Source organism: Pongo abelii, chromosome 3 (genome assembly GCF_028885655.2).
Source record: "Pongo abelii isolate AG06213 chromosome 3, NHGRI_mPonAbe1-v2.0_pri, whole genome shotgun sequence".
In the NCBI taxonomy this organism is placed as follows: Eukaryota; Metazoa; Chordata; class Mammalia; order Primates; family Hominidae; genus Pongo; species Pongo abelii.
In genome coordinates, this window is record NC_071988.2 from 172,978,788 (window position 1) to 173,201,296 (window position 222,509).

At 40.4% G+C, this 222,509-nt stretch overlaps 2 protein-coding genes and 1 pseudogene across 26 annotated transcripts; 2 read left to right on the forward strand and 1 right to left on the reverse strand.

Annotated features, from left to right (window-relative positions):
• Positions 1–7,758: 7,758 nt before the first annotated feature.
• On the reverse strand, positions 7,759–210,402 carry SH3D19 (SH3 domain containing 19). Of its 25 annotated transcripts, none has more exons than XM_054553570.2 (22): positions 113,970–114,176; positions 113,850–113,889; positions 76,507–76,547; positions 70,748–70,788; positions 68,395–68,437; positions 65,855–65,993; positions 65,563–65,725; positions 63,710–64,714; positions 54,588–54,695; positions 48,239–48,351; positions 38,565–38,626; positions 36,988–37,252; positions 33,287–33,355; positions 32,975–33,115; positions 28,826–28,916; positions 26,801–26,931; positions 22,620–22,678; positions 20,576–20,778; positions 19,877–19,929; positions 15,720–15,906; positions 15,166–15,263; positions 7,759–9,680 (listed from the first exon to the last, which is right to left on the reverse strand). In XM_054553570.2, exons 4-22 carry the CDS (start codon positions 70,761–70,763, stop codon positions 9,564–9,566), a joined length of 3,063 nt encoding a protein of 1,020 aa, XP_054409545.1. In that variant the 5' UTR covers positions 70,764–70,788; positions 76,507–76,547; positions 113,850–113,889; positions 113,970–114,176; the 3' UTR covers positions 7,759–9,563. The 25 variants fall into 25 exon arrangements, with proteins under 25 accessions (XP_054409545.1, XP_024102357.2, XP_054409549.1 ...); XM_024246589.3 differs by having other exon boundaries at positions 28,826–28,898; positions 113,970–114,175; XM_054553574.2 differs by having other exon boundaries at positions 28,826–28,898; positions 65,572–65,725; positions 113,970–114,173.
• PRSS48 (serine protease 48) lies at positions 161,889–176,662 on the forward strand. Its single transcript, XM_002815210.3, has 5 exons — positions 161,889–161,940; positions 164,538–164,700; positions 166,871–167,136; positions 167,840–168,009; positions 175,921–176,662. The coding sequence occupies exons 1-5, from the start codon at positions 161,889–161,891 to the stop codon at positions 176,308–176,310; spliced, it is 1,041 nt and encodes a 346-aa protein (XP_002815256.1). The 3' UTR covers positions 176,311–176,662.
• Positions 185,724–185,819, forward strand: LOC112133242 (U6 spliceosomal RNA; annotated as a pseudogene).
• Positions 210,403–222,509: the final 12,107 nt, after the last annotated feature.

Sequence of the window (222,509 nt, forward strand, 5' to 3'; positions counted from 1 at the left end):
GTAAAGAACTCTTTCTCATGCATGCCAGTCTTGGTGACCCCTGCTAAAGTTATCCCATTTGTCTGGAGGTAAATAAGGTCATATTATACAGGACATGGGCCCGCTTGCTCCTAACTGACTGACTACACTGGCCATTTGGCCTCCTGTTAGGGCAACTCATGGCGGAGGGGCTGACTGCTGTTGAGACATTCTTAGGCTACATACAACGTTGCTGTTTCAGTCTGACCAACTGACTTTGACCATACAATTATAGCTCTTGAAACTAATGTCATATTCTTAGTCTTCCAAACTATTTGCAGTCTGACAGTGGGGAGCCCTTTGTCACAAAGGCCCCTCAGCAGTGAGCCAAAAGTGAGATTATTTGATGAATATTTAACACTCCTTACCATCTGCAGATAACTGGCATTGTTGAGCATTAAAGAGGTTACTGAGTATATCACCCTCACCTCCTCCTGTTCCACATACCTGACTATCAGGTATTTGGGTCACAATATGACAGTCCTAGAATCCCAGAAAGGGATTATCTCCATTTCACTGTCTCCTGGGTAGTAATCAGGACAAAAGGTCTGGGTGAAAGAAAAGGTCTGGATGAAAGAAGGGATGATTGAAGAAAAACGTGTTATAGGTATTAATTTTATGTCAGTGGAGGGAAGGCAACAACCCTGGCATCTGCAGAGAAAACAGCTTAGACCACACTAAGGAGTAAAGACAGGGTCTCATTCTGTCGCCCAGGCTGGAGTGCCATGCTGCTATCACAGCTCACTGCAGCCTTGACCTCCCGGGCTCAGGTGACCCTCCCACCTCAGCCTCCTAAGTAGCTGGGACTACTGGCACGTGCCACTATGCCTGGCTAATTTTTTATTTGTTGTAGAGATAGGGTCTCACTATATTTCCCAGGCTGGTCTTAAAACTCCTGGCTCAAGGGATCCTTCTGCCTCGGCCTCCCAGAGTGCTGGGATTACAGGTGTGAGCCACCATGCCTAGCTGGAAGGGGAATAATTAATGCACAATTTGTTCCCTAGGTCAGTTTCTCAACCTTGGCACTATTAATATTTTAGGCCGGATAATTCGTTGTTTAGCAGTTACACTGGCTTCTACCCACTACATGCCAGTAGCACCTTCCCTCTAGTTGTGACAAATAAAAATGGCTCAGACATTGCCAAATGTCCCTTGGGGGGCAAAACTGCCCCCAGCTGGAACCACTGCCCTTGATTCAAAACCACTACCTGAATCAAGTGGCAGCTGCAGCTAACAGTCTGACTTGCTGCTGGGCTTGTCCACTCCACTATGAAATGTGCTATGATATGAAAACAGAAAATCTCTTGTAGACATGGGCAGTCCTGCACTGTTCTGCTGTTCCTGATAACATCAACAACAGCACCCAAATTCGAATGTATACAGACATCAGGACCAACACAACCTTGATTCAATCTGACTGATCATATGCTTTTGATGCCTGAGTGGTCTTGGGTGATACCCTATATGGCAACTGAAGCTGCAGCTACTTGGTGACACTGCCCCTGTGACTTAACCAATGTGATGATACAAATCAGGTTTAGCAATGAGTCCTGAACCAAAGTGACTTGTGTCCTTTGGGGTTATATTTTTGTATGTAGAGGAAAAATGGGTAGGAGAAAAATGGGTCATGAGATGTCTCCCCATTAAGGACAGGGGTCGCTTTCTGGTCCACCGATTGTCTAATTATTGCAATGACACCAGAGATTAACAGATCAGTTTAAACTCTCTGTACAGGTCTTAATGAATAAAATACCCTGGCCCTAGAATACCTCATGGCTGCCTAAAATCAGACCTACTGGTACTCCCTGAGATTTATTCACAGTGAGCTGTCTGGGACCCTGGAGAGTAAGACTGAGATCAATACTGCAGGTTGGCTTCATCTGCTGCTTTGAGTCTTGATAATAGACTTAATTCAACGTCATATGAGACAAACTGAGTGGATTTGGTTCTGGCTTCTGTTGGTTAGCTTAATCGAAGTGGTTGTCAGAGTAGCACACTTGTGTAAAAATTTAAGTTTGGCCAAGAATGTATCAGGCTGAGGAGTGAATAGTGACAGAGGCAATGTGCTGTAGAGCCTAAGTGTCTCTGCACATTCTTGCTGAGTATGCCAAGAATACAATCCCTTGACTGTTCTTTACCCTGGCCACTTCTCAGGGCTGTGTTTGCACCCTTGTGAGCAACCTTGAAGGATGAGGTAACGTCTCCCCCAGGAAAAAAAGCAAGCTTGCTTCCACTTGCTATAAAAGTGGTAGATCTCAGTGTTCCTCTCCTGTCACACAACTCACTGTATAATGGGCCCTTTGCATCACCTCCTTGGGATTTGGGGGGGGTATGGGAAACTGACACATAAGAACATGAAACTCTGGTTCTCACTTTTGCTATAATAAAGTGTTTTGTTCTTGTCTCAGAAGTCTCATGTCTTCTGCTAACATCCATGAAACCATGCCAGGCTAAATTTTTAGCTTACAAGTTGGGTAAAATGTCAAACACTGCACAGTTCCTGACAATTTCTCCTCCCCAATTATTTGAAGCAAATTTAATGTATCAAATGTAAATATATTATCATGTATCTCTGAAATGATTTCTTAAAAAGAAATGTAACCACAATCCTATTAAAACAGCTCCAAATTTCAGTAATAATCTTTAGTATCTTTAAATATCCAGTCATACCAATTTAATGAGTCATTCATTCTCTGACGTAACGCTGTGATAGGCAATGCGAGTGTGACAGCTATGAAGGGTAATGAGTTTCCTTTTGCTAAGATCATTTAAGAAGTCAAGGTAGGGCTGGGTGCGGTGGCTCACACCTGTAATCCCAGCACTTTGGGAGGGTGAGGCGGGTGGAACACCTGAGGCCAGGAGTTCAAGACCAGCCTGGCCAACATGGCGAAACTCCATCTCTACTAAAAATACAAAAAATTGGCTGGGCACGGTGGCTCATGCCTATAATCCCAGCACTTTGGGAGGCCAAGGCGGGTGGATCACCTGAGGTCATGAGTTTGAGACCAGCCTGACCAACATGGTGAAATCCTGTCTTTACTAAAAATATAAAAATTAGCTGGGCATGGTGGTGGGCACCTGTAATCCCAGCTACTTGGGAGGCTGAGGCAGGAGAATTGCTTGAACCCAGGAGGCAGAGGTTGCAGTGAGCCAAAATCACACCATTGCACTCCAGCCTGGGTTGACGAGCGAAACTCCATCTCAAAAATAAAAATACAGATACAAAAAACTAGCCAAGCGTGATGGCGGGCACCTCTAGTCCTAGCTACTTCGGAGGCTGAGGCACAAGAATTGCTGGAACCTGGGGGCAGAGCTTGCAGTGAGCCAAGATCGCACCATTGGACTCCAGCCTGGGCAGCAAGGGCGAAACTACGTCTCAGAAAAAAAAAAAAAAAAGAAGTCAAGGTAGAAAAATTATTGCAAGTGTCAGCTCCTAGAAGTGTATAACATCCATCCCGGCCCTATTATTATTTTTTTGATACATATATGTATACATACGTATATATGTGTATGTATATATATGTGTATATGTGCATGTATATATAAGTATATATGTGTATATATACACACATATACATTTGTGTATATGTATATATGTATGTGTATATGCATATGTATATACATACATGCATGTGTATATGTATGTATATATTAAAAGTGTGTATATACATATATGTATATATGTGCACACATATGTATACATGCATGTATGTATACACGTATGTCTATACATGCATATACTACACATATACATATACATATATACACACGTGTACACATACGCATATACATGTATACACACATACATGTATACATACGTATACACACATATATACATATATGTATATATACACATACACACACTTTTTTTTTTTGAGATGGTGTCACTCTCTGTTGCCCAGGCTGCAGTGCAGTGGCATAATCTCAGCTCACTGCAACCTCCATTTCCCAGGTTTGCACAATTCTCCTGCCTCACCCTCCCCAGTAGCTGGGATTATGGGCCCGTACCAACATAGCCCGGCTAATTTTTGTATTTTTAGTAGAGACAGGGTTTCACCATGTTGGCCAGGCTGGTTTCGAACTCCTGACCTCAGGTTATCCACCTGCCTTGGCCTCCCAAAGTGCTGGGCTTACAGGCGTTGAGTCATAGTGCCCAGCCAGAGGCCAATATTTTGGTATTGTTAGTTAATTTTTGTGAAACATAGACAACCAGTAGGTAATTTTCCTGCCAGAATTATGAATTTAAAACATCACTTCTCCTAAAAAATATTTCATTTAATTATTGCCTAATTTACAGTACTTGAAGATAAATAATCCATGGTATACATAAAATTAGAATTCCTTTAAAAAAATCAGAATACGTCTCAGACTTTGAAATATAAATCTATTAGCTTAACAGTGCTTTTGTTAATCCATTATACTCCAAAATACTAATAACAGTGTTTTGTGTTATATTTTAATGAAAATCTAGATTTATGATTGCTCTACTGTTACCAAGGGCACAGCCCTACAAGATACAGCTGTATAAGATCTGATTTTCTAAATTTTCGAATATTTTCTATTAAAGAGAAAAAGGAATCCCCATTAGTGGATCCATTCATGTTTCAGTTTCTAGGTAACATCAATATAAATTGTCCACATAAAACCAAGAAGCTGACAGGACTTTTCTTCCTGAAGGATAAAACTTCAAGGCTTTAATACATACTGTGTAATTCTTTCTAATTGTTAAGTATTAGAGGCTACAACCATTACAGGCCAATGAAACAGATCAATTCTTCTTGTTTAACTGCTAAAAAAAATGTTATCACTTTGCCATAATAAATGGAAAAAGAACTGGATTGGAAATCCGCAAAGATAGGTTTTACTTTAGGCTCTGCAAGTAATTGTGACCTTAGGCAAATCATTTAATCTCTGCAAGTTGAACTCTGGTCTCCAGGGGCTCTCTACTGTGGTATAACAGGATGAGCTCGCAATTAAGAGAGCGGCCCCTAGATGGTAGTGTTGTTCTGAGTCAGGCTTTCTATTTTTTTTCCTTCCTTAATTACAGTGAAGTAAAAAGGCACAAGTTAGAAAATGACTTCACGTTAGTTCTGAAAAAAATTCAGTTGGCTGGACAAGATGGCTCACGCCTGCAAACCCAGCACTTTGAGAGGCCGAGGCGAGAAGACTGCTTGAGCTCAGGAGTTCAACACCAGCCTGGGTAACATGGTGAAACCCTGTCTTTACAAAAAAATTAAAAATTAGGCTGGATGCGGGGGCTCACGCCTGTAATCCCAGCACTTTCAGAGGGCGAGGCGGATGGATCACTTGAGGTCAGGAGTTCAAGACCAGTCCGGCCACTAAAAATGGCCATGATGAAACCCGGTCTCTACTAAAAATACAAAAAAATTAGCGTGGCACAGTGGTGCGTGCCGTAATCCCAGCTACTCAGGAGGCTGAGGCAGGAGAATCACTTGAACCTGAGAGGCAGAGGCTGCAGTGAGACCAGATTGTGCCACTGCACTCCAGCCTGGGCAACAGAGCAAGACTCCATCTCAAAAAATAAAATGAAAAAAATAAAAAATTAGCCAGATATGGTGGCACATGCCTGTAGTCCCAGTTACTAGGGAGGCTGAGGTGGGAGGAACACTTGAGGCCAGGAGTCTAAGGCTGCAGTGAGTCGACATGATGCGATTGCACTCCAACCTGGGCAACAAAGTGAGACCCTGTCTCTAAAAAAAAATAAAATAAAATAAAAATTCATTGTGAAGAATTCATTCAATGGCATTCAAAATGACATTGAATCATGAATCATATGGCTCATGTGCATTTGACATTAATTAAAAGAAATAAACCATTAATGATTGTATCAAAGTGAACATATCGCCTTATAATTAGTCCATATAGTCATCATTATTTTCTCTAGGTATATTTAGGTAAGCTTAAGAAACTGAGTAAAAACTAAGAAATAAATGTTAGGAGTATTGATCTACAATCTTATAGAAAAATGATTTTTTTTTCAAATGCCAGTTCTATAATAAATTCTGATAAATGCACTTTCTTTCATTTTGAATATTACAGAGTGAATTCAAGACCTGTGATTTCTATGAGCACAATGATAGATATATTCCATTACCCTTCCAGCCATGTAAACAAGGGCATCTTTTAAGGAAAAACGCTTTTAGTGTTCAAAGGATAAGAATAATATATTAAGTGGCTTCTCTAGGTTTTTTTTCACCTGAGTCGGCTTGCTAGGAAAGGCTTCTCTACGTTTTTTTGTTTTTTTTTTTTGTTTTTTTTTTTTGAGATGGAGTCTCGCTCTGTTGCTCAGGCTGGAGTGCAGTAGCGCGATCTCGGTTCACTGCAAGCTCCGCCTCCTGGGTTCATGCCATTCTCCTGCCTCAGCCTCCCGAGGAGCTGGGACTACAGGCACCCGCCACCACGCCTGGATAATTTTTTTGTATTTTTAGTAGAGACAGGGTTTCATGGTGTTAGCCAGGATGGTCTCATCTCTTGACCTCGTGATCCGCCTGCCTCGGCCTGCCAAAGTGCTGGGATTACAGTCGTGAGCCACCGCGCCTGGCCCTCTAGGTTTAACTTATCAAAGAAAAAGGATTAAGAGATTCTAGTTTGAGGAGGTTTAGATGAACAAGATCAGATTTTAACCTAAAATTCCTGAAAGGAAACAGAATGCATTCCTATTTCTCTCCCATAAAAGTCACTGAGTATAAAAATTGTTTCTCGTTAAACATGGTCAGTCTTGCCTTGAATTCAGTCAATATACAGAATAAGAAAGTACCTATGAGGCTGGGCTTGGTGGCTCACACCTGTAATCCCAGCACTTTGGGAGGCCGAGGCGGGCGGATCACGAGGTCAGGAGATCGAGACCATCCTGGCTAACACGGTGAAGCCCCCTCTCTACTAAAAATACAAAAAATTAGCCGGGCGTGGTGGCGGGTGCCTGTAGTCCCAGCTACTCTGGAGGCTGAGGCAGGAGAATGGCGTGAACCTGGGAGGCGGAGCTTGCAGTGAGCCGAGATCCTGCCACTGCACTCCAGCCTGGGCGATAGAGGGAGACTCCATCTCAAAAAAAAAAAGGAAGTATCTATGAGAGCCCATATGTTACCTTTTTGCTTCCTGTCAGTTGGGTAGGTAATAAGTGGCAAGCACAACACAGAACATGAGAGTGAAATGACGTAAAACTGTGAATTTTGTTTCAGTATAGATTTATGTCAAAAATTAAAGAGGAAAGATATTGAGTGAATCCAAGATGGTATTGCTTTATGTGAAAGTCATCCATCCATCCATCCATCCATTCCAACCAACCAACCCACCCAACCCACCAACCAACCTTTATTGAGCCTGAATGGTGCAAAGGACTAGAGATACAAAAATAAATAAGATACCACAGGCCAGGTGCACTAATACCAGAACTTTGGGAGGCTGAGGCAGGCAGACTGCTTGAGCCCAGGTGTTTGAAACCAGCCTGGGCAACATGGCGAAACCCTGCCTCTACAAAAAGAAAAAAAAAATACCAGAAATTAGCTGGGCATGGTGGTGTGTGCCTGTAGTCCCAGCTACTCAGGAGGCTGTGGCAGGAGAATCACTTGAGCCCAGGAGGCAGAGGCTGCAGTGAGCCAACAATGCATTGCACTCCAGCCTGGTCAAAGGGAATTAAACCCTGTCTCAAAAAAAAAAAAAAAAAAAAAAAAAGATACCACCTCCATTCTCAAAAAAGTCAGTCTAGTATGAGAAAGGGACTTTGAAAGTTCAGTTCAGTTTATTACAGTGTCAAGTAGATTTACAACTATTGCACTTATCATTCTGCTGACAGAAGGCCAAAACTTAAGATGGAGATTTTCCTCTAATAAGGATAGGTTTTAAGAATCTTCAATATAAGATGTTAAAATTATAAAGGCAAAGATAGATACCTCATGTTCCATTCCATATCCTTCCTGCTGTTGTACAGTTTGCTGCAAATGATAATTTAATTTGGATAATGCTTTAAATCATTGATTTCTCATGAAATTACTTTTGAGTGAAATTTGACAAGAATTTTCTTTATACTCTCTTCTTTACCAAAACATATTAGAAATCCCCATAGTCCAAAATAAAATGTAACCATAGAATGGGGAGATAACTTTAGTCAAAGACCAAGTAAATATTACCTTCTTTGCAGAACTCCAGGTTGTAGTCACGTAAAAGTGTGGCCACTTGTTGCCTAACTTTTTGGACAATGGGAAAAAAAACAACAAAAGCTAAAACGTGGTCCAGCATATGAAACTCTTCTCAAAAACAGAAGAAAGTCATGACCATTGTTGGGAAAGTGTTTTACATTTCCAATGAAATTCTATTCCATTGATCTGTTTCGAAGATTGTCTTCAACTTATTTGGCTCTAGTCCATAAATTGTAATTGATGCAGTCATGTAAAGAACCACTTTTATCTTAAGCTTAGAATTTATGACAATGGAAAGCAGGAAAGTGGTTTTTCATTCACTCTAATAATTGTGCAGGGATAAGCTAGGGAAAAAATACAACAAAAAAGTACCAGTCTTCTGTCCTCTTAAATTATTTTTCATTCTGATTATATTACAAAGAAATGAGCTGTGGAGGTTTGGCACTGTTTTCCATCTTAACAGTTGTTCTGTATTGTAAGATTTTATATGTGATTCATAATGTACTACTATAACAAGACACAGTTTTTATATATTACTGGAATAATGCAAAGAAAATGAATTTTCCTTTGGGTCCAGTAATTGTCAAAGGAATGATTGCAGATTCAGAAAATGTGCTTTGTAATAACCCTGTTAACATAAAGTATACACTGAGGAAAAAAATAAGTATGGCACATATATGGAAGGATTAGTTGTATTAGCAAGGCATTTCAGGGATGGTTTTGGTTCTTTAGACTAAGTAAGATACATCCAATTTAGACCCCCTTCAAATCCTTAGACAAATGGGAATCACTTGGTAACATAAAGATTATTTTGGTGGGCAGGGGCTGATTTCACCATGTGCTTACAAATGCTCCAACTAGTCGCTAAACTATCCCACCTGAAGGAAGGATTTGCTCTGGTAATAAGGCCGATATGCTCAAGCTGTAAGAATTAATTGGAATATCAAAAATGAAATTTAGATTGCTAACCATGTCCTGATAGTTACAGCATGTAGAATATTAAATGTCCTCTTTTTTAACTAAAGTAAAAAAATGAAGAAGCCTGGTTAATTCACTTGTGCTGATTAAAACAGATGTCCACGTGCAACTTCTGCGTGTGAGCCTCCCCATGCTGCCATGCCACCAGATGCTTTCCCTTCACCTTGCTAATCCCACTGGATGTTTTCCTCGGTAGAATCCTAGCTCATGGGTTTCCATGTGCATGTTTCTATTGTAATGAAAATTAACTACAAAATCTAAACGTTTTCTGCTTTCAGAAAATTCTAGTGTACCATGTACAGCTTAGATATTTCTTTTTCAGTTAAAAAAAATAGTGCAAAAACATATCTGATAGTCAAGGTGATAGTTCAAGTGAGTTCTTGTGCCAAGGAACAGAGTCAAGCTTCTTCTCTAGCTGATCTGTAGAAACTGTATGTAGTTTTTGGGAAATATTCCACATTTTCCCATTAGTTCTCCACTCATCCAGTCATCATCTACAGATTCCAGCTCTGTTATTATATCTCCAGCCTGTAAGACAAAAGGAGTTAGAATTACTGGTTTCTGTTGAGAATAAGCATGGTAAATAGTGGCCTACCTAGGGCAGCATGGATAATCTTCTCTGTATAACTCATTTATCTTGATTGCTGAGAGAATTAAATGACAACGATGAGCTATACCTAATGATGCCATTTGCTTGTAAGCCTCTATTCCTTAAATCTCATTCCTTTGCCACTGCCACCCTTGCTGCACTTTGATTTTCCCTCTTATACTTTGTGCCTCTCAAATTCACCTCTCCTAATCTAAAATCCCTCTTGAACAAATAATACTAGTTATCACACACACACACACACACACACACACACACACACACAGATTATTGAGTACCCACTATGTGTCAGACACTGTTCTGGGCACAATTCATATTCCCTCATTCTAGAACGGGAAGGCAAATAAACTGGCAGAAGAGGACAGAATGCGTGGGATTGCCAACTCATTAGGGCCATCAAGGGAGGGCCTCACTGAAGGTGTCATATAGGCAAAGACTTGGAGATGAGAAAGTGAGTCATGTGCTTCCTGTATGCCTTGTCTTATTCTGTGTACTTCATAGGAACTAACTTATGTAAACACCACCACAGTCCTAGAGATGAGTACTATGTTATCCTCATTTTAGAGATTTTTTTTTTTTTTGAGACGGAGTCTCACTCTGTTGCCCAGGCTGGAGTGCAATGGAGCGATCTCAGCTCACTGCAACCTCGGCCTCTCAGGTTCAAACAATTCTCCTGCCGTAGCCTCCCAAGTAGCTGGGGTTACAAGTGCCCACCACCACGTCCAGCTATTTTTTGTATTTTTAGTAGAGATGGGGTTTCACCTTGTTGGCCAGGCTGGTCTCAAACTCCTGACCTTGTGATCTGCCCACCTTGGCCTCGCAAAGTGTTGGGATTACAGGCATAAGCCACTGCCCCTGGCTGAGATATATTTTTAGATTTCCTTATTTTAGTGAAAAAGAAACCAAAACTCAGATTACACAACTTGCCAGTGTCACATGTCTAGCAGTGGTAGAACCAGGATTCAAATCTAGTGCAATTCCAGGACTTATATTCCTAACCACTAGACTATGTGGCCACCACATTTTACAATGGACCTTTTTACTTAGAAAGGCTTTTACTATAATTGCCTTTTATCAACACCCAGAGCATTTTGCACTCTACATTTATTCTTGCACATAATGGCATTTCTCCTCCACCATTTGGTTTATCACATTCCTCCTTATGGCCCCAGTATCTTTTTTTATTTTTTTTTTTTTGAGACAAAGTCTCGCTCTGTGGCCTAGGCTGGAGTGCAGTGGCACGATCTCGGCTCACGGCAACCTCCGCCTCCCGGGTTCAAGCGATTCTCCTGCCATGGCCTCAATATCAAATTTGCATTTTTTCCCATCTTAAAGAGCTTCACCTTGACTCAGGACACTGTTTTATCTTCATCAGGTTAGTCAAAGGGGCTGTGTGTCTTATTCATGTGCAAATTAGAATTCTTTCAGCAGATGAAGACATAACTATTTTGTTCTTTATGGTTTCTAAACATTTCTTAGAATCTGTGTTTAAGATGCTACAATGGTCCAAGATGACTCTGGCTACTGTTAAGAATACCTTTATCAGGCTAAATGAATTTATTTGTAGCCTTAGTACATTACCCTCTGGAAAAAAAATGGCTTGATTTAAGGCTTTTCTTTATGGAAAATGGAAAGGATACATGCTATCAGATGTTATTAATTTACTCTGCTCTGCTAAAATCTGTAAAAATTCTGGCAATTCAAAATTTTTGTTATAAATAAGTTCCTTCTAGTCCCTAAATTATAATTTAATAGTTAACTGAAGTTATTTTATTTAGGTCTGGTCCAAACCTACATACCTTGTCAGTTTCCTGAGGGCTAGGACTATTTTTTTTTTTTAGATGGAGTTTTGCTCTTGTTGCCCAGGCTGGAGTGCAATGGCACGATCTCGGCTCACTGCAACCTCCACCTCCCAAGTTCAAGAGATTCTCCTGCCTCAGCCTCCTGAGTAGCTAGGACTACAGGCATGCACCACCACACCTGGCTAATTTTGTATTTTTTAGTAGAGACGGGGTTTCTCCATGTTGGTCAGGCTGGTCTTGAACTCCTGACCTCAGGTGATCTGCTCGCCTTGGCCTCCCAAAGTGCTGGGATTACAGGCGTGAGCCATCGCGCCCAGCCAGGCTAGGACTATTTTCAAAAATTAGTTTTGGCCAGGTGCAGTGGCTCACGCCTGTAATCCTAGCACTTTGGGAGGCCAAGGCAGGTGGATTGCCTGAGCTCAGGACTTCAAGACCAGCCTGGCAACACAGTGAAACCCTGTCTCTACTAAAATACAAAAAATTAGCCGGGCGTGGTGGCATGCACGTGTAGTCCCAGCTACTTAGGAGGCTGAGGCAGGAGAATTGCTAGAATCCAGGAGGCAGAGGTTGCAGTGAGCCGAGATCACGCTGCTGACTGCACTCCAGCCTGGGCAGCAGAACAAGACTACTTCTCTAAAAATAAAAAAAAAATAAAAAAAATAAAAAATAAAAAAAATTAGTTTTATCTAATAACATTCTGTGGATATTTAATAAAACTGAAAGCAGTGCAGAATCCCTTAACAACAATTCTAACAATTCTAGAACTATCTTATGGACAACCATTTGTAAAATGAAATGAAGATAACCTGTTTTCTGGAGGATACTGTGCATTCTGTTATTTATACTGACATAGTTTAAATGAAGACCAAAATAACATCCAAGAAGTTAAAATTCATATTCTTCACTTGCAGTAAGTTTATGTAAAGATAAAAGGGATACATTTTGAGCCACTGACTCTCAAGGACTAAGGCAACAGTTTTCTTTCCTTCTTTCCTTCCTTCCTTCCTTCTCTCCCTCCCTCGTTCCTTCCTTTCTGTTTTAATTTTGTTTTAAAGACCAAGACGTTAAAGGAAAAAAAGGGAACTGATAGAAGGTTATGAATTTTTAATTTTGCATAGCTTACAGCAGAAGAAATACCTATCATTTATGGCTGGGTGCGGTGGCTTATGCCTGTAACCCAGCTCTTTGGGAGGTTGGGGCAGGTGGATCGCTTTGAGCTCAGGAGTTTGAGACCAGCCTGGGCAATACCCAGTCTCTACAAAGAATACCAAAAATTAGCCAGGCATTGGTGGCTCACACCTGTAGTCCCAGCTACTCAGGAAGCTGAGGCTGGAGAATCGCTTGAGCCCAGGAAGCCAAGGCTGCACAGTGAGCTGAGATGGTGTCACTGCACTTCAGCCTGGGCAACAGAGTGAGACCCTGTCTCAGAAACAAAACAAAACAAAACAAAACCAAACCAAAAAAAAAAAAGGAGAAAGAAAGAAAGAAAGGAAGGAAGGAAGAAAGGAAAGAAAGGAAAGAAGGGAAAGAAGGGAAAGAAGGGAAAGAAAGGAAAGAAAGAAAGAGAGAGAAGCCGGGCACGGTGGCTCACACCTGTAATCCCAGCACTTTCGGAGGCCGAGGCAGGCAGATCATGAGGTCAGGAGTTTGAGACCAGCCTGGCCAATATGGTGAAACCCCGTCTCTGCTAAAAATACAAAAATTAGTCAGGTGTGGTGGCGTGCGCCTGTAGTCCCAGCTACTTGGGAGGCTGAGGCAGAAGAATTGCTTGAACCTGGGAGGCAGACCGAGATCGTGCCACTGCAATCCAGCCTGGGTGACAGAGCAAGACTCCATCTAAAAAAAAAAAAAAAAAGAAAAGAAAGAAAGAAAGAAAAAGAAATATCTATTATTTGCTAACAATATATTATAACAGAAATGACGTTTAATACAAAAAGATGAAATAACATTTTATCCTTCAGAGTAAAGTAAAACACCATCACAAAATAGGAAGTTAGCAACTTTATGGTGACATATTTCAAGGCATGCCCCCTTATCCCGACAAAGGCTGCACATACCTGATTCAGGTATTGCCTTGTTTTCCTCTTTTTTTTTGTTGAGACAGGGTCTTGCTATGTTGACCAGGCTGGTCTTAAACTCCTGGCCTCAAGCAATCCTCCTGCCTTGACTTCCCAAAAGTGTTGGGATTCGAGGTGTGAGCCACTGTTGCTCGGCCTTTTTCTCATCTTGTTGTAGGCAAGTGAAAACCCTGTTTGGCTGTCCACTGTTTTAAACCACACCTTGTCCAATCATTCCTTGATATGTTAATTCTTTCTATAGTATCCTTTCCTCTGACTGAATATCTTCAATGATAGAGAATTTACCACTGCCTGACACAGGCTATTTTGACAGCAGTGACGACTAAAACCACCCTCCTTCTTCTAACACTGTTCCCAAAGTGCTTTCCTCTGACCATGGTCCAGTTGTGGATTAGGGAAATAGAATCATGAAAATATCTACTTTTGGCCGGGCGCGGTGGATCATGCCTGTAATCCCAGCACTTTCGGAGGCTGAGGTGGGCGGATCACCAGGTCAGGAGATCAACACCATCCTAACACGGTGAAACCTCGTCTCTACTAAAAAAAATACAAAAAAATTAGCTGGGCGTGGCGGCGGGCACCTGTAGTCCCAGCTACTCGGGAGGCTGAGGCAGGAGAATGGCGTGAACCCGGGAGGCGGAGCTTGCAGTGAGCTGAGATCGCCCCACTGCACTCCAGCCTGGGCGACAGAGCGAGACTCTGTCTCAAAACAGAAAAAAAAAAAAAAAAAGGAAAATACCTACTTTTACTTTAAGAAGAAATTAGGCATTTCTTCAGTGAAAAAAAAAAAAAACCTTTGCAAACTAGCCCAACCTTTTGGGACTATTTCCCCAAACCTCTGGTCATTGCCTTTGTGGACAAGAGTGCAGTGGCGCAATCTCGGCTCACTGCAAGCTCCGCCTCCCGGGTTCATGCCATTCTCCTGCCTCAACCTCCTCAGTAGCTGGGATTACAGGCGCCTGCCACCACGCCCGGCTAATTTTTTTGTATTTTTTAGTAGAGACGGGGTTTCACCGTGTTAGCCAGGATGGTCTCGATCTCCTGACCTCGTGACCCGCCCGCCTTGGCCTCCCAAAGGAATTTAGTGTCTTATAAGGCTACTATGCTACTTGTGCAAATTGTAGCAGGTGCTATCTGATTCTCCATCACTTTCAAAGACATATCAATGGTAGGCTTGCAGGGCCATGTAGACAGTCATCTGTTACCAGGGCTACTAATAAACACCCTAATATTACTGAGATCTGATCTGATGACATAAGACCAAGGAACAAGGGATTCCTTTGGGGATGTATGGGGGTGTAAAGCCAAGGTTTTCTCTAAGTACATTAATGCCTGGTTGATATTGTGAATTAACAGGCCTATTTGCACTGTTCACTTTCTCTAATGTCTTCCCCTAGAATTAGGGTCTGAGATCTCTTCATTCTTGAGTAATGACCAATATTCCACCCACATGTTCCATCCTTCAACGGAAAACATTTCAAAAATTATAGTGCTTAATGCAGTTATGAAGAGATACACATTCTGACCTTGAAGGAAAGTTCATCTTCATTCTCCCCTCGGAAATCATATAAGGCTTTGGCCTTCCTCCCCTTCGGTACTATGGCCAACATACTTTTTGCCTCAGCTGTGAAGACATAAAAAATTTCAATATATAGAAACACAGTGGGCTAAAACACAAATCTAACATTTTTTTTAAAAAATGCTTATCGCTCTAAAAACACCGTATCTTCTCTTCAGAGGTAGTGATATTAGGCAAAGAAAAACATTTTTAAAAACATGTTCAATTAATTTTGAACTTATTTAACTTTCAAAAAGATGAACAGTGTTCTCTTAGCAGGGAAAAATTACATAAACTATATTTATTAGATGGAATTAGCCATTATTTAGTGAAGACATTTTTATCTTTTTTTTCTATAACTCTAACAAAGCATATGAATGAAGTTTGCATAACTTCATATATCAACTCTTTCAAATATAGACAGACAAACTGAGCATGGCCAGAGGGGAAAGGAATGTATACAGTTTTGAAGGTTTCAGGCTCCCCGTGAGGAGTCACATTCATGTCTTGCGGTTGTCATACCTGGGCAGGGCCTCACAAACACTGCTGGGAAGATCCCTTCCCTGTCCTGCAGTCTGCCCCTGCACCAGTCAGAATCCAGACGTTCCAGAATCTGGATCCGGTCTCCCCTCTTGAACGATAAGTCATCACTGGTCTCTGCTGTAAAACTGTGAAGAGCTTCACACCATTCTGCCGAAAGACTGTTAACCTGTTATCAAATTAGAAGTGTGGCCAGAAATGTAAGATTTTATTTGAAATTGAGTTCTACAAAGCTTAAAAAGTAGTGGGGAAAAAAAAGGGAAGGGGTCTTAAGATTTCAAAGCCTGAAGGCTTCTTTAAATTATCTAATACTTTGTGTTGCTATCAAGTTTTAGAAATAAAAGTTTCCAATAATTTTTTCTTAAATTATAACTCTAAATGACAAGTGTGATAGAATTTGTGGCTTTTCTGCTTTTAAGGGATACACAAAGCTTAAGCAAACACTTTTTTCCTGTTTTTCTTTTCTGAGCCAAGTTCTTACTTAGTAACCCAGGATGGAGTACAGTGGCAGAATCATAGCTCACTGCAGCCTTGACTTCCTGGGCTCAGGCAATCCTCCCTCCTCAGCTTCCCGAGTAGCTGGGACTACAGGTGCAGCCACCACACTCGGCTATTTAATTTTATTTTATTTTTGCAGAGATGAGGTCTCACTATGTTGCCCAGGCTGGTCTTGAACTCTTGGCTCACGTGATCCTCCCACCCTCCCAAAGTTCTGGGATTACAGGCATGATCCACCTCACTCAGCCAAAAAACTTTTTTCTTAATATGACCTATTATATTGTTATATTAAAGAATTAGGTAAAAGCATAAAATATTTATGCATAGTATTTGACACTATGAAAAATTCTGATAAAGTAATTATCAGCAAAGCTCTTCTTTATTTAAATTAGGAAGAATCAGAATGGGTGGGTCTATTAATTCCCAGGTCTTTATTTGATTCAGAAACTATTAGAGTCCATAGCACAGAACTTCATCAATTCACACTTTTAATTTTATGAGTTGTAGTTAACTCTAAGATTGGCAGGATAACACCCAGATGTGGTGGGCTAGTGTAAGAACGCTTTTATCCCAGGCACATTAGAGAAACGTTTTGCTCTGTGAAGAGGCAGCTCTGCCAATTTGGGATGGGAACCCTATGTTCAAGAGGCTCAAGAAGGCAGTAGAGGATAATGAAAAGGCTTTTTTCTTTCGAGATGGAGTCTCGCTCTGTCACCCAGGCTGAAGGGCAATGACCCAATCTTGGCTCAATGCAACCTCCGCCTCCTGGGTTCAAGCAATTCTCCTGCCTCAGCCTCCCAATTAGCTAGGACTACAGGTGTGCACCACCATGCCCAGCTAATTTTTGTATTTTTAGTAGAGACGGGGTTTCACCATGTTGGCCAGGCTGGTCTCGAACTCCTGGCCTGAAGCGATCCACCTGCCTTGGCCTCCCAAGGTGCTGGCATTACAGGAGTGAGCCTCAGCGCCTGGCCGGGACAAAGGCTTTGGCGTTACACAGGCAAGGGTTCCAGACCCAGTTCTGCCACTTCTTAACTTTGTGACACTGGGCAAGACGCTTCTCTTCTCTGAGGCTCAGCTTCATCTTGGGGCTACTAAGAGGATTAAATAAGACAATGCATGTCTAACATTTAGCCCAGTGCTTGGCACATCTTAAGTGCTCAATAACTGATGGCCTATAAAACAAAAATAAAAAGCAAGCAAACAACACTAACCCCCTCTTGCTCCTGCACTTGAGTAACCAACCCTAAAGGATGGAACTTATCATTCTCCAAAAATGCAGGCAACAACCATGTGAACATTTCCTTTTGGAGAACTGTAGTCAGTTTCCTTCCTGTTTCACTTCATCAGTGGGTAGGGATAAATAATTAAGGGACACACAGGCCAATTACAAGTGACATTTTCACAAACACAATGATCCCATCAGGCTTAACTCTTCTAAATTTGTCACAAAAAACAATGGAAGGCTGGATGTGGTGGATCACCCCTGTAATCCTAGCACTTTGGGAGGCTGAGGCAGGTGGAGCGCTTGAGCCCAGGATTTTGAGACCAGCCTGGGCAACAAAATGAGACCCTGTCTACAAAAAATACAAAAATTAGCTGGGAGTGGTGGTGTGTGCCCATCATGCCAGCTACTTAGGAGGCTGAGGTGGATTGCTTGAGCCTGGGAAGCAGAGGTTGCAGTGAGCTGAGACCTTGACACTGCACTTAGCTTGGGCATCAGAGTGAGATCCTGTCTCAAAAAAAAAACCAAAAAAAAAAAAAAAACATAAAAAACAAAATAAAACCAAAAACAACAAAAAACTAAAAAACAACAGAAGGCACCACATTCCTAGTACCTTTAAGCATTTCTGGAGTCATGCTGAACAGTGTAAAAATTTTAGCCCACTATTTTTCTCTTTCTCATTATACAAATGAAACAAATGTTCCTAAATATTTGGAAAGCTGAGAAACGTATAAAGAAATGGAGAAGGCCGGGCACAGTGGCTCATGCCAGTAATCCCAGCACTTTGGGAGGCCGAGGTGGGTGGATCACGAGGTCAGGAGTTCAAGACCAGCCTGGCCAAGATGGTAAAACCCCGATTCTGCTAAAACTACAAAAATTAGCGAAGCACAGTGGCAGGCACCTGTAAACCCAGCTACTCGGGAGGTTGAGTCAGGAGAATCGCTTGAACCCGGCAGCAGATGTTGCAGTGAGCCAAGACTGCGCCACTGCACTCCAGCCTGGGCGACAGAGTAAGACTCCGTCTCAAAAAAAAAAAAAAAAAAAGAAGAAGAAGAAGAAGTAGGGGGAAAAAAAAACCTACCCATGTATATAATCTTACTATCTAGATGCAATTTAATACTAATAACTTGAATAATTTCCTTCCAGTCTTTTTATGCTATATATTCAATTTTATATCCCCTTTCCCTATGTTTCCTCTCATGACATTTAAAAAAATTATTTTATTTGATAAATCTAGTTTTTCATAGCTTTAGAACATTCTCCCAATAATGGTCATATTTAGGTTGTTTCCAATTTTTTCTTATTATATTAGCACTATGCTCATCTTTGTGACTAAAACCCTATCTCATTTTTTGTCCTTTTCTTAGGGTGATAAATAACAATGTGTACTTTCTCTTTTTTTTAACACTCATGTGCTTATAACTGCTTGTTTAGTGTTGAGCTGCACTGAATCTTTGTTAACTGAATAGGTTAAATGGTATTTTATTGCTGCTTTATTATATATTTTCTTGATTATTAGAAAGGTTAAATATTTTTTCAATATTAGACACTTATTGTATCTCTTTTATGAATTCTTTTTTTTTTTTTTTTTTTGAGGCAGAGTCTTGCTGTCTCCCAGGCTGGAGTGCAGTGGCGCAATCTTGGCTCACTGCAAGCTCTGCCCCCCGGGTTCACGCCATTCCCCTGCCTCAGCCTCCCGAGTAGCTGGGAATACGCACGCTGGCCACCACACCCGGCTGATTTTTTTTGTATTTTTAGTAGAGACGGGGTTTCACCGTGTTAGCCAGGGTGGTCTCAATCCCCTGACCTCATGATCCGCCCGCCTCAGCCTCCCAAAGTGCTGGGATTACAGGCATGAGCCACCGCGCCCAGCCTCTTTTATGAATTCTCTAATCATGTCTCTTTTATGATTTTCTTTCTTTCTTTCTTTTTTGAGATAGAGTCTCGCACTGTCACCGAGGCTGGAATGCAGTGGTGCTATCTGGGCTCACTGCAACCTCCACCGCCAGGTTCAAGCTATTTTCCTGCTTCAGCCTTCCAAGTAGCTGGGACTACAGGTGCACACCACCACACCTTGTTAATTTTTGTATTTTTAGTAGAGACAGGGTTTCACCATGTTGGCCAGGCTGGTCTCAAACTCCTAACCTCAGGTAATCCACCTGCCTTGGCTTCCCAAAGTGTTGGGATTACAGGCGTGAGCCACTGTGCCCAGCCTCTGTTTTCATTTTCTGTCAGGGTTTGCATGTCTTTGTATGAGCTCTCTAGATATATTAACCATCTAAGAATTTATTACAAACATTTGTTGTATGAATTGAAAAATTAATTCATACTATATTCTCTTGAAAATTATGATTTTAGTATTCCTCCCAGAGTTTGAACCTGGCTGTCACTATAGTCATCTGTTCAAGCAGCCTACCTGAGAGTTTGAGCCAGAATCTTCTTTTTTGGTTTTCAGTGGTACCTTTGTGCCTACATTAAAAAAACAAACACAAGAAGTCAGAACATTAAATGTGAAGGCCACATAGTATTAAAAATAAATGGTTGGGGTGGGAGGTGGGAGTGGAGAGTCTGGGATTCCACTCCAGTCTCTTCATGTATTGCCTATGTTGCGTTAACCTGTACTAACTTCACTGAGCTTGTTTAGTTAATTGTAAACACAATTATTTATAGTCTACATACATTAGTAACAGTCTATAGTTCATTTCTGTTTAAAAGTCTTTGCTATTTATTTATTAGATACAGAGTCTGGCTCTGTTGCCCAAGCTGGAGTGCAGTGGTACAATCATAGCTCACTGCAGACTTCAACTCCTGGTCTCAGGCAATCCGCCCACCGTGGCCTCTCAAAGTGTTGGAATTACAGGTCTGAGCCACCATACCCAGCCTCTTTGCCATTTCTTATATGAAGCTATTGCTAATTACCTAAAATACCAAAACCAGCTCTTTGAGAGATACCCACAAATAATGTCTATCCCATACAAATTCCCATTTTAAAATCAGTTTTCCTTCTACTGTAAAAATATGGCAATATGGATTAATATACAGCTTAAGTATAATGATATTATTTGGTTTATTTGAATTAGGACATAACATAATAAAAAAAATTCTCTATACTCACTTAAAACATTTGCACCAGAGGTGGGATAATCCTCAACAGGCTCCACAAAGTTCAGGGGGAAAATCCCAGTTCTGCCTCGAACTTCTCCTCTGGCCCATTCCTCATTCACGTACTCTTTAAGCATAATAATTTCTCCCTCTGAGAAACTCAACTCATCTTTCTGCTCTCCAATATATTCAAATCGAGCAACACATCTTGAGCCTCTGAATGAAGAACACATTTTGTGGATTAGACTAGAGATTGCTTTTAAAATGCTTAAAAACCTTCATTCAGTCTTTCAATAAATACTTATTCTGGGTTTACCATGGAATAAGGTATACTAGGCTAATTTGAAATTATTCCATGAAAAAGAGTAAGTTACACTTTTAAGTAACAGATATGAACCTATTCACTCAGAAAGGCTGAAGCTCAAGGTCGCAGAGTGCACGCAGCTGGGTGGTTCGTTTACCCTGCTGTGTCTTTTGATCATCTTACTCCCCAGTCTCCACATGTTTGTATCCTTGGGCCACAGCAATCCATGGTCCAGTCTGAACCCTTTCAATCATAAATGCACTGAGTTGAGGAGTGCTAACCCTGAGAATCTCACGACAATTCATCAAATTTCCTGACTACTAATCAGGGCAGAATGCAATGGGCATCAGTTGGGCAAAGTCGATGCTCAACAGATGCTCAATTAATCAGTGAGCTGGCCTTAAAAACTAGGAGAAGGTTTAAAGAAAACAGAAACTTGGCATATCATAACACACAGTCTTGGAACTAACTCTGTTGCCTTTAAAAATGATTTTTTTTATCTCCTTTAAAAGGGCTTCATTTCTGACATTTGGAACAATCCTTACATGATCTGCAATTTTGACTGAAAATAAGATAAAAGCAGAGATAAAATTGTGTCTCTAGAAGGTGTGCTTTAATACTAATCCCTAGATTTGAGGGTTTAGAAAGGAAGTTTCAATAGCAACAGGCTAAGGAGAAGCAATTGCCTAAAAAGAAAAGGTTGATTCTAGCTTTAACAGAATTCTGATTTAAGTCAGATCAATGGGTCAATGACTGTAAAAGCCCACTTCAAATTCAACCTGCTGAGACACAGTATATGCTGCTTAAAAATAGAGAAAAACTGAATCTGAAATAGAATTCAACTATTGTGGATCAGAAGTTTTCTTATTTGTGATAACCTTTGCATTTGTCTTCTAAAGTCCTCTGGGAGCATCTCCTTATGTCTGACCTATTCATAGACAGGTTTACAGTCTTCAGCAGGTAATGAATTCTATTAATTTGCTCATTTAACTAGAATATAAAGTTGCATTGTGGCAGTGTTTTAAATCACAAAGGAGTTACAATGACACATAAAAGGGTATATAAATTCAGGGAAAGGTCCTCAGAGATAAAGGAAAACCCCTTCAACTTAACTCTTCCTTCACTTTCTTCCAGTTCCTCTTAAAAACAAAAACATACAAAATGTCTAGCAGTTATTGTAGGATTCATATTTCTATAGGATTTAATTATTTCTCATGACAAAAATACTTCAACCTTCTAAAAACTGGATAAACACCAAAAGGCCAAAATAAAATGCAGCAAACGATGAAACTATCTCTGCTCATGCTGAGACCAGGCTGCAGGAAGCATTGGCATAGACTGTGCTTTGCTGCTTTCTTTATGTCCTGCACTGATGTTGGAGAGTTGCTTAGGTAAGCTTCTATCAGCAGGTTCATGATGTATTTTCATCAGAATTTTAACCCATTGTCACCTTTTAAACAAGTTTTCTTTGTAATTAAAAAGACACAATGAGAATCTGAATTATCACCATGTGAAGTGTTTTCTTTTAAAATAAAGAATAAATAAATAATAGAGATGGGTTCTTGTTATGTGGCCCAGGTTAGTCTTGAACTCCTGGTCTCAAGCAATCCTCCCACCTCAGCCTCCCAAAGTACTGGGATACAGGTCTGAGCCACCACGCCTGGCCTTGGAGTGTTTTAAGCTTGATAATTCTTCATGATATAGATGGTTATCTCCTTTGTATTTTGTGCAAAAGAACACAAATAAAACTTACTTAACACAATGAGATGAAACACATTCTCTTTTCCCATTTCCTCCTTCTGGGATATCAATCTAGTAAAGATAAAATCAAGGCAACAATTATAGTTTTTTCAGATTTTCATAAGATAAATTTAAGGTTAAGTAATTAGAAAGTACATGACTGAAATCGATCGGTTTAGCTAGGTGTTAATCTGATTAGGAGAAACTACAGGTGCTAAATGGTAAAAAAAATCCTGAATTTGGATTAAAAAAAAAAAGTGTAACTTGTGAAGTAGCCTTCCTTGAGTTGCCAATCAATTCTCTTATTTACTGGAATAACCACATTAATATCACTCTAATTTTGACTGAATTTTCTCTATCCCATTTTTTTTTTTTTTTTTTTTTTGAGACAGGGTCTTACTCTGTCACCCAGGCTGGAGTGCAGCAGCACAATCAGAACTCACTGCAGCCTCGACCTCCCAGCCTCAAGTGATCCTCTTGCTTTAGCCCCCACAAGTAGCTGGGACTACAGGTGCGCACCACCACACCCGGCAAATTTTTGTATTTTTAGTAGAAACAGGGTTTCACCATTGTTGCCTGGGCTGGTCTTGAACTCTTGGACTCAAGCAATCTGCCTGCCTTGGCCTCCCAAAGTGCTGGTATTATAGGTGTGAGCTGCCGCACCCTGCCAGCTCTATCCCATATTTTCCAGGTTGAAAACTGCAGCTGAGAAGGACTTAAGATAGAAATCAGGCATTCCCAAAAAGAGCCCGCATCGCCAAGTCAATCCTAAGCCAAAAGAGCAAAGCTGGAGGCATCACACTACCTGACTTCAAACTATACTACAAGGCTACAGTAACCAAAACAGCATGGTACTGGTACCAAAACAGAGATATAGATCAATGGAACAGAACAGAGCCCTCAGAAATAACACCACATATCTACAACTATCTGATCTTTGACAAACCTGAGAAAAACAAGCAATGGGGAAAGGATTCCCTATTTAATAAATGGTGCTGGGAAAACTGGCTAGCCATATGTAGAAAGCTGAAACTGGATCCCTTCCATACACCTTATACAAAAATTAATTCAAGATGGATTAAAGACTTAAACATTTGACCGAAAACCATAAAAACCCTAGAAGAAAACCTAGGCATTACCATTCAGGACATAGGCATGGGCAAGGACTTCATGTCTAAAACACCAAAAGCAATGGCAACAAAAGCCAAAACTGACAAATGGGATCTAATTAAACTAAAGAGCTTCTGCACAGCAAAAGAAACTACCATCAGAGTGAACAGGCAACCTACAAAATGGGAGAAAATTTTCGCAACCTACTCATCTGACAAAGGGCTAATATCCAGAATCTACAATTAACTCCAACAAATTTACAAGAAAAAAACAAACAACCCCACCAAAAAGTGGGTGAAGGATATGAACAGACACTTCTCAAAAGAAGACATTTATGCAGCCAAAAAGCACATGAAAAAATGCTCACCATCACTGGCCATCAGAGAAATGCAAATCAAAACCACAATGAGATACCATCTCACACCAGTTAGAATGGCAATCATTAAAAAGTCAGGAAACAACAGGTGCTGGAGAGGATGTGGAGAAACAGGAACACTTTTACACTGTTGGTGGGAATGTAAACTAGTTCAACCATTGTGGAAGTCAGTGTGGCGATTCCTCAGGGATCTAGAACTAGAAATATCATTTGACCCAGCCATCCCATTACTGGGTATATACCCAAAGGATTATAAATCATGCTGCTATAAAGACACATGCACACATATGTTTATTGCGGCACTATTCACAATAGCAAAGACTTGGAACCAACCCAAATGTCCAACAATAATGTGGCACATATACACCATGGAATACTATGCAGCTATAAAAAATGATGAGTTCATGTCCTTTGTAGGGACATGGATGAAATTGGAAATCATCATTCTCAGTAAACTATCGCAAGAACAAAAAACCAAACACCGCATATTCTCACTCATAGGTGGGAATCGAACAATGAGAACACATGGACACAGGAAGGGGAACATCACACTCTGGGGACTGTTGTGGGGTGGGGGGGAGGGGGGAGGGATAGCTTTAGGAGATATACCTAATGCTAAATGACGAGTTAATGGGTGCAGCACACCAGCATGGCACATGTATACATATGTAACTAACCTGCACATTGTGCACATGTACCCTAAAACTTAAAGTATAATAAAAAAAAAAAAAAAGAAATCAGGTATTAGGCATTCACAGTGCCATGCATTAGCCCTACCATACCTACTCCAAGCGTTGGTAGAATCCCGCAATACTTCTCTGATCCCAAGATAAAACATTTCAATAAAACTTTGGATTCTTGGGCTAGGCACAGTGGCTCACGCCTGTAATCCCAGCACTCTGGGAAGATCAGGAGTTCGAGACTAGCCCGGCCCGGGTGACAACAGAGAGACTGTCTCAAAAACAAAACAAAACAAAACAAAACAAAACAAAACAAAACAAAAACAACTTGTGGATTCTCTTCACATTTATAACTGAAATATTTTCCCCCTTCAACATGAATAGGGAAGAAAGGAATCTGTATTTAGCAAACTAAGTGGCAAGCACTTTGTTTTATTCTATTTATTTATTTTTTGAGAAAGGGTCTCACTCTGTTGCCCAGGCTGGAGTACAGTGGCGTGATCATGGCTCACTGCAGCCTTGCCCTCCCATGCTCACACCATTCTCCCACTTCAGCCTCCCAAGTAGCTGGGACTACACACGCGTGACACCATGCCAAGTTAATTTTTCAATTTTTTGTGGGGACAGGGTCTCACTATGTTGCCCAGGCTGGTCTTGAACTCCTGAGCTCAAGTGATCTTCCCTACTGCCTCAGCCTCCCAAAGTGTTGGGATTACAGGCATGAGCCACTGTGCCCAGCCAAGCACTTAATATAATATCTCATTTACAAGGCTCAGTAGAGGAGGGCTGGGTTGCAATAAAATATTTGGCTATAATGCATGCAATCTAAAACTACTTAAAGCTTGAGGTTTATATTAAATAAATCGGTGCCTTCTTGATGAATTTTAAAGGTTTGAAGTTTTAAAACAATTTTTTAAACTTGTGGGCTTAGAAATAACACTTATACCAATAATGTGGCAGATTCTGTGTGATTGATTTCAGTGTGGTAATTGTGCTTTTTAAAGTACTGCTACATTGGGCAGAAGAAAAATGAGGAAGAGTGCTAAAACAAACATTATTCTTAGTATTAATTTACAGAATGTGGTTGAATTTCTCCAAAGAATCAAGGCATAGATACACTGGACAATGTTTAATGCCTACCCTTCATAATCCAAGAGACTCAAATTCATTTCTATTTGAAGAATTCAGATTTTGTTAGTCTTGTTTTCTAATTTTCTGATGTAATGGAATTTATTTACTTTTTCCTTCCAAATAAGCTGTTAATGCTGTTAAGCTAGATTTACGGATATTTCACAGAATCAGTAAGTTATATCAGGGACCGAGTCATCCTATTCCAATTGATAGAAATGTGTGAGGGCAGTCTGATTTTATCCCCATGTTTCACACAGCCATCTGGGCTTACACACAGCTCTCACACACAGGAATGCTTTCACAAGTTAGGCCGTGAGGGTATATAAAATTCTGGTGCTTTAATATAATTTTCCTAATCAGATTAGAAATTATTTTGTGGGTACAACCATTAATGAACCACTATCTCCAATACAAATACTTCTGTATTCCCAAATAGGTTTTTTTTTTAAAGACGGAGATAAATAAGAATGGAAAAGATGAAAGAAACTCAAACCAAAATGTACTCCAAAGAAAAGAAGTGGTACCATAACCTCAGAGAACATCTCTACAGGATAAGCTTCTATCACTGAATTCATGTTCACTAAATGTTTCAAAGAATTACCATACATCCTTAAGTGCTTAACTCTCCAAGAACAGCTGATTCACCAGTTGACCTATGGTGGTCTTTCACTTTAGGATTTCAGACAGCATTTAGGCATTAAGTTCTAACACCCCATAATATAATAATTAACCATCACCTAGTTGACCAAATCTTTATTTTTGAATTTTCCAAATGCCAAATGAATCAATGAAAAAGAGAGAACTAGAATCTGGGTTTCTAGTTATTTTTCCCAACCTACAAGTCACATAGAACCCATTGAGTATATGTCCAAATTAAAACAAATACAACCCACTTACAATCACTTTGACATAGTTGGCAGGAAATATGCCAATCTGGTTTCTACAGTTCCCTCTGTACCAATCTGTATCTATCTTCTCCAGAAGATAAACAATTTCTCCAGAAGTGAGGTTCAAATCATCAACTTGCTCTGTAATATAAAATTATAATTACATATGATGAATTATCCTGGTTGCAGATTTGATAAAAGCACAAAGTAGCATTTAGTTGTGTCCACTGAGGCAGTTATGTTCCACTGATTCTGAGAACAGATTATACTAATCAAATCGACTTAAAAAATGCTATTCTTTTTTTGGACATTGTTATGAGCTCCCTTCTTAAAGACCAAATTAGATATATTTACCATGCTTTGATTGATGGGAAATGGTTGAAAAAAACACTATTGTGTTAGCAAACGTTTCCTACTGTGCCAATATAAACCCATGCTGAATACACACTGAACAATGAAAAAAGTTTATAGATATGGTATAATATTCTTATTATTCTCAATCATGCTTAAAAATCATTTTAATTTCAAATATTAACTAAGGGAGTACTACAACTCTTTAGCAAATAAGTTTATCCATACCAAAACAAAAATCAGCCATCAAGTGGATAAAAAGAGACTGTAAGTAAACCAGGAGTTTATTTGTAGCCTTGGATATGAAGGGTATTTTAAAAATTATTACAAAAGTACTTATATTATGGGTGGGCATGGGTGGCTCATGCCTGTTATCTCAGCACTTTAAGAAGCTAAGGTGGGAGGATCACTTGAGGCCAGGAGTTCAAGACCAGCCTGGGCAACATAGCGAGACCATGTCCCTAGGAAAAAAAAAAATTAGCCAGGTGTAGTGGCACCCCTGTAGTCCTAGCTACTGGGGAAGCTGAGGGAGGAGGATCACTTGAGTCCAGGAGTTCAAGGTTATAGTGATTGCGCCATTGCACTCAAGCCTAGGCAACAGAGCAAGATCTTGTCTCACAAAAATAAATAAATAAATAAATAAATAAAGTTACTTTGATCTCATAGGTAAGTAGCAGCTGAGACAACTTTGAAGACAAAAGAACTTCAGTTATTAAGTTAGGATTAACTTTATTACAATTGTTTTTTTGTTGTTGTTTTTTGAAACGGGGTTTTGCTCTTGTTGCCCAGGGTACAATGGCACAATCTCAGCTCACTGCAACCTCTGCCTCCCAGGTTCAAGCGATTCTCCTGACTCAGCCTCCCAAGTAGCTGGGATTACAGGCATGCGTCACCACGCCTGGCTACTTTTTTGTATTTATAGAGACGGTGTTTCAACATGTTGGTCAGACTGGTCTGGACTCCCGACCTCAGGGGATCCATCCACCTTGGCCTCACAAAGTGCTGGGATTACATGTGTAAGCCACCGTGCCCAGCCATATTACAATTGTTCATTAGTACCATTTTTTTTTTTTTCTTTTTTGAGACGGAGTCTCACTCTGTCCCCCAGGCTGGAGTGCAGTGGCATGATCTCAGCTCACTGCAACTTCCGCCTCTGGGGTTCACACCATTCTCCTGCCTCAGACTCCCGAATAGCTGGACTACAGGCGCCCGCCACCATGCTCGGCTAATTTTTTGTATTTTTAGTAGAGACGGGGTTTCACCGTGTTAGCCAGGATGGTCTCAATCTCCTGACCTCGTGATCTGCCTGCCTTGGCCTCCCAAAGTGCTGATTACAGGCGTGAGCCACCACGCCTGGCCTAGTACCCACTATTTTGAAAGAGTTAAAAATTTGAGACTGGTAGGCAATTTGCAATGTTCATTTGTAAGGGAAAGTCTCTCTCTCTCTCTCTCTTTCTCTTTCTCAGGGAGCTTCAAAGGCAAGGGTATACAACTAAGCTTTCTGGAATGGCTGGTACAATCAACCCTTCTTGAAGTGGAGTCCTGGATAAGATGACCTCTCCAGTCTAGGACTCTATAGGCACAGAAAATGAAGAAGGATGTCCTTGAGAGGCTAACCCCCGGCAGGGAAAAAGACTTACTCCTGGATCCTGTGGTTCTCCCACTGTATTATTTACATCCTTACCTGCTGGGAAATCATGAAGAACGACAGCATGAGGAGCACCACTGTCAACAGGCTTCTGAGCGTGGCTTGGATCCTTAGGGGGAAGAAAGGGCTGTGAATGAAGTGTGCAGGATAGATGGTGGATTTATTATTCACTCTGAGACCAATTTTTTTTTCTCATTAGAGTCCTCTTGACACAATTACATTATGAGTACATGATGCAAACCACACAGTTGAGCCAAACAAGGGAATTATTATCAAGTTGAAGAAGAATGTGTCCTTGCCAAGGGAGGACGAAAATCTCAATTAAAATATCCCCCAGTATGTTTTCTTTTTGCTTTTTTAAGCTGAGAGAGTAAAACAAAAGGGAACTGTTTATTTATTTTTAAACAGTATCTATTCTACCCCAAAGTAGGGTTTTTGACCTCTTTCCCTTTCAAGCATAGCTTTTTCCTTAAAACTGTGATCAAGACAGAGTCTTAAAAGTTGTATCTTTATTAGGATGGGAAAAGAAGAAAGTTCTATGATTTATGCTCTTGCCTTTTGTAACGAAAGGAGCTAATGACTTTCCACAGAAGTATAATTCACAAAAAGTAAAATCCATTTCATTTATTACCACTTAACTAAGTGCCTTTTCTAATTCGAAAGCAATGCTACCTCCCATGCCTGGTCTGCATTTTGTATTTAATCTGAATGGTTTCTTCAACAGTAGTTCTAAATAAATTAGCAAAAAGAATCTAACATTCTCTATCCATCTAGCCAAATGCCTAGATTGGCCAGAGGAGAAGGCAAAGCTGAAGAGTGACCTCTTCTTATTGACTAGCAACTGTTATTCTTAGTTTCTTTATATCAAGAGACAGGCTTATCCTCATCATCATCAAATCCCACTGAAGGATATTATTTGGAGTTATAAGTTAACACTCTTCAACACTGGCAAGCCTGTGAAATAAATAAAGGCAGATTTTTGTGCCCTTTCTTGTCTCTTCACCTCCTCTAATAACTCTTGTCCCCTTAGAGACGTCCTGAGACATCTATACCTCTGCCCTTCCCCTGGCCATGATGCACCAGGCTGATTGCAGTGCAGTGTGAATGATGGCCCACTTTCTCCATGTCAACCCTGCAGCACCTCTGCTGAGATCTTTTCTAAATCTCAGCTGCTCTTTCAACCAAAATGCACCTGCAGAAACAAAACTTTCATTCTCTCGAGTTAGGTAAACTGAAATATAACTTAAGACTCTAATGGCTAATGTAGCTTACTATATTAGCTTACTAAGAAGACCCTAAATTTTTTTCATGGACTGCTTAATGCTTTTCTCTAAATAAATGAACAATATGGAAATTTCATGAATTCTGAGATATTTTAGGTCTGACATGGCTTTTTTTTCTTTGACACAGGGTCTTGCTCTGTCACCTAGGCTGTAGTGTAGTGGCACAATCACAGCTCACTGCAGCCTTGACCTCCAGGGGTTAAGTTATCTTCCCATTTCAGTCCCCCAAAGTAGCTGGGACTACAGACAAGCACTACCATGCCTGGCTAATTTTTGTATTTTTTGTAGAGATGGGGTCTCGCCACATTGCCCAGGCTGGTCTCAAACTCCTGGGCTCAGGTGATCCACCCATCTTGGCCTCCCAAAGTGCTGGGATTACAGGCGTGAGCCACCGTGCCCAGCCTGGAGTGGCTTTTAATAATTATTCAGCATGGACAACATAAGAAATGCCATATCTACAAAAAAATAAAAAATTAGCCAGGCATGGTGATAGACCCCTGTGGTCCCACCTATTAGGGATGCAGAGGTGTGAGGATCTCTTGAGCCCAGGAACTCGAGGCTGCAGTGAGCTATGACTGTGCCACTGTACTCTGACTTGGATGACTGAGTGACTGTCTCCAAAAAAAGTTAAACAAATTAATTATTATTTATATAATGTGTTATACATGTGCATGTGTGATTTTCATTTTTTTCTGATTTACATCTGTGGAGAAAAAGGAATTACTATTCAATAAGTAGTATTAGGCTAGATGTCTATCCATTTGGAAAAAATGATGTCAGAGACCTACCACACACCAAACACAAACATGAAATCTCCAAATGGACCAGAGGCCTAAACATAAACCAATCCTTGGAGGGAGGGGATAATTTGTGCCTCCCAGCCACACATTTTCCCTTCTCTGCCTTCAATGTATGGATATCACTGGCAATGCTGCTCATCAACCCAGCCTAGCAGGTGAAGGGCAAGAGGAACAGGCTAGACAGGGTTGCCAACAAGCGGTCCATACAATTCAGACCACACCACTGGGGTAGGTATCTGGTAGGTAAATATAACATAATGCAAAGGTCTTTCTAATATGACTATAACTGCTAATGCAAATGGTTTTGTAATATTAAGAATAGCTAATATTTACTGCTCATTCACTATGTGCTACTCACTGTGTTAAATACCTTATATGCATTAGCTCAATGAATTCATTAAACATCTTTGAGATATAACCCACATACAATAAAATTTACCCACTGAAAGTGAACATGGCTGTAGTATATTCATAGAATTATCCAACCATCACCGTAACCCAAGTGCAGAACACTTTTATCACTCCCCAAAGAAACCTCCTAATTAGGTGTCACTCCCCAGTTACCCTCCCCTCAGCCCCAGGCAACCAGTAGTCTACTTTCTGTCTCTATGGATTTATCTATTCTGGACTTCTACACAAATAAAATCATATAATCTGTCAACTCTGAAGACAACTCTGTGGGCAGTTATCTCACACATTAAAAAAATAAAGTTTAGAGAAGTTAAATAACCACCGAAGAAGGTAGAAGGGGAACCAAATTCCACTTCCCTGAAACCCAGGTCTGGGGTCTCAATCATGTACCAGGCAACAACCTTCCACTTTTCCCATAATCTGTCTGATTCAACCACAACTGGTCATGTTCATTCAATATTTTCTGTTTGCCAAGTTAGGGCAAAGTACAACACATTCGTAGAGATATTTACCTTAAAACTAGGCTTTCAAATAGGTAAGTTTTATTTTAAAAAAAGTAACAATAGCCATGAACCCAGAAGCATAAAGGAGGATTCATTTCATTATCACCAATAGCTGCCCATCAGAGGCCAACTCTCTGCAAATCTATAGTAAAAGATGAGAAGGTGGTATTTAAGGTGAAAAGAACTTTGCACTGTTATAAAAGACTAACTTTTGGCTGGGCATGGTGACCCATACCTGTAATCTGAACACTTTGGGAGGGCCATGCAGGCAGATGGCTTAGCCCAGGAGTTTCAGACCAGCCCTGGCAACATAGTGAGACCCTGTCTCTACAAAAAATTTTAAAAATTGCCAGGCATGGTGGTGTACACCTGTAGTCCCAGCTACTCAGGAGGCTGAGGTGGGAGGATTGCTTGAGCCGGGAAGGTCAAGGCTGTAGTGATCATATCACTGCATTTCAGCCTGGGCAACAGAGTGAGACCTTGTCTCCAAAAAAAAAAAAAAAAAAAAAAAGAAAGAAAACAAAAAAAATTCTAATTTTTTTTAGCTTCTATTTTTCACAAAGGAAAGCTTTTTGGCAGTATAACTCCCACTGTTGCCATGAGTGTGTTCTGAAAGAGGAAGGACAGCTATGACAGATGGATAATGCTGTACCAAAACAGAGAAAATGAGTCAGTGGAGAACTTGCCCCGTGGGAGCTAAAGTAAGGATGTTCATATTCCAGCAGAAGCCACCTTAACACAGATCTCCTCTGCTCTCCAAATACAATTTTTTAGTTTCTTAGCAAGCTTCAAAAGATAAACTGCCTTCTAAGAAGAAAAAATGGGAAAAGATTATGAAAACTAGGATAAACGGCAAACCAAGTATTTTACCTGATCACTATTATTTTTCATATTTATTTTTTTATTTGTATTTTTTTTTCAAGACAGAGTCTCGCTCTATGGCCCAGGCTGGAGTGCAGTGAAGAAAACAAAACACAGGGTAGTCACTCTGTATCGAAGTGATTAGTATGGCAGTGACAAGTCTCTTAGTAGTAATTTATTCTAAAAGTGAAATAAAATGCTACTGTAATTTTTACTCTGGTTAAAATAAATGTGCTAATAAAAACCTGAAGATGAGATATAATTAAGAGTTCCATGAAATGTGCTGCTATGTGTGATATGAGGGCTGTAACAATATTAATTCCTTACATTTGGTCTGCTTCTAAGATGTTCATCAAGTGGAGTGATAATCTTCATTTGAGACAGGTGAACTCTGCCAGTGTCTTCTCCCTTTTGGCACTCCAAGTAATTATTTTCCGTCTGCTTCAGCATCACAAGTACATCCCCACGCTGTAAGGTACAATACCACTCTCTGAAGCAATTATTATTTAATAAAACATTATTACTTTTTCACATTTTCATCTTTGGAGCCTAAAGCATTCAATAATGTGTAATGGTAGTAACAGAGGCCAGTAATTTTTTTTTTTTACATTAACCAGTAAGGAAAGAGCGCTACTTTACCTTACAAGAGAGTTCTCCGGGGTTTTGCGAGACAATATCTTCATTGGCAATTCCATGAGGCACAGACAGCTTAAACATAAACCAACAAAAGGCTTATTCACAATCAAATAACCTCCTCTTAAGTTGCTGATCATTTAGGAATTTGGCATGTGTGTGCCTAAAGTGCACCTTCTCCAGCAGCTAAACTCACCTGGCTTCATCACGCTCTAGATCAATGGGGCCTGCCATTTCTCATGGATGTTAAGAGGCTCTTGGGAGTTGGAGTTAGGTCCATAGAACCACAAGAGCTAAACATGGCCTAACATTCCCTTAATGACCATAACCAGGAAGTTCCGTTCTATAGGACAAGATCCGCCAAGTCCCCTGGGGGTTTGAAGGAGAAACACCCAGCACTTGACCTCACAGCCAGTTCAATTCAGGGTTCTTACAATGGTGGCCTCTGAAGGCTGATCAGTGATTGGAGCCCTCCGTGTACTGCCTGCCTGTTTCCAGAGACCTTGAAGCTCTTCTTCTCCTAGAGTCTCTCTGATACCAAGTGTCTACTTAAATCCATTTCATGGCCTGATTCCAGCCACTTCCTGGTCCACTCAGCTCTGTCTGATCTTAGAATGGTTTTTACATCTGTACTGGACCTTGTCCAGGGGGCTCTGTTCCCTGCTTTGGAAAATTTTAGCTGATGAGTGCACATCAGAGGGTCTGTACTATATAAAAGGCATACCCAGGAAATGCAATCACACAAGCTCACATCCAACATGGGAAGAAGGCTGCCTGGGCCTTGGGTCACCCAGGAGCAAAGATCCACAGTGCAAGGATGTGGCCCTGTACAGCTGGCTTGGTGGTGCTGTTTCCCAACATCTTTGTCAGATTCCTAGGGCTTCCAAAGTACCCAGATTCCTGGCTAGCAATTTAATGGTACTGTAGGCATGCAATAAATGAAAGATTTGAAGAATTATTTTGTAATGAGACATACAGCTCTCTATATATCACCATTTTGAATGTATTGAGTTTTAAAAAATGCTTTATTGACATTATACGACTATGCTAAGAACTGTCAGGCCTCTGAGCCCAAGCTAAGCCATTGTGACCTGCACGTATACATCCAGATGGCCTGAAGCAGCTGAAGAACCACAAAAGATGACATTCCACCATTGTGATTTGTTCCTGCCCCACCCCAACTAATCAATCGACCTTGTTATGTTCCTCCCTGGGACAATGAGTCTCCTGATCTCCCCACCCTGCACCTTGTGACCCCCGCCCCTGCCCGCAAGAGAACAACCCCCTTTAACTGCAATTTTCCACTACCTACCCAAATCCTTTAAAACTGCCCACTCCTGTCTCCCTTTGCTGACTCCTTTTTTGGACTCAGCCCACCTGCACCCAGGTGAAATAAACAGCCTGTTGCTCTCACAAAGCCTGTTTGGTGGTCTCTTCACACAGACGTGTGTGACAAGAACCAAACGTGAAATCTGGTTCCCCTTGAGAAAGGGCTCTTAACAGAATGGCCAAATCAAGTAGAGGCTACGATTGGCATTATGGTTAGGAGCAGGCGTCAGAGCCAGCTGACCTGTTCTCAAATCTTGCTCTACCATTAACTGGATTCGCAACCCTGGGCATGTTACTTTATGTCTCTGTTTCTTATTTTCCTCACTTGTTCAAGGAGGATAATAATATCTACCTTACAAGGTTGGTGTGAGGAATAAATGAGTTATTTAATATATACATAAAGTGCTTCAAACAGCGCCTGGCTCATAATTAGTACTCAATATACATCAACTACTGTTATTTATTAATTAAGTAATCTATCCCAAAGAATGCCCCTGGGTTTTAGAAATTAAAGTTTTATCAGTTTAAGTGAATATTAATATATATGAATATACTGCCTCCTTCTTATTTGCCTTTACCCTTCTCTAAGGAGGATTTTTTAAAAACCCTGAACAGCTTAAAGAAAAAATAATTCCTGGCTCAATGATGGAAATGTAACACAATATAGAATTATTAATTGCTGTTCTTGTTACAAGCTACTCTGTCATTCAATTGTTAAAAAGTGTAAGCAGTCCTGCTCTCCTGATCATTTTTCTTTTTTATTTTTTTTTAAAAAGAGTCTCATTCTGTCACCCAGGCTGGAGTGCAGTGGCATGATCTTGGCTCACTGAAACCTCCATCTCCTGGGTTCAAGCAGTTGGCTTCCCAAAGTGCTGGGATTACAGGTGTGAGCCACTGTGCCCGGCCTCCTTATCATTTTTATTTGTTTTATATTTTTCAGGTTAACCTGATCAAAGTAGAGAACACGTCAACTCTGTTTTTTTGGTTATTGTTGTTGTTTTGTATTTTTGAGATGGAGTCTCACTGTTGCCCAGGCTGGAGTGCAGTGGCACAATCTCGGCTCACTGCAACCTCTGCCTCCCGGGTTCAAGCAATTCTCCTGCCTCAACTTCTGGAGTAGCTGGGATTACAGGCATGTGCCAACACGCCCAGCTAATTTTTGCATTTTTAGTAGAGACGGAGGTTTCACCATGTTGGCCAGGCTGGTCTCAAACTCCCGACCTCAAGTGATCCACCCGCCTCGGCCTCCCAAAGTGCTGGGATTACAGGCATGAGCCACCACCCAGCAACTCTGTCTTTTAACTGTGGGAAATGCAGGCAAAGGTTTAGGTCATTTGATGAGAAAAACATTAAAAGAGAACAAAATCATCTCAACTATTGATGAAAACTTCTAACTTGTAACTATTAAATGGACCATGATAATTATTGGGCTTACAAAAGGGGAAAATGAGGGAAAAACTATCCATCTTAGTAAGAACTTTCTACTTCATTTTAAAATTTACTCAAGGGGAAAAGGAGTTATTAGATATAAACTATATCAAGATATAAACTATAAGCCAGGAGTGGAGGCATGTTCCCATAGCCCCAGCTACTCAGGAGTGTGAAGCAGGAGGATCCCTGAGCTCAGGAGGTCGAGACTGCAGTGCACTATGATTGCAGCAGTGCACTATGATGCATCACTGCACTCCAGCCTGGGTGATAGAGCAACACTCCATCTCTTAAATGAAAGGAAAAACAAAAGATATAAACTATAGTATCTGTCAGAGTTACTCCCATTAGTATAACCCACTGGGTCAGGTTTTTCAGAATTTCTGTTTGGTCCAGCCAGGCAGCAAGTTACAAGCCTGGCCTGCCCTGCTTTCTCTCCCCTTTCCCTACATTTCTCCTAATAATGAAACCCTGCCTTAAAGACGTAGGTGTTTTGTTTGTTTGCTTTGAGACAGAGTCTTGCTCTGTTGCCCAGGCTGGAGTGCAGTGGTGCAATCTTGGCTCACTGCAACCTCTGCCTCCCAGGCTCAAGCAATTCTCACGCCTCAGCCTCCTGAGTAGCTAGGATTACAGGATTGTGCCAACACGCCTGGGTAATTTTTTGTAATTTTAGTAGAGACAGAGTTTCACCACGTTGGCCAGCTGGTCTCAAACTTTTGGCCTCAAGCTGATCCACCAGCCTCAGCTTCCCAAAGTGCTGGGATCATAGGTGTGAGCCACTGTGCCCAACCAAGACCTAGAATTTATTATGGCCTACTCATCTAAAGCACTCTCGGCGTCAAGCGACAATTCCACATTTGTTCCATCATCTTTTTCTAAGGAATAATGAATCTTATATATACTTTAGGGCACACCTCTTGACCACAAACATTTTTAAAAGCTAAATTTACCATGTATTTACTGTAGAGAGGGTGTCCTGGTTTGGGGCGAGGGGGTAGCACCGGATCTTGATTTTTAAAAACTTGACTCTTGGCTTTTGAGAGTCCAGTTGCCAAGTCACTTTGTTTTTTCTGAAGATCCATGTCAGAAGAGGATCGATTAAAAGGCAGTTTCTTATTAGATCTTCTGGTTGCAGAAAGCTTTGGGGGAGGTGGTCTCTCAGGGGGCACCTTGGTTGGAGGCTGTTGAGTTGGAATGGTTTTTCCATTCACAGGTCTGAAAGTCAATGTAGTAGCCATGAGTCAGTGTTTTGATCAGTATTAAATTCTGTTCTGTCCTGTCTTAACACACACACACACACACACACACACACACACACACACAGCTTTCTGCTAGTGGAATACAATTTACTGAAACATGCAGGGTATGCTATTTTTGAGCAAACGACTGCTGCATTAAACATTACATTATTAGAGGAAATGCCATGATGTTCCAGCTTCCTCTTATCTTGCGCTAGAGATTCATTAGTTCAAGACAAACAAGCATTTACTATCATGAGCTCTCTAAGGTCCCATTTGCTCTTAAACACATCATGACTATTTCTGGAAACTAAGCACTTTCTACCAAAGTCTGAGATGCAAAGCTTATAATAAGATACGATGTATGTGTGCTGGGGTCTTATACATGATTAGAAAAGGAACATCAAAATCCCCTAATATTCATGTTATAGGCGTTACTATTAAAAGTCTAATTTAGATTAACATAAAGAAAGCTAGTTCTGAAAGGATAGGACAACTATTACTTTGAAAGCCTTTCCTTAATCCCTATGATAGAAATAATTTTCGGCCAGGCGTGGTGGCTCACGCCTGTAATCCCAGCACTTTGGGAGGCCCAGGTGGATGGATCATGAGGTCAAGAGATCGAGAACATCCTGGCCAACATGGTGAAACCCCATCTCTACTAAAAATACAAAAATTAGCTGGGCATGGTGGCTCATGCCTGTAGTCCCAGCTACTTGGGAGGCTGAGGCAGGAGAATCGCTTGAACCTGGGAGGCAGAGGTTGCAGTGAGCTGAGATCGCACCACTGTACTCCAGCCTGGTGGCAGAGCGAGACTCCGTCTCAAAATAATAAATAAATAAATAAATTTCAACATAGTAATAATGTCTTCTGATAGCATTACAGCCCTTTATTTGAATAGCTCTGGAACTCAGAAGGCAGTCACCTCTGAGCTCACAAAGCCAGTCTCCTTTGGAAATGCCAAAAACCAGTCTCTTAACCAGGAGGGTGTTTGTGTGCATGTATATGTATATTCTAGAAGTTGAGCTGTTTCAAGTTCAGAAATGAGTCTTGTTCATTTATTTGAGGAAATAAATGCTCTATGAATTGAACTGTGTTAAAAAGGGAGCAGAGATTCCCACAACCTACCGTTAGAAGCAGACTGTGGATTAGGGGCCTGGGTGAATTGGTGAGATTATTTTATCTCTAAAAAAAGATCCAAGGCCAACAACACTCAATCTTGGTGATAAAAAAGAGAGTTAGGTCTCTGAGTCATTAATTTTTCTCTAACTTTTCCCACATTTACTTACCTCGGTGGCAACCTTGGGGGTCCTCGCACAAAACCTCCTGTTTGACCTGGGTGGTGGGATTCCTGCAAGCAGCAGAGAATGCTTTTTAGTTAAGGTTAATCTGAAACAAGAACTCGTCAAGAGAAATTCTGGACAACCTTTTGGCTGGATCTACAAGTAGAAATGCAGTTGAATTAAAAGAGTTTTCAGACTTAAACAATATTAATTTATTTCTGCCTAAATTATTCATGTCCTAATACAAGTGAAAACACTGACAGGAAGAAACCAGTCTCCTGTTGCGGACCACAGCCTGAGCAATTGCACTGCATGGTCATGCATTCAGTGGATTCATGAGATATTAAGGGAAAATTTAAGCAGGCCCTGAAGATAATTTAAAAATGTATGTTATTGGCCGGGTGCGGTGGCTCACGCCTATAATCCCAGCACTTTGGGAGGCTGAGGAGGGTGGATCACGAGGTCAGGAGATTGAGACCATCCTGGCTAACACGGTGAAATCCCATCTCTAATAAAAATACAAAAAATTAGCTGGGCGTGGTGGCGGGCACCTGTAGTCCCAGCTACTTGGGAGGCTGAGGCAGGAGAATGGCGTGAACCTGGGAGGCAGAGGTTGCAGTGAGCCGAGATCGTGCCACTGCACTCTAGCCTGGGCAACAGAGCGAGACTCCATCTCAAAAAAAAACCAAACAAACAAACAAACAAAAATATATATATATATGCTCTTTATTCATTCCGTGATCACACGTAAGAAACATATTGCTCCTAAGTTTAAACACATAGTAAGTGGGATGGTTATTAGTTGGTTTTGCTTTGAATAGGCAGATCTTATCTCATCACTCTTTGGTTTCAACAATTTGCAGTGGGTTTTGAACTAGAAGGAGGTGGGAACGTAAAAGAAGCTTGCAGGATGGTCTGAGAGGAAGGCATGTGAGGAGAAATAGCTAAGGTCCAAGAAAGCAGTGTGCTTGTACCACTCCAGCAAAGGGGCTGGATGGGCTAAAAAGAGTTTTGTAGAAAAGAGGAAAAGAGTAAAGGAGAATAATGTGAAAAATAAAAGACAGGCACAGTTGGGATGTTTTATCCTAATGGTAGATGAGAGAAACTGGAAGTGTGGAGATTAATAGGAAGATTTCTGTAGGGGAAGGGTCAAACTGTTCAATTTAAACAGGTTTTCTGAACATGTTATAGCCCAAGGATTGGGAAATGAAGGTAATATGTGGAGAATATTTTCAGATCTTCTGTTGAGTGGGAAGCCAAAGGATCTCAAAGCCAAAATTTCTGTTTTTTGGGAGGGGGAAAAAGCCCTCACAAAATTTTTTTTTTTTTTTGGAGACAGAGTCTCCCTCTGTCCTCCAGGCTGGAGTGCAACGATGCAATCTCAGCTCAATGCAACCTCTGCATCCCAGGTTCAAGTGATTCTCCTGCCTCAGCTTCCCGAGTGGCTGAGACTACAGGCATGTGCCACCCACCTGGCTAATTTTCGTATTTTTAGTAGAGATGAGGTTTCACCATGTTGGCCAGGATGGTCTCAAACTCCTGACCTCAAGTGATCCACCCGCCTTGGCCTCCCAAAGTGCTGGGATTACAGGCATGAGCCACCACACCCAGTCCCTCACTAAATTCTTCTAATTCTGTGTGCGTTTTTTTTTTTTTTCCCACTTTTCCTACTTTCTAAGTCCCCAACACACTCAGGAAATAATATTTCCCCAAAACTTCATAAGAAAAAAAATGCTGACCCTTTAAATTACACTGCTTTTTTTTTTTTTTTTTTTTGTAAAGGATGTTTAATTAAAGCTTGGAAATCTTTGGGCTACTTCAGACTGTTTTTCTCCTTCTTATAAATGAGCCCAAACTCACTTTTATGATTTTTAAATTATACTGAATATTTATAACCTTTTCCTTAAATACCAAATGATTAATTGCCAATAACTGTGATCATTTAAACATGTTTCAATGTTATAAAATCCCATTTTAAAAAACAAATTAAGCTTGCCCTTAAAACTTGGTTTCACTAATGAGTTCAGTTAATGTAGTGAAGCCAGTAACCAGCTCATAAACCCTGCAATATTCCAGAATATAATCCATGCCTTATAATTACACTGCTGCCTATATTTTTCCTGACAAAAATTGCCATGATGCTTGAAAAATGCATTTAGTTCTTTGGCTACCTTTAAAATTAAAACAAACTCTAGCAGATAAGAAGAAATTTTAATTGCTTTTCTCAAAATTGTAATTGTTAGATACTTTGATAAAGAAAATTTAAAAAATAGATACATAAATTTGACATGGAAGGATGCAGATGATGTACTGTAATAAATGCACAGCATATGACCCTAATTTTGTACCAAATATTAGCTATAGTTTTTCCTGGGTGGTGGTATTTTTATGGGAAATTTTAAACATCTTTTTCTTAATTTGCAACAGTAAGAAAATTTTAAATCAGAAAAAAAGAGTAGCACATTCAAATTCTTTAGGGATGTTAGGCACATTCTGAAAGGCACTGCTGTATCTGACATACTCCAAATATTGAGAGAAGGAGACAGTTCTTGCAGGAGCCATTGTCTTAGTGCTTGCTGAAGTCTGGGTTTATGCCCAGGTTCTGCTGAGTCTTTGCAAGATAACTGATTAGGGACTTCCTCCTCGTGGGTATTCCACACATAACCTCAAGGCTCTCTGCATTTGCTTTTTGGCAGTTTTTCTCTAGCTCTGATATCCCTGAACTCTGGCTTTTAATTTGTTTGGACAAGCATTTTAGTTTCTGGTGAAGTTGGTTTTCCTGCTTGTATTGTCTCTGCAGATTCTATCTTTTTTGTTCATCTGCACTGGAATAATATTCCAATTTAAAAATAATTCCCCAGTGTTTTGCTATTTTCTCTCTCTCTCTCTCTTTTTTTTTTCTGAGATGGAGTCTCACTCTGTTGCCCAGGCTGGAGTGCAGTGGCATGATCTCAGCTCACTGAACCTCTGCCTCCCGGGTCCAAGCAATTCTCCCACTTCAGCCTCCAGAGTAGCTGGGATTACAGGCACGCGCCAGCATGCCTGGCTAATTTTTGTATTTTTAGTAGAGACGGGGTTTCACCATGTTGGCCACGCTGTTCTGGAACTCCTGACCTCAACTGATTCACCTGCCTCAGACTCCCAAAGTGCTGGGATTACAGAGGTGAGCCACTGTGCCTAGCCTTTTGCTACATATATATGTGTGTGTGTGTATATATATATATTTGAGACGTAGTCTTGCTCTGTCACCCAAGCTAGAGTGTAGTGGCACAATCTTGGCTCACTGCAACTTCCGCCTCCTGGGTTCAAGCAATTCTCTTGCCTCAGCCTCTTGAGTAGCTGTGATTACAGGCGCGTGCCACCATACCCGGCTAATTTTTGTATTTTTAGTAGAGATGGGGTTTCACCATTTTGGTCAGGCTGGTCTCAAATTCCTGACCTCATGATCCATCCACCTCAGCTTCTCAAAGTACTGGGATTACAGGCATGAGCCACCACGCCTGGCCGCTATATTTTTTTTAAAAAACAGGTATTTCTCCCAAGACCACACTCTTGTCTGCTGGAATTACTGAGTGGCCTCCATATGTTTCTTATCTTTTTTCTCCAAGAATTAGCACCACTTCTTTTTTTATTTTTTAGAGACAGGGTCTCGCTTTGTTGCCCAGGCTGGAGTACAGTGGCGCAATCTCAGCTCACTGCAACCTCCACCTCTGGGTTCAAGCGATTCTCCTGCGTCAGCCTCCCAAGTAGCTAGGATTACAGGCATGCTCCACCACGCCTGGCTAATTTTGTATTTTTAGTAGAGATGGGGTTTCATCATGTTGGTCACCTCAGGTGATCCACCTGTCTTAGCCTCCCAAAATGCTGGGAATACAGGCATGAGCCACTGTGCCTGGCCCACACCTTTAAGTCTTTATGGCCTCTGTTTCAAAATTCATTCAGTAATTGTAATTCTCAAAAAAAAAAAAAGGGATTTCTTAGGCACAGATTGACTTTCAGGTCCCAGAAATCTATATGCGTGACTTCAGGCAAATCATTTAACTTGTAGTCTGATTCTTCATCTCTTCTTCCTTCAGACTCAGTGTGTTTATTATGGTATGCATTTATTATAGTACAGTACTGAATGTTCTAACTCCCCTTATAAACAGTGCAGGACAGGATTTTCCTCATGTTGTCATGTGAGGTACAAACACAATTATGAATATGGTATCTCTCCATATTCATAATTTATTATGAATGTTTAATTTATTATACATTATTATACATGGTTTAATTTATTATAACTTCCCTTTTTTTTTTTTTTCTAAAATGTGGAAGTTGCTTCTGGACTGCTCAGCACTAAACATAATAATACTAACTATTTCTTTTCTTTTCTTTTCTTTTTTTTCTGAGATGGAGTCTTGCTCTGTCGCACAGGCTGGAGTGCAGTGGCGCGATCTCGGCTCACTGCAACCTCGTCCCCGTGGGTTCATGCAATTCTCCTGCCTCAGCCTCCCAAGTAGCTGGGACTAAAGGTGCATGACACCACACCCGGCTGATTTTTTTTTTTTTTTGAGACGGAGTTTCATTCTTGTTGCCCAGGCTGGAGTGCAATGGCGTGATCTCGGCTCACCACAACCTCCGCTTCCCAGGTTCAAGCAATTCTCCTGCCTCAGCCTCCCGAGCAGCTGGGATTACAGGCATGCACCACCACACCCAGCTAATTTTTTGGATTTTTAGTAGAGATGGGGTTTCTCCATGTTGGTCAGGCTGGTCTTGAACTCCCGAACTCAGGCGATCCGCCCACCTTGGCCTCCCAAAGTGCTGGGATTACAGGCGTGAGCCATTGCACCCGGCCCACACATGGCTAATTTTTGTATTTTTAGTGGAGATGGGGTTTCACAATGTTGGCCAGGCTGGTCTTGAACTCCTCACCTCAAGTGATCCACCCGCCTTGGCCTCCCAAAGTGCTGGGATTACAGGTGTGAGCCACCACACCCGTCCTCTTTTCTTTTTTTTTGAGACAGAGCCTTGCTCTCTTGCCCAAGCTGGAGTGCAGTGGCGCAATCTCAGCTCACTGCAACCTCTGCCTCCTGGGTTCAAGCAATTCTCGTGCCTCAGCCTCCTGAGTAGCTGGGACTACAGGTGTGTGCCACCACACCTGGCTCATTTTTGTATAATACTAACTATTTCTTTTTTTCTTCTGGAGACGAGTCTTGCTCTGTTGCCCAGGCTAGAGTGCAGTGGTACAATCTCGGCTCACTGCAACCTCCACTTCCTGAGTTCAAGCGATTCTCCTGCCTCAGCCTCCCAAGTAGATGAGATTACAGGCGCGCATCACCATGCCCGGCTAATTTTTGTATTTTTAGTAGAGATGAGGTTTCACCATGTTGGCCAGACTGATCTCAAACTCCTGATCTCAAGTGATCTGCCTGCCTTGGCCTCCCAAAGTGCTGGGATTACAGGTGTGAGCCACCGTGCACCCCAATACTATTTCAATAGAGCTTTATAGTTTACAAAGTCCATTACATACGATGGACATTACATATAATGGACATTAACGAATGATGTTTTACTTATTCATCATCACCCTCTCACTCCTTTTTATAACCATTTCAGAATAGAAGCCAGTAACCTTCTCAAGCAACTTTTCCTCCAAGGGAATTTGGGATTTTCCTATTTAACATTAGTATGGTAGGAACCCTACTATCCTCTTTTGGGCTTTCTTGGCCCAGATTTAATAAAATTTTATTACCAGTTACTTTGAAAATCACAAGTGATCACTAAATTTTAATTCATTCTTCAGGAAAATCTCATTAACTTGATATTGGCTAATTTAATTTAATGCCTCCTTCAAAGAAATTTTTCTTCGCCAGATGATTAGGTGGGCTTGCCTGTATAATAAGCATAGTTAATGCACAATGTAAAATCATGATGAAATTTGAACTGCAAATTTGGTTCAAAGACTTTAAAAGTTAATTTCTCTTAAAACAAGCCTTAAAGATCATATGCCATATGGACATTAAAAAAAAAAAGATTGTGGTCTGCGTGGTTGCTCACGCCTGTAATCCTGGCACTCTGAGAGGCCGAGGCGGATGGACCACTTGAGGTCAGGAGTTCAAGACCAGCCTGGCCAACATGATAAAACCCTGTCTCTACTAAAAATACAAAAAAAATTAGCTGGACATGGTGGTGTGCACCTGTATTCCCAGCTACTTGGGAGGCTGAGGCAGGAGAACTGCTTGAACCCAGGAGGTAGAGGTTGCAGTGAGCCGAAATCGTGCCACTGCACTCCAACCTGGGCGACACAGCGAGACTCCGTCTCAAAAAAAGAGTGTGATCTCATATCTAGGAAAACCTAAAGACTCTACCAAAAAAAACCCTCTTAGAATTGATAAATGAAATCAGTAAAGTTGCAGGATACAAAATTAATACACAAAAAATCAGTAACATTTCTATACGTGACAAAGAACTAGCTAAAAAAAGAAATTGAGAAGGCAATCCCATTTATGATAGCTACAAAAAGAAATATCTTGTAATAAATTTAACTAAGGAAGTGAAAGACCTCTACAAAGATAACTACAAAGCACCGATGGAAAAATGGAAGAAGATACAAAGGATACAAACAAACAGACATTCTATATTCATGGATTAGAAGAATTAATATTGTTAAAATGAGAATATTACCCAAAGAAATCTACAGATTCAATGCAATCCCTATCAAAATACAAATGACATTCTTTACAAACATAGAAAAAAAAATCCTAAAACTTCTACGGAACCACAAAAGGCCCTGAATAGTCAAAACAATCCTGAGCCAAAAGAACAAAGGTGGAGGCATCACCTACCAACTTTAAAATACACTACACAAAGATGTAGTAGCAAAAACAGCATGGACCTAGCATAATAACAGACACACAGGCCAAAGGAACAGAAGAGACAATCCAAAAATTAATCCACATATCTACAGCCAACTGATTTTTGACAAAAGTGCCAAGAACAGTCACTGGGGAAAGCACAGTCTCTTCAATAAATGGCACTGGGGAAAACTAGATATCCATATGCAGACGAATGAAACTAAACCCTCCCACTCACTCTTTATAAGACTCAACTCGAAGACCTAAATCTAAGACCTGAAACAATAAAACTACTAGAAGAAAGCAGGGAAAACACCTCAGGACATTGGTCTTAAAAAAGATTTTATGAATAAGACCTCAAAAGCACAGGCAACAAAAGTAAAAATAAACAAATGGGCTTATATCAACCAAAAATCTTTTGCACAGTAAAGGAAACAATCAATAGAATGAAAAGACAACCTACAAAATGGCAGGAAATATTTGCAAACTACTCATCTGATAGGGGATTAGTATCCAGAATACAAAAGAAACTCAAACATGGTAACAGCAAAAAACCCAAACAATCTGATTTTAAAATGGGCAAATAAACTTTGGGAGGTGAAGGCCGGATGACTGCTTGAATCCAGGAGTTCAAGAACAGCCTGGGCAATGTGGCAAAATCTGTCTCTACAAAAAATACAAAAAATTAGCTAAGTGTGGTGGCATGTGCCTATAGTTCCAGCTACTCAGGAGGCTGAGGTGGGAGGATAACCTGAGCCCAGGAAGTCAAGGCTGCAGTGAGCTGTGATCACACAACTGCACTCCAGCCCAGGAGACACAGTAAGACCGTATCTCAAAAAAAGAAAAACAACAACAAAAAACAAAACAAAACAAAACAAAAAGGCAAATCATCTGGGTATTTCTCAAAAGAAGACACACAAATGGCCAACAAATACATTAAAAAATGCTCAACTTCACTAATCATCAGGGAAATTCACATCAAAATGGCAATGAGGTATCATCTCACCACAGTTGGGATGGCTATTATCTAAAAGATAAAAAAAATAACAAATGCTGGCAAGAATGCAGAGAAGGGTGAACTCTTATACACTGTTAGTGGGGATGTAACCTAGTACAATCACTGTAGAGCACAGGATGGAAGCTCCTCAAAAAACTACAAATAGAACTACCATATGATCCAGCAAGCCCACTACTGGGAATTTATTCAAAGGAAAGGAAATTACATTGAAGAGACATCTGTACATCCATGTTTACTGCAGCACTACTCACAATAGCCAAGATACGGAATCAACCTAGGTGTCCAACAACAGATAAATGGATAAAGAAAATGTGGCATGTATACACCATGGAATACTATACAGCCATAAAAAACAATGGAATCCTGTCATTTGTGGCAACATAAATGGAACTGGAGGATATTATGTTAAGTGAAATAAGCCAGGAACAGAAAGTTAAACACTGCATCTTCTCATTCATATATGGAAGCTAAAAATAAGTTGATCTCATAGAAATAAAAAGTAGAACGGAGGATACTAGAGGCTGGGAAGGGTAGAAAGAAGGGAGAGATAGGGAGCTTTGTTAAAGAATACAAAATTACAGCTAGACAGGAGGAATAAATTCTAGCGTTCTATACCACTGCAGGATGACTATAGTTAACAATAATATATAGCTTCAAATGGCTGGAAGGAAGATATTGAACATTCCAAACAGAAGTGGTGAAAAATGTTTGAGATGACAGATATGCTTACTACCCTGATCTGATCCCTATATACGTACTGAAACATCACTATGTGCCCCAAGAATATGTACAATTATTATTTAAATTTAAAACAGAGGAAATAATCAGGAGCTTTGTCATGGGCTTCCCATAAAGTCCTCTGAAAGCCTTTATTCTTTCTTTCTTTCTTTCTTTCTTTCTTTCTTTATTTTTTGAGACAGAGTCTCGCTCTGTCGCCCCAGGCTGGAGTGCAATGACGTGATCTTGGCTCACTGCAACCTCTGCCTCCCGGGTTCAAGCGATTCTCCTGCTTCAGCCTCCGGCGTAGCTGGGATTACAGGCACACGACACCACATCCAGCTAATTTTTGTATTTTTAGTAGAAACGAGGTTTCACCATGTTAACCAGGCTGGTCTCGAACTCCTGACCTCAGGTAATCTACCCGCCTTGGCCTCCCAAAGTGCTGGGATTACAGGTGTGAGCCATCGCATCCAGCCACCTTTATTCTTTTTCTTAAACCACTTCTCTAATTACTTGTTGCATGTCTGTTTCCCCAAGAAACCACAAAAGTTGGAAGACCAAAAAAAAAAAAAGTATTGAGGATATTGAAGTTGAAATGAAAAATATATATATGTACTTAAAAAAATCTCTTTGACCCCCATCTTAACAAATGCACAGTAAAACACTTTTTTAAATTAAAAAAATACATTTTTCTTAAATTTCAGATTTAAAAATTCTTATGTTAATTATCTTAAATTTTGGTCACTAATTGGGTATTTTAAATAAAAACTGACAACTTGAATAAAGTTATTTCCCTGAATATTAAAGGTTTTTAGACATTTTAATAACCTTCTCATTATTAGTTTCATTTAAAAGACAATGCTATTAAGTTGGTATACAAATTATTTTATAGTGAAGTACAATGAATTGGCCTAATCTCTCTATAGGGACTTTTAACATATTGAACACTATATTATATAAGTACATGGGGCTTAGAAACTGGTCTCTAATAGAGGGTTCTTGTTTTTAATCTGACCAGTAATAAAATAATTTAGATATCAGCTGACTATTCAAAATTAATGCATAGCTACGTCTTCAATCTAATACAATCTATAATGACCACTTACCAAGTTTCTAGTTCTGTCAACATTACTGAGCTTTCCAGATACTGTACTGAAAGTGTTTCCAATAGGTTTTTCAGCAGGGAGAGGAGGTGGGCTTTGTGGATCCTCATGTAAACCTGGAAAAAGTAGCAGTAATTCATCAATAATTTCTAGTTTTTGGGATTCCAAAGAATGAAATGATTGCTGCTTAGTTTATTAGAAAAATGGCTATCATAAAAGATACACACAAATAGTTAAGCAAATGAGAAAGAGCTCCCAGCAAACTTCAGAAAATTGATGTGTTAGTCAACATCAGTTAATTTTACTATATGTTTTATAGAGAGTGAAAATAATACTAAACAATTACAACAGCAGCCAGCATTGTTGAGAACCTTTTATGTGCCAGGAATTAAGTTAGGCTCTATATTTACATATATTTCTCCAACCAAGATCTATGTGCTAGATTTGTCCAGTCCACTAGCTAGTAGCTACATCTGATGATTTAGTCTTAAATCTTAATTAATTAAAATTAAATTAAATTAAAATTTCAGTTCCTCAGTTGCACTAGCCACATTTCAAATACTAGCCACTGTGACTAGTGGCTACCAGCACAGTTAAAGAATATTTCTATCTTTGCAGAAAGTTCTATTGCACAGTGCTACACTAGATAATATCCTACCTGTTTTACAGATGAAGAAACTGAAGCTAAGAAGAAAATAAATGCACTACCCAAGGTCTTACTGCTAGTAATTGTCAGATCCATTGTTTTGAACCTAAAAGTCCATGTTCATTTTGATAAGGCATGCTGCTTCTTAATAGGTGGTGTATCCAACACTCACTCATCCAAAAAGAATTCAATGTGTTTTCTTTCTTTCTTTTTTTTTTTGAGATGGAGGCTCGCTCTGTCACCCAGGCTGGAGTGCAGTGGTGTGATCTCGGCTCACTGCAAGCTCCGCCTCCCGGGTTCATGCCATTCTCCTGCCTCAGCCTCCCCAAGTAACTGGGACTGCAGGCGCCCGCCACCATGCCCGGCTAATTTTTTTGTATTTTTAGTAGAGACGGGGTTTCACCGTGTTAGCCAGGATGGTCTCCCATCTCCTGACCTCATGATCTGCCCACCTCAGCCTCCCAAAGTGCTGAGATTACAGGCGTAAGCCACTGCACCCGCCCAGTGTGTTTTCTAATTCATTAGCTTCTGATTAATGAACATAATTGCCCTCAATTAAACAAACAATACCTTTACATCCAAACCACACCCATATCAGTGATAATGTAGCCCCAACTTATTTTAAAAAGAAGAAAACCAAGATGACCAAATTAGTGACGGCTAATTAAAATGAGTGTGCAAAAACAACTGGAGAGTGGATGACTGTAACATAAAGCCACCTTTTACACTGTTTGGTTTAGACATTAAAAGGAGATGAGCAGATGAGCATTCTGTCTCTCTCTCTTTCTTTTTTCAAATGTACACTCTCTACTTCCATTTCAAGTGAAAAACCTATAACAAGAAGATGATTTGTCAGGTTCCTGTTTTATCCGCAGACAGGACAACATTCTCAAAGGGAGGAAAATACCCAGGCCAGCAACTAGGAAAACAATGATTTAGAGCGAGGCAAACATTCTTAGTGAGAGGCAAGGCTGCTCTGGGAATTAAGACATACATAATAAAAACATCCAACTCAGTCACCATCTTGAAGATGTTTTCTGTGCTGTGGTTTCCTTATTCTTACAAGGAAATAGTTAATCATATAGAGTATAATACTGTCGTGACAAATATTTAAGAGTATAAGCCAGTAATATGAAAGTAGAAAGGAGATAGCTTACTGGAAGGAGGAACACAGGGAGTATCTGGTGTGAGTATGTGTGGGATGTGGAGGTAGGAGATTTCCAATTTTAAATAATGTAGTCAGGGAAGGTCTCTGAGAAAAAGTGGCATTGAGCAAAGACCTGAAGGATTCGTGAGGGAGGGAGCCTTGCAGACATCTGGGAAAAGGACAACCTGGTCAGAAGAAACAGGCCCCGGGGAAAGGAGCTGACAGGTTCAAATAAGATCAAGGACATTTGCACCACGAAGCTATCCCCTTTTTCCCTTGACCATTCCAAATTCTTCAGACACCAAAGTTTCATTCTTTTTCCTCCACAGAATATATGCATTATTATATTAATAAAATTCTGAGGAACTGATTTTTGATATAAATAGAAATAACTCCCTAGAAATCATTCTGTCATTTCAGTTCTCCTACATTTAGCTGTATAGAATTCAATTTTTTTTTTTTTTGAAGAGAAGCTTAATGATGAATTAAAATACCCTCTTTGGGTATAAATTACCTGCCGTTTAAAGCAGAAAGTCCTCCTCACTTTGTTTTTGTCTTTTGTGTGTATATATATGTGTATACACAAATATATATACACACAAAATATATATACACACAAAATATATATACTTTTTTTTATTATACTTTAAGTTCTAGGGTACATGTGTACAATGTGCAGGTTTGTTACATATGTATACATGTGCCATGTTGGTGTGCTCCTGTGTCCAAGCGTTCTCATCGTTCAATTCCCAATTCTTTTTTTTTAGATGAGGTCTCGCTTTGTCGCCCAGGCTGGAATGTGGTGGCATGATCTTGGCTCACTGCAACCTCTGCCTCCTAGGTTCAAGTGATTTTCCTGTCTCAGCCTCCCAAGTAGCTGGGATTACAGGCGTGTGCCACCATGCCTGGCTAATTTTTTTTTTTTTAATTGAGCCTTTATTTTTATTTATTCATTTTTTTAAACAATTTTTTTTAAATTTTACTTTAAGTTCTGGGATACATGTGCTGAACATACAGGTTTGTTACATAGGTATACATGTGCCATGGTGGTTTGCTTCCGCTATCAACCTGTCATCCAGGTTTTAAGTCCCACATGAATTAGGTATTTGTCCTGATGCTCTCCCTCCCCTTGCCCCCAACTTCCCAACAGGCCCCGGTGTATGATGTTCCCCTCCCTGTGTCCACATGTTCTCATTGTTCAACTCCCACTTATGAGTGAGAACATGCAGTGTTTAGCTTTCTGTTCCTGTGTTAGTTTGCTGAGAATGATGGCTTCCAGCTTCATCCACGTCCCTGCAAAGGACACGAACTCATTCTTTTTTATGGCTGCAGCCTGGCTAATTTTTATATTTTTAGAAGAGACAGGGTTTCACCATGTTGGCCAGGCTGGTCTCGAACTCCTAGAATTCAATTTTCTACCAGTTCTTGGAGCTTTGTCAGGATAATAATTAAAGCTGCTTCCTCAGCATATCCTTTTCAGGATTTCAAAGCTATTAATGCAGTTTACGAGTGTGCAGAAAAAGTAAACATAGCAGGCCTGAAACTTTATCCCTAGAAAGTCCTACTTACAAGATTGGTCTCTTTTTTTTTTTTTCTGAGTTTTGCTCTTGTTGCCCAAGCTGGAGGGCAATGGCGTGATCTCAGCTCAATACAACCTCCACCTCCCAGGTTTATGCGATTCTCCTGCATCAGCCAGGCACACGCCACCATGCCTGGCTTATTTTTGTATTTTTAGTAGAGATGGGGTTTCACCATGTTGGCCAGGCTGGTCTTGAACTCCTGACCTCAGGTGATCCACTTGCCTCTGCCTCCCAAAGTGCTGGAATTATAGGCATGAGCCACCACACCCAGCCACAGGATTGGTCTTTGACTGGCATATAGGAACTTGGACTTTGGGACAGTTCTCGCCATCCTCAAAACTGATAAAACAGAATATATGGTTTATGCTGAACATCTGCTTTCCTTCTGGGAATCTGGAATTTTGGTATGTGCCAAAATTTCTAGGAGTGCCTACATGACCAGCCCCCAATAAAAACCCTGGGCACTGAATCAGTAGTGAGCTTCTCTGGTTGACATTTCACACTCGTCACAACTCATTGCTGGAGGAGTTATGTATGTCCTCTGACTCCACCAATAGAAGACTCTTGGAAGCTTGCATCTGGTTTCCTCCAGACTTCACCACATTTGCCTTTTCTCTTTGCTGATTGTGCTTCATATACTTTTGCTATAATAAATAATAGCCATACATACAACTAACTATATGTTGAGTCCTGTGAGTCCTCCTAATGAATCATCAGACCTGGGGGTGGACTTGGGGACAATGACACAACAGATGAATAAATTTAAAAATTTGTATTTATTACTAATTTCTGTAAAAGTTGTATTACTTAAAACCCAGGCAATATTTCTTATCATTATATGTTAGTATACTTGTTAAAATCCAGAATACATTTAACAAAGTACTAGCAAACGGGCAAACAACCCAATAAGCTATCATTTTACTGATTTGTGGGCTATATAATACTGTCAAAAGAAATATACTGCCAGTTTTTTCTTTTTTTTTTTTTTTTTTTTTTTGAGATGGAGTCTCGCTCTATTGCCCAGGTTGGAGTGCAGCGGCAATGATCTTGGCTCACTGCAACCTCTGCCTCCCGGGTTCAAGCAATTCTCGTGCCTCAGCCTCCCAAGTAGCTGGGATTACAGGTGTGTGCCACCATGCTTGGCTAACTTTTTTGTATTTTTGATAGAGATGGGGTTTCACTATGCTGGCCAGGCTGGTCTCGAACTCCTGACCTCAAGTGATCCGCCCACTCAGCTTCCCAAAGTGCAGGGACTACAGGTGTGAGCCACCATGCCTGGCCTACCACCGGTTTTTAAATCTAACATTAAAATATTACCTCTAAAAAAATAAAATATAACTTCCTAAGAAACTAGAACCAGAATTTGATACCTTTGATTTTTTTCTCCTCCACATTCTTCACAGCAATTCAATTCAATTTTCTTGCTACTTGGCTGAGAGCCATCAGTTAGTAACAGAATCATCAAAAAACTGAAACCAAGATAATCCTTCTGGGTAGTGCTTTATAGAAAAACCAAACTCCTAAAATAAAGGGAATATGCCTGCAGTACAATCCTGGGTGCTACAGGTGAAAGAGTGGAATGCTTGTTCTGCTTTAGGAGGAATGAAGTGGGCAGAGTCTCTTGTTAGACAAAGGCAAGAATGCATGTGGGCTATGATATAAAGGCATTGCAGGCATAAATGAAATCAGAGGCCCACAGAGAAAGTTGTGTGATCACTCCAAGCAGTGCCATGAACTGCTCTGGAACCCACTGTATGTGTGTGTACACATGCACAAACACCCTTTTAATCACACTTTTTAATAATCTGTGCCTAAAATAAATAGTTCTGGCCCCTGTGGCTTTCCCATTATAAATATCAGATTTCTTTTTGAAGTACTTATTAAAGCTCCTATAGAATTTCATTTGTTATACTATTAAAAAATCAAGTAAGGAAGTAAACCAAAATGTAACGTTACACTAATTTTTTTTTTTTTTTTTTTGACTGAGTCTCGCTCTGTCGCCCAGGCTGTAGTACAGTGGCGCGATCTTGGCTCACTGCAAGCTCCGCCTCCCAGGTTCAAGTGATTCCCCTGCCTCAGCCGCCCAAGTAGTTGGGACTACAGGCACGCAGCACCACGCCCAGTTAATTTTTGTATTTTTAGTAGAGACAGGGTTTCACCATGTTGGCCAGGATAGTCTTGATCTCTTGACCTCGTGATCCACCTGCCTTGGCCTCCCAAAGTGCTGGGATTACCGGCGTGAACCACTGCACCTGGCCAATTTAAGAAGTATTTTTATAAACTATTATTTAAAGCTTTTGGTTACTGCTCTTCACAGAATTCACACATAGCCATATTTGAGATTATGCTGATTGCAATAATATACTCCTGACTGATAGACATATACACCTTTATTTGCTATTAGTTTAGATTACTTTCCCACCAAATCTGTACCAGAGGTGTTAACATGGGATATAACAATTGTTCTAAATTTCAGTTTCCCTCTATTCTCTGTCTAAAGACAACGTTAAAGAAAAATGAAATCCCCAGCCTGACCAATGTGGTGAAACCCCGTCTCTACTAAAAATACAAAAATTAGCCAGGTGTGCTGGTGTGTGCCTGTAGTCCCAGCTACTCGGGAGGCTGACAGGAGAACTGCTTGAATCCGGGAGGCAGAGGGTGCAGTGAGCCGAGATTCTGCCCCTGCACTCCAGCCTGGGTGAGAGAGCGAGACTCCCAAAAAAAAGAGGAAAGGGAAGGGAAGGGAAGGGAAAGGGAAGCGAAAGGGAAAGGGAAAGGGAAGCGAAGGGGAAAGGGAAAAGGAAATCCAAATTTACTGAACTAATTCTTCAAAGAACTGTGAAAAAACAATTTGCTTTTAAATAGCTTTGACTATGAATGGCAGATTATACATAATTTCAAAAGCAGACATTGATAAATTAGCATATATTTCTCCCAGGCTCTTGAAGAAGCAAATAAAGAAAGCAGAGAAGTGCTTACATTTTCCTGGTTTGGCTGGAATTCGAATTACAGTGGGCTTCCTGGTGGGTGCTGGTTGAACTGCTCGTTCTTTTATTGGTTCTGTTTTTGCAGGGAGCTGAAAGGGATCTAATGAAAAACATAGTTTATTTTGCATGTTTTAGTTAACATGGACTGAAACAAAAAACCTCATTCATAATTTAAGAGTCATATTTTTCATGCCCCTGGGGAAACTATTCATGGATAAACAAAATCTCAGTTTGCAGAGACAAAAACAAAGTTGGAGCTCATAAAAGGAAATAACTTAGTGTTCTGTAAATAATTCATGTGGCTTTTCTTCCTCTCTGATGAGAGAGATTGAGGATGATCTTGAATTATGTAGAAGCTGATCTTTCAGGGGAGTGTAATCATTTCATACGTGTCTGCCTGAAAATGAGGGGCAACTGAGATGAGGAGACAATCTTTCCCACATCCTAAAGCCTCCCAGATGCCACAGAGAGGAAAGACTCTTTCCCTGTACACCTCCTGTGCCTGTCCCAGAATATTGACTCCCAGGGCCCTCACCCTACCCAGTGCTGTGCCTGGCACAGGGAAGGTGCTTAGCAGTCTCAGATTTAGTAGTTTAGTAAAACTACACTTCAGTAACATGAAAATGAAAAACATTCTATCCCAGAAATAAAATAAGACATATCCCTTCAAATATTTAATTTTGGGGCAAGGATATATGACTCGGCATTCCTCTATATTAACCGATTTATTAAGTAATTGCAGTTTTTGCCATTGGAAGTAATGCACTAACCCAATATTTTAAATGGACAGTATATACTTAGAAGAAATACTTTAAACAAAAGCATGGCTGTAAACATTTTTACTGAAACAGTCTTTAATATAAGTGTCCTTTTTAGTGGCTTGGAAAAATGACTATACATTTTTTTTTTAAATGGGAAATCTACAAGTAAAAAGATTAGCAAAAATAAAAGAAAATGCTCTATAATGGATATTCTACTCAGCACACAGGATCGCATGAGACTGTCTGCTTTTATTTAACAAGAGGCGAAATGAGTATATGCTGTAATTCTGCACCTGTTCTATGTATCTTGCCTGTGGGGAGATACTCTCTATAAAACTATGCACTCCATAGCTCCTGTGATGAACAGCATTCAAATTCTGCCTGTTATGAGGTGTAATTCAATAAGCACCTTTTGCTGACCAGTTCTTTGCAGGATACGTGAAGGGCTGCGCTAAGAATAAAAGCCCTTTTGGCAATCTGATACTTCGCCTTCTCTTCCACTCAGTTCTCCGTCAATCTCACCATCAGATACCCCGCCAAAGGCATCACTCTCTCACCAGTCACTTGCTCACATATTTATGCCAGTAACAGTGCTGGGTGGGGAAATACGATGGTAAAGTACAATCCTATTTTAAGTTTCTTATCTACCACTTAGGAAGGGTCCCCAGATGGCAAGCTAGCTAAAATTATTATTATGCTACTGAGGAAAAAAAAAATAGATGACTCCTCTGTGGAATCTTACCAGCTCACAGTGAGTGAGGCTAGTCTTACGTTAAAAAACCAACTCAAGATTATCAAAAGAAGTCATCAAACTTAAAAAAAAGACTTAATAATATAACTTTTTTCCACTGTGACCTATGTCACCCATAAAACAACAAAGCTCCTGTTTGTAGATTTAACCAAATTCCTTAATTCTTTAATTTTATTATAACAAATATATAATAAGCATAATAGTACTTTTTTACTTCACAGTAATATTTGTTGTAAAAGTGAGAAACATTAAGAATTATATAAAATAGAAAAAGAAAACCTCTTGTAATCTCATCTCTCTAAAATTAATTATTGTCTAAAATTTGGCATATCTGTCCATGTATTTTCTATAAATATTACATGTATTATTATTATGTAAATATTTTGAAAAACAAACCCACGATCATTTTATATCAATTTCTTTGTAGTTTTATATCAATTTCTTAGCACTTTTATATCAATTTCTTTGTAGCACTTTTGTTCATTCAATATCGACTGGGTGCCTGCTATGCATTAAACACTATTTTACGGCTTCCGCCCTGTCTGGGACATGAGGAGCGTCTCTGCCCGGCCGCCGCCCCGTCTGGGAAGTGAGGAGCGCCTCTGCCCGGCCACCCCATCTGGGACGTGAGGAGCGCCTCTGCCCGGCCACCTCATCTGGGAAGTGAGGAGGGCCTCTGCCCGACCACCCTATCTGGGAAGTGAGGAGCGCCTCTGCCAGGCCGCCGCACCGTCTGGGAAGTGAGGAGCGCCTCTGCCAGGCCGCCCCACCGTCTGGGAAGTGAGGAACGCCTCTGCCGGGCCGCCCCACCGTCCGGGAAGTGAGGAGCGGAGCGCCTCTGCCAGGCCGCCCCACCGTCTGGGAAGTGAGGAGCGCCTCTTACCGGCCACCCCGTCTGGGAAGTGAGGCGCGCCTCTGCCCGGCCGCTGTGCAACCTTCCAAGTGTGAAGTGACAGCCTTGTGTGTGATCTTTTCTGTCTTCCCCAAGTTTGCATTTTCGACATTAAACTTTACTTCTTAGTTAAAAAAACAAAACAAAACAAAACACTATTTTAGGTGCTGGGAATATAGCAGTGAACAAAGCACAGAACTCTGCCTTCATGGAGCTTGCATTCCAGCAGGAAGATGGAGACAAGAAACAATACATGTAACAGATAAGCAATTCACGTGGTTTACTAGAAGGTGAGAAGTATACTGAAAAATGAAAAAGCAGACCAAGGTGAGGAACTTCAGGTATGGGCAGAAGGGAAGCAGGTTGCAGAAGGAAACAGGAGTGCAGTAGGTGAGGCAGGTGACATTGTCTTTCCAAAAACTGGATTTTACATATTTGAATAGTTCTTCCAATAATCATTCACGGTGTCCTATCCTTCAAGTAGCATTTTTTTTTTCTTTCTTTTTTTTGAGACACGGTCTCACTCTGTCACCCAGACTGGAGCACAGTAGTGCAATCATGACTCATTGGAGCCTCAACCTCCTGGGCTCAAGCAATCCTCCCACCTCAGCCTCCTGAGTATCTGGGACTACAGGAATGTGCCACCATGCCTGGCTAATTTTTATTTTTTGTAGAGACGAGGTTTCACTGTGTTGTCCAGGCTGGTCTTGACCTCTTGGGCTCGAGTGGTCCTCCCACCTTGGCCTCTCAAAGTGCTGGGATTATAGGTGTGAGCCACTGTGCCTGGCCTGAAGTGCTATTTCTTTAACAGCTGCTTTTGGTATCAACAACCTGTTGGTTATTAGTTTAAAATTTTAGTTAATGATGCTTTTTGGGTGGGTGTGAAGGGGGAAGAAAATCTTGAGCATGTAATGACTTAAATTGTTTCCCAAATCAAATTAAATTCTGGGCCAGTATAAGATCTACACACTCACATGCCTTCACAAGTGAGGGCATGGATGGGGGTAGGGGCAGGCAGGGAAAGGAGAAAAGAGGACAATCAGCACCCCTGAGGGGCTGAACATAGGGGGCATCCAAAACGTGCTTGCTGTGGGAAGAATGGCCTTAGGAAATCCTGACCCAAATCCTGCACACAGTGTGGGCAGATCTCACCTATTGTGTTAAAGGGTCCAATCATTTTTTGTTTTAACCTGAAGGATTTAAATTGAAGTAGCATAGGTGTAACTTATGAAGTATTCAAAGTGTCCTAGCTTACTCACTCTCTTGTTTTTTTTATTTTTAATACCGTTAGCTGTTTTTTAATAACCGGCACTCAGATCATGTATAATTATTCTACTATACATGTCTCCGGGAAAAAAAAATTCTTTCTCCATGTGGCGAGGCAAGGAAGTCTTCGTGTTCCACCACTGCAGGCTGTTTGGCAGGAGTGGTCTGTTTAATGATCTCCCCCAGCTGTGCTCACTGAGTCAGTGAGCTCTGCATCTGCCTCTCTGTCTGCATGTTGTCTGGGCTGTGATCCATGTGAGGAGTGCAGATTAGTGGGGAGGATAAACAGCATCACTTCAATGAGAAGGTGGAGCCAGAGGCCTGTTTCTTATCTTATGATGGTGTGCAAGTTTCTCTCTAGAAACATAAGTTCGCTTTTTATGTCTTTTCATAAGAAGGCTATTTTTTCCAACAGAAGTTATAAGTGGGCAACACATAAAGCAAGGCTGGCACTTCATATTGGGGTACTCCAGACACCACCAGGTAAGAAACTGGATCATTAGTACTAGTTAAAATGTTTAAAGATCACAACCTTTGACTAGTAGTCCCACTTTCAGAAATTTATTCTTCAGAAATAAAAGCATCAGCAGAAGTGAACATGCTTATGAGGTTATTTACTGCAGCAACTTTTGTGTGGCAAAAACCAACAAGGAACAAAACAAAACAACATCCCCCCACCCCAACAAATAAAAAACAAATGAAACAACCTGAATGTCCATCAACAGGGGAAATACTGAACCAGCTATGATATACTATGAGGTATCAGGCAGGTATAAGGAGACAATGAATTATAATTAGACCTATTATCCTGAAGAGAAGTGATAAATGTCATTGTTTTTTAAAGCACTCTGCTGAGTAACAGGTATAGTATGGTAAAAATTTCTGGAAAAAGTCCATTATGTGTATATGTGTAAGCTTTGGTATGGCATGCCCAAAGGCACAGAAGGCTGCATACTTTGTTCACACTGGTTACTGTGGGGAGTTTACATTTTTTTTTTTTAATCCAAAATCTCTGAATTGTTTGACTTGTTACCACGAATATATTTTACTTTTCTAACAGAAACAAATCCAATAAAATAAATTCAATCATAAGGAAAAAGTTACAAGATTAAGCTAACACCTCTGCCAAGCAAACCAGAACAAAACCACTTAAAAATAAGAGAACAAAAGAGGAAACTTCTGGTTTCTTTTGTTGCTTTTTCAAGGCAATAATGGCCATAAAATTTTCCATAAAGTAACTAGAAAAATAAAAACTTCTTGGGGTTCAATTTAAAAGGAAATAATGCAGATATAAAATTTTGAATTTATCTAATTTAGACATATTTAGTTCATAACAAGTAGCTTCTATTTGTAACCTTGAATAATATAACCATTTAGATAAATCACTATTTTATTATTTTAAAAATTTCTACTTATGAGAATCTGAGGGTCAGTGGGGGAAGCAGTTCTTTGGAAGTGGCAAAGATGACAAGAGATAATTCTCCCAGTTTCCTTCAGCCTAATTATGCTTATGTTCAGCTATTTTAAAAAGATTATTGATTAACTATCTTGTTAAAGGTAATGCCTCCACATGGTCTGAAATTCAAAAGGGATCAAAATGCATACAGTGAAAACCAGGTTCCCCGTTCTCTCCTGTCCAGCTCCTTCATAAAAGACAACCTTTGTACCACCTTTTCATACATTACTGTACATTGCATTTGACATTTAACACAAACAATAGCTAAAATAACATAAAAAGTATCCTGTATCTTGCATTTTTCACCTAATAATGTCCTGGAGGTTGGTCCAAAGTAGGGGATAATAGGTCTCCCTCCCTTTTAATTATCACACAATACTCCATTGTTATGGATGTACTATAATTTATTTAAGCAGTCCATTGACATTTATTTCCAATATTCTATAGTATAGAAGTCCTTAATCTAGAGCCCAAAATAGGCCCTCTAAGCTCTGGATATTGTACCTTGAATTGTGTACACATGAGCTAATGGCTATTTTCTTTTTTTTTTTTCCTCACAGCTCCAAACAGTCACTGAATTAATGGCTATTTTCAAGGGAGAGAAAAGACTCTCAGGCTACCTCAGATTCTCAGAGTCTGGTAATCTGTAAAGGGTTAAGAACTTGCTGCCATAATTCTATCACAGACTGCTCTTGCTTCTACAGAAAAATAAAAAACACGGAGCATCTTAAGAAGAATCTCCTATCTGAATCTAAGACAAGAAAATGGCATTTTTGTCTACTTTTATTTGCAGTGATGGCATTTTTGTCTACTTATATTTGCAATGTTTATTCTGTCTTCCCTCTACCTCCTCACACCAGCACCAATTATTCCACACCTGCTGGTGAACAAGCAGAGGACTCTTTACACCTATATCCGCATGGTCTTCATTACTGGATTGAGAAAAACACTGATGATGAAGTAGTTTTCCGCCCATTACCAGTCTCTAATAATATGCTTGTCATCACAATTAGTTTCACCATCCCTCGCTTGCTTTTCTGTCATTTCTTTCCCTTGAGTTCTGTTAATAGCAGAAATTGGCTGCTAAACTATTATTCTGGTCTATGTAATGGGGCTGACGGCAGAAACATTCTGCTTTTTTGACAACTGGGTATGATTTGTAAAGGTGTGAAGAAGAATTGCTAATACTTCTGGGCTCCATTACATTAACCTGGAAGGCATTCTACCCAAGAAATGAATCCAATATTAAATTGCCTGTTTTATGAGTTTTCCTTTAATAATTTTTCTAATCTTTACAATGTTTTCATAGCTTCAGTATTTTCAGATCTCTATTTCCTGAGATTAATATGGCAACTTCATTTTATGAATGCTATTTTATTAGATTTTCTTTATTTTTGAGGTAAGAGAAAGGGAAGGGAAGACTTATTTGTAAGTTTCTCTTCTTTCTCCTGTGTTCCTCTCCCAGTTTCTGCCTGGTGTCTGGATGATTAGGCAAGGTTTCCCAGGACCATAAACCTTTATTTACAATGACAATGCTATCAAAATACCACCAAAAAGTCACAAAGCCCCAAATCAAAAAGCAAACAAAAATCCCTCCACAGGTCAAGGCATTCAGAGGTGATCCTGAAGGCCTTTGGAGGGCATAAGTAGGGAGGCAACAAGCACCAGTGTGCATTCTAGAAACTCCCCCTGGGTAGCCACAGTATGGATTGTGATAGGCTTGTCTGAGTGGGCTCAATTTGGGAGGCCGCTGCAGTCATCAGAGTGTAAAGGCCTAAAGTGGGGCAGAACAGGGAAGGATGAAAAGGAGAGGCAGAGTCAAGAACTATTTGGAAGGTAAAACCAGCAGGAGTTGGTAACTAAATAGATGTGAAGGCAGAGAAGTAACAATAATAACTACTACTTAATGATCATAGGGCTTTCCTGCATAATCACATTTAACCCTTGCAATACCCTAGGTGAGGAGTAGTATTATGTCTTACAAATGAGGAAACAGAGGCACTGTGAGGTTAAGAAAATTGCCCAAGGTCATGTAACAAATATGGTGGACCCTGGCAGACTCCAAATCTGAACAGCTAGCCACTGTGTGACACGGTGAGAAGACTCAAGGATGATCTCTGGGTTTCTCCAGGGAAGGCTGGTGTGTGTGTGATGGGGTCACTAGTGAGTTGCAAAATATACGAAGAAAGACAGGTTTAGAAAGAAGATAGTATTCAGCTCAGTATAACTCCACAGTCAAGAGCAATGGTTAAAGTCAGATAGCACAAGCAAATTACACACTTTGCTAAAAAACGCCCCAATAATTAAATGTTGTTCAATGAAGTGGTAGAAATCAAGAAACGGAAAAGGCTGAGTATGAAGCATGAGACTGTGTTCATGTTGCAAGTATATTGTTGACCTTCCTTTTTGAAGATGACTATAATTATCTGCTAGGTGATACAAAATAAATTCTCAGCAATTATTAGTCGAGTTGCCATCCCCATAGAAACTAGCAAGTTCTACAAAAGGTAATATTTCTTCAGCTTGCTGCTGTTGGGGTTTATCTATCCCTGTCCTTCTCTGAATCTTGTTAATACCAAAAAGGTTTATATAAGAAAATGGTATTATCAAAGACTTGAAAAGTTTTTAAAGTGTTGCCTGGTTAAGGATTCATGAAAATATTGGGTAGCAACATTATACAGTGAAAAATAAACTAGACTTAGAATAAAAACACTAAGTTTGAATCCTGACTTGGACAATTGTTTTATGACACTGGGCAAGTGATCCATAGATCTCTCTCAGTCTCATTGTCTTCATTTGCAAACTTAGGCCAATGATATCTCACAGAGGGTTGTTGCAATTATTAAATAAAATAATGTATGTCTCAGTATTTAGCAGAGCATTAGGTACACTGCAGAAGCTTAATATATTCAAATGTTTTTCCTTCCACCCTTTATGGACAAAAGCCATGTATGTCTTTTAGTTTATATGCTAAAATGTTGTGTGTCAGTTACAATGTTCTGTGCATGATGAATATTTAATAATATGTATGTTCGTTTTCATTTTAAACACACCTGTGCTATGCAGAATGTGGCTGTGAAGTCACAGAGCCTGTACTATTTTGAGGCATGTTAAACATTTATACAGTGACAGTTAACTTTTTGAAAATTCTATTAAGTTTATATGTTCACACATTCCACCCAAATAAGTCAACAGCAGTAAAAGAAATCTTATCAATGACAAGTAGAGCAGCTTAGTTTGACAAATCAAAGATAAGCTTTACCATCACACTCTCCAACGGAACAGTTAGAGGAAAGAAAACATACTCTCTGCCTTCTGGGATATTTAATTGTACTGATCTTGGCAGCTAACTTACATCTGTTGTATTTTATTTACAAAACTTTTCACTCTCAAGGGAAGATGTTCTGTGAAGATTACAGGAACAATTTTGCAACATGTGGCTGGGTCCTCATTCCGTACATTTTCGAGTCCTCCCCTGGAGCTGGCCCCTCTCCCAGCACTCCCAGCTGAGGCCCATTTCATCTGAGGAGTCCCTCCGGCGCCACTGCATGACTTCCCATCTAAAGAAGCTTCCTCTGCATCCTTCTACATGTTCCCTAACCTCCCTGGATCCTTTCAATGTGAAGTCTGAACTTCTATCTGCCAAGAGTAGGGGAGCCAGCCCCACAACCTATTATAGTTTAGCTCCTAGCACCAGTCTGCTTACTTCTGGCTCATATAATAGTGATCGATGCATGTGTCTCCCCGTTTCTGACTCCATCACCCCCATCCCATATTTTCCCTTCCCTCGCTGTTTCCATTCCCCACATAGCTCCATGTTTCTTGATCTCTCTGTTCATTCCTCTGTTTGTATACACACACATGCATGTGCACATACTTGCATACGCACACCTCAATAACTTAGGTACTAGAAACTAAAACAGCAAGTGCCATTTAAAATACCCTATCATGAGTTTAGATTCCCCTCCACTGCTGATTTTTCACTCACCTAGAACCATCTCTGAACCAACAGATTCTTCAGCCAGGTTCCCCGATGGGGTGGGCAAAACATCGTCATCAAAGCTGATGAGATCAATGTCCACCAAGGGCTTGCTCTGCAGAACGGGAACTGGGGGGTTGGCTGGGGGCCCTTCTCCCAGTGACTTGTATGCTTTGGCTTGTGATGCCCCTGCGAGTCGGGGAGGAACAGTGACAGGTTTCAGTGGAGCTGAAGGGTAGGTGGGGTTTTCTGAGGAAACAGATTTCTTCAGCAGCAAAGGCCGCGGGGCAGGAGTTGGCACTTTCTTCCCACTATCAGAGCTCTCAGCCAGGGGCCCTCTTCCCGGAATCTCAGGATTAACATTTCGTATAAGGCCAGGGTTTGGTTTCTTTGGCAATTCAGGTTTGGTTACTGGGATGCTTCCTGCTTCTTGCAGGGGAGGGTATGGGGTGAGTCCTTCCTTGGAGGTCACCTTGAGTCTGTTCTCAGTCCCAGAGTCCCACTCTCCAGAAGCTCTGTTAGCAGCTGGTTTGGGAGCTACAGAAGGTTTCCCTGAGGAAACAGTAGGCTTTGGAGGAAGTGAACGTGGAGTAATTTCTGGTTTCTTGGGCAGTCCTGAGGTTTCTATATTTGTCTGACCCTCAAACACTTTAATTCTGGAAACAATACTATTTTGGCTTTGTTCCGTGTTCATAATGTTCATCACTGCCTGACTGTCTGAGATGCTAGCGTTGTCCAGCAGAGACTGGGGCCGGCCTGGGGATGACTCCTCTCCTACGGCTGCTGGGCTGATTTTCTGTTGACTTTGCTCTTTAATGTGAGAATCTCTGGGTATTGGTCTGAGGTTGCTTTTTGATCTTGGTTTTGGCACTGGACATCTTGTAGTACTGGGGTTTTCTGGACAATTCGGTTCTTCAGAAATATCAAAGACTATTAAAGGTGCCACATTTGTTGGAAGATTGCCAGACAAGACTGCTGGGAAAGGCTGAAGAGGCTTGAGAGGCGCCTGTAGTGCTGACGAGACCAAAACAAAACCAAAACAAATAAAAACAAGCCATAACGTTAACAATTTATAAGAAAAAAACATAGAAGACACACAGATTTAAAACTACATACATGGAATATCAAGAGATTTTGGTTTCTTTAATTAGTAAAAAGTGATTCAAAAATGGAAATGTTTATTCTGTTTCCTGTAAGAGTGCTCTTCATATAACAATTTTTTTTTTTGAGACAGGGTCTTGCTCTGTTGCCCTGGCTGGTGTACAGTGGCTCTAACACGGCTTACTGCAGCCTCACCCTCCAGTGCTCAAGCGATCTTCTCACTTCAGCTTCCTGAGTAGCTGGGACTACAGACACACACCACCACACTCAGCGGATTTTTGCATTTTTTTGTAGAGATGGGATTTCACCATGTTGCCCAGGCTGGTCTCAAACTCCTATGCTCAAGCAATCCACCCGCCTTTGTCTCCCAAAGCGCTGGGATTAAAGGCATAAGCCACAGTGCAACACTTTAAAAAAGCCTAACAGGACAACCACCCTTAGCATCCTATCAAGTATAAGTTGCTAAATATAAGATTCTTCTCAGAGGGAATAAAGGGAATCAGCGGTAATACCCACCATGAATTACACGGATAATGTTTTTGTGATATAAATAGGGTAAGCTCAAGAGATTGGGGCTGCAGTTTGTAAGAATAATCTATTATAATCATCACCGCACACCCAAATAAAGCAAGCACACAGTGATCACACTGACTGGGCAGCAGAGCTCAATGAATTATGCACAAATTGCAAATTATATTAAAGGCTGGAAGCCTACGGATTACTTCCCTAGAACTAGGTCAGAATTAGGGAAGACAAATTACTTGCATTACTTTGAGGCAGATCGTTGTCTATTTCTTCTGAAAAGTCAGTCTGAGTTGCAGAAGTAATAGTGTGCCTTGGAATAGCAGCAGCATTATTATTATTTGTAGTATTAACTTGAACTTGGTTGATTTCTTTTATAACTTGTTCATAAGATGGTGGGAGCTGAAAAGTAAAGAATGAAGATTTTAGACATCTAAGGGCAATAGCTAAGGTGTTGACAGTCTCACTGTTCTTATCTTCCAATTTCATTTAAAAAATAAAATGCAAAGATATAATGTAATGTTTATTCACCTCAGCAGGAACCAGCTCATTAGGCCTCCAAGAGCCTGCTACAGATGATGTAGGAAATCCCAGTCCTGGGGGTGGGGTTCCTGGAAACCACGAGGCTGGCCTCAGCGGCTCAGCTGCCACGATGGTGATCTCTGGGCGCCTAGTGGACAGAAGCCTCAGTGAGGTTTTGCAGGATGGTATCAAGCTATTGTCTATCTGTAAATGTTCAAAGATTCATGAAAACCACCACCAACCAAAAAAGTTACAAGAACTAACACAGTCACAGAAATGACCTGTCAGGCCTGGGCTGTCTCTGACAGTACACCCAGACAGGTTTCAAGAGAGCAAATGACAATCATCCTCTATGACTTTGGCCTCAAAAAGTTAGAGTTGGACCCTGGGCACACTTGGCTCTGCCTTGGTTGATAAGGATAAGTACTAAGTAAGGCCTATACAATCTCTTCATTCCAGGGCTATCTAGCCTTAGGGCAGACATATAGTGTAAGGTATAAAAGCCCATTAGTCAAATGGAATTGTTTTTCTGTTATTATTATTATTATTTGAGACAGAGTCTCACTCTGTTGCCCAGGCTGGAGTGCAGTGATGTGATCTCGATCTCGGCTCCCTGCAACCTCCGCCTCTCAGGTTCAAGCAATTCTCATACCTCAGCCTCCTGAGCAGCTGGGATTACAGGCGTGTGCCACAATACCTGGCTAATTTTTGTATTTTTAGTAGAGATGGGGTTTCACCATATTGGTCAGGCTGGTCTCGAACTCCTGACCACAAGCGATCTGCCCACCTCAGCCTCCCAAAGTGCTGGGATTAGAGGTGTGAGCCACTGCGCCCAGCTTGGTTTTCTGTTATTATAAAGTGCATACTCTGAAATGAAAAACTACCATTTGAAAAGAATATCCTCTTCTGCCTTACTTCATCTCTGTTCCAATTCACAGTTATGTTTAAGTGTTTTGGGTTTATATGTTCACTTCTAGACTTTGATATGTGTCTCTGGGTTCATGGTCAGGTTTGTATATGATTTGATGATTAATCTTTAATACTGGAGAGCTGTAGTGATTTAGGCATGACTCCTTTTATCTTTTTCTTAATCTGATTCTACATTCTCATGTTTAAAATAATTAATTAATTTTGTAGAGACAGGGCCTCACTCTGTCGCCCAGGCTGGAGTGCAGTGGCGCAATCATAGCTCACTGCAGCCTCGAGCTCCCCGCCCCTTAGCTTCCTGAGTAGCTGGGACTACAGGCACATGCCACCATGCCTGGCTAATTTTTAAAATCTTTTTTAGAGATGAGGGCTTGCTATCTTGCCCAGGCTGGTTTCGAACTCCTGGCCTCAAGCAATCCTTCCAAAGTGTTGGGATTAAAGGTGTAAGGCACCGTGCCTGGAGCATGTTTAAATTTTGTCTTAAACCTGATTTCCTAGCAAACACCAACCGTGTGACCCTGAACAAATCAATCAACAGTTTTGATTGGAAAACTCTGTTTTCTCATGGAACATACATGGATGATAATACCTGCTCTGCCTTTCTCTAGCACTCCATGGAAAATAAAAACAAAAAAGCACTGTCATTCTCAAAATTATGCATTACACACACACTCATGCTACATTGTGAAACAGCAGAACCTGATCATTGATTAAATTTGAACTGCACTTCCTAAGAACCTTTGCTTACAGCTTTTGTCTAACTAAATAGTAAGAGTTATTAGTTAATAAACGTTAAGCATCATATGTACATTAATTCTTATGACAACCTTGTGAATAGGTATGATTAGCACCATTTTAAAGCTGGGATAAAGAAGCTAGAGAGATTAAGCAGCTTGTCATCCAAGGTCACATGGTAGGAAAGTGGTGGTCAGGATTTGAATTTGGTTCTGACTCTAAAGGCCTTGTCCTTCATTATTCTATACTATACTGTAAGCAATTTGACAGCAGGGACCATGACTTATAAAAACCTCTCTATCTGATTGAATGTCATGATGTAATGTAAAAAAAATCTGTCCATCCATTTAGCCATTTGTCCATCCATCCTTCCGTCCATTCTATTGTCCATCTGTCCACTGGTCCTTCCTTCTATCTACCCAAATATTATCTTTCCTCCCTTCTCTTTTCCCTTCCTTTTTCCAAAAAGCCATCCAGCCTTTATTCATCATGCCTACCTCCTCTTTTCCTTTCTTTATCCTTCCATTCAATTTTCTGTCCTGTCATCCATCCATTTGGTTAGGCAACATGTAATAAGTAGCATGAGGTACAAAGCATTTCTCTGAAGCAGTTACAATGCTTTACATGTAGCAGATGTTTAATAAACATTTAAAAAATCAACTTCAGTAAATAATTATACTCAAAAGAACATTTTCAAGCCTGTATCACTCTTCTCTCAAGCAAAATCATCTTTCAAACTTATAAGTTAATTCAGGAGATATACTGATGAAGCAGAATACAAGAATACATTGCTTATGAAAGTGAAACATTTAATTTGCTACCTGATAACACACTTTTATTTCAATTATTAGTCTAATATATGTCCTCCATTATAAATATAACCATACCTTCTATCTCGATGAAGTTCACTCTGAATAGAAGTCCGAGAAGCTGTTGAAGAAGGAATAAACTAGTATAGTACAAAATTAGTATGTTCGGTAAGGGTTTAAATTTTTACAAAGTACACAATTGGAAAAAGCTTACACTTGACATCATACAGAATGTATGAATTTTAATATCCTTAAATAAAAAAGTAAATCAAAACAATCATTTTATTGGCATAAAGTTAATTATGGTTATGTATTGGAGATTGCATAATATATAGATTTCAAAAACTCCCCAAAGAACATTCTGTAGTTGTGAAAATAGTTTGAAGAATGAACACAGAAAAGAAGACAGCTATTAAATATAAATTGCATGGTTGGAGCATTAAGATGATGACATGAAGTAACACTGGGCAGAAAAAATTTTAAATATCTATTACAATCTATATGACTATGCTTTTGTGATGTTTGTTTATAAATCTATTGTAGAATGAAACTGGTCAAACTTTCATCTTTTGTCTAACTTATCTGAAATTTTATAACCTTTAAGTTGTTTTATTATTTATTTTGAGACAGGGTCTTACTCTGTTGCTCAGGCTGGAGAGCAGTGACATGATGTTCAGGGCTCAATGCAGCCTCAAGTTCCCAGGCTCAAGTGATCCTCCTGCCTCAGCCTCCCAAGTAGCTGGGACTACAGGCACATGACACCATGCCCCTGTAATTTTTTGTATGTTTTGTAGAGATAAGGCTTCGCCATGTTGCTGGTCTCAAACTCCTGAGTTCAAGCGATCCTCCTGCCTGGGCTTCCCAAAGTGCTGGGATTACAGGCATGAGCCACTATGCCTAGCCTTTTATTACTTAAACTAAGATATAATAATAAATGTAAAAGGTGTTCAAATCACTTTTTTAAACTTGTTTATAGCACATATTATTGTATATGCAGCACTGACTTTTTCCTTAAGTCTCAAACTCAAGTCCTTAAGCTTGATAGTTTAAATTTTTTCCCAAATTTTACTTTATAAAGTAAACTAAGTTTTAATCAGATAATCTGGAACATATTACATATGGGGTCATTTTTTTTTCTTTTTTTTTTTTTTGAGACAGAGTCTTGCTCTGTCACCCAGGCTGGAGTGCAGTGGCACGATCTTGGCTCACTGCAAGCTCTGCCTCCTGGGTTCACGCCATTCTCTTGCCTCATCTTCCAGAGTAGCTGGGACTACAGGCGCCTGCCACCATGCCTGGCTAATTTTTTGTATTTTTAGTAGATACGGGGTTTCACCGTGTTAGCCAGGATGGTCTCGATCTCCCGACCTTGTGATCCACCCGCCTTGGCCTCCCAAAGTGCTGGCTTTACAGGCATGAGCCACTGCGCCCGACCCATATGGGGTCAATTTTTCAATTTTTATGTAATAGAGACTATTACCTCTATTTTTCTTTCTTTCTTTCTTTTTTTTTTTTTTTTGAGACAGAGTCTCGCTCTGTCGCCCAGGCTGGAGTGCAGTGGTGCCATCTCGGCTCACTGCAAGCTCCGCCTCCCGGGTTCATGCCGTTTTCCTGCCTCAGCCTCCTGAGTAGCTGGGAGTACAGGCGCCCGCCACCGCGCCCGGCTATTTTTTTTTTTTTTTTTGTATTTTTAGTAGAGATGGGGTTTCACCATGTTAGCCAGGATGGTCTTGATCTCCTGACCTCGTGATCCTCCCACCTCGGCCTCCCTAAGTGCTGGGATTACAGGCATGAGCCACCACGCCCAGCCTACCTCTATTTTTCAAGGAACATATTCTAAAGATCCCTTTGGGGAAAAAAATCTTCTAATACTATAGTGTAAAGATCTGTAAACAAAGGAAATTTGTTTCAGATATAAACTATTTTAACCAGTTGCTTTCATATCTCTGTAATACTCAACTTGTTCAATTCTTCGTATTTGAAAAGACTGGAAGCATAGATCTTTCCTCCCCCCTATTAACTTCTGCTTCTCTCTGAACAAGGAGGCTGTCAAAACCGGGGGAGGCAGGGGTGGAAGTGGAATTGGGGAATGAAGTTTAGGCTGGATTGGAGCCGTAACAGGTGAACCTCTGCTGGGTTGGCAAAGCAAACCTCTAACATCTGAAACCAAAATACCTGGGTTTCTACTTGGAGGATGTCCTCATATTCATATCATCAACTGGTTTGACTGACTATTAATAAACATTTTTATCAAGAGCTAAACCAAGCTGACAGGGAGGCTAGAGCTCTGCATGGTGTGTCTGATTTATAAGAATGGTTTCATTAAGTCAGAGGCCCATTCAAGTTTGCTACAATCACATCACCACCATCACTAACGCTGAAATCAGCAGGGATAACACTTTTAAAAGACTTCATGTTATCGTCACAAACATACCTCTTCCACGGGGCATTTTTGCTGTGTACTATTCATGAGTGCTAAGGGAAAAAAAGAAGGGGTTATAGAAGAGGAAAGGAAGAGAAAAGAGTGAACCTAGTTGCCTAAGCTTTAAAAGGAATTCAGGAGCATGACTGTCTTGCCATACCACTGTTTTTCCCTGCTATGCACACTTAAATGGAAAAGGAAAGTTGATGATCCACAGTTTCAGAGAGTAAAGAAATATTGCTGCAAAGATTTGTCTGTGCAGACCAGGATATCCACACACATAACCAGTCGAAAAACCCGCTTATAGGTGGTTCTTTTTTTTTTTTTTGAGACAAGGTCTTGCTCTGTCACCCAGGCTGGAGTGCGGTGGCGCAATATTGGCTCACTGCAGCCTCGACTTCCCTGACTCAAGTGATCTTCCTGCCTTAGCCCTCTGAGTAGGTGGGACTACAGGCATGCACGACCACACCTGGCTCCTTTTTGTATCTTTTGTAGAAACGGGATTTTGCTATGCTGCCCAGACTGGTCTCGACTTCCTGACCTCAAGTGATCTGCCCACCTTGGCCTCCTAAAGTGCTAGGATTACAGGCATGAGCCACTATGCCTGGCCTGTCCGCAGTTTTTAACAACAGTTTTAAAAAATCTAAAAACTATTTTGCAAAATCAATTTGTTACTTCAATAAGCATTGATTTTAAAGTATGAATAGTACTTAAAAGGTAATTCAGTAGTCGATCTACATTGTTTCAAATCAGCAATTTTAACTTGATTCTGTCCGTTCACACCAGAGGTCATTCATAGCAGGCCCCCTGGCAGCAGAGTGGCACTGCCGCTGCAGAACACGGAGGGGTCTTGCAGTCGTACTTACAGATCTCCTTCTGCACATCATTTAAGAATCACTGCTTTCCCCTCTCCTTGTCTGTTTTTTTTCACATTCACTCATCTACGAAATCTTTCTTTTCTCTCTTGATCCTTCTGGAAAAACTGACAACTTCTGTCAGTGCTGAACAAGATTAATAGCTACAAACACTTTCGGTTTTCACTGCAGATTTTCATTGTGTTGTCTCATGCTCTTTGTGCTAATTTCTCAACTATCCGCTTATACATCTCATTCTCACTTTCCCAGATTAAACAAATTTGCTGTAGTTGCCAGGAAAATCGAATTTGCCAGAGTGCCCATATAGACAAGCATGTCCCATTTTACCTTTCTGCCACAAGCTGCTGGTCTGGTACGTTTTGGGTTAATGCCACAGAATAAAGGCAGTATTTTCAGTTAGAGTTATCCTATCATTTTACAGAATTATTTTCAAACTTTTCTTTTTCTTTTTTTTCTTGAGATGGGGTCTCTCTCTGTCGCCCGGGCTGGAGTGCAGTGGCATGACCTCGGCTCACTGGAACCTCTGCCTTTCAGGTTCAAGTGACTCTCCTGCCTCATCCTTCCTGGTAGCTGGGATTACAGGTGCCCACCACTGCGCCGGGTTAATTTTTGTATTTTTAGTAGAGATGGGGTTTCACCATATTGGCCAGGCTGGTCTCGAATTCCTGACCTCAGGTGATCCGCCCACTTCGGCCTCCCAAAGTGCTGGGATTACAGGTGTGAGCCACCGTGCCTGGCCTATTTTCAAACTTTTCGAGTTCAAGTGGTTAAATTCTAAATACAAAACATATTCATGTTAAAGTTGAGATGTAGATGTGCAGTATTACCACGAATAAAGAATCTTCTCAAATTCCAGCAGGATCACAAGACTGGAAAGGCCCTCAGCGATCGTCCTACTCAAACTTCACAGAGGAGGAGACTGAGATACAGAGGGGTTAAATGAATTACCCCAGGTCCAACAGCCCTTTAGGAGCAAGGCTAGGAGCGGTTTGTTTCTTGAAGCAGTTTAACTCTGTATGGAGCCAGGAGAGTGGGATGCTAGCTAGTCTTGATCTAAATAATTCAAAATTATCAATAAAATGATGTCAGAAGAAAAAATCACACAGAAGGATTATTAATTATAAATACCCTTGCTATAGAACTATGAATGAATGATCAATGAACTAAGAATGAAAGATCAATGAAAATCACAATAATATAAGAAACTTACTGACTACATTTGTTTGGGACAGGGTATGAGAGTTAGATGTATTTGACATGATAACAAGAACGTCTGTGGAGTAGAAAGCTCAATGGCCTTGAAGTCAGGAAGCAAGGTTCGTATCTCGGCTCTACCTTGTGAAGCCACTTAACCTTTCTGGGACTCAGTTTCACTACCACATGTAAAATGAGTCAACACCTACCATGCACAGTGTCATTTTATAATGTATGGAAACAGTTCCTGACTTATGGTAGGTCAACAATATTAACTAAGTCTGAATTTCAGAAAATAATTTTCTCTTAAAAAGTTAATGAAAGGAAGAACATAAAATTCTAGATGTATCCAATTAGGATACATCAAAACACTTTACCAAAAATACTCAGGACTCACAAGAATACATGCAAAGAAAAGGACCCCAAGGCTTGACTAGAACCAGAATCATTATGAAATAAGTTGAACTACAACCAGTTAAGGAATATCACTTTAAAAATGGGAGAAAGTCTTTCTGCTTTCCAGGGTTAGATGACTGAGTATGGGATAGTAACACACACATTTTAATGGGCTGGCTAAGATAAAAATTATTTACAGCTTTTTCTTATAGAATAGGCAAAAAGAAGAAAACAAAAGGGAATGGCACAATTGTTCCTCATTCTGTATTTATATGTTATCATGAAAGGATCTGTTTGGCCTTCTTGCCTAAACATCAGGAATAAATACAAATATTTCTTTAGTGTTTACAAAGTGACTGACAGAAGAATTAACAGACAGCTGAGTTAAAAACCAAAAAACACCAGCTACCTCAAAGCAAGGGTTTTCTCTTTGTTTCATATCCTCCTTCCTCTCTCTGCTAGGGCCCTGTTTCACCGTTTTCTCTTCTTTCATGGCCCCAGTCTGATCCCTCCACTGACTGCTTCCCTGCTGCCTACAAATGTCTTCATGCTTCCTCATCCTAAGCACGGTCAGATCTCCTCTTTCCTTAGCTCTGCCTCCTTCTCAAACTACAGCCCATATCTCTCCTGTTCACCACCAAATTTCATAAAACAGTAGGCTACCCTAGCCGCCCCAACTTCCACATATTCTATTCATTGTTGAAACTGAAGTGTGGCTTCCAACTTCAGTATTTACTGAAACTGCTCTCTCGTGGGTCTCCACTGACCTCCTAAGTGCCAGACACAATAACCTGTTCTCAACACCTTTTGCTTGGCCTGGCTGTAGTATTAAGAGCTATTGGTGATTCGCCTGTTCCTTTTAAAATCTTCTCCTTTGACCTCTAAAACACAGCTGTGTCCTGTTTTTGTTTTTGTTTTTTATAACTCTGACCACCCCTTTTCAGCTTTTATTCCCCATGTCTTAGCTGTGCCTTGCACAGCATAGGGGCCTCTAGGTGAGCAAGATCCATCTTGGGGGATTCATGGGAAGTCAGGCACAGATTGTGATTCCCTAATAAAAAAGTCCTGAAATCCTAGGGAGTTAAGGTAAGAAGCCAGGGAACAAAGGGCAGGAGACCACAGATACGACTCAGTGAAAGGAGGCCTTTCACAGCAGGGCTGGGTTCATTGGGTCATACATTTTTGCCTTATGCCTCTTGAAGGCATAGCTTGTACTCAGACGTCAGTGTCTCTGAGATTCTATCCCTTCTCATCTTTCCTATCCTGTGTACTTTCTCCCTACATGTTTGGCTACTTCCAGGATTTTGCTTATAACAATGATTACTCTAAGTTATATCTCCAGCCAACAAATTCTTGCCTAAGTTCTAGATCCTAATTTTGTATTTAAATTATCTCTCTGCCCGTCATTGCCTGCCAGCCCCAACCCAAGGGTTATAAGGCATGAAAGGCTATCAAGAATTTTTCATTTTTATGTCTGAATTCTTTTCATCCTATACCATAGCATTCCCACATATTTATAGTTCACCAATAAAGAAAAAAAATGGAGTGGGGAAACACGGCATATTTTTCTGTATTGTCACCTTGTAAAATTTTCACTGGAATTGTTCAAATGCATGTTCTTCATGACCTGTGAATACCCTAAATTCATAATGGACGTGGTGGCTCACGCCTGTAATTCTAGCACTTTAGGAGGCCAAGGCGGGCGGATCACTTGAGGTCAGGAGACCAGCCTGACCAATGTGCTGAAATCCCATCTCTACTAAAAATACAAAAATTAGCCAGGCATGGTGGTGGGTGCCTGTAATCCCAGCTACTCAAGAGGCTGAGGCAGTAGAATTGCTTGAGCCTAGGAGGTGGAGGTGGCAATGAGCCGAGATCGCGCCACTGCAGTCCGGCCTGGGCGACAGTGAGAGACTATGTATCGGGGGAAGAAAAAAACAACCAAGTTATGTTTCTAAAAATAGGGCACATTCTCCTCAGGGTGGTAACCTCAGCTCAAATAATGCAAAGAACATCTAAAATCCTATCTTTATCCTTTTCTAACACAGGCAATCCATGTTCTATTTTTAAAGACACCTTTCCAGAGCCTTTTATTTAAAAAAGTGTTAAAATACCACACTAGTAGCAAGTTTTGAAGTTTTAACCAAGAGATAAGGACAGAAAATAGAAATGTTCCTTTCTGATGGGAATTCTACTCTTAGCACTTCTATCTTGATGTGGTAGTATAAGCCCGTCTTTATAGGCACTTATACAGTTAAAAAATATATTGTGAAAGAGTACCTGTAGAAACAAATGAACCAAAAGGAACAGGATTTAATGCTTCTTTTTTCTTTTCTTTGAGACAGAGTTTTGCTCTTGTTGCCCAGGCTGGAGTGCAGTGGTGCAATCTTGGCTCACTGCAACCTCTACCTCCTGGGTTCAAGCCATTCTCCTGCCTCAGCCTCCCGAGTAGCTGGGATTACAGGTGCCTGCCACCACGCCCAGCTAATTTTTGTATTTTTAGGAGAGACGAGGTTTCACCATGTTGGTTGAGCTGGTCTTGGAACTCCTGACCTCAGGTGATCCACCTGCCTCGGCCCCCAACGAAGTGCTGGGATTATAGCTGTGAGCCACCGTGCCTGGCCAGGATTTGATATTTCTTAAACCTGTTAGATATCTCTAACTCTAGAAAACAGTTACATAATTTTTTTTTTGTTTTTTTGAGATGGAGTCTCGCTCTGTCACCCAGGCTGGAGTGCAGTGGCACGATCTCAGCTCACTGCAACCTCTGCCTCTTGGGTTCACGCCATTCTCCTGCCTCAGCCTCCCGAGTAGCTGGGACTAAAGGCGCCTGCCACCACGCCCGGCTAATTTTTGGTATTTTTAGTAGAGTCAGGGTTTCACCGTGTTAGCCAGGATGGTCTTGATCTCCTGACCTCGTGATCCACCCGCCTTGGCCTCCCAAAGTGCTGGGATTACAGGCGTGAGCCACCGTGCCTGGCCACTACATAAAATTTATATTATATCACAGAAACTAACTAGATAGGCAAATTAAAAAAACAAAACAGCTTTATAGTATCACACTTGGGATTAAGGAAAAAAAAACCCCAGCTTTGTTCTGTAAGAGAAAAACAGTTCTGAGAAACTGGCTTATCAATAAATATAAGCTGAAAAGTAGCTGTTTGTCTGAAATGCTTTAATACTTCTTAGGAGAAGCTACTCTTGGGTTCTTTGTAGATTTGTCAAATACAATCACCTACTGGAAATTTAAATCATCACTTAAAATTATTACAGAGGAAAATACAGAGAAGGAAAAAACAAACTTACATCTCTTGATTACTGCTCTAATGGATGACAAGGGTCCTTGGCTAGAAAAAGAAAGAAAACTTATTATACATTCATTAATCCTTTTGAAAAGAGTCATTCATAAGCCGAGTCATTTCTGGGATTCAATATGGTGCTAAGCCACAAGTTTGACACATTGTTTACTGGCCTATCCTCTTTACAAATCAAAAATTAAAGAAATTTTTAAAACTTGCCTTTAATTTGTTTTATGGGAAATATATTTGCAGCGTAAGTAAAATTTTGCCTTAAAATTGCTTTCATAGCTGCTTACATACTATATCTTCCACTGAAAATCTGGATACCACTCATAATTAGACAGCATTACATGGTGCTCAAAAGAACTTTATTCCTTATGGCTCTTTTGTGTTTGACACTGAAATTCCTGTCTTCATATATCACATCAAAGTACATAATCTATATAGTCAATTTGACCTAAGGACCAACAGCATTTCTTCTTAAGATTAGAATTTAAAACCACCACCTAAAAATAAAATAATCTTGTGAGACTTTCCCCTCTCCCTCCCAGACTCCCTGTCTCTCTCTCCCCTTTCTTTCTCTCCCTTTCTCCCCTCCTTCCCAACACCCTGCTTCCTCTCTTGCTCTTCTGCCTTTCACCACGGGATGACACAGCAACAAGAAGACCCTCTCCAGATACCAGCCTCTCAATCTTGGACTTCCCAGCCTCCATACCCATGAGCCAATACATTTCTGTTCATTATAAATTACCCATTTTGTGGTATTATAGGAGCACAAAATTGACTAAGACAATACTATTGTGCTATACAGAGGGAAAGATTAAGCTCTAGGAGGTCTCTGATACCTTAAAGCAAGGACTGTAATATAAAGATACAACTGTTTACAGTAATACTGATTTTTTAAAGAGTGCTTAAAGGCTTTCTGTAAAACAGCTACATGAAAAAAGAATTAGTATAAGGTAGAAGCAGAATGTCCCTCTTCCAAAATGCTTGGGACCAGAATTATTTAGGATTTCTTTTTATTTTGGAATATTTGCATTATATACTTACCAGTTAAGTATCCCTAATCCAAAAATCTGAAATCTGAAATGATAGAATGAGCATTTCCTTTGAACATTATGTTACTACTGCTCAAAAAATTTCAAATTTTGAAGCATTCTGGATTTTGGATTAGGGATACTCAATCTGTAATATGGAAGGGGTAACAGCCCTCTTAGTGAATACATCACAATCTCCTTGCTCACTACCACTGATTTGGCAGGGATGATATTATGAATTTAAAACATCCTTTGTTTCTTTTGTTGAGAAGGAAGATGTATTGATTGGGGTGGAACATAGAAGGTGTTACAGGTTGAAGCATATCCTCCCTCAAAAAGAAATGTTGATGTCCTTACCAGTAGGACTTCAGAATGTGATCTTACTTGAAAATAGAGTCATTACAGATGTAATTAGTTAAGATAAGGTCATACTGGAGTTGGATGGGCCCCAATCCAACATAACTGGTTTCTTAGAGATGGCCATCTGAAGAGCCAAACCAAGGTACACCAAAGATTGCTGGTCAACCTCCATAAGCTAATAGGCAAGGAAGAAATCACCTATGAGTTTCAGAGGGGGCATAGCCCTGCTGACACCTTGATTTCAGACTTCCAGCTTCCAAGACTGTGAGACAATAAGTTTCTGTTTTTGTTTTTGTTGTTTTTTTTAATTTTTAGACAGAGTATCGCTCTGTTGCCCAGGGTGGAGTATAGTGGTGTGATCTTGGCTCACTGCCAGCTCTGCCTCCCGGGTTCACACCTGCCTCAGCCTCCCAAGCAGCTGGGACTACAGGCACCCACCACCATGCCCAGCTGATTTTTTGTATTTTTAGTAGAGACAGGGTTTCACTGTGCTAGGCAGGATGGTCTAGATCTCCTGACCTCGTGATCTGCCCGCCTCGGCCTCCCAAAGTGCTGGGATTACAGGCGTGAGCCACCACGCCCAGCCAAGTTTCTGTTGTTTTAAGTCACTCAGTGATATGGTTTGGCTGTGTCCCCACCCAAATCTCATCTTGAATTGTAACTCCTACAATTCTGTGTCGTGGGATGAACCTGGTTGGAGGTGATTGAATAATGGGGGCGGGTTTTTCCTGTGCAGTTCTCATGATAGTGAATAAGTCTCATGAGATCTGATGGTTTTAAAAAGAGGTGTTCCCCTGCACAAACACTATTCTCTTGTCTGCCGCCTTGTGAGATGTGCTTTTCACCTTCTGCTGTGATTGTGAGGCCTCTCCAGCCACATGGAACTGTGAGTCCAAAAAGAAAGTTTACAAAACTTTCTTTTGTAAACTGCCCAGTCTTAGGTATGACTTTATCAGCAGTGTGAAAACAGGCTAATACAGTAAATTGGTACTAGTAGAGTGGGTGCTGCTGTAGATACCCAAAAATGTGGAAGTGACTTTGGAACTGGGTAACAGGCAGGGGCTGGAACAGTTTGGAGGGTTCAGAAGACAGGAAAATGTGGGACAGTTTGGAACTTCCTAGAGACTTGCTGAATGGCTTTGCCCAAAATGCTGATAATAATATGGATAATGAAAACCAGGCTGAGGTGTTCTCAGATGGAGATGAGGAACTTGTTAGGAACTGGAGCAAAGGTGACTCTTGTTATGTTTTAGCAAAGAGACTGGTGGCATTTTGCATCTGCCCTAGAGATTTGTGGAACTCTGAACTTGAGAGAGATGATTTAGGGCCTCTGGCAGAAGAAATTTCTAAGCAGCAAAGCATTCAAAAAGTGACTTGGGTTCTTTTAAAGGCATTCAATTTTATAAGGGAAGCAGAACATAAAAGTTGGGGAAATTTGCAGCCTGACAATGTGATAAAAGAGAAAATCCCATTTTCTGAGGAGAAATTCAAAATGGCTGCAGAAACTTGCATAAGTAACAAGGGGCCAAATGTTAATCCCCAAGACACTATGGGGAGAATGTCTCCAGGGCATGTCACAGGTCTTCATGGCGGCTCCTCCCATCACAGGCCCTGAGACCTAGGAGAAAAAAATGGTTTCATGGGTTAGGCCCGGGGTCCCTCTGCTGTGTGCACTCTAGGGACTTGGTGCCCTGCCTCCCAGCCACTCTAGCTGTGGCTGAAAGGGACCAACATAGAGCTTGGGCTGTGGCTTCAGAGGGTGCAAGCCCCAAGCCTTGGCAGCTTCCACATGGTGTTGAGTGTGCAAGTGCACAGAAGTCAAGAATTGAGGTTTGGGAACCTCCACCAAGATTTCAGGGGATTTATGGAAACACCTGGATGTCCAGGCAGAAGTTTGCTGCAGGGGTGGGGCTCTCGAGGAGAACCTCCGATAGGGCAGTGCAGAAGAGAAATGTGGGGTCAGAGCCCCGACACAGAGTCCCTACTGGGGCATTGCCTAGTGGAGCTGGGAGAATAGGGCCACCGTCCTCCAGACCCCAGAACAGTAGATCCACTGACAGCTTGCACTGTGCTCCTGGAAAAGCTGCAGACACTCAACGCCAGCCATGAAAGCAGCCAGGAGGGAGGCTATACCCTGCAAAGCCACAGGCGTGGAGCTGCCCAAGACCATGGGAACCCACCTCTTGCATCAGCATGACCTGGATGTGAGACCTGGTGTCAAAGGAGATCATTTTGGAGCTTTAAGATCATTTTGGAGCTTTAAGATTTGACCTGCCCTGCTAGATTTCAGACTTGCATGGGGCCTGTAGCCCCTTCGTTTTGGCCAATTTCTCCCATTTGGAATGGCTGTATTTACCCAATGCCTGTATGCCCATTGTATCTAGGAAGTAACTAACTTGCTTTTGATTTTACAGGTTCATAGGCGGAAGGGACATGCCTTGTCTCAGATGAGACATTGGACTGTGAACTTTTGAGTTAATACTGAAATGAATTAAGACTTTGGGGGACTCTTAAGAAGGCATGATTGGTTTTAAAATGTGAGGACATGACATTTGGGAGGGGCCGGGGTGAAATGATATGGTTTGGTTGTGTCCCCACCCAAATCTCATCTTGAATTTTAACTTCCACAATTCTCATGTGTCATGGGAGGAACCTGGTGGGAGGTGATTGAATTATGGGGGTGGGTCTTTCCTATGCTGTTCTCGTGATAGTGAATAAGTCTGGAAGATCTGATGGTTTTAAAAAGAGGTGTTCCCCTATACAAGGCATGTAAGTAGAAAGCATGATATACCCACTGGGGCAGCATAACTGTTGGAAGAGTACAGAATCTGTTCTTTTTTTTCTTTTGAGATGGAGTCTTGCTCTGTCACCTAGGCTGGAGTGCAGTGGCGCAATCTCGGCTCACTGCAAGCTTCGCCTCCCAGGTTCACGCCATTCTCCTGCCTGAGCCTCCCGAGTAGCTGGGACTACAGGCGATCACAATCATGCCCAGCTAATTTTTTGTATTTTTAGTAGAGATGGGGTTTCATCATGTTAGCCAGGATGGTCTCGATCTCCTGACCTTGTGATCTGCCCACCTCGGCCTCCCAAACTGCTGGGATTACAGGTGTGAGCCACCGCACCCGGCCCTTTTTTTTTTTTTTTTTTTCTGTGATACGGGGTCTTGCTCTGTCACCCAGGCTGGAGTGCAGTGGCGCGATCTCAGCTCACTGCAAGCTCCGCCTCCTGGGTTCACGCCATTCTCCTGCTTCAGCCTCCCTGCAGCTGGGACTACAGGTGCCACGCTCAGCTAATTTTTTTGTATTTTTAGTAGAGATGGGGTTTCACCATGTTAGCCAGGATGGTCTCAATCTCCTGACCTCGTGATCCGCCTTCCTCGGCCTCCCAAAGTGCTGGGATTACAGGCGTGAGCCATAGCGCCCAGCAAGAGTACAGAATCTGTATCAGCTAGAGGTGTTTTCTGATTTGTGTGAGCTGGCCAATTTACTTACTTGCTGGAATTGTGTCCTTATCTGTAATATGAGGATACTAGTGCCTATCTTTTGGCTTGTTGCTAAGACTGAATAAGAAAACTCTCTGAAATATATATCATAGTACTGGGCACATATTAGAGTCTCAAGATACGTTAAATTTCCTACCCTATTTTCCAATAAAAACATTTCTGTTGTTCACAATATATATGGCTGAAATTTTTGGGACTATCCTGCCATAACCAGTGGGTTAACCTATAGTTATTATAACCCTACCTTTTAAATTTAAATGATTTGCATTTCTGCTGAATTATTATTTACCATTTACAATCATTCTGAGTTTCACAACACATACTTCTCATATACCTAATCTCCTATGAAGCCAAAGCAATAACAAAACCAAGAGAACAAAACAAACCTACAAGCCTTTGTGAACGCTATATTTCCCCCATTGAAAACACAGACCTCTGTTCCTTTAGGTCATCCTTCTCAGGATGTTTCCCAGGAAATGGGCATGCTGATCAAGTAGCTATGTATATTTAGTTTCATATTTAACTCTATTAAAAAATAAATCCCACAAAAAAGTTCAAAGATCTTGGAAAAGACTTTCAATTATGTTCTTTATAACTACAGCCAGTTTAAAAATCAGAATATGTTGACCTGTCCTTCCCAATTCTTCTTCTTTTTTTTTTAATCACACATTCCTATCTTGATTCTGTAACTAGACTGCAAGCTTCTCAAGGAGAAAGAATGTATCACATAACATGTGCCCACTACTGGACTAACGTGAACTCAATTCTACTCACAGAGAAAGAAATATTGTAATTTAAATAGTACTAGTTATTCCACCTATAATCCACTTAATAAGCAAATCCCCAGGGATAATTTTGCTGCTGGTTTTGTTTTGTTGGACTCAGTTGCCAGTTACATCTCACTGTATGCACATCTTATCAAAAGTGTCTGGTCTAATGTTTCAAATAGGTTTTTTTGTTTTTTTTTTTTTAAATACAAAATGTCATCTTGAGCATTTGGTGTTCACTAAAGAACAGCACTCACTTCTAATGGAAAACTAGCCAGGTTGACCTTATTTAGAGATGGTACAGTAGACTTCAACATGGCACTTAAAATTGGCAATAAATACTGTACTTTTAGTATCAACAGAATTTTGGAAGTAATTCTGCATATTTGGTTTTCTCATTATACACTTTCTTTAGAACCTGTCTCTTCATAAGTTAAGACTCTGGTAGTTCCTAAGCAACAAGCAGCACAAACTCTTCACTGGTACGCTGCTAAATTTCAAACCATGCGTAATATACAGTAACATACAGTGATTTTAATCAGATGGAACTTGTCTGAGTGGGTTATGTTACATGACATGGAACAGATACAACTTGGTTTGGGAAAAGGTATGGTGCATGTCAACCCAGCACCTAAGAAATGTGGCATTTACTGCAACATATGAGCACAGAATCTAACCCCTTCAAATGTGAACACAGAAAGATTAAGAACTGTGGGTCTGATGTATAATTGTGTTCAATGGACACCTATTGAACGAACCAAGGAATTAATAACCAGAATAAAACTTTTCTGGGGTTATATCTTTCCTCCACAGTCAACCTAAGTGATCTATAGAAAGAGTTTATACAGAAAACCTAAAAAGACAAAAAGGGCTAAAATCTAATCCTCTCTTTTCTAGATGTATAGCAGTATAGTAGAATTAATTTTTTTTTTTTTTTTTTGGTCACTCAGCTCTGTCACCCAGGCTGGAGTGCAGTGGCATGATCTCGGCTCACTGCAACCTCTGCCTCCTGGATTTTAGCGATTCTCCTGCCTCAGCCTCCCAAGTAGCTTGGATTACAGGTGCCCACCACCACGTCCAGCTACTTTTTTTGTATTTTTAGTAGAGATGGGGTTTCACCAGTTGGCCAGGCTGGTCTTACACTCCTGACCTCAAGTGATCCACCCATCACGGCCTCCCAAAGTGCTGGGATTACAGGCATGAGCTACCGCCCCCAGCCAGTAGCATTAATTTTTATGATTAGGAGTTATTTGTTGGTAAAAGGCATAAAAAAGATAGCATAGGTCTAAAGAGGTGTCTATTAAATGCCAGGAAAAAAATAAGAGATAAAATGTAGACAAATATATGGTAGTTTCAGTTTGAAGCATCCACAACATCTACAGACTGATTTTTCAAACTTTTGTCTTTTTCAATTCTCCTGCCTCAGCCTCCCAAGTAGCTGGGATTATAGGCGCCCGCCACAACGCCCAGCTAATTTTTTGTAAATTTAGTAGAGATGGGGTTTCACCATGTTGGCCAGGCTGGTCTCGAACTCCTGACCTCAGGTGATCTGCCTACCTCAGCCTCCCAAAGTGCTGGGATCACAGGCATGAGCCACCGTGCCCGGCTAAACTTTTGTCTTATTAGCTGATGATTTCTTTATTTTTCATCAAACGATTAATGTACATTTAACTGTTAAGAGTTAACCTTAATTTTCAGCTGGGCATGGAGGCTCACACCTTTAATCCCAGCACTTTGGGAGGCTGAGGCAGGTGGATCGCCTCAGATCAGGAGTTCGAGACCAGCCTAGCCAATGTGGTGAACTAAAAATACAAAAATTAGCCAGGTGTGGCGGCACCTGCCTGTAATCCCAGCTACCCAGGAGGCTGAGGCATGAGAATCACTTGAACCTGAGAGGTGGAGGTTGCAGTGAGCCAAGATCACGCACTGCACTCCAGCCTGGGCGACAAAGGAAGACCATCTTTAAAAAAAAAAAAAAAAAAGGTCAGGCACGGTGGCTCACGCCTATATTCCCAGCGCTTTGGGAGGCCGAGGTGGGCAGATCACGAGGTCAGGAGATCAAGACCATCCTGGCTAACACGGTGAAACCTCGTCTCTATTAAAAATACGAAAAAAATTAGCCGGGCATGGTGGCAGGTGCCTGTAGTCCCAGCTTCTCGGGAGGCTGAGGCAGGAGAATGGTGTGAACTCAGCAGACGGAGCTTGCAGTGAGCCCAGATCGCCCCACTGCACTCTAACCTGGGCGACAGAGCGAGACTCCATCTCAAAAAAAAAAAAAAAAAGAAAAGAAAAAAAGAGTTAACCTTAATTTTCAAGCAAGAAACCTAATGCCTATGTTATTCCAGGCATTGTGCTGGGCACCAAAGAAAGATTAACTAGGACATAGCCCCTGCCCATAGGTGCTCATGGTCTAGTGAGAAGCCTGTAGATAAGAAAAGAGCTTATGATTTGAATTTCTGTTTTTCTTAAAATTAGAACATTTATATGTATTTTTTATCTTTTATCAGAGAGGTATTTTTACATATTAGTTCCTCTACTAGAATATAATCTCCTTCTCAGGCCATATACATGTTGGACATGTTGGAATGATGTTGCACATAAATCCTAAATTAAAAAAATAATTACAGCAAATTTTTAAAAATTAAGGCAATTTAAGAAGTCCTCTTGACATGCTCAGATTCCATGCCATAAAATACTTTAGATCATATGTAAAGAAAAAGTTTCTGAAAAACAACTGACTCATCCAGTTACACCCTACTTAACAACGACTTTAAAAGATATAAGAGAAATTCTTAAAAAAAAAAGAAAAAAGAAAAAAGAATTTTCTCAAACCTGTCATTCTGGTTTCAAAAACTATATATATACAAAGGGGTGACACATCCCTTCAGACACTTCCTTATGAACGTTTGGGGAAAACCTGGTATAAGCTGCTGCCACAGACATGAGACTGGCAGGGGACACTGCTTGGCAAGAGAAAGTAGGACACAGGAAGCTGGGTGGAAATTCAAACAGGAATCATTTGGTCATATCAAAAAAGGAACATCAAAGGCAGATGTTTCCTACATCACGGTCCATATTTAGAGTCTACACATATAATAAGAAACAAATCTGGGCAACATAGTGAGACCCCTATCCCTACAAAAAATAAAAAAAATTAACTGGATGTGGTGGTGCATGCCTGCCTGTAGTCCCAGTTACTTGGGAGGCTGTGGCAGGGGGATGGCTTGAGCCTGGGAATTCGAGGCTGCAGTGGGCCAGGATGGCACCACCACAGCCCAGCCTGGACAACAGAGAAAGATCCTGTCTCAAAAACAAACAAACAAAACATAAAACACCAAGAAAAAGCCCTCTGTCCAGAGACAAAAAAATTCTCAGGGAGAAAAAGGAAGGAGAAAAGATACTAGCTTATCACTACCTAGAAAAATCTGCTATTTATAGTATTAGTTTTTTTTTTTAACTAAACATATACTGAATACTCCAGTATGCTGGTTCTCATCAGAACATATAATCTATTTTTCTTGATGGGACTTAATTAAACTAAAAAGCTTCTGCACAGCAAAACAAATAATCAGCACAGTAAACAACCCACAGAGTAGGAGAAAATCTTCACAATCTATACATCCAACAAAGGACTAATATCCAGAATTTACAAGGAACTCAAACAAGTCAGCAAGTAAAAAACAAAAAATCCCATCAAAAAATAGGCTAAGGGCATGAATAGACAATTCTCAAAGGAAGATATACAAATAGCTAACAAACACATGAAAAATGCCCGACATCATTAATTATTAGGGAAATGCAAATCAAAACCACAATGTGATACCTCCTTACTCCTGCAAGAATGGCCATAATAAAAAAATCAAAAAATATTAATAGATGTTGGTATGGATGCAGTGAAAAGGGAACACTTCTCCACTGCTAGTGGGAGTGTAAACTAGTACAGCCACTATGGAAAACAGTGTGGAGATTCCTTAAAGAACTAAAAGTAGAACCACCATTTGATCCAGCACTCCCACTCCTAGGTATCTACCTAGGTATCACACACTGCACTCCAGCCTGGGTGACAGAGAAAGATGATCTCAAAAAAGAAAGAGTTAATCTTAATTTTCAACCAAGACATCTAATGCCTATGCTATTCCGGGCACTGTGCTGGGCACCTTAGTGTAAAATAAGTCATTATACCGAAAAGATACCTGCACACGCATTTTTATAGCAGCACAATTCACCACACCCAGCCTTCTAATTTACTTTGAATTCGTCAGAAGGGATAGTTGCACAGAATGGGTGTCTAATATCTACTGATGATGTGGCAATCAAAATCAGCACAAAAATTCAAATGTTCCAGAAGCAGCTAATATTTGGAACTGGGTTAGCAACAAATGTTACAAACAAAGGGGTGTGTGCATGCATGTGACTATTTGGGAAGATGCCTTAACCTCAACATGTGATATTTTCAAATGAGAGCATATTCATCTCAATTAACCACTGCAATATTCTCCTGTGAAAAATAAAACCCTACTATTAATTCTAAAACATACGAAAAATCAGTGTGTTTCGAAGGCAGAAGGGAAAGAAAAAAGGTGAGAAACATGATTTTGTCTCTCTCCATTCTTTATGAGATTAAAATAAAACTACTGTAAGGGATAATAGTAGTCATTTTAAAAGTAAAAACAAATACATATTTTAAGCATCTGAAAATGATCAAAATATTAATTAAATGACATTTCTAAAAACCCAGAAATTAGGTCAGTCCAAAGCCAAGGCTTTATGTGAAATAGTGAGGCAGATACTTTTTTTAAAAAGCAAAATTTGAATGTTATTAATAAAAATACAAAAATTATTTAAATTGTTGTGACACTAAGATTTTGTCCACATCAGATAACTTTAAAAAATGTATCTTTCAGGCCAGGTGTGGTGGCTCATGCCTGTAATCCCAGCACTTTGGGAGGCCGAGGTGGGCAAATCACGAGGTTAGCAGATGGAGACAATCCTGGCTAACACGGTGAAACCCCATCTCTACGAGAAATACAAAAAATAAGCCAGGCATGGTGGCACATGCCTGTAGTCCCAGCTACTCAGGAGGCTGAGGCAGAAGAACCACTTGAACCCGAGAGGTGGAGGTTGCAGTGAGCCAAAATCACACCACTGCACTCCAGCCTGGGTGACAGAGCGAGACTCTGTCTCAAAAAAAAAATATATATATATATATAAAATACAATATATATATTATATAAAATATATATTATATAAAAAATATATATTTATCTTTATATATAAAAATATATATGTATCTTTCAAATATGAATGCCCTAGCCACCCATTTCTTAGCTTTGTATCACTTGATCAAAGGTTTTAGGTTAGCTAAGCCTTCCTTTGACCTTTTAGAGGCTCCTACATCATTACATTTCTAGCTTTTCACCAAATATCTAGTGATGTCTAAGCCAAAATAAAATACACTCAATCAATGCTTGAGAAAATAATAATGAAGCAACAAATATATACATAACAGCAAAACAATGTAAATTCATAAAAATGCATAAATTATTTAATTACCAATAAAAACAAACACATTTTAAACACTCATTTAATTGAGTCTTTCAAAAATAGGCAGCTCTTAAGGAGTTACTGTTATAAAGCTGAAGGCTTTAACCAAGAATATAAACACAACATGGAAACAGCTGAATTCATTCTTAACAATCAAAGATTTGTTCTCCTCTGGAAATTGCAACAGAAACTTCAGCAGTGGGTAGGCACAAAACCTTTACTCTAAATATTCAACAATTTCTCCATGACACAAGCAGGGCTAGCAGCCTTCCCACCAGCTAATATCTTTTTTTTTTTGGAAAGCCACTGGAGAACTTTCCCATTAGATACCAAGAACATATTTGGTAGCCGAAGGACATTAAAGTGATTTAAAATTATAAATACCAACAGTTACATGAAATTACCCAAAAGATACAGTAAACTTCTAGATTTGGGAGCCCACAAAGAAGTATGTTTTAGGATATTATTAATATATTATGTATCTGAGGATATCATCATTTAAGGGGAATGACTGACTATTCATTAGGACTATAGACTCTGAGTCTGAGTACAACTGTCCCCAAACAAACAGTTCTCTTTTCAGGATATTTAAAAAGATTCACATAGAGGAAATGTGCCTTTTATCAGCCTCAGTTTAAAGAAGCAGACAGGAGAGATGCAAGAAGGTACAGCAGAGAATGTAGTAGAAAATGGCAGGTATGGAGTTCAGCAGAACAAAGGTTGGGGCATAATATTGTGGGTGGACAGAGCAAGGTTCCAAATAGTCTCAAAGTAAGGACTCTGCCTGGGAAATGATAAAGCTCATTTGGCAGCATACTTTGAAATAACTGGCCTGCTGCACAGGGGGCATATGCTGCCCCATCCCCATTCATTCCCTCTTCTTTCCTGCCACACTGGAAGCATTTTATTCAGCTATTCTCATCTAGCCTCCCCTTGTGACCAGCTACATGCACTGTGAAATGGCCTGAAGTGCAGACCGTGCCAAAGCAAAAGAGCATGCATGACCAAATGACACCGGAATCCATGTCTACAAGGTAGATAAACAAGTCCCCAAACTACGAAATAGTATAATCCCAATGTTATTTGTAAAATCTTACTTTAAAAAATATATATTTATTTTGCTATGGTCTGAATGTTTGTGTCCCCACCAAATTCATATATTGAAATCCTAACCCCCAATGTTTTGGTCCCAGGAGATGTGACCTTTGGGAAGTGACTAGGTCATAAGGGTGGTGCCCTCATGAATGGGATTAATGTTCTCATAAAAAAGGCCCTAGAGAGATCCCTTGCCTTTCTGCCATAAGAGGAAACAGCAAGAAGATACTGTCTATGAACCAGACTGCAAGCCCTTATTAGACAGGGAGTCTGCTGGTGTCTTATCTTGAACTTCCCAGCCTCCAGAAGTGTGGATTTTTTTGTTTGTTTGTCATTTATAAGCCACCTGGTCTACAGTATTTTGTTATAGCAGCCTGAATGGACTAACACATACATACATATATACATACATACATACATACATACATACACACAAACACACACACACACACCCCCCCCACACATATTTGTGTAATTACATTTATACAAAAAAAGTGAGAACGCATCTACCCAGTGATGTGCTGGAGCCAGCTCATGTGAGCTGACAATTGAATTTTCAGAAATTTTGCAAGCCAGTTGTTAAATATAACCATTATTAAAAATTAAGTTATACAAACTTACAATTAAAATAAAGCTAATATTAAAGGTTCATCATTTCCTAATTATTTTCTTAAATTTTACTACTGCTAATGACGTGCTATTGTGCATCTCTTCCCAATCTATCACCAGTGGTATCATATTGGTAGCTTTAAATTGGCCATGGTGGGAATATTCATATCACAAAACTGGCAAATTAGGGCTTAATTTATCATTTTATTGACTGTCTAAACTTAAGAAAGTGACAAAGAAAACGTTAGTAATAATGCACATTCAACCTAAAAGCATGTTATATGTGGAGCTGTTACATTATGACAAGAACAAAAAAACTGAGGAAACATCCTTCCAGTATTTGAAAACTATCATCTGAATCAGCAAAGAGGTTGCTCATGCAATGACAAATGAATAGAAACTCTGACATATATTTTGGTTTTGGTTTTTGTTGACACATATTTTGTTTCACGTTTATCTTACTCATTAATATAAACAAACATATCAACTAACATTCATATTGGAATTACACTCAGAGAGCAAGTTGCTCACATTTATCAGCATACCACTGCACAGGCCCCAGATGTTAACAATAGTTGATTCTAAGAGGTAAAGAATTATGAATGATTTGTCATCTACCTGTGTCTCTGAATTTTTCAAGCTTTATAATTACTTTAATAATTTGTGTGCTATTTAAAAAAATCGCTATAGCAAAAAACAAAACAAAATAAATTCACTGGTTCATGTCAAATTCATGACCTCTAAATAATGACGATTACAGCCAAACCATCAGCCAATCAATCACTTTCTGGAAACAGCAGGCTGAGTGCAAAGTCACATGTAGATGCCATTATAGGGCTGAAAATCCCCCAGAATCCTGATGTGAATAACAAAAGTGAATTACAGCATGCATACAACTTCAGATCTCTGTATTTCACATACCCCTATTGCTCCAGCATAAAATAAAAATACAGGGTGTTAATAATCAAATTAAATCCATATAACATTTAGAATTTTAAAAGCATTAATTTAGCTATTATTTCCCAAATGTTTTCTACGTTCCAGCAATTTTCCTAGCTGCTGAGGACAAAAGTAAAACAAGATGAGTCCCTCTATTCAAAGAGATTACAGTTAAGTACAGAAGACAGAGAAGTAAATAATTTTTTTAAACAGGCAATTTTAATACAGATTAGAAAATGTGGAACCACCTAGGAATATCTGGAGTCTTTAAAAAATAGTATCACAAATATAGAACTAATCATGAATGCCAATTTCAATGAAATACAACTAAAGGAGAGGGCAAAGTATAATCAAACTTTAAAAAATAATAAAATAGGCCGGGCACAGTGGCTCATGCCTATAATCTCAGCACTTTGGGAGGCTGAGGCAGGTGGATCACCTGAGGTCAGGAGTTCGAGACCAGCCTGGGCCAACATGGCAAAACTCTGTCTCTACTAAAAATACAAAAATTAGCCGGGCGTGGTGGCGGCCACCTGTAATCCCAACTAATGGGGAGGCTGAGACAGGAGATTTGCTTGAACTCGGGAGGCAGAGGTTACAGTGAGCCGAGATTGCCCCACTGGACTCCAGCCTGGGCGGTAAGAGCAAAACTCCATCTCAAAAAAAAAAAATAATAATAATGATAATAACAATAAGGCCGAGTGTGGTAGCTCACGCCTATAATCCCAGTACTTTGGGAGGCCGAGGCGGGTGAATCACGAGGTCAGGAGATCAAGATCATCCTGGCTAACACAGTGAAACCCCATCTCTACTAAAAATACAAAAAATTAGCCGGGCGTGGTGGCACACACCTGTAGTCCTAGCTACTAGGGAAGCTGAGGCAGGAGAATCGCTTGAACTCAGGAGGTGGAGGTTGCTGTGAGCCGAGATTGCGTCACTGCACTCCAGCCTAGGTGACAGAGCAAGACTCCGTCTCAAAATAATAATAAAATAGATTCTTAGTGGCAAGACTATGCATACATGAATAGTAACATCTGCTTTTCTGTAGCAGCCAAAGCCAGAGTCACTCCTCAAACTCCTAGCTAGTCCAGTGCTGGCATTTTTAGAACTGGTGTGGCACTACAGTCCAGTACTAATTCCAACTTTTAGTTGCACTAAAGACGATCCTTCTCATACCTCTAACCAATATCTATGTCACCATAAGAATGTCTGTAAGATATGCCAACTGTTTCTTGCGTCATGGCCCTTCTTGCTGGAAAAATTCCTAATGATAGGAATCAACTGAAATGAAGGTGTGAATGGATAGATGGAGGGACAGGTAGGTAGGCAGACAGACAGACAGACTTCTTTTTAACAACCTTACTTTCAAAACACAAGATACAGTCTTTAGTAATCCCACTACCTTTAGGTTCCATCTATTTAGGTAGCAGGTATTTATATTTTATTAATGGAATAACAGAGCATGAGGGCCCTTGTAAACACCCAAAACTAGTGTGATAAAGTTGTACATTTTGCTTCCAGACAAATACTCTGACCATTAAAACTGGGGCTTCAATTTTCCCAGGAGAGATTATACAACTGTTTCGGTCTAAGTTGAACTACGTCAGAGGCTATTTGGAATTCTGCCTAAAATTTCAAGAATGCTGGGGGGTTGAAGGGGGAGAGGAGATGGAGACAAACGAGTAAAGAGAAATGTGACTGTTGGTGGTGGGGTTAGGATCTAAGACTCACTTCCAAGCTTGACTCCTAATCCCACCTCATTCCCACAGGCCACAGCCCTAACACCAAAGGTCTGAAAAAGACAGGTGGAATTCCCATGACAGGACCCCCAGCAATCGCAGCATCGGTGCCACCGGCCCCGTCATCGCCACCAGCCCTTTCCCAGGAAGAGTCAGCTGACACGGAACAATCCTTGGCAGTGGGGATTGGGGCTACTGGATGACTTTCAGCAGCCTGAGAAGACAACAGTGTGAAGACCACCAATGCACAGATCCTAACCAGGAAGGTTTTCTTTAGCTTATTTATTTATATTTGCAAGTAGCTTCAAAAAGGAATAAACTTCTAGAGGTCCTCAGATTCTCTGTTGTTTTTATTTCAAGTGAAAATGTTTCCTCTCCACTAAATTCAGGAAACATTCACCGATCACTGATAACCTCATGATTACGGACCATGGCTGGAGATACAAAGATGAACCACTGCCCTCAGGTGGGGATGCAAGCCCCACCAACTTATAAAGGTCATTTGTGCTCTAGATAAAAGTATGCCAAGGAACTGTCTTTGGTTTGTTTTTGTCCCTGAGAAATCAAAATGTTTCAAATAATAACTTTAATCCCAGTTTTAAAATTTTAACAAGAAGACTTTGTACTCGTATTCCCTTCTAATTCTAATCTGCTGTTAGAGATGTTTGTTTTCAAACTAGGACTTTCTATAAGAATAATGACCTTTCTCTTACTGAAATAATTCAGCCTTGATCATTTTATTTTATACTATTTGGGGAAACGAATAAAAGCTGGTCACCATGCTAATATTAAATTGCTGCAATTTATTTCATCATAGTAATTTTGTGTGTCTGTTTTTGGGGGAGGATTTTTTTTTAAAATAAACTTTTAATTGTAAATTAGTTTTAGATTTCCAGAATAGTTGTGAAGAAAGTCGTCATATACCCCACACTGTTTTCCTTTCTATTCTCATCTTACATTAATATGTTATATTTGTCACAATGTGTTTTTAAACTAATCTGGTATAAATTCTACTTTTCCATGTTTTATTTGTAAGAGGCTTATAAAGTAATAGAAAAAAAACCCTACATGAATTAGCATAACACTGAACTGTAAACACTGAGTGACAGTGTTGTTAGCAAAAATGATGTCAAAACCTAAATATTTTCTTAAGGTAAAGTCATGTCCAAATTGAGGAGTGAGGTCAAGTAGGCCCATTCACAGGACTCACCACTTTGACTAGCTCCATACAAAGACAGAATATTTGGGTTGGTATTTTACAAAGAAGTACTAGTAAAAGGAAGAAAAATTCAGGAGGCAGGAAGGCTGCTAACCCTTAATAGGGTTTACATAGTAAATCAGGGTGAAGCAAAAATTTCTGTAGATTTATTTTTTAGGGTTCCAAGTCTTTACATTTAGCATAAACTACCTCAGTGTCTAGCAAAATGCTTTTCACACACAATAAATATCTTTTGAATATAAGTGAATCTCATTTTCAAAACATATCATAGTACAGAAACTCCAGTACATCTGCCGTTTGATGTCAAATATGGATTCATCAATGTTTCATGGAGATGTTATTTTTAAAATCATGATCTTTCCAACATCAGGCCTACATAAACTAAAGTTGCGGTTTTGCCTCAGGCTTAAGCAGAACAAATCTATGGGAAACTCAAAGGTGATATTTTTAACAATCATTATTTAAAAGAAATATAGCAGTAACTTATTTAAATACTGAGATCAAGTCTGTTCTTTTTTTCTTTTTTTGAGACAGAGTCTCACTTTGTCACCCAAGCTGGAGTGCAGTGGTGTGATCTCGGCTCACTGCAACCTCTGCCTCCTGGGTTCAAGTGATTCTCCTGCCTCAGTCTCTCGAGTAGCCGGGATTACAGGTGCACACCACCACACCTGGTTAATTTTTACATTTTTAATAGAGACAGGGTTTCACCATGTTGGCCAGGCTAGTCTCGAACTCCTGACTTCAGGTGATCCACCCACCTCAGCCTCCCAAAGTACTGGGATTACAGGCATGAGCCGAGGGTGCCCGGACAAGTCTGTTCTTTATGCAAATAGAAGGCCAAAGAGAAGAGGGAAGAGGTGAGCATACAAAGGTATCCTGGGAATTTGTACAAACAGGAAGCACAGCTGAACTTTGTGCAGTGCTGGGAAACACGGAGGCTTTTTGTGCAAGCTCTCATTCTTCCTTTCTCTCTGAAACCACATCATCTCTGCTTCAATCTTCACATCTTCTGCTACACTTGAAGATTGTTTGCTGACATTCCTGTCTTTGTACATAAAGCATCTGTTTGTTTTAGGCTATCAGTGAATTCTTGGAGACACAGAGAATGTAGGACCATCCCCCTGATGGTTGTCAGACAGAGCATGAACTGTGTGAGGAGTCTGGGGGTCTGACAAGCCCAATTTCACCTCTGCCTTTACTCACTCCATGAGTATAATCACATGTCAGTTTCCTTATCTGTAACATGACATTATTGGATTGGATGATCTCTATTCTACTCACTAGGTCTAAAATTTTTAAAATATGAAACTTAAAACACTCCAAGATTAAAACACTCCAAAATTCATTTAATAAGAACCAATTACTTAATCCAACTACAGTAAAGGGAGCTGGACTTGATATTTAATCCATTCCAATAATAATAAAGAAATAGCTAATCTAATTGACCTACGCTAATGGTTTTACAACTTTTAACTCACTTAATCCATACATCCACCCTTACAAGAAGGTACTGTTATTATCCCAGTTTTAGAGATGAGAAAAGAGTTTACATAATTTAAATGTCAAAGGACTCATAGCTGGTAAATGGTGAAGTCAGGACTGGAACTTGGACAGTCTGGCTGTAGGCAGGGCCAGAGTTCTTTGCTACTGTGCTTCACTATCTCACAAAAAGTTCACATACAGTTGAATGTTGAGAGGAAAACACACACACACACACAAAACACATTAGGTGAGAATTGTGATTTAATTACCAAAGAACCTTAAGAACTGTCTTCTTTCACTGAACATCCCATGGCTGGAAGATTTAAATCAGACGCAATGGTGGAGGAAAGGGAGCAGAATCTTAAATAGTATCAGAAAATGATTTAAGACTTTTATCACTCCTGGGATTTATTCATAAAATATAACATGTCAGGGAGTATATACAAATAAATGATAGGATATTTATAGGTCTGGCTGTATTTTGTGTTGTTTCAGAAAATCCTACATTAAAGAAGGTTTTGTGTGTGTGTGTGTGTGTGTGTGTGTGTGTGTGTGTGTGTGTTTTGCCTTTTGTTGATGAAAGAAGACAAAACAATAAAGTCTTCTATTACTCACTGGCATAGATCTGATGTCAGTGTTCATAAGACAAGCAATACACTTCCCTCTTCACACAACATATTATATGGCATGGCTTTTGTTTCTCCATAAATACTGTAAAGTACTACCCTACTCTATTTTCTCAATATATTCATGGCACCCTAATCTATACGGAAATAAATTCCAGAATCAAGGCTATAGTTTTGGTAGTCCTAAAGCCAACATGAGTATCTTAGGTATGTGACTTTCATTTCTAAATTATGGTATTGTTATCATTATTTCTTCTAATGGTATTGCATTGACTTGCGAGGTTAAAAAAACGGAAACCCCTTTAAACTTAAATTAAAGGGGTTTTTATTATGAGCATACAAAGGTATCCTGGGAATGGGTGTGAACAGGAAGTGCAGCTAAACTTTGGGCAGTGCTGGGAAACAAGGCAGCTTCTCGTGCATGCTCTCATTCTTCCTCACTTTCTCTTTGGGACCACATCATCTCTGCTTCAGTTTTTGCAGTCTTCTTCTCTTGAACTCCCTGCTCATTCACTGGCATACCTGGCCAGTGTTCATCAGCATGCATATCCTACCAAGCCCAAATCTAAATAATTTCAAACCTCCGGAAACCATGGCTCTCAGCTCTGTCTTTTAGTTTAAACTTTCAAGAGAAAAAACTTGATTAGCACACCTTATAAGATAGAGTTCTATCAGCTATGGCCAAATGGGGTAGGACCATGTGGAAACCTGGCCATAGGTGCCTTTCCTTCAGCTGAGATTGGAGGCTTGGGAGTCAGTTTTCAGGGATGCATGAGGTAAGATTTAGTAGTAGTGCATCACCACTTCATCGTTCAAAGCTATGGAAAAAAATTAAACACTGAAATGCAGGCCTAGAGAATCTACGAGAGGAACAATTACAGGAGTTGTTTCCAGAGTGATTGGTAAAAGCTTTGAAACCCAAGGCCACCAGGAAGTATCCTAACAGTTTATCATGCTTTTTCCATTAGCTATTTTACTTCTGAGTGGCCGATCTTTTCCTACTTTGAGTGAGAGGGCAAAGAAGACATTCTACATTCAGAATGAGAGGAGGTTAGGTTATGCTCAAAGAAATGCAATGAGCTTCCCTAACGGAAGTTGATCACTGTGTGGAAAAATTAGCACTAGTGAAAAGAGAGGACCAAATCTGTATCTTTTCTTCAGGTGGCCAAAGGTAATATTTTGCCACTATGTCAGAGGCCTGTGGGACTACTCAACAGTTCCTATCAACTCCAGACTTTACCAGTTCATACAAAGCAGGCATACATAACAATAGTGTGCTTCTCCAAGCACGAAGGGATAGCACAAATGTATAAGGGCAAATACCGCCTGGATCAAGGTGTTTATGCAGATGCTGGCTTATGTTCCTTCACAGAATCCCACCATGACCACACACCCTGGCTTGAATTGAGAGAATCCTTTAGGACAATAATAATGCAATTGTAGTTTCTTATGACAAAACTAACAAACATCAAACTGATAAGTCAGAAAGAACTTCTGGGTTACAGAGACTTGAAGAGCCCTGACCTTGAAAAGCAGAGATAACACTGAAAATCATTTCCAAGTGGGGTTAGTCTGCTTAACTGAGGTCCAACGCAACTGTGATAATCAATTTTATGTGTCAACTTGGCTAAGCTACAGTCTCCAGTTATTTAATCAAACATTAATTTACATGTCGCTATAAAGGCATTATGTCAGTGTGATTAAAGTCCATCAGTTGATGGGACTTTATCAGGGTATGGTATGGGAGGTTGTTCTACGAAATCTGTGTGGGCCTGATTTAATCAGTTGAAAAGCCTTAAGAGCAGAGCTGAGGCTTCCCTAATGAAAAGAAATTCCACTTGTGGATGGCAGCTTCACTCCATGGATGAGAGTTCCAGCCTGCCCTTCCTGATGGCCTGCCTTACGAAATTCTGACTTGCCTAAATCACCTCCAACAATCACATAAATATTTCCCTGCAATAAATCTTTATCTCTCTCTTTTTTTAAAGACGGAGTTTCACTCTTGTTGCCCAGGTTGGAGTGCAAAGGTGCAATCTTGGCTCACTGCAACCTCTGCCTCCCGGGTTCAAGAGATTCTCCTGCCTCAGCCTCCTAGGTAGCTGGGATTACAGGCATGCGGCACCAAACCTGGCCAGTTTTTTGTATTTAGTAGAAATGGGGTTTCACCATGTTTGTCATGCTGGTCTCCAACTCCTGGCCACAGGTGATCCACCTGCCTTGGCCTCCCAAAGTGCTGGGAGTACAGGCATGCGCCACTGTGCCCGGCCCCAGGAAATCTTTTTTTTTTTTTTTTTGAGACAGAGTCTTGCTCTGTCACCCAGGCTGGAGTGCAGTGGCACGATCTCGGCTCACTGCAAGCTCCGCCTCCCGGGTTCACGCCATTCACCAGCCTCAGCCTCCCGAGTAGCTGGGACTACAGGTGCCCACCACCATGCCAGGCTAATTTTTTGTATTTTCAGTAGAGATGGGGTTTCACCGTGTTAGCCAGGATGGTCTCGATCTCCTGACCTTGTGATCCGCCCGCCTCGGCCTCCCAAAGTGCTGGGATTACAGGCTTGAGCCACCATGCCCGGCCAGTACATCTCTTAATATACATCTCCTACTGGTTCTGTTTCTCTGGTTGAACCCTGACTGATAAAGCAACTAAATAATTATAATAACCCCAAGAGATAGGTACTTTAATTAGCTCCATTTACAGATGAGGAAACTGAGGTAAAGAAAGATTAAGAAACTTGCCCAGGGAACCCAGCTCCCAAGTGGTGAAGCTGGGATTCTAACCCAGTTGCCTGATGCCTGGACCCAAGTACTTCACACACTATCCCACAGCTTCTCTGAGTGGTTCTACCAATACAGGCAGAATCTAAACAGTCGAAAAAGTATTTCTTTCTTTTTTTTTTTTTTTTTAAGAGAAAGCCTCACTCTGTCACCTAAGCTGGAGTGCAATGGTGCAATCTCGACTCACTGCAACTTCTGCCTCCCGAGTTCAAGCAATTCTCCTGCCTCAGCCTCCTGAATAGCTGGGACTACAGGTGCTCACCACCACGCCCAGCTAATTTTTTGTGTTTTTAGTAGACATGGGGTTTCACCATGTTGGCCAGGCTGGTCCCAAACTCCTGACCTCAAGTGATCTGCCCACCTCGGCCTCCCAAAGTGCTGGGATTACAGGCCTCAGCCATTGCACCCAGCCTGAAAAAGTATTTCTTAAAAATCATTTTGGATTGCCCTAGAAAGCCTCCAAACTTGGGCATGACCTGAGAGTATTTTTAAAATTCATTTTGGATCACCGTAAAAGTTTCCCAGATTTGAGCACAGACAGTCCAGATTTCAAATACAGGCTTAAGAGTTATGCACTGGTGTCTATGCCTTGAATCCAAGTGATATGACTCCTGAATGGCTTCAGAAAGGCCTCTGAAAAGCTCCGAGCATACAGATTTCCAGAGGCTGTGGATTAGTACAAGACCCCTTTTGGAAAGTGCTCTTTTGGGACCTGAAATAAAAATAACAGAAATGGGTTAAAAAATCTGAGCATTCTAACATAAAAATATGAGTTAAACTGGAAGAAACAATATTCTTATTGGACACCTTCTAGGACAGAGTTCTATTAGCTATGGCCAAATAGCGTAGGAGCATTTTCTTCTGGTTCATCCGTAAACAACACAGGGAAAGGGAAGAACCTCAAAGAATGTTACAGAGGTAAGAATGCAACCCTTCATTAAGATAATTTGGTAGTATATATGAAAAGTCCTAAAATGTTTATAGATTTTTTGTTCCATTAATTCTACTGCTAAGAATTTATCACAAGGAGATAATCAGTGATGGTCCATAAAAATGTAGGTATAAGAATCTGATTACAGGATTATTTATAATAGTAAAATCTTGAAATAACCTAAATGTCTGAAATAGAAAAATAAAGTTTGTATACTACATGGTGAAATGCCATGAAAATCATGTTATGAGAAAATGTTTATAAACTATTGTTTTATGAAAAGAAACTTATACATATCATCCCAGTTGTTTTTTTTTTTTTTGAGACAGAGTCTCGCTTTGTCGCCCAGGCTGGAGTGCGGTGGCATGATCTCAGCTCACTGCAAGCTCCGCCTCCTGGGTTCACGCCATTCTCCTGCCTCCGCCTCCCGAGTAGCTGGGACTACAGGCACCCGCCACCACACCTGGCTAATTTTTTGTATTTTTTAGTAGAGATGGGGTTTCACCATGTTAGCCAGGATAGTCTCGATCTCCTGACCTCGTGATCTGCCCGCCTCGGCCTCCCAAAGTGCTGGGATTACAGGCGTGAGCCACCGTGCCTGGCCCCCCAATATTTTTTTTAAAGTACACCAAATATGCACAAAAGAAAGACTGAACCACCAATATACTAATAGCAATTATCATTGACTATTAATGATTTTTTTCCCTCTTTTGTATTTTTACAAACTTTCTATAATAGGCATGTATTATTTTATAGTAACAAAATTTAATTGTTTGTTGTTATTTTTTTCTTCTGAAATTGGGTCTTGCTCTGTCACCCAGGCTGGAGTATAGATCATAGTTTACTGCAGCCTTGCGACCTCCCAGGCTTAACCCCCCCCTCTCATCTCAGCTGTCAGGAGTTCGAGACCAGCCTGACTATCTCTACTACAAATATCTGACTATCTCTATTAAAAATACAAAATACCTGACTATCTTGTAAAAATACAAGATACCTGACTACCTGTACTAAAAATACAAAATTAGCCGAGCGTGGTGGCGCATGCCTGTAATCCCAGCTACTCGAGAGGCTGAGGCAGGAGAATCACTTGAACCCAGCAGGCAGAAGTTGCAGTGAGCCAAGATCGTGCCATTGCACTCCAGCCTGGGCAACAAGAGCAAAACTCCATCTCAAAAAAAAAAAAAAAAAAAAAAAAAAGATAGTGAACTTAAAGGATAAATGTTGTGTGTGTTCTGACTGTTCCACTGGCAGTTCCCCCATCTTTTCCCCTCTCCTTGGGTCTCCTTATTGCCTAAAACAATACTGAAATTAGGGCAATTCATAATCCTACAGTGGCCTCTAAGTGTTCAAGTGAAAGGAAGAATTGCACTTCCTTCATTTTAAGCTAGAAACTAGAAATGGTTAAGTTTAGTGAGGAAGGCAGGTCAAAAGCTGAGATAGGCCAGAAGCTAGGCCTCTTGCACCACACATTTAGCAAACGTGTAATTTAAAAAAAAAAAAAAAAAAAAAAAGGTTCCTGAAGGAAATTAAACGTGCTATCCCAGGGACCACATGAATGATAAGAAAGTGAAACAGCCTTGTTGCTGATACGAAGAAAGTTTTAGTGGTCTGGATAGAAGACCCAGCCTCAACATTCCCTTAAGCCAAAACCTAATATCAAGCAAGGTCCTAACTCTCTTCAATTCTATGAAGGCTGAGATAGGTGAGGAAACTGCACAAAAAAGTAGGAAGCTAGTAGAGGCTGGTTCATGCAATTTAAGGAAAGAAGCTGTCTTCATGACATAAAAGTGCAAGGTGAAGTTGCAAGTGCTGATGGAAAAGCTTCAGCAAGTTATCCAGGAGATCTAGCTAACATGATTGGTGAAGGTGGCTACACTAACAGCAGATTTTCAGTGTAGATGAAGTAGCATTATATTGGAAGAAGATGCCATCTAGGACTTTCCTAGCCAGACAGAAAAGTCAATGCCTGGCTTCAAAATTTCAAAGGACAGGCTGACTCTTGCTAGAGGCTAATACAGCTGATGACTTTAAGCTGAAGCCAACGCTCATTTACCATTAAATAATTTTTTTATTTTTTAGTAACAAGGTCTCATTCTGTCACCTAGGGCAGAGTGCAGTGCTGTGATCAAGGCTCATGGCAGCCTCAACCTTCTGGGCTCAAGCAATCCTCCTGCCTCAGCCTCCCTGGGACTACAGGCACATGCCAATACACCTGGCTAATTTTTATTTTTTGTAGAGACAGGGTCTTGCTATGTTGCCCAGGCTGGTCTCAAACTTCTGCCCTCAAGCAATCCTCCTGCCTTGGCTTCCTGAAGTGCTGGGATTATACGTGTGAGGGGCACCTGGCCTCACTGACCATGTTGAAAGTCCTAGGGCCCTTAAGAATTATGATAAATCTATTCTGCCCGTGCCAGTGGAATAACAAAGCCTAGATGACAGCATATCTGTTTACAGCATGGTTTACTAAATATTTTAAACCCACTCTTGAGAACTATTGCTCAGGAAAAAAGATTCCTTTCAAAATATTACTGCTCATTGACAATGCACCTGGTCACCCAAGAGCTCTCATGCAGATGTACACGGAGATTCATATTGTTTTCATGCCTGCTGACACAACATCCAATCTGCAACCCATAGATCAAGGAGTTATTTTGACTTCGAAGTCTTATTATTTAAGAAATACATTTTGTAAGGCCATAGTTGCCATAGATAGTAATTCCTCTGATGAATTGGGGCAAAGTAAATGGAAAACCTGAAAAGGATTCACCATTGTAGATGCCATTAAGAATATCTGTGATTCATGGGAGGAGGCCAATGTAACAACATTAACAGGAGTTTGGAAGTCGATTCCAACCCTCATGGATGACTTTGAGGGGTTCAAGACTCCCATGGAGGAAGTAACTGCAGATATAGTGGAAATAGCAAGAGAACTAGAATTAGAAGTGGACCCTAAAGATGTGACCAAGTTGATGTATCTGATGATAAAACTTCAGTGGATGAGGAGTTCCTTCTTCTGGATGAGCAAAGAAAGTGGAATTTATTCCTGGTGAAGATGCTGTAAACATTGTTGAAACGACAACAAAGGATTTAGAATAAATTTAGTTGATAAAGCAGTGGTAGGATTTAACAGGATTGGCTCCAATTTTGAAAGAAGTTCTACTGTAGGTAAAATGGTATCAAACAGCATTACATGCTGCAGAGAAATTGTTTGTGAAAGGAAGAGTCAATCGATGTGGCAAACTTCATGGCCGTCTTATTTTAAGATATTGGGACCAGGAGTGGTGGTTCATGCCTGTAATCCCAGGATTTGGGGAGGTAGAGGTGGGTAGATAACTTGAGCCCAGGAGTTCGAGACAAGCCTGGGAAACATGGTAGAATCTGTCTCTACAAAAAAATACAAAAATTAGCCAGGCATGGAGGCACACACCTGTAGTTCCAGCTACTTGGGAGGCTGAGGTGGGAAAACTGCTTGAGCCTAGGAGGTAAAGGCTGCAGTGAGCTGTGACTGCACCACAGCATTCCAGCCTGGGTGACAGATCAAGACCCTGTCTCGGGGGGGGTGTGGGAGAGAGGAATTAATAATATGAATTTATTTATTTATTTATATTTATTTATTTATTTATTTGACAGGGTCTTGTTCTGTTGCCCAGGTATGTGGTGGTACAATCCTAGCTTACTGTAGCCTCAAACTCCTGGGCTCAGGGCTTAGCTAATCCTCCTCCCTCAGCCTCCTGAGTAGCTGGGACTACAGGTGCATGCCACCGTGCCTGGCTAATTTTTAAATTTTCTGTTGCCCAAGCTGGTCTCAAACTCCTGGTCTCAAGCAATCCTCCTGCCTTGGCCTCCCAAAGTGTTGGGAATACAGGTGGGAATACAGGCGTGAGCCACCACAGCCGGCCTCATGAAAATATTTTGAAGACCGTACTTCAGTTTATAAGGCCCCTTCTACCTAGAGTTTCTCTTCAGAATCCATGACCAAGAGAAACTACTGGGCAATAGATAGTGATACACTTTAAGTCCGCCTGTCATTCCTTGATAGCATCCCTGAACTGCCTGCGCAAGGCAGTGTGCCAAAGGAAAACATTATCTTGAGGAAACAGGTTTATAGTTGAGGGCATGTTTGTATTGTAGACACAGTGTTACTCTGAAGCCTCCAAACAATCGATACTTTCCTTCCATTCTTTCATTTTTTTAATTAACAAAGGATACTGATTCTCAATCCTCCTGTCCAAAAGGAAGCAAGGTCACAAACAAGTCCTTCAGGATTCCTGCCTTAAATGTTGCTGCATTTAGAAGTGTTGCAAAAGAGCCGGCTTGTTCACTCTGCATTTCTGGAAAGATGGCCTACAACTAAAATGAGATTAGAAGTGGCAAAAACTTATCACGAGGGCAGAAATGAATGCTCTGATTTATTATGCAGAGGAGCTGCTAATCAACAAAGATACTTCAAACCTTGAAATTGAATTCTTGGGACCAGGCCTGATTTCTGGTTTCAGGAAAGGGTTTTACCTTTTTTTTTTTTTTTTTTTTGACAGAGTCTTGCTCTGTTGCCCAGGCTGGAGTGCAGTGGCTCACTCTCGGCTCACTGCAACCTCTGCCTCCCGGGTTCAAGTGATTTCCCTGCCTCAAGCCTCCTGAGTAGCTAGCTGGGATTACAGGCATGTGCCACCATGCCTGGCTAATTTTTGTATTTTTAGTAGAGACAGGGTTTCACCATGCTGGACAGGCTGGTCTCGAACTCCTGACCTCATGATCTACCCATCTCGGCCTCCCAAAGTGCTGGGATTACAGGTGTGAGCCACCGCGCCCAGCCAGGGTGTTACCTTTAAGGACAAGACTGAATTCCGATCAACAGCGGTTTACTTTTAATGAGACAGGAGGTGATTGAGCTAATGAATGACTGTTCAGTAATTCTGTCCTAAGATTTTTCCAGGAATTAGCTAGTACACTTCCGTGGCGTACAGTCCTAATGAATACATTTGAAGAATGTGATGTATGCTGTGTTCAATAAGGGAAAATATTTGAATACAAATTTAAAGTCCACTTTCCCAAGGATATTTATTAGTTGGAGTAAAACCATAACCTAAGGACAGATTGAGGGCCACAAAGATGTATACAAATTTCACTTGACTACAGGCTGTTTAACCAAGATTTTGTAGAACTGTATAAACAACTACTTCTAAATTATACTGCAGAAAGGTAAATAACTAATATAAAATATAACCCAAGTGAAAGAGAGGAAAGAATTAGGATAAAAAAAATTTAACGGCCAGGAGTTCCATGCGCCCTGGACTGCTGAGAAATGGGTGGCCAACATGCCCATCTTGAGAAAAAGTAATAAATACAGGACCAGCTGCTGTTCCAAAGTTAACTGCCTACTGATAGTTTAATTTGAAACAACTTCAGAAAAGCCCCACACTAACTACTATGGCAGTGGTAGACCAGCCAATAAAACTTTTCAATTACCCAACTGATACACCATATAAATGCTTCATTTTCATTCCCATCACACTAGGGGGAAATGCTAAAGTTACATTTCTGAAAACACAACAAAACAACAGTGTGTGTGTGTGTGTGTGTGTGTGTGTGTATTCTCTGTAGGATGACAAAAAATGTTAATAGTCCTTTCACATCTTCCTTTGCAAAAAAATTTCCCACCCACAAAAGCTGTATACATTTAAATGTTTCACCTTGTTTTTGGCATTACAGATGCTGCAGCAAAAGTAATGTTTCTCTTATAGCTTAGAAAACATAATGCCAGAAAGTAATTATACACAGCTATAGTTTATAGAGGTACAGGCAACAAAACATATGGTCAGGGAAATGCTACAGAATTACAGTATTAAACTAACCCCAGCAGAGCATGGTATTTTGATAGACATACTTAGAAAACAGAACAGCTAAAACAAGTTAAATCTTTTGCTTTTAGCTAATCTATTTAAACCACAGTGTGATGATGGTAAAGTGTCAAAATAAAATCCTCAACATCTTCATAAGATCAACAACAGGATACCAATGCAGAGAACTGAGACCCGTTTAAATTCGTAATGATATAGTGATTGCTATGAGTTTTAACATCACCAAGTATTAACTCTGAGAGTACTAAACTATGTGCTACAAATATTCTGCATGTTGAGTTTCAGTCTCTCCCTGTGCTGGGAGACATTTCAGGCCACATTATGGGGAGGGAAGTCGTAATGGGCTCTAGAGAACTTGGAACAGTACCAAACACCAGGAAGCTATCTGAGATTTGGGAAGAAAACAGACATGTACGGCATATAAAATTTAAAAACTTAAAAGTAATTGTGAATGAAAACAAAAACTTAAAAAAAATCTATCTTGGAAGAACAATAAAGGTTTTCCTACACATCTATACAAAGATATGAACATAAAGATGCTTATTGCAACATCATTTCTAACTGCAATGAATTGGAAACAACCTAAATGCTATCAATAAAGGACTGGTTAAATAAATTATAATAAGCTTACACTGGAAAATTTTATGCAGTAGTTAAAAAAATAATGAAGTGGAAACTGACATGGTAATACTTTCTAAATAAGTGAAAAAAGGCAAATTGACAGAAATACATATATATGTATACAGATATACAAACACATACATATAAGCACACATACTACACATACACACACACATATATATATCCCCATTTGTTCTAAATATTATTTAAACATATGCTATATATATGCATAGAAAGCAGACTAGGATAGATAATGAACCACCACTCTTAAGTCACCTATGGGATAAAGGCAGATACCAAGTTTCTGTACTATTAAAAAATGTTTTCACGTGTTAGTCATAGAACTCTTAAGTGCCAAAAAAGAAAAATTTTCAGAGAAATACAAGATGCTTCTAGTAAAAGGAGACATGGGAGCAGGACTGTAAGTAGAGGTAAAATCTGAACAGTGTTTAATCAATTTTTTCTGAACATTCTTGACTATTTCCTCAATTTTTCTCTTTAAAAAGAATTCACTCAATTTTATACTCATGTCCTATAAAAACATCTTTATCATTGCCATAGGATTCAAGAAGGTCTCCTGATGGCTTTTAAAAAAAATTATGAAAACATGCAGAGTTTTTTTTTTTTTTTTCTTTTTTAAGAGACAGGGTCTCACTCTGTCACGCAGGTTGGGATACAGTGGTGTGATCATAGCTCACCAAACTCCTGGGATCAAGCAATCCTCCCACCTTAGCCTCCCAAGCAGCTAGGACTACAGGCATGAGCCATCATGCCCAGCTAATTTCCAGGAGTTTAAAAAAGTATAGATAATATTGCAAATCCTATCTCTTAGCTTAAGAAATAAAACAGTCAAGATACACTTGAAGCTCCCTGTGGATCCTTTCCTGGCCCATTCATTTGATAATCAATACCCTAATTTCACTATTTATGACTTCCGCACATCTTTTTATACTTTTAGTACCTATACGTAGTCATAAAAATATACAACAAACAATGTATTGTTTGTGTTTTGCCATGTGGTCCCTGTTGGTACAACTCTCCTGTTGTAATGTGAAAGCAGCCCGAGATGATATGCAAACGGACATGGCTGAGTTCCTGTAATATTTTAACTACAAAATGGTGGCAAGCCAGATTTGACCCATTTGCTGACTTCTGCTTTATATAAATGGCATTATACTTTATCTATCCTTCTACAGCTTGCTTTTGTCATCCAAAATTATGTTTCTGAGATGTATCCATGTTCTCATACTACATATCCTTAATTCAAACAGGGCTACTCTGAACTGACAAAGATTCTGAAACTTTTCCTAGTCCCATCTGTGTACTTCCTTATAAAATCCAGTTTTGGCAGTAAGTCAGTTTAGCAAGAATCCTCATCTTCAATATCAGATTACTCTTAACATCTGATCAGGTTCAATCCCCTACCATCCTCCTGGTGATGTCTGATCACCCTGGTCTGACTTCAGCAAGAATCCTATTAGGTCAGCTTAGCCATAATCCCCTTTATCCCCGATGTTTCCTCTCAGTAATTTTCTATCCACTGACCACCACACCCTGCTCTTTTACTATAAATTCCCACTTGCCCATAAGTTGAGCCCGACCTATCTCCCTGACTGCAAAATCCCATTGCAGTTGTCCCTATACCTATCTTGGTAGTCCTGAATAAAGTCTTCCTTACAGTTGTACCAAATTACATACTCTCATATGTACTTGGTATTTTCAGTCTTTGAGAGTTCTGTGCCAATTCCATGGAAGTGAAATGGTATCTCATTACCATGTTAGTGCACATCTTAATCCTAGCAAGGTGAAGAATCTTTTCATATATTAACTGGTTACTTAGGTTTCATCTTTTATGTGTTCCCTACCCGTATTTACTTGTCTTTTTCTTCCGTATGCGTAGTTTTTCTTTATCCTGGATACTAACCTTTGTCGCCTATGTGCACTGCACAGTCATGACTTCCCTTTTCACATGCTTCCGATGTATTCATGTACATAAATCTTAAATTTTCACATAGTCAGATTTATCAATCTTTTTCTTCATGGTTTGTATTTGTTGAAGCTTAAGAACTCACTACCTCATAAAGATATTCTTACACACTTCTTTAAAATGTTTCCATTTTACTTCTTTCATTTCTTTAGATTTTTATCTCATGTCATAAGATAAATCAAATTCCGTGTAGATTAAAAATATGGATAATCAGTTATTCAAGCACCATCTGTTGACATACCCGCTTTCCCTCACTGATCCGTAATGCTGCCTCTATCATATCACATGGCACAGAACTCTATGTATTCATCTATGTCTGTGGGCTCTTTAGTCTGCTTCAACAACCTATTTCTAGGTTTGCTGACAAAAGACTGTCTTAATTACTTAAAAGAGTTCACCTCTCCTCTTTGATCTTCAAAATTGCCTTGGTTAGTCTTGCTCTTCCTTATACATCTAAGAATCACTTTGCTGAATTTCCATTTTCTTACTTCTATGATTTTTAATGAAATTTCATTTAATTTTATGAATGGATATCAAAGGAGATTATGACAGGTAACTATAAGAAGACTTTAGGGAGGCAAGATTCAAATGACAATTTTTGAGAAATAGATTTAAGGTTCTTTGTTTTGCCGCCTTCTTTTTTTGCTGCTGTAAAATATTTCCTTGCAGTAGATAAAACATTTGAGATGAATTAGCTGGTAGTTCAGACCCCTAAGTCATCAAGATCTATTATTTAGAGCTGGTAGGGTGGTAAAAAGAACTCTTAATTTTCTATTCGTGGCACTGACTGCCATAGGGCTTAACATTCTTTATTATCTTTAGCTCCTACTTCCCTCTAATTCGTTTCCCAAACTGCCACTCCATGGTACTTTTTTCTAGATGTTATTAATAGCTATGTCTGGGAAAAGAAGTTATAAATTCAAATAAATTTTTACACGGGTGTGTAGTATAGCTCTCACTTGGAGTTTTATAATGTACTTGAGTGTATCAAAGACTCTGAGGAGCATCACAGTAAAGAAATAAGCCTAATTTTGTTTAACTCGCCATTTCATAAACTTTTCTGCATATTAACACTTATTTCTTGACATACTGATTAATAATCTACAGAAGAGAGTTCTGTGGGACATCAATTTGGGAAATGGTGTGTTTAAACTAACAAGGTTGAGACAAGAACAACTTAGATATTTCTCACGTGTGTATCAATCAATCGGCAGCAAGCAAATCAACATCAAAACAAAGTAATCAAAAACCACCCAGGATGCCTTTTGCTTGGGGTCTTAGTGTTGGCCTACATATGATAAAACTCTTCCTTTAACTTGACAAGAATTATGTTTTCCTTCTTAGTTTAGCACTGAGGTGAAAGAATAGGCAGACGTCCCAGATTTATTCACCTCTTACTATGAAAGCTATAGGAGTGCTTGGCCTCTAAAAACACAAACAAGAGAAATGCATTTCTGTTATCCCTGCTGGGCTTGGAGCCCATCATTCTTGTTGCCAAGTGCTGAGGAGAACCGAAAAACATACCAAAATTAAATGACTTTTTGTTTATATTTTCTTCTTTCTGCTCTGTTGATGCAGCAGGTATTAATCTGCTTGATGCACTGCTGGCCTGGCGGGGTAGCCCTGCTTGGCTGAGGATGACAGGAGAAGAACAGGTCACCACCAATGTCAGCAGATACCCTGGACAGAAAATGATGTCCTTTCCTGAAAAAAACATTTCTCCTTTCTTATAGGGCATCACTCCTTGCTGTTGTAACACACAGATCCAATAATAGTCGTGGGTGAGCTTTTGAGAGTCAGGTTCTTCCCGATTTGCAAGGTAAAAATACTGATATTTCCCTTTCTCTCCTCAAAATACCTTTGGCATTTATTTATTCAACAGTTATTTATTGTTTATTGTGGGCCAGGCAATCTACTAAGTGCCAGGGTTACCAAGACCAGTAGCACAGTCTTAAAGAACTTGACAGTATAAATAAGAGATTAATAATACTGAGAATACTTTCCAAATACCCTCAAAAGTACCACAGCATTGCCTAAAATATAACTGTAAAGACTGGGAACTTCACTTTAGGGTCAATAGATTCTCAGAGACTGGGAGTGTAAGTCCACAACAATGGACCCTCCATCAACCTGGAGACTTTTTCTTATTTTCTATTGTATTCTGAGCCAGAACAGAGATTCACAAGAGATATTTATTGGCTATTACTGAGCAAGGAGCTGGAGCCATCTAGAATAATGACTTAGCCATGCGTGAATCTTCTCTATTTTTATTTCCAGCGCTAGCTTGTTTAGCTTTTCTTTGACAGTATTACTTCACAGAGTAGCCCATTCCATTTTTGACCAGCTCTGTCAGGAAATTCTTCCTCATTTTTTTGCAGAAATATATCCCCCTCCAAGTTCCACCCACAGAGGTGCATTCCGTCCTCCCTCTGGGGCTCCTAGAAACACACACAACAGTTCTCCTGTTTCTTTCTATTTTGAAATTTTCATGTCTACAAAAAATTTCAACAAAAAAAGCAACAGTATAAGTAACACCTATATGCCTTTCATCTATTCACCAATTATTAACAGTTTCCAATATCTGCTTCTTTATTGCTCATCCTGGGTTTTTTCCCCCTGAATTGAGATTTAGTTGCAAACATAAAACTATATCACCCTTATATTAATACTTTGGCATATATCTCCTAAGAATCACATTCTCCTGCATAATAACATTTCTATTCTATACCTTAAAAAGTAATGTTTAATAAAATATTATTTAAAATAACATCCATGTTTAAATTATCCCCTCCCCAACCTTTTTCAAAGTTGGGATTTTTTAGTCCTAGATTTTTTTTTTTTTAATTCACATATTAGATTTGGTTGTTAATATCTCTTTGGTCTCTCTCTCTTTTTTTTTTTTTTTTTTTTTGAGACGGAGTCTTACTCTGTTGCCCAGCCTGGAGCACAGTGGAGTAATCTTGGCTCACTGCAACCTCTGCCTCCCAGGTTCAAGTAATTCTCCTGCCTTGGCCTCACAAGTAGCTGGGATTACAGGCGTGCACCACCATGCCCAGCTAATTGTTAGTAGAGATGGAGTTGGCCATCATTTTGGCCAGTCTGGTCTCGAACTCCTCACCTCAAATGATTCACCTGCCTTGGCCTCCCAAAATGCTGGGATTACAGGTGTGAGCCAACGCGCCCAGCCTCTTTGGTCTCTTGTTATCTGGAATATTCCCCCAGCCTTTTTTTTTTTCCCCCCTAGGACTACTACATAAGTGTACTACTTATCTCACTAGTGATAATATACATGTTGACTACTTGATTCAGATGGTGACCACTAGGTTTTTCCATTGAAATGGTAAATTTTCCCCCTTTGCAATTAAAAACTGGGGTGATATTTTAACAACTTTCCCGACAACTTTTTTTTTTTTTTTTTAACAGCAGCTGGTATCTTTCGATGTTTCCCAACAACTTTTTACAGAAGTTTTAGCTGCCACTGATGATCTTTGCCTGCATCAGCTATTACTTTGAGAATTACAAAATGATGATTTTCTAAGTTCTGTCATTTCTCCTACATGGGACCCATTATCGTCATTTTTTTTGGATACTCAAATTACCCCAAAATTTGGCCAGTGAAAATCCCTTGACGCTACCATCTGTCTTTTCAACATGACCCCATTAGTTGAGCACTTCCTAGCTTTCTATCACAACTAGATGTCCAGGATCATCTTGCATTTTCCCTTAGCCCAGACCCAGAATCCGCCATTCCTCCAGTGGCCAGGGTTCCTCTTAATAGGGAACAGCATTTATTAGGAAGAATTCTGCTAGTTTCCTCCACGTATCACCCTCTGGGTGTTTGAAGCCAGTTATCATTTCCATCCCATGCACTTCCCCAAACTTTCACATCTAGGCTAAGTTCTCCCAGTCCCTCACACCAGTCTTCCTATGGTTTAGCTTTGACTTTTATCTTACTCTTCTTTTTCATCTTCCCTGTCCCAACTCAGCTGCTATATTCTAGATCGGTGGCCCCCAACCTGACTACACATCAGAATCACTGGGGGACTTGTTTAATATACAGATTTTGAGGATTCATTCAAGACTTATTAAATAGAATCTCTGGGGTTGGGCATGGGATTCTGTTTTGTTTTGCTTTTTAAGGTCCCTATGTGGTATCTATATAGCCACTCCACTGCATACTTCAATTTTTCAAGGTCTTGTGGACCCCAAATTGAACAGAATATCAAAAGTATGATCTAGGCCGGGCATGGTGGCTCACACCTGTAATCCCAGCACTTTGGGAGGCCGAGGCAGGTGGATCACGAGGTCAGGACATCGAGACCACCCTGGCTAACACGGTGAAACCCCATATCTACTAAAAACACAAAAAATTAGCTGGGCGTGGTGGCGGACACCTGTAGTCCCAGCTACTCTGGAGGCTGAGGCAGGAGAATGGTGTGAACCTGGGAGGCAGAGCTTGCAGTGAGCCAAGAGTGCGCCACTGCACTCCAGCCTGGGAGACAGAGCGAGACTCCGTCTCAAAGAAAAAAAAAAAGTATGATCTAGAGCTACCACTTTTAGACTGAACAGTAAACTTCTTTCAGCGTAATCAAATCAGTGCAGACTTTTTTGGGGGAAGGCAGACGTAATGACATAAGATTTTTGATTCATGGTAAATTTATGAAGAACTAAATCCTTCAGACTTTTTAAAAAATATTGCTAAGTCACATCTCCCTTATCTTTTTATGTTACACTGGTGTTTCATTCTAAGTGTTTGCATTTGTGCCTATTAAAATTCATATTGCTCAGTTCAGTCCAATCTTCAGAATGTCAAAGGTCTTGGGGATCCTGGTTTTACCATCCTAAGTATTTTTTACCCTTCCAACTTTATGTCACTCACAGTTAAGCATGCTGTCAAAGTCCTTTCTCTTACATTGCCTTATTTTTATTTTTAACAGAGATGAGACAGTGTTTTGCTTTGTTGCCTAGGCTAGTCTTGAACTCCTGGGCTCAAGTGATCCTCCTGCCTCAGCCTCCCAAGTAGCTGTGATTACAGGTGTGAACCACCATGCCTGGCTGCTATTTTTCTTTAAGTATCTAAAATAAAAGAATCTTACGAACTGTTTAATGATTATGGTAGTAGATACATAATTGTACATGCCTGTCAAAACTAGTAAGATTATACACAAAAAAGAATGAATTTTAACATACATAAATTGTACCTGGAAAAAAAATCAGTCAATATTCTAAATACCCAGCTATATTCTTCTCTCAGATTAGGTCTCACTAATTTATTTTGATTGACAATTTCTGCAAAACGCATTGCTATTCTAAGTAATGAAATTTTTATAGATTTTATATTTTTATTGATTGAGGTCAATGCACTCTAGGGTTTGATCTCTTGAAAAAGCACCAGGATTTGGCTTACCAGAGCAGTCAACCCAAAGACTATACCTTACTTTAACAATTCCCACAAAATAAAATATTATAAAAGGTGGTAGAATGTGGAATAAAAAGAAATCAATATTAGAAAAATTATAATCTTTCATAGTACTGGGTTAAAAATATTAAATATAGCCTGTCAGTCCTGCCTATGAGAAGTCAGACAATTTTTCACCTATAATTTTGACAAGGATTTTTTAATGTACTCTTCAGTGTTGGAGAATCCTAGTGAAATACACTCAGTGTGGTTGAAAGCTTAAGTGATACAACCTTCCTGGCCACTTGAAATACCTAACAAAAACATAAAATAATCCATTTGAATATATACATACATAAATAATCTAAAAGTCTAGAAAGAAATGTACCAAAATTTTAGCAATAGCCAGCCATCTCTGGCTGATGGAAGGCAGTCTGGGTTTTGTTTTGTTCTGCTTTTTTCATGCTTTGTATTTTTAAAATATCTTTTAAATTTCTACAGTGAGCCTATATTAGTTTTATGATTAGGAAAACAGCAGTACACACTTATAAAAATACTGGTTAAAGGGAGGGGAGGAAAATAAGTCACAAAAACAAATAAATGAGAGTAAAATAATTTTTATGAAAATATATCTGTCACTGATAGGAATTCCTAAAATAAAACATGTTTTCCAGGTAGTCAATAGTTTTATATGAAATTTTAATTCAGAGAATGAGTAAGATTTCCCTTATGAAGCTTCTCTGAATGCCACAGAAGATTCCAATAGACAGTAACTCTAAAGAGGACACTTACATTGCTTCCAAACAATACTTTTCAAATAAGAAGCTTTATACTGAATTATTAGATACTGTAAATTCATACCTTGAAGAACGATGTTCTGGTTTATTTCGTTCGTTGCGATCTGCGAGAAAGAAGACGGTTACATGTCAAAATGTTCTTTAAAAGCTCTGGAAAGAAGTTTTTAAATACCAGCTGCCATACCATTAGATTTCACAAAGGACTGTTCAAAGGTAGTTGTGTCTTCCTAAGTATAAGGCTCTTCATCACAGTTCGCCTGACAGAGGCAGAAAAGACACAACGAAGGACAGGCATAAAAGCTTATGGTTTGTTAAAATCATCTACTTGGAAAATGTATCATTACATGTATTATTTCATTTTATAAGATCTTTCCTGTGCTAAATACTTTGCTAACACTAGAAGAGATTTAGCTAAGGAAAGAAAGCAAGGAAACTGCAAAGCCACAGATTACTCAGCTCAAAAAAATCATTCCATGAATCATGGTTGGCAGAAGCTTCTAACAGAATGGGGAGGGGGAAAAATGAGCAGTCAGCTACAACATCTGCAAATACTAAGACCAATACAGCTTCACCCTTAACTATCTACCACCCAGAACATTTCAGAAGTTGGATTTCAATGTTTCTCCAGTAATTAGATATAATGTGCTCTCCATATAAAATTTTTGATCATCACAACTGGGAAGAAGGGAACTCTCATGGGTAGAAAGCAGGAATGTTGCTAAAGATCCTACAATGCATAGAGCGGTCCCTTTCACCAAAAGAATTATCTCATCCAAAATGTCAGTAGTGCAGAGGTCGAGAAACCCTGCTATAGGGTAAGATATAAGAGCACAGATGCTTGAACTTTTCAAAAGTGCCTCTCTAGACTGCTGTAAAATGCTATTAATCAACCTTGAGACTATCATATACAAGAGAAACAACCATAAAACCCGCAGGTTGTCTTTTTTGAATCTGAGTAACAGTTTTTCCTCCACTATATGCTTAAGAATTAAAAATAAATGAAGTAAAAGGCCGCAGTGTTATGCAAAAATAAACAATATGAAGCAATATACAAACCACAATATATCCTAAGCAATGACTTTAAGAAAAAATTCTATGGAATATTATCAAAATACAGTTTTCTATAGTATCTTCTGAATTAATGCTAACAAGATAGAATTTAATGGCAATATAAAGATTAAGACAGCAATGCTTTTAGTTTTTCCTTAATTTTATTGCTGGTGGAACAGAGTAAGAGGATTATGAAACATACTCTAAAACTTCTAGAAAGAAATACGGAAGAAAAGGAATAGGATTTATACAGTTAAATGTATGTAACAATTCTTTCTGAATGAGTTCATAATAAAAAAGAAATGTTTTTCAAAGCCAAAGAGTTAGTACTCATGAAAACACTGTTCTCTGAAAGACTAATAAGTAAAAAGATTCACAATAAAGCATGTCTGCTTAGATATAATGATTTCCAAACACATAGTGTTAGCACGTTTCTGGTTCCAATTTTTCTACACTGTGACTTAATATTACTGCAGCTTTTAAAACTTTTCTGTTTTAATTTAACTTGGTTTTACCCCTCCCTTAAATGAAAATATCATGTTTTTCATTTGATGAGTATTAAGATTTTAAAGTTATAGTAACACAGGGCACATTTAAATTATTTCTCTCAATCATTCTTCTCCAGTTTTTAGCCTGCTAGCTTCGCTACAAAAATGAAGTATAATGTCTCGAAGTAAAGCCAGAAACTGAATACAGATTAGCTATCCTCATATAACAAAGCAATAACTCTTACCTGCGGCTAAAGTCGAGCTAAAACTCTGTCCAGAACATCATTTGCTGTGGCTGTGATCCTAGTTTCATAGTTTACTTAGGCATGTAATAGCAAATTTCCCCACTAATCTTCCTAGTGGTACAACACACAAGAGGAAGGGAGAAACAGAGTCACAATGCATGTAAACAAGACTCAGTATCCAAGGGCTTCCCTCCAGGGCCTGTTCTGATTGGCAGATGTGCTATGACCAGTCTGCACAGCTGGAATGTGGCCACTCAGGAAGCAAATGGCTCACAGCTCTCCTTCATTCTTGGTTAAAACAGGAAATTCTACAGTCATTTTTATACTTTCTGCTCTAAGAAAATACGAATGTCTTCTCACAGCACTTCTCTATTGAACCAGTAATTAAAATTCAACAAAAGACTTGATTATCTGCTGGGGGAAATTCTAAAATTTTCCCCCCAAATTCACTGTTAGTGTTATCTGTGTTACATTCCTGTGTAAACATAGATACACAGTACTTATAAAATGTTACTCCTAAGAACTCATATAGTTGATAATTTGAGGGGTAAGGGTAAATTATCCATTACTCACAATATTTCTCATCCCTCACCTCTTGACAATGAAAAACAAATTGAAACACATGTTCTTGGCTTGATCTTTTCCCTCAAAGTATACAAATATTTGGATTTCACATTTTGCCATAGAGCCATCTTTTAGCTTAAATACATATAAATAATGGGGTGTGTGTTGCATATCTGTGTGTCTTATATACTTACACTTTTTCATATACTTACATTTTAAACAAAGTAATTTTCACGATAGTCAAGATTATTGTGCAATTGTCAAGAAATATATTAGTAGAAATAAATTTTTTGGCAAAATAATAAGTGGTTATTATTTTGTTCCAAAAGCCAAGACTGAACAAAACAAATCACTGAGGGTGGATTCAGAATCTGCTTTCTTGCCAACAATAACAAAACATTTGGATGAAATCCCCTTAAGAATGAGAACAGATCTATAGCAAACATGGAAATTTAATCTTGGCTATATATAGTGCTTTAAGTGTATGGATTTTATTTCAAGTCAAATACTTTTCAGCACATTCTCTGAATATTTTCTTTTTTTTTTTTTTTTTTGAGACAAGGTTTCGCTCTGTACTCCAGGCTGGAGTGCAGTGGTGCAATCACAGCTCACTGCAGCCTTGAGCTCCTGAGCTCAAGTGATCCTCCCATCTCAGCCTCCCAAGTAGTTGAAGTAGTTAGGATTACAGGCACATGCCACCACACCTAGCTAATTAATTAATTTTTTTTTTTTTTTCTGTAGAGACAGGGTCTCCCTATTTTGTCCAGGCTGGTCTCAAACTTTGGGACTCAAGTGATCCTCCTGCCTTGGCCTCCCAAAGTGTTGGGATTGCAGGCATGAGCCACTGTACTCAGCCTTCCAATTTTTTAGAGTTTCTAATTTTCAAATTAATTGGGGGAGAATATTTCTAAAAGTTTTCTGAACTTCTGCATATTTAGAAATCATATGAATAACTTTCTAGCCCAAAGTCTCACCATTTCTATGAAAAAAAGAGTTATTAAAAATAAAATGCCTTAACTCTAAAATTTGTCAAATGCTACACATTTGCTGTGGATGATATACTTATTCCAGGGGCCTGCCCAGCAGAGCATGATGGTTTAGGTCACTCAAAGACCAGCAGTATATACTGAGTGTGAGGGTAACCATGGCTGGGTAATCATGTAATGGTTTTGTGGATATGTATCACCACACACACACACACACACACACACACACAGCCCCCGCTCTTGCATTCCTTGTCCCTCTCATCTATGCCTCATGGTTAATAAAGCTAACTGAGGAATAGAAAAGTACTCTGTAAGTAGAACAAAGACAGAAAACAAGGCAGAGGCTGGGCACAGTGGTTCATACCTGTAATCCCAGCACTTTGGGAGGCCAAGGTGCTGGGACCAGCCTGGCCAACATGACAAAACCCCATCTCTACCAAAAATACAAAAAAAATTAGCTAGGCGTGGTGGTACACGCCTGTAATCCCAGCTACTCAGGGGGCTGAGGTGGGAGGATCACTTGAGCCCAGGAGATGAAGGTTGCAGTGAGCCAAAATCATGCCACTGCATTCCAGCCTTGGTGACGGAGTGAAACTCTGTCTCAAAAACAAAAACAAAAAACAAGGCAGAGCTGGCACAATGACTGTTGGTTGTGTGTGTATAAATGCTGTGGGGGAGATGTGAGGGATGCAATGGGGGAACCCATGGTATGTCAAGGGGACTGAAGAACAGTTAGGGCAGTGGTAGGATGCTATCATGGGTCAAGGATTCTGTGTAAGAACTCCAGATTATCCACATTTTCCTTTCATGTCAACTTGGTTCTGTGTAATCTAGACACATGATTCCAATGTTTATGTATTTAGGTGTTACGCCACTTATGTAGAAATGGGCCCCTGTTCTGGCACGGACAGTTTTTGGGTATGGGTACGCAGATCCTACTGATGTGGAACCATTCAGGGTGATTCTGACTCTAATAATACTTTGAAATGGAGATGACAAAAATGCAAATGCCATCTTTGCTTTGATTAAAACTAAGAATAGCCAATTCGGAACTTATTAGAATCTGTTGTAAGACATTCAGGCTTTGATGATTTAGCTTTGATCACTAAACTGGAGAGAAAAATCAAACCCCATTGGTAGGGACTTACTTTACTAACTCAAGTTGGAAATGAAAGACCTGAAATCATTCTTTGAAATTAGGGGGAAGGTTCAGTCTACATGAATGAATATACACAGATATACTCACAATGGAGTAAGAAGTGGTTTAAAGTGAGTCTTTTTTTTTTTTTTTTTTTTTTTAATTGAGACAGAGTCTCACTCTGTCACCCAGGCTGGAGTGCAATCTCGGTTCACTGTAACCTCTGCCTCCCGGGTTCAAGTGATTCTTCTGCCTCAGCTGGGACTACAGGTGCACGCCACCATGCCCAGCTAATTTTTGTATTTTTAGTAGGGATGGGGTTTCACCATATTGGCCAGGCTGGTCTCGAACTCCTGACCTCATGATCCAGCCACCTCAGCCTCCCAAAGTCCTGGGATTATAGGTGTGAGCCACCATGCCCGGCCAAAGCGTCTATCTTATATATCTTATCTTTGCATACCAAAATCTCTTTAGCAGGAGCATTACCAATGAAGCGATTCTGTAGCATACTCCCAAGCATTACTGTTAAGTTCCAGCTTGGGAGTATATACAGTATATATCATTTTTAAAGTATGGATGAACCCTACATAAACCCTTTGTGCCATTCAGAATTAACTAAAGGTTCCTTGGGGCTGAAAACGAATTATTTGCAGCAGCAATGTCATTACATCTTTACTTATGACAAGCAGAATAAATAAAACAATGAACGCATCCATTATAAGACATAAGATACCCAGTGTTCATACATCTTACTTTGGTGATTCTTTAAAAGATTGCATAATTGATTCCAAACAAATAGACTATGGATGGGATTTTACTTATCAGATATCAGAATTTCAAATACTTTTCTAAAAACTTTAAATGGTTCTTATATTTAGAGAGAGAAAACTGCAAATATATATATATTTCAAGTATATACTTCAAGCATATATATACATACACTTGAAAAGAAGGCAGTGCTCATTCTACAAAGTTACTGACACCAACTAATATGAATCCACCTCTGCTTTCTATTTGACAGCCTTGTTTAGGTGTGTCTCCAAACTGATTTTTATTTACATTTGAGATTCCCAAAGTGATGGTCTATTGTTCTTTTAAATGACACCTTTTCAATAAATATATATTTGTTGTTGCTGAAATAACACATTAAGTCAGAAAATTTCTACTCTCTTGGTTAAAAAAGCCAAGAAATTAAAGAGGGTCTCTGTCAGTTACCACTGCAGGGGAGAAATAAGACATATTACAGAGAAGTTTACATGGCTGTTGTTGCCCATGCTTCCATGGGTAAGTGGGAAAGTCTGGTCTACAGCACTATCAATACTGACATCGTTCATTAATTAAAGTGCCTAAACTCATTAAAATTCATTAAAATGCAGTACTCTAATTACCCAGGAAGGGAAGAATTGGAGATGGAAAGGAAGTTTTTTCAAACAAGAATTTATGTCTTGGCTGGCTGGGGTGGCTCATGCCTGTAATCCCAGCACTTTGGGAGGCTGAGGCGGGTGGATCACTTGAGGTCAGGAGTTCAAGACCCCTGTCTCTAGTAAAACTACAAAAATTAGCTGGACGTGGTGGCGCACACCTGTAATCCCAGCTGCTTAGGAGGCTGAGGCAGGAGAATCGCTTGAACCCGGGAGGCGGAGGTTGCAGTGAGCTGAGGTCACGCCACTGCACTCCAGCCTGGGGGATGGAGCAAGACTCTGTCTCAAAAAAGAATTTATGTTTCAACAAAGAAGCAGACTATCTCTGGAATGTTTTCTCCTTCCCATCCCCACTGTTTTTACCCTCAATTTTAGGTTCTTATCAGCAATTGTCTGGACTCTTATGTCCTGACTGGATTTTCTGGCCCCAGTTTCTTCCCCTCTAACCCAATCATATTGCTGGCCAAATATATCTAGGCCTCAGAAAAATTATAAATCACTTAGATCTTGAGAGGATTAAATGAGATAATGCCAGTGACATTCTTAGCACACTGTCTGTACACTTAAGCACACCACAAATGTCAGCTGCCATCATGTTGTTAAAAGGCCAGCTATTAACTAGTTGTAGCAAATGATACTGCATCATAGTGACTGTACAAGTTACTTAACCTCCCTAAGCCTCAGTTTTCTCACCTACAAAACAGGGGAAAATACTATCGTTATGGAGCTTTTATGAGGATAAATGAATTAAAGGGTATGAAAGGTTGAGTTCAGTATCTAGACCATCAATTCTATGACTAACTCTGTGACGACCACTCTTAATATCTTTAATGCATGGCTCAAGAACCACCTTCTCCACGAAGATGTCCCTGATTCCTCTCTCTCTTCAGCATCCGTGTATTCATTTCTTACTGCTGCTGTACCTAATTACCACAAACTTAGCAGCTTACGACAACAAAAATGTATTATCTTAAAGTTCTAGAGGCCAGAAGTCAAAATGAGTATCACTAGACCCATTAATGCGGGGGTCCCCAACCCCTCTACCATGGACCAGTACCAGTCCATGGCCTGTTAGGATCCGGGCTGCAGGGCAGGAAGCAAGCAAGAACTACTGCCTGAGCTCCGCCTACTGTCAGATAAGCATCCACATTAGACCCTCATAGGAGCTTGAACCCTATTGTGAACTGCACATGGGAGGGATCTAGGCTTTGTGTTCCTTATGAGAATCTAATGTCTGATGATCTGTCACGGTCTCCCATCACCTCCAGATGGGACCATCTAGTTGCAGGAAAACCAGCTCAGGGTTCCCACTGATTCTACATTATGGTGAATTGTATAATTATTTCATTATATATTATAATGTGATAATAATATAAATAAAGTACACAATAAATGTAATATGTTTGAATGATCCTGAAACCAGCCCTCTGCACCTGGTCCATGGAAAAATTGTCTTCCATGAGACCAGCCCCTGGTGCCAAAAAGGTTGGGGACCGCTACATTACAGTGTTTGCCAGGCTACATTCCCTTTGGATGCTCTAGGAGAGAATCCATTTCCTTGCCTTTCGCAGCTTCCTGAGGTCACTTGCATTCCTTGGCTTGTCGTCCTTTCCTCCAATAGTGTAGCATTTAAAAATCTCTTTCTGACTCTGGTTTCCTCATCTACCTCCCTCTTCTACTTTAAAGGACTCTTATGATGACACTGGGTACACCAGGATAATCCAGAATAATCTCCCTATGTCAAGTTGATTCACAACCTTAATACTCCTTTGCCATGGAAATATGACATATTTGCAGGTTCCAGGGATTACGATATGGACATCTTTGTGCGGAGGGGGATAGCATCATTCTGCCTAACGCACCCTATCTGAACTCTCAGACTATCTGTCTATAGCACTCACTTCACACTAAGCATGATAGGGTGCACTGCTGTTTAAGGTTTTGAGCATGTGTCTGTCCCCTTTATCTAAGCAGCATCTGATGTAGGCAGAGTGTCTGTGTTAGACTCTGTTTCACAGTCAGTACTCTGTAAATGTTTGTTCATAATGGTACTAGCCAATGCCCTCCCATTTTCTTTTCTGCCCTGCATCCTTTATGCTGTAGTTGGTTCATGGATATATCTAATATTGCTGCAAAATGATGGGTCTTAAGAATTCCCATACTTTTTTTGACTTTTTATAAATACAATAGTGATTTTGGTGTCAACTTTCTCCTAAAACAATTCATATTTGGTCTATTCTTCTGCTCAACATAGTCCTCTCCGAAACAAAAAACACACAGGAAAAAACTACAGCACATTTGAACTGGAAGAGAAACCAGCTATTTGGTGACAGGCTGATAATTCTTTTTAATAGTTCTTCTTCGAAATGGTTCAAATGAATCATTCTGATTGTTGAATTCAACTGACTATTGAATCAGGCTTTTAATGATTTGGGGTTCTTATGTTAGTTGTTTCAGAATGAAAAATCAAAGCCACCATCTGTATTGCCCCTTTTCACTGCAGGGTGAATTTGGTAGAGACTTTAGGAAAATGAACATTTAATCAGTGTCACTTGGGTCCTGGGAAGTAAGGCAGGGAGGGGAGCGGCAAGGGAAGCTGGCTTAGAGACAGGGGGTCATCAACCCTTCCTGCTGCTCCCTCCTTAAGCTCCCTAATGATTCTCCTGCCTTAATAGTTACTTTCATACCTCTTTTTGTTATAAAATATTTTTCAGCAAGCAAAATTTGTGATTGAAGGAGGTATAAAAAGACCTTTTAGTTCCCTGACTATCAAATTCAAAATATTGGGCCATTCCTAAGGGTTTTTCTTTTCTTTTTTGGTTTTTGTTTTCTTTCCAAGTTTGTGTTTTTTTTTTTTTTTTTTTTGAGACAGGGGCTCACTCCGTCACTCAGGCTGGAGTGCAGTGGTGCAATCTTGGCTCACTGCAGCCTCGACTTCCTGGGCTCAGGAGATCCCACCTCAGCCTCCCCAGTAGCTGGGACTACAGGTGGGTGCCACCACACCCAGGTAATTAAAAAAACTTTTTGTCTTGTAGACATGGAATCTCACTTTGTTGCCCAGGCTGGTCTCGAACTCCTGGGCTCAAGTGATCCTCCTACCTCAGCCTCCCAAACTGCTGGGATTACAGGCATGAGCCATCACACCCAGCCCCCAACTTTTATTTTAGGTTCAGGGGTACATGCGCAGGTTTGTTACATGTTTCAAAGGGGTTTGGTGTACAGATTACTTTGTCACCTAGGTAATGAGCACAGCACCTAACACGTCATTTTTCAATCCTCCCCCTCCTCCCGCCCTCCACCCTCCAGTAGGACCTAGTGTCCATTGTTCCTTCTCTGTGTCCATGTGTACTCAATGTTTAACTCTCACCTTTAAGTGAGAACATGAGGTATTTGGTTTTCTGTGGGTTTTTAATAAGGGTCATAAATTTAACCTGGAATAAGATATGCTATAAGCAAGGCAATCTGAGAAAGTGACCTAATAATAGATTGCTTTCAGTGTTTCCCAAATTACAATAACCTCTCAAAATCCTGCAATTAAAAACATTTATTTAACTTTGTTTAACACATTCACCTAACTAATCTGAAGATAAGACATTTCTTACAGGCCAGGTGCAGTGGCTCGCACCTGTAATCCCAGCACTTTGGGAGGCCAAGGCAGGTGAATCACATGAGGCCAGGAGTTCAAGACCCAGCCTGGCCAACATGGTGAAACCCCGTCTGTACTAAAAATACAAAAATTAGCTGGGTGTGGTGGTGCACATCTGTAATCCCAGCTACCTGGGAGGCTGAGGCATGAGATTGCTTGAACCTGGGAGGTGGAAGTTGCAGTGAGCCGAGATCACGCCACTGCACTACAGCCTGGGTGAAAGAGCAAGACTCTGTCTCAAAAAAAAAAAAATTTCTTACAAAATCAATTTGGATCAGACTTGGTATCTGGTACCTAAGCATAGACAATGTTATCTCATTATCACCATCCACTCTCCCAGGAAACCAAAGTCCCTTATACAGAGCTTAGTCTTAGTCATCTCGGTGTCCAGCACCAGGCCTGACCCATAGCTACCACTTCTCAAATGAATTGAACTCCAACTGCTATAGGGCCAGGCACAGGCTCCAAGTGCCAAAGGGAGTGGGAAGCAATGATAAATCAGTCTCCCCTCCAATCCAATCAGGTTGAGAGATGACAACATGCTAGCAGCCCTCGCTCGCTCTGGGTGCCTCCTTGGCCTCGGCGTCCACTCCGGCCGCAATGGAGGAGCCCTTCAGCCCGCCGCTGCACTGTGGGGGCCCCTCTCTGGGGCTGGCCAAGGCCAGAGCCGGCTCCCTCTGCTGGCCGAGAGGTGTGGAGGGAGAGGCGCGGGCGGGAGCTGGGGCTGCGTGCAGGGCTCGTGGGCCAGCGCGGGTTCCAGGTGGGCGCGGGCTCAGCGGGCCCCGCACTCAGCACAGCAGGCTGGTGCCTGCTGGGCTTGATTGGGGGATGAGCTCCCTCTGGGCTGCCGGAGTGCCTGGGCTAGGTGCTGCAAAGTCCCCCGGGAAGGGCTATTGAGAGGTGAAGCCAGCGGGGCTTCTGGGCCGGGTGGGGACTTGGAGTACTTTTCTATCTAGCTAAAGGATTGTACATGCACCAATCAGCACTCTGTGTCTAGCTAAAGGATTGTAAACGCACCAATCAGCACTCTGTGTCTAGCTAAAGGTTTTGTAAACGCACCAATCAGCACTCTGTGTCTAGCTAATGAGGTGGGGACTTGGAGAACTTTTGTGTCTAGCTAAAGGATTGTAAATGCACCAATCGGCACTCTGTCTAGCTAAAGGTTTGTAAATGCACCAATCAACACTCTGTCAAAATGGACCAATCAGCTCTCTGTAAAATGGACCAATCAGCTCTCTGTAAAATGGACCAATCAGCAGGATGTGGGTGGGGCCAGATAAGGGACTAAAAGCAGGCCACCCCAACCAGCAGCGGCAACCCACTCGGGTCCCCTTCCACGCTGTGGAAGCTTTGTTCTTTCACTCTTCACAATAAATCTTGCTGCTGCTCACTCTTTGGGTCTGTGTTGCCTTTATGAGCTGTAACATGCACCGCGAAGGTCTGCAGCTTCACTCCTGAAGCCAGCAAGACCACGAACCCAGTGGAAGGAATGAACAAGTCCAGACACGCTGCCTTTAAGAGCTGTAACACTCACCGCTAGGGTCTGTGGCTTCATTCTTGAAGTCAGCAAGACCAAGAACCCACCAATTCTGGACACAAGGTCACAAACCTTTTAAGATCTTTTAAGATTATAGTAATTATATCTTTTCTTTAATTCTATCACTTATATATCTTTGATTTTGCATTGCTTAGGTTAATTTGTACATCTCAGAATAACAGGTTACACAAAGAAGGTCAGCACCAATTGCTTACCATCTCCAGGTATCTACTACTGGGGTGTGCCTGCAGTGGAAAATCAATAAATATTTCCGTATGACAATCTAGGTAGATGTTAAAAGCAGGAACTCTAGGTCAGACAGGCCTTGTTTTGAGTTCTTGCTTCACTACTTATTACCTGAAGGACCACAACAAACTGATGTCTCTAAGCTTCAGTGTCCACATCTGTAAAAGGGGGAATAATAGTAATACTCATCTCATCAAACTGAGTGAGGATTAAATGAATAAAGGTACATAAAGAGTAGTATATTTGCTATGAATAAGTGCTCAATAAACATCTATTATGATAAGAGTATCAGGAATACAGAATATTTAGCAAGTTCATAATATTGTGGACAGAATTACCTAAAGGGTAATTACCCTCTGTCTAATACGGATTTCTTAATTTGTAGGATTTTTCTTTTTTATTACTGGTCAAGAGGACAGCAATGTACTAATAAATAATTTCTAAACCTTCCCTTATTCAACGGTTCAACCTATTTTTCCTTCTCTTCTTTCTCTTCCCAGTCCTTCTGAATCAGGGGCTATTATGAAAATTAGTAAATCTGATTTTCATTTTCCCACTGTCGCCTCTGGCAGAAGTAATAAATAAGCCCTAAAAGTAAGCAGAAGAGGGAGAAAGAGAGCTAAAAGGCAGACAGATAAACTGTGCCAACCAGGGACCACCATCCCTTCCATTCTCCCTAATGTCTTCCCTCATTCCTAGTTCATCATGTGGGTTTTAGCCCTCACTGTCATTTTCTAAGACTTAAGAGAAGAGTCCCCAAATGAATTTTCTGAGTAGGATGAAAGAGTGGCATAAAGAAAGGAACTAGAGAGATTAAATGTAAATTGTTTTATCTATTTATGAAATTACTGGAATCTCTCATATTTCAGGATAGTATGGAATTCTTAGACAAGAATACAGAAAGCAAAAATTAAAATTATTATTTCAGGTGCCAAAGGATGGATAACATCTCTACACATTGGTTTTCAGCTGTTAAGGGTAAAAATAAAGATTTTATTTTCTTTAAAGGGCAAAAGGCCCACTTTTTACTGTCTTCTCTTCCATTAGTTTTGTTTGTGCCACAGAGCTCATAACATAAAGTTATACCTTTGTGTAGCTGACCCTGCAAAATGAACAAATATCAGAAACTGCTGTAACCAAAAGACTCCTTCATGGGCTCCAAAGACCAGGCACCTCCCTCTGGTATAAGAACACTCAGCTCTGGCAACCTTTTCTGCTTGGATGAGGATTCTTCTGATCTGTGTCTTCAAACTGAGATTTTTATCCACAGTGGGGCAGTCTTGGTCTCTAATCTACAGTGATAAAAAAAACTTTTTCTTCTAATCAAGAAGAGGTAAAGCCACAGCCAGGCCTTGACAAACTACCTGAGGATAGGGAATATATTCTCTGTACAACACAACATCTGTTGCAAATTCAAGCCCACCCCTGTTCTTCCTCTCCACTTCATTGACTTCCACCCAGACAACACTTTCAAAATGATACAGAAATACAAACAAAGAGAATGTTCAATTGTTTCATTCTATTATTCACTGTGTAGAATGCTTCTAAGTAAGTGCTCAATTCTGATTTTTCACAGTTCTAAAGATTCACAGAATTCTTGAGTGAGAAGAGACACCTGGAGACATCTGTCACCTTTACTTTGAAGCCTTATTTGATCTTCCACAGGCAGAAATAATGCCCTCTACCTGGACATCTATATATTCAGTGCTTAGCACCTATGGGCACTTACCACATTTTGACTCACATTATAATCCTCTTTATGTCTTATTGCTTCCACTATGATAAGGTTAAGACAGAGCCTTTATATCCCTTGAAATGCCTGGCAGAGCACCTTACACAAAATAGGTACAACATAAGTGTCTGTTGTCGAATATACTGGTATGAGTCCTCTCCACACCTCTGCAAGCTGGAGATCAGCTGAGCTAAAAAGCCTCTGTGTTGTTTTTGTTTCTTTTAGGGGTGGATACTATTAATTCACAGAGAAGAAGTATTGTGCTTACCACAAGGCTTCAAAAATTTTTTATTTGGAAAGAATGCGTTTTGAAGTGCTACTTCAGAATTGCAGAATTACTAAAATCATAATATTCATGTAATGAAAAATGTACTGTTTTGGGAGGGGTGGGAAGCAATGCAATTATGACAAGGAAGCATAGGAAGCTACACAAAGGATCCCCTTCTGTGGAATAGACACAGATAAATGTAATCTAAAGAATATGTTGACAGAATTTTAAAGAACACAAGTCAAAAACACAGAGATAGAAGACATAAAAATTAAGAGCCAAGAAAAACAGATTCAAGAGGTCCATATCATTCATTCTTTTATACTTCTCCTGAAATGCTAATTCAGCATAAAATTAGATAACAGAGCTAACAGAGGGGGTAACATGTTCAAAGGTATGGCAGCTGAAAAACTATAAATAGGAAATAAGCTACCCTGAGACTTTAGTGGATAAATGACCACAAGGAGATTTATCTGTAGAACACGCTCTAAAATTCTGTTATGAAAAAAACTCTTGGGTTAGGGGCCATGGTTCACACCTGTAATCTCAGTGCTTTGAGAAGCTGAGGCAGGAGGATTGCTTGAGGCTAGGAGTTTGAGACTAGCTTGGGCAACATAGGGAGACCCTATCACTACAAAAAAATTTTTTTTTAATTAGCTGGGCACAATGGTACAGGCCTGTAGTCCCAGCTACTCGGGAGGCTGAGGTGGGAGGATCATTTGAATCTGGGAGTTTGAGACCAGCTTGGGTAAGAGGGCAAGATCTGGTCTTTACAAAAAATAAAAATTAAAATATTAGCCAGGCACAGTGGCATGAGCCTGTAGTCCCAGCTACTTGGGAGGCTGAGGCAGGAGGATCCCTTAAACCCAGGAATTCAAGGCTGCAGTGAGCTATGATTGCACTACTGCACTCCAGCCTGAGCGACAAAGCAAGAACATGTCTCTTAAAAAAAAAAGTCAAGGGAAGTTCTCTTCACTATGTGTTTCATAAGCAGAAGCTACTGCACATGAGGCTTAATTTCTCAGTCATTCTCACCATTCACCAGATGTCACCAAAGCATGAGCAATATAATTTGTATATATTTAATTTTAAGAAGTTACTAAGAATACACAATAAGATACCACTTCACACCCACTAGGATGGGTATAGTGAAAAAGGCAGATTAATATTAATAACATATGTTGGCAAAGATGTTGAGAAATCAGAACCCTCATACACTGCTGGTAGGAATGTAAAATGGTACAGTTGCTTTGGAAAACAGTCCAGCAATTGTCAAAAGGTTAAACATGGAATTATTATATGACTCAGAAATTCTACTCAGGTTTATATCAAAAAGAAATACAAACATGTCTACACAAAATCCTGTACACAAATATTCATAGTAGCATTATTTATAATAGCCAAAAAGTGAAATAACTCCAAAATCCATCAACCGGTGATGGATAAAATGTGCTATAGCCATACAATGGAATGTCATTTAGCAAGAAAAAGGAACGAAGTTCTGGTCCATGCCACACATGGATAACCCTTGAAAACATTAAATAAAGCCAGCCACGTGTAATCCCAACACTTTGGGAGGCTGAAGTGGGAGGACTGCCTTAGCCCAGGAGTTTGAGACCAGCCTGGGTAAGGTGGCGAAACCCGATCTCTACAAAAAAGAAAAATTAAAAAACTGCCAGCTGTGGTGGCACACGCCTGTAGTCCCAGCTACTTAGGAGGCTGAGGCAGAAGGATTCCTTGAGCCCAGGAATTCAAGGCAGCAGTGAGCTATGACTGTACCACTGCACTCCAGCCTGGGTTAAAAATCGAGACCCTATCTCTATAAATAAGTAAATAAATAAATAAGTAAGTAAGCAAGCTAGTCACAAGAGACCACATGTTACATAATTCCATTTATATGAAATGTCTAGAATAAATAGGTCTATTTATAGAGAGAGAAAGTATTATAAATTAGTGGTTGTCTAGAGTTGAAGGAGTAAAGGCTAAAAAGTTTGGGTTTCTTTATGGATTATGAAAATGTTCTAAAATTGATTACGGTGATGACTGCACAACTCTGTGAATACACTAAAAACCACTTTATTTATTTATTTATCTAATTTATTTATTTAAGACAGGGACTATGTTGCCCAGGCTGGTCTTGAACTCCTGGGCTCAAGTGATCTGCCCAACTTGGCCTCCCAAAGTATTAGGATTACAGGTGTAAGCCACTGTGCCCAGCTAAATTGTACACTTTAAATGGGTGAATTCCATGGTATATGAATTATATCTAATAAAGCTGTTACCAAAAAAAGAATAACCCTGATTAAATGAGTGAATGGTTGAGCTGTTCATTTTAATACTTACAGAAGTATAAGACTATATGAATTAGAACACTTAAATATATTTTCAATGGATACAATTTGGTATGATATTAAAAATTTTAAAGTTCATATTTTGGCCAATGTCCGTGGCTCATTCCTGTAATTCTAGCATTTTGGGAGGCTGCGGTGTGAGGACTGCTTGAGCCCAGGAGTTTGAGACCAGCCTGGGCAACAAGTGAGACCTTGTCTCTACAAAAAATAAAAAATTTGGCAGGCATGGTGGTGCATGCCTGCAGTCTCAGCAACTCAAGAGGCTGAGGCAGGAGAATTGCTTGAGCTTGGGAGGTCAAGGCTCCAGTGGAGCATACCACTGCACTCCAGCCTGGGCAACAGAGTGAGACCCTGTCTCAAAACAAAAAAAAAAGTTTGTATTTTCAATTAACAACATTCTAGAAGTGGATTTCCGGTTCTTTATGAAAATGACTTACAAATTTCATATACTGGCTTGGCCAACAAGATCTATGCCAAGCTGAAAAGTAATGGTAATAATTAGACCTGTGTTTATTGACTTCCATTCTGTGGGCCATACGCATCAACTCTAATCCTCACTGTCCTACAATTGGTCCTGTTTTAGAATGTGGAAACTGAAGTTCTTAGGGGATAAATAACATGCCCAGAGTCACAAAACCAGCAAAGGGCAGAGCTGAGACTGGAACCCGGCTCAGCCTGACTGCAATCCCATGATCCAGATGGCTTTTCAGGCAGCACATTCCTGACATATCTTTAAAAAACAGGTAGTGAAAGAAAGTAAAAGCATCACATTTTTATTAATAAGTAGGAGCTTTGCTTGTAAAAAGGAAAAACTGAACTGGAATGAAAAGGAGAAAGTATATTTAGAAGCATAGCTTTTACATGACTTTATATAATTCTTATACCCTTGGGTGACAGTTGATTAGGAAATTAATGATAATATTCTAAGACATAAAGCGTCTGGTTATGAGAGCTTCACTAATAAAGGGGGTTATATTTAACAAGGGATATAAGATTCTAAAGCTCTAAATATGATACATGGGAAATAAAAAAGATAAATGATCTTTCAATAAAAACCTGTAAGAAAATCTCCCAGATACACACAGGAAGCCGAACATAGATTTGGCATTGATAGTACAACCAAGCTGTATGAATCAAGAGGGAAAAGAGAATATACAGAAGAAATTTCCCAATAACAACTCCAGGTGACAGGTGCACTGATAATTCTATGAGGTAATTCTATTAGAAAAATTGCAAAAAGATTTACAGGGAAGAGAACATTCCCAAACTTTCCTTCCATTTCCCTAGAAACAAATAGCACAATAAAAAAGAAAGACCTATCCCTGGTTATCTGTCCTCAATCTGTATGATGCTAATCAGCTTGGAGCGAATAGAGCTGCAATAAAGAATCTGTATACTTCCTAAGAAATCTGTGTCCAAATATTTGTAAGAAAAATCATTTAATATCTAAGTTGAGGGTACTCTGTTATGAGCAATAAAAAGTATAATAAACAACAAATAAAAATTTAAGCCTTTATACTATAAAATAGAAAAAGAAATGTCACTTGCTTTCTATTTCCCTCTGTAAATACCGTTAAGATGTGGGAGTGAAATTGTATAAGTTGTTGGCATGGGCCCTCAAAACAAAATGAGAGTGAATGTAAGTGATCCCTGTCTCTTACATGTCAGGATGTCACTGACAATATGGAAGTTCTTAACTGTTTTAAGTGTTTATAGTATGTTGCCTAGTGGCAGAAATTAAGTCCTATATGGACAAGAGATTAAGCAAGATAATGGGTATGAGGGTCCTTCATAACACAAATGACTAATTATTACTGTTATTATTTTGAAAACTGAAACAGACCATGAGACACTAGATCTGTATCATATGTCTCCAGGGCTATATCGTAAGTCAAAGCATTACAACTGTTGGGAGAAAAGCCGGACATTCCAAAAAAACTACTTATTTTTGAGTATTGAGGAAAACTGCTATTCTTGGATATAAGCTCAGAGAAGACTGAGTACTGCAGTTTGAGAATTGCTGCTAAAAAGGAGACAAACCATCAACAGAGATTTTCAAACTCTTGCTAGACCAAGAACTGAACAAGGAGTATATCTCCAAATATCATACCTTCTTCAAAGAGTAAAAAATTCCGTGGACCTTGAAGACTCACTGTGGAATTTCCAAAGCCTTATGTACATTTGTTCAAAGCATTATCAGATGTTGATTGGAAGGGAGGCTGAGTTATTTCTGTGACTTGATCAAACAGCTGGCTATTAGCCCCTGAATTTAATAACTAGGGAATAAAAGTTTATTTGACCCTTAAGGGTCTATAGTAAACAAGACACAGACCTCTTACTGTAATACCACAGAATCTTCCCACATCTCAAACAACAATAATAACAATAACAACAACAAAAATACACAAAAAAACCCAACCCTGCTTAAGGGTTTTTGGTTTTGTTTTGTTTTGGTTCAAAGATATCTCAGTACATGAATTTGGAGAACAAACCTTTAGATTTTAGAGACATCATTCAAACGTTGATGGGGCATAGAAGGAAAGCTTAACATTCAATTTAACCCAAGGAAAAGAGAATCTGCAACAAAGTCAGGAAAGGAAGATTCTAATACTTGCTTCTAAGTTGTTTCTTTTTACACCCGAGGATCACAAAAGAATGACTTTTTCTCAGAATTATCTTGTAAATAAAAACAAACAATAAAGATTATTCAAACTGAGATTTAAATGTAAATCCAGGTCTATTTTTAAAGGGCCTGACCAAATCATGTTATAGTCAGAGATCACAGTGTGTACAGTCAAGTGAAATGTACATTCTGAGAGAGCCTAAGGTGCCAGTGTACCTCAGAAGTGTGGTAGTCTTTTAATTGTGTAAACAATTTAAAACAGTTAATCTGTACATAAAACATGTTCCCAATATTGAATTGAAATGTTCACCAAGTGTCACTGGGTGTAGCTATCTCTAAAACATAGCCATAGCAAAAATGACAGGTAAACAGATTTCTCTGTTGTAGAGAATTCAAATATACATAAAAATAATTGGGTACAGTGGCTCACGCCTGTAATCCCAGCACTTTGGGAGGCTGAGGCGGGCAGATCATGAGGTCAGGAGATAAGAGACCATCTTGGCTAACACGGTGAAATCTCATCTCTACTAAAAATACAAAAAATTAGCTGGGTGTGGTGGCACACACCTGTGGTCCCAGCTATTCGGGAGGCTGAAGCAGGAAAATCATTTGAACCCGGGAGGCGAAGGTTGCAGTGAGCCGAGATCACGCCACTACACTCCAGCCTGGGCAACAGAGCAAAACTCCGTCTCAAAAAATAAAAAATAAAAAATAAAAAAAAAAAAAATAATTAAGTTGCTTAGGAGCTTTATCACTACTGACCTGAGTTAAAGCCTTTAAAAATCACTAATATATTAATATTAATTTGTTCAAGACTTAATTAAGTAGTGTAACTAACTACTCAGTTCCCTGATTCAGTTCCTTGTTAATTTGTTTTTTTAGGGGAAAAAGTGAGGAGACACTGTCTGGCAAGATTTACACATCAATGCTTGATTAAGGAAAAGGGACTCCTCCCTTAGCAGCGTGAAGCCTGGATAGAGATGCGTTCTTTCTACTTTCCAGACTTTAATGGCAACTGTGCCCAGAGCTTCTAGATATTCCTCATACCTGTTCCCTGTAAAAGACCATAAACATTCCTGGTTTACTGTAGCTGAAAAGTCATCTAAATTCAAATTTATTGGATGGCTATGCATTGGTCCAGTGTGGTCTTCTGAGTTTTTTTGTTTGTTTGAGACGGAGTCTCACTCTGTCACCAGGCTGGAGTGCAGTGGTGCGATCCTGGCTCACTGCAACCTCTGCCTCCCAGGTTCAAGTGATTCTCCTGCCCCAGCCTCCTGAGTAGCTGGGATTACAGGCACGCGCCACCATGCCCAGCTAATTTTTATATTTTTAGTAGAGATGAGGTTCCACCATGTTGGCCAGGCTGTCTCAAACTCCTTGACCTCAAGTGACCGCCTGCCTTGGCCTCCCAAAGTGCTGGGATTTACAGGCATGAGCCACCGCGCCCGGCCTGGGTTTATGAGTCTTTTACTGGGACTTGGCCCATTCTCATTTCCCGGAGTTTAAAGATTGGGATGAAGTTAACTGGAGCAGGAAAAATAAGTAAGATTGGAAAGATATATGACTTTATAACCCCATTGAAGACATTAAAAAAAAAAAAAAAGTAAGGCTGAAATATAAAGTATTTCCCTGGCGGCATTTGTTTTGGTACGTTATTTTTTAATTTATGTTTTCAGGAAAAATTCTCCATCAGATTAAATAGCTAAAGTTACAAAAGGCAAATATTCTAATACCACATAAAATTTGAATCTGAAAAGGAAAACCTAACTCTTGGTATATATCTAGATGGGTACTGACAACATTTCTATTTCTCTGAGTTTCAGGGATTTCAGGATAACATCTGAATTAAGGTTGTGTATCTATCCTTTCAAAATCTGAATCATCTAACATAGAATGATCAAATTCTGTTTCTGGCTTATCAAATTACCTAGCATTTTCCTTGCAATGATGATGTTCAAAGCTGGTGCAAATAGTGCAGGACAGAGCCATTCTTAGCTACCATTGGTAGGAGTGGGTATGATCTTTCTGGAGAGTAATTTGGGCCTTTAAAAAGTTTATGACCTTTTCTCCAAAATTCAGCTTCTAAAAAGCTATCTTCAGGAAATAGAAAGGTGAGACAAATTTCCAGATGAAGATATTTATTGCACTGTTCTTTACAATAGCAAATCTAAATGGTCAACAATAGAGAAATGACAAAATAAATTTTGTCATTAATAATTTTTAAAATATACTATACAGTTATGATCATATTTGACATTAAGTGTCAGGCACTTACCTAACTGCTTTACTCACTTGACCTTCTCAAGAGCCCTATGAAGTATGTTCTTTTACCCAGAGTTCCCATTTATTGATGAGAAAAGAAAGAAGTGAAAAATGAACACTGAATATCTCATGCCTTATAATGGATGGGTTCATTGTTTTATTTATTCTGCTTATCGTAAGTAAAGAGGTAATGACATTGCTGCTACAAATAATTCCTTTTCGGCCCTATAGAACCTTCAGTTAATACTGAATGGCACAAGATTTATGTAGGATTGATCCATGTTTAAACTTGCCCAAGGTCATGGAGCTAGGAAGTGATGGTGCTGGGGTTCCAAACCAGTAGTCCAGCTCCAGAGCTGAAACTCTTTAGCATTACACCATATTGCTGTTTTGTGTATTACTTTTCTTATTTTTCTTTTGTGTATTATTTTTCAAATGTGATCCTGAATTCTATAAAATGATAAAATTTTTATAATTTTTCTCTCAGATTTTTGTTTTAATATTCACACGCAAAATTGGTCTCCGGTCTTCTTTTAGGAGAAATATATTTTCAATATATTGTTTCAATATGAATGTTATTTCACCTTCATAAAAAGAAATGAACTGGAAGCCTTTCTTCATTTTCTATGTTCTAGAACAGTTAAAATAGCATTAGAATAATCTGTTTCTTAAAAGTTTGGTAGAATTTCTTTGCAAACTCTGAAGGAGAGGGAAAGGAGGGTAGCTCTATGACAACTTGTTTCATCAATAATAACTGTTCTTTCAGATTTTCTAAGAGTTCTGGAGTCAGATACAGTCATATATTTTCTATTTCTTTTAAAAAATTAAACAGATTGTTATATATAATTTATATTCCATAAAATTTACCTGCTTGAAATGTACAATTGGATAATTTTTAGTAAATTTACAGAGTTGTGCAATCATCACAATGAGATCATTTCAGAACGTTCCCATCACTCTAGAAAGATGGCTTGTGCCCAGTTGCAGTCAATCCCTGCTGCCATCACCAGCTCCTCCATTTTAATAGTTTAGCTCTATAACTTTAATGTCTATAAACAGACATGTTTATTTTATGTGGATTAAATAAGATAGCAGAGACAAATCTTGGATGTATTGTATATAATGTGACTATACTATATAAAAAATATTTAACTTTAAGAATTGAATGTGGTACTCTGTGCAAATAGTATAATTTTCTTATAGCCCATTAAAGCTACCTGGTACTTATGGAAAAAACAAACAGTATGACTGTTTTCATTTTCCTATGATCAGCGCTGAGACTTGCATAAACACATATTCCTTACAGCCCCATTGGCAGCAAGCAATAGAAAGCTAATACCAAAATATGATCACAATAACCACCCTGCCTACAGATGAAATTGCCATTATTCTTTACTTCATGTTGACCAGATTTTCAAACTGTAAGGTATTTTTTAATGTTTTACTTTTTTTTGTTTGTTTTTGTTTTTAGAGATGGGATCTTGCTATGTTGCCCAGACTAGTCTTGAATTCCTGGCCTCAAGCAACCCTCCTGCCTCAACCTCCTGAGAAGCTGGGATTACAGCTATAAGCCACCGTGTCCAGCTTTATTTTATTAATTTCTTCTATTTTTCCTAATGAGAGTTTAGGAAAAGTCTAGCTATTTCTGAAATGAACAAAGTGTTTTACCCACAGTGTTCAGAATTTAGTGCTTAGAATTAAGCACAGCTGATTAGAACACCAGCCAATATATTTTTAGTTTGCATTGAATAGAGATTTCTCTAATTAGGAAGCATTAGTGTCATTTGATTTCTGATTTTGCTTCAAAGTTCTCCCCATAACACAGCGAACTTTATAAGATTAAACTTAATTTAACAAGAAAATATTTTTACATGTTCAAACATGAATAATCCAGTCAGTAGCATTTTTAGATCTAAGAGTATTGGAAAAATTGCTCTCAGCATTGAGAAATTCTTCCACTGATAAAGGTCAACATAAAGCAAACTCTTGGAGAAGTGGAAGGAGCATGGACTTTGAAGCTATAGACATGGGTTCAAATTTCAGGTCCAACAACCACTAGATAGGTGTCCAATATATTCTTCCTCTTGCCTCTTTCTTTCCCTCCTCCCTGCCTGGCATCCCCTTTTAAACAAAACAAAACAAAACAAAATGCAAACAAACAACGCACTTCAATGGAAACATACTCCCAAGATTTCCTTAGAGTGAATTTACACTGATTAATTTTTTTTTTAATTCAGGAACTAAAGTAACTAAGTTAAGTTTTTCTCTTGTCTACTCAATATCCTTGCTGGCCATCTGTTACTTTTCTATCATCTTCTACTCAAAGACATAAAGTGAGCCTCAAAAACATTTAAGTGCATATTGCAAGATTGTTTTGAGATTTAAACAGATGTGTACTTACATGAATGCCCAACTATAAAACACTCAAGGGTATGTAATTATTGTGCTGACAAGTATAAATTCACAATAAAGGTATTCAAAACACACATCTACTCATACACGTATTCAGTCTGTCCATACACTTCATGTTAGGTATATATTGATTATATCTGTAAAAGTCACAATATTTAAAATTATTTTCTTAGTTAAATAAAAGAATTACAATTGGCTCTTCTAGTTTCATACTTAAGACTTGTTTTCAAATGTTTCTGTGAAAGAAGTATTAGAAAGATATCAAGTGATCAATAAGAAATGTGACTTTTAATTGGATGGATATCATAAATAAAATATTCTGTATAGAATAAGCACAAGCAAATGAAAAATGCTATTAACTCTAAATCTGTACTATTATATATTAAACATATACTATTACAGGTCCCTCTTTCCAAAATAGGTCAAAGTTTAAAGATCCCAAAAACCTGAATATTGACATAAAACTTCTTTCCAACTTAATCACCACAAACTCAGAATTAAACTCATATGAAATCTGAAATCAATACTTCATTAGGGTTTAGCACAAAATTTGCAATTTTTGTAAACTTCCTGTAAAAAAAAAAAAAAAGATTTAGAAACAACATTTTCAGGAACAAAGGATCAGAAATCAGATCTGACCTTTTTAATGTTTTGATGACTTTCATTACTCTCCATCTCTTCCCCGATCACTTTCCTCTTTCAGGAATTAGTTTAAGGCCAGATTTATTCAAGTAAAGTCTTAAATTAAATTTTGGAGAAATATTAATATTCAATCCTCTACATAAAAAAGAATAAAATATATTCCTGTTTTCTAATTCCTGAATTTCAGTTATTCTTCCCAAATTAGTGCTGTATGCTTGAGTTAAAATATTTTCTCCTGATGGTCCCATCAAACTGGCCAAAATGTAGGGATTGGGGGAAGAGATAATCAGTGTGAATGAGCACATGGGAAAAGGGATGTTCTCCATCACTGTGAATTGGTGCCATCTGTTTGAAGGATAATGTGGCAATAGAGGTCAGATTTTTAAACGCAGACTGTCTTCTTTAATACTTCCACGTCAAAGCAATTGCACAAGTACTCAAAAAGAGGGGTAAAGAATATATATACTGCAGCATAATTTATAATAGCAAAAAATAAAGAAAATCTAAGTGTCCATCAACACAGGCATGATTTTAATGTTAGGTTACTTCTGTATGTGGAATGTTACGCAGCTATTTTAAAGAACAGTAATCAGGTCGGTATATAGTCGCATGGAAAGACTTTGAAAAAAGTTAAGTTGCATGTAGAATGATATATAGAATATTCTCATGTTTTCCTGTGATGAAAATATATACATATTTATATATATATGTGTGTATATATATTATATACAGACATGTGTATATGGACCCCACACGAATATATATGGATATGCAGCAAGAGAAAAAAAAGAGAGAGAGAGAGAGATCAATCTGGAATGATGCTCACAAACAACCCATCAGGTGCTAGAAGTGGAGATAATAAGGAAGGAAACTTTCTATTTTACCTTATACATTTCTCTGGTGTTGAATTTTTTTTAGTAATTGTAAAGAAAAAACCCAACCATATATTATGCCCAGCAGGCACCAGAAGAAGAATCAAACCTATTAATATTTTAATAACAGCTATTAATTCTCAGATTTCTTTCCATCAGTCTGCTGGAGAGAAAGAGCATTCTGCTTTGGTTGTCAGTACACAATTCCTAACACAAAGTCTCCCAGCATGGTTTTGTGAACCAAATGGAAACCTGTGGCCCAAAAAAGGAGCACAGTTTGGCTGGATACGTCGTTAGCTGAGGATCAGTCAACAAAGACTGTTGGCTGATGGATCCATTCGTCTCAAGTTTCACGGGCTCTGGCAGGGAGGGAGGGCACAGACCCCAGAATACTCCTGAGGAGCCCTCGCCTATCCCTCCTCCATTCACTGCCTTTTCATCATAACCTGCCTTTAGGATTAAATGATTTTTCACCAGACCTTAGGCACTACCTTCCATGGCCTTCCTGACCTTGTTATTACCAATACCCGCACCCTTTCCAGAATCTCAGTGTTAAGCTTTCCACCTTGCCAACCCATTTGTTCTTTCTTTTTCCCTTTCCTCTTTTTTTTTTTTTTTTTTTTTTTTTACCTGAGACGGAGTCTTGCTCTGTCGCCCAGGCTGGAGTGCAATGGTGTGATCCTGGCTCACAGCAACCTCTGCCTCCAGGGTTCAAGCGATTCTCCTGCCTCAGCCTCCCGAATAGCTGGGATTACAGGCGCCTACCACCATGCCCAGCTAATTTTTGTATTTTTAGTAGAGGCAGGGGTTTCACCATGTTGGTCAGGCTGGTCTCGAACTCCTGATCTCAAGCAATCCACCAGCCTTGGCCTCCCAAAGTGCTGGGATTACAGGTGTTAGCCACTGCACCTGGCCCATTTGTTCTTTCTTGAACTCCTTACAGCAAGAAGTCCAATTCCAATAATTTTCTACTCCATCAGGATTTATAATCTACTGACTTTATCTCGCTTTACTCTCTACACCCCCTTCATTGTTTACTTTCCTCCTTTCCAGCTTAAGTTTGTGATTTCTCATTGTAATCACTCCCCTGTCCACCCTTCACCATACCTTCCTCTGAAAACCTCACCCTGCTTGCAGCCAACCCTCTGCTCTCTCCATGCCTCTACCCATGTTGCTGAGCAGCACTGGTGAACACACAACTATGCCAATTTCACTTAATTCAAGTGGATCCTTTCAGCTGCCCAGCAGTCACACTATTACTTTCTTAGTTCATTCATCTCCCTCACTGCTACATGACTAGCACACTTCTCCATAAGTCCTCAATACCTCCATTCCCATCCTCTTTCTCAATGGATAATTTCTATGCTTCACTGGGGAAACAGAAACAATAAGCAGAGGAATTCCACCACCACACCTGCTGCCAAGTGGCATCTGTGTCCATTGCCTTTGCTCCTGTTTAGGAAAATCTGTCTGTGTTCCAATCTAAGCATTCTCACCTTCCAATTGGTGAGCTGGGATCTGTCCCCTGCTCAAGGACACCATTGCAGCACTATTTGCTTTCTCTTCTGTGTCATCAATTTCCTCCTCTTTGCTGGATAATTCCATTAGCACACAAACAGGATGTAATTTCTCTCATCTTAAAATAAAACAAGAACAAAAGACTGTGCCACCCAGCCTCTTCCGCCAGCTGTTTCTCTGTTCCCTTTACAGCAAAACTACTTTTCCTATCTCAAAGTACTCCCTTTTTATTCTCTCTTGAGCCTGTTCCATGATGCTAAATCCAATGGTCAGTTCTCAGCCATTTGCAGCATTTGGCAGCCTATCACTTTCCTCCTTCATACACTTTCCCTTCTCAGCTTCCAGGATACTACTCTCAGTTCTCAGCCTACCTCACCGCTATCCTCTCAGTCTCTTATTGGTTCTTATTCATCTCATGAAACTTAGGTGGGCTCAATCCTTAGCATTCACAGTGGGCTTTATTTATACTCACTCCCTAGGGGACCTTATCTCATCTCATGGCTTTAAATACTATGACATGCTGATGACACCCTAATCTAGCCCTAGTTTGGGCCAAGTCTCCAAATTCCATATTTATATATTCAACTGCCTACTGGACATCTCCAGCTAGATATCGATCAAGCATCTTAAACTTATGCCTACAAATGAACTCTTCATCTACCCTCCAGAAACCTTCTCCTCCTAACAGTGTGCCCCATTTCAGCAAACAGTACTTCTACTCTTCCAATGGCTGAAGCCAAAAACCTTGGAGTCCTCCTTGGCTCCTGTCTTCCTCTCACAACCACATCCAATCTATCAGCAAGTCCTGTGTGTTCTACCTTCACAATGCAACTGGAATCGGCCACTTCTTACCACTTCTCTATATCCCTGGTCCAAATCTACCATCACCTCCTGCCCAGATCACTGCAATAGTTTTCTGCCTGGTTTCCCTGCGTTTATCCCTGACCATTATCAATCTACTTGCCAGTTTGATTCATTTAAAATTTAAGTCAGATCAACTATCTTCCTATACTACTAAGAATAAAAACTGAAGTCCTCATAATAGCCTGCAAGAGCCTACATCATTTGGCCTCCAATCCCTGTCTGACCTTATTTCTCACCGCTGGAGCCCCTCACTCTGCCCTGGCCATAATGTTTCCTAAATGTGCCAAGCACACCCCTGCCTCAGGGACTTTGTACTGCTGTTCTCCATGCTTCAACCCCTCTTCCCTCAGTTATCCACCTGGCTCATTTCCTCTCTTACCTCTCAGGTCTCTGCTCAGAAATCACCTCAGTGATGCCTTGTCTGACCACCCTATTTAAAAGTTATGCCCCACTCCAGCATCCCTAAGTATCTAAGCCTGTTATTAAACAAAGCACTTGTTGGCCGGGCACAGTGACTCACGCCTGTAATCCCAGCACTTTAGGAGGCCTAGGCGGGCAGATCACGAGGTCAGGAGATTGAGACCACCCTGGCTAACACAGTGAAACCCCATCTCTAACTAAAAATACAAAAAATTAGCTGGGTGTGGTGGCAGGTGCCTGTAGTCTCAGCTACTCAGGAGGCTGACGCAGGAGAATGGTGTGAACCAGGGAAGCGGAGCTTGCAGTAAGCCGAGATCGCGCCACTGCACTCCAGCCTGGGCGACAGAGCGAGACTCCGTCTCAAAAAAAAAAAACAAGAAAAAACAAACAAACAGCAACAACAAAAAAGCACTTGTCATGTTCTGACTTACAACTACAATACAACCTCTACGAGGACAGAGGCTTTTTCTATGTTTTCATACCTCTATTCTAGAAAACAGTCCCTGGCGTGGGTATTGAATAAATGATTGCTGGACAAACGAATGAGGTTTCCTGGACTTGGGAGGCTGCTGTAGCAAGATAACTAGATGATGACTTAGAAGATCTGGGTTTGAATATGATTACAGACAAGAAAATAGAAGTGACGCCCAGCTTTGTTACTGCACGGTATAATTAGTTAAGCCATATAACCTCCAAGGGCCTCAGTTTCCTCCTCTATAAAAGGAATGAAAACCTGCGTTACCCTCTGTGTGAATGAAAATATCAGGCAAATGTAAAACACTATCAGGCTTCTGTAACTGATCACATATGTTAAACTATTTAGAATTGCTTTAACATTTTTAGACAATAGTTTATGCTTAGAAGATTTGTCACTTTGTAAACCAAAAGGATACCTTGAATTATAATAAAGATTTTAAACTGTCTTTCTTTCTCTAGAGTTTGTAATTGTCTATATATAAATTGTATACTTTAATATCATATAAACTTCTGGGCATTATGGCCAACATTATTTTTGTTTTCTGTCCTGAGGCCTTATCTATTCTCTTCCAAATAGGGGGATATGAGACTTGTCATCTTGAGATCTTTGATACTTTTATTTGGCTCTGGAACTATCCTTCCCACAGGTGCAGAAATACAGGTCAGATTCCTGTTTATGTAAAATGTCGAGAAGTCCAAAGGCCATTGAGAGAACATGGGCCTTGCCAAAGCACAGCTGGAAGCAGTAGTATTTGAAAGAGGACAGAGGCATCTTCTATTAGGTTCTACTTTTGTTTCAAGTTACATAACAATAAATATAAATACCTCAATTAAATTAGTTTCACTCTTCACAGAAGTGCCTTAATCATGATTCAAAATGATGGTGTTCGCATTCATTGAGAGACAATATAAAAAATGAGGAATGTTTCTCAGTCCCCTATAGAACTACATATTATGTTAACCAATGTGCTTTTCACAAGGGGAAAAAATTTTCTCCTGACTAAAGAGTATTGTTCTTATTATCTGATGATATAAGGTGTATGGTACACTTTTGTTTTTTGTTTTTTTTTTGGCTTGGCCTCTAGAAAGCTTCAAGTTAATTATTATTATTATTATTTTGATAGAGAGTCTTGCTCTATTGCCCAGGCTGGAGTGTAGTGGTGCTGATCTCAGCTCACTGCAACCTCTCCCTCCCGGGTTCAAGCGATTCTCCTGCCTCAGCCTCCCAAGTAGCTGGGATTACAGGCATGTGCCACCATCCCTGGCTAATTTTTGTTTTCTTAGTAGAGACAGGGTTTTTGCCATTTTGGCTAGGTTGGTCTCGAATTCGTGGCTTCAAGTGATCCACCTGCCTCAGCCTCCCAAAGTGTTGAGATTACAGGCATGAGTCACAAAGCCTGGCTGGCCTAATCTAGTTAAATTCTTTTCTTCTTATTTATTTATTTATTTATTTATTTATTTATTTATTTATTGAGATGAAGTCTTGCTCTGTTGTCCAGGCTGGAGTACAATGGCATGATCTTGGCTCACTGCAACCTCCACCTCCCGGGTTCAAGCAGTTCTCCTGCCTCAGCCTCCCAAGTAGCTGGGACTACAGGCGCGTGTCACCGTGCCTGGCTAATTTTTGTATTTTTAGTAGAGACGGGGTTTCACTATGTTGGCCAGGCTGGTCTTGAACTCCTGACCTCAGGTGATTCACCCGCCTTGGCCTCCCAAAGTTCTGGGATTACAGGCGTGAGTCACCATGCCCAGGAGTTAACTCAATTGTAATAATTATAATAATCCCAGCCTTGATTTTTGGAAGTATAATCTTCCCCAGTTTTTTCTATGGCCCTTCTAACTCTGTTCATTTTTACTGTACACATGATGCCCTCCTGTGCCAGGCACTAAGCCTGGAATATTAAAGGGTCTCAACAACTATTTCTTCTTCTTCTTCATCATTATTATGTTATTAATCATCATCATCATCATGCTACTAAAAATAGTAACCGCAGCTGGGTGTGGTGGCTCAAGGCTATAATCCTAATGCTTTGGGAGGCTGGGGAGGGAGGATTGCTTGAGTCCTGGAGTTTGAGAACAGCCTGGGCAACATATCAAGACGCTATCTCTACAAAAAATTAGCCAGGTGTGGTGGCGCATGCCTGTAGTCCCAGCTACTCCAGAGACTGAGGAGGGAGGATCGCTTGAGCCTGGGAGGTCTAGGCTGCAGTATGCTATGATCATGCCACTGTACTTCTAGCCTAGGTAACAGAGTGAGACTCTGTCTTAAAAAAAAAAAAAAAAGCAACCAACAAAGCCAGTCCTTGGGAGAGCCAGGAATGAGGCTGAATAGTCTGTGCCACACATACAAATGCTCTGTCATAGTCCCATGTCACAGTCCCTTGTCTAGTTTCCATAGACCCTTGTCCCCCTTTTCAAATGAACAGGACATAAATTATAAGTAAAAACCTCCTGAGTTACTTCCTTATTCCACCTCTCTCCCACTGGATGTAAACTCCTTGAAGGCAGGCAGTTACCTATAGATCCCATTCCACATTTAACACAATATCCTTAACACAACAAAGACCTAATACATATTTGCTACCTAAGGAAGGCTAAGAGCAGGTAACAATTGAGGCACAAAGGGAAAGAGAGAAAACAGAAAACACTTGTCAGAGAAGTGACTGGTTTATTTCCCCTTTATTTTCTCCGGTCAGTCCTGTCAGAACCATTCTAGAGGCCAAGGACCTGGGGTGGCCAGTCTGCACAGCCGTTTGAGATCCCGGATCAGGGATCTGCCCTCCATTGGTTCACCTTTGATCAGGGTAGAATTAAACGGGCGTACCAGGGCAGGTCCCTGAGATGTGGCAGGTTAGGCAGAGGGAAGTGTGTGAACTTAGACTTGTTCAACACCAGGGTCACTAAACACTGAGCGAGCCCTGCTCCTTCCAATGCCCACCTCCAACTTTCCCTTCTTCTTACCTCCCATCACCCACTCTCAGGCTGAATCCCAGACACCCTGCTCTCCCAGGACAGCAGGGGACGCCGCAGACCCCCCAGTTCCTCCCTTGAGTCCTGAAGCTGCACTTCTGAAGTCTGGTCCCTTCAGGATTTGGCAGGGGGTGAAGACCAAAGGAGAGGAGGGGGTGAAGCAGAGGAATCCATCTAGGAGGAGATGGTTCTGCTTCCCCTTCTCTGGGTGCTCCCCACTGGCCTCTCTCTCCCTGGGATCCTGAGTCCAGGGGGCAGGGAGTGCTGGCCCTAAGGACAGAGACACGGGCGCTACTGGCTGTGCATTCACGCTGCTCCTTCTGCTGGGGATTTCGGGTGAGCCCCCAGAGTGGGGTAAGCCCTAGGTAGGGACGGGGGCTTCAGACCAGGAAAGGCTGCACAGGGCATGGGTGAGGGCCCTCTGCAGCAGCAAGAATCCATCAAGAGTGCCTCCCACATTCCCCATTCTCCCACCAGGAGGTCTAGGCTGCAGTATGCTATAATCATCCCACTGTATTTCTAGCCCAGGTAACAGAGTGAGACAACGTCTCACTCTGTCTTCCCCATTTCATTCAACAATATAACCAGTTACTCAAGACAAATATTGTATCTCACTTCCCCTCACCTTCCACATCCAATGCACATACCATTCTTGTCAGTTTTACTTCCAAAACTGACAAATGAGGATGAACCAGAGAATCTCTTGAAGTCAAGTAAGACACTTCAGGCAGAGGCAGCATGCCTGGATGGACTGAGGGAAGGGAATCTGTGTAAGGAGGAAAGAGGACCTGAGTTTGGGAAATGACCATGGAGGGGTGAGGGCAGAGGGGCAGGACTCCAGGCTGCATCCCTCCAAGTCTTCTTGCCCTTTGTTGGCAGTCTGTGGGCGGCCCACAGTCTCATCTGGCATTGCCTCAGGCTGGGAGGCCTCATCTCACAGTCTCATCTGGCAGTGGCCCTGGCAGGTCAGCATCTGCCAGGGCTTGATTCACGTCTGCTCAGATACCCTCATCTCAGAGGAGTGGGTGCTGACAGTGGCGATCTGCTTCCAGTGAGTGCTGGCCCTGCTGTGCGGAGACCCATGAGGGCACCTGGGTGACTGCAGCGCCTGAGAGGCTGGGGCGGGGCTTATCGTGCACTGCCCAATACACTGTGTTGTGCATTATTAGTGGGTTCAACTACTTCCTACTCTAGCTCTCAGTTCAGTGCAACTACTCTCAGACTTCAGGCTTCTTCAAATTTAACATCATCTTGATTGAAATGACTACCTAAAAATAGTTATATTCTCCCATCCCATTCCTCAAATCGAAGCCTCTACCCAGGAGACATCCCCCAGGAAGGGCTCCTTCCCTTACAGCAGCATGCCTACACCTCATACCACTCTTCAGAGGCACAATCCTGAGCCCTCTTCACTATCCCTAAGTTAACTCATCCATCTTTTTCTTTTTCCTTTTTGAAAGAAAGTGTGCTTACATTTGCCTCTTATTTTAAAATATTTTTATTTTATTTGTATACATTTATGGAGTACAAGTGTAATTTCTGTTATATGCCTAGACTGTATAGCAGTGACGTCAGAGCTCTTAGGGTATCCATCACCCATTAAGTAATTTCTCATTATCCACCCTCATCCATTTCCCTTGGTTTAAATGTCATATATTTGCTGATAACACTCGCACTTGCATCTCTAGCCCCAAACACTAGTCCTGATGCACTTCTATTTGGCATCTCAAAGGTAACATGGTCAGAAAAGGTGATTTTACCACCATCACTGGTCCCCCAATCTTTTTCTCTCTCTGTCTTTCCCATTTCATTCAACAATATAACCAGTTACTCAAGACAAATATTGTATCTCACTTTCCCTCACCTTCCACATGCAATGCACATACCATTCTTGTCAGTTTTACTTCCAAAATACACTTTTGACTCTAACATAGCTACCCCTGGACCACTGCAATAGTATAATAGGTTTTACTACCTTCAATACACACCAAAAAGTAACTTTTTAAAGTCAGAGGTGAGATAATATCACTCCCTGCTTTGAATCCTCCAGTGGTTGCCCAGGCACCTATAATAAAACCCAAATGCCACATTGTGGCCTACAAGCCATGAATCACCAGGTGTCTGCCCACTTTTCCAACCTCATTCCATTCTCCAGCTTTCTTTCAATTCCTGGAGACTGCCAAGCTCTTTCTCACCCTCAAGGCCTTGCATACTCTATTCCCTGTCTGGAATGCTTTTATCGCTCTTAAGGCTGACTTCTTCCTTTTGGGACTCAGTTGAAAAGTTACCTCTTCAACAAGACCTTTCCTGACCATCCAATCCAAAGACTCTCCCCGCTTCCTTTACTCTCTACTTTAAAATTGTTTGTTTTCTTCATAACATTTATCACAATTTTAAATTTTGTACTTGTTTGTTACTTGTCTCTCTCTCCCTGCCCCAACACACACACACACACCCACACACCCCTTAAAATTATAGCTCTGTGAGGGCCAGATTGTATCTATTTTAATTTCATTTATATTACCAGGAGATGCTCAATACTTGTCGAAGGAATGAAAGCCTCAGAAGAACTAGAGGAAAAATGCCATATCCAGAACAATCAGCTCTGCTATGATGACCCAGGGCAGAGTCACAAGAAACCCATGGTATCTCTTCTGCTTCTCTTCTCAGGTCTAAGGATGCCAGGAAATACAGTGTATTGGTGGGCTCAGATCTTTGGTTGCGCAGACTCCAAAATGACAATAATACCTGTGTCCCAGATTATCCCCCCACCCTGATTTCCAAGCAAACATCTAGTGCCATCGCTGTGGTAGAAACGCCTTCCCCAGTTTCTGTTAGCCCTGTTGTCCTGCTCATCTGCCTTCCCCCATCTGAAGTCCACCTGAAGAAGAATACAACCTCCTGCTGGGTGACTGGATGGGGCTATACTGGAATATTCCAATGTGAAGATACATAGATTTTCTGTGTTCTAACTTCTTCAACTGACATTCTCTCTGCCTGCTCTCTATCCTAGCCCTAGAGCACCAGATATACTACAGTAATCTGAGGTGCTTCAGACTTCAAATTCTCTGTGACCCTTTGCCTCTTTCATATTTCTTCTGCTATAATCTCTTTGCTTATTGATACCTGCTTTTGTTCTTGTTTAGCAATAGTGCTGAGACCTTAAAAGTAAAAAGGACAGAGCAATGAATTTAGAGATAGGATAGTTCTGTTCAGTCTGAGAAGTAATATAGTTTTCCCTCCATACCTAGGTGGAGTGTGTGTGGGTAGGTGGATAGGGGAAGGAGACATGAAGATGTGTTCAGAAAAGTAAGGCCAGTCAGCAAAAGTTCCTGAGTCAAACTAGCTAGGGGAGTACAGCTTCATTTCCGGGTAATTCTTCTTACTAGATCTACCCCTTATTTCTATGGAAAAATAAATACATATTCTGAAGACAACTTAATTCCACATTCACTGCTTTGGGTTTTCCTAAATTACAAGATTTTTCTGTTACTAATTTGTGCTATGTGAACAGGAGCCAACTACCCATGGTCTTGTTCAGGGCCAGGGAGCTCAGCCTTTAGGTTGTTTCCCAAAACAGAAATCAGGATGCTATCTAACATGGGGCAGAATATTTGAAATTAGAGCTTTCTCTGAAAATCAAAGGCACAAAATCTGTATCCATGGCCAGAAGTCACTTTTTAATTAAGACAGCTTTGACTCTTTTTGGCCCTACAGATACCAAGCCTTCTTATACACTGAAGGAGCTGAAAGTGCCCCTCATTGATCTCCAGACATGTGGTGACCATTATCAAAATGAAAGCTTGCTGCACGGAGTTGAGCTCACCATCAGTGAAGCTATGATCTGCTCCAAGCTCCCAGTGGGGCAGATGGATCAGCGTACTGTAAGAATCCACCCCTCAGGCACCTTTCACAGGCCTTGCCTTCCCCAGTGTGCTTCCTCCACTTCTCATATCTTCAGAGACCCTGGGTGAACCCAGGAGTGTCTGGACAGGCCTAACTGCACAGTTCTTGGCTAAATTGTTGAAGAATTTCACCTCCTTCCCTTTGCCCTATGTACTGTCTAGCCAACAATTCCTCTCTCTCTCTGGGCAGTAGAGGAGACCCCCTGATGTGTCAAGTTGAAGATTTCTAGGTCCTGGCAGGAGTGGTAAGCCAGGGATCAAACTGCATCCAAACCAATGGGCCTGGAATATACACAAATATCCATTTCTACAAGTCTTGGATTGAGAAGTCTGCCATCTTGCTTGCTGAGTTTTCTGCTATCCTCAGTCTGGGCCTCTCTGGGCTCCTGCCTATTATGCTTCTGCCTCTGATTTTCCTGGGGCCACCTTAACTGGCTGAGGTCAGTATGCCCTGGGTAAAGTGACAATTGAGAATGAGAGAAAAAGGAAATTCCAGAGTTTAGGATTCTGAAGACAGATTTTGAAGAGTCAGCAAGACAGACGCAGTTCTGCTGTCCCATAAGCCTAATTTGCTTGTTGCCTTTCCCCTGCACAAGTCAGCCTAGTAAACAAGATCCCCAGAGTGAATAAAATTTGGTTGATTCTAACAATTAGTTCTCATATTCATTCTTTTGACGAAATTGAAGACAGAGCCTGGGGAAGTGCAGAAGCAGAGAACTTGAGGGTTAAAGGAATCTGGACATCACTTAGCCCAACACATTCTATAGGTAAAGATGCTGGGGTCCAGAGATTAGTTTGCCACTAACTTAATCCAAGATGAAAACCATCCAACCCTGGGATTAGACTGGATTCTGAGGAAAAAGTAGGGACTTGGAAGATTAGAAGATTTCAGATAAAACAGGCCAGGCCGGAGGAGGAGCCCAGGCAGTGTATTAGTTATCTATTGTAGTACAACAAATACCCCAACACTCAGTAGCTAAAACAATGAACATTTATTATCTCATAGTTTCTGCAGGATAGTAATCTGGAAGACTTAGCTGGTTAGTTATGGTTTAGGATCTTTCAAAAAGCTACTGCTGTGTCAGCCACAGCTGCAGTCATCAAGGCTCAACTAGGAAAGGATCAGCTTCTAAGCTCACTCATGTGCCTGTTACCACTCATGTGGGCTTCGCTGAAGGAATGCCTTTGGCAGCTGGCTTCTCCCAGAGTGAATGATCCAAGACAGAGCAATAGAGAGCACCCAAAATGGAAGCTACAGTTTTTGTTGTTGTTGTTGTTTTTTGGACAAGGTCTCACTCTGTGGCTCAGGCTGGAGTGTGGTGGTATAAACACAGCTCACTGCAGCCTCGACCACCTGGGCTCAAGTGATCCTCCCCACTTCAGCCTCCTGAGTAGCTGAGACCACAGGTACACACCACCACTCTCAGCTATTTTAAAATTTTTGCGGAGACAAAGTCTTGTCATGTTGCCCAGGGTGGTCTTGAACTCTTGAGCTCAAGCGAGCCTCCTGCCTTGGTCTCCCAAAGTACTGAGATTACAGGCATGGGCAACCATGCCTGGCCAGCCACAGTCTTTTTATAACCTAATCTCAAAACTGACAACTCAGCTGGGTGTAGTGGCTTACTCACATCTGTAATTCCAGCTTTGGGAGGCTGAGGTGGGCAGATCACCTGAGGTCAGGCGTTCAAGACCAGCCTGGCCAACACGATGAAACGTTGTCTCTATTAAAAATACAAAAATTAGTCGGGCATGGTGGTGGCCTCCTGTAATCCCAGCCACCCGGGAGGCTGAGGCAGGAGGAGAATTGCTTGAACCTGGGAGCTGGGGGTGAGCCAACATCCCATCACTGCTCTCCAGCCTGGGCAACAGAGTGAGACTCTGTCTCAAAAACAAAAACAAAAACAAAAACAAAAAAACACCCTAATATCTCATTACTTCTTATAGTATTCTATTCTTTAGTAGTAAGTCAACGAGGTGTGAATATCAGGAGCTGAAGATCATTGGAGGCCATCTTGAAGGCTGTCTTCACAAACAGAGACTACAGGAAGAGTCTGGAATGAGAGCCTGAGAAGCTAACACTGACTGTGTTTAGTAGTCATAGATTAAATTTTATACTTGTGTTCTCAGGTATGTTGGCATTAATGAAGGTGTTTAGAGATATTTCCAAAATGTAACATCCTGTAGACAACCAGAGTAGTCTAAGAACATGTTTCATATGAAAAATATGCTGCTTTATTTTCTTTTTTTCCTTTTTTTCTGATATACAAAGAATGATTAAAAACATGGGATCTGACGCTGACCAGAGCTAAGTTGGATTTCATAGGATGCGGATTAAAATACAATAATAGACACAATGCTCTACATTACTTGATGAATAAAGAGTAAAAAATAAGGAAGGAGTTTTGGCAAGACAGTGGAATGAACAACTGCAAAGTGAATATTCCTCATTCTAATTGAATGCTAATAAAATCATTGTTTGAAATTGATAATTTTCATAAATAATCACAAAAATAAGGTAATTACATAATAAAAAATTAATTAAATGTGGGCCATTAAAAAGCTTTCCATACACATAAAAAAAGAATTCAGAAAAAAACAAATTCCCAAATGCAAAAATTATCAAATTATAAGCAGGATAAAGAATGATTACAATTTATTCTCAAAGGGATACTGTTTATGTCAGTAACATCTTGTTAGAATTTTTGTAGATGACAATACCACAGAATTTCAAACAAGGCATACTTGACACTGTGGAAAATGCTTCAGCAAAAGAAAAGGTAAACTCACTACACACGTGGGATGCTAAATCATTTGAAAAAAAAAAAAGAAGATAGAATGTGAGAGAAGATGATGGATCTAGATAGTGGAGCCAAAAAATAGGAGATAAAAGGAGGTTATAAAATCACAAAATATAAGAGTTGGAAGGCACTTTACAAATTATCCGATACTACTCCAAGCTCAAGGCATAAGTTCGCTTTTCAATAGAATGATCAGTTAATCCTTATATTTATTTTATTTCTTTTCTTTCTTTTTTTTTTTTTTTTTAAAAGACAGAGTCCTGCTCTGTCACCCAGGCTGGAGTGCAGTGGCACAATCTCAGCTCACTGCAACCTCCACCTCCCAGGTTCAAGCAATTCTCCTGCCTCAGCCTCCTGAGTAGCTAGGATTACAAGTGTGCACCACCACACCCGGCTAATTTTTATATTTTTTGTAGAGGCATGCGGTTTCTCCATGTTGCCCTTGCCCAGGTTGGTAATGAACTCCTGACCTCAAGCGATCCACCCGCCTCAGCCTCCCAAAGTACTGGGATTACAGGTGTGAGCCACAGCATCTGGCCCCCTTATACTTATTACAGCAGCTTTGGAAAATTATTCATTGTTGGGAATGAGGGAATGGGAACTATTTTCACTACACAGTATTGCCCACCCTTTGCCCACAAGAATCATCTAAAACTGAAACTTAACAAGTAAAATAACACACATAATGGATGAGATAGTTACATGTAGGACAAACCTAAAAGATTTTAGTAAATACACACCTCATGTTTTAGGAAGAAGGTAATCTTGGAGACTTGGGTATAATCTTAAGGCAACGTACTAGGAATGAGATCGTACCAATGAAAGTTTAAATCTAATCAACAGTATTATGCACTGGTTGAAGAAAACCAGGATTAAGACGGGGGATAGTCAGCATGGAATCTAAGAAGGGAAAAGTCCGTTAACTATATGTGTTCATCAGATTCTAGGCTGTTAAGGGAGAAAGACCCTGAGTCTAATGAATATAAACTTTAAAGAAAAACATGTTCTGTTATAGAAAAGTGGTCTTTCAGTTTTTGTAAAGATGAGATATTTCATCTTAGTAAGTGAAATGCTCATGGAGACTAGCTACCTCCATTTGTTCTCATTTTAAACCTCTTTAAACCACAACACATTTAGTTTCTCGACTCAAATGAAGAAGAGGTGCCCTGGTTGGGAAAAGTGAAAATTCCAAATAATGGAAATGAATAGCCCTTAGTGAGAATAAATATTCTGGTTCATACATAAGCCTCAGAGTTTTGTGAGTCAGTCCCTTGAATTTGATCTCTTCTAGGTGCTCTGACAAGGTCTGAAGTCCAGAAGTTAAAAAGCTAAGAACCCAGAGACTAGATTGAGATTACTTGAGTCAAGTCATGTTGCTTATAGAAGACCTGCCTAAGTGAATTCTCCGGATAACATGACATATCTATCTCATCTCCTAACAATGGCAGGAACTCATATTTACTTTACGACTCCTCTGTGTTAAGTACTATGCTGGTCACTTTAAATATTATCTTATTTTGTCTTAACAACTCAAGAAGGTATTATTTAGCCCCGTTTACAAATGAAATAAAAACACACAAAACTGAGGTTCAAAGAGGCTAAGTAATCTGCCTAAGACTAAACAGCTAATATTTAATTTAACATCTATCCAGGGCTGTCAGACTTCAAAAATATGGCTTTTTCAGCTGGGTGTGGTGGCTCACACCTGTAATCCCAGCACTTCTGGAGGCCGAGGTAGAAGGATGGTTTGAGACCAGCAGTTTGCAACAATCCTGGGCAACATGGTGAAGACCCTCTCTCTCTCTCTATGAAAAAAAAAAAAAATTAGTCTAGCATAGTGGCACGTGCCTGTAGTCCCAGCTACTCATGAGGCTGAGGTGGGAGGATCGATTAAGCCTGGGAGGTCAAGGTTGCAGTGAGCTGTGATTGCGCCACTACACTCTAGCTTGGGCGACACACTACACTCTAGCCTGGGCGACAGAGCAAGACCCTATGTCAAAGAAAAAAAAAAAGGCTCTTTCCACTATACCAAATTACCTCCGTTCATTGTTGGAAAGCTATAAGGTTTTTCCTTACATTACACCAAAATAACACTTGCCCTTTGGCCCTAGTTATTTGTACCTCTTGTATTTCTTGTCTCTATTTGTAGTTCCTTGAGTGAACATAGCTTTTACTTTTCCTTCTGAATACATAAAAACAGACTTGAGAAAATTAACTAATGTCCTATTCATCTTTTTGACCTTCTAACAACATGTAGTATCCTGCAAACAAAGTATCAAATCTTGTTTTTTTCAATTAACAAAATGAGAACTATAGACTATAGAAAGCCGGCTGTCAAAACCATAGGGAAGAATTCCTTTAGTATGAGTAGAAGTGAATAAACATAAAAAGGGAAATGTATTTTGTTAGTGATCAAAAGAACAGGTGCATTAGTTGGTGATCAAAATAACCAGTCCCCCCTGTAAAGGGGGACTGGTTTTAAAGGGCATTAGTGTTTCAAGTAAGTAGGATGGTGCTCAGAGCAAGATTAGTCCCTGTGGAGGAGATGAGTGCAGTCCAGGGAAACCTGCAGACTGGTAAATAAAGCAAACAGCCAGGAAGAGAAAGAAGATTGTCTCTGAAAGATTGTCCAAGGCTTGGCCCTGACATAACAGATGCTAAGTACATGACATGTTGCTTAATGATGGAGATCCGTCCTGAGAAATGTGTCATTAGGTGATTTCGTCATTGTGTGAACATTGTAGAGTGAATTGACACAAAACTCAGTGATACAGCCTACTACACACCTAGGTTACATGCTATAGTCTATTGCTCATAGGCTACAAACCTGTGCAGCAAGTTACTGTACTGAACACTGTAGGCAACTGTAACACAATGGGAAGTATTTATGTATCTAAACATAGAAAAGGTACAGTAAAAATATATTATAAAAGATAAAAACTGGTACACCTATATAGGGCACTTACTGTGAATGGAGCTTGCGGGACTAGAAGTTGCTCTGGATGAGTCAGTGGGTGAGCGGTGAGTGAATGTGAAGTCCTAGGACATGACAGTACACTACTGTAGACTTTACAAACACTGTACGCTTAGGCTACACTGAGTGTATTTTTAAATTTTCTCTTTAATAATAAATTAATCTCTGCTTACTATAACTTTTTTACTTTATAAACATTTTGATTTTTAAGAACTTTTGACTCTTCTAACACTTAGCTTAAAACACAAACACATTGTATAGTTATACAAAAATATTTTCTTTCCTTGTATCCTTATCTATATGTTTTCTCTTTTTAAAAATTTTTTATTTTTACCTTTTAAGCTTTTCTTTAAAAAAAACAAAAAAAAACAAAAAAAAACTAAGACGCAAGCACACACATTAGCCTAGGCCTACACAGGGTCAGGATCATCAGTATCACTGTCTTCCACCTCCACATCTTGTCCCACTGGAAGGTGTTCAGGGGCAATAACATGTATGGAGCTGTCATCTACTACGATAACAATGCCTTTTCCAGAATACTTTCTGACAGATCTGCCTAAAGCTGTTTTGCAGTTAACTTTTTTTTTTTAAAGTAGACAGAGTACACTGTAAAATAATGATTAAAAGTATAGCATAATAAATACATAAACCAGTAACATAGTCATTTATTATCATTATCAGGTATTATATGTTGATATAGTTTGGAGGCTGACCCCACCCAAATCTCATGTTGAATTGTAATCCCCAGTGTTGGAGGTGGGGCCTGATGGGAGGTGACTGGATCACAGGAGTGAGTTTCTCCTGAATGGTTTATTACCATCCTCTTGGTACTATCCTCAAAATAGTATGTCACTTCTGGTCATTAAGTGTATGGCACCTCCCGCCCTTCTCTTGCTTTCACCATGTGATGTGCCTGCTCCCCCTTTGCCTTCTTCCATGATTGGAAGCTTCTTGAGGCCTTCTCAGAAGCAGATGCTGCTATGCCTCCTGTGCAGCCTGCAGAACCATGAGCCAATTAAAGCTCTTTCTTTATAAATTACTCAGTCTCAGGTATTTCTTCACAGCAACAGAAGAATGGCCTGCCACATATGTACTGTATGTAATTGTATATGCTATGCTTTTATACAACTGGCAGTCAGTAGGTTTGTTTATAACAGCACCACCATGAACACTTAAGTAATGCATTGCCCTACAACTCTAATGTCACTAGGCAATAGGAATTTGTCAGCTCCGTTATAATCTTATGGAACCAACCTAGTATATGTGGTCTGAAATGTCATTATGAGGCACATGACTGTATATGGACTAATTCTAGCACTTACTGATTTGTGAAACAAAAGCTTCACAAAAAATTTCTTGTCCAAGTTCAAAAACTAAAACTAGACTGGACCTTTTAGTACACAAAGGCAAAAGCCAAGGCCTGATATACACATACTAGAGAAGTCAATTATTCTTTTTTTTGAGACAGGGTCTGACTCTGTCACCCAGGCTGGAGTGTAGTGTCCCAATCATAGCCCACTGCAGTCTCAACCTCTCAAGTTCAAGCAATCCTCCCACCTCAGTCTCCTGAGTAACTGGGACTACAAACATGCAACACCCCACCTGGCTAATTTTTTAATTTTTCTGTAGAGATGGGGGTCTCATTATGTTGTCCAGGCTGGTCTTCAATTCCTAAGCTCAAGCAATCCTTTCGCTTTGACCCCCCAAAGGCCTAGGATTATAGGCATGAGCCACTACGCGTGGCCTCAGTTATTCTTTAGGAGACTGTTTTATAAGGAGATCTATTCATTTTCCCATATAGTAGATTGATTGATGGGTTGAATTAGAAAATAGACAATGGTGTCCATTTGCCCTTTCTGTTAATACAGATAAAAAGCTACAAAACTTGCAAATCTATTGTTTTCCCTGTTTTATCCTCAGGGTGCTCAAAAGAAGACTGAATTCTTGAAGTGGCATCTTTGCTTTACAGCAGTGGTTCTCCCAGGGGACATTTGGCAATGTCTGGAGATATTTTTGGTTGTCACAACTAGGTGTAGTAGGTATTACTGGCATTTAATAGGTAGAGATTAGGGATGCTGCTTAATATCCTACAATGAGCAGGCTAGCTACCCCACAACGAAGAATCATCTGGCCCAAAATGTCAATAGTGCCAGGGTTGAGAAGCCCTGGTCGACAGGTACCATCAACATCAATCCAAGCCATCACCAAGATAAACTGTTTGGGTAGAATTAAATACTTAAAGCTGAGAAATGAGTTCAACAACAACAATAATAAAAATAGCAGCTGCCATTAATTATCACATGCTAAATAGGCCAAACCCAAGCTAAGTATTAGCTCTATAATATCTCGTTTAATTCTTATGAAAATCTTGTGGGATATTATTATTCCTATTTTGCAGCGATTATTATTCTACTTTTTGTGTATGGCAGAGGTATTTAAAGACAACTTTAGTGACAGCATAGGGTAATAATCTGGGGATAGAGAATCTAAGACCTGAAGACACAGCATGATGAGAGAGGCAGAAACTGTAAGAGCTGTGTTCAGGACAGTCCTTGGGGTGGGCATTAGGCACCCACTCTCACTTCCAACTCTGACACTTCCTTATAAGAGCCAGCGAAGCAGTAAAATGGCAGATCCAACATGTTTCTTGATTACTGAATAAAAAGGAAGAAACTATTTATAGACAGATAATGTAGGCAAAAGGCAAAGATAAATAGATAAAATACGGTGATAAACAAGCAATGCACAATTTAATCTTTAAGATCATCATAAAGATGATTCCAGCATCTTTATGGTACAATGGGAAAATACAAGCCTTAGGGAAAAGGTGACTTGCTTAAGGTAATAAGGTAATAAGGTAATACAGCCATACCCGTGAAAATGAAAGAATAGCACTGTGGGCTGAAAACCAGAGGAACTTTCTCCAAAATGATACATCATTTTAGCTTAGATTTAGAAAGGGTTAAGAGGGTCCCACCTTTCTCTTTAGGAATAGATATTTTCTTACAAAGCTAAGTGCCATTATCACACCTGTCAAGATTAACAATAAGCTGGTTTGTTAAATCAGGATCCAAACACACTATGTCTCTTAAGTGTCTTATAATCTAGAGCAGTCTCTCTCCCTTTTTTACCTTCATAACATTGACTTACAACAGTAACTGGGTCAGCTGCTTTGTAAAATGTCCTACATTCTGGATTTGTCTATTTACTTCCTTAAGTTGTAATCTGACTTACTCCTTTATCCCTTATATTTGCTGCAAGTGAAAGTAGCTTTAGAGATTCAGGTTTCACTTTTCTTTTTTTTTAGCAAGGATACTTCATGGAGGGTAACATCAGGAGACACATGTCTGCCTTGTCCCACTTTTAGTGATGCTAAGAGTTATCAGAGGGTTTAAATGGTAACAGCCTCAGCTCTCTATCAACTTTTCATCTAAAGATTTGATAGTCATTCCTTGAATCAATTATTTCATGAGGGGCTGTAAGTGGTGATTTTCTAATGCTACTGGTCCAACTACATTTATTAGTTGGAATTCTTCTCTCACCAACTAAACCTATTTTGATACTCTGAACTACACTTTATACAGGAAAAGTAGGATAACAATTTAATTCTTTCCTTTTTTTACCTTCCAATTTTCAAAATAAAGTACTGGTGCCTTAGTTACATCAGTAACTGATGTAGAGTTTATTTCCAACTAAATTTAACAGACACCAAAACTGAAATACATATTTACAAAACATTTAAACAAAGGAGAGGAGAGATTCTGTGAGCAATCCAACTAACATACAAAGGGTATAAGCCAGTACTTCCGATTTGTCCAGTGATGTATTAATAAAAGTCCAGTTGGCCACGGTAGCTCACACCTGTAATCCCAGCACTTTGGGAGGCTGAGGCAGGCGGATCACAAGGTCAGGAGTTCGAGACCATCCTGGCTAACATGGCGAAAACCTGTCTCTACTAAAAATACAAAAAATTAGCCGGGCGTGGTGGCGGGCGCCTGTAGTCCCAGCTACTCGGGAGGCTGAGGCAGGTGAATCACTTGAACCCGGGAGGCGGAGGTTGCAGTGAGCTGAGATCACGCCACTGCACTCCAGCCTGGGCAACAGAGCGAGACTCCATCTCAAAAAAAAAAAAAAAAAAAAAAAAAAAAAAGTCCAAAGACCTGGGACAACCACAAAATCCTCAGAGGGAAAGGACTGTCTGGTCAAGTTTTTTGCTCCTGTGGTAAGTCAACAGAAAGATCTGTCCAAAGCTTTCAGGTCTCTGCAAAATGAATAATAAGCTGCCTTTACTCTAAACATGATCAGAAGGCAAATCTCAAACTGAGGTCTGACCTTTTAAAAAAACTATACTAAGCGAGTTAACTCAATAGCTAAAATTGTCTGTGAATACCATAAATTAATTGGAATATTCACATAGATGGTTCTGCTATGAATAAGAAATCTTTTTCTTCAATGAAATGAGCTGGAGAAAACTGCTGGCTATAATGTTAATTTCAGAAAAAATTAAGGTGAAAAATACTAAGAGTCATCGTATCATGATAAAATCACAGTGAGTAGCAGAAAACCAGAGTGAATGCATAAACCACAAAAAAAATTGGATATACAAAACAAGAACCATTAAAAATGTATTCAGAAACTATCACAAATGTAATGGTAGTAGTAGATTTTCATCCCCATCAAGCAGACACAAATGAAAACAAGTGAATTTTAAAAACATAAATTTGGTAAAAATTCATGGTGTGGCAGTGTTTGCTTAAAAAAGCAAATGGAGAGATTTTTTTCACGTGTTCACTTCTAAAATCTTTTAAAATGTATTTAAAGAAGTAAACATCTTTATGCTACTTTACTGAGATATAGCAAACCTGGCATCTGCCCTGCCACAATAGCCCCTGCAGCTGAGCTGGCCATATTTCTGCATCCCCATCTTCTCACCTTCCCATATAAGGGTACTTACCCCAAGGACAGTTAATCCATGGCCACGAACCTATATCCTGGTTAGAAAAGATAATCTGTACCAAATAAGACGTCTTGGGAGTCTGAACTGAAAACAGGGAACAACTTGAGCAGTTAATAGTAGGACAGAAAGAAACGACATGGAATGTGGTGGAGCCATATTAATAGCAGAGAACCAGAGAGAAGATCCTGCTATGAGCTCTTAAGCGGTCATGAATCCAGAGCTCCTTTCCAGCTCTGGTCTTCAGGGTTGTCCTATGGCAGCTCCAGGTGTCCCTGTTATCCTGTTCTTATTATTCCATAGACATCCACATAAGTTTGCTAGGGCTGCTGTAACACAGTACCACAGACTAGATGAACTTAACCAAAAGAAATTTATTTTCTCACAGTTCTGGAGGCTGGAAGTCCAAGATCAAGGTATCAGCATGGCTGGTTCTTTCTGAGGGCCATGAGGGAAGGATTTGTTTCAGGCATCCTAGGCTTGTAAATAGCTGTCTTCTCCCTCTATACATGTCACGTACATGACATTTCCTCTTCTAAGGACATCACTCATATCAGATTAGAACCCAACCTAATGACCTCTTTTTAATATAATTACCTCTTTAAAGACCTTATCTCCAAATATTGTCACACTCTGAGGTATGGGAGCGCGGTTAGGACTTCAAGATACATTTTTTTTTTTTTTGAGACGGAGTCTCGCTCTGTTGCCGAGGCTGGAGTGCAGTGGCGCAATCTCGGCTCACTGCAAGCTCTGCCTCCCGGGTTCACGCCATTCTCCTGCCTCGGCCTCCTGAGTGGCTGGGACTACAGGCGCCCGCCACTACACCCGGCTAATTTTTTGTATTTTTTAGTAGAGACAGGGTTTCACTGTGTTAGCCAGGATAGTCTCGATCTCCTGACCTCGTGATCCGCCCGCCTCGGCCTCCCAGAGTGCTGGGATTACAGGCGTGAGCCACCATGCCCAGCCTCAAGATACATTTTTGAGGAGACATAATTCAGCTCAAAACAATAGCTTTAAAATAATCTCCTCTTGATTTAAGCTAGCTTAAGTGAGCCTCAGTTGTCTGTAACCAAATAGTTCTTACCAAAATAGCTACATTTTCTGGTCTTCCATTATTATTTGAGACAGGTTCTTTCTGTCACCCGAGCTGGAGCACAGTGGTACAATCATAGCTCATGTAGCCTGGAACTACTGAGTTCAAGTGATCCTCCTGCCTCAGCCTTCCGAGTAGCTGGGGACTTCAGGTGCACATCACCACACCAGGCTAATTTTTAAATTTTTGTAGATATAGGGTCTCCCTGTATTGCCCTGGCTGATCTCAAACTCCTGGCCTCAAGGGATCCTCCCCGTTCAGCCTTTCAAAGTGCTGGGATAATAGGCGTAAGCTACCACGCCCAGCCACTTCTATTATTATTATTATTTTTTTTTTTTTTTTTTTTGAGACACAGTCTTGCTCTGTCACCCAGGCTGGAGTGCAGCAGCGCCATCTTGGCTCACTGCAACCTCCGCCTCCCGGGTTCAAGCGATTCACCTGCCTCAGCCTCCCGAGTAGCTGGGACTACAGGTGCACGCCACTACACCCAGCTAATTTTTGGATTTTTAGTAGAGACAGGATTTCACCATGTTGGCCAGGATGGTCTCAAACGCCTGACCTCAGGTGATCCACCCACCTCGGCCTCCCAAAGTGCTGGGATTACAGGCATGAGCCACCGCGCCTGGCCTATTACTTTTAAACTATTTATATGTTTCTTTCAAGCATCCCAATATTTTAAGTTGCAAGAGAGCAGTAACATTTTAATAGTTCATTGAATTCTGCCTCCACAGACCTAGCACCCTACAAACAATTGGCACAGAAAACAAAAGGCACAGTGAAGATTTCTGAGGTAGATGTTGTGGTGTACCATCCAGACCCCTCTTTAGAACTGAAGCATTCAGCTAGGGAGTGTTGGCTGCTGACAGTTCACAGCTAAGTCTTATCCCAAGAACTGCCAACAGAGCCACCTCACCCAAGGTAATGCCCCCTCCTAGGAGGTGGCCTGCATCCAATGATGCAGACCTCTAAGAGCGCATCCTTCTTAGCTCAGTACAGAAAATCTCTGAGGGCCACCTCAGCTCCAGAGAAACTTGTGAGATAGGCTGAGGCCTCTGTTGCAAACGCATCACAGTTCAACTCTCCTTCTAACCAATCCTACTACCCACTCAAGTGGTGCTGATCCTGAGACCACTGTAAAATAAATTTCCTGCGCACAAATCTCTGTCTTAGAGTCTATTTCCCAGGAAACCTGACTTGCAGTGCAGCTAACACTGTAACAGAAATGAAAACAAACAAACAAAAAAACTCAGAAAAATTAACCAGATACTGGGTTCATTTCCTCTTTTCCATTTCTTGCTTTTGGAGAATCGTGTCCACCTTCTATCTCCTTGCTAGAGACAGGGTCCTGTTTCTTCCAGTGCCCTCAACCAGCCACTCCTTAACACCACAGGCAGAAACCCCAGAAACTCTGCTCTCCCAGGACAGCAGGGGGCACCGCAGACCCCAGTTCCTCCCCTTGGTCCTGCAGCTGCACTTCTGAAGTCTGGTCCCTTCAAGATCTGGCAGGGGGTGAAGACCAAAGGAGAGGAGGGGGTGAAGCAGAGGAATCCATCTAGGAGGAGAAGCTAGTTCTGGCGGCTCCCCATTGGCCTCTTCCTGGGAGCCTGAGTCCAGGAAGCAGGAAGCGCTGGCTCTGAGGACAGAGACATGGGCCCTGCTGGCTGTGCCTTCACGCTGCTCCTTCTGCTGGGGATCTCAGGTGAGCACGAGGGTGGGGTTGAGAAGGCAGAGGCAGAGGATTTTTACTAAAGAGGGCATCATATAGAACAATGTGACACTTCACCCATGGGATGTTAGTTATGAGTAGCGTGGCCTGAGGAGGTCCTGAGAGGCTACTATATACCCAGCACCGTTCCAATGCTCCTGATTGGAAATAGCAGTACACACACACACCCTATCTTCGTGGGATCCCTATCTTCGTGGGACTTATAATCAATGCACATATTAAATGTGTAAATTATAAGGCATGTTAGAAGGTAATAAGTACTATGAAAGGAAAGGGGCATGTGAAGTACAGGGGCAGGAGTGTTGCAATCTTTAGAAGGGTAGTTAAAGAAGGCCTCACTAAGAAGGAGTCATTTGAGCAGAACTGAAGGAGATAAGTAAATTAGCTAAGAGGACCCAGGAAAAGAGCATCTCAAGCAGAGGGAACTGGAAGAGCAAACACTGTTCAATGATTTCAGGTATACGCTTGTTCATTTATTTTTCTGGTCCACAGGGATTTAAAAGAAGGGTATATTGGCCAGACATAGTGGCTCACGCCTGTAATCCCAGCACTTTGGGAGGCTGAGGCGGGCAGATCACCTGAGATCAGGAGTTACAAGACTAGCCTGGGCAACATGGCGAAACCCCATCTCTACAAAAAATACAAAAATTAGCCAGGTGTGGTGGCGGGCACATGTAGTCCCATGTGCTGAGGCAGGAGCTGAGGCTGAGGCAGGAGAAGTGCTTGAGCCTGGGAAGTGGAGGGTGCAGTAAGCCGAGATAGCGCCACTGCACTCCAGCCTGGGCGACAGAGTAAGACCCTGTCCCCCCAAAAAACAAAAAACAAAAAGGGTATGCTGAGAGAGCAAAAAACTTAACAGGTTGCAAAGAAGAAAGATACACAAATAACTGCAAAATGCCAATTCAGTTAAACCAAATAGCACAAAAGTAAACAGCTTGCAACCTCAATCGCATCTGAGGGCATCACTGTATTTATAAACTAACACACTTCATAATCCTGATGGTGACCTTGAATCAAGTAAAAGTTAAATTTGAATCTTCATGGAGCATAATTTTTTTTTAAGAGACAGAGTCTCATTCTGTCACCCAGGTTAGAGTGCAGTGGCGCAATTTCATAGCCCACTGCAACCTCAAACTCCTGGGTTCAAGCAATCCTCCCACCTCGGCCTCCCTAGTAGCTGGGACTACAGGCGTGCAACCACACCTGTTGTGTTTGTGGCCCAAAAGAGCTGAAGCCAAAAAAAAAAAAAAAAAAAAAAAAAAACCCGACTGGTATTTAGGAAGTGATTTGCGAAAAGTAAGAAAAGTCTCTAATATAGCACCTGTCTCCAACATTCCTTTTTCTACTTCTGTGCCCTGTCTCTGGTCATCCCTAGTTTGAGAGTCCAATGTGACCTAGGGTTTCCTTCTGCCCTGCCTATCTCACCACTTTTTTTTCCAGACAGGGTCTCACTCTCTTGCCCAGGCTGGAGTGCAGTGGCATGATCTAAACTCACTGCATCCTCCACCTCCTGGGCTCAAGCAATCCTCCTGCCTCAGCCTCCCAAGTAGCTGGGACTACAGGCATGCACCATCATGCCAGGCTAATTTCTTTATATTTTTTGTAGAGACGGTGTTTGGCCATGTTGCCCAGGCTGGTTTTGAACTCCTGGACTTGAGCAATCCACCCGCCTCAGCCTCCCAAAGTGCTGGGGTTATAAGCATGCGCCACCATGCCCAGTCAATCTTACCACTTTCATTTGTCTATTGGTTCATTTATGTAGTCATGCAAATATTCACTGAGAACCTGTCTGTGTGCTAGCTACCAGCTAGAGCTCACACCTGTATGTAGTGTGCTGTTGTCAGTATCTACCTCTCACTGACCAGGGAACGTCCACAGATAAAGTATATGCTGACCTGCCAAGGCCAGCGCCCTGCAGCAGCATCCTGGCCACCTACAACACGGCTTGAGTATACAGGTCACCAGCACACTAGAGAAAGAAAGGGAAATGTGGAAATCTTTTTCTTTTTCAATTTTTTTTTTAGAGACCTGGTTTCACTATGTTGCCCAGGCCTCAAGCAGTTCTCCCACCTCATCCTCCCAAAGCACCAGGATTACAGGCATGAGCCACTATCCCTGGTTTAAAAAAAAATAAATTTTAAGTTAAATTATATTCCATGTATGCTGCTAAAGAAGGCAGGTAAGTATGTTTGTGAAGATTCCCACTAATAGGTAGAAAGCATTTGAAAATTTTGGCCTTTAACACCAATCTGGAAAATTTAAATATAAAGGAAGGCTCTCTGTTCAGTGAATCTAGATATTAGATGTGTTACTATGTGTTAACGATACCCTATTTCTTCCTTAGGGTCTTGCTCACGCTCTTTTCCCAAAAAGAAAGAGCTGCAATCAGGTGAGTGGTCTTCATTTTGAGCCCAAGACTGCTGGGTGTGGAACCAGAATAGGATAGAGTACGGTGTCTAGGGAGGGTTCAGGTCCTAGGAATAGATGGGAGTTTGGGAATGATGATAAGGTGGGGACCAGAGAAACAGGACTCCTAGGTTTCCACATTTCCCTTTCTTCTCTTTCTCTAGTGTGTGGGCGACCTGTATACTCAAGCCGCGTTGTAGGTGGCCAGGATGCTGCTGCAGGGCGCTGGCCTTGGCAGGTCAGCCTACACTTTGACCACAACTTTATCTGTGGAGGTTCCCTCGTCAGTGAGAGGTGGATACTGACAGCAGCACACTGCATACAACCGTGAGTTCTAGCTGACAGCTAACACACAGACAGGTTCTCAGTGAATATTTGCATCACTTCATGAATGAACCAACAGACAAATGAAAGTGGTAAGATAGGCAGGGCGGAAGGAAACCCAAGTCATGTCAGACTATCAAACCCGAAACAACTGGAGACAGTGCATAGAAGTAGAAAAAGGAAAGTTGGAGACAGGCACTATATTAAAGACTTTTCTTATTTTTTGCCAAATCACCTTCTAAATACCAGTCAGGAGATTTTTGTCATAAGTTTTTTTGGATCATAAACACAATCTGAGCTCTAAGAGCCACTGCTGTGAGAGAAGCAACTTGTCATGTGGTGAGTGTCCCTATGGAGAGGCCCATGTGGAACCCGCATCTCTATTCAACAGCGAGAAGACCCAAAGCCTACCAACGTAAGTGAGTTTGGACACAGATCCTCCCCAATAAGATGACTGCAGCTCACCTTGATTGCAGCCACATGAGAGACCTTGAGTCAATGGTACTCAACTAAGTCACACCTGATTCCTGACCCATAAAAACTATGAGATAAATATTTGTTGTTTTAAGCCACTAAGCTTTATGATAACTTGTTATGCAACAATTGATAACTAATACACACAGAAATTAAAATTCCAGGACTCTTCAATAACAACACTGAAAGTTCAAAGAAAATAAGCCAGGTGTGGCAGCTTGCACCTGTAATCCCAGCTACTCATGAGGCTGAGGTAGAAGAATCACTTGATCCCAGGAGTTCAAGGCTGCAGTGAGCTATGATTGTACCACGAATTCCAGCCTGGGTGACAGAGTGAGACCCTGTCTCTAAAAAAAAAATTAAGTTTAAAAAAAAACTCAAAGAAAATAGAGTGATAACTTCAAAATGCTAAAAAAAAATTATTTCCAACTTAGAATTCTACCCATATGCAAACCATCAATCAAATGTGGGATAGAAATAAAACATTTTCAAATACACAAAGCAGCAAAAATGTTACCTCTCATGCATGTTTTCTCAAGAAGCCATAGGAGAATCTGCTCCACCAAAATAAAGGGGGAAAAACAGGAAAACACAGGATCCAGACAAAAGGGGGAATAAAACACAGAAGAGAATCCCTAAGAAAGTCATAAAGGATAAAGAAAGTGCCAAGATGATGGCTGTGCAGCAGCCCAGATTAGAACAAGAGGGCAGAGGGCTCCAAAAAAAAGAGAGTATTGATAGAATGCCTGACAAGTTTGAACAAAATGAGAGGAGATTTACACTTCTGGTGGAGAGCCTGGGGAATGAGACTGGTGATGGGTATAAAGATAAAAACAAAAAACCAAAGTGAGCCCACTTATCAACTCCAGGAGAAGCAAAATGTTTTATAAGAAATGTAGTCACCCAATAGGACCCAGTAGTGAATAATGTTTACATAGTCACAAGAACAAACGCATTAAATACTGATCTAACAAAAAGTTATGACAACACTGGCTAGGAGGATGGGTGGAATGGAAGTGGGAGGTGGGGGGTAGACTGCGATGTGTAAGAAAGCTCAATCCTCACCTTCCACACTAGGAACTCAGGATTCTAAAACTGAAAAAGAAAAATCAAGAAACAGCTATATATAGGGTTTCTTGAAAACACTCGAAAATTACTAAGAGCTAAAAGAGTTGAAAGTCATTGCCTCTAAATAGTTTGAACTGAGGGTGGTGGGGCAGAGAACTTGTTATTTATTTATTTATTTTGTACATCTTACCAAATTACCTGGCATTTTAACAGTGTATATGCGTAACTGTGGTTATATTTTGCTTTAAAATTTTATTCAGAAATGAAGGTCTAGTGCTCAGAACAGAAATCAGTATGGACAATAAACAGCAATGTCTATTAAGCATACAGGTGATGGCGGAAACCATGGAGAATGGGAGAGGTAAATGAGAAAACCGGAGAGAAAATACAGGACAAAACTCAAGCCACAAGCCTCTAGGAAGAGACCACAGAAAGAGTGGTCAGGGAAGGACAGGGAGAGAGAAAGAGAGGAAAGAAGGAGACAAATCAACCCCAGTTGAAGTTGGAAGCACCATGGTTAATTCCCAGTTGGCTACCCTCCTTTCTTGACTAGACACTTGGTGCTACATATAGGCAGCTTGTTCTGACCCAGCTGCAGGCCATAAGCAGGCCTCCTTTCTTTTCCCCATAGGACCTGGAGTACTTTTTCATATACTGTGTGGCTGGGATCGATTAAAGTAGGTGACTCAAGGAAAAGTGTGAAGTACTACGTGTCCAAAATCGTCATCCATCCCAAGTACCAAGATACAACAGCAGATGTCGCCTTGTTGAAACTGTCCTCTCAAGTCACCTTCACTTCTGCCATCCTGCCTATTTGCTTGCCCAATGTCACAAAGCAGTTGGCAATTCCAGCCTTTTGTTGGGTGACCGGATGGGGAAAAGTTAAGGAAAGTTCAGGTGAGAATGGGCAGAGAGAAGGGTTGTTTTATATGTCATCCTCTTGTACTCCAGAACATTCATATTCTAGGCATATCCTTACCATGGAAAATATTTTTCAACAAAACCAGATCAATCTAATGATATTATCTATGTTTTTAAATAAAATATCTTTTTTGACATTTATATTTTTATGTTATTTACTCTTACATCTTGCAGAGTCTAGCTATAGCTGGAAGAGTAGATACTAACAATTTAAACACATAACTACCTCTCTCAAACAGAGGTTAATAAGACTGATTTAAAGTTTGGAGAGTGTCTAGTGTTTTTTAACTGTTTCTCAAGTTTTATGTCAACTCTTTCCCAGGTTGGAGTAGAGACAAGACAAGAACTGATCTAGAAGCAAAAAAAAAAATGCGAAAGGAAGAAGTTTTAGAATCCTTTAGAATACTCATACCTTTACTCAATCAGAATTTATCGGAAGTACTCATTATTTAGAACAATGGCTCAATTAAAACAAACCTCAAAGAAGCAGAAATAATTTAGAATTACTGAGTTTTAGATTTAAGTGTACCAAAAGATCCACCCATAAGCAAATATGATTGGAAAGGCATCGTAAGCTGCTTTTGGATTCCCATTCAGAGACTTCTGCACATCATGACTGAATGCTGCCCCTGCACTTTTCCGGGTTGCTTTAATCTTTTGTTCCTGTCTTCCTCCACAGATAGAGATTACCATTCTACCCTTCAGGAAGCAGAAGTACCCATTATTGACCGCCAGGCTTGTGAACACCTCTACAACCCCATCGGTATCTTCTTGCCAGCACTGGAGCCAGTCATCAAGGAAGACAAGATTTGTGCTGGTGATACTCAAAACATGAAGGATAGTTGCAAGGTCAGGGTTTGCTCTAGAGAATTTTTTTTTAAACATGAGATCTTAATTTGGATCCAGGTTTTCCTATCTGTAAATAACTGGATTGGGAGTCAGGAGATGAGGGTTCTAAGAATAACTCTTATGTTACCCTGGACAAATCACTTAACTTCTATCTGTGAAATCAATTTCTTCAACTATAAGACTATTGATCTAGACCAATGTTAATGACTGGTCATTGGACTTTTTTTTGTTTTGTTTTGTTTTTAAATTAGAGACAGAGCCTTGCTCTGTCACCCAGGCTGGAGTACAGTGGCATGATGATAGCTTACTACAGCCTCTAGCTCCTGGGTTCAATCAGTCATCCTCCCACCTCAGCCTCCTGAGTAGCTGGGACTACAAGCTCACACCTCACCAGGCCCACATACTTTTTTCATTTTTTTGTAGAGATGAGGTCTCACTATGTTGACCAGGCTGATCCCAAATTCCTGGCCTCAAGCAATCCTTCCTCCTTGGGTTGCTGGACTTTTATAGACCTGTATATTTTCACAAGTATATTATGAGGTTGAAGCAGAATTGCCAACTTTTAAATTTTTTCAAGTAAGAACATTTCATTCTATACCTAAAAGATGTCATTCTATTGTCTCCTGGTCATAACTGATGAAAAATCAGCCATTATTTGCATCTTCATTCCATTGAGTGTAATGTGTTGTTTTGCCCTGGCTGCTTTCAGATTTTTTTTCTTTATCTTTGATTGTCAGCAGTTTGAATATGATGTACTAAGTGTAGTTTTCTTTGCATTTATCCTATTCGGGGTTTACTGAGTTTTTGGTTTTTTAAATCTATTCTTTAACATATTTCACCAACACTTGGAAATTTTTCAGTAATGATTTCTTCAAAAACTATTCTGCCTCATTTCTCTCTCCTCCCCTTCTAGATGAAACCATAAACTTGTTAAGTTATACCTTTTGGTATTTTCACACAAGTCCATTTTATTTTTATGTTTTTCTCTCTGTTCTTCAAATTGGATACTTTTAAATTGATCTGTATTGAAGATCACTGCCTCTTTCTGCTGTCATTTACATTTCAAGTCCATCTAGTGAAGTTTTTATTTCAGACATTTTATTTTTTAGTTGTAGAATGACCATTTGGTTTTATTCTCTCCTTCTCTCATCCACATATACTTTCTAGATCTCTGCCAAGATTTTCTAGCTGTATATTATAAATATTTTCCTTTACATGTGTTGACCACAGTTATAATAGTTGCTTTAAATCCTTATCTGCTAATTCCAAAATCAATCTGAGTTATCTCAGGGATATTCTCCAACAATTGCTTTTTCTCATGAGTAGCATTTTCCAGTTTATCTTGGAAAACATTTTCCTGTTGTTTTGTTTACTTTAATATCTAATCTTTTTGGAATATATCCTGGACAATGTCAATAGCATGGTGTAGGGAGTACAGATTGTTATGCTTCTCTAAAGAATGTTGATTTCCTGTTTCAACGGGAAGGCAACTTGGCTGACCTCAAAATCCAAACTGGATCTCTCCTGTGATAGGCATCAGTAGTTATTTTAGCCTTAGCTGAGCTGCTCGGAGTCTAACCTGCACATGTATGTAATTCAGGGTGTATTCAGAAATTTGAGCAGAGTTTATATGCAGAACTTGGGACTCTCTCTCTGTGGCTCTCTCCTTTCTGGTATATTTCCCTTCACTTTCCAACTGCTAAGGTAGCTCTAAACTCCATCCTCTGATTCCTCAAGTCAGTAAGACTGTGGGTTTCTTTTTAAGTTCCAGCCACTACGCATGATAATGACTGGGGCCTGCTTTAAGGGAAAAACCATTTTTTAAAAAAAGAGTGTCATTCTTTTCTTCCAAGGATTGACTCTAGTTTCTGCCTGCTATTGGCCACTCTCCACTGCCTTCAGAGAGTAGCCTTTTATATGGTGTCCACAATTTATAACTTACCCGAAGCAGAGTTTGTCAGAGACAAGTCACTCCCATAAGAAATTTTAAAAACAGAAAGAGTCCTAAGAAGAGCAGAATATACTTTCTTCTTAAGTGCCCATGGAACATTCTCCAGAATAAACCATATGCTAAGCTGTAAAACAAGCCTCAATAAAGTTGCAAGGATTAAAATTATACAAAGTATATTTTCTATTCACAATGGAATGAAATTAGAAATAAATAAGAGAGAAATATGGAAATTCACAAATATGTGGAAAGTAACACACTGCTAAACTAGGAAATATTTTGAGACGAATAAAAATGAAGAAACAACATATCAAGTCTTATGGAGGCAGCTAAAGCAGTGCTTAGAGAGAAATTTATATCTGTAAATGCCTACATTAAACAATAAATCTCAAATCAGTAACCTAATCTTCCATACAAGACACTGGAAAAAGAAGTTCAAGACCAGTCTGGGCAACACAGTGGACCTCGTCTCTACTAAAAATTAAAAAAGTTAGCTGGGTATGGTGCACAAGCCTGTAGTCCCAGCTACTTAGGAGGCTGGGGCAGGAGGATCCCTTGAGCCCAGAAGTTCACATATGTAGTGAGCTATGATCATATCACTGTACTCCAGCCTGGACAACAGAGCAAGACTCTGTGGCTCTGTCTCTTAAAAAAAATATATATATATAAACAAAATTTTAAAAAAAGGCTGGGTGTGATGGCTCATACCTGTAATCGCAGCACTTTGGGAGGATAAGGTAGGAGATTTTTTTTCAGCCCAGGAGTTCAAGACCAGCCTGGGCAATACCGTGAGATCCTATCTCTAAAAAAAAAAAAAAAAAAAAAATCAGCCAGGCATGGTGGTACACTTGTGGTCCCAGCTACTTGGGAGGATTGCTAGAGCCCAGGAGTTCAAGGCTGCAGTGAGCTATATTTGCACCACTGTGCTCCAGGCTGGGTGACACAGTGAGACCTGTCTTAAAGAAAAAAACAAAAAACAAAAAACGAACAACTAAACCTAAAGAAAATACAAAGAAGGAAATAAGGGATATAGTGGAAATTACTGAAATAGAGAACAGAAAGACAATAGAGAAAATAAACAAAAGCAAAAGTTGGTTTTTAAAAAGATCAACAAAATTGAAAAAAAACTTTATCTAAACTGAGCAAGAAAAAAAAAAGACTCAAATTACTAAAGTTAAAAATAAAACTGGGACCTTACTACCAACCTTACAGAAATAAAAAGAATTTGTAAGACACTACTATGAATAACAGTATGCCAAAAAATTAGATAACTAAGATGATATGGACAAATTCCTAGAAACACACAAACTACCATAACTTACCTAAGAAGAAATAGATGGTCTGAATAAACCTAATAAAAAGTAAAGAGATTGCATTTGTGATTTAAAAAAAAAAAAAACTACCAACAAATAAAAGATCAGGTCCAGATAGAATTCACTGATGAATTCTACCAAACATTTAAATAATTAATCCCAATTCTGGCCACAGGCAGTGGCTCATACCTGTAACCCCAGCACTTTAGGAGGCCAAGGCGGGCAGGTCACTTGAGGCCAGGAGTTCGAGATGAGCCTAGCAAACGTGGCAAAACCCCGTCTCTACAAAAAATACAAAAATTAGCCGGGCATGGTGGCACGTGCCTGTATTCCCAGCTACTCGGGAGGCTGAGGCATGAGAATCACTTGAATCTGGGAGGCAGAGGTTGCAGTGAGCCGAGATCGTGCCACTGCACTACAGCCTGGGTGACAGAGTGAGATTCTGTCTCAATAATAATAATAATAATAATAGTAATTAATACCAATTCTACACAAGTTCTTTTGAAAAATAAAAGAGGGGACTGGCCACAGTGGCTCACACCTGTAATCCCAGCACTTTGGGAGGCCGAGGCAGGCAGATCACCTGAGGTCGGGAGTTTGGGACCAGCCTGGCATACATGGTAAAACCTTGTCTCTATTAAAAATACAAAAATTAGCTGGGTGTGGTGGCTCATGCCTGTAATCCCAGCTACTGAGGAGGCTGAGGGAGGAGAATCACTTGAACCCGGGAGGCAGAGGTTTCAGTAAGTCAAGATCATGCCACTGTACTCCAGCCTGGGTAACAGAGCAAGGCTCTGTCTCCAAAAAAAAAAAGAGGGAACACTTCCCAACTCATTCGAGATCAGTATTACCGAGACCAAAACCTGACAAAGGCATCACAAGGAAGCTATAGACCAGTATCTTTTATGAATAGAGGTGCAAAAATCCTCAACGAACCAAATCCAACAACATATAAAAAGGACTATATATACCTGAATGCCAATTTCATGTTTCAACAGGAAGTCAAGTTGGCTGACCTCAAAATCCAAACTGGGGGTAATTACAAATGGGTATGTGGGTTCTTTTTAGGATGTGGTGACTCAAGCCTTGTAATCCCAGCACTTTGAGAGGCCAAGACAGGAGGATCACTTGAGGTCAGGAGTTCAAGACTAGACTGAGCAACATAGTGAGACCTCGTTTCTACAAAAGATTTTAAAAATTAGCCACCTGTACTCTCAGCTACTCGGTAGGCTGCGGTGGGATGATCACTTGAGACTGGTAGGTCGAGGCCACAGTGAGCAGTGTTTGTGCCACCACATTCCAGCCTGGGAGACAAAGTGAGATCCTATCTCTCTTTTTTTATTTTTCAAAAAATAAAAAATAAAAAGAATATACCATAAACAATCGAGATTTATCCCAGGAAACTTAGGTTGGTTTAAAATCCAGAAATCAATCAATGTTAATATACCATGTTCTTAGAATAAAGAGCAAAAACCATATGATCATGTCAATAAATATGGAAAAAACATTTGACAAAATTCCAACAATGCTTCATGTTAAAAAAAAAAAAACAAACCCTCAACAATGAGATGAGTGCAGTTTTTCAACTCGATCAAGTGCAACTACAAAAAAACCCACAGCTAAAATACTTCGTGATAAAATACTATATGCTTTTGCCATAAGGTCAGGAAAGGGACAAGGATGTCTACTCTTGCCATTTCTATGCAACACTGTACTGGAGGTTCTAGCCAGAATTAATAAGCAAGAGACAAATAAAAAGACATCCAGATTGCAAAGAAACAGTAAAACTATCTCTATTCACAGATGACATGATTTTATAAATAGAAAATCTAAAGGAATGCCACCCCAAAAAAATTAGAACTAATAAACACATTCAGGAAAACTGAAGGATATAGAGACAATATACTAAAAGCAACTGTAGGCTGGGTGTAGTGGCTCAGGCCTGTAATCCCAGCACTTTGGGAGGCCAAGGCAGGTGGATTGCTTGAGTTCAGGAGTTCGAGACCAGCCTGACCAACATGGTGAAACCCCGTCTCTACTAAAAATACAAAAACTTGCTGGGAGTAGTGGCAGGGTGCCTGTAATCCCAGCTACTCATGAGGCTGAGGCAGGAGAAATGCTTGAACCCAGGAGATGGAGGTTGCAGTGAGCTGAGATCTCACCACTGCACTCCAGCCTGGGCGAGGCAATGAAGCAAAACTCTGTCTCAAAAAAAAAAAAAAAAAAGCAGCTGTACTTCTATGTAGTTGCAATGAATAATCTAAAGAAACATTTAAGCAAACAATATTCCATTTATAATAGTTTTACAAAGAATAAAATAGGAATAAAGTTAATATTGTTTAAATTGCAGTATTCTCCAAATGGATCCCTTTTGGGATTCAATGTAATCCCTATGAAAACCCAGCTGGTTTCTTTGCAGAAATTGGCAAGCTGATCCTAAAATGCATATGGAAATTCAAAGGGCCCAAAACAATCCTGAAAAACAAGAAACAAGTTGAAGGACTCACATTTTTCATATTTCAAAACTAACAGTAATCAAGCCAGTGTGGTACTAGCATAAGGAGAGACATATATAGATCAATGAAATAGGATTGAGTGTACAGAAATAAACCCTTATATTTATGGTCAATTAATTTTAAACATTGGTATTGAATCAATTCAATGAACAAATAATAGTCATTTCAACAAATGATGCTGGGACAAGTAGATAACCACATGCAAAAAAATGAACCTGGACCCTGACCTCACCATATACCAAATTAACTCAAAATGGATCTAAGACCTAAATATAAGAGCTAAACTATAGCACCTTTAGGAAAAAACATATAGGTAGGTCTTTGTGACCTTGATTAGGCAACATTTTCTTAGATATGTTATCAAAAGCATAAGCAACAACAAAAAAAATAGATTAGAGTTCTTCAAAATTCAGAACTTTTATGCTTCAATGGACACCATCAACAAAGTAAAAAGGTAGCCTATGAAATGGAAGAAAATATTTGCAAATCATACATGTAAGGGATCTGTATCTAGAAAAAAGAACACTTGTAACTCAATCATAAAAAGAGCACAATTTTTAAGAGAGCAAAGAATCTGAATAGATATTTTTCTAAAGATATACAAATGTCCAATTGGTATAAAGATAAGCAAATGTAGAGAAATTGGAGCCTTCTAACACTGTTGGTGGTAATATAAAATGGTGCAGCCTCTTTGAAAAACTGTTCGGCAGTTCCTCACAGGTTAAACATAGAATTACCATATGACCCAGAAATTCCACTCCTAGGTATATGACCGAGAAAGATAAAAATATGTCCATACAAAAACTTGCACATGAGCTGGGCACAGTGGCTTCCACCTGTAATCTCAGCTACTCAGAAGGCTGTGGCAGAAGGATCACTTCAGCCCAGGAGTTCAAGACCAGCCTGGGCAAAACAGGGAGACCCCGTCTCTAAATAAACAAACAAAGAAAAACTGGTACACAAGTGTTCACAGCAGCATGATTATTATTTTAGAAACAGGGTCTTGCTCTGTCACCCAGGCTGGAGTGCAGTGGTAGGATCATAGTTCATTGTAAACCTGGCTCAAGCAATACTTCTGCCTCAGCTTCCTGAGTGATTAGGATGACAGGCGTATGCCACCATAGCAGCTATTTATTTATTTGTTTTGTAGAGACAGGGTTCCACTAGGTTGCCCAGGTTGGTCTCAAATGCCTGGCCTGATCCTCCTGCCTTGGCCTCCCAAGGCACTAGGATTACAGACATTAACCATCATGCTGGGCCACAGAAGCATTATTTATAACATAATAGCCCAAATAATGGAAGCAATCACAATGTCCATTAGGTGATGAATGCAGAAACACCAAGTGGTGCATCTATACAACGGAATATTATTCAGCCCTAAAAAGGAGTGGAGTACTGATACAACATGAAGGAACCTTGAAAAGAATGTGCTAACTGAAACAAGCCAGACACAAAAGGCCACATATTACATGATTCCATTTATATGAAATGTCTAAAATAGGCAAATCCATAGAGGCAGAGAGTGGACTACTGGTTGGCCTAGCTGGGAGGGTTGGGAAGAAATGGGGATAATTACAAATGGGTATGAGGTTTCTTTTTAGGGTGATAAAAATGTTCTAAAATGGGTTGTGGTGATGGTCATACAACACTGTAAATATGCTAAAAACTACTGAATTGTGTAGTATGTGAATTATATGACAGTAAAGCTGTTACAAAAAAGAAAGAGAACAAGACTAGAAGACTACTACCAACTACTATCACTATCATTTTAGGTAAGAATGGATTACTTAACACTAAAAAAGAGCAGTAAAAACAGGAAATTGAGGCAGTTCATTCATTTGAATAAATTTATCTTTAGTGAAAAAATCATCCCATTAGTTTTACTTCTCTTTTTATCACAGACAGATATTTTGAAATTACTAATATATTTCACTAAGGTCCCTGACAATTTCAATTCTATGATTCTAAAATTCCTGTGATATGTCCCTAAAGCAGTGATTAGTCCAGCCCCCTGCAGGGTTCCACAGCTCCATAGGTCTCATGGCCCAGTTTTAAAGAATTCTCCACCCCTTATTACTACTCTCTTCTTTATGCCTCTTTTCACTATACTCATTACCTTTTATTTCTTCCTTAGGGTGATTCTGGAGGGCCTCTGTCGTGTCACATTGATGGTGTATGGATCCAGATAGGAGTAGTAAGCTGGGGGTTAGAATGTGGTAAATCTCTTCCTGGAGTCTACACCAATGTAATCTACTACCAAAAATGGATTAATGCCACTATTTCAAGAGCCAACAATCTAGACTTCTCTGACTTCTTGTTCCCTATTGTACTACTCTCTCTGGCTCTCCTGAGACCCTCCTGTGCCTTTGGACCTAACATTATACACAGAGTAGGCACTGTAGCTGAAGCTGTTGCTTGCATACAGGGCTGGGAAGAGAATGCATGGAGATTTAGTCCCAGGGGCAGAGAACTCACAGGAGAGCCACTGCTAACCCTGGATGACTTTATTTACAATTTGAAATGATTTTGTTTTTAAGGTTCTTGATTTTGGAAGTTTTGGGGTTGGAATGTGAACAGTTAAGAAATAAAGCTGCCACTCTGTACATTCTTTGTCCCTGACTAATGCGTCTTCCAAGACAGGAAGGATGTTCCCTATGAATAAGCATTTGTAGACACAAATTAAATAGCTATAAGACTAATGCATCTTCCAAGGCAGGAAGATGTCCTCTATGAATAAGTATTTGTAGACACAAATTAAATAGCTACTACAGAGGCAGGCAAGTATCTGTGATGACACAGGAAAATATAATAAGGGTCTACCTCGTGCCCATGAGTTGCATCATGGGATTTTAGTCTATTATTTCTCACCTTCTCTACTATCTTTAACTTCCCTTCTAACCCTCCCTTTACTCCTCAACTGTAACAAGAGGGCTAATAAAAAAATTCATATAAAGCCAACTCCGAGCACACTGCCTACGGATTAGCTAGCCCTGCTCCATAAGGAGCAGTAAAAAAAGAAGAAAAATAAAGAGAGACGCAAACATGGGTCAGCCATGTTGGCTCACACCTGTAATCCCAACACTTTGGGAGGCCAAGGATCACTTGAGGCCAGGGGATGAAGACCAGTCTGGGCAACACAGCCCCCGTTTCTTCAAAAGAAATATGAAATTAGCCAAGAATGGTGGCATGTGCCTGTGGTCTCAGCTACTTGGGAAGCTGAGGCGGAAGGATAGCTTGAGACCAGGAGTTCAAGGCTGCAGTGAGCTACGATCACATCACTGCACTCCAGACTGGGTCACAGAGCAAGACCCTGCCTTTTTTTAAAAAAAAAGGAAAAGAAAAGAAGGAAGGAAATGCATATATGTAGTTCAGCCCTATATTTTTCTTAAGTTTTTACTTTTTAAAATACCAGTGTGACCTACTACCAACAATGGATTAATGCTATGATCTCAAGAGCTGAGGTCTTGAGTTTCAACAATCTGGACCTATCTAAGTGGTTTAACTTCACATCTATAAAAAAAACACTTTAAATATTTAGAACAAAGGACGTTATAGAAAAGAGCATTATATCCCATGCTTCCTTTGTTAAACAATTACACGACCTATCCTATTCCCTTCTATACCTAGGCTGCCAGAAACTCAGAGCTAACTTTTGAACTCAATTACAATCATTATCTTCACCACAGATTTTCTGGTATAAGTCCATTCATACTTCTTTAAGTCATCCTTTATTTCTCATTTAAATGAACTTAAGTTTTATTGCGTCTGTGTCTTTTACAAGATATGGATACTTTTATAAAAAAAAAATTAAAAAAAAATTGTTTCTGAAAGTTGACTTAAAGTAAGTACATTTGGCTTACTTTAAGCTTTAAGCTACAGGTGGCTCACACCTGTAATCCCGGCACTTTGGGAGGCCAAGGAGGGTGGATCACTTAAGGTCAGGAGTTCGAGACCAGCCTGACCAACATGGTGAAACCCTGTCTCTACTAAAAATACAAAAATTAGCCAGGCGTGGTGGTGGGTGCCTGTAATCCCAGCTACTCGGTAGGCTGAGGCAGGAAAATCACTTGAACTCGGGAGTTGGAGGTTGCAGTGAGTCGAGATCCCATCACTGCACTCCAGCCTGGGCAAGAGAGCCAGACTCTGTCTCAAAATAAAATAAAATAAAATATAAAGTACATTTAATGGAAATACATTTAATAGAAAGTAAGGGTAGACTGGCCGGGCGCGGTGGCTCACGCCTGTAATCCCAGCACTTTGGGAGGCTGAGGCAGGCAGATCATGAGGTCAGGAGATCGAGACCATACTGGCTAACACGGTGAAACCCCGTCTCTACTAAAAATACAAAAAAAAATTAGCTGGGCGTGGTAGCGGGTGCCTGTAGTCCCAGCTACTCGGGAGGCTGAGGCAGGAGAATGGCATGAACCTTGGAGGCGGAGCTTGCTGTGAGCCGAGATTGCGCCACTGCACTCCAGCCTGGGCGACAGAGCGAGACTCCGTCTCCAAAAAAAAAAAAGTAAGGGTAGATTTGGAAACTTAAAATTCTTGCTAACCCTTAACCCCACCTGGGTTAGTAGCATCTGGATTGCCATTACAGACTCCTAACTAGCATTTCCACATCCTTTCTTATGCCTTCCATTTACACCCAACTCCATTTATTTTCCTTCACAGCATTCAGATTAGTGTTTTAAAAATAAAAGTATTTTTTATACCGCTCCTCTTTTCCCCCTGCTTATAGCACTTCAAAGGCATCCTCCTCCTGCTCACAGAGTAAGGACCAAATCCCTTATTGTGGCCTACAAAGTCCAGCCAATCTGACCCCAGCCTGTCTCTTCAGCCTCGTTTGGCTCACTTTCCAGCCTATTCTCTATGCTTAAACTTCTTCGAACGTTCTAAGCACCCTTTCAGCACCAGACTTTTGCATCTACTACCCTCTCCCCTGCTGCCCTTGTCTAGTTAATTCTTACTGTGCCTTCAGATTTCAATCTACCCTTCACTTCCTCAAGGAAGCTATCCCCATCTCTCCTAACCAGGACAGGTCCTCCTAATTCTCATAGCACTATGGAGCCCTCCTTTATAGAACTCAACATAGCTATAATTGAACATTCATTTATGTAGTTGTCTAATTAACGTATGTCTATCTTACCAAACTGTAAGTCCACTTAAGAATTTTTGTTTTTATCCACCACTGTATCCTAGTCTCAATAATTTGTTGAAAAAAATGAATGAGTAATAATCATCCATTCAGCTTATTTGTCTCCCTAACTGTACTGTGAGAACCTGGATATTGTTTATGGAGGTAGCCCAGAACCTGACACAATGTTTCGCACAAAGTAGGTTTTCAAATATCAGTTAAATACAAGGATGAAGGACGAAAAGAATGTTCCAATGCAATTATCTTCCTCAGGCCTCTCCAGCCATACAGAACAAAGGATGGAAAACATTATACAAAGTAGGTAAATTGAAAGATTTCTCAGAGGCAAGAACTCAAGCTAAACAGGATCTGGAATGATGCAGAGGGCAAAGCAAAATGGCAGCTGAGAGGAAAGAAAAAGAGAGAAAGAAAGGAGGGGCAAAGACAGACTGCAAAGAGAAAAGAGACTATAATCAAGAACCAGAGAGGAACAAAGAGAAAGCACACAAGTATGTGGGCCAGGATGACACAGCAAGGGGACATAAAGATCAAGAAAGCCAAAATATTACTTCCTATCATTCCTCTCACTGTTTAGTTTGAAATTGGAAGTAACTGTTCCACAGCATAGGATCTGGCAACATTTTTCTCATCAACAAGGAGTTGAAACTTAAAGGTTTTTGAGAGACCAGGCCATGCAAGTGCAAAGAAAGGAATATCAAGAGAATAGGACATATGATCTCACTATCTTCATCACTACTGGGTGGATGCACCAAGGGTAGGCACCTAACATAACAGTTGCCCAGGGGGTGGTGCGGCAGTTAGCCCAGCATCTTACCCAACAGATGCACTCAGTATTGGACAACACAACAGACCCTCCTCTGGAGAAGTCCAAATGTCAGTCATATAGTATGTCTACGTGCATTCAACAGTATTAAGTGCCCACCATGTACCAGGTACCATTCTAGGCATGGAGGACACTACAGTAAATACAACAAATCAAGCTGGGCTTCAAGTAGTTTATGTTGCAGTGGAAGACAGGCAATAACCAAATGCAAAATAAATTCATATTATAATAATGTCATGTACAAGAAAGCCTGATAATAAAATAGAAGAAGCAGATAAGAGTATCAGGATGGGAAATCCCACCTTAGACAGGGTGGTCAGGGAGGGTTCTCTGAGGAGGTGACATTTGATACAGGCCTAAACAAACGAGGGAAGCATGGACTAAATGAAGGAGAGAAGGTGCGGTCGAGTAAACAGCGAGTACAAAGGTTCTGAGGTTAGGGGGGTGTGAGGAAGAACAGGCCGGTCAATGTGGCTGGGACACTGTGAGCAAAGGTGGAAAGGCGTATGAACTGAGACCAGAAAGAAAGGGAGCAGGGGGGGCCAGGTCCTGCAGAAGCTACTAGGCCTCAGTAAGGACTCTGAATTTCATTCTCAGTGACATGAGAAGCCACTGGTGAAGTGAGAGCAAGGGAATGATGAAAGAACAGAAGAGTAGAGAATCCCGCACCACTGCTCATGGGAATATGCAGAGGCCAGGAGGGGGCCAGGATGGCAAAGAGGGCAGTCAGATGGTAGCAGAGTCAGAACAAAAAGCAGAGAGAAGGAATCAGACACCAAGGCACTGAAGTAGAGCTGAGTGAAACAAGGACTGCTGTATCCTGAATATCAGTGAGTTTCCACATGAGGCTATGGGCTGTCTTATCGTCCCCTATTCTTTATCTGCACTGTCCTTAGAGTAAGGCCCCATTTACCAAGTGACTTGAGAAAGGTACAGCCCAAGTTTCTTACCTTTGACTTCGGAATTCATCACCAAAACAGCTAACTCACTTCCTGTTTGTTTTCTTCTTCTTATCCAGACAAGTGTTCTCATGTCTTCATCCCATTTCCACCTCAAGGCTTTATTTCCTCTGCCCTCTACACCTGGAATATCTTTCTTTTGACACCTCAACCCACTTATTTCTGCCCACTGATTAGAAAAGGAGGCAGTGAATATCTAAAAAACACATTAAAAGAACCCTAGAAAATGGTTTTTAGGCTGGGTGCGGTGGCTTACGCCTATAATCCCAGCACTTTGGGAGGCTGAGGCGGGCAGATCACGAGGTCAGGAGATCAAGACCATCCTGGCCAACACAGTGAAACCCTGTCTCTACTAAAACACAAAAATTTAGCCAGGCATGATGGCATGCGCCTGTAGTCCCAGCTATTCAGGAGGCTGAGGCAGGGGAATCACTTGAACCCAGGAGGCGGAAGTTGCAGTGAGTCGAGATCGTACCACTGAACTCCAGCCTGGTGACAGAGCAAGGCTCTGTCTCAAAAAAAAAAAGAAAGAAAGAAAGAAAGAAAATGGTTTTTAAGAGTAATAGGTAAAAAAAGAGAATTTTAAAAAATTAACAGGGAATAGGTAAACTGTATGGTATGCGATTTGTAACTCATTGAAGCTATTTTTAAAACATAAACAGGGAGTTTCTCTCCTGCTTAAAGTATACAAATAATTCCTCATTTGTAATATATTTAGGGCTCTTCACAGATCTAAACAATTTCTGTGATTCTGTTTCAAAGAAAAGCTCAAACTACCTATATACATTTTGTTTCAATTGCTAAGACATAAAATGAAAAGTTCAACCCCAAACATGAGATACAGCACCTGGTAACACATTACTGGAGGGAAAAAGATCAATAAACATTTGTGTGGGGGAGGGAGCCACTCGGAGTTGGCAGGGGGCCACCCAGTGTACACTTAGAGCCTGTCCCCTGCAGAAAATAAATAAATAAATAAATACACAATAAACATTTGCATTCACAAAACAAAATTATTAAGTATTTACTGGTAACTAATTTAATCAGTAACACCACAAATGAGGAAATAATAGGGACATCTTTACTTTTAAGGGGCTCAATACAGCATTTCTGCCTTAAAAATGAATATAAATTTGCAGAATATTTTATTCTGTGGAATATCTGATTTTAATATGCTTTAATTTTCATTTCACACATCTTGAGGAATTTTAATTAAGGTGAGATTTTAACAAATAAAGGTTGCTAAAAATCCTATGAGCAATTTTTTTTCTAAACGTGGGAAGATTTGTAAATTTAGTGATTTCCAGATCTTTTTACAAAAGACTAGTTCAAGTAATGACCCATTTTTTTTGCCATATTCCACTAAACTGTAATGTTACCCCAAAAATGCGAGGACATTACAGAAAAAGGATTCAGAATAATAAAATGTCATAGCTATATTTTGATATTATTTCGACAGTGAATGTTTTATCTTTTCAGATGTTTCACTTCATTCTCCCCGCCCAACTGCGTATAGTTTATCCACACACTAGAAATCAGCTCCCTGAGAACTTTTTAAAATACATTGCTTCAGGAAACGGAGGAAGGGGAGGAGTCATTCAAAATAATCAGAAATCAGATTAATGTATTCTCTGCTATTAATAATTGAGAAGAAACATTCACTGTCTGAAGAATAAAAAAGATAGAAATCTTTAATGGAAATTCTATTTGCCTTCCAGGATAATTATCCTCAACCAACCTAAATTCTCTCCACTGTCTACTACTCTGTAAGCCTTCACTTTCTATCTTCATGTAGTTGGATAAAGTAATTGGAATCTAGTCCTGTGGCACTATGTGTGCCATTCTTATGAAACTTAGCCCACATAGCCTTGTACTATAATTATCTCTGAACACCAAGGAGTGAAAAGAATAGGATAGGATGAGGGCCTATGGCTCCAGAATGCTAATGCTACTCTGCTTTTAGTGAAAATTAGTGAGAAGAAGACAAATCTAGAGACAGTTGGGTAGTGGAAGCAAGATAACATATTGTTTGGATTTGGATGTAATTTAATGAATTGGATGTAGATGGTAGAAGGAAAAAATAAAGACAAAGAGAAATCAAGAATGACCATAGGTTACTGGCCTGAGAATGTTGTACCATTAAATAAAATGAGAAAGGCTAGAGGAAGAATAGATTTGCCAAGCAAAGAAATCAAATAGTGGGCTAAACAATAGCCCCTCTAAGGATGTCCATGTCCTAATCCCCAGAATCTGTGAATATGTTACTACACGTATTAAAGGGGATTTTGCACATATGATTAGGTATCCTGAGATGGGGACATTATCTGTATTATCCGGTGGGACCACTGTAATCAATCGCATGGCTTCTTATAAGAGTAAGATAGGAGGATCAGGGTCAGGGATACTAATGAGAGTATGCAGAAGACAGAAGGATGGAAGCAGACAGAAGAGAGGAATGAAGATGCTACACTGTTGGCTTTGAAGATAGAGCAAGGGGCCATGAGCCAGGCAATACAGGTAACCTCTAGGAACTAGAAAACGCAAAAATGGGATTCTCCCCTAGAGTCTACAGATGGAATGCAGCCCTGCCAGTACCTTGATTTTAGCTCAGTGAAACTGATTTCAGACTTTAGATCTCCAGAATTACAGAATAATAAATTCTTTTTTTTTTTTTTGAGACGGAGTCTCATTCTGTCGCCAGGCTGGAGTGTAGCTCGGCACGCTGCAACCTCTGCCTCCCGGGTTCAAGAGATTCTCCTGCCTCAGCCTCCCGAGTAGCTGGGACTACAGGTGCCCGCCACCATGCCCAACTAATTTTTGTATTTTTAGTAGAGAGGAGGTTTCAGCATGTTGGCTAGGATGGTCTCAATCTCCTGATCTCGTGATCCTCCCGCCTCGGCCTCCCAAAGTGCTGGGATTACAGGTGTGAGCCACCGCGCCCAGCCAAATTCATGTTGTTTTAAGCCACTAAATTTGTAGCTAATTTGTTATAACAGCAATAGGAAACTAAATGCAGACATTTTAGATTTGAGAGGCCTATTAGATATCCAAGTAAAGATGCTGAATAGGCAGTCTAGAGTTCAGAAGAGAGGGCAGGACTAGAGAAATAAAAGCATAAGAATCTGTTTGAATCATGGACCCTCTTCTCCACATCACCTTTAACACTGCATCCAAGAAAGCACTCACGCACATTTACAATATTTTTTCATATAATTTCAAGATGTTCAAGAATTCCCTATATTCATAGAACTCCCACAACATTATATATAATCACAAAGCAGCCTATTCTAACCTCAGTAAGACTGCTGCCTCCCTACGGAGGAAGAAACTGAATATTGTTTCACTTCAAAAAACTTAAAAACCTTTTTTCCACTTCTACTTATTAAAACAAAAAACAAAATGTCACAGAAATACCTTACATAAAAAGTTCAAATCCCCCACATAACCGTAGTGTTCCTCACTATCACCCTCTAACCTTTCTTCTCATACTTAAGGATTTGGTCATGGTCAATATGCCACTGATTCCTTTTTAAATGTTTAAAATCTTGTTTGTTAAAATTAAGCTTGCTTTTTAAAATTAGTTTATGGTAACAGAAAGCTGTGGTTGCAACTACTGCAAAGCTTCAGAGTTCAGAGATTTGATTAATTTTATTAAAAATTCCATATTACTAGGTTAGATAAAAACAAAAAATAGCAATTGGTTGATCAAAGAAATCTGTATCAACACATTTTAAATAATGAAAACATTGTGGCCTTAAAAAATTAAAATCATGCCTGGGCGCAGTGGCTCACGCCTGTAATCCCAGCACTTTGGGAGGCCAAGGCAGGTGGATCACCTGAGGTCGGGAGTTCGAGACCAGCCTGACCAACAAGGAGAAACCCCGTCTCCACTAAAAATACAAAATTAGCCTGGCGTGGCGGCGCATGCCTGTAATCCCAGCTACTGGGAAGGCTGAGACAGGAGAATCACTTGAACCTGGGAGGCGGAGGTTGCAGTGAGCTGAGATTGCGCCACTGCACTCCAGCCTGGGCAACAAGAGTGAAACTCCGTCTCAAGAAAAAAAAAAAAAAAAATTTAAATCACTGTAGCATCTTCAAAGCCAAGTATTTGGATTTTAGGACAAATCTCCTATTCCCTTATGAGTTCAATGAAGTTATTTTTATTTCTGGAACAGAGGGCTAATATGAAAGACCTCAAGGAGACAGTACCATAAACAAGAAAAAAAAATGCACTTGCGTCTCACATTCTTTTTATCCAGAGGCTGCTAAGTGTCATACAAGGAAAAATATGTTAACCCATTTAAAGAGGTCCAATAAACAACTAGTTCCAAAATAGGCCTATTTTAAACTTCTAAAAACAGGTTGCAGGGAAAGAAATAAAACCAATGTTGGCCGGGTGTGGTGGCTCATGCCTGTAATCCTAGCACTTTGGGAGGCCGAGGCGGGCAGATCACCTAAGGTTGGGAGTTCGAGACCAGCCTGACCAACATGGAGAAACCCTATGTCTACTAAAAACACAAAATTAGCCAGGTGTGGTGGCACATGCCTATAATCCCAGCTACTTGGGAGGCTGGGGCAGGAGAATTGCTTGAACCCAGGAGGCGGAGGTTGCGGTGAGCCGACATCATGCTATTGCACTCCAGCCTGGGCAACAAGAGTGAAACTCTATCTCAAAAAAAAAAAAAAAGTCAACCTAGCTTTCTTTACAGCCCAATGGTAAGCCCTTCTGAGAAGGAACAACCTATAGAGCAGTAGGATGGGAGCACTGTGCATTGGACTATGCGTGATACTATACATATCAGCTTTGCACAATTTGTTTTAAATCAAGTGTTTGAGTCTCTACAAATGAAAAAACATTTAGCAAATACTGAGCTCATAAAATATGCTCTAGGGAAAAAATTTCTAGAAGATTATATTTTTAAAGCCATGTAAGCTGAGTGTAAATGGACAGAACTAGGAATACTAAAAAAAATAAAGGGAACAAAAGGTAGTATGGCCATGTGCTCACGTCACCAACACATATACTAAAGTTGGAAAGATACCGAGATTAGCATGGCAAGGGTGACGTGCAAATTCATCAAGCATTCCATTTTTTTTTTTTAAGGTGTATGGCCATGTTAAGAAATTTGAGCTTTTAGGCAGGGGTATAATGTACAAACCACTGAAATGTTCTAATTCAGGGAAATAACATGATCAGTTTGTGTTTTATAAAAATTGCTTTGGTAGTTGTATAGAGAATGGATTAGAGAAACAAGTCAGGACACAGAATGGCCAGTTTCAAGTCTGTTGCAAACAGCCAGAGGTACCTGGAACAGGACAGTGGCAATGAAGATGGAGACAAGTAGACAGAATCAGGACCTACACCAGAGATAGATTTAATAGAATCTCGTAATTGACTGACTCTATGTAGGCAATTGTGGTGAGGGAAGAAGTTAAGTACTTCACCCAGCTTTCTGGCTTGGGCAACTTGTGGTGTCTGTCATTCAATGAGATATAGAACCTTGGCAGAGAAATAGATTAGAGGTAAGAAATGTAAGTAATATGGTTTGGATCTGTGTCCCCACCCAAATCTCATGTCAAATTGTAATCCTCAAGTTGGAAATGGGGCCTGATGGGGGGTGATTGGATCATGGGAGTAGCTTCTCCATGGTTTAACACCATCCCCCATTGGGGCTGTTCTCACAACAGAGTTCTCATGAGATCTGCTTGTTTTTATTTATTTATTTATTTATTTATTTATTTGAGACAGAGTTTTGCTCTTGTTGCCCAGGCTGGAGTGCAATGGCGCAATCTCGGTTCACCACAACCTCCACCTCCCAGGTTCAAGCAATTCTCCTGCCTCAGCCTCCCGAGTAGCTGGGATTACAGACATGTGCCACCACACCCGGCTAATTTTGTATTTTTAGTAGAGACAGGATTTCTCCATGTTGGTCAGGCTCGTCACCAACTCCCAACCTCAGGTGATCCACCCACCTCAGCCTCCCAAAGTGCTGGGATTACAAGCATCAGCCACCGCGCCTGGCCAGAGATCTGCTTGTTTTAAAGGTGTGTGGCACTCCCCGCTCTCTCTCTTCCTCTTGCTCTGGCCATGTGAAGATGTGCCTGATTCCCAACTTCACCTTCTGCCATGATTGAAACCTCCCTGAGGCCTCCCCAGCCATGCTTCCTGTACAGCCTTCAGAATCATGAACCAATTAAACCTCTTTTTAAAAGAAATTACCCAGTTTCAGTTATTTCTGTATAACAGGGTGAGAATGGACCAATACAATAAGTTAAAGACATCAAGACTCTATAAAAAGGAAACCCAAAGGCACATTACATTCTTACATTGGGCATTAAATAAGCAAACTGAGAGAACTACAATATATTCCAAAAGCTCCCTGGGCTAATTTCTAGTGACTATTATTTGCAAGGAGTTTATGAAGAATAACATACAAAGAGGTCCAAAACCAAGTTTTTTGCCATGAGTTTTGGTCTGCTAAAACTAGCAAGCCCTTAAGAAGGCTGTGGTAGATGACTTTGTTGTTCCCAATGATTCACTGCCCTCTGTGTAAAGATTATCCAGCCACTCAAGGTACCATGTAACTTGCAGAACCCCCACACCATTAATGTCAGGTTAACCAAAGAAGGGAGTAGAAGTGATACATGCCACTTCTGAGCATCGTGATAAACACTGGTACATGCTTTGCTATCTTTTTCCCAGATTGGGATTGCTCCTTCAGCCAGGATCCCAGAATGAGCACCACAGGTGAGGCTGAGCTACATCTCACCAGTTGAATATAACTGTTACACGATACTGAGCTCTAGAGGTTGTTTGTAACCACAGCATTAACAACAAAATATGACAGGTATTGGTGTCTAACAAATAAGAATGTATGACTTATTGGTGTTTCCCCTCTTCAAGTCAAATTTTTCTGGTGATTTGCTAAGAAGAAACCTGATGAAAAAAATAGTTGGCCCAAGTATTCCAAAACTAGAACAAAGAATTTTGAACCTGAAAAGAAACTTGATAGGAGTTAGCAAACTTTTTCTGTAAAGAGTGAGATAGTAAGTATTTTAGGCTTGCAGACCACATGGACTTTGTTGCAATGACTCAACTCTGCAGATGTAGGAAAAAGCGGCTATAGACAATAAAACTTTATTCACAAAAACAGTCAGTGAGCCTGGGCTCTGGGTCTAAATCTTTCATACTGTCAATGAAGAATCTGAGAGATTAAATCAAGGTCATACAGCGGGCTAGTGGGAGGTTGAGCATTAGAATGCATGTCTTCTGAAAACCAAATACCGCATGTTCACAGATGGGAATTGAACAATGAGAACACTTGGACACAGGGAGGGGAACGTCACACACCGGGGCCTGTCGTGGGGTGGGGGAAGGGGGGAGGGATAGCATTAGGAGATATACCTAATGTAAATGACGAGTTAACGGGTGCAGCACACCAACATGGCACATGTACACATATATAACAAACCTGCATGTTGTGCACATGTACCCCAGAACTTAAAGTATAAAAAAAAAAAAAAAAAAAGAAAAAAAAGAATGCATGTCTTCTGAATCTAGTCCTCTAGAACAGGTTCTACTGGGTCACAAGATGGAGATGAAATACACACAATAAATAAAGGAGGGAATGCTAAAGATAGGTTTTGATTATGTTAAACAGCTTTCAACAGTTTGGTTATAAACGAGGATTTGCTTTTCGAGTGATTATAGCTTTCATGAAAAGAAGTAAATGTCATGAGACCAAACAGGTAAAGAAATGATAAATTAGCCAGTGTTTTGAAAAATGATCTTCAGAGGAAACACAATTATATACTCCTTCCAACCACCATTTTCTTGAATAGTTTATAAATCATTTCTTTTATTAACAAGATGGCATTTGCTATGATCATTACAGTAATTCATTTTAGGGAAAAATAGATTTTTAAGAAATACCATAGTATGAGCAAGAAATATACTGGACCAGCAGCCAATTATTTCTCACAGTATTTTAAATTTATTTTTCTTTAATTTCGAAAGTAATAAACATTCATTGTAAGTAACTAATACAGAAGTATAAAGTGACACACTCCAGGCCCTCCTCGATTCTACTCCCCAGAGTATTAGCCATACATTATTTTTTAACAAGACTGATTTGTTCAGAACGGTGCAGTAAAGCTACTTCCTCTGAGCCACTTTAACAACAAAGAGGAATATAGAGTTCCCCTGGCCAGATATCCCTTGGATATCATGTTTTGAAAAGTAACAAAGGGGATTGGGGTGGTATATGGCCTAGAAATGAGAAAAGCAAGCTGCCCATTCAGGGCCTGAACGAGGGGTTTGAGCCCAGCACTGTAACCAGCTAAGTGAGGCTCCGCTTTATAAAAACACCTTGATAATGCTACTGTAGAACACAGAAAAACTTAAAAATGGATTAAGAGTATCCCTACCTTCTCTCGCCCTCTCATTTTTTTTTTTTTTTTAAACTTGGGCTGGTTTACTCATAAAAACAGATTTTTTTTTTTTTTTTAAGAGATAGAGTCTCGCTTTGTTGCCCAGGCTGGCAACTCGTAGGCTCAAGCAATCTTCCCACTTCAGCATCCTGAGTAGCTGGGACTAGAGGCACATACTACCCAACCCAGCTCTGATTATCTTAATCAGTTTTTTTCTTTAAGCCATATTTGACATATCTGAGTGACATCAGAAAAAACGGCAGAGTTAAGACCTCCAAAAGTCTATCCCTCCATAAAAGCAATAAAAACCTGATAGAAACTGGCAGAATCAACTTTTCAGAACTCTAGAAACTAACCAAAAGCTTGTAGCAACTAATGAAACACTGAATCCAGAAAAACTAGCTGGATTTTGGTTAGAATATTGAGCTTTGTGGCATTTTTAACTTACCCTGGTCCCTTCCCTCTTCCCAGCTCAGTGGGAACCTTAAAAATGTTGGCCTGCATTCCTGGTACCAATATCAGGACCAGAGGGAGCAAAACGAAACTTATTCGCACAGAACTGTAATAATTTGTCTTGAACTGTCTGGTTTCTCCCTGGAGAAAACTTTCTTTTACCTTACCTCATTTGGAACTATCAGTGCAAAAGTGGCTAGCTAGAGGGCACTTGCTGAAAACATTGACAAGCAAATAAATATATTAGTTGCTGCTGCACGAGGATAACAGTTGGGGCAAACAATAAGCTAACCAAAAAGGTTGGGAAGATAGGCTAGAGAATGAGATGGTTTGAGGAATACAGGCTTCGAATAGCTCCCACATATTCCTGGGAATCTAGAAGGCCAACTGTATCACCAGGATGGGCATATGCTCAGAAAAGACCTGAGAAGGCCCTAAGCTGCCACCTCTGGCTGACTGTCAGAATATGCACAAAGAAGTAAAGGCAAAGCAGAGTTGTAAACTGCCTGTCTGAGTACTGAAGGTGTGTCAAAACACAACAGAGCCCATCTGCATAAGCTGGGAGGTTCTTTTTGGTTCTAGGCATAAAACAAAACAAAACAAAAACCTCTGTCCAATCACTAGCTGACCACTAAGCTAATGAAACTGAAACTTCAGTGTCATGCATGACAAAGAATATAGGATTTACAAAATTAGTTCAGAGAAGTCACTAAACAAACAACAACAACCATAACAAGCAGCAATAACAAACCCTGGGAAGGGAAGAATCTGATTTCCAGAGCTGTTACACTGTAATATTCAAAATGTTCAGTTTTCAACTTGTAAATACAAGGTATGCAAAGAAATAAAAACTATGGCCCATACACAGAAAAAAAAGTAATCAATACAAACTGTTCTTTCTGAGGAAGCCCAGATGCTGGATTTACTAGACAAAGACTTTATACTTCTGTATTATTGTTTGGGGAGCTCTTTATGTATTCTACATTCAAATCTTTTGTTGGATATATGATTTGAAAATATTTTCTCCTAGTCTGTAGCTTATCTTTTTATTCTATTTAACAGTGTCTTTAGCTCTTTGAACATACTTAAACAACCCAATTTTTAAATGTGCAAAGATTTGAACATTCTTCCCCAAAGATGACATATGGATAGCAATTAACCATATGAATAGATGGTCAATATCATTAGCCAAGAGGAAAATGCAAATTAAAATTACAATGAAATATCACTATACCTCTATTAAAATGGCTAAAAACAAACAAATAAACAAAAACTAGAAAAATCTAGCAGACTCAAGTGCTGGTGAGAATGCAGAACAATGAGAACTCTCATACATTGCTGGTGATAACACATAACAGGATAGCCACTCTGGAAAACAGTTTGGAAATTTATTATGAAGTTAAATGTAAATTTACCATATGACCCAGCAAACCTGTACACAAATGTTTATAGCAGCTTATTCATAATCATCAAACACTGAAAACAATCTAAATATCCTTCATCAGGGTATTGTGTATCAGCATAAACAAACTGGTACACTCACAGATAGACTACTACTCAGCAGTAAAACGGATCAAACTATTGATATAGTAACAAAATGAATGAATGTCCAAGGAATTCTCCTGAGTAAAAGAAGCCAGACTCAGAGGTTATATATTAATACTTTATGAATTCATTTATTTAATATTCTAGGAAAGGCAAAATTATAGAGACAGGGAGCAGCTCATTGGTTGCCAGTGGAAAGGCGTGTAGAGAAGGTCTGACTACAAAGGTAGCACAGGGAATTTCCAGGTGATGGAACTGTTCTGTATGGTGACTACGGTAGTTGCCACAAGAAACTACATGTGTAATAAAATTCATACAACTGTTCACCAAAAAGAAGCCAATTTTACTGTATGTACATTTAAAAATTAAAGAAGAAAAGACTACAGGGATTCAAATCTCAGCTGCACTTAACTTCTCTTTACGTCATTTTTCTCATTTTAAGAACAGGATGACAAAAGAACCTGCCTTCCAGGATTGTTAGGAGAATTACAGGAGTTCCTGACATATATTTAGTATAAATAAATGATTGATGAATATTTTATTCAGATATGCTAAAAAGTTGGTACTTTTTTAAAAAGTATACTACAGGAATAAGTAAGAAAGCTGGAGACTCAACTAAAACAGAAGGGAAAAAAGAATATTGGAATTAAAACCCCAATTCTTCATGAACTTCATTAAACATTCATTGGAAACCTATGAGGTGAGCAATACCAAATTACATTCTACAAGGTTTGCAAAACCCATGTGCTCGCAAAACCCATGTGCTCAAGGAGCTATTGAAAGGTTTGTTCTAAATGCTACGTAAGTACTCATCATTAAATTTAACACTAATAGCAAACACGCTGTAATGAAGGTTTAATACTAAATGTTCAGTGTCACTGTCCCTTTCCTGAAGAGGCTGTCAAATGGTAACCACCTTTTTCCAACTCATGAAACGTCAGCAACACTGGACTTGTCCCTCATGTTGAGGCCCTGCATCCCGTGTCACTAACCCAGTAGATTCCTTCTCAAATATCTTTATCATCCACTTTCCCGCATCATTCCTTACAATTTTCAGGGTTTGGGGTTTTAAAAAGCAGCAGCTGCTGCAATCACTCCTAATGATGACTTCTATCTTTTTAGTGTCTCCCTCCTTACCTGAACATGAGCCTTCTTTGGCCAAATATCCAAATCTAAATTTAAGTTTCAAAATCCAAATTAATCAGGACCCAAGGTGGCGCAGCCCTCGTGAGCCCAGGCAGGTGTGTGCCCGCAGAGCCTGAGGAAGGGCATCGCGTTCAGGAGTTCGAGGCCTTGCGAGGCCCCTTTGCTGTCTCTGAGTATAGTTAGGAAGGCCTTTGGGCCTGGATTTGACATCCATGAACTGTGCAGCAGCCCAAAGCCTGGGTCAGTTGTATTGACACCAAATGGCAAACATCTAAAGCGCTCAGGACTAACAAAGAAACAGGAAAACGTGAAGTTTTGCCTATTAGCATGCGTGGTTTCCCCTCCACAGGGTTAGCCATGAGCAGAGGAGGGATTTGCCTTCCAATCTTGTGTACGTAAGAGTTCCAGTTAGAATGAAATGTAATCGAACTAAAAATAAAGACTACATTAAACCATCTTTATTTATTTTATTATTATTTTTTTAGACAGTGTTTTGCTGTTACTGCCCAGGCTGGAGTGCAATGGTGCGATCTCACTGCAACCTCCACCTCCCAGGTTCAAGTGATTTTCCTGCCTCAGCCTCCCGAATAGCTGGGATTACAGGCACGGGCCACCACACCCAGCTAATTTTTGTAGAGATGGGGTTTCACCATGTTGGCCAGGCTGGTCTTGAACTCCTGACCTCAAGTGATCCACCCACCTTGGCCTCCCAAAGTGCTGGGATTACAAGCATAAGCCACCATGCCCAGCCTAAAACATCTTTTAAAAAACTCAAGACTGTCCTATTTGACAGCTATGTACTGAGCACACGTGTCAAGCACTGTTCTGAGTTATGAGGGATATGAACAAAGTAAGCCTCTTCCCTCAGGAATCTCACATTGCTGAAAGTCAGAGTGGTCAGTTTATTCCTGGAGCCTACCAACTTTACCCTCTTTCCATTCTGAGAAACATTAAGGTACCCCCCACAGGCCCCAGGTCCCATCAGACAAAAGCAATTGCAGGCATTTCTAGGTGAGCCATGTGGGTACCACAAGACTCTGCCATCTTGCCCCAAAGGGACCTGGGATGGGTCTGAAAAGGCAGCTCTCTATGGGTTTGCCATACACCTCCAAGGTAAATGGGCATAAGAACCCTGCTGCAAAAGGCCATCCTGTGCAGAACTGTGGCTGATCAACCTACGTAGAGCCTCTTTCTTGGGGAGGCTGACTGTGAGAAAAACAAAAGACAGCCAATTATTTAGTACCTTAGAAGCCATGGAAGCAGACATCAATAAACTGTAGTGTCACTAATCATAAGGAGAAACAAAGTCATTCCAACTTATTAAAAAATGTTCTCCAGAGTAGCTATTTGCTGTCAGTTTTTTAGAGTTACTCTCATTTTCAAATACCTTCTGAAACTGCTTCCTGCATCTTTCTTTTTTCTTTTTTTTTTTTAGACGTCTTGCTCTGTCACCCACCGGGACTAGAGTGCAGTGGCGCAGTCTTGGCTTACTGCAGCCCCCACCTCCTGGGTTCAAGCAATTCTCATGCTTCACCCTCTCGAGTAGCTGGGATTACAGGTGCACACCACCATGCCCAACTAATTTTTGTATCTTTAGTAGAGATGGGGTTTCGCCATGTTGGCCAGGCTGGTCTTGAACTCCTGACCTCAAGTGATTCACCCGCCTTGGCGTCCCAAAGTACTGGGATAACAGGCATGAGCCACCGTGCCCGGCCATATTTTCCATGTCTTTCAACTTACAAGTATATCCTTCCAATAAGCCTCCATCAGCTAAGGTGAGCATGCCCATTTCTTGCAAGCTGAAAGAACATAATGAACACATACAGTGCTTTCCAGTTACTTCAACGATAACTCACTACACCGTCTTTATGTGGAGCCTACTTAGACTATAAAACAATACAGGAATTGACTAAAATCCATGTATAAAATTCAGGGCGGGACTAAAAAGTTTCTTCAAACAAAGGAAACAATAAAAGGAAACCCATGGAACTGGAGAAAATATTTGCAAACCATATATCTGATAAGAGGTTAATATCCAAAATATATTAGGAAATCGTATTAATAGCAAAAGAAACCCCAGATTTTAAAACGGGCAAAAGATCTGAATAGATGTTTTTTCAAAGAAGGTGTACAAATGCCCAGTGGGTACATGAAAAGGTACTCATTACTAACCATCAGGGAAATGTAAATCAAAACCACAATTAGATATCATCTCACACCTGTTAGGATGGATATTATCAAAAAGCCAGAGGCTGGGCATGATGGCTCACTCCTGTAATCCCAGCACTTTGGGAGGCTGAGGCAGGAGGATCACTTGAGCCCAGAAGTTCTAGGCCAGCCTGGGCAACACACTAAAAATTTAAAAATTAGCTGGGTATGGTGGCACATACCTGTAGTCCCAGCTACCTGGAAGGCTGAGGTGGGAGGATTTCTTGAGCCTAGGAGGTCAAGGCTATAGTGAGCAGAGATGACACTGCTGCACTCCAGCCTGGGTGACAGAGCAGACCCTGTCTCAAAAAGAAAGTCAGCTGAGCACAGTGGCTCACGCCTGTAATCCCAGCACTTTGGGAGGCTAAGGCAGGAGGATAACTTGAGGCCAGGAGTTCGAGACCAGCCTGGTTAACACAGCGAAATTCTGTCTTTACAAAAAAAAAAGAAAAGAAAAGAAAAATTACTGGTGGTGCACACCTGTAGTTCCAGCTACTCGGGAGGCTGAAGCAAGAGGATTGCTTGAGCCCAGTGGTTTAAGGCTGCAGTGAGCTATGATCACACCACCACACTCCAGCCTGGACAACACAGCAAGACCCTGTTGCACCAAACAAAGAAAAAAAAATCAAAAGATATGTGTTGGCAAGGATATGAAGAAAAGTGAACTCTTATATGTTGTTGATGGGTGCATTGGTATAGCCATTATGGAAAACAGTACGGAGGTTCCTCAAAAAAATTAAAAATAGAACTACCATTCAGCAATGCCACTTCTGGATATATATCCAAAGGAAATAATTCACTCTCTCTCTTTTTTTTTTTTTAAGACTCCCGCTCTGTTGCCCAGGCTGGAGTGCAGTACTGGGATCTCAGCTCACTGCAACCTCCACCTCCCGGGTTCAAGTGATTCTCATGCCTTGGCCTGCTGAGTAGCTGGAACTACAGGTGCACACCACAACACCTGGCTAATTTTTGTATTTTTAGTAGAGACGGGGTTTCACCATGTTGACCAGGCTGGTGTCGAACTCCTGATCTCAAGCGATCCACCCACCTCGGCCTCCCAAAAGTGCTGGGATTACAGGTATGATTCACCATGCCTGGCCAATAAATTGCTATCTCAAAGAGATATCTGCACTCCCATGTTCACTGCAGCATTATTCACAATAGCCAAGATACATAAACAACCTAAGTCTGATGACGAATGAATAAACAAAATGTGGTGTGTGTGTATACACGCACATATACATGTATATATCTATACACACACAGTGGAATTTTATTCAGCCTTTAAAAAGAAGGAAATCCAGACTGGGCAACACAGTGAGACAGCATCTCTACAAAAAAATTATTATAATAATAATTAGCTTGGCATGGTGGTGAGCACCTGTAGTCCCATCTTCTTGAGATGCTGAGATAGTAGTATCACTTCAGCCCAGGAGGTCAAGGATGCAATGAGCCATGATCATGCCACTGCACTCCAGCCTGGGTGACACAGCAAGACCCTGTTTAGAGAAAAAAAAGGAGGAAATCCTGCCACTTGCGACCACATGGATGAACCTGGAGGACATTATGCTAAGTGAAATAAGCCAGACACAGAAAGACTAATACTGCATGATCTCACTTGTACGTGGAATCTAAAAAAGTCAAACTCATGGAAGCACCGAATAGGCTGGGCATAGTGGCTCACACCTGTAATCTCAGCACTTTGGGAGGCCAAAGCGGGAGGATCACTTGGGATCAGGAATTCGAGGCCGGCCTGGGCAAAAGAGCAAGACCCTATCTCTACAAAAAATTTTTTAAAATAAAAAATTAGCAGGGCATGTCCCTGCAGTCCCAGCTACTCAGGAGGCTGAGGTGGGAAGACCATTTGAGCCCGGGAGGTCAAGGCTTCAGTGAGCCGTGATTGCACCACTGCATTATGGCCTGGGCAACAGAGTGAGACCCTGTCTCAAAAATAAAAGAACCAGAGAGCAGAAGGGTGGTTACCAGGAGTTGTGAGGGTAGGGGAAATGGGGAGGTATTATTCAAAAGTCTAAACTTTTAGTCATAAGATGAATAAGTTCTGGAGACCAAGTATATCGCTTGGTGACTATAATTAATAATAATGTATTATATTTGAAATTTGCTATGAGAGAACTTAAGTATTCTCACTATAAGAAACAAAAAAAAAAGTAGCTATGTGAGGTGATGGATCCTTTAATTAGCTTGATTGTGGTAATTTTTTCACAATGTATACATATATAAAAACATCATGTTACTGTACATCTTGAATATATTCAATTTTCATTAGTGAATTATACCTCCACAAAGCTGAAAAAGGGGGAAAAAAGAAAAATGCATGGTGGATTCTGCGTATTCTGTTTGAATAAAAGTTATCACAACATGAATTACTTAAGATGGAGAAACGTAACAGTTCAAATTATAACAAATCACACTGAAACCAATCAACGTCATATTTTTAAATAGGATACTAAGGCAGTGATTCTCACTTTACATATAACTTTAAAAATCCAGTTCCTCAGCAACTACTCGGGAAGTAATGAATCTGGAAATCTGAGGGTGGGGTCATGAGTACATGTCTTCTTTAAAGTTTCAAGGTTGATTCTGACGTCCTGCCAAGAGTTGAGAAGCCTGGCCCTACAGTAGAGATAACTGAGGGCCTTGTTGCTCAAAATGTGGCCCAGGGACCACTAGCAGCAGCATCACCAGGACCTTGTTAGAAATGCAGAGTTGGCCAGGTGTGGTGGCTCAGACCTGTAATCCCGGCACTTTGGGAGGCCCAGGTGAGCAGATCACATCAGGTCAGGAGTTTGGGATCAGCCTGGCCAACATGGAAGAACCCCGTCTCTACTAAAAATACAAAAAAGTTAGCCGGGCATGGTGGCAGGCACCTGTAGTCCCAGGTACTGGGGAGGCTGAGGCAGGAGAATGGCGTGAACCCGGGAGGCGGAGGTTGCAGTGAGCCGAGATTGTGCCACTGCACTCCAGCCTGGGCGACAGAGCGAGACTCCATCTCAAATAAATAAATAAATAAATAAATTAGCCGGGTGTGGCGGTAAGCGCCTGTAATCCCAGCTACTTGGGAGGCTGAGGTATGGGAATCGCTTGACCCTGGGAGGTGGAGGCTGCACTGAGCTGGGATCATGTCACTGCACTCCAGCCTCGGCAATGAGCGAGACTGTCTCAAAAAAAAAAAAAAAAAAATGCAGTCTCAGCTCTACTCAAAACCTACTACATCATATCTGCATTTGAACAAGATCTCCAGGTGATCTGTAGGCAGAACAAAGTCTGAAAAGCACTCTTTAGAGTTCCCATTGCTACAGAGGTGTAAGAAATACCAAACCACGTTATAAAGTTGAATACCTCATAAAACTTTCTATGAAGGAGAAATAGGAGAGGAACAAGGTGAGAGATAAAGTGTTACTTGTGATATAAAGGAATGTCACATTATTAAGCATCTAATTAAGAGTAATATTCAAATAGAAGTCTATATTTTATTTATTTATTTATTTTAGAGATAAGGTCTCACTCTGTCACCCAGGCTGGAGTGCAGTGGTGCAATCATGACTCACTGCAGCCTCAAACACCTGGGCTCAAGCGATCCTCCTCCCTCAGCCTCCTGAGTAGCTGGGACTACAGGCACACACCACTGCACCCAGCTAATTTATTTTATTTTTTATAAAGTCGGGGTCTTGCTTTGTTGCCCAGGCTGTGCACATTTTAAAACCTGCAATAACATTCCTTATTCCAAATGAATCCCACTTCCAGATGCACCCTCCACTGGCAATAGTTAACACTTTCACTGAGAGTAACGAATCTACCTTGTAATCTCCAGGTAGCTCCAGTAGTCTCCACTGAGCTAGCCTGTATGTTGAGGGGAATCCTTGTGAAGGAATGAAGAAACAAAGGGTATGATGGCAAGATAAGACAGGATCATTTACATGGGTGACCCTATGCTGGGGGCCTTCGAGTGTTATGTGAACACCTCTGCACTAGTTTCAAAGGACTATTTGGAAATGGTGACATTTATTGCCAGAAAAACTAATTCTCCACATCTTGTACAAACATTTTCTTCTGAGCCCTTTGTTCTTGGCCAGCTCTCAGAGAAAAAGCGGTTAACTATCATCCAGTATAATGATTCCTTGATTAATGTATCTTCTGGAAACAAAGCTCCAGTATAATGAAGGCAGCCATATTGAAAACAAATGAACTCTCAGTCCCATGCAGCAGCCCCGGCATGCATTCTAGGGCTCATCAGCAATGCAATTGTTAATCTGCTCAAATGCATCAGAGCAGGGACAACATCACCTCCCTTCACAGCTTCTATTTATTTATTCTGAATGAAGTTGGCACTAGGCAAAATAACAAAACCAGAAAACTATATTCAGATTCTAAAGGCTTCCATTTTGGTACCCTTCCACTTGCCCAAGGATGGCCACTACCACTTCAAAAACTACACATCACAGATGAACACCTGAGTTTACAAGCATGTTCCCCATAATGAGCCTGCAGAGTAGTTAGAGCATGAATAATTCCTATTCCAAAGATGTAAAAAAACGGTGGAGCGGGGGCCTCATAAAACCTAACCAACGTGTCCAAGGTCACACTACAGTAAAGTACAAAATAGCAACAAGAATCTAGGTATCTTACGGTAACTTCATTATAACAAAATGTATTACAGCTTGGTGGTAAGAGGAGGGAAACAATAAGATCAAGTTAGAATCTATCAGTTAGGAACTGCCTTCAGCTGCCAGTTGAGGCCTATGATAACAGTGGCTTAAACAAAGCAGAGTTTCTTATTCCTTCCTTCTAAATAAAGGAGGAGGCAGGCAATCAAAACCCATGTGGTGACTCTATCATCAGCAGGGACTGCAGGGCCATCTATTTTTCTGCTCCGCTATTCTCAGTGCTTCGGTTCCAACCTCAAAGTAACCTCATGGCCCAGAGTGGCTGCTGTGAGCTACACAGCCTTGTTCCTGGTAGGAGGTGGGAGGAAGATGGTAAGGGGAAAAGGGTATTCTGTGCAGTTGAGTGAACCCCCTTTAAAGAACTTTCCTGGCAACCCCATTCAACAACTTTTACTTGTATCTCAGTAACAGGCTGGAAGAAGTAGCTTCATAGGTGGGTACATTGCCACATCCAGAAATACAGGGGTTCCATTGACCAAAAAAGGAGGAAATGATGAAAAAGGAGGCAACCAGGAGTCCATGCTACAGAATCCTATTCTGTCACTCCCTTGCTGTGTGACCTTGAGGAGATTATTCACCATTTCTAGGCCTCAGGTTCCTCATCTGTTAAATGAAGGAAACGATCACACCTATTGCGTAGGATTGGTACCAGGACTAAATGAGAAAAACACACTGAAAACAACTGGAATTGTCCCGACACCCAGTGCACAATAAATATTAACTTTTTATTTGATTATCTTAGCCCAGTGCTTTTCCAAATTCCTTTCCTACTCTAACTTCCCCTCCATTTCCAAAATTGGAAAGGAATTTATATTAGTCATTTGTACCTGCTGACAGAGGACTCTAGTGTAAATGAGTCTTAGTCATAGGTCACCTCAATCAGACAAATGTATTCCATGCCTTTCCTTTCTAATTATACAATGAAATTATCTCCCAGACAGCCACACAGATCAGATATTTTGGACAGAATTAGGATGGAGAAATTGAGCTTACATTCTCCAACAAGTGGGGCCTAGAGACAACCCTAATCAGATCTTTGGAGAGACCAAACAAACTAAGGGAGTATTAAAGAATTTAGGCTGGCGCAGTGGTGTGTGGCTGTAATCCCATCTACTCGGGAGGCAGAGGCAAGAAGATCCCTTGAGCCCAGGAGTCTGAGTCCAGCCTGAACAACATAGCAAGACCCCATTTCTACAAAAAAAAAGGTCTCTCTCATGCAAAATAATTCCTAAAAAAGTATGTAGATACTCTACCCTGAAAGAGGTATAGCGTAATTCTTTACTCCTTAAGTGTAGCATAACTCCTACTCCATAGTGACTTCCTTCACTTTCTACAGTATGGAAAGAGAGAAAAAAGGCTTAACTTTTAAAAAAAATTTCTTCTGAAGGACTACTGCAATGGGGTCTTGCAGTTGGGGCGGAAGAGTGGACGCCAATGCCAAAAAGAGTAACTTTAGAGCAGAGAAACTTCACAAACACTACCTCTGCCAGGTAATCAAGGTCAGTATCAATAGAAAAGTCATGATAATAATATATACTCTTGAATTGTGATAAAAATGGCACTTTACCTCTGTGATCTTCCTCTCAAACACCCATAAGCCAGTCTGATCATGAGAAAAACATCAGCCTAATCTCAACAGGGGAACAACATACAAAAATGTGACCAGTACTCTTCAAAACTGTCAGGGTCATCAAAAACAAGGAAAATCCGAGAAACTGTCATAGCCAAGGGGAGCCTCAGGAGACATGACAACTAAATGTAATACAGTCTACTATATGGGATACGGCAACACAAAAAAGGACATTAAGCAAAAACTACAGGAATCTGAATCAAGCATGGAGTTTAATCATATATCAATATTAGTTCATTAATTGTGATGAATCTACCATACTAAGATGCTAATAATCAGGGTATGGGGTATATGGGAGCTCTTCGTAACTATCTTCACAATTTTTCTGTAACTCAAAAAATATTCTTAAAAACATTTATTTTTTTAATTTATTTTTTTCTTAATTCAATTTTTCCCTTGGTATAACTTGGAACAAATTTTTTTTCCCTTGGTATAACTTGGAACAAATTTTATTTTTAAAAAGAAAAAAAAAGAATGGTCCACAGCTCCTACCCTCACCCCCATGAGCCCATCCCCACCACAAGGACAAGCTTACAGTTCCTGAAGGTGAGGCTAACAGCTGCTGAGGAGCAAGGACTCGTTCCAGCTGCTTCTAAACAAGGGGGCCAGGCCTCTGCCAGAGCCTTCTCCTTCCTGCCCTGTGTCAAGCTATCAAAGCTTCCTCCTCAACCTTTACCCTGCCCTATGCCCTGAAACTACCTGACACGTATTTTCCTCTTGTACTTAATTGATAGCAGAATTTCCCTCATACACATGTCAAGTACTATAAATTCCCCCTAGAACACATCCCATGTCTTCCACTGATGAAGGGGAACACTGCCACATTATCAGTGAATGAAGCTGCTATCTTGAAAAGGGGTCTGCATGACAAGTTATGCTAGACAACTTATGCCAATGTAACTGCCCTTGCCAGGGAGACACCGTCTTGAGCTTTGCCCCTTTGGCTTCTCCCGCACCAGTGGAGCAGTTCACAAGGAACCCGGGAGAAACTCTCCAAGATCTAACTTAGTACATGGGCAAACTTCTGTAAACTATGTCGGAAGTTATTTTTCTGCTCATCTCCTAATGTCATAAAATGTAAAGTTGGAAGCCTCATCCTTTCAATTAATACACCAAAAGCTAAGGCCCAGAAAGATGCTATAAATTGCTGGATGCTACAAAACTAATTGACAGATGGGATTAGAACCAAGTGTTCAAAGGCTTAGTCTCTAAGCACCATTGGATGAAAAGCTGAAATGACCTAAGGGAAAACAGTGAATATGTTGTCCTCAGAATATAATATGCCAGTGAAGTTATAGAACCGCTGGATGAATAGTGTCAGAGAAGGAAAGAAAACAGAATGAAGGGATGCACTCTGCTTAAAAATAGGTCATAGGATGATCAACTCACCTCTGATTTGCTGAAATCACTTCGAATATAATTGCTTATGTCACAATAATGAGCTTTCAGTGGACAATAAAGAAAAGCTGAACGTTGGCTAGGCGTAGTGGCTCACACCTATAATCCCAGCACTATGGGAAGCTGAGGCAGGCATATCACCTGAGGTCAGGAGTTCGAGACCAGCCAGGCCAACTCAGCAAAACCCTGTCTCTACTAACAATACAAAAATCAGCCAACGTGGTCGCAGGCACCTGTAATCCCAGCTACTTGAGAGGCTGAGACTACTTGGGAGGCTGAGGCAGGAGAATTGCTTGAACCTGGGAGGTGGAGGTTGTAGTGAGCTGAGATTGTGCCACTGCACTCCAGCCTGGGCAACAGAGCGAGACTCTATCTTAAAAAAAAAAAAAAAAAGAAAAGAAAAGATGGGCTGGGCGCAGTGGCTCATGCCTGTAATCCCAGCACTTGGGGACGCCAAGGTGGGCAGGTCATGAGGTCAGGAGTTCAAGAACAACCTGGCCAATATGGTGAAACCCTGTCTCTAATAAAAATACAAAAAAAAAAATTAGCCAGGCATGGTGGCATGTGCCTGTAGTCCCAGCTCCTTGGGAGGCCGAGGCAGGAGAATTGCTTGAACCCAGGAGGCAGAGGTTGCAGTGAGCCGAGATCGCACCACTGCACTCCAGCCTAGGCGACAGAGCGAGACTCTGACTTAAAAAAAAAAAAAAAGAAAGAAACAGAAAAGAAAAGCCGAGCGTTATTACCAGGCCATGTTAAAGTAATTCATATGGCTTAAGAAATACCAAAGGAAGAACTAGCCTCAGTCTTTGAGAGTCCTCTAGAATTAAGATATTTCCAAGAGATACATGAACTCCAAAGAAAAGCAACCACATTTCATTATTAAATGATGACACTGCAGATTTACCTTCTTTTTTCTCTGCCAACATGAAATTCATAACTATTCCCAAGTGAAGAAAAATGCAGACTCAACTGTGAAATATTTTATCAATAATAAGAAAAAGGAGACATAAAATAAGTGCTAACAATTTTATAGGTATTTACTATAGGCTTGGCCATGTTCTAAGGACATTATATACATTAATTCATTTAGTCTTCAAACCCAATGCAATAGGATTTACTATTATTCAAATTTAGAAATATAAATAAAGAATAGAAGCAGAGAGGTTAGGTAACTTGTCCAAGGTCACACAGTTAGCCAGTGGTAAGCCAAAAAATGAACCAAGACAGTCTGATTCTCTCATGTCAAACTGATACCCACCATGGACTACTTTATATTCTTAATTATCTTCTTTAAAGTGTAATAGTCTTCCCTTCCCTAATTCTATGGCATAATCTTTAAAAGCAGGGAGCCTATTTTATATATCTCTTTGTACTGCCAGTATTTTAGGCACCATTTTGCATACATTATATTTATGGGGATAATTAGACAGGTCTTTTTTTCTTTTTGAGACAGAGTTTCACTCTTGTTGTCCAGGCTGGAGTGCAGTGGTGTGATCTCAGTTCACTGCAACCTCCACCTCCCTAGCAAGCGATTCTCCTGCCTCAGCCTCCCGAGTAGCTGGGATTACAGGTGCCCGCCACCACGTCTGGCTAATTTTTTGTATTTTTGGTAGAGACGGGGTATCATCACATTGGCCAGGCTGGTCTCGAACTGCTGACCTCAGGGGGTCCACCCGCACTGGCCTCCCAAAGTGCTGGGATTATAGGCGTGAGCCACTGTACCTGGCCCAGGTCTTCTTAAAGAATGTGATGAGTACAGGATTTTTAAACAACATGTAAATATACTCATCGTTTCCATGGAACTTAAAATAATTTTCTCAAAACAAATTAGACAACTTTGGAATTCTAATAACAAAAAACAGTAAGCTGGTGGTTCAGAGAACTAATGCAGTTTTCAAAACTATCTAACTTACCAAACAAAGCCACAGACTCTGAGAGGATATGACCTGACATGTTATATGAATCAACTAAAAAAAACTCTACAACTTGCAACACACAATAGAGGTGACTGAGGTTCAGATATACCTAGTTGTGTAATTTTAGATAAAACCTTCTAACATTTCTGAGTCTCAGTTTACTCATCTTTAAAATGGGAACAATAAAATTTACCCTCTTCCCTCTCAGTTTGTTGTAAGAATCTAATTGAATGCAGTTGCAAAAGCCCTTCAGAAGTAGAAAAGCATCACATAAATGTAAAGTACTTCTAGAATACAGCAAGCAGCATACAGGTATAAACGTGTGGAGCATCAATAGTAACTGACTTATATTAGCAGTCAGTGTGATCGCCTGGAAAAACATGGACTTCCACTTAAAAAAAAAATCTGCATTCAAATCACCATTCCAATATTTACTAGCTGAGGGACTGTGGATAAGTTGCTTAAATGTTTGTGAGCCTCAGTCTTTTCAACGATAAAATGAAGAAAATAATACCTACCTCACAAGTGATAAGATAAAGAAGCACCTGGTACACCGTGAACAGTGAACGTTCTTCTGTGCCCTCGTACTGATGATATTAAAGTTATTTTACTCAAAGCACAACAGACAACAGTTAAATCAGTCCTTCCAGGGTTTACCATAAGCACATCAAAATATAGAAAGAGTAAATTTATTTAGTATTTAATAAGCCCTATTATGTGCCTAAAATTTATTTAGTATTTAATAAGCCCTATTATGTGCCTACTATTCTTCCAGATGTTGGGAGGAGGATCCAGAATCTTGTATATCCTCCCTTTGGAGAAATAATATTAAAATGTCGTATGTCAGGCAGAGATTCTCAAATCTGTTTGAGAATCTGATGAAAGCTATGGCATTTCTCCCCAAGGAAAGCTACAAAGCTTTTAGGAGACAATAAAGGAGATATAGGAGAATATTTTCATGACCTTGGATAGAAATCATGTTCTTAATGGGGGTGAGGGGGAAAGAGACACAAATTATAAAGGAAAAGATTCATAAATTCATCTATACTGAAATAAAGAATTTCCACCTCAAAAGAAACCATACAGAAAATGAAAAAGTAAGCCAGAGTGGAAGAAGATATTTGTAACACACATAACCAACAAAAGTTGAGATTCCTGGGTAAACAAAGAACTCCAATAAATCAATAAAAAATAATAGGCAAAATACTGTGGTATATATTTATACAATGAAAACAAAAAAACCAGCGGGGCCCAGTGGCTCACACTTGTAATCCCAGCACTTTGGGAGGCCAAGGCAGGCAGATCACCTGAGGTCAGGAGTTTGAGACCAGCCTGGGCAATATGGCAAAACCCCGCCTCTACTAAAAATACAAAAATTAGCTGGGCGTGGTGGCATGCACCTGTAGTCCCATCTACTTGGGAGGCTGAGGCAGGAGAAATCACTTGAATCCAGGAGGCGGACGTTGCAGTGTGCCGAGATTACACCACAGCACTCCAGCCTGGGCAACAGAGCAAGACTCTGTCTCAAAACAAACAAACAAAAACCCACAGCTACATGTAACAATACAAATAAATCTTACAAACTTAATGTTGAGTGAAAAAAGCACCTGGACTAAAGCAGGGATGTTAGTATAAATAACATTATCGGTAGCCTTTATCCTCCCTTCTTCCCCCACCCAAGCTATCCTTCCACTAAGCTGACTATCCTTGATTTGCCTGGGACTGAGGAGTTTCCATGAATGGGGGACTTTCAGTTTTAAAAGCTGGAACAGTCCTGGGAAACTGGGAAGAGTTGGTCACCCAATCTCATCTGCCTATTCCCCCCCACCCTCCACTTCTTGCCCTTGGCTAGCACTAACTAACACTAACACAGTGGCACTAACACACCAATCTCAGTTGTGCAGATAGAGATGAAGAATATGCAATCAATAACAGAAAGAAAAAAACCAAGAAACAAAAATGAAGTTGATCACAAATGCCAGGCTGTATAAATCAACCATGAAATCCTTTAAGCTACCAAGAAAACCCACAATGGAAACTAAGTCCTATAAGTTAGTCTGCGGAAATCTCCATGTTTATCTCATGGGTTTTCATCTGATCTACTAAAAAGGACAAATTAGCCAAAGGAACTATTTCTTAGAATTTAACAATCAGTGTTGGGGTGTGATTTCTCTCTTAATTACATGGAGTTTGCAAAGTGCATCATCCCTTTGAACCAGCAACATAAATGTTATCTGAGAATGTGTCAAAAACGAAAATTATCAGGCCCTATCCCAGACCAAGTGATCAGATACTGAGTGTGTACAAGGCCTTCAGGCAATTCTGATACATGTGGCAAAAGTTTGAGAATCACTGGATTAGTGTACCCACATCCTCTCTTCCTTGTTTGTAATGGGCATTTGGTGGACTAGTAAGACACCCCCAAGAATTCAGGTGTTGTGTCTAGCTTTCATATTACCACTCTCTGTCAGGTCAGGCAATTAAGGATCTTGGATACCACCATCAACAGTAAATATTTCACATAGTGCCAGATTTATGACACCTTAGCCTCAGCACATGAAACCCAAACAACGGAATACTCTCTGCTCCCCATTTACTTTCCTATATCTGCTTATTAATCTCATGCATCATGAGCTGCTACAGAATTAACCTTCACTGGCCAGGTGCAGTGGCTCTCACACCTGTAATCCCAGCACTTTGGGAGGCTGAGGTGGGAGGAGTTCGAGACCACCCTGGCCAACATGGTGAAACCCCGTCTCCACTAAAAATACAAAAATTAGCCAAGCATGGTGGTGCACATTTGTAATCCCAGCCACTCTGGAGGCTGAGGCATGAGAATCGCTTGAACCTGGGAGGTGAAGGTTGCAGTGAGCCATGACCACGCCACTAGACTCCAGCCTGGGGAACAGAGCGAGACTCTGCCTAAAAAAAAAAAAAAAAAATTAACCTTTACTGAATTGACCTCAGTACTTGACTGCCTATAATTCTGCAAAAAAAAAAAAAAAAAAAAAAAATCAACTGAGCTTTTTATTTATTTTAGAATCATGCTGAAGATATTTTATTACTTTAAAAGCTGGGAAACATAAATACATTTTATAAAGAAGGTGAGCACCAGATCAACTATCATTCTTTGTTGTAAAATAAAATTGTGATTAATCAAACCCAATTTTCTTAACATCATTTTAAAAACACACACACACACATTTATTTCCTAAGGATGCCCTACAAGGACTGTCCTGTGCTCAGAATCTGCCTGGGGCTCTTGGCCTTTGAATGAAAAGAACTCATTCCAGACATTTCATAATCTCAAGTCATTACTTGCTTTTGGCTGGGTTGATAAAATACAGGATGATTCCACTTAAATGATTTTAAAAAGGTAAAACTAAACAATATTTTATAGAGATGTATATGTGTATGGTAAAACTGTACAGAATAAAAAGGAAATAATAATCACAAAGGTTAAAAAAATGGTTACATCTAGGGGAGAGAGGAGGCTAAGTCTAAGAGGGAATGGGAATCCATTTCTAAGGAACTGACTATATCCTATATCTTGACTTGAGCATGAGTTACAAGAGTTTTTACTTTATAATTTACAAATTTTGTATGTTCTTCTGTATGTAAGTTGCAAAAATAAATAAATGCACTTACACAACCACTCCAAAATTTAGCAGGGAGAGATGGAAGAGTTCACAGACCACCTTAAGTCTATAAACCCCAGGTTTATGGTTATCAAGCTAGGTGAGATCAGAGAAAAGGAAACTCTTTAGGTTGTAAAATGATAAGGGAAGGAGGGAGCACTGAGAACAGGAAAAGTGAAAAACTGAAATGATGCAGAAAAAACATGAAGCTTCTGCGTCAGTTCATACCCTCTCACTTGGAGGAGAGCAACATCTAGCACAGACATAACTAACAAATGCCCAAGCTTGGTAAGGAATGTGTTAGTGTCTGAAAAACATGTTAACTAATAAGGGGAAAGTGGAGCTCAGCTTGTAAAGAAATGTAAACTATTAAACAATTTCTTCTAAAAGGAATAAATCCAAAAATTGAAAGGTTAACCCTCTTACTCATTCCATAACATCGTCCTCACACTCTTTAATGAAAAAAGGGCATATAAATGGTTAGAAAACTACAAACACCGATTACTGAATGCAAAAAGTACACAATGTCATGTCTCAGCAAAATATTATCAAAGAACATAGAAAAGCCTTTGTCAGCCTTGGGAAATTAGGGAACTGGTGAAAACTAATTACAAAATGTCATTTCCACCAGCTCTGCAATAAATACACATATTGCAACTAAATGATAAACACACATCTGGATCACATCTAGTCTGAACTCCAAAACAGGTCTTCACTATACAGTCTCTTGTAAGTGAGAGTGAAGCTTTCTGCTGAAGGTAACAGGAATCTAAGGTGGCCTACCCTGTTTAAATTCATAGGTCAGACATGGCGGTATATCTTTGTAAAGTTTCTTCATTGTACTCTTGCAAGAAATATTCACTTATATCCAGCAACTATTCATTATTTCACTAGGTCCGGGTTTACACTGAACAAAATAACCAATTATGTTCAAAACTGGTGTTCATACAGACAGCCAAATGCCTTATTTTGATGAAAAGTTGCAGTAATGAGCATGGAGAATTATTTTTATGGTTCCAAGATTCTACCAAGGGCATTAAATTGACTATTTCTTCAAGATGTTCTTCTCAAGTTTTCCTTTCATCCTACTTTCTACCTTCCATTTGTTCCGCACGGATACAATATCTTCTCTATTTTTCCAACTTTCTCTTAGTGGTTAAGGGAGTCACACAGAAAAGCTTCTCCACTTCATGGAATATTCGCTATATTCCACTTTATAACGAGGCTGTCAGTGAATCGTTCTCCTCCGACTCTCTCACTTCCCTGTCTCCCTTTTGTTGCCAGTCCCCCTAGGTTTGTTCTTCCCTCTTGTTTTCAGATAACGCGGATTACCCAGTTGGAACCAAAGGCCAAAGAATTTCCTCTCTATTATGTTTGATTGAAAAGCCGCCCGGGAAGAGGGAAGGGGTGTGGATCTACACTTATTCACTCTTTCACTAATGCGCCAAACTATTTGATCCGTGCCGTTTTTGTGTACCCAAAACACAGTATCATAAAAGTAGTTATAGGCCCGAAAATGATTCTCAGCCCAAATGAATGGCCTTTTGGAATGCTATATTCTGGACTTCTCTTTGCGTGGGGGAGGGTCTCACAACTAACGAAAACAAGTCCTACAGAAAACTGGTGAGCTCGGCGGCTGGGGGAGGGAGGGGGTCACAGGTCCGAAGTGCAAGGGACGCCGAAACAGGACTTGACTCAGTTATGAGCACGTGCTCTGACCTGGCTGCGGCGGCGCAGGCAAATCCCTCGGAAGGTGTCGTTGTCCACCGAGACGGCCACTGGCCTCTGACTCATCCAGAGATAAGTCATCAACCAGGCCACAAGTCCCAGGCCAGCAGCTCCTGGATTTAGTGTGCACGGAAAATTTGGAGTTTCAGCTGTACGACCACTAGCAGTTAAAGACGGGTCTGAATTTCCTCAGGCTCGGCCGGAAAGTGAGGATGGCGATGGAAAGGCCACCCTCCCCGAGTCTGGCCTCAGAGAGTTAAAGAAGCCGGTCCCATCCCGGCGCGTGAAGGTGCTGCCGCTGTGTGGGGCAGGACCCGAGCGGCCCCAGAGCGCGCAGCTCTGGGTCCCCGCCGCCCCGTCCCCCACGCCTCTCACCTGCGGCCGAGTGGCCCGAGAGCGCACGGCCCCGGGCGCGGCGCTGGCCACCAAGTTCGCGGCGCTCGCGTAGCTCTTCCTCCTCGTCCTCCCGCCGCCGGCCCTCAGCCATGGGCGAGGCGCGGGGCACAGCCGCGGGATGGCCGGCGAGCTGCGGCCCCGGCGCCCCACGCCACCGCCCTCGGGCCGGGGGGAAGGCGGCTCCCGGAGAGGAGGCGTCGGCCGCGGCTGTGGAAATGGCCACCTCCGCGAACTCCACCTGCAGCCGGCCCGGCAGCGGCAGGGCGCGGGCCGAGCCGATTCCCCGCCTCCTTGCGGCGTCCCGGCGGCCTCTTAATCCCTGGCCTTTCCCACTCCCACTCCCGCTCTCTTCCCCCTTCCTCTTTGCCTTCCCCGCCCCGTACGGCTCCACCGCGGATCGGGCGGGTTCGGGCCTGGCCTCGCCTCCTCAGGGAGGGGTTATCGGCCCCTAAGGCCGCCCCACAGCCACACACGCTGGAAACACCAGCTCGACCCAAACAAACGTGTGCAAAATAAATAAAAGGGATAGGAAGAGGGGAAAGAGGAGGTGGCCTGGCCTCTTCCTGCCTTTTCACGATATTCCAGTGTCAACAGGAAACCCATTTGTTTGACACTTAAACAAAAAGAGGAGGAACCCGACCGGGGCGGAACTGGGAGAGATGGGACAGCTGGGAGCTGCTGAACTTTGGAACAAACTTGGCTTGGAGTTGGGTCGAGCCTCTGCGATGCACACTTTTTTCTTTCCCTCTCTTTTCGCCCTTAAAAATCTAGCCTTGCTGGAGCACAGAGGATTTTTAGGGCAGTGAAACTACTATGCGTATGATTCTGTAATAGCGGATGCATTTGTCTAAGCCTATAGAATGTACAAAACCAAGGGTGAACCCCAATGTAAACTATAGACTTTGGGTGATTATGAGGTGTCAATGTGGGTTCATCAGTTGTAGCAACTGTGGCACTCTGGTGGGGGATGTTGATAATGGGGGAGGCTATGCATGTGTGGGAGCAGGGGGTACATGGGAAATCTCTGTACCTTTAGTTCAATTTTGCTGTGAACCTAAAACTGTTCTTAAAAATAGTCTAGTAAGACCGGGCGCCGTGGCTCACACCTGTAATCCCAGCACTTTGGGAGGTCGAGGCGGGTAGATCACGAGGTCAGGATATCGAGACCATCCTGGCTAACACAGTGAAACCCTGTCTTTACTAAAAATACAAAAAAAAAATTAGCCGGGCGTGGTGGCGGGCCCCTGTAGTCCCAGCTACTCGGGAGGCTGAGGCAGGAGACTGGCGTGAACCCAGGAGGCGGAGCTTGCAGTGAGCGGAGATCGCACCACTGCACTCCAGCCTGGGCGACAGAGCGAGAGTCCGTCTCAAAAAAAAAAAAAAAAAAAGTCTAATAAAAATGTTTAATAATAAATCAAGCCTCACTGTATTCCAGTTCGTTTAGGGCTAGGATATGGCTACAATTCCTAGAAGAACAGGATGAAAATGTGTTAAAGAGACCCATACGTGATTATTTGTAGAGAGGCAACTAGGGGAAGTGGAGAGAGCACTGGCTCTGGAGTCAGAAACTGTAATTTGAAGCACTTAGCTGTGTGAGCTACCCCTGAGAAAGTTTTTCAAAGCTGGAAAGAACCGTGTAACCAAAGTTGTGTGTACCTGCACAATACACATCTTAGGTTCAGTAGGTGCACGTACCTACTTTCACACACAGAGGAACAGATTCTGGAATTTCACCAAAAGATACCCAAGTAGCAGGCAGAAATATTACCTGGACATGAAACCTTAGGAAATTCCTGAGTGTGATGAACAGGCCTTTATCTTTGGCTTCTTGCTCTATTTCTGAGAGATTACCGAGAGCTCCTAATGTTCAGCAGGTAGGAGAGAAAAAGAAAGGGAGAAAAGGGTCACTGAAAATAGAATTGCCTGCCACACCTGAGTGCTGTTTCTTCGCCTTTTCAATAGTGGCTGTTGCCGCCTGAGAAAATCTTTCCGCTTTTAAGCAGATAAGAACCACAATCGATTCTGTGGAATTGAGGTCAAATCCACAAGTTAAAACTTTATTACTGCATAAGCGATTAAATAAGTAGACACTTAGAGAACTGGAAATTAAGCCAACAACAACAAAACAAAGGTTCTGGACCTTTAGGGTTGTTTTAAATGTTTGGTAAGTGAAACCTTATTTGTCACTTCCCTTCAAGGATGAATAATTTAGAAATCCCTACCTTGACCAACAGCACCATTTCATTAAGCCATTGGAGTCAGTTTCTACTGTCATTGAGTCTTAATTTTTTTTTTTTTTTGAGACTAGAGTCTCACTCTATTGCCAAGGCTGGAGTGCAGTGGCGCGATCTCGGCTCACTGCAACCTATGCCTGCCGGGTTCAAGGGATTCTCCTACCTCAGCCTCCCGAGTAGCTGGGATTACAGACATGCACCACCACATCCGGCTAATTTTTGTATTTTTAGTACAGACGGGGTTTTACCATGTTGGCCAAGCTGGTCTCAAACTTCGGACCTCGTGATCCACCCACCTCAGCCTCCCAAAGTGCTGGATTACAGGTGTGAGCCACTGAGCCTGGCCATTGAGTCTTAATTTGGAAAGGCGTGAAAGTTGTTTTGGGTTTCCCAGCCAATTAGAGCTTTGGGAATCCACATTTTTGTGGTGGTTGGGTGGTGCATGCCCAAGCCCACTCTACAATTAACAAACATTTATGGTAACTGTTGTGTGCCAATTACCACGCTAGGTGCTGTGGGGAGACTCAAAAGATGGAAAGAAATATCCATGATCACATCCTATGGTAGGTGCTTTTCACATATGTCTTCTCATTGCAGAAGAACAAAACATGTTCCCTGTCCTCCAATGAGAGAGGAAGGTCTATCCAGTTTACACAGAACGAGACAAAACTTGGTAAGTTCTTCAATAAAGATATAACTTTGGACAGGTTGCCAACATAATTCAACAGGGAAGGAATTGTCTTTACAACTGGATATCCACATGCATATGAATGAATTTGAGCCCCTATCTCATCCCATATGCAAAAATTAACTCAAAATGGATCATAGACCTAAATGTAAGAACTAGAACTATAAAACTCTTCAAAGAAAACACAGGATTAGATCTCTGTGACCATGGTTTAAAAAATAATTTTTTAGATATGATATCAAAATACATAAATATTAGAAGAAAAAATAAATTGGACTTAGCAAAATTTAAAACTTTCATGTTTCAAAGGACACGATTAATAAAGTGAAAAGACAGAAGGGGAGAACATACTTTCAAATCATATATCTAATAAGGACCTTATATTCAGAACATATAAAAAACAACAATAGTTGTTTAAAAACCCAATTAGGCTGGGTACAGTGGCTCATGTCTGTAATCCTAGCACTTTGGGAGGCTAAGGCAGGTGGATCACCTGAGGTCAGGAGTTCCAGACCTGCCTGGCCAACCATGGCCAACATGGTGAAACCCCATCTCTACTAAAAATACAAAAAATTAGCCAAGCACGGTGACGCATGCCTGTAATCCCAGCTACTCGGGAGGCTGAGGTAGGAGAATCACTTGAAACCAAGAGGCAGAGGTTGCAGTGAGCTGAGATCCCGCCATTGCACTCCAGCCTAAGCAACAAGAGTGAAACTCTGTCTCAAAAAAAAAAAAAAAAAAAAAGATGAACTTTGAAAACATTATGCCAAGTTAAAGAAGCCAGAGACAAAAGATTCCTATGATCTTGTTTATATGAAATGTCTAGAATAGGCTAATCCATGGAAACAAAATGTAGGTTAGTGGTTGCCAGGGGAGGGGAGAATGGTAAGTGATGGCCAATGGGTATAAGGTTTCTTTTTGAGGTGATCAGAATATCCTAAAATCAGAAGTGGTGGTGGTTGCACAATTTTGTAAATATACTAAGGGATACGTTTTTGGTACATGAATTATATCTCAATAAAGCTGTTTTTTAAAAAGATATAACTAGCTCACTATAAAAGCACAGAAAACAAACCAGGGAGAGGACTGCACTCTGAAGTCATCATATTGAGGAAGAGAAACCAGATAGAATTTACAAGCCAGAACAATGTAATTATATGAAAGCAAACCAAAGGTGCTGCGGCCAACTAGTAACTAAATAAACATGCTCAAACATCCTACCCACCCAAGTGACACAACAAGAACCAAACCCATAGAAGGAAAGTGATAAGAAACTTGGAATGAAAATTTACATCCTAAGAGTAAAATAAGATTCACCCTCAAAGCTTGAAGGTATAAAAATTTTTTGTAAGAGATATTGAAAAAGGGCCCCCATTTTAAAGGACAATGTTCTTGGTTTCTCACTTTAGATATATAATCTTACCTGAAGCAAAATGGTCTGCAAATAGAACACTACAAAAAATAAGAATATACTATATAAATATATATGTGGTGCAGTGTTTAGCAAATAGAAGCACAATAAATATTTGTTTAATGACTGAATGAATATAATTCCAATTTTCTCTTGCTGAATCACCAGAAGGCATGAGTCTCAAGGCTTTTAACTTAAAAAGTAACTATCTGGAGTTAAAAGTTTTCAGTTGAAGTCTTCAATGGAGAAAAAAGAAGGAAGGACAGGGATATACAATGGATTTTAAAACTACAGCATCTCCAAAGTTTTAGCTCTTCACATAACAGAATTTTAAGGTATATTAAAGTAGGAGAGTGAGTCCATGAGTGGTTATTGTATTATTCTCCATATTTTCTATTTGCTTTTAATTTTTCATTTAAAAAAAATAAAAGCAGGCTGGGTTCCATGGCTCACACCTGTAATCCCAATGCTTTGGGAGGACAAGGTAGAAGGATTGCTTAAGGGCAGGAGTTCAAGGCCAGACTGGGCAACATAGTGAGATCCCATCTCTATTTAAAAAAGAAAAAATTAGTTGGGCCTGATGACATGTGCTTGTAGTCCCAGCTACTCAAGAGGCTGAGTTGGGAGACTGACTGCTTGAGCCCAGGAGTTGGAGGCTGCAATGAGCTATAATTATGCCACTGCACTCCAGCCTGGGTGACAGACTGAGAACTTATATTAAAAATAATAAATAAATAAATGAAAAGCTAAAAGTACAGTATAATAGATTGAGATAGCTATAGTTTCTGTTTGTTCAGTGCTGTTTGTCCATAGTTTCTGTTTGTCCACTATAGTTCTGTCTGTCCACATTAGGAAATTCTCCCTGTGGCAGATTATTGCAAAACTGTTCCAAAATCTTTATGCCTCCCTCTATTTATATATTTCTAATGTACATTTGCATCTTCTTCATCAAGAAGTGGTTCCAAATTCCAGCTACTCAGGAGGCTGAGGCAGGAGGATCACTTGAGCCTAGGAGTTTGAGGCTGCAATGAGCTATGATTGTACCACTGCGCTCTAGCCTAGGTAGCTGAGTGAGACCCTGACTCTAAAAAGTAAACACAAAAAAACAGGGTTCCCTGTATCCATGAAGCCAAGCTAGCCCTGGGATTTGCTTTGGCCGAATAGAATATGGCAGAAAAGACAGTGTGTGAATTCCAAGTCTAGACCTCAAGAGGCCTTGTTTGCTTCAGTTTGTTCTCTTGGATGATGTATTAGTCTGTTCTCTTACATTGCTATAAGGAACTACTGAGACTGGATAATTTATAAGAAAAGAGATTTAATTGACTCACAGTTCTGCAGGCTGTACAGGAAGCATGGCTGGGGAGGCCCCAGGAAACTTAAAATCATGGCAGAAGGTGAATGGGAAGCAAGTATATCTTCACATGGCCAGCAGGAGAGGGAGATAGATAGAGAGAGAGAGAGAGACAGAGAGAGAGAGAGAGATGGATGAAGAGGGAAGTGCTACACACTTTCAAACAACCAAATCTCATGAGAACTCACTATCACGAGAACAGCAAGGGGGAAATCTGCCCCCAAGATCCAATCACCTCCCACCAGGTCCTTCCCCCTCAACATTGGAGATTACAATTTAACACGAGATTTGGGTGGGACATAGAGCCAAAGCATATCAGATGCCTTCTACCACCATGTGATCAAGCCAACGTGAGCCAACTAAAGAATGCAACACTACGTGAAGGAAAGGCCAGTTGTCCCAGTTGAGGCCATTTAGACCAGCATGCAGCCAACCAACCCCCAAACACGTGAAAGAACCCAGTTAAGATCAACAGAAATGCTTATCTAACCAACAAATGACCACAGACACCTGAGTGACCCAACTAAGACTAAAACCACTGCCACCTGGCGTGTAAACTTGCATGTGGTAAGAAGTGCTTACTGTTTCATATCAGTGACGTTTTGTGATTGTTTGCCATGCAGCATGTGCTGGTTTGGGATTCTCTAGGAATCAGTAGGCTGAAAGAGAGTTATATTACAAAAGTTTAGAGGGTAACACCTGTGAAAGGAGCAAGGGAGACAGAAAGATTGGTCAAGGGGAACTGTCATACCACTATGCAGACCTGACAAAGCCTCTGCTAGTCCAACAGGAAGCTCTAGAATAAAGATCAGAATTCCACTTTTAATGTAAATGGGTGGGCCCTTGAATCACCACCTTGCTGAATCATTGACTTAGACTGCATGAAAGCTGAGGCAGACACTGGGAGACACAAAGAGATGTGCCACTCAAATCTTCCTCCAACAAAGCCTTGCTGCCCAGGTATGCTGGATATGGTAATGCTATGTCAGTATGCTGACAGTCCCTAGCTTTGGTGTCTGCCTCAGCTGTCATGCAGATCTATTCCTTGTATCATGCAAATCTACTTTTCCATACATGTTCAGGGAATAGCTCAGGTTACCCACCATCACCACAGTTGGTCTCAGGGCCTCCAGTATAGTCTCCCTTCTCCACACTCCATCTAAATTCCTCTTGCCCCCCAGCCACCACCTGTGCTGGTCTTGATGGCTTATCTAGTGGTATGACTCAAACATTCATTATTGAGTTTTCTTAGCCCCTAGTGACCATATCCTTCTCAGGTAGGAGTTGCTTCACTTGTCTGTTCACAGTTATGATCTATCAAGGGAGAACCAACACCCAAGAAGCACCCAAATGGGTCATCTTGAGTTCCACACACATGTCTCCTGTTCCCATTGTGTAAGATCAGTCTTACCTTCCACTGTTGATCAGAGTTATTATTTCTGCCAAGATGGTCAGTCTTCTTACCTGCTGGCCCCTAGCCACAAGAAACTCAGTGCCCAGATGGCATCCATAGTTTGTAATCAATTGGACCTTTGCTGAGTCCTCTGGTGAGCATGTGCCCCTGCTGGCAACAGGACCTCTAACCCTATGGAGCCCTGGAAGCAAGACATCCCCAGTAGGCCATTGGGAGTGACTGTAACTGCAGCCAATCCTGGGTCCACCCCTCTGATCCCAGATTTACAGATTCTGATTGGAGATACAGTATCATGTATAGGTCTCTGATACAATGTGTATACTGCATTCTGGAAGATTAAGCTCCATATTCTCAGGGTATTACCTCTGACTTTGCATTTCATTTATGCCTTCAGCAGGAATACACATATATAAACCAGAGGTAAGAAGTATAACATATAAAACATTTTTTTTTTTTTAGATGGAATCTCGCTCTGTTGCCCAGGCTGGAGTGCAGTGGCACGGTCTTGGCTCACTGCAACCTCCACTTCCCAGGTTCAAGTGATTCTCCTGCCTCAACCTCCTGAGTAGCTGGGACTACAGGCGCACGCCACCAGGCCTTGCTGATTTTTGTATTTTTAGTAGAGACAGAGTTTCACCATGTTGGCCAGGTTGGTCTCAAACTCCTGACCTCATGATCCGCCTGCCTCGGCTTCCCAAAGTGCTGGGATTACAGGCATGAGCCACCACACCCAGCCAAAACTTTTTAAAGTAAGTGTTATTTCACCCATCAAAAACAAATCTATAAAGCATGTGAACATAAATTCTAAACTTCTTAAAGTTACATTCATAAAACAAGTTATTATTAGTCCTTCCCCTCAAATAAAAATGAACCGTATATTGCAAAATCAAGACCAGGGCTCTTAAGAGCTGTAGCTTCAGGTTCTAAATATAATACAACACCTGCAAGTGTCAAAAACGAGGGAGCATTTCCTTATTCCTTCATTTTGAAGAGTTATTCAGACTCATCTGAAAAAGAAAATGTTAATGACACATCTGAAAAAAAAAATGTTAATGGTTTACATAGTGACTTAGAGCTTCTAATGTTCTTAGAAAGTCATGTCAGGTCAAATTTTAATCCTTTTCCTTCACTATTTTTCTTTCTTTCTCTTTATTCCTGTCCATCTTTTAACTTCAAGATTTTCCCCTTTCTTCTTCCCTTCCTTTCAGTTTGCCTTTACCACTTCCTCTTTATGCCTCCTTGGCACTCTTTGGTTTTCTTAACTGCTGTGTGCCTTAATTTCTTCATCTGTAAAATGAGGATAATAATAATAATAGCTATCTCACAAGAAAATTGTAAAGATTAAAATGAGTTAATATACTGTATTGGTTTGCTGAGGCTGCCATAACAAAGTACCACTAACTGAGTGGCTTAAACAACCGATATTTATTGTCTCATAGTTCTGGAGACTACACGTCCAAGATCAATGTGCTGGGAGGGTCCTGTTCCCTCTGAAGACTCTGAGGAAGGATCTGTTCCAGGCTTCTCTTCTAGCTTCTGGTAGGTCCTTGGCTTTTGGCAGCATAACTCAAATCTTCACATGACGTTCTCCCTGCATGCTTGTCTCTGCATCCAAATTTCCCCTGTTTATATAGACACTAGTCATATGGGACTAGGGCCCCACCCATTTCAGTATGACTTTATCCTAAATAATCACATTGACAGCAACCCTATACCAAATAGGGTCACCTTCTGAGGTACTGGGACATTAACATAGGAATATTGGGGGAACAAAATTCAACTCATGATATATACATAAATCCCTTAGAACAGCTCCTGGCGTATAAAAGCACCACGTTAAGTATTTGCTATTTATTGAATACATCCTGTACGTGCAGCCCTGTGTGAGATACTAAAGATATAACAGTGAATAGACACAGATCTGTCCTTAAGATCTACCATGGATAAGATCCATGGTAGATGCAGGGTGACCAATCATCCCAGTTTGCCCAGGACTGATGTGTGTTTGGGAGGTTTTGAGACACAAGACTTTCAGTGCTAACTCCATAAAAGCCCCAGGTAAACCAGGCCAAGTCATTCACCCCAGAGGTGAACAAGATAGGGAGGATATACACTCTTAGAGGGAACACAGAAGAGGCATTGTGGCAACAACTGCTAGTTTCCCCCAATATCTGTTATCTCCTTGGCATTTGGCGGTCAAGAATAGAGACAACATTCTCCAGTGTCCCATTGCATTATGCATGGCCATGTGATTATGTTCTGGCCAGTAGGAAATGGTACATATGACTTTACAGGAATGTATTGAAGGGAAGAGGCATTCCTTCTTTAGCCCTTTCCTCTGTTGACTAGAATTTGGATGTAGTGGCTGGAACCAGAGCAGTCATCTTGGATCACAAGAAGGCGGCCAAATGTTGAGAAACTGAAAAAAGACTGGACTCTTGATGATTATGGAGAAGGCATATCTGCTATGGACCTCATACTTCTAGGCTTCATTTATGGGGGAAAAAAAGAAATTTCTACTTTTTAAAGATATGGTTATTTTGGGTTTTCTGTTACATACTTAATATAATTCAAAGTAATACAGACATTAAATTCTGTTTTAAACAGTCATGAAGGGAGCTAAGAGGGAAAGAAAGTGTACCAAACAATAGAAACCGTGTATGTCACGCTTGCAACAAAAAGAGAATCTGGGCCAGGCACAGTGTCTCACGCCTGTAATCCCAGCACTTTGGGAGGCCAATGCGGGCAGATCACAAGGTCAGGAGATCAAGACCATCCTGGCCAACCTGGTGAAACCCCGTCTCTACTAAAATACAAAAAATTAGCCGGGAGTGGTGGCACACGTCTGTACTCCCAGCTACGCAGGAGACTGAGGCAGGGGAATCGCTTGAATCTGGGAGGCGGAGGTTGCAGGGAGCCGAGATTGCGCCACTGCACTTCAGCCTGGAGACAGAGCAAGACTCTGTCTTTTAAAAATAAAAAAAAAAGAGTCTAGAATAACTTTTGATCTTATGGAGTGGACTAAATTATTACAAAATTTCTCTAATGAATTGAGGGAAATCTCCAAGGGCCAAAAATAAATAAGGAGCTAAACCAGAGTGTCAATAATAGCTGGCACACATATGATGCCATTCTAAGTGTTTTACATAGCTCAACTCACTTAATCCTAACAAAAACTCCATGAGGTAGATACTGTTTGTATCATCATCTTACAGAAAAGGAAACTGACATAAGAGTTATAGAGATATAATGATAAGGTACAATGAAGGTCCAACCAGAATTCTAGAATGGAAAAGAGAAAAGAACTGAGGAAAGGCAACATTTGAAAAGATAATGACTGAAAATGGTCCAGAATTAATAAATGTCATGAATCTTCAGATAAATGAAGTGCGATGAATCCCAATTTGGTCTCTAAAATAATGCTAATACAAAACACAATAGCTAAATTTATTCAATACTTAAGAGTTAGGTACTATTTTAAGTACATTACATAAATTATATCATTTAATCTTCATAACAACTTTAACGGATAGTTCCTGTGATTATTCCCACTTTGCAGAAAAGGAAACTGAGGCACAAAGAAGTCAAGTAACCCTCCTAAGGACACAGAGCCTGCAAACAATAGAGCTGGATTCAAATTCAGACAATTTGATCCCAAAGAAGGCACTTTTCACATCACTTCTTTGCAAAATCTCCTCTGGGGGAGAGCAAAGAGTTTGGGATATTTAAGTGGAGCAGACCAAATGGCAATTAAAGGTATAGGTCTTTTCATTGTCCAATAGAACTTCCTGTGATGATGGCAATGCTCTATATCTGTGTTGTCTAATGTGGTAGCAAGGAGCGCATTGACTATGGGACACTTGAAATGTGGCTAGTGCAGCTGAAGTGCTAAATTTTAAATTTATTTATTTTTAATTAATTAAAATTTAAATTTAAATCCCTACATGTGACTGATGGCTACCATATTGGACAGCACAGGTTCACAGCTAATGCAGAAATCCAATGTGAAGGCAAGGTTAATTCACTACTCCTCTTGACCTCATACTGAAATAGCTGGGTGCCTCCCAATTTTAGATGAGAAAAGCTAATAAACTAAAATTTCTTCTTAAGCAAGGAATAGTCAAAAAATTACCTTCGAATAGCTTTTTATTTATTTATTTTTTGAGATGGAGTCTTGCTCTGTTGCCCAGGCTGGAGTGCACTGGCGCTATCTTGGCTCACTGCAACCTCTACCTCCTGGGTTCAAGGGATTCTCCTGCCTCAGCCTCCTGAGTAGCTGGGATTACAGGTGTGTGCAACCATGCCTGGCTAATTTTTGTATTTTTAGTAGAGACGGGGTTTCATCATGTTGGTCAGGCTTGTGGTCTCAAATTCTTGACCTCAAGTGGTCTGCCGGCCTCAGCCTCCCAAGGTGCTGAGATTACGGGCATGAGCCACTGCATCTGGCCCTTTGAATAGCTTTTAATTGCCTGTAAAGAACTGTATGTATATTTTGTTTATGCCACCATGTCAGGTAATGTGTATGTGTAGTGTATGTAGGAGTGTTTAGAATTAGGAAAGATAAAGAGAAATCTGCAAAGGCGTGAAAAGAAGTGTCCAGTGAGGTGGGAGAACCAAAAAAGGAGGCTTTTCATTAGGCAACATGAAGAATGTGTTACAGGAAGAGAGCGCATTCTGTCAGATATTGCTGATAGCTTATTGAATGGGATAATCAAAGTAAGGTTATTGTTCATGCTATTTAAATTATTGCTCTCTCCTTTCTTTTCCTCTAGTACATATAGTAGAATACAGACAAATGCACATATCATGTGAACACATGATAAATACATATGTATACATGTGTACATATACACTGTAAACTTCCTTGATGTATAAAACATTGTATTAGTTTGCTATTGCCTCATATGAAATTACTACAAATTTAGGAGCTTAATACAGCATCCACTTATTAGCTCACAGTTCTGCCTAGGCTGGGTCAAATAGGTTTCTGGTTAGGGTCTCACAAAGCCAAAATCAAGGTGTGGCCTAAGGCAGGCTCTTATCTGGATGTTCTGGAGAATAATCTGTTTCCACGCTCATTCAAGTTGCTGGCAGAATTCACTTCCTCGTGGTTGTGGGACTGAAGTTACCATTTTCTTGCTGGCTCTCAGCTCCCAGCAGCCACTCTTGGGTTCTTTCCACGTGGCGCCTCCATCTTCAAGTCAGTAATGGTACACTGAATCCTTCTTGTGCTCTGAATCCCGGCTTTGTCGTCTGCAACCATCTAGAGAAAATTCTCTGCTTTTAAAGGTTTCATATGTGTATGTTAGGCTCATCCAAAATAATCTTCACACAACATAGCATAATGGTAGTGGTGATATCTCATTATATTCTCAGGTTCCACCCACAGTCAGAAGGATGAGGATTGTTGGGGATCATTTTAGAAGTCCATCTACCACAAACATTATCTCATCTACCTTCAAACTTTGTCAGTTGAGAAAGTTCTTCAACCTAAGAAATTTCCTAACCAGAGTGC

Coding starts and splice junctions, on each gene's coding strand:
- PRSS48 (XM_002815210.3), top strand. CDS start 161,889: ATGGGCCCTGCTGGCTGTGCCTTCACGCTGCTCCTTCTGCTGGGGATC. Junction 161,941..164,537: donor CCTTCTGCTGGGGATCTCAG/GTGAGCACGAGG, acceptor CTCTTTCTCTAG/TGTGTGGGCGACCTGTATAC. Junction 168,010..175,920: donor ACATGAAGGATAGTTGCAAG/GTCAGGGTTTGC, acceptor TTTCTTCCTTAG/GGTGATTCTGGAGGGCCTCT.
- SH3D19 (XM_054553562.2), bottom strand. CDS start 209,987: ATGGCTGAGGGCCGGCGGCGGGAGGACGAGGAGGAAGAGCTACGCGAG. Junction 68,438..76,506: donor TAGAGCAGTAATCAAGAGAT/GTAAGTTTGTTT, acceptor CTTCTTCAACAG/CTTCTCGGACTTCTATTCAG. Junction 38,627..48,238: donor TTGACAGAACTAGAAACTTG/GTAAGTGGTCAT, acceptor TGCTGCTTGCAG/GAATCCCACCACCCAGGTCA.